Genomic DNA, 288,358 nt, shown 5'->3' with positions numbered 1-288,358 from the left:
TGAAAGGTTGGCCATACGACCGTGGTAGGGTGATGAAATCTAAAGTTCGTCGAAAACACGTCTGGTCGGGTAGAAGATTCATGAATTCAATGGAAGGAACGCCGACCAAAATGTTGTTGTTTAATTTGAAGACGAAGACGTTTCGGCTTCCATACGGAAGCCTTGATCACTGGGCGGAAAGCCCACAGCACATCGCTTAAGTACTCTGCAGTAATCGCCCCAAGCATCTTGCGTACGTAGGCGGGAGATTGCCTGCGTTTTGGTTAAGGGTTTTAAAATCCAGATCGGCTTTAAAAGCAGAGAGTCACATGGATAGCGAAACGTACTTGCGCACTTGAGTGATGAAAGGTTGGCCATACGACCGTGGTAGGGTGATGAAATCTAAAGTTCGTCGAAAACACGTCTGGTCGGGTAGAAGATTCATGAATTCAATGGAAGGAACGCCGACCAAAATGTTGTTGTTTAATTTGAAGACGAAGACGTTTCGGCTTCCATACGGAAGCCTTGATCACTGGGCGGAAAGCCCACAGCACATCGCTTAAGTACTCTGCAGTAATCGCCCCAAGCATCTTGCGTACGTAGGCGGGAGATTGCCTGCGTTTTGGTTAAGGGTTTTAAAATCCAGATCGGCTTTAAAAGCAGAGAGTCACATGGATAGCGAAACGTACTTGCGCACTTGAGTGATGAAAGGTTGGCCATACGACCGTGGTAGGGTGATGAAATCTAAAGTTCGTCGAAAACACGTCTGGTCGGGTAGAAGATTCATGAATTCAATGGAAGGAACGCCGACCAAAATGTTGTTGTTTAATTTGAAGACGAAGACGTTTCGGCTTCCATACGGAAGCCTTGATCACTGGGCGGAAAGCCCAAAGCACATCGCTTAAGTACTCTGCAGTAATCGCCCCAAGCATCTTGCGTACGTAGGCGGGAGATTGCCTGCGTTTTGGTTAAGGGTTTTAAAATCCAGATCGGCTTTAAAAGCAGAGAGTCACATGGATAGCGAAACGTACTTGCGCACTTGAGTGATGAAAGGTTGGCCATACGACCGTGGTAGGGTGATGAAATCTAAAGTTCGTCGAAAACACGTCTGGTCGGGTAGAAGATTCATGAATTCAATGGAAGGAACGCCGACCAAAATGTTGTTGTTTAATTTGAAGACGAAGACGTTTCGGCTTCCATACGGAAGCCTTGATCACTGGGCGGAAAGCCCACAGCACATCGCTTAAGTACTCTGCAGTAATCGCCCCAAGCATCTTGCGTACGTAGGCCGGAGATTGCCTGCGTTTTGGTTAAGGGTTTTAAAATCCAGATCGGCTTTAAAAGCAGAGAGTCACATGGATAGCGAAACGTACTTGCGCACTTGAGTGATGAAAGGTTGGCCATACGACCGTGGTAGGGTGATGAAATCTAAAGTTCGTCGAAAACACGTCTGGTCGGGTAGAAGATTCATGAATTCAATGGAAGGAACGCCGACCAAAATGTTGTTGTTTAATTTGAAGACGAAGACGTTTCGGCTTCCATACGGAAGCCTTGATCACTGGGCGGAAAGCCCAAAGCACATCGCTTAAGTACTCTGCAGTAATCGCCCCAAGCATCTTGCGTACGTAGGCGGGAGATTGCCTGCGTTTTGGTTAAGGGTTTTAAAATCCAGATCGGCTTTAAAAGCAGAGAGTCACATGGATAGCGAAACGTACTTGCGCACTTGAGTGATGAAAGGTTGGCCATACGACCGTGGTAGGGTGATGAAATCTAAAGTTCGTCGAAAACACGTCTGGTCGGGTAGAAGATTCATGAATTCAATGGAAGGAACGCCGACCAAAATGTTGTTGTTTAATTTGAAGACGAAGACGTTTCGGCTTCCATACGGAAGCCTTGATCACTGGGCGGAAAGCCCAAAGCACATCGCTTAAGTACTCTGCAGTAATCGCCCCAAGCATCTTGCGTACGTAGGCGGGAGATTGCCTGCGTTTTGGTTAAGGGTTTTAAAATCCAGATCGGCTTTAAAAGCAGAGAGTCACATGGATAGCGAAACGTACTTGCGCACTTGAGTGATGAAAGGTTGGCCATACGACCGTGGTAGGGTGATGAAATCTAAAGTTCGTCGAAAACACGTCTGGTCGGGTAGAAGATTCATGAATTCAATGGAAGGAACGCCGACCAAAATGTTGTTGTTTAATTTGAAGACGAAGACGTTTCGGCTTCCATACGGAAGCCTTGATCACTGGACGGAAAGCCCACAGCACATCGCTTAAGTTACTTAACTGGGAACTGCTTCAGTGGGAACTGTGTTGGTCAAATGTTTAGGGGAAACTCCCAAGGTGGAGTAGATTTGTAATAAGGGAATGATTACTCATTTACTTCCACCCGAGCGCAGCCATACGGCTATAGAGGAAAGCTATACAGCTTTCTCAGAAACTTCGTAGTTAAAGAAAAATTCGTCCTGGTCCGGGGTTCGAACCCGGGACCACCACTTCACCGGAGCAGTCGCTCTACCAAACATTTGACCAACACAGTTCCCACTTCGAGTTATTGATCAATTCGCTCTCGCCCTACCATAACCTTGCCGTTCCGGTTAGCTCGATTGGTAGAGCGACTGCTCCAGTGAATCGGTGGTCCCGGGTTCGAACCCCGGGCCAGAACGATTTTTTTTTAACTACGAAGTTTCTGAGAAAGCTGTATAGCTTTCCTCTATAGCCGTATGGCTGCGCTCGGGTGGAAGTCAATGAGTAATCACTCCCTTATTATAAATCTACTCCAGCTTGGGGGTTTCCCCTAAACATCTGACTACCACTTTTTTCGCGTTTGGATATTTTGGAAGCAGCCCTCCTTCGCAGTTCAAAAATTCGCCGGAATATTCGTTCACTACCTCTTTCAAGGGCCATTAGATCATGCGCGGTTTTATGCGAAGCATATTAACGTAGGTTTCGGGCCTTCGCGCGACGCCCGGCGGTGGCCACCATTGACCCTGAAGTGGGGTCACGTGATATGACGTCACGTGATGACGTCACACCGGCTGCAGATGGGGCCTCATATCGCGCCGTCGGTCGCCTCCCGGCGGGAGCGGTGGCCACCATTGACCTTGAAGTGAGATCACATGATATGACGTCACGTGATGACGTCGCACCGGCTGCAGATGGGGCCTCATATCGCGCCGTCGGTCGCCTCCCGGCGGTGGCCACCATTGACCTTGAAGTGAGATCACATGATATGACGTCACGTGATGACGTCACACCGGCTGCAGATGGGGCCTCATATCGCGCCGTCGGACGTCGCCCGGCGGTGGCCTCCACGCTTCGGTTCGCGCCGTCGCGCGCGACGCGGCGGCGGCGCCACCATCGGCAGCTGCTTAACATGCTTCGCATCCACTGGGCTTAACCTTGGTAAGCCTCCAATTTTTTTAATATGATGGCATTAAAAACCTAATCGAGGGGAAAAAAATTGACGTAGGTCATAAAATTCCCCATTGGCTGGAGAGAATTGATGTCACCAGACCACGTAATTCCCATTGGCCGGAGGAAAGTCACTTGCCCAGATTGAAAGTGGCATCACTTCCGGTAAAGGCATCAACAGCTTCTAACGCTATCGCATTGCCAAACATGATGTAATTAGGTGTCCCTCTGAATTTTTTCCTGTCTTTCATGCATGGGCGTCCGGAAGGGGGGGCAAGGGGGGGCGGTTGCCCCCCCTTGGAATTACGGATATTATTTATGCCCTAGTAGAAAACAACTACAAACCTACCGCTTCCCCCATCCCCAGACATCGGGTGCACCCCCCTGGAAAAAGTTCTGCGGACGCCCTTGCTTTCATGACTCACGAAAAAAAAACAAACAAGAAAATAAGTTTTTTTTTCGCCAAAAATGTTATCTTCGGAGCCGTCCAGTCTCTTGCTACAAGCAGGGGCTAAGGTCTAGGCTCACAGCAAAGCCTGCAGAGGGCTCTCTGTTGCTTCCCTCTCAAGTACACTAGGGGAATTGAGTATGAAAGGAGACCAGCGATCTGGGCGAACAAGGAAAGTGGCCAATATATAGTTTGGTGTCAGCTGGTTGCTGTGTTTCTGTGATAGGAAGAACACAAACAAAATCCGCAGGTTTCCTGGCCTGTCACTCAAGTCGCTGTGGTAAATGAAAAAAAAAACATTGCTGAAAATCGGTCGCGCGGTTTCCTCGTTGAAGCATAGGAAGAGAGAGAAATTTAACGACAGCATTTGGAGACTGACTTTACGTAACGTAAGCGGCAGTGCAAAGCCTAAATTATCCGGACTGTTCAAGCTCGGCAGCGTGGCCCGATGAAGGAAAAGAAGTGGTAAAAAACTAAAGTATAAAGACCCAGACGAGATACAGAACGGGTCAGGCGCAGGCTCGCAACTTATTTTATTCGGAAGCAAACGCATAATTATGCACTAAAAGCCGTGCCAACAGTCTCCTTGACCAACTCGCCCAACACCGTGTTGTCTTCATAACAAGTGTGTTTAAGAGTAGCACGGTAAAACACCCGCGGGCTCTGGAGCTCGAAATTACACAGCCCGTCTATCACTGTGAGAATTGTCGGTGCCACAGGATGCCACATTTTAAGCAAAATTTTTGCGCTCTTCGTTGTCTATATCATAAAACAATGTTCTCGAATTTTTCATCGAGCTTGAATGAAAAAAAAAAACAGTGCTACAAAACGACATAGAAGAAGACTTAACACCACCGCATTGCAAACGCTGTATGCAGCGCGGCAGTTTTAAGTCTTCTTCTATTGTTTTTAGTGCGAAAGCTCACCTACACGAGGGCAAACCATTTCACCGGTTTGAGTGAATCTTGACCTTGAGGGTGACTTTGGGCAAACCAGGAATGAATAAATAAATAAAATAGAAATTGCCGCGACTAGGATTCGAGCCCGGGCGGGACGAACAGATCAGCTTCGCTGTCCAATGCACGAGAGCACTAAGCTGTCTCCATGTATTTTTTTTTCTTTCATGGTATTTATTCTACATGGTTATGTACAGAAAGGATATATTTACATATATATGTGTGTGTGTATACACACAAAAAACTATTTACAGAGCACCTAGGTAGGCGCTACGTGACACAAACATGATAGAAAACATAACAGAACTAAAAAATTCAGGGGGCACTTTGACTGTCTAAAGTGCGTAGAGGCGAAAGCGTTTCCCGCACCACTTTCAGTGCTTCTGTGGCACTGGTGGCGTCACATGTAATTGAGTACTAATTACTAAGTGATGACAAATCACTAATTAATGGTTAATTACTGATTAATACCTGAATACTAATTAACTGCTAATTAAGCTTAAGCTTCGCCTTTTGGAGTGGAACGCGACAGCTGTTGTAGCGCTGCCAGGGAGTCCACGGAACGCCACCACCCGTTCGGCGCGATGCCGTTTCAACGCAACGGTTTTTGAGGAAAGGAAATGGCGCAGTAAATCTCTGTCATCTCGGTGGACACCTGAACCGCACCGTAGAGGAACGGAGGAAGTGGGAGTGAAAGAAGAAAGACGAAGATGGCCCGTAATGAAGAAAATGAAAATTGTATTTGAGGAAAGAAAATTACGCAGTAACTGTCTCACATATCTCGGTGGACACCCGTCAAAATTCAGGGGGGGGGGGGGGTGCACTTTTTTGACCTAAAGTGTGGTCCCTGATGTGTGGTTAAGATGTTAAGCTTCGCCTCTAAGCAAGGGCGTCCGCAGAATTTTTTGCAGGGGGGGCCCCGTTGGTGCCCCGGGGGGGGGGGGGGGGGGGGGGGGGTATGTTCGTAGCAGAAAGGCGCTATTTGCGGAGTAAATTTATTTATTTATATATAAATAAAAATTAAACAAAATGCACACATGAAAGAAAAATTACAAACAGCAAATTAAAGCGCGGCTAGGAGAGGTACATTGGAGTTTATCAACGAAGAAACAACTAAAATTAATAAAAATGCAAAAAGATGCTATATCACTTCGTGGAGAAGAGTGCTCAGTCTTGCGGCATACGGGTTCTCGACTCACCCGGATTGATGACCAGCACACAGCACAATATGTTCACAAACACGCAACTACAGTCACTCAGTCAGTCTTCCTTGAACAGCAACTGTAGGCGCCTCGGATTTTTCTGGGCGAATTGCGTAATTACACGTGTGATAAATTCACTTCTGTGCTTCATTACACGCTCTCGGTGCACACTCATCATACACATTGATTGGAAAAACTGTTGAACGCGTACGTTGAAAACAAAAGATGACTATATATACAACGAAAACTTATTTACAAGATAAATGCACGCTCGCAGCTTCATACACCTCGCTCCATCTTGCTTGCGCATCCGCACAGTCGAGCAACCGCACACACACCGCTCTCCGCTCGTCGTTTTCTCGTCCGCTGTCTTGGTTGTTCTCAGCTTCGCTGACAACCGGCCACTAAAAACACCCAAGCACAAACACAGAGGCGCGCACACGTGCAAGGGCTTACTTGCCGCAGTATCCCCGAATGCGCACTTTGGGGGTGAAAGGAACGCCGCGCAACTTCCGAGGGGAAGGGACACTCGCCACTCCAGTCGGAAAATTTGTTTTTGTGTTTTTATGGGGTTCAGAGCCCCAAAACGACTCAGGCTATGAGGGATGGAGTAGTACAGAGTTCCGGGTAATGTCGACCACCTGGGTCTCTTTACCATGCACTGACACGCACAGTACATGGGCGCTGTTGTGATTTGAGGCCCAGCCAGAGGTGACAGGTGAGCCAGGCAGGCGCCATCGGGCTGCGTTGACCAAAGGCGCTGGTTTTCGCAGAAGACGCAAAGAACGCTGGTGTGGGGGCGCCTCGGGAGGCTGCGTCGCCGTGAACAAAAGCAGCTAATCCCCTTTGCCGGAGATTCTGAAAGCGGCGCTTCTACCGAACTGCGCTACCCGTGGATCGGAGGAGACAGCGAGCGGCGGCGGCGCCAACTCATCGCCCGCTTGCCCCTGAGCAGCCCGACAAAGCGGGGGTGGACACGGCTGATTTTACCTTCCCTCCTTAAGAATTCATCGGTGACCGGCGTAACGATAGGCGAAAACAAGATGCCCCGTGCACTGTCTGCCTCCGTGTCGCTATCTCTCTAGAGATCAAAGAAACAGACACCCATCTCAAGGCGGCTCGAAACACATGCTCGCCGGTGCCGCTGTATGTCTGGAACAGGTCGCCCTTCAGTAGAGCTAACGATGGCGTGGTTTGAAAACGGCGGAACGACGCACGCCCGGACGCGGCATTTCGCAGATGTGACCATGCGGGGCTGCTTTTACCCTTTTGACTGAGCGCACCACCGCCCCTGGCGTGCGGCCATCACTCACGGTTCGAGTGAGTGATTTTCCAGGGGGGTGCAGCCGCCCCCCCTTGCCCCCCCCCCCTCCGGACGCCCATGCCTCTAAGAGTGGAACGCGAGAGCGTCTTGCAACGCTGCCAGGGAGTCCATAGAACGCCATCGCCCATTCGGTTCTACGCCTCGCTCGTCGGTAAATTGGTTTTTGAGGAAAGGAAATGTATCTGTCTCTCATATCTCGGTGGACACCTAAACCTCGCCGGAAGGGAAGGGAGGAGGATGGCAGTGAGCGAAGACACCGTATTCACTAGACGTGCCTTTGTTCATTCCAAACCATCGAGCTGGCATGGCGGAGTGGATAGCATGCTCGTCTCGCACTCCGAAGACCGGGGTTCGATTCCCGAGCTCGACCGATTTCTTACTAGGTTTTATTTATTTATATGGCCTGTCTAGAGAAGTTAATTTGGCTAATTGGGTAATTAAGCAATTAACTAAGCTCAGTCCCACTTACTTAGAGCGTCACTATATGGTCCCTTCAATTGGTTGCATGGTTACTAGCCAAAGTACAATTGGCCCCGTTTGAAATTGGCGCACTGTGACGTCACGACCGTTTCGACCAACTGAAAAGCGTGACATTCTCTGTCGACAACTGCTGCTTACAACGATGAGACATTAAAGGCTTTCGCCTTAAAAGGCCGGCAAGGGTATAGGGAAGCGCACCTGAAGTTTGCTCCCACTGCACCAGCGCCACTTCTCCCCTGCCGGTCATTTTGGCGTTCCTGTCCGGGCACGTCGCGGGCGGAGCGCATTGAGCCAGCAGCCTGTCGACTGGTACGCGCGTGCTGCTCGCGCAGCTGGCACTCTCTCTTTCATTGTGAGCATGTGCCGTCCTGCTCGCGGGCGCACAAAAGTGTTGTTGCCGCTCGCTGTGAATTCCGCGACGTTCTAAGAGTGGAAAGCTTGTTGTGTCTGGGGCTGTCACAATAGTTCTCTGAACATCGGCGGCCAAGGACTGCCCGTGGAATTCTACAGATTTCCTGGAGATGTCCTACATTCTTGGGGAAAAAAAATTTAATATTAGAAAATTGTAACGTACAGTAACGGAAATATTGAAGGTAATGGTCCACCCTTTCTATATGCAGCAAAATCTTAAATATTGTTCATCGCTCGTATCGAGTAGTTGACGATAGGAAAAACGTTAATACTGAAAAAAATGCAAGCCTATCGATGGGAGATTGCTATAGTGAAATCTTCCAGTATATGAAAAAAAATGCGCTCATACACTTTTTCCTATTAAAAAATGTTTTTGTCCGGAATTGTTGGGTATGAAATGGATGAGAACGAGAAACGGCAGGTCTCGATAACTGCTATGGGCAAGGTGAAGTAAGCTTTTTCCTGTTGCTAAACACGTTTGGCATGTTGCACGCGTAATATTATTTCTGAGCACTTTTTGCTGTAATTCACTAAGCATGCAGTGTTTAGTAAAGGTCGCGTTAACGAAACTCATTTCTTTTGCCATTTTTCTTTTGGAGACTGACAACAGCTAGCGGCGTTATGCAGACGCGTGTGAGGCAAGGTCAGTGATCGCCTCAATGTTCCGACTTGTGACGCCTGGCTCAATTTTCGAAGCTGCTTTAAATGTAAAAAATTTCTAAAGACAAAAATAATCAAAATGTTTGCTTGCACATGAATGAGCGTTTGCATATGAGCGATGGCTCTGCAAATAAATTGTTTGGGGATGCGCGTGCGCTGTAATCTGCATTAAAATAAATATACCAACCGCTTATCTCCGTTGTAGCGATTGACCAAACTAGAGCATTTTTTCTCTTTGCCGTACATAGCAAGAAGCTGGTAGGCGCATTTCGTGAGTGTTTTCGTTTTTCTCCTCAGCCTCGCGTGTCGCCTTGAGGCCACTTTATTTTAAGTTAAAATAAAAATTATTTCCATTATTATTCAGCGAAACACGTAACAAAATCCTTATTATTTGGCCAACAAACCTGCATGCACCTAACTGCTCAGCCACCCAACGAAATTAAGCATTTTGCGAAGATGCCCGCGCCAAAAAAAAAATGTATTTAATCGAATTCCACGTCTTAAATGACCTCGTCATTTGCTTGCGATACACATTTCGCCGTTACGGTACCGGCTTTTTCATCAACAATCTGCTTCACGTAGTGGGCGTGATCCACTAGCAGTTCATTTTTCAAGTTTGCGCAGCGAAAAAAAAAATTCACTGTCCACTATTTCTTTTCACCTACATCTCAGAGCGTACTGCCGCGACAGAAAGAAATGCGAACAGCGCAGTGCCTAGGCGCTCCGCTGTGGGAATTTATTTTCGCCACGCTTATACTTGGCTCGCAACACTAATACGCTAGAGATATCCGTGATACAATAATGTACCACTCTAGCGTCTTTTTGTTACTACCGAGATAAAAACGCGTTGAAGATAAATTCCGACTGCGCAGCGCGTGGGCGCCGTGCTGTCCGCATTTTTTCCTAGCGCCCCTGTACATTTTGCTAATCCTCTGAAGCTCGTCAGCGTTCAAGCAGGAGGGAAAAAGCTCGCGACTGCAAAAAGAGATTTGCAGGCTGGTCAACACGTGCTAGTACGTGCAGAACTGGCTTTTTTTTCAGGAGAAAGCGCGCTGCTCGCGTAGCTACTGAATGGGAGGGAGACCGGTTTGCCCGGACAGAAGTGCGGAGTCGGTCGGAGAGGGCGCTTTTCAGTGGCGTCCGCAGCGCCCCCCTGCGAAGCTGCGGTCCCCTATACAGCGCATCAAGCGAGGAAACCAATCCGGTAAAAAGTCCAATTCTTTGTAAACACGAGGCGTGTTCGGCCACGGAGATAGCTCAGTGTGAATATTGCTGCAGGTAACGGACATTTGCACTGAGCTATCCCCGGGGCCGGTCATGCCTCGTGTTAAACTGCAACACACTCTCACGCTGTGCTTTGCACATCGTCGTCTTCATCAACTAATGCTACTACCAAAGAAATATTCGCTCTTTTAGCTATGTGGCGGTATAGTGACAGAGATATGTGCGCTGCATGCGTTGGCGTGGACAACGTTGAGGCAGAAACGCGGTGGCACTGGAGCAACGCGCGTAAACCGTTGACAACATTCCTGCATAAAAGCGGCACTGAAGCATAGGCCGCTGCCATACAGGCGCGGACAAAAGTAAACGGAGCACGCAACTGCCTTCGAATATTTCTCACGCGTCACATAATTGAGATTTCCAGCAGTGGTACCAACTAGCCCGCTCTTCCACCCTTGCATGGTAGAGGAGGTTGGTGGGCTTTCCTGTAGACAAACAACGCTTCTTCATTACCAACGGAGAAAACATGATTGCACTTCGAATGCAATAGCGTGCTCCGTTTGCTTATGGCCACGCCTGTACGTTGGGTAAATTGGAAGTGAACACCACAATCGCGCTTTCAGGTACGTGGCTGTGGGGTCCACCTGCAGAAACTATGCCTCCGCACAATATTTCGCGCTGAGCAATGTTAAACCACCAGCCAATTTATTTTCGCTCTCATACTTGGCTGAATTATCAGTTAGCTCGGTCAGTCACTTTTCTATCGAGCGCCGTATGGTTTATGACATGCGTTTTGTCAACTGCTGTTTCATGGAACTACTTGCGTTCGTGTCGTCAAAATACTATTCTTTTCCGTCTCTCCTTCACATCGTGATTCTCGTTCGCTTGTTCATTTGGCAGCTTCATCTAAATCTTTGCACATAAACTGCTCCCTGGTCTAGCCCAAGCCAACTCAAGCTGTCTTGGGGGTTCTAGACATTCTAAAGTACGGTATCTTAGAAAGTGGTCCTCAGCCATAAAATATTATTTTAAACCGCTGTCCTGGCCTAGTGGTTTGAGCGTCCGCTTCGGCAGCGGTAGGTTCGAAAATATAACGCCGGACACCCACCGGTAAAAATGAGTACTAGCATCCCCCGGTCCGGCGCCCGGCTACCTCAACGTTGTGCGCTCGGAGGAGGCGCCGCAAACCCCGCTGCGTCCTTTCGGGGGAAACCTAGTTTCGAACACCGCCTCCTGCAAAGGCAGTTTATGTTACTGTGCTTACACGAGAGTTCTCACTCCTAGTTCAAGTTCGTACGCTTTAACCACCGCGTCTCAACAGACGTACACGTGCAACTGTCGCTACTGCAAGCGATCCTACGAAAGAAGAGAGAAAAAAAAGAAGAGAAAACAAGTGTCACTGCGGTCGTGGGCAAGTCCAGATTTCTCCAAACTATAAGATGTTTAATCCAACTGTGCGAGCGCAGTAGGAAGCAAGCAAGCTTTCCCATGTGAAGCTTTTTTACACAGCATACTTGAGGCCTGTGGACCGATCATTAAGAGAAAATAATGGTATGATACGGTATTTCGGTTTTAACCCCCTGAAGCTGCGCGTGACTGTGATCGACTACCAAGTTGAGGGCTACGGATCAAGTGGGGCCTCATGTTGTATTTTAACACGAAAATTTGCCCTACTAAAATAGTCGTCGGTCAAATAGTTTCGATGATAAGGCATTGGATGTGCGATGAGCTCCCTGGACCCACGGTGCACCAGCCGACAATTAGGAAGCCAGTGGCCTTGGTTGGTCCCGGTGATTTATTTTCCCCATTTGTAACACGAGCCGCCAGAGGCTCTTCCATCTTGGCAAATCAGAACGAGGAAATGGAATAGGGCGCGTCTGCTCTGCCTACGGTGCCCCTCCACGCGAAGATGCGGCGTTGTAGGCATCACCGTTTATTTAACTTTCGGTCCACATCGATTTTGGGAAAACGAGGGCAGGGGAGATGTAGCTTCACGGGCCTGGATGCATATTTTGCATTCTTCGGTGCCATTTTTGTTTATTTTGCGGCTTTCGCGCGCACAGACAAGCAACTTGGCGTTTCTTATTCCATATCCGTGTCTGACGCTGAAGCCGGCCAAGAAAGAAAACTTGATGCCTATTGTATAGCCTTATGGCATGAAGTGCATTTTACCCCGTCCGCCATTTTGTCACTCGTGCAATGTGTTGACAGTTTACTCAAAGATGTGCTTGCCACTGGCGCTGTTGGTGAGGCCGGGTCCGGGCCTGGGCCGGCATAGGGCCTCACGTCGAGATTGGCTGCGCCTCGGATCCAGCGCAAAGCCCTAGCCTTTGATGAACGCCCGTGCAATGCCCTACCATCGGGTATGAATGGTTAACTTGGGAGCTGAATCATTTATTTTCGCCTGATGTCGTTACCTGTGCATTAAAGAGAGAGAAAAACACTCTCCCTTAGACAGCGCATGGCTGTATGCCCGGACGCTGGGTCACCTCGGAGATGCTTGTGTCACCTGCGACACCGATAAGCGACGTCCTTCGCACCTGTCAGTGTAATCTCGGCGAAATCTGGCTTATTTTGGTAGAGCTCGGCGTTCACTTCTTCCCAGACTCCACGGGCATGTATCACCTCGTAGCATCTGGATCCAATCCGTGTACAGCCAGCTCACTAGTACAGCATGCTACTGGTTGTAGATTTGTCTTTCATTATCACCTAACTCGTGGTCTCATTGTTTTTAGCTCTAATTATCGCAAATTCTTTACCCACACTTTATGCAGGTTGTATATTTTTTTACTATTTGCAGACACGTGCACCATAAATGCAATACTTCTTTCTCTCTCTCAAGGCAGTGTCTGCTGAATAATTTTTTTTTACAAGGTTACCTTAGATGAGTAACGTTTCAAAAAAGATGGGTGTATGTGACATCATGAGGTTAAACCAAGAAAAGTAGAACAACTAGAACAAAAAGTAGAACAAAAGTAGAACAAAGTGATACGTTGGTGAGACGAGTAAACTAGCACAGATATAGCCTACCTACTGTGAGTATTGGTGCCTCTGAATTATAGCATCGTTTTGCTGTCCAAAATGACCAATATTTGCGCCGTGAGACGGCTTACTTACGTTTTCCTTGGCAGAACGCATGCTGAAAAAAAATTCAAATTAACCATTAAAGAAGGCGTTGGCAGGCGAAAGTGTGCGGTATGGGAAATTCTGTTACGCGCAGTATTATCTAACGAGCGATGCAGTAAAATGCAGTACGCGAGCGGTATATCGCTTGTCAGTTCAAAGAGTAACGCTGATACGAGCCTTTCTCTTTCTTCTAAAACTTAATAGTCGAACACGAAGCGTGGAGGAAAAGATGGCGTGATACACGCGTAAACCTGATATCGGTGCAAAATCATTACCTGCACAGCGCCGCTCATTCTCGCTTTTCACTGAGTTTTGGAAAAGGCGAGCGAGATACGAGTCCCAGAGGGTTCCGGGCAGAGCCCCTGAGCAGCACGAAATTGGAGCAAGTATATAGTATACATACAAAGTTGCACCGACAAGCAAAGGCCGTGCGATGAAAGACAGATTGGATGATCAAGCGGCGAATGAGAAAGAACAGAGAGAGGAAGAAAAAGAGAGAAAGAAAGAATAGCATGGAAGGGGCTCTCGAGTGGCTTACTTGGAGAAACTCGCCGATCGGAAACACGGCAGTCGTGACCGCTCCGCGGAGCACGCTGGACGAGATAGTGGACGAGGTAGCAGCGAGGCTGCGCCGAACGTGAGGCGCGCGTCGGAATCACAGGACAGCAGCGGGCCGACCGACCGACCAGTCCTGTTCAATTGTCAAGGATCGCTGGGTCACGCCTCGCGATCCAAGTGGCGCTCCCGCGGTTCCGAGAGCGGACGCTCGCCACGGGGTGCTTTAAGCCTTTCGAATCAGTTTGCTCTAAAGGGCCGATTGGAATCTACGATACTTAGGGCACATCTGTGAGAAAATAAGAGCGCGCGAGCACAGGAGGTGTTTGCTAAGCATACGAGGAACAATTTCGACTCGGTGAGCCGCAACGAATGATACTGCATATCGTGTAGAATTAGCAGCGGAGCGACCCCGTCGCTCAAAACATCGCGAAGGAACACATTGGACAGTCGCAGACTGGTCTCCCGCTATTTATTTCGTGCTTCCAGAACGAATCGCACGTACGCATAGACTATACGCGTGGGCAGCAGGGAATGCGACACGTTATAATGCCTTGTCATCCAGCGAGAGGCGAGATGTAGCGATGTTAGGCACAAGAATGTCTGGCCGTCGGACGAGGCCACTAGAATTGAAGCCCACGCTGCGGGAACCTTCTTCTTTTTGATTTGGGGCTCCTATATCTTCGATAGCTGCTTCGGGGTGATATTCTGCCATTCTACAAGTGGGGCTTTTATTGCCATCTCCTAAACAAATTTCAACGTGACAAATCCCATAAAACAGTCGTATTGCATGTGAAGAATTTCAGTCTGCGCTGGGTGAGAGTGATTTAGCGGCGTCCCTTTTGCTACGGAGTACAAGGGCATCTCTGTCAGTAGTGTGGCCACTTTCTTCTGAGTGATTAGGGGCCGCCCGATGAAACTCTTACAAAACAAGCGCGTACGCTCGGAGCTTTCGACAAACCTCAATGCAATTCATTCTTGTCACGCATGAAACTAGTCTATAATCAGTCTTGCTTCGCCAACAAAGGGACAAGAATATTTGCGCTTGATTTTACGACATTTCAACGGCTCTGCAATGACTGAATGCGTTATTAAGCCAGGAGTCTGAAAGCACGCAATGTGCCACACGCAATGTGCCGGATTGTTTCCAAGTAGGAGCGTGGAGAAGACGCTGCGGTTTTCTAAGAATACAGAGCAGCCTCATACCAATCCTCCTCAGAGGACGCCTTACTTTATATATGAGACATCAAGGCCCGACACAATATCTCAGACCAGTGGATCTTCGTTCCCTACCCTTTCCTCACCAGCAAACCACAAACACCCCAGCGACGTCCTGACTGTGTCTAAACGTCTACGTGCATAGGCACAATCTTTCAGATGCCCAGACGGTGGGATCCGCGTCGATCCGGGATTCACCCCTTACCTCACCCTTCCGTTGCGTCCGACCTTTTCTTCACGGCTGCTGCGGGGAAATCCGGTAGGTGGGCAAGCTTGACAAGCGAGGTGAGGAACCGCTTTAGTCTCTTTTGGCCTGACCATCGACCCCAACGGACGTCAGGTCACCCAGGCAGTGGGACGGATACCCAAAGATGTGAGACAATAAACCCCTCTGTATGAACGATTGCCCTGAGTCTGCGTCTGTGCGCCCTCGGGCAGAGGAATCGCCCACAAGCTTGCGAAGTTATTTGAGAAAAAGAAGAAAAACAAAACCATACTCGTGACGCTGTTTCTTCATCACAGATATTATTCAGCGACATCCAAGGAAACGGAGACCTCTCGCACCTACTGATTTTTTGTCCGCCATATTTTCAGGAAACATGCGATAATCTTGTGGAATGACTTTTTAAACTAAATCTGTTCGACCCTGCTGACCGATGCCTGAATTTTTTTTCATGTGATTGCTCAATGGTGCGGACAAAAACAGCTGTTGAATAGCAATTCAAACGAAATTTATTAATTCCAGTTGGCTGTTGGACAAAGATGAGATAGATATATGGAATGGAGGCAGATGCTTGAATGGTAGGGTTCTACAAATAAACATACAGTTGCTATGTGAGCTTATTTTAGTGTTTAGGCACTAACTGCAGTTTTCAAATAACGGAGCATTGTAGATGTAGTAACTACGCGACTGTATAATGCACAGAGTTAAAGAAAAGTCACAACATTTATTTTGATAACTCTGCTAAGCAACAGTGTACCACTAGCCATCATGACGACAGCCTTTCTAGGGGGTATAAAGCATTAGTAACGGTGGCACGCTGGAATGGGTAAGTGATGACATTTTTGAAGTGCTTTTGTTATAGTCAGGCATGAGCAATATCGACAATGCATGCATCAGCGATACTATCTTTCGTTATATTTTGTCTATCGATATTAGGTATGGCTTGCCACAAACAAAAGTATTAGAGCATCGGTACCGAAAATATATTTTTAGTGTGCGGGATATTTTAACGATACTCGGTACTAAAAAAAAAAACAACTATGTGCAGCAGGTTTTGAGGCTGCTGTGTGTTAGACTCAGGGCCGGCGGCGCTAGCTCGGGCGGTACAGCACTGAAGAACGGGATAGAAGAAAATTAGAAAGAGAAAATGCCAATGCCTTTGGCTCAGTCCGTCTTCATTCTTCCTACATTAATTATATGGCATATAGATACGCACATCTTCCGTTCCTACACAATCGCTGAGAGAAAGGACGAGATGGCAGGCTTACCGTTGTATTAGAACAGCACCCCTTCACACCTTCAGGTTGGGGTGGTTGTCAGCAGAAACGGATGCCTTCCTCCGTTCAGCTGTTCACAGCACATTCGTTGTTTACTTTGTCAGCACGATAATGGCCACGCACACTTCCCCACGCTGGTCAATTGAGTCAACAGCGCCGGTAGCGTCAAATGCACCAGCTCGCGCATTCCTTGAGTTTCTTAACTATACCTCGAGGATTCTCAAGCCGACGTGGCTATACGCTTTAGTCTTATCCGTTGATAAAAGGCAAAGTCTTCACGGCAACGTGCTCGTGTGCTCCCGTAGAGAGATTTTTTTTTCTTCGCTTATAACAATGTCGCATCGCGGGGTTCTTTTGGATCAGATCCTCGGTTTGAGGAAGTGTTGTTGCTTAATACCGCATAATCTAAACAAGCTGGATTAGCAAGGTATGTTCTGCCAAATGGAAACACTGAATTCTTTTATTTTTCGTTCTCTTCCTTCTATCTTTTAATGAGAATGTTCTACTTCAAATGCCTGTCCCACACAGTAGTGAGGAAATAAGTGTTAGGTTTTCCCAAGCAGATGGAGCTTGCACCTTTAGCACAGGGCAACAGCACAGGTGAATCGGTAAATAATGCAGAAACATCAGAAAAGTGCTTCAAGTTTATTTTTTTGTAAACAAGTGTTCACAGATCGGCATGCATGAAGAACGCTTAAAAAAAAGGATTTAGCTAGGCTGCTTATGGAATCGTTTCAACGTCGCCATGGCTTCAATCTAAAGTTGTAAAGAAATCAGCTGCGCCGATAGGGAAGCTTTAAGAAATCCGTGCGGCCGGATTCGTTTTTTTCCTTTCGTAAACAGTGCGCTAAATCTAATACCCCAAAGATTCCAGACTTCCCAGTGAAATTTCTTAACTTAGCTAATCATAATACCAGCTTTATTAATCCTGGCGATTTCAGTGATGCACCGATGTATCGAGTATCTGAATCGGAAATCAATTTAATTTCTGTACCTCGCATCGGTATCAGAAATATAATTATCGAGAGTATAACGGAATTATACCATGTATACCTGCATACTGGCCGCTTAATCGATCGCCAGAAACCGTGATTATAGTTACACTTTCTTCTGCAGATCAGATCGCCTCAATTAACAGCTATAAGGTTGATGATTGAAGCAGTCACCAGTATGGTAAAGCTGCTCCTGGCCTCATCGCACGGCTTCGATGTCTCATACGTATAGAATTCACCAATAGCTTCATTTGCAACAGCTAACCCACGCGAAATCATAGGCGCGGCCGCACCTGGAATGCTTCAAATGACGCAGGGAAGTCCGAAAGCAAGCATAGAAAGGCCAAACAACAACATCGACGTCGCGATAAACATAAAAATTAGTCGCATTTTTTGTCCGGCAGCTCATTACAGGCGTCTACGACCGCACATTCCAGCGCTGTTCTCCCCCGTTGAAGGTTCATATCTTGTTCCCATTTCCGGGATATTCTGAGGCGAATAGGCGGCGTGCATGCGCAGCATAGGGAATGGCGCATGCTATGGCTTCCACGAAGCGCTACAGCTAACTCTTCCACGCTCTCGCCGACTTTCCCAAAGCGTTCCGCTGCCTCGCCCACTTGCCCTTCCGATGGCTGCGCCGGCGTAGAAGATCCAGGACCAGGCCGCGCTCCAGATCAGGCAAGGCGCGCCTCCGCGAACAGCAGCGTCGGATACGCATCGGCTCGTGCCGAATTTCGAGCTATGGGCAGGGAGACGAGCGCGATGCTGGCCGGCGCGGATGCTGCTGCTGCTGCTGGCCACCGCGAGGCCTCGACGACCTCCTTGGCAGGAGATCGAAACGAGCTGTCTCGCCATCGGTTCCGGATCGGTTGCGCTGCCGTGCGCGCGGAAACACAAAAGCGGAAGAGCCGCGCCACAGCATCGTGATAGTCGTCAGCTTGTACTTTTTACTCTTCCTAATCAGCCGGTCGGATTTTTCCACAGCAGTTGTACAGCCGGCGCGGATTGCTGTCTGCGCGATTACTCTATACGCACTACCCAGATCCCCGAGCAACCCGCGCTGACGCTGCTGTTGCCACTGCTTTGATGTGTCCCCTGCGAATGCAGTGTCAGTCTCGCACTGGGTACACGTTTTACGAGCTGGGATAGCATGCATTCCTGAGATAACATGCATTCCGCAGATTTATTTTCTTTTGGCAGCGTGTCACGCACTCAGGATTTTCTTGTGTGCATTTAGGGTATCGCACTTGCTACGCTATGGTAATGAGAGAATGATGTACTTGGGAAACAATGTAGATCACGCCATGTATATCACAGGAGAAATCTGGTGGCACCGAAGTTAACATTCGGAAGAGGGAGGTGGAAAAGGCACCGGGCAAGCGTCGCTATGGCCCAATAAACAACCAACAAGATTGTCCTGACAGCTTTACAGATGTGATACGCTTTAACAGCTTGCATTGCAATTAGATGCGCGCACCTGATTTGTCGGTGCGTGTTTCCGGGAAATACACCGGACACTCGCCATGCAATACTTGCTGTTTGGCTGGTTTGGTTTTCTTACTTTGATGAGCCACCGTAAATGAACACAGCGGAAAAGACAAAGCAGGACAACATATGCGGTGGGGCTAAACTTGCAATTTCTTTTTTAATTTACCAAAAGCAGTTCGAAAGTGAAGGCTGGTGGTGCTTCCACACGGGGCGCCATCTATGATGAGTGGGCGTAAGCATCCTGATGCCATTAATCTGCACATAATGAACACCGCCATTTAGGCGAGCTTATGGTTTTAGGTCTAGATGAGAAATAATCTGCCGAGTCGGCCGCTGTTCGTCGGCTCATTGGTGCGGGATACGCGGGAGTGCAGCAAAAAACTCGCAACGTTTATTTTTCCTTGAATGGCGAGATGAAATTCAGATTTAAAATAATAGCAGATCAGAGCGGCGTTTGCTCCTTTTCTGCAGAAGCTATCTGGAAAAATGGCAGAACAGAATATTCTCATCGGAAACGGGCCCACACGCTTCCATGATTCTTTCCTTCCAGGGTTACACGAATGCGGTTTAGTGGAGCGTGGACGCAGCCGTTCCGTGCTAACAACCAGGCGCAGGTGATGTCGGATCGGGCTGGCAAGGACTTGTCGCAGAAAGGAATACCTGCACAGCGGCTTTGGAAATGCATTGCCATCTGCACTTATCAATATTAGGGATTTATAACTTGACAGCTGTTTAAGTGAGAATCATTGCCAGCTGTGATCTCTACAGAATTAATTGCGCGTAGCTTGTTTCATGCGCGCAGACAGCCAAATCAGGTTGTAACAGTAGTCGTGGTGTTGTGTTCAAGGTCGAATATTGGATCCTTTGATGATGTATACAGCATATGGCAGCTGATTAGTTTCTGATAGATGTGTTATAACCCTTCCTCGGTTCCGGACGGTTTCAACCACTAGATCTTTCATCCCATGCCCAGGAGGCTGATTAAATGAGTCACAACATTTGCGAGAACATTTCCCCAAGAACCAATAATAAAGCGTTGGATGATGATGTGTTTGCGCTGTATGGGTGTAGTCTGTGTCATTCTGTGTTTTAGTGGTTCGGATGTGCAGAGATCCTATATAATGCGTCCTCCATAGGTTTGTCGAATTGCTGCACTCGTTCCTCAAGAGATCGCACTCCTTCCTTGCAAACGTGTTGTTCGACAACTGGAGATGACACGTGGTGGTGGCCGCTCGGTCTTTTCAGTATGGTCGCACCTTGGCATTTTCGGCTCCACTCGGACGAACTTCTCTTTTGGGGGCCTTCGTGTTTTATTGTGCAGAGCTGCGTTGCTCTTCTTTCGCGTCGAACGCAAGAACTGGTACACTCGCAGGATGGGCAGTGCAGGCTGAGCACCAGGAAAGGTGTGCATACTTTGCATTGAAACTAGTGCAAACTCAACATATAAGGCTAGCACATCGGCTTATTGAAGATGTTTAATAGTTGCCGCGAAGGGCATTTGATTTGCGAGTGAAAGTGTGATTTTTATATCATGCTGGTAGCACTACCAGTCGTCAATGTGTTCAGGCCACTTTGAACGACTGGGAAAATGCTTTTCCAAAGACTTTTTATTGGCGTTAGGTGAACTTTGTCACGCGATATGATGCGGCACGTATATATTTAAAAAAATCATTTATTTATAATAATCGTTGGTATGGCTAGAAAAGAGTACAGCACAGATGATGATACATTGAAAAATACTTGCTCAGTTCTTGTTTTTAAATTGCGAGCGCGGTGTGTTATATGGTCTTCTCCTGTACGCCAGTTTTTTTCACATTATACAGACTTATAGGGGCAACTTTTCAAGCTACATGGTTTTGTTTTGAGCTGTAATGTGCAGCGTATATAGCATCGCTAACCACCAAAGGGAGTTGAAAAGTGAGGATGGAGGTGCCCCCTTACACCTGTTCCCTAGTCACCCTACCCTTCCGCCTCCTCACCCTGATGGAAATTAACGCTTGGTATCACAATGCGCATAAGAGGGATGAAAATGAGACCATGTGTCCTGAACGCTTTTGACCAAGGCTGCACGTACTCCTTTCAGTAGGCTATAGCCAGAATACTGTGTGCATGTACCGTATAACTTGCTTTCCACGCAACTCGGCAGACACAGGTGAAGGTGTCTGTGCTGTTATGCTATGTCGTACAATTGTTCTGCCAAGCCATCCGAAAAAGTAACAGGTCAAATGCATAACGCAGTGTTTGCTCGTGTCATGCTATAGAAATGTGCAAAGGACAGACTTTACGAGCGGTAAACTTTTCTACACTTTCTCTGTCACTTGTTGGAAAACTTCTGTCTCTCTCTTTTTACAATATCGCTGCAAGACACGCCGTAAACGCTGTCTTGCAGGACGGATGCAAAATCTTACAATCTTCTTTCTTCCTTACAGCAGCGCGATCTATTGTCCCTAGAGCTTCATATTATATAAGCATCATTTCAGAAATATAAGACGTTGGTTTGAAAATGTGTGGTACGCAGTATATCACGCATTCGAACCTTCTCGGTGGATATGGAACCACGCCACATGGCCACTTCAGCTCCTCTTTTCCCTTTTGCTACCCGCGGTAAGCCATGTAACGGCCTCAGGACCGTAATAAAATGTCTAGTTCTTTTATTAAAGTTGCTGCGCCATTTAGAAATTTCCGCGTTAAGCGCACTCGTTAGTTTTACGAGCAAAATAACGAAAAATAAACACTTTAGGAGTCTGCTATAAAGAAAGCTTTCGCTGCACATTTTGAAAAGAGCGTTTGCTCTTACTACTTCTGTTTGTCAATGACGCGTCTGTTTGCAATGGAGGTCAAATTCACCAAACAGTACCCAAGTGACCAGACTACATCACATACCGACAGTGGGCGCGTAGATTCTTTATATATGTGCCAGTATAGCGGCCATCGACATCCAAGTGGTACCCCCCCAAGGCACCACCGTTTGCATAAAATTTGGGGGCCACCCGTTTTATGCAGAATGTTCCAAGTGGTGTAAAATGACTTGGCATGTTACTGGGGATAAAATTACTCATTAAGATGAAGCCCAAAATATGTGTGGAATTCGCAATGACCACCTTTCCGCCCCAAACCGGGCATTCCTTCCGACGGCCATTACGGCTGGACCGTTTGTCGCAGGGGGTTCCGGATGGTGTCAGACGATTCGTCGTGTTGCGATTCACACGTTTATGAACTTTATTATCTCATATAATGAGGAATTATACCGGATATAGAGAAGGTGGCCGCAAATCGCAGTAGTGGTGCAAAATCCATGACGTAGATGGTGCTGCTTGTGTCTTAGAAGGGATGGTTGGATTTGATTTTCTCCACGTTTGCTGAGCACACCGATGTAAACTCTTGAAGCAGCCGTAGCTAACGCTCTGAAGTCGCACACTGAGGCAGTGTTGGTGGAGATTTTTTTTTCTTATTCAAGGCCGCATGAATTACTGGAGCAGATGTTGTTGCCTGGCACTGGCGCCGCTTCGCAAGACTGATAACCACTTCTTTTCACTGAGCGTCCACATGCAAGAAATGACATAGCTTGCCGGTCAAAATGATCTTCGGGCGTCCTTGAAAGCTTTCGCTTCGCAAGACAGTGGCTTGCGCGGGCTGAAGGCAATTGCGACGAAAGAAGAAGAAAAAAACAAATAAGCGGGGACCGTTGCAACCCACCTCAGCTGCCTGTTTCGATATGGTTCAGATAGATTTTAGGTGTGGTTCTGGGCAGCAACAACGCAAACACGCCGCTGATTAACGACCTCCGCGCGGAGATGTGGAGCACTCCCCTTTCGGTTTCAGGGAAAGGTTGCGCCTTGTACCCGCTGACTGATGCGTATTCGAGGCAATCGCGTAACGCCCTCGTTCGAACGTATGCGCAGTTGCGACATCGGATCAAAAAGGTTGAGGTATATACGGGAGAGGGCGAAAGCAGTGTAGACATTTCGCCCCGTCCGCGCCGATCGGTGCTGCCAGAGAAACCGCCAGTCTGGGCGCTCTTGTTTGAACAGCGTCGTGCTGTGTGGCTTTTCTTCTTCGAGGATATCTATACGCCCTCCGAGATGGAGCGGGGCGACTCGCGCGATAGCGCAGGCGCTCATATGTGTGTCTATGTCTCGAGAGAGAGAGAGCGTGTAAGTGTGTGCCTGCATGCACGAGTGCGCGTGCTGGCGATTGGGGCCAATTACTGCGTGGATTAAAGCTGCGCAGTTGGTTGCTAGCTGTACGGCTGGGGATTGAGTCGCGCGAACCGCATTTAAACTGATAAGCGAATTTTTCTCACGCTCGCGCGCAGTGCGCGTTAGCGGAGATAAAGGCTTCGCCGCATGAGCACGCGTACCGTAAGCGACAAATAGCAGAGGCCCCTAGAGCGAAAACAAAAAAAAAGACAAACATGAACCACGGACCACGTAGCCGTTCCTCTCGCCGATATTCCATTCGCTCCCTCCCTCGCGAGTGTATCAGCCGCTTCTTCGGCCATTAGTGATCTCAGGGTGCCCGCGCAGTCCCTCGGGCGCTGTCCGATATTTCTCAGCCAGTGCGCACGGCCTTCGCTGCTATCCGTCAGTGCGCGACACGGATGCGACCGAGGCACAGTGTTTATACTCCGCTAGCATCGCGCAGCGATACAAAGCTGCGCTGAGGGCGGCCGGAGACGAGTGACCCAGACTGCTGTATAGTTGGGCGGAGAAACGTGCTCCGAGCGAGAGCCGCCTCTCGCGCAGTGCACGCCGGCCGCATCCCAAGCGCTGCCGCGCAGGCCGGTGAGCAACGCAGCGCTCACAGCACGTGGCGATACGGGCCGGGCACGCGCGGGCAACGTTAGCGTCCGCTCGTGCCGAGCGCACTCGAGCAGCGTATGTGCGCAGAGTTTAGGGCAACGCGTACGCACCGCCATGCCGCATGCGCGTCCTGCTCCGGCTGTGTCGCTTGCTTCGCATCTTGAAGCCATCAGCTTTTCCTTCCCTCTCTGCATACTCTCTCTCGCTAGCGTTTCTGTCTTTCTAGGCCGGTGTAAAAGCATATCAGAATGCAGGAGTTATGGTGAAATGGGCATCAGAAGCTTTCATCTTTTACGGTGCACGTTAACCACTTTGGCCAAGAGCGCCCAGGTATCTTTTTTGTTCATTTTTCATTGTTGTTGTGAAGCTCAGGAAGATGCTGATCCTCACCCAGCCCGTTTAATAAAGCACTTCAGACTAACCTGCGTCTCACATAACGCTGCAGCATGATGCAAGAGGAGGTCTAGCCGAAATAGCTCTAGCTCGATTCACCTGCTTCGAATTCCGAGCTGAAAAGGCTGCGCGCACATAGTTGTGGACGCTAGTATCACTGGCACTAACGCGCGTCATTCCTTACTTTCGCTTCGCTTTGCCGGTTTACAATAAACGCGTTGTCATCAGCTTTCGGCCTGTTGATGACACGGGAAAGGAGAGGGGTGGGGGATTTTCTATATGTCTAATAGCCATGTGCTTAATGCGGCGATCTTGTCACGAAAGAGTATGCAGAATGGCGATGTTGTCTAGCTTTTGGTTTGCTGCGCACCTCGTGCACGTAGCAGTAAGCGACCTTACTTTGTCTCTTTGTATAAGCTCGTGTGTTTCACAATCTTCAATAAACACTAACAAGAATACGTTCATTGAGCGTCTTCTTGCTAGCTCGGTCGCTCCGTCGTCATCAGCCATTACAAGCAGCAAGGTATCTTGATGTTTGAAGCCAGTTTCTACGCGGGGTTTTAGAGACGGTCCCAAGTAATGTGCATGTGTGTAACTCTTAGAATTATTTTCAGCATAAAAGAGGCTACATTATGCAATAACAGTAACATTTTTATCTCAGAAGGAAATCGACCTGGCTTTGCTGTTTTCTGTGTTTAGCTTCTTAGCATTTGTGAGTTTATTGGACGCTCAAAATGCGCCACTTTCACCATTATCTCGGTTTTTCAAGAATCAGCTGATTTAATTTAATAAATAGCGCGCATCTCGTGCTTGCAAACCCCGGAGATGGTTTCAACGTCCATGAAAACATTCACACATTGTTCATGCGAAGCAAGACGCTCGTCATTCTTGACGGCCAGATACCGCGCTGCCTGACTTTTGCCTTCCACATTTCTTCTGCCCTGTGAAGAACTGGTCAAATGCCCTTTCAAATGGTTGGATACTTCAAAAGGAATATAATATACATGTATTTAGTTTTTTTCAGGTGAGTTCTTACGCACAGCTCCGTCCTGGCGCAACGTCCCCATGACGTCAGACCAGACGCTTTCTGTTTGGTAACTCTGTTAACGTCCGCATTAAACTGTGGCTGAAATTTCCTCGTATCTATACCCTTGCGGTGCTAGAAAGCTACCTTAACGCGGTACGGGTTAGCCTCCATAACTTTTCTTCCCACGCGAAGCGTAATTTATCAGCGGCCTTCATCGCCATTTTATTACCCCAAATGGTTAGCCAACTAAACGTTTTTTTTATTCGTCGATGCCAGGAATTCGAGCCCCTATTCTAGCGACGACGGCGTCACGAGTGGCGATCTTCCGCGGGCGGATCAGCGCCGATGCGAAGCTGGGGCGCCCTCCGATAGGGATCCGGCGACGTGTGCGGCATTCGGTGCGCTGCGGCGCCCATCTAAGGCGGAAGGGGAGCGATGGCGCGGGAGGCGCGGAAGTCAGCGACGTGCTCCGTACGCGCACCTGCTATCGTCCGTTGCTACCGTGACCCCGGCGGGAAAGAGGAACCGGCGGCCGCTTATGTAACCGGCGGCGTAAGGCCCCGCCGCTCCCAGCGAGCATGTGATATCTAGCCGGCCTAGACGATGCTCCTGAGCCGCAGGCCGCGCCATTCCTAGGCAGCGCGCGGGAAAGTGAATAACGGACGCTCCTTCCCGCCACGCGCGCGCTGCGGACGAGTGGTTTACGACAAGTCGGAGGGCAAGGGGACTTCAGCATTGCGGAGATAAACTGCTCACCACAGACACACTTCCGACGGCATTGCACGCGCACGCAATTGAGGACTTGCGAGAGCTGGCGTCGCCAGAGACGTCCACACAAAACTTATGCATAAATGCTTTCGCAGGCCTCGCATGGTCTTCAAGATAGGGTAGCCAGTAACAAGGACGCCAGCGTACATGCATAGTGGTCAGGGTGGGAAGTGGCCTGCCCTGCAGAAAAAAAAGGTGCGTAAAGAAAGAGAATTTTACAAACATTCTTCTTGTTGCCTTCTAAAAGAGACCAGTAAGAGTAAGAAACATATTTTCAACTCCCTCTTGCGTAGCGCCAGCCATGGGTGTGGAAAAGTTATAAACAAAAATCAATGAACACAATAATTCTGTAAATATTTAAAAGCGTTACAACTTTAAACTTCAGCTTTTCAATTCGAATAAATATCATGTGCTTTACGCGGGATTGACTGTGCTGCCTCTGAGTGATGTGACGAGCTGGCGTCGTGACGGGCTGACTCGAAATTTTTGTTCATTCTGCGTAGTGCGTGCGAAATGCTGAACGGGATCGCGACAACAGTTGCCGAAGGTTTACTGTGCGCCGCGCTGCCGCTTTGGCAGCAGGAGAAAGCACGAAAACGCCCTGGCGAAAAGTGGCTTCTTAACACCTGGCATTAAAAAAAATCATTAAAAAGAAAACAGCGGTTCACGATACGTAGCGAGGCGCTAGGAGGGTAAAGGAATACATCTATATAGGGCAGGTAGGGACCTCCAGAGAAAAGTACGTCAACAGCTGTACCTTACCGGTGCTCACCTATGGGGAAGAACGTGGAGGCTAAAGAAAAAGGTTCAACTTAAATTGAGGACTGCGCAGCGAGCTGTAGAAAGGAGAAAAGCTGTAGAAAGCTGTACAGCTGTAGAAAAGAGAAAGAGGGCAGAAAGAGCCTTGGAACAAGTGCGAGGTAATGACATCCTAGTCGAATTCAAGGAGAAATGAGCATGGGCAAGGCATGTAATGCGAATGCAAGAAACCGATCATCGTTAAGGATAACGGATTGGACACCAAGAGAAGGCGAGCGTAGCAGGGGGTGGCAGGAAGTTAGGTGGCCGCATGAAGTTAGTAAGTTTGCAGGGATAAGGTGGCCGCAGCAGGCCCAAGAGTGGGTTAACTGGAGAGTTATTGGAGAGACATTTGCCCTGCAGTGGGCGTAGTCAGGCTGATGACGATGGTGATGATTGGAATGCCCACCTTCTTTTCTTCGCTCATGCTGGGGTCTGAACGCCGAAAACGGCTTTTCATTTCTTTGACGGGAACACTCACCGTATCATTCGGATGTTGAATTCGCGACTGCAGCGGAACCTCCGTTCTTTCTTTCGGACGACGTTGCTAACGTCCCAAGCAGTTGTTTCTTGGTCTCCCAGGTCGTCAGGGATAGTTCGTTGTTTTCAAACCACATGCTGGCTTAACCATTCAGTGCAAAGCAAACTTTTCGGAGTTTTGCTTCACTGTCCCTGGTGTTCAGCGCACCCGCACGGTCGAACATGTCCATCCAGTTTTCGACATCTTCGTGTGGTTTTCCTTGAAAAGTCGCTGGCTCACGAGGCGTAGCCCGACGGATGTTGACTGCACAACAGGGTTCATCTTCAGGGGCATGAAGTGTCGACAGTCCATCATCTATGTATGTCTTACTTTAGTGTTTTGCGGTGAATTTTTGTACAAATTCTGTAACTCACCGTGATGCATACACAATCAACAAGCACCTTGCGCTTAGGTTGAACAGGAAACAAAAACTCATGTATAAAATGAAGATAAATAAACTTTGATTTGATTTTATACGCTGCGCACCAACCCCCGTCATTATGGGGAGGCCTAACGAATCCCAGCGCCAATTTCTGCTGAAGATGATCATTGAGGACTCAAAGTAACCCCATTGGGTAGGGTCCCCGAAGCGTTTCTTTCAACGCAAAACATGGTAAACGGTGAGCGCGTTTCCTGGTCTACGCCTGACAAGCGATAGGTTGGGGTTTACTAAAAATGATTGAAAAATAAAAAGTCCCCTCCTGACATACGTTAGGTGGACGACCTCCCCCCCCCCCCCCTAAAAAAAACTAGAAATAAAATTGCAGTCCGCCCTCGCTGTGTCAGCTTCCTTCGCTTTCGTCTCGTGTATCGCGCAGACCGCCGGGGTGTTCGAGCATATTTGCCCTCCGCCAAACGACACGGCAGTCATGACGACACGCTTATGAAATGCTTTTAGCTCTCATTTTCAGCAATAACATTAAGGCGACCAACGGCCGAAAACCGCAGTGAACCTGAAGTCGAGCATCAGGCCGAACTTTTCTGAAACATCGTGAAACTTTCCTTTCGCATGATGTCCAGCAGAACAAAATTTTACCACAGTACAACCCCGAGCGAAGATCGCGCCAGAAGCCGTGCGAGCAGACCAGCTTCTTTCCTCAGTGCTAGGATGTACTAGATGCTATACCGGTGCTTTGGATAGCACGGGTATCGCTGCTTTTTTTCCCCCCTTATTGCCATCAAATATCACCCTATATCGGCAATGAAACCGTCAGTGGCGCTGTGACTGAAGTAGAAAAGCAAATTTTTTAGTTGCCTCTGTGGATTGAATCCAAGGAAGCCATTCCGATGCCTGATTGCGCAGTTTGATTATTTCAGCATATTGTCGTGTGGTGGCGGCAGTCGGGAGGAAAGCGAAAGGTCTCCAAAAGAAGCACTTTATTGGGGCTGCCTTCCGGCTACAAAGAAATGAACTCGGTGGTGGCGATGTATCGACCAACATGCTCGACAGTCGTCAAAGAACAGCTCGTGCTCAATATAAAGCTGGAGAAGAACTTCCGAGCTAAGGCGCGGAAATCACCTAATACAATCTCGCATAACGCAGAAGCAGTTGCATGCGACTGCAATGATTCCAGATAAATCTGACTGCATTTCGCCTGACGAAGTGTGGAAGCCGCGTGCCAGCAGCTTTTGAGCATAAACGAGCAAACATTACAAAGCTTGTCGCTATTAGCCTCCTCTGACAGAATCATCAACCAGATACTTAAAAAGAATGCGAAAGATAGCCAGAGAAACAGCGAAAATGCAAACATTAGAGAACATCGGCGAGCGTAGTAAGGTAATCAAAATACACGTACACATTTCAATATTAAACAACGCGAAAACACCAGCTTGCTGAAACTGCACTCATCTGGGCACCAGGCCACGAGTCTCTAAACGGCAATGAGCGCGCACGTCGTAGTCCGGCATCTCACTAACCAGGCCCTGTAAGAAGACTCAACGGCCCTAGCTGGAACTATTTCCACAGCAGTACAGTGAAATACTTAACCACCACGCCCCAAATCGGCGAATCTGCCCACCACAGAAGCTCACGTTGGAAGGAGCCGTAGATTGGAGGTAGTTCCAGATGAACGCATACGCTTCAACCTCACACTATACACATCCCACATCATACCCAGACACATACCCGCTATTTGCGGCGGTCAGCTCACACTGTATCACACTACATCGGCTTGCAAAGCATGCAGGCAGCTCCGAAAATCCCAAATCCTGAGCAGTGGGAGGCAGCGCTGTCCAGCTGAAGCCTAGAAGACAAATACAGCTAGATAGCCAGGCGCAGAAAACAGCTAAGGCCGTAGGAGCACTGGTCTAAGGGCCCCTCCCAATTCGGGCGGCGAAAAGCTGTTTATGGAATGAAATGTGCATCATTATCATCGTCATAATTAAAACAAAGGAAACAGTATTGTCTACTACCACGCGTAATCGGGTTTCATGCGCACGACATGCACCACTCGTGGGCGTACGCGGCGCCGCTGTGATGCTGTTGCTCATAGGGAAATATTTCGCAGTCTAGTTCATAAGTTTGGCGAAAGATCTTGGAAGGTCCATAATAAGAAAATAAGAAAAACCTCTGTATTTCTCTTCTGGCAAACTTACAAGCTAAACTACCGTGACTGCTCTCCGCACCGCTAATGCATCCGTGACCGAGCCTTAATAGTGTAACAACGGCCGCGCCCGGAACAGCGGCTGACACGGCGCACCCATGATTAGACTAATAGTCGTACAACGTGATCACTTCCAGATGCGGCCAATTGGCAACTACAGTCTTATAGGCAATCAGGGGCATCGATACTGTGGGGAGGGGGGCCGTGATTGAGCTATTAGCCCCGAAGGATTGCAGTAACTGGCGGGTCGTTAAAATAACTGCATCAAAGAAAATGAAGACGTATAACGAAAGCAGTAAGGCTAACAAGGAATTATAAGTTTGATAGGCTCTAACAGCACACCAGTGCTGGTGGTTTAGTGCCCTACAGTGTCTGCTGTGTAGTGCCCTTCATCACGGCGCCCCTCATGAGCCAATTCCTTCGGCTCCTTCTGCTCAGAGGGTGAAGCAACTCACGAAGTGTGAGCGGCTTTGTGATGGGGGGCACTAGAGTAGAGACCGCATCAAATTGGTAATGTACGGCGTCGCGAGCAGCTCGCAGATTGCTCAAGCGGCAAGAAGGTCGCACACGCACGCACCGGAATTTCGGTGCAACGGCGTTTCCGCACTTTGTCCTCGAGGCCGCTATTTGAACCTGCGACCTCCGCGGTCAGTGGCAGAACTCTCCTCGCCGCGGTGTTTCTCGTGTTTGATGTCGGCATCAAATATTCTAGTAGCCAGACGGTTTTTGATAGGCAAAAAATAGCGCGAAGGAAACACGAAGGACGTACAGGACGACGCAGACAAGCACTAATTTCGGGAAGCCTACTATTAATTTTTAAATTTAATATAGTGTTTTCGAGGTAAAAAGAAGCTTATTGCGGCAAAGTAACACCAGTGTTGGCGGTCGTCAAAACACAGGCGAATCATGTTGACTAATATAGTGATTGACTAAACCCTAATAATTAACTTTTTAACTATTAAAGGTTGGCTCCTGATTGCAATTATATATTTGTAGCCGGCCCTTAGTAATAGGCGTATCAGTTTTTAGAATATCCAAACCACGAATACCCTCGCCGCTGTAGCTTAAAAAATTTGGGCCATTTTGTCGCGCCTTTCGAAAACCGTGCGTCCGCAGAGAGCGCAAAGCGACGTCCATCAAATCGCGACACACCATGGCGACGTACAACGTGACAAAAGCTGCCCTGCCCGCGTTGCGGTACTCCCCGCTCCTTGTCATTTCGCTATGCAGCGCGGGCAGGGCAGCTTTTGTCACGTGGTACGTCGCCATGGTGTGTCGCGATTTGATGGACGTCGCTTTGCGCTCTCTGCGGACGCACGGTTTTCGGAAGGCGCGACAAAATGGCCCAAATTTTTTGAGCCAGAGCGGCGAGGGTAGTCGCGTTTTGAATATTCTAAAAAGTGATGTGGCTATTACTAACGGCCGGCTAGAAATCTCTAATTGCAGTCAGGTGCCCATCGGTAATAGTTATAAAAACAATGCCTAACAAAAGGTAAAAACAGCGCTAGATTTAACACAAACCACACAGAAGCGCGCTGCTCCACTAACTAGCTTATGTTCAAAATTCAACTATCAAAATTTCGTCGCTCACTTAACTAGTTAATATGATTCACCTGCATTTTGACGTCCACCAACACTTATATTACTATGGCGCAAGATGTTTCCTTTTAGCCCAAAAACCCTACTTTTAAAAATTAGTGGCGAACTTCTTTGGAACGCTTCGTATATTACTTAAGCCAGGCGTGTAGCCACGCAGCCGGCTGCAATGGATTGCTTGGCAGAAGCCGCGAGCAACTTTAGTCGCACATTTAAGCTAACCATGCAATGTGAAAGCGATTGCAGGTCCTGATCCGGGATGAGCTGCTTTTGCAGCGTTCCCGGCTCAAGCTGCCAACATTAGGGTTGCGTTCATGCCGGCTGCCTAGGTGTGGGACGCAAGAAGCGCCTAGCTGTGGTAAAATTTCAATGAATAATAAGTTAGCGAAAAACTGATAATTTCACAATAATTTCACAATTGCTTTTGATTTTCGCCTGACTTATAATGCAATTGTGTAAAATGATCATGCCACGGTTCTTTCTTTCCTTCACAAGTTTTACTTAACCTGCTGCAATATATATAATAAGGGAGTAATTATTCATTGGCATCCACCCAAGCGCAGCCATACGGCTACAAAGGAAAGCTATACAGCTTTCTCAGAAACTTCGTAGTTAAAGAAAAATTTGTCCTGGTCAGGGGTTCGAACCCGGGACCACCGCTTCACCGGACCAGGACAAATTTTTCTTTAGCTATGAATTTTCTGAGAAAGCTGTATAGCTTTCCTTTGCAGCCGTATGGCTGCGCTTGGGTGGATGCCAATGAGTAATTACTCCATTATTACAAATCTACTCCACCTTGGGGGATTCCCCTAAACATTTGACCACACAGTTCCCACTTCGAGTTATTGATCCATTCGGTCTCGCCCTACCATAAGCTTGCCGTCCCGGTTAGCTCAGTTGGTAGAGCGACTGCTCCGGTGAAGCGCTGGTCCCGGGTTTGAACCCCGGACCAGGGCGAATTTTTCTTTAGCTATGAATTTTCTGAGAAAGCTGTATAGCTTTCCTTTGCAGCCGTATGGCTGCGCTTGGGTGGATGCCAATGAGTAATTACTCCATTATTACAAATCTACTCCACCTTGGGGGATTCCCCTAAATATTTGACAATATATATATATATATATATATATATATATATATATATATATATATATATATATATATATATATATATATATATATATGTGTGTGTGTGTGTGTTTTAAAAGCTTGGTTACATTCAGCTCGGTCACCTGGTATATATATATATATATATATATATATATATATATATATATATATATATATATATATATATATATATATATATATATATATATATATATACCAGGTGACCGAGCTGAATGTAACCAAGCTTTTAAAAAACACGGGGTGTCCGAGCCGTCTGAAACCAAATGAGGGTTGTTTAGAGTCGCGTGACCTAAACTCCAGTATTTTTTTCGTTCTTCAAGGTTGTCTAATTAGTTAAGCTTAATTAACTAACTTTTTATTTATTGCCTTGAGAAACAAAGTAGCAATGGAAAAGTTATAGATCGCTTGGAGAAACAGCTTACTGAGACATTTTAAGGAAAGTAATATTTACGTAAAGTAGTTTTTTACCGGCCTTTAACCATAACCCGCACAATGAGAAAAAGCTTCCACATGACAACTGTGCTACTTCAACGTCCCAAAATGCGCCTTAAAGAATAAAATCCGTTTTTTCTGAAGTCCTCTCCACGATGAAACTTTGGGTGCACATTGCGGCAGAGAAGTGAGCGAGCAGCTAGTCACGCGATAACTTTTTTTAAGGCCAATAAATGAAGCTACGTAAATTCTAACTTGATGGAAACAGCACAACTAGCGGTTTTTCGAGGTGATCTAAAACTTTTGCATTGACACTTTCTTCCTTATGTCAATAATTAAAAAGTTAGCTAATTAAACTTAACTAATTAATTAACTTTGAAGAGCGAAAAAAAATACTGAAGACTAGGCCACGCGACTATGAACAACCCTGAGTGTGTTTCACTGGACTAGGACACTTGGCCTTTTTTAAAAGCTTGGTTAGCCGCCGCGGTGGCTCAGTGGCTATGGTGCTCGGCTGCTGACCCAAAAGACGCGGGTTCGATCCCGGCCGCGGCGGCTAGAATTTCTTTGGAGGAGAAATTCTAGAGGCCCGTGTACTGTGCGATGTCAGTGCACGTTAAAGAACCCCAGGTGGTCGAAATTTCCGGAGCCCTTCACTACGGCGTCTCTCATAGCCTTAGTCGCTTTGGGACGTTAAACCCCACAAAACCAAACCAAAAGCTTGGTTACATTTCGCTGGGACACCCGGTATATATATAAGGTAAAGTCACCAGAAAAGTCACCAGTCTTTTAGAAAAAGGCTGGGCCTCCACCCGAAACGTCGTGCATTAAATCCTGTTATGTTTTTCAATTTCTGGTGACCTTATCTGATATTGATCAATAAGCTGCCAAGCTATCACTTTTGATGTGTGTCTATATATATATACAGGGTGTCCCAGCTAAAAGTAACCAAGCTTTAAAAAAAGTCGAAGTGTCCTAGCCCCGTGAGACCAACTGAGGGTTGTTACCAGTCGCGTGTCCTAGTCTGCGGTATTTTTCTATTGTGCAAACGTAATTAATTAGCAGAGACTGATTAGCTAACTTTTTAATTATTGCGTTTAGGAAGAAAGTGTGAATGCAGGAATCGTAGATCCCATAGAAAAATAACCGGTTGCGGTGTTTCCAACCAAGTACCACTGATACAGCTTCTTTTATTTGCCTTAAAAGAAAGCCCGCGAAATACAAAAAGAACCACGTGATAAGGAAGCAGTTTAAGCGCTCCCAAACGACCGGTCAAGCAACGACATCCGCTTATGTTTGTAACGCTGCCCCGAACAGGGTTCGGTGTTTTGAGGTGGTGGCGAGATATGCGTCATGAAAAGTAAGCGGGCGCTGCTTTTCAAGGAAGTGAAGCGCGGCTCACATGGAGCACTTTTTCACGCGAAACCTCGCCTCGGTGTGATAGGCATGTGGCCGTGCCGCCGAACTTGCACCGTCACGCGCTGAAGGAGCGGTCGCCCTAGCGCCCATGCGAGAGTTGCTGGCGTATATCTCGCAACCATCGCAAAACGCCGAGGGACAGCGTTGCAAAGATAAGCGAATGTCGTTGTTTGATCGGTCGTCTGGGAGCGCTGAAATTGCTTCGCTATCACGTGGTTCTTTTTGTATTTCGCGGGCTCTCTTTTAAGGCAAATAAAAGAAGCTGTATCAGTGGTACTGGGTTGGAAACACCAAAGTGACTAAGGCTATGAGAGACGCCGTAGTGGAGGGCTCAGGAAATTTCGACTACTAGGGGTTCTTTATTGTGCGGCGGTGATGGAGTAGTGCTGTAATTTACTGTAATTATTTATTTTTTTCACAATACTGCAGGCCTCAGTTTCGGGCCTAGAAGGAGTGGCATACATTGAAAATTACGGACAAGCAATAAAAGGAAGATAACACAAGTTACTCGCGAAACTAATGAACAGAGGCAAAGGCAATATAATGGCAAAAATTCATTAGAACAAGAGCCAGATAAAGAGAAAGAAAGAAAAGAAGTTATCAGTACATCAAAGTAACCAACGATAAAAAACAAAAAAGCACTGCGGTAACAAAAAAAGCAATGTATCTTGTCAGCAAAATGGAGACTTTTGCAGTGCCTGGTCAAAGTCTGCGCATTCAACTATTCATTCTGGAAGGGAATTCCAATTAGAAATTTTCTGCGGATAAAAACTGTACATAAAAGATTTCGTATGTGCGAAAATTGGTTGCAGCGAATGATTTTAGCGATGGCGTGGTCGTCTGGGGTTAAAAAATTTCAGATATGGTGGAGGGCTGGGGTTGAGCTGGTTTACAATTTTCTATATAAAGAGTAAACGTCTAATTTTCCTCCGGGTTTCTAAGGGCAGATCATTGTTGGCAATCATAAAGTTAGTGGGAGAGTACGTTCTTTTATATTTACCAAAGATGAACCTCATTGCTCTGTGTATCTGCTCAAGTCGATATGTATCTCTTTGTGTCAGGGTCCGAGATGATCGAAGCATACTCAAGTTTTTACCTGATATACGTGTTGTAAGTCAGAAGTTTGAGACTGGATGGAGCACTTTTCAGCTTACGTCGGGGTAAACAAAACTTTGCAAAAGCAGTTGAGCAAATATTTGAAATATATAGGTGCTCCATGACAGATTATTGATAACAGTGACACCAAGAAATTTGTATTTAAATACGTCGGGAATAAGACTGTCGTGAAAGTGGTACTGGAAAGATCTGACATGCTTTTTACGCGTTATTCATAGAAGCATTGTTTTCTGTGTGTTCAGTTCCATACACCAAACTTTGCACCAGTGTTCTATGAAAAAAAAATACTTCCTTTAAAAACTCATGGTCATTAACTGAAGCTATATTTTTATAATCAATACATTCATCTGCAAACAGTCTAACGGAAACAGAGTGAGGAATTGCTTGGGTTAAATCATTAATATATAATAAAAAGAGCAGATAGCCTAATACACTGCCCTGCGGCACCCCGGGGGTTGCTGCGAGGACATCAGAAAAATTGCCATAACTTTATACGCATTGGTCTCTGTTGTTGAGGTATGAACTTATCCACTTAATGATATAACTAGTAAGTCCAGGTCATCCTAACTTATACAGTAATTTGTCGTGCTCAACTTTATCGAATTCTTTGCAGAAGTCTAACAATAGCACGTCTACTTGACCAGAGTCGACAAGTGTCCTTGCTAATTGATGTACAGTTGTTACTAATTGCATAACAGTGGACATCCCTTTCATGAATCCGCGCTGGTGTGGTGATATAAATTTTTTTTCACTTGGATAAGACCAAATATAGCCTGCGAGTATATGCTCTAATAGCTTGCAGCATGTAATTGATACTGGTTTGCAATCGGACACTGTGAATTTATTTCCTTTTTTGTGTAATGGTATGACAGAAGCTCTGTTCCAATTACCTGGTACTCCACCGCTAAGGAAGTGGCCGGATAACCCGATGTGTTCGCGCTGGCCTGGGTTCGAAACATTCTTCGGAAGAAATTTCATTTCAGAAATCCTATTTTTCTCTCTTTCCAGATGATGTAGGCACTGCCGATGACGTTATGAGGTCACGTGGGTTTTCGGTCCATTTCTCTGGACGTAGCACCGGATTTTCTGACTGATGAGACATATGATGTTTTCGCATTAATAAATATTAGAGCTTTATTTTGCATACCTTCAATGTAATTTATGCCGGTTGTTTTGTGAGACATCGCACAGCATTAGCATGCTGGAGCAATGGCCTGACACGATAGAGTGTCGTGTAAGCTGGAGGTTTGGTCGTACTACCATTGTTTGAAGCGGTGTTTAAGCAACCATAGTTTTTGTAGTGGCACCGAAACGACGAATTCTACATGAGCACATGTGAGAAAATTTGCATGGTCAAATTTTCTACACCGCTTAATTTCTGCATTAATGCTTGCATATGTAGAAATTCACGTCTTTTACTTGTTATCGTCATTTGTGCGTATTTTTAGGCATTTAGGCTCAAATACAAGCTGGGATGACCCGAGTTATTGATTTCAGATAGATAATTATTTAGAGCAGTCTGATCTTGCAGTCACTAAATCATATAACACGCGGTACGACCTTCGGCGAAAAATTGGCTCCTTGCCGGTTAACTCAAGAGGGGCTCATTTTAGAGAAATCAAAGTAAGAAGGTTTTCGAGTGCAGATCTGTGCGGTGCTCCTGAAAAGAACAGCAGCCGGTGAAGAATTGAAATTGCCTTTAAGGACCGTTTACGGTCAGGCGAACAAGAATTGACCCAGCGGAGAATTTGTTTATTCTTTACCATACTCTTTAGAATCACATGTAACCCTTTCCGACAAACAAGATCAAACGTTTTCTCAAAATCGAGAAAAAGTTGGGCTGATCTGTCCGCCCCCTCTTCAGTGCTGCCCCGACCTCATTGGATCAGTGGCTCAATCTTGTGGTAAGCTGAAGCGATTGCATGGCCTGTCTCTTATCGTTTCTCGTTCTTCGGACTTATCGCTGTTTTCATTTCATTCACGGCTTTCCTTGAACCTACCTCACGCCTTGCTGCGCGCCTTGCCACAGAGACCGCAGCTCAGTTACGTTGGCGATGCGCGATGTTCTTCAGTGCGACCTGGGGCACATGAGGAAACGGTGCAATGTGGAATATTGCTCAAGTGCAAGGCGTTGTTGGCGCCGCGCACACTCGTGTCCCTTTAGATAATCTAAGGCCAATTCCACAACTACCGGTGTTTTGTCACTAAGCTTTTATGCAGGCGTTCAAGACGGTTGTGTTGTAAATTGTCTTGTACTCCGAGTTACTGCTGTGTTGATGAATGATAGCGGGGCTTTGGATGGGTTCGAGGCGGCGCGATGTCCAACAACGTGCTCTGCATTCAAGAAAAATAAGAGGATAACCGTTGATGGCTTAGACGCACGCTAGCTGAGCAGCAAAACAAAGCTGCATGTTGTTTCACGACCTTCTTCTCGCACCGCTTTTTGAAAAAAAAAAAGAACATTCAGGCCAACGCGCGAGTGGCCGGAATGGAGTCGAACGTGTAAGTTGGTAAGCCATAGCGGAATTTCTACTCGATATATTTAATCGAAAAAATAGCGCGTGACTAGGATCACTACGTCACCGTCCAGCCGCGTGCTCGATACAGTTACGAAAACCTTGGAATTACAACTATTGAACTCATGTTACGTGAACTGATGCCAGTCACCAGTTCGAGTTTTTAAAACATGTCCATCACACGTGCCGGTCGCATTTTGTGCATGTTTTTTTTTTCACTAACGAAATCTTGTTGCTTGGTACTACGTAACGTTTCTTTCTAGTGCTGAATTGAATCGGCTTTAGAGGGCTTCGGACAGTAGTAGTTTTTCTTCGTTTTGTTTCCGCCGCAGAAATTCTGAGGGAGAAGCGCTCCCCTTAACACTCAAGCTCTTGGTAGAGGTGTTTAGTGCTAATTGAGTGGGTGTTGTTTTTTGGTGGACGTTTTCATTTGCACTTGCATATGTACTTGAGCAACATGGTATAGACCGGGTATTTTTTCGTGTTTGTAATTGGTACAAATTTTTCGTTAAAAGCCGCGAAAGATACGACAATGCCATCCGTGCACGTATATTGTGCGGCATGACGGGCATTTTGTCTGCGGCGATAGTAAGTATTTAAAATATAAATAATCAACCATTATAATTGCATTAACTGCTTATTGCCTTATTTATTATTGAAATTACTTTCACGGCTTTTTGAAGAAAAATGCATACAGACTAAGAAAAAAAGCACATGTTATGTGGCCAAGAGATTTTCGTCGAATTTTGGTTTGTGCCATTCGGAATGCGTACTGAGCGAAGTGGGGTTTAACACATGCCTTCCATAAAAAGTGACCTCTCCTGTTTGTGTTGTGCCTCGTCTTTCGAGTGATTGGACACTCAAGCTCACCTGTTAGGGAGTCGCGGCTTGGTTGTCTAATAGTCTATGCGAACCACACTTAGGTCACGCTTGCTGTCCATATATGCTCTTTTTTATTAGGCGTTGTGATATTGTGTAAAAGCTGATACAATAGAGCACGAAAAAAAAAAGCAGTAACAGCGTAGAAAATGTAAGAACATGTGAAATTTTAATTTTTTTATTCAGTACTGTAAACTTTTATTCGATTAAAGACGCATTTTTGTCAGCACAGCAGAGTGCACTTTATTTCAATCGCTTGCAACCTTGACTCCCCACATATAAATTATGAATATTTCTTTCTTTGGGGTTAGCATCAAACGCCATAGAAAAGGGTCTCGGATGATTTCGAGCACATGGGGTTCTTAGCGTGCACCGACATCGCGCAGTACACTGCGCCTTCAGCATTTCGCCTTGATCGATATGCGACCGCCGCAGCAGGGATCGAACCCGCGCCTTTCGCGTCAGCAACTAAGCGTCATAACCACTGAGCCATTGCGTCGGCGTGGAATTATCAATATGTTTCAATAGCAGGCCAAAGCTGTCAATTTCAGAACGTGTAAATTCTATGCTTTTGATTTCGTGGATGCTTTGTCGTGACACAACAGCATGCTAACCTGTTGTTAATCAAGAGTTCCAAGCAATCACCATGCCCTTCTATGCTTGCAGCTAACCTATATTTGTGCATAGTTTATCACTACTGCGCTAGTGTCCGGTATAAATGGTATAAAATACACTAGGCACAATAAAGAAGGGTGAAAAAGCAGGGGGAGGGGGGGAGGGGGGGGAGTCCGCAAGCTAACATTTCGACGAGAAGGCTCGTCTTCGTCGCATCGATCAATAGAGAAGTACTTTTAATCATTTTTCGGTGGCGCAACGACCACTGAATAATAAAGGAATCGAGATCACTTGGAATTGCTTTTGTGCATCACTTATTCTTCAACACCGAAGTTTGCCCGGAAGCTTGGTTTATTCTGAGATAGTCTTTTCCGTTTCCCATATGCGCATACGCTCCACTGTCGCGTCTTATCTTTACTGCGTACGTCTTACGAAACGCTTAAGCCTGAATACGGTGCCGTACCGTTCGTCCGGTAGCATCGCGCGGTGAGCCCAATTTTTACCATCGTAAATCAATCCGCCTAAGCAGCGTGCTGCGATAGTCATGCTCTGAGAAGCAATTTCGCAACAAGCAGCGACCGATTAATGCAAAGAAAGGCCGTCGCTAAGCTCTTTCTACTCGCATCTCTGTGTATGCAGCGCCCTTGCTGCGGGCAAAGCGAAATGCAGACAATAGCCCTCGGCTATTATTGCGGTGCGCGGCCGTGGCGACGCCAAGCGCACGCTCCGACCCGCGGCGATTACACCGTGACGTAAGTGCTCCGGTGACCCGCCTCGCGCGCGGTATCCGCACTGATGCGCTGCTCCGAGTCGTGGCGCCGAAGGACGATGCCGTCTTTCAAGACTCGAGCACCGCGCGTCACCCGCTTGGATCCCTGATAAAGCGATTCGGCGAAAAGCGGATCAAACTTTTCACTGTATCAATTTGTTTCTCCTTTTCTTTTTTCTTCCTTCAACACTGCCGGCACGGGCGCGGCGCGGGCGCATTTTCGATAGAGAGAAAAAAACGGCGTTTTTCTTCACGTCTGAGATTCTTTGCAGATGGCTCCCGCGTGGCGTTTCTGTTGTAACTCTTCCCTCCCGTTACGCGAGATCCGCCGTTGCTTCCTGCCCCGCCAAACCGTCGAGACTGAGGCAAATACGCGATCGAAATCTGTGAGAACCGCGCCTCTCGCACTAAACGCGTAGCGCGGGGCCCTGCGCAGCGACAGCACTGCGTGCATAGCTGCCTACCGTCGCTGCCTGTGGGCCTTGCCGCAGCAGCAGCGGCAGTCGGCGCCATTCGCCGAGACAGCGGCCGATATCTCGGCTCAATATCTGCTCCACTTCAGCGCTGCTTCGCTCCGCGAGCCCCACCGTGTGACGCGAGCCGCACCGCGAAGGCGGTTAGCAGACAATCGACCGCGCGTGGGTCTGTGGGTCCGCGTGCGTCGTGAGAGGCCCCTGCGTCCACTCGCCCAGCTTTGCGTGTCAAGACCAACTGTTTAAGGACGCACGCACGGGGGGAAGAATTTCTTTAGCCCCGGCGAATTTCAGCGGCGAACGTACTTATGCCTGCACACGTCGTACGCGTTGGTCGTCCGGCCGACGTTTGCGTCAAACGTGAGCGACGATGAGGCCGACGAGTTTGCTTTCCTCGGACGAGGACGCAGGCACGAAATCGGCCCCCTTCCTGTGCCCCAGCCTGGGGCGCTTATCGGATGACAAACGACGCGGAGAAACGGCAAACACACCCAATAGCTCCGTAGAGAAATAAATGTCGTTCTTCGCTCGACGAAGCCAACCGGTTTATTTGCGGTTCGTCTCATACATAAGATCCGCTGCAGGCCTGTTCCCGGCCGCGCACGACGTATATTAGAGCGCAAGACAGAGCCCGACTCCACACCGGCCAATCGCGGAGGTCGCGCAACTCAAGCTCGGCCGCTCAGCGATGGTTGCAGAGAATAAGAGCAGCGAGTTCTTGAGCACCGTTTTTGGCCCCGTTTTCTTCTCTACGAATGCAGCCATTAGGAGCGAATACTTCTGATGATAAGCCCAAACCGGCATACCCCCTTGAGCTGGATAGTTAGCTCATGCTCGGCTGCTGCCGTCTTGTAGTACTCGAACCTCTTTTCGATGACGCTGAAGAGAAAAGAAAGGAAAGAAAAAACCGCCTTCTATCTTCTTAATCCCAGCTCGTGAGCTCTGAAATAAAATTCATGATTTCGAAGCGAATCTATGAGTGGGGTTGCCTGCCTTATGTGATACGTTGGTGTTTGTGGCAAATTCTGAGAGTGCTGATGTGGTTGTTAGCTTAGTTGCTTATTTTATTTTTACCTTCATCCGGAGCAGATCTTCATGTCCACAAAGTTCTAGATACGGAGACCAAATCGGCATAATGAACCATCGTCACTAGCATACAGACCTCCGTCCAGAATGAAGGCTCGTGCTCCGCAAGCGAAGCAAGCTAGAGATCAAACTTTCTCATTCTCGACCGCAAAAGGAATGTCTGTGAATGAACCTGAATGTCTGCGCTCCGTACCACTGCGTGAGACAGTTTCACTTCTGGCGTTTCAGGAGACATGAGGTTGAGCCGCGGCAGCGGCAGCACAGTGATTCAATTATGGATTAACTCCTCCTGGCGATGGCGCCTTAAATCAATGGCTAAGCGGAAAACACCATTTATTTATTTATACTGCAGCGCTAATATGCGTTGTGGCAGAAGCAGGTTAAAAAATTAGTCGGACTTTAACGTAGTTAAACCGAGTAGGACGTGCCAAAGCACTTCAGGAAACACTGCCTCAAAGGCAACCGCTTGCAAGATATCGTTAGCCCCGAGAATGCAAGAAGGTGGGGGGGGAGGTTGCCGGTTCGCCCCCTTACCGGCCGCCGCGGGCGTGGAGGCGAGGAGGGGAGGTGCCGGTTCCATGCGTTGAAGAAGCAGCTGCGCATGGTTTCCGCCGCTGGCGTTCTGTCAAAGGTCAGAGGTTGAGGCTTCACACATACCCCGGGTCATTCAGCTTTGCTCGTGAAGTAGCGCTTTCGCACCAGAAAAAGAGCACAACCGAAACATCGGGGTATAACAAACAGCGGTAAGCACGAATTCGCACTTTTGCAAGGAAAATGCAATGCGCGGATAAAAAGGAAAGCTACAGAAGAACAGATGCTCAGGATTATGCATCTTGGATGGCGGATGCGAAACTTCTGGATGAACATGAACGAATGTACCCGGGTAATGAATTACAGTCGTCAATCTAGCGAAAAAAAAAAAACTGAATTTGAGCATGTTAGTGCGTGCATAGTAGTGTATCAAGTTTAGGTTGTGATGTATTCTCGTTGATGTTGCAGGCCCGAAGATAATATATTTGCTGTTTTGAGAGCCTGACCGAAGAATTGACGATGGACTGCAAGAATTTTAATGATTCGACGCGGCGACGTGGCGAGAGCGGGGTAAGGTTCAAGGAAGAAAGTGTCGAAGACTGAGAAAAGTCGCGACAATAACGACGACATATGAATTGCACAGCTTTTTTTCTGGACTTTTTCTAATTTGTTAATATCAAGCTGTTTACACGGGTTCTAAACAACAGATGCACAATCAATAACAGGACGGATTAGAGATTTATGGATTATTAACTCGGTGTCCTTGGTACAATCGGCTAGCGTACATGGTAGGTAAACTAATTTATTCAGTGCTTTACTACATACGTAATGAATATGATTAGAGCATGACATGTTATGCGCGAAAATGACGCCAAGATACTAATACTCAGAGGCTTTATCAACGGCATGACCGTTGAAAGAGAAACTAAAACGGGAGGGGAAGGTTTCTTACAGAAAGACGGTACGACTGTTTTATCAAAATTAATTTTCGTTTGCCTGTTGTTGCAACAATTGCAGAAAACCCAACAATCGACCACAGGAGACGATAATGATCATTAGAACAGTTAATGGTCAAACGTTTTAGGGCAAGCCCCCAAGAGAGTAGATTTATAATAAGTGTGTAATTACTCATTGGCATCCACCCAAGCGCAGCCATACGGCTACAAAGGAAAGCTAGCTTTCTCAGAAACTTCGTAGTTGAAGAAAAATTCGTCCTGGTCAGCGTTTCGAATCCAGGACCACCGCTTCACTGGAGCAGCAGCTTTACCAACTGAGCCGACCGGGACGGCAAGCTTATGGTAGGGCGACAGCGAATTGATCGATAACTCGAAGTGGGTAATTACTCCCCTATTACAAATCAACTCCACCTTGGGCGCTTCCCCTAAAACATTTGACCAACACTGATCCCACTTCGAGTTATTGATCAATTCGCTCTCGCCCTACCATAAGCTTGCCGGCCCGGTTGGCTCAGTTGGTAGAGCGACTGCTCCGGTGAAGCGATGGTCCCGGGTTCGAGCCCCGCACCAGGACGAATTTTTCTTTAACTGCGAAGTTTTTAAGAAAACTGTATAGATTTCCTACGGCTGCGCTTGGGTGGATGCCAGTGAGTGCTTACTCCCTTATTAGAACAGTTAATAAATTTATATAAAACGCAGTCATAAGCATAGAGACGAATGTACGAAAAAATGTTAAGTGGCAAATCATTTATGCACATTAAAGTGAGTATCGGCCCAAGGAAGGAGCCGTGCGGCACTGCTGATGTGACATGTACAGCAGCAGAGTCCGCTGAACTGTAAGCGAGCAACTTGGAGCGAAATGAGAGAAAGGTTGAAACCCAGCGACTAAATGAGGATTATTTAGTACAGAACTAAATTTGGCAAGAAGTTTAGAATGTAATACTGTGCCAAATGCTTGCGATAAATCTATAAAAATGGCATCAACCTGTTTGCCAACATCAAGGTTAAGTGAAATGCTATGCTTGAACTCAGCTATAGTCCGATACAACTTAAGTCTGCAGTGAAGCTCCGCCCACATTCAGCCTCCGCGCACAGAATTCCTCCACGACAAAAAAAGTAGTCCGCTGCTTAAACGCTTCTTTTTAACTAAAAAAAAAGCTGATCACTACAAAAAATTATGAGGTCTAGAATTTTGATATGTTGTTTCTTTGATATAGTCGAAACAAAAAACCCCGCCGCGGTGGCTCAGTGGTTACGGCGCTCGGCTGCTGACCGGAAAGACGCGGGTTCAATCCCGGCCGCGGCGGCTGAATTTCGATGGAGGCGAAATTCTAGAGGCCCGTGTACTGGGCTCTATGCCAGTGCACGTTAAAGCACCCCTTGTGGTCTAAATTTCGAGAGCTCTTCACTACGACGTCCCTCATAGCCTGAGTCGCTATGGGACGTTAAACCCCAGTAAACCAAACTAAAAAGCTGATTTCGTTTACTTTACTGGTGCGATTGGCCAGCGGAGTAACACAAGACGCCACAGACCACGGCCCAGTTTTACAAACTGCTGTTTTTTGTTTTTGTTAAGTTGCATCCTACTATAATTGCGTTACCGTGCTAAGCTCGCCACGTCTCAAAATAACCTCGTTAATGATGCGCCAAAGTTACCGACAGGAAATTTCGGACCTAGATGCGACAGACAACATTTTTAAATTGTATGTTCACCAAAAACATGACTAACACTTTCAACAGCCCTTTTGGGCAACCAGAACTGACTGCGTCTTCAGGTAGCAGGCTCCATCATGAGGTAACACGAAAAAAAAAAAACGGGGACCTTGTGTTTGATAAAATAACTAACTGTTCATCGCGTCAGATCGCTGTTGTTTTCTTCTTGTGGAATGGTTTATGTTTTGTTCATGGGGCAAATGATCGTCCTTAATACCGAGACAAAGGCCATAAGAAAATTTGAAGCTAAAAGTTATTCTCCGCTCTTCGAATTTTCGCAAGTGTACCCCATGACGAATGTCGGATGCACTTAAGAAATGAGCATACAAAGAACAGTAATCTTTGCTCCCGTTCAGTTCTTCGAAATTTACCTCTCAAAATTTATCATTTCAATATTTAACCTCGTGAGTTCTTGTGGTAGATGTATTATTAATTGCACAGACAAAAACTCCATGGGGCTATCTTTTTTATTTCTACCCTTAATATAAAAAGTAAGCCCCTTAAATATCATGTTGACGGTGCTTGCGGTTTTTGAGTTGTTTAGTTCTGAGCGCTGTCGCCGATATGTACCCGATACCTGTTAAAGATTAGCACGGTAAGCCCTTGATCAGAGCGATTATGAACGCATTATTAGCTGCCAAACGTTTCATCACCGGTGAGCTCACATCAGTTGTTTCACGTTCACTAGCAGGCCACGCGACCTCGGCGACCCGCTTACAAGGTAGCTCGCCCGTTCTGGGCCAGGACGACAGGTGGGGGCTCGGAGTGCGGTGTAGACCATAGTGTTTGCCTTATCCGTATCGCACGACTGTCAGGCATTGCTACTGGTCGGCGATTAGCTCGACTAACTGTGGCCGTCACGCTCCGCCTGGCATGCGCCTCGCATGCTGGAGGTTCGGGGTTCGATTCCCAGTGTCAGCGGGCACCCACCTGTGATACAATGGGTACAGGCTTTTCTGTAGCGTGGTGCTCGGCTTCTCTAGGCTGAAGGACTTGGAAATGGGTCTTTGACCCCACCTTGTGCAACGAAAATACCTTGTGCCATGGCGCTCTTCGGCATTGCACGAACAAAATTAATTAATGTAATCATTGGCTTAACGCAGTCAGTACCTATCACAAGTGCGGGATGGTGGCTTCCACTCACTTACACTCCAGGAATAAGGGCAGAGGCCGCGAGCTCTCCAGCGACAGTACGAAATCACGCTGCAACAAACATATAACGAAGCCGCAGAAGTGATTATATTGCAAAGAGGTTTCCTGGGCAGAAATTGGAAGGAATGGCTATGGGGAAAGGGGGCGGGGTGGCGGGGGGGGGGGGGGGGGGGTTGTGCCCGTTGAAAAACCAACAGTCGTGAAGGGGAACAAAAGAACAGTGACGTCAGCACTCTGCAATGGAAATATAATTTTTGGGGTTGCGGCACGTAATTGAGGCAGCGCGTCGGAATCGATGTCTCCGTGGCGTTTCTTTCTTTAGCTTTTCTTCTTTTTTGTGAAGATGGAACAAGTACGTGCGCTCCAGATCTTGCAGAAAAATTTCATTTGAAAGTCAACGCTGATCCTGCATCCTCTCGTCTGCCGCCCTTTTTTCCCTGTCCCTGACGAAAATTTATTTACAAAGTCTATATAGACAAACCCTGCAGGCCTGTGTATGACGATACAAATCCTATAGACAATCTATAGATAGCCTATAGGTTTATGGACATACACCTTTAGTAGACTTTTGTCTGTAGACAGTCTAGAGACTGTTAATAGACAAAAAGAAATATCTATAGGAAAACTATAGTCCTTAAAAATTTAGAAAATGTATAGATCTTTCTTATCAGGTTTGCGTGATTGGATTTTCTTTCGTTAGTTCTAGAGGCCAGCACTATTGGCGTTTATTTTGCTTTAGGTTATATAATAATGTCTGACGTTCTAGTTCTAAAACGCGAAAATCAGGTCAGAACAAAGGTAGCTACACTTACGTGGACAATGCATGGTAGTTAGAGGCCTGTGCAAACGATGCTAAACTGCCAATGACCGGCGATATACCAAAACAAACACTGCGTCGGTGTTTCGTAACAATTGAACTAGCAAAAAGTTTAGAAACAATAGAACTTAGAAAGTGCTCTAAGTCAGATGACTGTGTCATAGCACAGGCACTATCACACAATATACTCAGCGAACCGGGCCGACCGAAAGCGATAAGAACGGTTACTGTCGGCCTAAATAGTCCATTTATCAAAAGTAGCAACGCTGCAGCCCGAATACCCGCGCTTAACGTCCCACTGTAATCTGGCCCAGTTGCGATACATTTACCAGTACAACACGCCATTATGTGGCCGTTTTTCCCTATTAAAATTCAGCCACTGAGTCAAGTCAGTGAGCCGAAGGTCTCGCGCGGCTGGCGCAGTACAGGCGCCGCTTTACTGCGGCAGGTCGGCGCTCATGCAGTGCGCGGCGTATTCAACGGGAGCTAATGGCCAAAACTATGTTCGTATATGAAAATGATGAAAGTATGAAATTAAAATGAGGTCACGCATTTTTACAACGATCGGCAGGCCCTGGAATCCTGAAGCCCCACGTACAGTGTCCAGTGTCCATGCCGGATGAAATGACAAAATATATAATTTTTCAAACCATTACAGGAAAGCTTGGCAGCTAGTAACGTAAAATATGGGTTGGTTTAGCTCTCCAATAGCTTTGCCTGGTCATGCTACGCCTGTCAAATGGGGTATCACGCTAGGAACAGAGTACTGTGCGTCGCTCAGACTTGGTCTGGCCAGTATATAGAATCGATTGGTTGTGCAGCTACACGCAAATTTCCTTTCAGGAAACCGTTCAAGTATTCATTAAGGAAACTCAAAACCCCCTGCATGATTTGTACACTGCAAAAATCGGATGGCTTTTATGCGGAGACATTTCCTGAAGCTTTTGCGCTTTTTCGCGACCTAAATGGAGCTCCCCAATTGACCCAATGTGGCGGCATTATAAAGGACTGATTCTGGGGTCAGCCTAGGTAGAATCGCGCTTGTTCTAAAATTTCACAACAAGCTCGCTTTTGCCTCTCGATGATGGCAACCTCGTGTGAGCGAAACGTTCTTTCGTTTCTCGGCAGTGGAACGGAGTAAACGAGGCACAAGGAAGACGCGTTGTCTGGCCCGGTTCGACCTTGTAAAGTCCGCTGTAAAACAGCGGCAGTCGGTCGACGTGCGCTTTGTAGATAGCTTGAAATCAATCACGTCAACGATGAATAATCTTAACAAAGGATGAATAAAAAAAAAGTAGACGCTCATTTTCTTTTTTTTTTTTGCATTTAGAACTACAGATAAACAATATCCAGTGACTTTCAGACCGCTGGAGCGGGAAACAAGCTAGAAAAGTTTGGCAGTTGCTAAGGCTTTAGTTGAGACTAATAAACTTGCGCTTCTTTGTGCTTTATCGGGCTCATCAATTTTATTCACCACGTGCTACTCTAAATATAATTATAGATGTCTAATCGTGCTTACAGGGTGCAAGCGAGAAGAATAGGTTGCCCGTTTCCGCGCGCTTTTTTCTCAGAGAAATTAACCACGCCTTGTGCTCTCGTTTGTTCGTAAGCAGTGGGTTGAAGGCGTGTAATGAATGGAAGACCGATATGATAAAATCTTTTCCGTGCCATTCTTTTCGAGCCTTACCATCCGCCAGTTGGACTGACTGGTTCCGGTCTCGGCGAGGGAGTGGACAATAACGAGGATCAAAAAGAATCACGACGAAATGCAATTCGAATTAAATAATTCTATGATCTCCCTCCCCGTGGGTAACAAATCACTATGTAGCGTAATATACGTATGCCGTAAACAGGCCTGCCGTTACAGAGACACTCATGCACACAGCTTTACGCACTTGAAATGCGCCCGTTATAGTCATGCGTGCTCAGGGATGTTTTTTTAACCAACAGCGCTTCGTATTTACTTACGGCCTTCGAGTTTAAGCAAACCATCTTCTTGTAATAATAGACTCGATACCTGATAAGAACGGCACTGATAGGTGAGTGCCAGCTAAGAAATTAACTTTTACTCGCTGGAAGCGTGATTAGGCTGTGGGGACGCCGTGGTGGAAAGATCCTTAGCCTCTGCTCCTATAGTATTTTTTAACGTCCAGCGAAATATCAGTACATGATAGTTTCTGTATTTAGCGCACAATGTGTTGCTGTTTCTGCCGAAATCAAACTCACGACCTCGAGTTCAGTATCAGCGTGTCTTAGCTATTGAGTTGCCGCGAGCGTATGTGGGCGGACAAAAGAAAATAAGTGTGTGCAAGAGTCTTTTCCCGTTGATAAGTTGACAGGAGATGTCCCACGTAAACTATGCTTCGACTGTACTCCGCATAACTGTACATGAACAAGCTGCTGGCGTCATTCGGTCGCCGGCAGCGCGCACTGCAGAAGCGAAGAGGCAGGTTCAGAATTATAAGCTTGAGTTTCTATGAAAAGAGGTATCATTTTTACACACACTCACCCATACCGCTCGTCGACGTTTGCCTGTCCACTGTGATGGCGCTGTGAAAAGCGAAGAAACCGTTATGTGTGGCGCTGCTAATGAAGCTCTTAACTAGACGAAAATTATTCTTCAGGCGATGCAGCCCATGTTCAGACTATTTGTGGCAGACAGTCTAGTCTCGATAGAACTCCTGCAAGCGTTCCAAAGAGTTCCCCTTCAGCCTGGCAGCTTCCTGTTCTCATAGGTCCCTCTGTATCGCTGGCACCCGAAACCCGCGCAATGGCATTTATCGGCCCTTCTTTTGAATTAGCGTGCGACCATCCATGCAACAGCACCGCTTAAATATAATTTTGCAGCTAAATTCGGCCAACAACGCTAGGAAGCAAATGACGTGGTTCCGCTTGCGCCGATCCTCCGTGGTCCATGGACGCGACGCACCGTAGACTAGATCACTGTGCTGCCGCAGCGTGACGTCGATGTCATGAAAATCGCCATCAGGCAACTTCTCAATATTCCCATCGCCATAGATGATTACACATTTATGTCTATACTCGTGTTATGGATGCTAATGCGCTACCGCGCTGTTTCACTTTTAAATGTTCACCATTCACAGTTCAGAAGTTTGAAGCTACAGTTAGTTAAATAAACTTAATTTTGCGTCAAGCTATGATCTCATTTCTATAATTGCTGAAGTTGTCTTATTTAATGGTCATTAATTATTTTTCATTCCTATCCTTAATTAAGCTCCGAGTTTGGTTTGCTTTTCTTGGACATGGAGAATTAGGCAAGATTTTTTTTATCCCTTTTCCAAATATACCAAGGTGCCTTCCGAACTCTAATAGGGCAACATACACTAATTCAGCCGGTAGGTAATGAGCTTGAACGTCTTTTGTACAATAATTAGCTTACTTTTTGGTGGAAAAATAGCTGGCTTCATAAAAATCAATACAGCTATACGCCGCTGAAGTTCAGTTCATGCCCTTTTATCATTTGTGTGGGTTTTTAGTTGGTTAGAAAGAATAAAGAAGCTGTGTAATTTTAATGTCTGTCGACTTCAAAGAAGCATTCGACAGTGTTTCTCATCCTTTGGTATCGAATTCTTCTAGGGGAATGCCGCTGTCGTAGCAATCTTCATTACCTCTATATAGCTCTTTTCTCCACAGAGCCAATGTCTAACTTACCAGTCCCATTCATGTGTTCCGCCTCTTCACTCAACAGTCCGCAAGGCTCGCCTGTTTTCCCATCCCTACAGAACAGTATCACGTATGAACTTTTCATTCTCCCAGTCCCTCACACATCCAGATTTAGGCGTAGAGAGGTAACACAACTAACTCATCCCTAGTAAAACGTCGAGAATTATCAACAGGACGATGAAACGTCTAAACTTTCATGAAAAATTTGCGCAACACCTTCCGTGTACAGTCCACACGACTTCTCTTATGTATAACTTTTCAAAAAGCCCCGGCGTTACGCGAGAAAAATCAAACAATACGACTAAGCGTATGTAGTCTTATGCGAAAAAAACGTATTAAAAATTAGCAATGTTTTCGCTCTTGTCTAACCTTCATCCATCAGTGAACTATAAACAAACTAAAGTTCTTTGATTCATTGCCAAATTGGTTGGCTGTTTTTTTTTTTGCATTTTCATCTTTCCCCTTTTCAATACCGTCAAATTCATCACAAGGTTATTCTTCCATGAATTACCTATGCTGCCCTAGCTTGGTTGCATTACCCCCCCCCCCCCCCCTTTTCTTTAACTAAAAGATTGAGTCGCATCACTTCAATCAATTTCTCTTCTTGCTTTTGCTGGAGCCGACACTAATACACGCGTCGCTCCTCTTCATGCTCTTGAACACGCTCAGCCACTGCATATTTATCTTGACTAATTATCCGCAGATGTCATGCTTTTCTCGGTACTACAACCTGGAACATACTCTAACACCTTACATAACCCACCCGAAATTGAACTTTCCTTTAATCTCTGTATCGATCACCCTTCATTAAAAGTTAAAATTTCGTCAGAATACGTATTTGGAAGAAACATAGTTATCTCCTCAATTTATATTTACACAGATGGATATTTTACGCATAATGGAGCTGGTGCTGCACTGCACTTGTCCCTCTAACCAATCAGAGAATATTTTGTTTTCTGCGGCTTTCTTTAAAACAGCCAAATAGTGCATACGCCTGTGATCTTGTTAACTTTCGTTCAGCTGTTACGTCATTAACAACAACCTCTCTACGACAATGCATTTTACACCAATTCCCTACCTCCACTTCATGTCTCATCTTGAATTATATCGATTAAGATATACATTTTTACCAATGAAAAGATCGCCGTCACTTGTAATTTTTAGTTCTGTTTCGTTGCTTTCATATCCAAGCCCACCTTGGGATTTATGGTAACGAGTGAGCAAATATAACAGTAAGTAGCGCTGGGCATTATGGACACCTTTCACACCTCTGCGCCTTTCACAACAGTGCATAAATTCCCGCTTATGTTGCAGTCTATTTATTTTACGGATTACTTTCTGGCTTGAGAGTAATCGTGGTCCTCTTTTCTGCCTTGTTTCCTGCACTAAATGCAGCTTGACGCTTCTAGCCTGGGGCATTGACCTCGTTGCGTTTTGGAAAAAAAAAGAAAAAGCATATTTTATTTAGGTTACTGTCAGAGCGCGCTGCTTTTATGTCTAATTTGCTGTACATACTCAGCAATTCTGGACAAAAGCATTTTCCAACGGGAAAGACTTTATGAACGCGATTTTTTCATGTAGTGTAAGATTTCGCTATAACAATCACTATATCAGCAGATCTCCCGATGGCAGGCTTGCATTTTGTTGCTATTGACATTGTTCTATGGCAGTCTTAACTGATCGATGTGGGCGATGCAAAAACTTTAAAAGAAAGGTTTTGGTAGGCATCGGAAGAATGAACCATTACCTTCAATATTTACATAACAATACCTTAATATATTCGAATATTTAAAATTTTTTGCTAGAATACTGGACATGAGCCTGGAAATGCCAGGGTGGTACATGCTCCTTCTCTCATTTATCCTTTATTTTTATTCTTTTCCTAGAGGTGATTCACAGTGTTACCTGGAATGCGACCTTGTACAGTTATCAATATCAATGTTATCCTTGTCAACCCGTGCAGTGCTGTGTTGCGAGGGGCGTTAACAGCGACGAGGGGACCAGAACAAAGCGAAGTTCCATTGCAATGTTTGACAACTTCCCGGCAAAGTGCTACTCTGTACTGCTTTAGGTTCCTATTTTAAGCTCTGAAGTTCTGGGATCCAAATGAAGTTTTTTCTCTTTCTCTGCTATTTGCAAGATAAAGTAAAATGAAACCGAGAAGAAAAATAAAATTAATTCTTTTTGATTGTTGACTAAGTATCCCAGGATCAAGGTGGGGAAAGAAAACGAAGACGACCAGGAGACACGAGGCTAGATAAAGAAGTGGGGAAAGACGGCGCTAGTGATGTGACGATAGATGACGTTCGTAGAGATATAGCTCCTTTAAGCTTCATGGCGCATTAGCAAAAGTACCAATGCGTCTTGTAGCACATCTTGGTGCGTTTTTGCAGCGAAAACAGTGCCCCTAGTTAGGGGGCTGCCTACCCAATCACTGGCACCCTAGATTCGCTTCCTCCGCCCACCTTCACCCTCTAAAGGCGCAATTCACCACCCACCCATTCGCCCAACGGAAGCTCCACCCAACACGAGCCCTGTACACCCTCCAAAAAGCCTGCAAGCGCTAGACGTTCACGCAGCAGGAAACAAAAAGTGACGGCGAAATCGAATTCAAAGACGCAGTGGGAGGGCCAGCTGCCTTCCAGAAGCACCCGCCACCTTCTCACCTCCCCCCCCCCCCCCCCCCCCTCCGTAGCTGAGGGACGGTCCACCCACCTACCGCTCCCTCCAAGAAAATTGTCCGTGCGTGAAACTCAGTTTAAAGCAAAAGCATCAAAGTAGTCATCGAGGGTAAATCCTGCTGCTTTCGTAGAATTGTCTCATCAAATGTGTGATTGTCCCGTAATATTTTCATTTTGCATTAGGACACGACGATTCCAACAGCTCCTACGTACCATTATTTATGCCGGAATGAAGAAGAACTGAAAAAAAGAAATGTTTGCTTGAAGGTTTCTGAGGGCATCATAGACATGTAACTAGTGTAATAAAAGGTTGTTGGCTGCCATCAGGATTTAATCAATTTAAAAATATCTGCCATCAGTGAGAAACTTCTAACAACAAACGAAAATTGTGAAGTGTGTCGAATACTCCAGCAAAGGAACGCCCGTGGACTACGATAGTGATTGGAAGTAACAATTCTTTTATTGTTGGCGCAGTACCTCCTATGTAATTACATTCTTCGTAGGAGCGTCAATTTGCGAACCGAGTCCAAAAGTATCAAACTCGCTTTCCTATATCGAGCTACATTTGCGCGCGAGATAATGAAGCGGTATATGTTTGCTAAATGTATCGAAAGCTTTACACAGTTCCACAAACTACGAACATTATTTGGAGTACTCTTATTTTCTGGCAAAATCTCTTCGAAGCGCACAAGAGGTCCCCTACTCTTGTACACTGCGATATGTTCATTGTTCATTCTAGGAGAAAAGTCACGCTTGGCAAAATAGCGTTAATTTTTAAATTCAGCGTGTTCTAAACGTATGTTGCAGTTTTCAACAGAGACACAGGAATGCCAATATCTAGATATATATTCATAGCATTGCATTGCCCCCTGAGTTGACCTCAGTTCTTGGCCTTGTCGGCATACTTAAATGGCGCAAGCGGAGAAGTGGTTGGAATTTCAGAAACTAAAAAGTGCGTCTTTTACAAAGCTTCCCAGGTTTGCCCGGCGGTTGCATTCCACTTCATGAACCTAATTGGAAACCTACACGTGAGTTTAAATGACAGAGCCCGGCTAATTCATCTCATTTCACAGAGGTCAGGCCTGCGCTAATGGTAGGAGCCCGAAGAGGTAAGTGCATACAGCGCCATCCCACGACTACTGCGAGAGGATCAGCCCACATTGGCGGAAGAATGAGACGACAAATTTACTACGGCGGCGTTTGAAAGAGAATCATAGAAAAGGTCGAAAGGCGAGACAGTGGTTGAGCGTGTTATGCAGGTCCATGTAAATCACAGATTTCAGAGAAGCGACCTCGTCGTTGCCGAAACAATTGCGGGTAGTCGGGTCTACTAACGAAAATGCGTAAAAAGACTGAGTTCCATACAGAGCTGTTTCGCTCGAGAACGAGTGCCGGGCAAACACGGCGTTCCAATGGGCGGGTCCTTTCCGTTGCTCTCGAGTGCGCTGCAGAGCATGGCGGGCAGAAGGTCATTCGCTCGCTTTCGCAAGTGAATAGCCGGAAACACGAAGTGCAAGCCATCACCGTAAAAGAACCACACGCTCAGCTTGATTCTTCAGACTTCGGAGAAAACTGACCTCAATGTACCGCTTCTTCGCATCTTCTCCCCTACTTGATTTCTCTACTTGCCTCTCTTGTCCTGTCGGCACGAGTGTCTCGTATTGTCCTACCCAGACATTAACAAGTACAGGGCCGCTTTAGTGGGAAAACGGCGAAATGAAATTCGCTCGCGTAGAGTAATTTGAAGCGTTTTTTAATCAGCTGGTATCATCACCTGCTCAAAATCTGTCCATCTGGCGTTGTGTGATGTCGCAACGCTCCAGAAGGCTTCCGCCCATTACCCACCCACTTTTGCAGTCCGCCCATCTCCTATCTCCAGAATCCTCCATCCACCTCTAAACAACCGACCTTCACCTGCCAGAACGTACGTTAACCTACCACCAAACACCCATCTTCACCCTACAGACACCTTCACCCGCATGAAGATCACGCCGCCTTGAAACGTTAAAACGACAGCGAGATACAACTCAAAGCTGCAACGGGAAGGCAATGATTGTAGCAGTGAAATGTAGTACAAGCAGTACTGTTAATGCAGATTTGTCACATCACCTCGTATGATCACCTGTGCATTTTTTTTCGGTATCCAACAACGACACACAGCGGTATGGCCCCGGTGCGGGAGGGGAAACGCAGCTCACACGCGCGTGCCTTCAACGTCGCGCCCGGCTCGCCTCACGAGGGAGAAGCCGGACGACGCGAGGAACGCGCCGCGCAGGACGCGACTCGCGCGCGTGCCTCCCTCGGCGAGCCCCGCTTCCTCGGGAACCGCACTGCGCACGCAGTCGCTAAGAAAGAGGGCGCACGCTTCACGCTGACAGGAAACGTTCAGGCGGCCTTGTTGGCTCATATTCACCCCTCTCCCCTTCGCTCTTCGACCGCACAGTGAAGGCAGAGCAGAGCGAAACGGAGAAATGAAGGCTACTTGGGCAAAGCGAACGCTCTGCTCGGCAGATGAGGGTCATTTCCTCGACTAGGAAGTGTGTTATTTCGACGCCTTTGTCCAAGTTTGTTGATCGAGAAGTTGGCTGCACAAGGTAGCGGCGCGTGGCGGCTCTTGCCTGCTTACGCCAAGCCGCCTGTGTCCAATGTGTCTGCGCGCGACGCCCACATCGGTTGTGTGAAAGAAAGAGGTGTCGGTGACGGTGTGTAGACAAGCTTGCCTTCGTAGGCTACAGACGCACGACATGTAATTTCTACCAATGAGCGCTGTTCGCATTCGGCATGGGGCGTTTTGTAGGGATAGGTTTAGCCTCTGCAGCTTAGAGAATTTCTCGGACGCGCTTCTTAGTGCGCTTGATAGTTGGCAACGAAGAAAGCTCTACTCGAGGTTAACAACTGTCGAAAAATATGGGCGGGTATTCGATGTACCACGCTGTTGTAAGTACAGGTGCTGAAGCAACACATCACCTTTGCCCATATCCTTTCAGTGGGCTTCTAATTCTTTTACTCGCGCAACAGAGACTGCACGTAGAGATTGACAGGCAGTAACCGCTGCAGTGCATTTAGTTTCAATATATCCTCCTGATACTGCTACTGTCGCGATACTGATATTGATACCGATACTGCGTGGCACGTTTTGTCTCCTACCTTTCACAGCCCAAAGTAGGCCTCGGTGCCAGTAAAGCTTTCCTCTAAGGCAACCGCTATCAATGTATGCTCACTGCTTATTTCTCGTAAGTTTCTCTTGGGTGATATGTTTGAATAGAATTCGAAATTTGTGCGAATGTACACTCAATAGAGATGTCACTCGACGAGCCCTGGAAATAGAGAAGCCGAAGGCCGGAGTAGACGTAGCAAGAAGCTTTCATTTCCAAAAAGATTACTTTTAGGTAGCCTCTAGGGCTCTTCAGTCCGACATCCCATAGGTGGCTGCCACAATGTCGGCGCGCCAGCATCCACTGCAGGCCGATCGATCAGACACTCTTCCTAGAGGACAGGGATTCACTCCCACTTATTAAGGCGAAATCCTTTAATGGCTCATTCTCCCGTCCGTTACATCCAGCGCATGGGGTGACTCATCGACGACCGCAGCTGACGTCATCAAACGGATGACGGGTGTCCACCGAGATATGTGAGACAGTTACTGCGTAATTTCCTTTCCTCAAATACAATTTTCATTTCCTTCATTACGGGCCCTCTTTGTCTTCTTTGACTCCCACTTCCTCCCTTCCTCTACGGTGCGGTTCAGGTGTCCAGAGAGATGACAGAGAATTACAGCGCCATTTCCTTTCCTCAAAAAGCGTTGCGTTCAAAGGGCATGGCATCGCGCCGAGCGGGTGGTGGCGTTCCGTGGACTCCTTGGCAGCGCTACAACACGCTGTCGCGCTCCACTCCTAAAGACGAAGCTTAGGCGTCATTCATTAGCAGTTAATTACTACTTAGTAATTAATGAGTAATTAGTCATTGATTAGTAATTTTGCATTACTTAGTAATTAGTAATTAATTATGCGTGACGTCACCAGTACCACAGAGGCAGCCAAAATGGTGCGGAAAGCGCTTTCGCCTCTACGCACTTTAGAGAGCGAAAGTGACCCCGGATTTTTTTTGTTGCACTGGCTAACGGCCCAACGAGTTTCACTTATCCTCTTCTGCCGACACTCATCCAGCACTCCCGCCTCGGTGGCTCAGTGGTTATGGCGCTCGGCTGCTAACCCGAAAGACGCGGGTTCGATCCCGGCCGCGGTAGCCGAATTTCGATGGAGGCGAAATTCTAGAGGCCCGTGTACTGTGCGATGTCGGTGCACGTTAAAGACCCCCAGGTGGTCGAAATTTCTGGAGCCCTTCACTACGGCGTCCCTCATAGCCCGAGTCGCTTTGGGACGTTAAACCCGAATAAACCAAACCAATCATCCAGCACTTAAAAAGTGCTAGCGAAGACTGCCAGAGTTTAACATTTCTGCATTACCACGTGCCATCAGCCTTTGGAGCAGCCTTCCTGACGAAGTTGCTAACACCAGAAATCCTGCCACGTTTCTAGATATGATAACCTCTATAATCACCTTATATAATGGTTTTATGTGCTTTTACCAGAAAACAATTTTACTGTTGTATAATATGAATGAATTTGTGCTTTTTTAACTTCAGTGAAAAATCTTGTTCCATTTCCACCTTGCCGTATTTTGAAACATGTATAACGCCTTTTAAAAATTTATTTGTATTCTACTGAATATCTCTTGCTAACTATTGCATAGCGTTTTTCTTCAATCGTTGTTTTGCTCTAATGCTTTCTGAATTTATGTGAACACTGCCCCACTTCATAATGCTCTTATGTAGAATGAGCCTGTGAGTAACTTGAATAAATAATTAAATAAACACCGAACTTGGCGTTAACTAAAATATCACTGTCTGATGGTTTCATGACCGTTAGATGTTGCGGTTTCTGTGTGATGATGCCTGTCATTTGTAGAATTCTTCGGATAGCTGGCTTTACTACCTCACCTCTCTGGCAATAAATTGTTTTGAGTTTGCCTTTCTCTTACTAGACCAGATGTAAAATGCAGTAACGGTGCCAAGGTCGACTGATGCGGTGAACTGGGCATGCTGGTACAAGCTTACGGAAACGACAGCAGGACAAAACGACAACAGGAGCGTAGAACTTCCAAAAATTTTACATATATATAGAAAAGTCTTGCTTGGGCTCGCTTAGCGATATACACAACAACAATGGCTCAACCGTGAGAAGAGGTCTTTGATATCACTGAGTAAGTGAGTGGCATCCTTTGCACACAAAGGTAATTTATCAGGAATATAATAATATTCTTCATTAATAAATGAGCGAGTCCACCTAACTTATTTCTGTAACTGTTATAACACCACAGACGATGGTTCCGCATGTATTGTTCTGTTTATGTATTTCGGAAAAAAAGTAAATTATACCGGCGACTGGACTGAGCGGGACTAGCAAGAGGCGCATTTTTCAGCAATTTGGCAGCTTTCATTAAGCCCTCCAGGGTCCTGCTTATTTCTGATTTGTATTCCAATGTCGCATAATAGTAGAGGCGTTTGCAGAAAGTTTTTTCCTCACTCTACTTCAGGGCCTCGCGTAAGCAATTAGATAGGTCTAAAATAACTATGGCAACCCCCTTTTTTTTTCTTATTGCGCAAGATACATAAACCGAACAACCCAGGACGAGCCATCATCTCTGGTATTGGAACAATTACGGAAATGCTGTCACTTTTTATCGACTGCAGTAGAACTTCGCCCTGGGATAGTTGGTCATTAATTATTTAATGCATTCTTCATTGCTGTGTCGTCCTCTTTCTGTGGTATTTCTAATAGCGCTACATCCAATGTTTAAATAATGTATTTCGACTCACTCATTAATAATATTCCTGCCAAGTATCCGTTTCAAAGGCTACCACTCACGTCCTCACTTCCCTAGTTTTCTTCTGTGTTTTTTCCCTGTGTTGCGCTGCACATCATCATTGGGAGGCAGAACTTGTTATATTCATTGCAGGTTTTAACCGTTTGCATCCATAAATCTCACTTTTGCACTCTTACTCATCTTCAACTATTCATTTTTTTATTGCGAAAGCGATATTGCTAGCACTTTTGTGCCGTCGGTGGAGGTCGTTCCTTCGCTCAGGCGCAGCTGTGGCGCACGACCACGTGACAGCGTGACGTCACGACCAGAGGAGAGCAGGGGCCCCTAACTCGTCTCTTCGGCCGTAGTCGTTCCTTCGCTCGGCGCGGCGGCTACCACGTGACGGCCTCCTCGGCCCACCGCGTGACGGCGCTCGCTAGGAGAGGATAAACGGGGCGCCGCAGGCGCGCTCCGCTTAGTCATCGCTGGAGCGACGTGCTGCGCGCAAACGCCGGCGCCGTGCCGAGGAGACAGATGAAGAAAGGCAAGAGCGGTTGGCTAAGCAACGCGCCTATGCCGCAGAATGGCGACCCCGGCGGCGTTCAATTCAAGCCACAGCAGTCTAGACTTGGTGATGTATAGACATTCGGACGACTATGTAATTACCATTGTTTAGACCAAGAGTCACTACTTTACGGACCACCAAAGCGTGTTCATTGGAATAAACAAACAGTAGAAACCATGTTGTGTCCAGAGTAAATCCTTTAGTTGCACAAAAGGCAAAGCCATACCAAACCACCAGCAGAGCCAAGCGCAGCCAGGGAGCTATTGCTTTCACGATCCCTCAGGCTTAACCAGAGCTAAGCCAAAGCTAATTTTTTATGTGACAGAGTCAGTTAGCAATTAAAAACAATTGCTGGCAGTTTAGCATTGCTAACCACGAAATATTGTGCGAAAGCATGTTTTTGCAGGTGGGCATCAACGCCATGTATACCTGAAAGCGCGATTGAAAGCGCGTTTCTTTTCCAATCGTGACTTGCGCACAGATGTAAGTAGACGAAGACGACGACGTGCAATGCACAGCGCGAGAATATGTTGCAGTTTAACACGAGGCGTGATAGGCTATGGCGATAGCCTAGTGCTCTCGTGCAGGGGCCAGCGAAGCTGATCTGCTGGCGCCGCCGCGGGTTCGAAACTGAGTCGCGGCAATATTTACTTTATTTCTGCTGGCTGGCGAAGGTCACCCTCATTCAAAGTCTCGTTTATTTGCCGCCATTTCCCCAATTATGGGACCGACTTCATAGGCTTCACTACATAGCGGCATATTCCAGGTTGAGACCAATAGTGCTTTCGAAATAAAACTAATTGCTAGCCTCTACAGAAAGCCTACTGACCACCATCAGTACCTCTATTTTAATAGTAGTCATATGAAACATTGCAAATAAGCCATACCTAACTGTCAAGCGGTCCGCTTTAAAAGAATATGCTCGACCATCAGATTTCGAATTTGGAAATGTGAAACTTCGGAAAGCTATTACTAAACAAAAATACCCGGCAAAGATTATTGATGACGCTGTAAAACACGAAAACAAATTTCACAGTAAGGCCGTTAACAACAAAACTAAAGAGCCTACGCTGCAGCAACCTACTAACCTCGCCCTAACTTATTCGGCATTGGTGCTCAGTGTAACAGGTATTCTGAAAAGTCATCACAATATCTTAATGAAAAGTAAGCGGCTGAAGGATATCTTCCGACAATAAACGGCAGCAGTATACGGACGTGCTGGGAATTTACGTGACTTTCGAACTTGTTCCAAATCACCACTCCCGTATCCAACGGCTGTTCACCTTGCAACAAAGCTCGGTGTGAAGTTGGTTCACAAATAACGGCATCACAACTAATGGTCAGCACCGCTTCTAATTACACCGTGAAGATAAAATGAAACTGCATCAGACCCCGATAATGTAGTCTATCTGCTTTAATGTTCCGTAACCAACCTTTGATAAGTATATTACCAAACTGCGGTACCTTTTTCATTGTGTTTTAATAACCACAGCACTCCTAGCACCAGCCCTCATAATTTGCCATTATCCAAGCACAAAGCCATTCCCGGTCACTCGCTCGATAATCTAAAAGCTGTAGTTTTGAAATCGGGATTTCGATCACACTCCGACCAAGAAGTCCGGGAATTGTTTCTAGTTAGTAAATTAAAAGCTGGCTCGTCAGTCGTGAACGAAATGGTTGGAAAGTTAATCTGCCTATCATAATACCGTCCATTTAGATGAGCTTGGAAATATCAATGGGGACGTCACTAGTGTCTTTTATTTAACCATGTAGAGAGGGTACCTTCCAACAAGTAGATGATCTGCTTCTTTAACACTAAATTTCATTTGTATTTGTTTATTTCCTTGTAATCTTAGTGCAATTCCCACCACAGTATGCCATTCTCTTCTTATATGCATTTTTCATTCTTTTATGTGACTAATGCGTGCTCCATATGTCAGTGTGCTACGTTTGTATTTCGCTGCGTGGTAATGCTTTGTTGCTGTTTTTAACACTCCGCATTCAAAGAAGGCAGAGCAAAAATTTCTGTCTGACATTCATTGCATGTAATCACTCCTCTTTTACATCATTGCAATCTATTTTGCCATTCATCACGTGTCTTCTAAAGGCTACATAGGTTTTTTGACTTTTTATGACGTACTGCACGTTTTATAATGCGTCACACAGTGATTACTTTGGAGGTTTGAGTTCGCGCTCTTCTAAGCTAGTACCCTCTTTGAACTTTGATACCTCTTTGGTGCAGATATCACCACCCATAATATGGCACTGCTAGCCCTTTCGCGCTTCTTTCTGAGGAAGGCCGGTTCCGCGGCCGAAACGTCCATCGAACTGTTTCTTCTGACATCTGAAACATTGTTGTGTTATATATATATATATATATATATATATATATATATATATATATATATATATATATATATATATATATATATATATATGATAACAATTTTTCGCACCTGAGAGGAGTCAGTTGAATGAACGTTTCGCCGCGGGGCCGGCCTTCGTCAGAAAGAAGCGCTAAAGGGCTAGCCGCCTCATATACCAGGTGTTTCAGGGAAGTTGGGTTCAGTTGAGTTTAATGGCGTATAAGCGACTAAGGCTATCATGCGCCAAGCTCATGTTGCAGGGAAGACTAAGTAACTGTCAAAATAGCCTTTTTGAGGTAAAAATATGGCTGTTTCAGCAAAATTTTATTAGCGTCGGCGGACGCCAGAAAATCAGGGACTTGTTTTAAGTACTAAGCTGGAAAAGTAATTTTTAATAATTAACTCTTTAACTATTGCAGTTAGGCGCCTATAAGGAAAATGATAGGTGTAACGTTAAGAGATCGGAAGAGGGCGGAGTGGGTGAGGGAACAAACGCGGGTTAATGACATCTTAGTTGAAATCAAGAGGACGAAATGGGCTTGGGCAGGGCATGTAATGCGAAGTCAGGGTAAGCGCTGGTCCTTAAGGGTAACGGAGTGGATGCCAAGAGAAAGCAAACGTAGCAAGGGACGGCAGAAAGTTAGGTGGGCGGATGAGATTAAGACGTTTGCGGGGATACAGTGGCGGAAACTGACAAAGGACAGGGTTAATTGGAGAGACATGGGAGAGTCCTTTGCCCTGCAGTGGGTGTAGCCAGGCTGATGATATATGTATATATATATATATATATATATATATATATATATATATATATATATATATATATATATATATATATATATATATATAAAGGTTGTTTCACCTAAGGCTTTCTGCAATTTTTAAAAATAAGGTATTTGAATTAGATGCGCGCTTTTTCCGGCATAGCATTGTCAGTGGTGTAGTACATCATAATACAGCCAAGACGTGCTAACTAGCAGGCTTGTTAACCAATATTTAATAGTTAACTTTTAAACTATTACCGTTGGGCTCCTTAATTATTGAGAGGCATGTAGCCCACCGTAAGTGATGTCCATATCCGTTTTTATAATTTCGAGAACGCGATTATCCTCGGCGCTGTGGCCCAACAAATTTCGCTTACATCGCGCCAAAATACATGCGGTTTGAGAAGCTTGCAGGCAAAGCAACCTCTCCAGTGCACGTAACTCGTCGAAATAGCCAAAATTTGTTGGGCCACAGCGCCGAGGATAATCGCGTTCTCGAAATTCTAAAAACGGAAATGGACATCACTTACGGTGGGCTACATGCCTCTCAATAATTAAGGAGCCCAACGGTAATAGTTTAAAAGTTAACTATTAAATATTGGTTAACAAGTCTGCTAGTTAGCACGTCTTGGCTGTATTATGATGTACTACACCACTGACAATGCTATGCCGGAAAAAGCGCGCATCTAATTCAAATAGCTTATTTTTAAAAATTGCAGAAAGTCTTAGGTGAAACACCCTGTATATATATAGCCTCGGTGGTGACCGCTTGGGGTTCTTTCACCTGCAGTGACATCGCACAGTACACGGGCCTCTAGAATTTCGCCTCCATCGAAATTTGACCGCCGCGGCCAGGATCGAATGTGACAGACCTTATGACATAGATGTAAAACCCTGCTTAAGCCAAGTCGTCCGAATGGGCAACAGGAGGATGCTGGCGTGACTGTGTACGACGGGTTGCGGGAAGCCTGTCAAGGTGGGTGCTTCCATGCAATAAAGAAAAAAAAAGGTCCTGCTTGGCACACGGTCAGCGTGTCTAACTCGCAATCCATGGGTCAGGGGCTCGATTCCCCAGTAATTGCCACAGTTTTCTTTTCAGCGCAGTTAATTTATTTATATACTCACAGGTTGTAATTACGTTTGAATTATGTTTTGACCTAAACACAATTCATGCAATGTTTTAATCATTTTTTAATTCCACCGCTTCACGGGTGACGTCAAACCTTTTAGACCAATCCGGAGTTTCGCGACACAACAATGCCGGACGCCGCATTATCCGCAGAAAGGGGTATTTAAAGCTATCACTTAAATAAAAAAAGGCATGACGTCTAGCCATAGGCACCGTCTTCAGACGTGACGAGACAGGGAATGCAAGTGGGGAATCAAGTGATTACTACCTTTAGACAGCTCTTCGAGGAGCGCTGATAACTAGTCCTTTCGTCGCAAAAAAAAAGCACAGAAATTAGAAAAGTTTGGTTAAAGCTGCCATTGATTATTATCGATTTTCGAAGTCTGCAGTTTCAAGCCGTTTTAAATCTGGTTGTCAAGCCTGCTAACCTGTTGATTCCTGCTAACCATGCTCCTCAAAACATCGGAAGTGCGCAAAAAGTGCTTGTGCTTACATGCCCAACAGTTCCGGACAAGAGCATTCTTGAACGGGAAAGAGTTCATGAACGCAGCTTTTTCATATATTGGAAGATTTAACTATAAAAATTAATATATCTGCAGATCTCCTATCAACAGGCTTGCATTTTTTAGCTATTAACGTTTTTGCGATCGTCAACAGCGTTCCCCATTGGTTATCTATGTAAGGCTTAACTGCTCCATCCGAGCGGTGGAAAAACTTTGAAAGGGAGATTTTCAGAAAAATGACCCAGTACCTTAAATACTTCCACAATGGTACCTTACACCTTTTTTAATTTCCAAAATTTTTGTCCAAGGATGTTGGACATGAACCACCATCATATTCTCGGCGAAGAGAGTCATAATTTATGATTATTTTTCGAGGTACGCTTGTTTCCTTTCTCATTCCACAATTTCGGTTTGCTAAATGATCTTAGACGCACCGCACCGCGGGCTGAGTCATGCTTGAACAAAGAGGAAAAAACTCCTCAAGCCTGTAAACCTGCACTTATAGTCGCTCATATTTAAAAAACTGTTTAGCAAGCAATTAGCGATTTTTCACAGCGTCATAATGTATACACGTACAGCTGCTCTAGCCTTCGAGCGAGGTTAAAGTTCAAACCAATGTCAGACATTGCGTTACTGTGCCTCCAAAATTAAAAAAAACTTGTAAGCAGTTTGGCTACATTGACACTTGGCGCCGTTTGTAATTATTCCTGTAAAGTACAGAATTATAATGCAATACTTAACTGGTTCACAGACCTGCCACCACGTATTGTCAGTATCATCTGCTAAAAATTCCTTGATAGGCTATTGGTATAGTCAATACTAGCAACGTCATCAGCTACACTATTCCTTAGCTAGAGCAGATGTGGATTATTTAGTGCGTAAGCACTAATCCGATGGGTATACAACAACGAACAAAATCGTTCGTTGTCTGCAGCTTGCCTAGCGCGAACGCTCCGTCCCGCGGCACTGCCTGCTCATCGTAATCTACGTAGCACAAATCCGCTCTTTCGCACAGATTCGAAAGTAGTAAACACTGTAGTTTTTTCTTATCGGTTATTTTATTCCATGAAAAAGAGAGTAATCTGTGGTCAGATATGGCAAGTTGAATAAGAACACATTCTTCTCTAAGCACTTCCCTAACAACGAGGTCTAGAATGGACGTTGCACGGCTATGTCCAAATATCCATTGAAGTTTCAGAATTAGCTGACAGTATCAAATATAGTATTAGTTCTAGCATTTAGGCCGCCGCGGTGAGTAGTGGTTACGGCGCTCGGCTGCTGACCCGAAAGACGCGGGTTCGATCCCGGCCGCGGCGGTCGAATTTGGATGGAAGTGAAATTCTAGAGGCCCGTGTACTGTCGGATGTCAGTGTACGTTAGAGAACCCCAGGTGGTAGAAATTTTCGGAGCCCTTCACTTCGGCGTCCCTCATAGCCTGAGTCGCTTCCGGAAGCTAAAATCCCCATAAACCAGTTCTAGCATTTACTATAATTTTAGCCCTGCTAATGGCAAAGTATAGACTGTCGGTCGTGAAGAGGGCTTAATCTGTCCAGTTGGTGCATGTTGACGGAAACCGATTGAAGGACGGAACCGAATGACGGAAGAGAAGAGCACAGGCACAAGCACTGAATAGCAACCAAATGATCGTTGCTAATTATGTGGCTGCTAGTAAACGCTCGAGTCTGTCTTCTTTTCTTCCGTCCTATCTCTTAGTGCTGTTCAGTCGGTTTCCATCAACTGTCGACCATGACGTGATTGTACACGATTGTGTTTTTTAGGGGTTTAATACAGTGGACAGATGAAGCATAGCGCTTGAATATCGAAAGTTCACTCCTGGTACAGCGTCAGTATTTGAGATTTGCGAAACATCGCCTTGATCTCAGCGCAGTATTCATTTTCGCAAAATTCGCGATAATAAGTCATTTTCATGGAAACCACGCGATTTTCGACTCTAGGGCAGGACAGAGGACCGTCTCTGGAGCATAACACATATCGGTGGTCCACTTTCCGCCGCGCCGGCGCTGCGTTCCTCCTCACCTATGATGAACACAGCATATGAGGGTCTGCGTATGAGAAAGTGCTGTCATCTGTCGGAGCGTCAGCGCAGCATAAGATCAGACTCCCTCCCGAGGGCGGCGCTCGTCGTGAACTACTTTACAGGTACAAAAACCTCACCGGATTCGTTTTCACGCAAATGAAATGATTACAGAGGTTTATGATGTATGGCGCGTGTCTCATTTTTTGTCTGTCTATGCCAAGTGGGGTATACGTATGTGGTTCGGAAAAGACGGGGGTCTCGCTGCCAGTTTTCGGTTAGGAATACTTAGGTGCGAAAATGGTTGTCCGAGAAATCTTGCCCAGGGCAGCGGAGTAGTTTTTGTTTTTTTCTGCATCATCAGTGATTGCCGGCAATGCAACAAATATCAGCTGCACAAGTAGAAGGTGCTCGCTTCGGACATTAATTGATGTCCAGAACAGCCATCTTCCAGTGCGCGGCGAGGGTGACATGTCAGTGTAATTAATTGGTTTAAAATGCGTGTTGATAAGAGGTCTTATGATTCGTACCAAAATTTATTGAGTGCGCATGGCACCTAAAATAAAGGTCGCCATGGCGAGTGGCAGCACACTTTAGTAGGCTCTGCTACCCGGCATGCTCGTCAGCAAGCTTAAGCGACGTGCCTGCCCATGCGTTATTTTTAGCATTGCCTTCCCCCTCCCCCTCCCCGCTGTCTATGGGAGAGGCCGCGCCTGTTTCCCGCCTTTGTCAGCGACAGTGCTCCTTACAGTACGGCGCATGATCCGCTTAGGTCGGGCGCTGCTCGCAAGAAGCTGCACGCCTTCATCTAACACCTCCGGGCGGCGGATCCCGCAAGCGCGGAAGTGCATCGCGCTGGTTCGGACGAACCTTCGTCGCTCATTGCACTTTCAGCTTTTTGAACGTGAGCATATTCCAGCAGAAACCAAGAGCTTTCTTTTCTTCCTCTTATTTATTATAGAAGGCTGTCATAGCCTTCAGTTTAGCCAAAAGGATTCTCACGCTACACCTAGTCACAAACTTAGCCAATGTACTCCCGTAGTTGCTGCCATGCTGTTGGCGCGCATAGGGAGGCATACTGATTACCACCTCAAGTTTTGTTGCAGTATTTAGGTCCACTTACTCACGGCAGAAATGATACTTCATTCTGCCCACTGCGCACATCCTGAATTCAAAGTGTGTTCAGGACACGTGTTGCTGTAGTGTTCTTGCAGTTATTAGGCAGTTTTTGAGAAGAGTCAGGCCGCATCTCAGTTGTGTCAGCCGCGTCTTTTTTCTCTCCATTCATCCCTCATCCCTTCCCTCTCGGCGCTGTTCAGGTATCCACTCAGACTTAGACAGTTCCGTGTGCTTCCTGGCTTCACAAAACCTCCCTCTTCTCGTCTGGAGTGATAAAACTAACATATTAAGCAATAAAAATAACAAGGAAGGTGCTGCCTAAATCTGGATTTTTTGTGGCCCGTCTAAGCTGGGAACATTGCTGTGACGACGAACAACTGTCGTTCCGGCGAGCGCGGCAACGTTCCGGCGTTCCCGTACCCTGACGTATTTGGGTATGCACGAAATTTTTCGAATTAAGAGCTTGGTCGAAGGCTGAACTAAACTCAAAGTGCTTTTTGGGTTTTGCGCATACGCGCTGATCACCCCGTATTTCGTTGATTCCCGTAAACTCTCGATATGGTTCTATAAAACTAGCTATTTAGTTTTAAGATTTTATGTGCATCGTTCCTCTGCGTTTCCTATCCGACAATTTGAACGACACGCATGAAAAAGCCATGACGTCCTTTTCGAAGCTGACGTCCCTTCTGAAGGTCACATCCCGGTGGACAGGTTGCCACTTGCCATGGTGCGTAGGTTGTGATGACGTCATAAGCTTCACACCGTGTCACGCCCAGCGGTGGTTGTCATTTCCACCTGCAGAGAGCCTTCTAATACTAATGCTTTGATATAGAGACTGGCAGTGCAAAGCAGACGCAAGGACATAGAGAAGATTTTGTGCATATTGGTCCACAGAAGCTTCCATTTCGCATCCTTCTTTGATTTTGGATATATACAGTTTTGGATAATTTGTCTTTAATAATTCTTTATGCCTGCTTTTTTATATTTGCAATGAAATTAATAGCATTTCCTCCAAGAAAAGCGAAGCAACTTAAAAAAAAGCTGCAATTTCATTTTCGGGCTGTCTTGCCATGTTGCGACTTCGTTTGATGAACGGACTTCATAGCATGCTAGTTCTCCTTTATATAGTATCATTGCTACTGCTTGTATGCACAACATTCAATACATTGTATATTTCAGCTCCTCATTTGCGTTCTCATTCATTTCGACCATTTAGCACTTTAACTGGCTGCACTACTTAAAGGTAAATCAAAAGAAAAGTGAGTCTACTTTCGTAGCGTTCACGCTTCCCATATTTTTATGCAGAGACCGAAGCTGCATCTCTTTCTTTTTTTTTTGGCTGTCACTACCAGTACTTTGGAAGCTACCAGTCGAGCTATCTCTGCGTCCGTGGCACCAAGTGGAAACTATTCATACCCACCTGCTTATTCATGGGTTTGTTATTTGGCAAAGTTTTGTGTCCCATCTTTTCTGCGCTTTCAACAAAGAAAAAGCAGAAAAAGGGGGGGGGGGGGGGGGGCGGTGAGGCGTTCAGAAAGCCATCTACCCGGCTCTTTATAAATTTCGCACGACGAGCGGCTGTCGGCACTCAAGTGCTCGTATAACCACTCAAGTGTTTCAGCACACTCTCACGGCCTCCAGGGGTGGCCATGTCTACCGTGCCGGACAGTGCCATTGGATGCGAAACGTATAAATTACCGCTGCACGACCAACTCTGTCCAGCTCTTGCCGTTTGCATGATAAATACACATGAACTCGCGCGCACTCCCCACTCTGGGCGCTCTAATGCCCCGCTAAAGCACGGATGGAACGGAAAGCCTTGTCGCAGGAAACCTCAACGGGACCTTGGTTGTTTAGTTTGACAGGCGGAAGATAGGTGCCGCTAGTGTTCCGCCACGCTGCCATGCTTGGGTCTGGGCTGTCGGCCAAAGGAAAACGTAGACGCGTGGGCGAAGAAAGGGAGAGGCAGAACTGCTTTAGATCTTGGAAGTGCCGCTCTTGTGGCATTTTCTGTACCCTTATGTGCTCTGGTTGGCTGGTATGCTCGTATGTGGCGCTAAACGTCCCAAGCGGTACATGTTAATGGAGGGCTCTGGATTAATTTCGACAGGCTGGGGATTTTTAACGTACCCTGTCATCGCACAGCACAGGGCCTTATGCATATCCCAACCATCGAAATGCGGCGGCCGCGGCCAGAATTCGATCCCGCGTTCTTGGGCTCAGGAGGCGAACACAATAGCCACTAAGCCACCTGTTATACTTGTAGATTGCTCTAGTAGCAAGATGCCTCATTAACGATAAATCAGTGCATGTCTACAGCGCTAGTAGGGAGCGCTTCGGAACAAGCCGATACGCAGGGCACCTTTGCATTACCCGGGAAAAAAATCGTCCAATTGGGCGTTCCAATTGGAACAACATAACTCAGCATGTCAGCGAATTAGGCTAATGAATCTAACTGGGCAGCTCAATTGGTGTTCTTACTTACAGTTGGTTTTACGGTTCCAACTGAATCAAGCAACTGGAACGTCCAATTGGACAGTCCAATTGGTTCCACTTGGCTGTGCGATTCCAAGCGGAAGCCAATGATTTCCTTGGTTTGCAAATTGCTCTCTGCAAACACAGATCACACAGAAACACACGTGGCTCTGGTAGAAAAGCTATTAGTGGCTTAATCTGCTGGTTTGTTTTCATCATTTCCACCATCACTGCAGTCCTGATGAAATAGATTAACTTTGCTCAATGGACAAGCGCCACTGGCTCCAAGAGGAGGGTCCAATGAATGGGGTATATGAGGCCAAAGAAAAAGCCTTTTCAATAGACATACGTTAAGCTGTTTGGTGTTGTGTCACCTCTTCATACTTTTGATGTTCCTATGGCTGAAGTGTCTTGCATATTTGCTTGTGGACCACTTGGAGCTGCCATTTGAGCTGGAAGCCAACAGTTAATCCCCTGATAAGGGGTTCCGATTGGAATTCCCCATCTATCCAGTTGGTTCCAAATACACAATCATAAAATTTCTAATTGGAAACCAATGTTTTTTCTTTGACTGGGCGGACATGTGAGTTTTGTTTCACTGCGCTGCCGCGGCCCTCGTGTCTTGCGTTTCAATCGCGAGAGGTGCGACTTTGTCATGCAAGAACAGGTCGTGCCACGGGACTTCGCGGCGCGTGTACCTGTTAGAAGACAACAATATGGAAAAGAACGACATGCACACTGCTGTTTTTCTGTTCTGTGCGCTTACCCGAAAGAAAAAAAAAACTGCAGACCTTGCAAGCCCAAATAGTCAATCGTGTTAAATGGCGCGTGCTTCAGGGAATGCTGTCTAGCGCTTTGTTTCTCCCTTCTTCGAGGTCGTTTATTCTTTATCCGAGCAGAGTTAAGCACGGATGATTACGCCGCCAAATGATGGCACAACCGTCACTGCCTAACTGAAATAACGCCACTAACAATGAACAACTCAGTCAACACGAGCGAAGAGCAGGAACAAGACACAGCACGGAGTGCCGGGAGTCGTCTGTTTATCGTGCTCTTCTGCCGTGCTACTGCTGTACTGTTGTACGCAGTTATATCTCGCCTACTCGCCCAGCAACAAGTTCTTGTTATTTTGTCGCTTAGCCGCTAACTTATCGCTGGTGCTTCGGTCATTTCCAGGTCGCTGTGAGCTGTTTCTTTAATATTTACTATTCTTATCGTTGTTATGCGATTGACGCGCGTTCATAAAACGTTTGGAAGGCACTTTCTTTTCGGTTCCTGCGGAACAACCTGTTCTACTTTCCCGACCTTCACCAACCTGTAATGGAAGAGGTTGAATTTTATGAATAGAATCATTAAGTGCCGGTTCAGACCCCCCTATACCTGCCTTTTTAATGGTATCAGCGCCAACACTGATCATAATACCCCATGTTTCTCCTAAGATGTTCTGCAATTTTAAAAATGAGCTTTTTGAGTTAGAAGAGCGCTTCTTTCGTTAAAGCATTGTCAGCGGTGTAATGCATCAGGATACAGCTGAGACGTTCGAACTATTAGGCTGGCCAAGTGATACTGAATAGCTTGCTTTCTAACTATTACTGCTAGTGTCCTTGTATACTGAGAGGCATGTAGCAACATGCCCTCCGTGTCAGGTGGTAGCTCCTTTAATCGTAAGAGGCTGGTTGAGAAGACCAACCTCGGTCGCACCCTAACCTAAGCAACCCAAGTCCCATCGATGACAGCACCTGCCATAGAAGAACAGCGGCGCATTTTAACTTGGCATGCACCACTGCTCCAAGAATGGTATGAAGACTCCCAGGAATCTATCAATGGAGAGAATGACCAATTTCGCATATATGGACACTAACTCATTATCGCTATCCGAACATCTGATATCCGTGAACACTCGATCTGAACACAATAACCGAAGGGAAAACGGAACTGCTAGCGCACCTAATACGCATTTGGCCTAACTACTCAAATCGACCATCATTTTTTTTCTTCGTTGTACACTTCACAGTATCTCTCAAATATTACAAGTGAATGTTGCAGTTTATTGTATTTTGAATAGATTATTTGGCTTGAATCTCACATGCACAATGAGATTTATAACTACTAAACCAAATATACTACAGCGACAGCGGCAGAGAAGCGGGTGAAGAAAAAGCGCGAGGAAACCGTAATTCCAACGGCTTTCGAATAAAGAGTCCGAAATGCTTGCCATTTCGCAAGAACATTCGCGGCAATTACTGGAGCTTTGACCCTTCTGAGAAGCTAAAACAGTCGTGATGAAAAGCTTGGTATTTCGAATTTACAAATTCTCCCAGGTGACAGGACCACATTCACTACGGGGTAGCCTAATGACAGGGATGACATTTCCCTGCTAGTCCAAGAATAAAGAAAGAAGGCAGAGTTTTCAGCCTCTGCATTTCTAGCAGTTTCCTGTAGCAGCGTGATTCCTCTTTCCCAAAGGCACAAAGACATAAAATTAAGCTGCATATTCGTCAAGTGCAGCCAATACAGCCAGCTTGGTTCAGCTTCTTGAGGATGATGCAGGGTCTCAGACATCTAATGTTGAGGACCAAAACGTAGAAGAAACCCAATACAGGGCGTGTATAAGTAGCAACCTAACAGTTTTGAGCTCAAAACTGCAAAATGTTAACGAATGTAATCCAGAATGCCCTCCCGAATATCCAAACCTCCACTGCGGCACGGCACCATTGGTGCTGCGAAAAACTTCCTTTCTGCCGCCGAATGTCCCTGCTTAGTCATGACCATCCTCACTACCATCATTGTAATCTGGTGCTCTCCCTTTGAGAGGACGGTATCATGTCCCTTATCGCTGTGAAGACGATTCTGTCTCGTAACTGAAAAATATGACAGGAGCTTGGCCTACTTCAACTCGCTCCTGAATGCAAAGCATTTTTACGCGTGCTGCTTTATTTCCTCGTTATATCCGGATATGATGATGAACAGGTCGTTGCTGTTCCGAGTAAGCGCGTTCTGGACTCCACGAAATGAGGTCAGCGCACCTAACGTTCGACACAGGAAACCAGAGAAGAAACTTCCATCAGGTGGGAAGCCACCGCAGTGAAAAACTTGGGCGATGCAATAAAGATGTCACACTTTACTGGTGACACGTTTCGTTTTTTTTTTTCTTTTTCATACGAGTTGATGCAGTACGTCGCAATGGGGGCTATGAAATTGATGTAGAGGACAGCGAATGAGAGGACAGTTCCCTTGTTGTATTGACATTTCTTTTGAAAAAATAAATGGGCGAAGAAGCGTGAAAAATACAGTGAGTGGCTTAAGTAATGTAACGGTTGGCTGAGTAAACTGACGGAATCTCTTACGGCAAGGAACCAAGCACTGCGGCTTATGTTTGGACGAAACGCGTTTCGTGCGCGGTTAATCCGGCACTTCCTTCCTCGAGTACGAGACCGTATACGTATTTGTAGAACGACGCGGAAATGCGGCGAACAGGCCGTAGGCTCTTATTGACTTTCAGAGTTTTTCCTGCTGTAGGAGCGAGAATTCATCACCGACCTTGGACGCAAGGGCCGGCTTCGATGTCTGAACGCACACGACGGCTGGCGGTTTCCTTGAACGCAACCCACGCTTTCCTTGTAGGAAGGTGGCTGATATTGGCGCTGCCGTGAAATGAGAAACAATAACCAGCTACTCACCCGGGTATTGTTCTGCTGTCCTACAGTGAGGTGGTTGCACAGCTATGACGCATTGAATCCTTACATCAGTTCCTTGTCGGTAGCCGGTTCATGGTGCGAAAAAGGAATATCTATGCTCGTGTATGTAAAATAGCAAAGTATTTCGACTAACTACCGCAGCGGTGGCCTTGTGGTAGAGCATCCGCCTCGCATGCGGGAGGTGCAGGGTTCGATCCCCAGTGCAGCAGGTTACCCACCGGTTACCCACCGGTGATACAATGGGTACAAGCTTTCCCCTGGCCTGGTGCTCGCGGCGTAATCAGGGTGAAATGCTCGGGAAAATGGGTTTTTCACACCACCTTCAGCATACGAAAATACCTTGTGCCATGGCTCTCCGACCACAGATGCCCTTGCGCCATAAAAACCCACTATCACTATCACTGTATTTCGGCTAACGCCCCTTCAGTAGTTAGCGTCTCGCACTTTGAGGAGGATAGCTCTGGGCCTAACAAATAGGCAGACTACACATGAGTGGATTTATGAATAATTCTTGGAGGGGGCGTTAGGTGATAGCGTGATCCAGCGGAAAAAATGCGTTTCTTCGTATAGATAGAATCGCTTCTGTAGTCTATCCATGTAAAAAACCTTGACCCCGAAGCGTGGGAGACGGTTAGGGGAACTGCAGTGGTTCCTTCTTTGCACCCTTCTGATAAAGGTTATGTCGCAATACGAAAGAAATAAGCGTTACCAGACTGCCCAAATATCCTTAGAGCGTTAGCAGTGGCGTAATGCAAAATAGCCCTATGGCACAGTGAATTTAATGTACTTACCTGAAAATGATACGCCAAACTTTATACCATTTTTTTTTCTGTGCACTGTCACATGGCAGAAAAAGTGTATTCGATTTAATTCTAGATTGTGGCAATGAAAACTGTTCAACCAAAGAAAAATGTGCGCGCGGTATTGAGTATAGAGTGCACTAGAAAGGGTATTTATTACGTTGCAAAGAAGTTTTAAAAGTCACTGAAATGGCTGCTATTGCGACAAAAAAAAAAAGGAAAAGGAAAACATTAAGGGCAGAAAAAAGCAGCTGCTGAAACTTTGTCGACACCGGAACGAACATAGCGACATGGTGGTTATCGAATATGAGGGAATCTTTTCCGGCGGCTTACGTAGAACACCGGAAGCGCGGGTAGTGTGCCATCGCAGTTTTTCTGCCCGAAAGAAACCGGCATTTGCTGCGCAGACAATCATGAATTCTGTGCTAAGGAAAAATACAAACACAAGAACTTGTTCTGAACAGCATAGGCAGGCCACGTCGCGAATGGAGGTCGCAGCAGTGTGATATCAAGGGCATACATCGGGTAAAAGTCCAGAATTTGCAATGTCGGAAAGTATTTATTTCTACTGAGCAGCTGAAGAACGCGAGAAACTCAGACAACATATGGTGAGAAGATAGCCACGGAGGAGCTCAACTCACAACCCCTTTATTTGAAGGTAAAGCGATCAGGGGTGCAGATACTCCACTCTGAGACAAGGTAAAAGGAAAGAACAGTAAATACAGCACCAAACTAGCAGTCAGGAACGGAATAGTAATAGCACTATGGCTGGGTCGTGTGCTCAATGTTATACGCATCTCTGGCGGCTATAAAAACGCATTCAGCCCCTTTTCCTCCTGATTTTAAAGCCTTCCAACTAAGAAAGTGCTATTCTAGCATTTTTCTACAATACCTGCTGTTTAAAACAAAAACACACAGCCGCAAGGGCTGACATGTGTGGCTGCGTGCCCGCGCTTGTGCTTTCGAATTTTCAAGCTGAGTTCCTCGAGACGGTAGTTGACTCACCGGCCAATCCGTCCGATGCAACTTTTCTCACATCATAACAGCGTTCATATGTCACCCCCATGGAAGAATGGTCTTTCTTGCGCTTTTCGTTTGCTGTCCCCCTTTACTGTTGATGCCACACAAAGAGGGGTAAACTTATTTTAGCCAGAACACTCAGTTGCACTTCACGCCCAATTGCGACATTGTTAATATTAGGCAATACTTTGTTCAATGAAGGCACCACTTACAGCATACTCTTGATTTGTGTGGCTTCCTCGGGTTCTCTGGTGTGGACATAACTTCACCAGCGAAAGAACGAGACACGAGGAGAAGAAAAACACAGTACAGCGCTGGACTAGAAACTCGGGGAGGTAAGCCAAATTTAGGGCCGTTCTGCAGAAACGCATCCACGTCCTGCGGAACTCTTACACCGTCCATGTACGTAACGGTGTCGTTCCGCGAGGAGGCTCTCATTGTTATCCTCTCCTTTCTTGGTAGCTGCCGTCTCAGAAAATTCCAGTACCACTCGGTGAGCTGACCCAGCAAACGACGGTGTTCCTGTAGACGTCGTGAATCCAACGAGCTCATCTGCTTATCAAGGCACAACACGCGTAGCCGGTCACCTAAAAAACGCACTTGCCTCCAGCACTCCGCCTTCAAGACTTTGCAAATCCGCTTCCAGTGGCCCGTGGAGGGGGCAAGAATCCCAACTGCTGCGGTGATGTCAGGCGGGCACAAGCCGTTCTTGATGCAGTAGGACAGGTAACGACCTCGGCACGTCGTGAGCGCGATGAGGCTGACACACATGGAAATTTGGTAACCGGAAGACTGGTTACGGAAATTTGACAACTAGCCCACATAGGTACCTTGTTACAGTTTATTTCTTCTTCTGTGGGCAACTTTCCATATGTTGGGTCTTCCGGTTACCAAATTTCCATGTGTGTCAGCCTCATCGCGCTCACGACGTGCCGAGGTCGTTACCTGTCCTACTGCATCAAGAACTGCTTGTGCCCGCCTGACATCACCGCAGCAGTTGGGATTCTTGCCCCCTCCACGGGCCACTGGAAGCGGATTTGCAAAGTCTTGAAGGCGGAGTGCTGGAGGCAAGTGCGTCTTTTAGGTGACCGGCTACGCGTGTTGTGCCTTGATAAGCAGATGAGCTCGTTGGATTCACGACGTCTACAGGAACACCGTCGTTTGGTGGGTCAGCTCACCGAGTGGTACTGGAATTTTCTGAGACGGCAGCTACCAAGAAAGGAGAGGATAACAACGAGAGCCTCCTCGCGGAACGACACCGTTACGTACATGGACGGTGTAAAAGTTCCGCAGGACGTGGATGCGTTTCTGCAGAACGGCCCTAAATTTGGCTTACCTCCCCGAGTTTCTAGTCCAGCGCTGTCCTGTGTTCTTCTTCTTCTCCTCGTGTCTCGTTCTTTCGCTGGTAAAGTTATGTCTGATGTACACTAACTAGCCCACATAGGTACTTTGTTACAGTTTAGTTCTCTGGTGTGCTTTTAATTTGTGCTCAGAAGCAGGGTATCGACAACTACTGTGATCACAGTTCGAAAATCAGGCAGCCAGCAGTGCCCACATATGATGGCCAGAGTTTATCTTAATTGCTACTCTTGGATGCTAGCATACCTCTTGATCGGAGAGCCGGACTTTTGGCAAAAAAATCGCGACGGTTTCATGAAATGTTTTGGTATGGGGCCAATACAACAGCAAAACGTCCTTTCCTGCCTTAGAGCTAATATAAGATCAGCACAGATGTTGCTCGTATACGGTGATATTTATACCCGAAGGAAGTAAAAATGGCTGAGGCTTAACTTGGTTAAGCCTGGAGAATGCGAAGCATCATCGTGTCGCGTAATTTGGAGGCGCACAACCACAGCGACGGCGCGAGGTGGGCCCCCGTTTCTCCACTGTCGTGACGTCATCAAGTCACGTGGTGTGACGTCATGTATCACGTGATTTGGAGGCGCACAACCATAGCGACGGCGCGAGGTGGGCCCCCGTTTCTCCACTGTCGTGACGTCATCGTGTCACGTGGTGTGACGTCATGTATCACGTGATTTGGAGGCGCATAACCACGGTGAAGGGCTGAAGTGGTAGCTAAAGTAGTATGCTTCACATAAAAAATAAACAGGTTCGCAGTTGCCAACTGGAAATAAATACCAATGGGCTCACTGGTACACTTACAAGACATTAAAATTTTACATTTCTGGCTGTAATGATGGATACGAGGGCTGCTACATCTCTTTTGTGAAGGAACGTTTTCTTTTAATGTATTTGCTGTTGTCTGTTTTATGGAATATTCGCGTTTGTCGTAACTGCTACAGCCTTCTGGCAAGCGCGAGTTAATTAATATGCGCCGCTCTCGTCAAAATTTTCCAGGTCAACGGGTTTGCTTATTGGGTGTACCGTGCGGACAGCTATTTCAAAGCTGCCGAACCACTGTTGGCGTATTCTGAGAGACAAACGTCATTATGGTGCACAAGTCACTGCCGGGGTAGGTCAGGAAAATGCCAAAGGCAAGTGAGGAAGCACGTCCTCTGCTCAGTCGCTCGAAGAATAAGGTACCAGAGATGGCGCTGCTATGGATGGATGAATGAAGGAGCGTCGCTTTTAAAACGGAGTGGTGGCAGGTGCCACCATGCTCTTATTTCTGTTTCTTTGCATACCGTCGAACCTGGTTATAACCACAGAGTTCCTTACTATTAGCTAGAGGGAAAGCTGGCGCCCCTTCTATGGGAGTTTGCGTAAAGCCCCCTCAAGACCACTTCAGCCACCATGGGCGCTGAAAGCATCATGGGCCGGTGAACTACCGACTGCCGAACTACAACTTTTGGCCGAAAAATAATGCAAAAATAAACGCTATTCGATAATAAAGAATGTCCTAACATTCAATATCCTGTCTAATGATTGGAAAAAATGAGCAGAAATGCATGTAGATGCAAAGTTTGCCCAAATTAAGAGATCACTCGTTCTCCTATTGGCCAAGTATTGAAAACTGCAAAAACTAATATTTCGCGATTAAAAGGCGCACTTTTAGAATGAAATATGTTTTCAGAAAAAATATTGTTGCTTAAACCCTTTCAAGATTTTTTAATGGCATTTCGGAAAAAAGAAACCTTTATTGGCGTCAGGTGTTGTTGCGGTTTCGCTACTATGGCTTCTGCACACTGCGTTCGCGCCAAAGTCGTCTGCGCACGCACGAACAGCGTTTTCCGAATTAAACATTTTAGTAATGACACTCCGTGTTCCCAAAAAATATGAATGTCCCGCACCAAGTAGCTCACCGGCCCATGATGCTTTGAGCGTCCATGGTGGCTGAAGTGCAGTGCCGCCATCTTTCCCTCTAGGTAATAGTAAGAAACTCTGTGGCTATAAAGAAACGCTTTACAACGAAATAATGGACATGAGGGTAACGGAGTGGATTCCAAGAGAAGGCAAACGCAGCAGGGGACGGCAGAAAGTTGGGTGGGCGGATGAGATTAAGAAGTTTGCGGGAATATAATGGCCGCAACTGGCAAAGGACAGGGTTATTTGGAGAGACATGGGAGAGGCCTTTGCCCTGAAGTGGGTGTAGTCAGGCTGATGATGATGATGAATGGACATGACAAGGGAATGACGATTCACCTTAGAAGCTCGGTTCGCTTAGAAGGACAAGGGCTATAACGAAGCTGCGGCTATAAAGAAGTAATCGCCGGGCCCCTTAAACTTCGTTATAACGACGTACATCATTTCTTTAACCAATCTGTCAAAATTAACGGTATTATCTACAAATTCGCCATTTTTCTTTACATATACATTCTATTGACTTTTATGCTTGAACAATTTTTAATCCTGACCTTGTACCTGTACGTCACCGCCCTGTCTTTGAGCGAGCCGCAATCTCCCAATCGCTTTTTGTGAACGTCTACCGACGGTACATTCACATTAACTTTATTTTCTCTGAACTCTTGGCTATCAGGGAGACTGACTGTGCCTGTATCGACATCTGGATGAATACTGGCACATTCTAGTAAAAATATGTCCCATCGTTTTTATAGTTTATCGGGATTTAGCATCCCGAAGCGACTAAGGCTATGAGGGACGCCGTAGTGGAGGGCTCCGGAAATTTCGACCACCTGGGGTTCTTTAACGTGCACTGACATCGCACAGTACACGGGCCTCTAGTATTTCGCCACCATCGAAATGCTACCGCCGCGGCCGCGATCGAACACGTGTCTTTCGGGTCAGCAGCCCAGCATCATAACCACTTAGCCACCGCGGCGGCTCGCGCCGTTTTTATGGATTTACCGTACACTGCACATGTGTCATCTTCTTGAGCTCCTTCTGCTGACTATTTTCTTATGGGCGCCGCCGTGCTGGAGAAGTAAAGCCATCTATAGTTACTGCTCCGGTCATGACAGCCGTGCTGGCTGGTTCGGCCGGCCGCAGCTGTGTTTCGCTGAGCAGAAGTCGCTAGCTTCGCTGGGTAATCGTGTTATTTTGATCGTTTCTTTCTTGTGCCGTGGCTTTTCAAAGGAGGCCATTGATTTCCCGTGGCTCTCGCATCTGCACCAAACCATATCTCTCACTGCTGTCTCTGGCACACAGCGTCCCTCTATGTGCGCATGTCTAATGCGCTTCATGCAAGTAACGCGTGCTGCGTGCGAACTACCTACGCGATTGGAAAATAATTTGTGGTTCTGAGTGTTGAAAAAGCGCGAATTGTCATGCTATTTCGAAATGGTCGTACTTTGAAAGCATTGACTCCAGTGCACCGGATACAAATCAATAGTACCGAATACGCGTGAAAAACGCTGTCTGCATACGCCAAAATACAGGCCCCTAATGTTTAAATTAAGCGATTCGGGACGGATTTTTAATCTTCAATTTTAAATTATTCGCTGCACCAAATGGGATTATATTTTGCCCAGTTGTTCCGAGATGCACAGCGAACAACATGCAAGCAAACGGCTCAGGTATGAAAAATGGTGTCTTGACAGTTTTACATGAGTCGTATTTCGCATAATGATGCTTCTTCTCCTGATACATGTCAGGAAGTGAGAAACAAATCACCTACTAGAAAATACTGCTTATAGTGAAGTTGCAAATTTGCATGTCGCTTTCATGTGCGCCCTCTCAGGTGACATGAGGAGCTCTAATTTTATCCACACGCAGAATCACTTACCTCGCTGACAAATGTTTGCCACCTACAGTTGAAGTCTCACTCTACGCAGATGACGTTTCTATGTAGTGCTCAGAACGCAACAGGTGTATTGTACATGCACGACTACACAGGGAAATAGGCTGTACTGAATTATGTTAAAGCAAGCGAGGTCTCGTCATGTAAGTGCGCAGATAAGTGCGCAGCAACTGCATTTTCAAGGCGCGATCTTTAACGTTACGTGCTGAAAGTTGCTAGCACCCTAGAGCCATATGTCACAAGACAAAAAATTCTAGGTGTGACCTTTGACGACTACCTTTCGTGCTCACCACATGACCAACAGCTAAATATCAAACTCTGCTCATACGCCTCTATCTTTCGTATGCTCTCCAATACCGGAAGAGGCTGCTGTACAGATACATCATTGCGGCTGCATAGAGCGCTTTTTGAAGGCCTTCTGTACTTTAGTCTTCGATCTCTTCAGGGTATCTCGCAAACACTAAACCCCTCGAAGATATGCAAGTTAAGGCCTTGAATGTCTGCCTCGGCCTTCCCAAGAACACCTCCACAGTGGGTGCTCTAGCAGACAGCAGATGTCTCTCTATCAGGGCTGCTAACCCAGGAGCTGCTTCGTGCACAGGTGCGGTTTCTGGCACGTGATCATAGCCATCCGCTTGCAGCGTACTACATAACCAAAGTCTGCGATCTTCTCCCGTCGCAGTACCAGCGCGCTGTCGCGTTTGCCTCATCACCCTTGAAGTTTCCTGCATGGCAAATCAAGATAACTATACCTGGCATTGAGAGCAAAACCAGCACTCCTGGACGAGTGGTTAAATACTCTTCCCTTGAGCGCATTTCTGTATGCTACAGTATGCACCGCCACATTTACAGTGATATCTCTTTCACGCCCGTGTCATCATCAGTTCGCGTCTGGATACCATCAACGCGCTCCAAAATGTCGGTGACACTCATCACCACACTTAAATTACTGCTACTGAGCTGGATGCTCTGCGAGCAGCTTTTGCTTATATTCTGCAACAACCCCCAACAATGTGGGTTATCTTCACTGACTATCGCGCTGCACTACAATCTTTACAGTCAATGCGCATTCAGGAGCAGCTCGTCGTCTACTTGAACAGGCTACACACCGAGGCTTGCGCGCGAGCTATACGCCATCGCGTTGTGCTGCAGTGGTTACTCGCTCACTGCAGCCTCGCGGGCAATGACCACGCTGGTGGCGCAACTAAACCGGCGCATGGCGATACACCCATGCTACTACCCTTTCCCTTTTCTCGAAGTGATGGCGCCAGACTTGTGGCTGCTGAATCTTGGCGGGTGCAGCTAGCGCTCTCTGTGGTATGATCCGGAGCATCAATAGAGACCCCTGCTTCACATTGAACCCACTTGTGACATAATGTAAGCATGCTAGGCAGTTTAGATACGCGTGAGCGTAATTGCCTGTACCGAATTTGCTTGGACGTTTCCTAGAAAAATACTTTTTCATAAAATTGGTGCATTCACTGCCAAGTACTTTAGGACTCAGCCAGGACGGCGCCCTGTGCCTGGAACAAGACCTTGGACCTTAGTGTAATACGGCTTCGGCTGCGCGTGGGACAAAAGCTCTACTAGCTTATCTTCACGACACGGGATTGATAGACATCCTTTGAAGGGCCTGTGCGTTTGTGAGTGCGCGAGCGTTGTGATGCTTGATTTCAACTTTCGCCTCTTATTTTTTTGCCTTTTTTCTCTTTATTCACCCTCTTCCTTCCTTGTCATCTGGAGTAGCATGCCAGGTTAACAAATAGGCACGCCTTTCCTCTAATCTTTAAAAATTAGGAGGAACTTTAGCGGCTAAAGTTGTGAAAGGCGAAAGCCTGAGTGCTGCATTCTGCTACGCGATTGTTCACCGCACATTTTGTTGCTGCATTAATTAACTGCCAATTAATGACGCTTAAGCTTCGCCTTTAGGAGTGGAACGCGACAGCGTGTTGTAGCGCTGCCACGAAGTCCAAGGAACGCCATCACCCGTTCGGTGCGATGCGTTGCCCTTTGAACGCAACGCTTTTTGAGGAAAGGAAATGGGGCTGTAATTCTCTGTCATCTCGGTGGACACCTGAACCGCACCGTACAGGAAGGGAGGAAGTGTGAGTGAAAGAAGAAAGATGGGCCGTAATGAAGAAAATGAAAATTGTATTTGAGGAAAGGAAATTACGCATTAACTGTCTCACATATCTCAGTAGACTCTAGTCGAAAATTGTATTTGAGGAAAGGAAGTTGCGCAGTAACTGTCTCACATATTTCGGTGGACACCCGTCAGAATTCGCACGCGGTGACGTCACGACAATTTGGACCAATCTTAAACGCGGACAAATACGCCTTGCTCGTCGGTAAATTGGTTTTTGAGGAAAGGAAATGTATCTGTCTCTCATATCTCGGTGGACACCTAAACCGCGCCGTAACGGGAAGGGAGGAAGATGGGAGTGAACGAAGACACCGTATTCACTAGACGCACCTTTGTTCATTCCAAACCATCGAGCGGAGCCTCCCGAGTGGCTCTCAAGACTAGAGCCGTTGTGTATGTTGCGGGAATTTTAAGCTGACGAAGCCAGTCTCGTGCTGGCTGACCACGACAGTGTCGTATGTATATAGCGTTATGTGTATTTTTGTTGTGCAATGTCATGAGCCAAAGACAGGCAATAAAGAAAAAAAAAAAGCTGGCATGGCGGAGTGGTAGCGTGCTCGACTCGCAATCCGGAGACCGGGGTTCGATTCCCAAGCTCGGCCAATTTCTTACTCGGTTTTATTTATTTATCTGGTCTGACTAGAAAGGTTAATTAGACTAATTGGTTAAGTAAGCAATTAACTAAACTCAGTCAAACTTACTTGGAGGATAACTATACGATCCCTTTAATTGGTTCCATGGTTATAGTAGCCAAAGTACAATTGGCCCCGTTTGAAATTCGCGCTCTGTGACGTCACGACCGTTTCTACCAATTGAAAAGCGTGACATTTCTGTCGACAGCTCCTGCTTACAACGATGAGGCATTAAAGGCTTCCGCCTTAAAATGTCTCTCTCCCTCTTATGAGAGAAGCCAACAGCCAGAGAAACCAAGGGACACGAAGGATTTATTTAAAAATTATTTTATTTATTTTGTGCTGTTTTTCGATTAAGAATATTACTGAATATGTTACCGCTTAAAGATAATTGATTAGAAAAGCATAAGAAAAACAACCACATGCCGCCGGTGGGATCCGAACCCACGACCTCCGAATTACGCGTCCGGTGCTCTACCGCTGAGCTACGGCGACGGCTGTCAGTTCTTCTGCTTTCGGGGGTATTTATGTTTACAAATAACCTAACCTTTAGAGTGTTCACCAGCGCCACCCACGCTCTTAAGCGGCGGACGTGGCACGTCCTGAGTTACCGCTGATGTGACGTAGAACGTCATCGAACGGCGAGAGTGGAAGCTGTGTGAGAACCCTCTTATGCTTCCTATGGCGTCAAGGCTGCCAGAACCGAGGCCCTCGCTAAGCAATTAAGCAAACAAAAGAGGGGGGGGGGGGATGAGGGGCTCGTTATAAATATGAGAGAAGCCAACAGCCACAGAAACCAAGGGACACGAGGGATTTTTTTAAAATTATTTTATTTATTTTGTGCTGTTTTTCGATTAAGAATATTGCTGAATATGCTACCGCTTAAAGATAATTGATTAGAAAAGCAGAAGAAAAAACAACCACATGCCGCCGGTTTGATCCGAACCCACGACCTCCGAATTACGCGTCCGGTGCTCTACCGCTGAGCTACGGCGACGGCTGTCAATTCTTCTGCTTTCGGGTGTATTTATGTTTACAAATAACCTAACCTTTAGAGTGTTCACCAGCGCCACCCACGCTCTTAAGCGGCGGACGTGGCACGTGCTGAGTTACTTAATGCTTCATGGAAAAGAATGTGTTCTACACAAAGGTAGCATGAAAATTTCCTGGCATATTTAGAATCGAAAAGAGTTGAGATGAAGATGAAATTATTATTTCATACATGACTATTCGGCACTACCTGAATGAAGAAAGCTACCAAACCGTTTCTGTGCGTGTCCTATATTGAAGTCCAAGGCACAACAATATTGCTGCGACAGATAACGAAGAGCACCTTTTTTTCGTTTTTATTTTCTCAAAATCTGAGTGGACAAATATAATCTAGAGAGGGCTCATGTGGGGCCTATGTATGCTGTAAAAACATACTAAAAACATAGTGTACGCTGAGCCCGAATTTCGACCGACGCAGAAGCCAAGCAAAGGAGGAAAGGTACCTTCCCCTGCGCCGCGGCTGCTCCATATTGAGATGGTAGCGCCATTCTTTCCCGCTCTTGCCATCCTTTTTTCACTCTTGCACTCAGTCTCCACTGTTTATTTTTCTTCAACATCTGTGATTAGCGCAGTGTGGTCATGTGATGCGTCGCACGGGTAGGGCTAATTTTTGTTTTGCTCCGGAAAGGAAAAGGTCACAACTCTGCCGCATTTCAAATAAACGGCCGAGTCATAGACGGTATCAGGAAAGATTACCGAGTGAGTAGAATAAAATATTGCACCAAGTGTGATTATAATCGCCGCGCACAACATTGGCAAAACGTCGAATTTTTGCATTCAGCGACAATATTAGATGCAAATTTTGGTGGCGGTCTCGTGCAGTGACGGCCAAAGAGGCTTCAGGAGGAAGGTGAAAAGAAGGAGGGAGTGCGGCTACCTGCTTAGCACAGAAGGGCCTTACCTCGGTGAGCTCCCGCACTTCGCGGATACGTTTGTGCAGACGGTATCCACGAATAACTGGAATGTCACGGGCGCACACCTTGCATATAATTTGCGTGAACACATCTCCTCTCCTCTCCTCTTCTCCTCCTCTTTTCTCTATCTTCTCTTGTTGTGCTTTTATTTTACCTTCTCCGCACCGCTCTTCCGTTTTCATCTCCCAAATTCGCTTCCCCACGCAGAGTAGCATGCCAGCGGTTTTTAAAGAATGGCTCAATTCTCTGCTTTTTCATTAAAGTGTTTCTCGCTCTCTCTTTGAACATCGCGCGGAAGACATCGCCTGACGCAAACTCCTGTAACCTTTTCACATCACAAAGGACTCAAGAAATAGTAAAAGCTTACTCTATAGCCAAACCAGATTACTGTGTCAACCACCGATCCATTCTATTTTCTGCAAAAGAAATTTCCTTCTAGAAATTAACACATATTCCTCGGTTTATTTGCCGTTTTCTTTTTCCTTTGTTTATCTCGAGAAGCATTTATTCAAAGCGTTGTAGCAAGCCACTTTGTTGCTATTTGCTGTTGTTGTTGCAAACCTTTTCTGATTTATTGAAGCATTCTCGACATCCATCACTGCATACCGTTTTATGCCCTGAGGCAATAACCATGGCTTTAAAAAAAATGGTAAGCGCATGGCATGTGGGCCTTTATTACCTGTCTCTTCATTTGCGCTACTGTACCAGCTATGAACCATTACCAGCATGCCCAGCTTTCGCCCGCTCTGGATCGCACAAAGTTCGGTAGATTGTTTTATTGTTCAAACAGAAAGGAAATTTGAGTTACCGAGTTTTTTTTATTTTATAGCTACTGACGAGCTTGAACGTCGCAGTGTTCCAAGTCTCTTGTCAATCGAGGAAGGAAACTTCGTCTTTGTTTTCCTCGCCCTTCATTCTGTGACCTTTGCAAGGAAGTGGGGCTAGAGCCGGGACTTCTCGTGATTGTTTTCGACGACCACCGGCAGTGGCTGTTTCTTGGCGCCTGTAGAGTTGAGGTCCTTCATGATGCGCTTATCGATGGAGCGGAAGACCAGCCTGTCCAGCTGGTCGATGGGCGACTCCCACGTAACGTTAAGCAACCACGCGAACGTCATGCTCAGCACAGAGATGCCAATGAAGTCCAGCGTCTGCGAAGAGGAAGATAAAAGAGCATTTAGATGCGCCCGTTTCATCCTACGCCCCTTATATGCACAATTGCTGTTCGCACAATTGCATTGGTGGCACAATGACAAGTTGTTCTATTGATAACAAGAGTGCATGGCTGCCAATTCTTAACAAAACCCGAAACTCACGGTCCACTCGCTCTATGTATTCGTGATATACTGTGCTTTGAGGGACAGAATTAGTGAGTAAGGGAATCAGTGAAGAAGTGAGTGAGGGGGCGGGTGATTGAGTGAGTTAGCGAGAGTGAATGAGTGAGTGGTTGGGCCAGTGAGAGAGTGAGTTGGCGGGTGATTTATAGTGAATGAGTGGGTGGATGAGAGATGGTGAGTGAGTAAGTGAGTGAGTGAGTGAGAAATTGAGTTGGTGGGTGACTTATATTGAATGAGTGGGTGGGTGAAAGTAGAGAGTGAGTGAGAGTGAATGAGTGGGTGAGAGAACTTCATTTGAAAGTCCTCCACTACGGCATTCCTTACAGCCTCAGTCGCTTTGGGAAGTTAAATCCCATCAAACCAATACCAAACAGTGTGATATGTACCAGAGCTGTTTATAGTAATAAAAACAGAAAAATAGAAAACTTTTGCAGCTTTGTATCCGAGTGCATCGCCAAGGGCTTCACTGTACTTGGTGCGCAGAACTGCTAAGTTCTATCGGATACCTCGAGCGCTCAAGAATAAACTGTCCGAATATATGATGTACGGATAAAATCCCTTGAGGCTATTTTGTGGGTCTGATCACCTGGTGAAACTATGACCGAAACTAACAATTATATTGTGCAAGAAAGAACTAAATTTTTAAATGCTGAAAATGAAAATAGAAACTACTTCCGCTGTTAAGTGGGTTTGTTCGACAACACTAGTTGTTTTGAGTTTATGTATAAAACCATATCATTGCACTTGCCTGATAGAATTCCTCAGCCTGAAGGGGCGTCTTGATGATTCCGATGCGGACCAGCAGCAAGGGAAAGTGAATTAAATACGTGCCGTAGACAAGCCGTCCCAGCACTTGGAATACTCTTGTGGACAGCAGTGTATTTAAAAACCCTTACAAAAGAAACCAAAGCAAAAATTCATACATAAAATTAGATTCACATCGCAATCAGCACATCCAGTCAGTGAAAATGAAGGATAAAAAAAAAGACGAAGGTACACACACCATACCTGAAGAAAAATGCTCTTTAGGAAGGGGGCACCGCGAAGAAAAATAGTTCCGATTGTCTTCATTACAGGCTAGATTACTGAAGTGAAATGCAGTTCAAGGCTCCGCACATGAGGTCCCTCTCGTTCGCCTTCTCTTGCGGTTAGCACAAAAGTGTGAAAATTTCATTAATCGACGAGAGATAATGCTTATTGCTGAACCACGAGAGGAACACGCAAAGTAAGTAACTGTCTTAAACGCTTTATTCTCGTATCTAGGAACCGGACTCTCTCTAATATCTAATATAAACATCCACGCTGGCGGCAGCGTCTGGAAGGATAATTAGTTTATGTGAACTAATCAGGAAGCTGACTGTGACAATTACCCTCTCACTTTGTGTCTGCTTGGTCGCATAGCCTACGTGCAAAAATAGGGATTCGTGTAGTGGTCATCATTTGTTTTTAAACCTTGAATACAAATCTTGAACGGAGGTCTCTCCGTTTTTAGGTTTTATTCTGTTCAGAATTAGGGGGTGTGTGCAAAGATCCGGTGCTATTCTTTTAGTTCAAATTAAAAAAGAAATCGGCCTGTTTGAAAAGTGTAAATATTTGGGCTCTTCCGTGGCATTTTCTACGAGCAATAATTTAAAATTAGTGCTCCTTTTTGCGCGGGACATAATTGCGTCAATTTTGCTTCTTAACATGAAAATAATAATCACTTGCGACTTGTACCAAGAAGGTGCTCACCAATTCATGTATTTATATTTCTTCTCATTTTCAGTTTCTTTCATCGCGTACACCACTGTCTCTGTGCGTAGCGCTTCTGCGAACGTGCTAGACTGTCAGCTTTTCTATAGTGCGAGAATATTCAAGATCACAGAGGCCATTAGAAACGTCCAACCACTCTGGAGCAGGACGTCGTTAACGTGGGCTAACGATTGATGCAAAAAGTTGCTAACAAGATGTCCTGATTCACTTGCGTTCTGGATTTTCGCTTCGAAAACGTACTTTTTGAATTGATCCACAAATTAAGCCAAGAGTTGACAAAATTTTAAAAATCATCAACACTTGAATGAAAACACCGCACTAGAATAAGTACAAGACATCCGCTAGTGCCTTTAGCTTTGTACGGTGGTCAAGTGCACTTTTTTGAAGGTTCATTTTCGGATGCAAGCAGGGCTTAACCCGAGTTTTAGTAAATCGGGTGAGGGTGCGAGAACCGGGGGAAACGCAGTTTTCCCCAAAATGAAAGGCCCTACTTATATTATGCCACGCAGCATATAATATCAAAAAGTTGAGAAGCGCTCCATATTGTATAATTTACGCCGCAAACTATGCATGCAACACCGCTTCATATTACACATCAGCTCTGCTTACTGCACCTAAGCGCTTAGCCTAACATCGTTCATCGCGCTAGCAAAAACTGCATACTGGCACTCTGGTGTGAAAGTGAAGAGGCTAGTAGAAGGTCGACAAAGCAGAGACAGAGTTTCTTCGCCGATGAAAACTTGCGGTGGAGCCTGGAAGCTGTTGAGCGAAAGGAGAGCCATTGCCTTCGCGGCTTTCGTACGCCAAGGAGTGATAATAGAGATGGTTTGGTTTATGGGTTTAACGTCCCAACGCGACTAAGGCTATGAGAGACGCCGTAGTGGAGGGCTCCGGAAATTTCGACCACCTGGGCTTCTTTAACGTGCACTGACATCGCACAGTACATGGGCCTCTAGAATTTCTCCTCCAAAGAAATTCAACCGCAGCGGCCGGGATCGAACCCGCGTCTTTCGGGTCAGCAGCCGGGTACCATAACCACTGGAGTGATAATAGTGAGTTTTAGCACAAGCGGGAAGTCGTACGGCAGATGCGATACCGCGTTGCCGTTGCTACCGTTGCTACCGTTTCCAGGCTTGCTTAACCACGTGGTCGCAGTTATCATAATTACCGTGTTTACCGTACGGCGGGGCTAAAACTGTTGATTACAGCTACTACCGTCGATGAATTACCGACACTTCCTTTTTCGCGTCATTACTATAACTGATTCTCAGAAGACAACTTCTACGTATACAGTACTGGCACATAAGTTAATTTTCGGTTGTACATACCCAACAATTCTGGACAAAAGCATTTTTGGGCGGGAAACCGTTTATGAGCGCAATTTTATCATACAATGTAAGATTACACGGTAACAATGAATATACCCGCAGGTCATCCGACTGCAATCTTGGATTTTTTTCCCTCTATTAACCTTTTTCTATCGCGAAACCGTTCTCTATTGGTTTTTTATGGCAGTCTTGACGGCTCGGTGCGATCGATGGAAACACCTTAAATGAAAGATTTGTTACATATCAGAAGAATAGACCATATCTTCAATATTTCCATAACAGTATCTTACAATTTTCTTATTTTCAAAATTTTTATCCGAGAATATTGGACATGTACGCAAGCGAGCGCGAGTAGAAAGAGGCAATGCGTTTGAGACAGCTGATGTCAGTGCTTTCTTTTCTTATTCCCGGGGCCTTATCTCCAGCACAAAAGAAGCCATTTTTCAGAGCCTGTCGCTAATAAAACCGTGCAGCGCTGTGAGAACTGAAGCTGGCGTCAGAGAATATGGGTCCTATTTCGCTAAGCTCTTCGCATAGTGACAGCGTTACGGATTGACCGGCGCTAGATTTTTGGCCGGAAAATCGCCAGAGCAACATTAGACAATAATTGTAAGCACCATAGCAGGCAACTTAAATTCTATCGCGTTTTCTTCTTTAAGAATGCGGCTAAAAGGCCCTCAATGTTTTAGAGAAATCGTTATTTTCATTTAACGACGTTGTTCAAGTGTATGCTACAATTTGTGGCTGCCAAAGCTGTTTCTGAAGTTCAGTGATTATGCAGTGTTAATCCATGGGGTGGATTAACCGAAAACCTCCAATGAGCACACGTGGCTGCTTTGAAATGAGCTGCATCTCGGCAACACCCTATGTCTCAGCGTCGGGGACTCGTAAAACACAACACAGACGCACATAACTGTAACTCGACTTCTCACTTCTCGAAAACAAACTGGCGCAGATTCTTGTTTTTTCCGAAAACAGTCTCGGAATAGAACTTATTGCCTGAAGAGATTTTCACGTGTGAAAACGTCAAAAAGGCCACTAGCAATAGTTTTTTACGACAGAGGAAGAGCTGTTGTCACCGCTGTTGTTAAAAAAAAAATCTTTTTTAGAGGCGTCAAGGATGGCCTCAAAATGTTTTTTTTATCTGCATGTGCTCTTGGATGAATTTGAAGAATATTTGCATGGAATGAAAACGTTGTGATTTGTATTTTTCTTTTGTACTTCCTGTTAAGACAAGAAACCTATGCGGCAATTTGTAAACAAATAAAATAAATAGAGACGCAGACTTTCGCATGTATAAACGAGAGGTGCTTTCAGGGGTGACGTGTAGACTGAAGCAGTTTTGATGTTCATTACCTGCCTACTTTATTTACCGGAAAACTTGTGCGTGCATCCATTTCGCCACAGCGACTATTCCGCAAAGGACGACTTTTTTTTTTTTCTTGAAACGCAATCTCCGCTTGGTCGAGTCAAACTCACCACCGCGTCCGGTGATGCAAGCGTAGAGTAGCCACCAGAAAGCCAAAGTCCAGATGACCCGGTGCACTCCGGCGTACACCGCTGCGATTATCTTCGTGGGCATGTGTCCACGATTCCACGGCGTGGGCACGTACATGACGAGGAGGCTGAGCGCCAGCGAAGCTACCCACGCTGAGCCCTGCAAGAACTGCGAGCCGAGCGGGACGGCGATGCTGCTGAGGATTTTGAATCACACCCTCGAAGAAAAAAATGTTTTAGGCACGAGGTGCTTAAAGGCGATGATTTCCAGAAATATTTGAGGCAACACAGAATTGATGTCCAGCTCAAATTGTTCCCCTGGTCTGTCACGCGGCATGAAGCCGAAGTTACTACAGAGATATTTCGATCAACAGGGGTTCCTACATGAACATCATAGCTCACACTCTTCTCTTCAATGGAGCATCATTGCGCAGGGTTTCCACGGCGGTTGCAGCGCATACAATCACCCTATTAAACCATCCAAACGTTTAAAAACAATGTCTGAATAAGACTTCGCTCCTAAATTAGCGTTCAAGGCTTCAGTGACCAGATATATCTTTGGCGGTATGAATAGGCAGGGAAATATTTTCAGAACTTCAGAAATCTGTGCACGTTGACGGCAAAAAGCAATTAAGAAAGGCGAGAAGTGCACGGTTAGATTACTTCTGTCGTTACTGAAGGAGGCTTGATAAAGAGACTCTTCTTTTTAAAGGAGCCAGTTACAATACGAACAAGACAGCTGCACTGATAGGGGTGTGCCCGTTGTGCACCGGAGCAACTGTATCAGTGTCGTTTATGTACCTGTTCCAGTATTCGTACTGTACCTGCCGCAGTATCCTCTGCGATGTACCACCTCGCTTATGAAAGTATGCTTCGCAAATAAATGTATTAGAGCTTTTTTTGCGCAGAGGATGTTCTGTTTCTTTTAAAGCGATGTTGATTGCCTCAGCGCATAAAACGGTATGTAATGATAGATGAGGATGCCTAAATAAATGAGTAAAGGTTCGCTGATCTGTTCTGTTAATTCCTGCCACGACGTCATCACCATGTTCAGCTTAGCTTCTCCTTCTCGTCCATCTATTACGGTGCTTGCAGAAGACACGCTTTTTTTCATTCCTGTAATAAAGAGACAGCAACCGGTAGACAGCCGCAGTGTTTCGGCACAGGCTCCCCGCATTCAAAGCAGCGCGGACAGGGCCGAGCAGGAGCGCTTTGACTGTGAAGCTTATCAGTTGCAAAAGCAGTAACGTATACAGGGGACAAAAATAGAGAGTAAGAACAGGCAAACAAGAGGGACAAATTTCTCCAGCAAATTCGATATAATAAATTTTCCCTCTGTTTTTGTGTGTCAAGGGCGTGGCTGCCCTTGACACACTTAAGTATACCTCTTTTTAGAGGGTCGTAAATGTCCAATAACAAAGTGCACCATCAGCGTCAAATGGAATGTGTACATCCGAACTGAAACGCGAACACAAGAAAACAGAAATGATAGCTGCTAGAGATAATATACCGGCAGGGTCGAATGGTATGCGGAATTTAAAGTCCCAAAGCTGCGGGGGGGGGGGGGGGGGGGCGACTTTTGAGAGAGAACGCAGTGGTGGCGTCGGGATTAATTTCAGCCATCTAGTGCTCTTTAACGTGCACTCACGTCACACAGACGCCGCCGCGGTGGCTCAGTGGCTATGGTGCTCGGCTGCTGGCCCGAAAAACGCAGGTTCGATCCCGGCCGCGGCGGCTGAATTTCTTTGGAGGAGAAATTCGAGGCCCGTGTACTGTGCGATGTCAGTGCACGTTAAAGAACCCCAGGTGGTCGAAATTTTCGGAGCCCTCCACTACGGCGTCTCTCATAGCCTTAGTCGCTTTGGGACGTTAAGCCCCATAAACCATAAACCAACCAACGTCACACAGCTCGCGGGCATATTTTTCCATTTCGGCTGCATAGAAACGCAGCCGCCGCGGCCGGAATTCGATTTCGCATTCTTAGATTCAGGAGTAGAACGCCATAACCACTGAGCCACCGCAGCAGATGGTGGGGTCCAATAACACTTCCACGTAGTGTTCTGCGCCCCATGGAAATGAAAACGAAGTGCGCTAGAATTTAGTATACCTCAACAAAAACTTGAACAAGGGAGGGGAAAACCTCAGGTTGCTAGAGCCAACGTTTCGACAAGGGGACTTGTCTTCGTCTTCGCCCAGACGAAGACAAGTCCCCTTGTCGAAACGTTGGCTCTAGCAACCTGAGGTTTTCCCCTCCCTTGTTCATTTTGTGATCTCCAAGGACCATCTACCGCACCCTCTCTCTACCATCAACAAAAACTTGTTTGGCTGTTCTCGTTTCAAATGATTTGTTCGCGTTTCGTTTGGCGCTGGGACTTCCGTCTTTGCCAAAAGCAATCAGGCAACAGGATTTGGTTCTCAGCCATGTAGTTGAGCCCTTACGGCAAATCTAAAGACGAAAGGGTGTCGAAAGGTGAGGACAACAGTCTTCCTTACCTTACACAGAAATAAAGCTTGAGGAAAACCGGAAGTGCTTCGCTACAAGGTTGAAAAACAAGCTTTGTTGCTTGATTACTTTTGGCATAGACGGTATACATTAAGATGTGTCAGTTATTTTGAACTAAACTATTCGCGGTGACAGAAAAGAAAATTCGTTGCAATCACAACCAACAATAAAGCAGAGATAATGATAATTCACCTACCTTCGATATATTTGCATCCCTGTAGCGAACGGTGAGGTAACCGCAAAGCATACCACTGATGTAACTGGGCACATGTGCGAAAGGCTTAAAATGGATGTATTCCACAGTATCAAGGACCTTGCTGGTGTAAAGAGGCAGAAAAAGAGTGAAAAGTACCTTTTTTTTCGCCAGAAATGCGAACACCGAAAAAACATCATGCGAGCGCTCAGTAAAATCAACTGTTTTGCATTAAAATGTCGAAGTTTTGGGAGGCCTGTGCGAGGGTGAGAAATTCAGTAGTCTTCAGAGACCAAGGACACCTGAACATCACGAAATACACAAACACTAGTCTACGGTGCGTGAGTCTATTAAGTAGAAGATAAATCAGAACTGAGACCTCTTTTCTTTAAGTATCATTGTTGTAATTAGCTTTGTTTTGCGGTAGTTGATAGTAAAGTTGCGTCCAGAGTGTTTGTGTGTTCCTGCCACCTAGTCCTTTCCCTGTTTTCAAGCTAGCGCTCTTCTAACATAATTTGCATTAACACCGCCTCGCGCTCGTAGCTTCCACTCCACTGCGAATGAGTTGTGAGATGTGAGTGTAGAGCGCAAACCGTCGCCGAAATCATTCGGTCGCCGAGAGAATATTAAAGAGTACATGAACTTTAAGATAAGTGGCTTTGAGCGCTTTTATGGCTACTCACTAGTTATCCACCCGTTTTATTGTTTTCGTGCCCCACGGCATTAGTGTGCGCCTATCAGACTGCCGACAGCGCAAGAAGCCAACGCTGTTTATTTTCCGCAGAAGTGCAGTTTTGCACCTCTGCCTAAGTAACCGTTTCCTGCCAATATACGTGCGTGGCTATGCTAACCAATACTTCAACACTGCCCGTAACAGTGAGTACTGTTTCTGCGTTATTTAAAAGCAATCCTTTCTTAACGTATTGCAGCTAAGAAAACAATATTGTGTATATGGAAGCCCTAATGAATTTGTTGTAAATGATAAATGCCAAATGACCGTGAAAAGCTGAGTATAAGAAGCTACTAGGGCTTTCTAAGCAACCACAAAGGTTAATTTACTTTCGATAAGCTTGGTTCCTGTGGACTGCAGCACTTGATTTTCGTCGACTATTCTTAGGGTGAGACTTCGCGGGTCCAAATACCATGCACCCGTGCGACAAAAAAAAAGAAGAAAGCTCTAGCATCAAATTTTCTGATGAGGTTGGCAAATATCCAACCGTTGCTTTCCCAGTCCAAGTTGTCCACTTGCTCGTCCCTTTTAGCTGCTCTGGTTTTAGTTCAAATTGGGAAAAATTACAGATAAATTAAAAAGTGGCTTTATTGCTTCCGTCACGGAAAGGTTGAGTAAGGAAAAATATACAAGTTCTATAAAGACGTTACGATGCTATCTCAAATGGGCGTTGCTCGACAGTCAAAAGTAAAAACAAAGTAAGGATTATAATGATGTCCCGATTATCCTGTAGAGTATTGTTATTTGCAAAACACTGTTGGTCACAATGTGGCCGAAGTAACGTTCACTTCTGTGCGGAGTGCATTTAAGAAACCATTCCGGAACGGAAAAAGTGAGAGAACATAATATTCTACCTGGAAGGGGACTAAGGTTACTAAGGAGGCAGGCCGTAAAAATGTCATATCTCTAGTAGAGAAATATGATTACCTCAGATGTCCAAAGGATATTCCTTTCACCTGAAAAGCCATTTCAGTGTCACTAACTTCCTTGAGATGTTATGGCTGAAAATTTTCTGAATGATCAGTACATTTATATGTATTATTAGGCTAGTTCGAGGTATCGGTTACTTGGGTTACTAAGGCCTGCGAAGTCACCTGCTAACAACTTAAGCTGCTAAGAAGTTAGCAGCATGCAACAATCTTTCACTAACATCTCTTAGCAAGTTCATGTTGAGAAACACCACGAAAGACGGGATAAGGAATAGGGACAAATCAAGACAAATCAATCTACGCTTCTGTCCTAGTAAATACAGTGAATTTTTTTATGGTAATCTCTTGAACTGTTTCCAGATTAGCTTGTGCTCTCCCCCACAGCATATCTTGGCTGCTTGGGAAGTACTACATCTACCTTTTTTGTGAAGAAGAGTTCTGAAAGGAAGATATATTGTTGAGGGCTTGAGGGCGGGAACTGATGTATTGCTCCTGTAAAGCCCAAGTTGCTTGCCTTGGTACTAGTGTCACCAAACGGTGTATTAGCGGGGGACCATAAACTTATCCGACCAGCGTATTTTTTTTATCAAGAAATCCATTTCATTCGCTCTCTCAACAGATTCCAACCAAAGTAGTGACCAAGTCAGACCGACACAGACGCAGGATCACTCACCCTACGTCCGACGTTCCAGGTGTGAGAGAATATAACAGATCCCATTTGAACGTAAAGTAGCCCGTCAAGATACAGCCTGCGATGGTAAGCAGCACTCCCAAAACGAACGTGATGCGTGGTCGGCTGTTTAAGAAAGAGCACGATAAGCGTATAGTTTTGGGTCAAGGATAGGATCCTGGCGCATAGGAGGTCCAACAAGCGATATAACAAGGTAGTGATGCGCTTCAATGCTAACTACGAGGACAGTGTTGTGAGCTGAGCTGTCTCTAGCTTTTCAGTGCCCTGTGCTTTCTATGAGCTGACCGTCCGAGGCAACAACGCTTAGGCTAAAAATGGCACGCACACAAAGCTTCCACCACATGCACCGAGAAACATTGGTTGTGGTGTAAACTCACTGCTAAAAAAATGTGACGAGCGCAATCTTTTACACTTGCCTCCGCAGTTGAGCATCGAAGAAGTGTTTAGAGCTGTGCAATGATTCTCATTCACGCCCGTTATCTCGCTACACAGAAAGCACTTCAGCGGCAAAATCATTTTCTGTAATAAAAGAAGAAAGGTTCTCCGGGGTTGAGAAACGTGCCCAAATGAAAGCGCTGTTGTGGTTGATTGTAAAAGCTAGCTTCTGCGACTGGACTCGTACTTTGTTCACGGAAACCTAGGGTAAGTATTCCATCTCTATATCATTGTTGTGTATAGTATATGCTTTTACTATTCCACGTGCCACTAAAATACCGCAACACAGCAAAACACGGATTGAAATCATAGGCTTGCGCAGGGTTTTCTATCAGGGGAAGCCAAATTTCACTGCAGCACCCCCCCCCCCCCCCCCCTCCACTCAAGAGGATTCTCCCATCTAAGCCCCTACGGTGAAAACGGAGCGCATTGATGAGGAATGGTTAAAGAGTATTTATTTCAATGTGACAGAATTGCAAAATATTCAAAATATTATTGCAGCAATAGTTTTTATTTTCATGTGCAACATCGGCACAGGAAGGCAGTCTCTGCGCCGCTGAGGCATCACTGTAACTGCACGAGTCCGAAGGAATTTCTATTCTCTCTAAACCACTGAAAATGTGACACATCTGTCTTTTGCCAACAGCAAAAAAGCTGAAACGATTGCCTCAAAGTGACCCGGCAAGTAAACAGTTCTTTGAACGCGACATAACGGCCGGGTCTTGGGCCGCCATGCAGTAACGCAGTATCGTCAAAAAAAAAAACTACGTGGCCATAACACTGCACTATAAACAATGACTGGACAGGTTTGACGGGCTAAATGTACCGGGCAGATTTGGCGCCCCCTTATATGAATGGGGGGGGGGGGGGGGGGGTTCGGCCGCACACGTTTCCCCTCCTGTGCGCACGCCTATTGAAATCACAATGTTCTTATCTGGTAAAAACTAATCGCTAGTGGCCACCGCGATCATCAGTTATTCATGAAGCGTTTTCTTTCTTTTTGGCAGTCAGGGGCCATATTTTGTATTGATTCGTTTCGTTTTCATTTCACTTGGCCGTGACGTAAGTAGTCGCGAAAGAAACAGGAAGCAGGGAAGCAAACAACCAAAGACACAGCCGGTCTGGTCCATTGTCGGGTCGCCGCTTCACCGTTAGCCGCCATACTGTCGCCAGACCAGTACAGTTGAGGTACAAGGGCTGCGCTGCGTCAATTCATCACACAGCCATCCCACAGTTTCTTTGTCAAGACTGGATTAACGCCGATAAAGCTCATCGGGCTTGTAAAACGCGTCGTCCTTCTTTGTGATTCGTCGACGTCAACGCCGGCGAGCCAGCGCGACACGCGCAGGACACGTTTATGTGAGTGGACGCGTGACGCTATTCCACACGGGCTTCGTCACCGGGAGCAGCGACCAATGGCACAGGGGCCAAATGGAATGAAAACGAAATTATTGATTGCATAATATTGTCACAGCTTTATTGTTTCCTACCACTGGTCATAGATGTAGAGTCCTGCGCACAACATGGCTTCAGTGAGGCGTAGCGTGATCTAATTTCGCGCCAATGATTTCGAATTTGATCTCTCCCATCATAGGATTTGAGGACCTTCATTTATTTCTCGGGAATAGTACGTTGTCAAGCATGTCCACGTACTAGAGTGCTTTCGCACTGTTGGTGCTTTGTTACGTGTCTGAAAGCGGCGCTCAGCTATTTCGCAGTTTACTTTTGTAAAAGAATGTCCAGCAGCAAATGCTTTCTGCATTCAGTTATAGCTCTAACTTGATTACGATGTACTGCCTCTTCATAGAACGTGCAGAAGAATGAGTGCATTGAAGAATACTATTGTAACCAACAAGTCGTAGTGAACACAATTTTGAGAACCAACAACTGCGTGAGATATTTTTTACATACTCTTAAATGCTTACGAGAAGCCTGAGCACCACACTAAAGGTATTTATTAGAGGGAGTTATTATTCGATAACACACACGTAAGCTCAGCCATACGGCGACCAAGAAAAGCTATACAGCTTGCTCAGAAACATCGTAGCTGAAGAGAAATTCACCCTGGTCCGGGAATAGAACTTCGCACCACTGCCTAACCGCGCAGCCCGCGATACATTAGTGATGCGGAAGAGTCCCAACCTATGGTCTCAATCTACTCTGTCCCTAACCGGGCAGTCACTTTACCAACTGAGCTAACCAAGAAGGCTAGCAGATGGCAGGATGAGGCTGAATTCATCAACAACTCGAAGTTAGCCTGATGTATTACTACCCTCAATGGAACGCGTCCTGTGTTGGGAGGCTCCCCTAAATACATTCTACACACTAATTACATTTCAGATTTGAGTTCCCAAGTCTATGGTTAAAATATTGTGCATTGTGAATTCTCAGAGCCCGTGCTTACATTAATACAAATTGCATATCGGCCGTTTTAAGCAGTGGGAGTGCTAAACCTAGTTGAAAAGCAACATGAACGACAGAACGGTATAGCTGTGGAGCCTTTCATAATTTAAAGAATAACTGTTTTTTTACTGACATATGGAAATAAATTGGTAACTTATTTTCACGTACGCAGAACGTTGGGAGGAAACCATATATGCTAGTGCGCTACGCAGCCACACCACTGGTTATGCAGAGATGCTCATCGTCAGGTAGCATGTCGTTGGATTTTATTTACGCGAGAAGTTGCCGCCGGAATAAATATTACTGCAGCACAGTGTGTTCGTGAGTCATTAGTCTTCATGCAACGCAGAGTGTCCCCTGCAGAACAGTGCGAACTTGTGGGAAGCCTTTGTGAGTGAAAAGAGGCGAGAAGCAAGCTCCACAAATAGCAGTTTTCTGATTACAAAATTCAAGTGTGCGACCTGGGGAGATGCGACAAGTTTTGGGAAAAAGGAAGAAGGAAAATAAAATGCCACATTAAAGCGACGCATCGTCGTACTTACTGAATCATGATTATGGCCATGGGTAAGGCGACAATTGTACTGACTTGCATGTCGACAGATATGTACCATAGATGAATCAGACACTGAAAATCAATAAAGGAGAGTCGTTTTTAGAACTGGTATAGCGTAAGCAGCCGAACAGTTTTGAATGTCACGGGAGGGAACATGGGAAAGAAGGTCATGAAGTCTATTGTAATTTATTTACTGACTATTGCACTGCAGCGTATAACTGAGGACTCAATTGGTGTGCTATTATTTAGCTTTTTTATCGCGTACTTTAAGACTACAGAAGCTCCGTAACTATAGTAAATGTAATACAAAATTCGCTTTATATGGTTTCGTTTTGTTTATGGGGTTTAACGTCCCAAAGCGACTCAGGCTATGAGAGACGCCGTAGTGGAGGGCTCCGGAAATTTCGACCGCCTGGGGTTCTTTAACGTCCACTGACATCGCACAGTACACGCGCCTCTAGAATTTCTCCTGCAAAGAAATTCAACCGCCGCGGCCGGGATCGAACCCGCGTCTTTCGGGTCAGCAGCCGAGCACCATAACCACTGAGCCACCGCGGCGGCAATTCGCCTTATATGTATCCGCACTCTTAGTGCTTGAGACAGTGCAAAATAAAGTCGGTTTTTGCGGGTAAGGCTCCAATAACCAGGAGCGCACCACGAACCCCAAAGAAGGGCTCAACGGGTGTTTTCATGGCTCGTGAAGTAGCCCAGAGAGCCCTTTCGATAATGCGTGCTATGACCGTAATCGAAAACTAAAATATCCTGTTTTACACAACCGTCACGTTCGATTCGTTTTGGTGTGAATAGAATTCGCAGGTCGAAAGACAGTCGGTTGTTCGCTGAACGTCGTACACCGGTTTTCTCATTGCTTTTTTTTCCCCTCATCGTCTGAATTCGTTGAATACAGTGCAATTGTGGCATCGATAGTTAAAATGTCACCACTACAAGTCGCGGGAATAAGTATGTGGCGTCTGAAGCATCGATTTTGGGGCTCCGAGGCAACGTGTTTATTGTCATTTTGATGTTTTAATGGCCCTTATCAGCCTTATGCACGGATACTGTGCTTTCAACTCTGAACCTTCTAGGTTTCTATTGCCGACTACCGATAACTACTTCTTCAATGAGTCCACACCCATCAGAAAAGCTTTTTGCTTTCATTTTCAAATGCGAAACTTCTTCACACAAAGGTTTTGTGTAAAGGCTAACAACAACAAGAACAAAATGAAGATGAAGAATAATTAACGATCTCAGTAGTAGACTGGACTACAGAGGACGACTGAGCAAGTCGATAATGATTTATTATTAACGAACAGCGCGAAACGACAGACATACAGGGTTGGAAGAGAGGACTAGCGCTGACGTTACAGCACCAGAAAGATCCCCCGGTGCAATACAAAGGCACTGAGCAGAGTGGACAGTTGGAAAGTGAGTAAAAACTCATTCCTGGAACTGAGGACCAACGCTGAACGTTAGCGGAGCAAAAAAACACCCGATGAATTATTCTAGTGTTGCTGGCTGTAACAGCAATGATGCTTCTGTATATTGATACTTCCAGAACTCTTCCCTTTGCCACCGGTGGGCTGTTGAGTTGCAGCTCATTATGGTTGGAGCTCTTGTTCAGTAGATGCATTACCACCATTTCCCGTGCTCTAGGTATGGGTGTCGTTCTTTTTTTCAAATATAGCATAAACTGGCATGCTGGACGGGCACATGTAGATTTTTTTTCCCCATATCGGACACGTGCAGTGTGTTTCGTTTAGATGCTGCGCTGTTAGGAGGCGAAAATAAGGGACAACCGCAGCAGTGACTTCCAGACACTGTGGAAAATCAACCTAGTAGACGTAAACACATCACCTTTGTGTTTGTTAGTTAAACAGACCGTTCTGGCTGCTCTTGTGTGCTTCGTTGGCAGATGTGGCCAGTAGTTAATGTCACTGCTGTAAGGGGCAACGTTTCTTTTAAGCATTATCATGAGCCCCATCCCTCGCTGATGTGTTTGTTTATTAAATTGTCAAAAGTGAAACAGAAAGCGCCCTGCATATTTTAGACCAGCAATGGCCGCCGGCTTCTACATTTAAAAAAAAATTGACAGCGACGATGGATCAAGTTTCACCTGAGACGCAAGAGCGTAACGATAACAAATATCGAATTACTTACGGTCTGTTCTATTCTCCTGAAGTTGTTTACAAGAAGCGGTAGTGCCCACCAGCTTTTACAGCAGCCACCGACTTGTTCCATCAACATGCTGCTGTCAGCAGGCCCTTCGAACATTAGAGGAAGTAGAGAGGACACTAGCACTATGGCCATGGCTGGAAAGATGAGCCTGCGAACAAATGCTTAGCTTGACGCACAAATACACACCAACTAGATTCAGCGTGTCCTGTTCACGTCTCACAACCAGGCCGTCTATGACGCAGTTTCCAAAACCTAGGTAGTATCAAAAGACACCAGGCAATTCTTGAAGACGATACAGTACAACGCGGTTGTGTGAACAAAATGTATGTCAAATAGAAAATCTAGCTGCACAGAAAGGTGAAGAATTTCACGACAAAAAATTATTGAGAACAGGGCTACTAAGGAACCAAAAAAAATTCAGGGGGACGCTTTGTTGACCTAAAGTGCGGTGAGGCGGAAGCCTTAAGCGCGGTGTTGCTGCTTGTGTCACTGATGCGTGGTTAAGATGTTAAGCTTGGCCTCTAAGAGTGGAACGAGACAGCGTCTTGCAACGCTGCCAGGGAGTCCACACAACGCCATCGCCCGTTCGGCTCTACGCCCTGCTCGTCGGTAATTTTTTTTTTTTTTTGAGGAAAGGAAATGTATCTATCTCGCATATCTCGGCGGATATATCTGAACCTCGCCGTAAGGGACGAGAGGAAGATGGGAGTGAACGAATACACCGTATTTACTAGACGCGCCTTTGTTCATCCCAAACCTTCGAGCTGGAATGGCGGACTGGTTAGCGTGCTCATCTCGCACTCCAGAGAGCCCGGTTCGATTCCCGAACTCGACCAATTTTCTACTCAGTTTTATTTATTTCTCTGGTCTGATTATAAAGGTTAATTAGGCTAATTAGTTAATTAACTAAACTCGGTCCCACTTACATGGAGCATCAATATACCATCCCTTTAATTGGTTACATGCTACTAGCCGAAGTACAATGGCCCCGTTGGAAATTCGCGCACTGTGACGTCACGACCATTTCGACCAATTCAAAAGTGTGACATTTCTGTCGACAACTGCTGCTTACAACGATGGGGCATTAAAGGCTTCCGTTTAAAACACAATACCACCTAGAAAAGCATGCGCGAGATGCATGGCATGAAAAATAATATTTTCATTAGGAACTGTGCTTCTCTGTGAGCCCATAAAACTAACCATGATCAGAGTGTAGATAAGGTGCCGAAATGCCTGAGCACCTTCATAAATATGTTTGTTAAGCGCTATTATAGCTTTCTCATTTCTTAATAAAGGTAAATATGTAAGCAAATCTTAGCAATGCAAGCGGCTCAGGAAGCCAGCAGGAACACCGAAGTTAATTATAATATATTGACGGCAATTTTAAATTACTTAGAAAGTAAAGTGCCATCATTGTTATAAATGCTAGGAGATGACTCAAATCACTCAATTGTAGCATCACTGGCTGTTATGGAAGTGTATGCGATTGATATGTGAGACACCATGAGTCAACAGATAAATTCGGCTGAGTATGAATGCATTGCCAAGCATTAATAACGCTTTCATTTTATAGCAATGTCGCCTTCAGAGAAATAAGTGCCGAGATCGGTTTCATGCTTTGAGGGATAAATTTGTCGTTACGGTGAAGTACAAAACAAAATTTTGAATAATCATCAACTAGACAATAAAATGCGAGTTTATGCATATCGGAGAAATAGAGTTTTAGTGCTGGAGCGGAAGATCATAGGCATTGTGAATTTTATATCCCATGCTACGGTTAAAAAAAAGAGTGCCCTTTAATTGACTAACAAGTGAATCAGGGTTATATATTCGATGGGAATTTTCTTTACCCAAAAATATTTACAGGCAACAGACAGCTTGAAATAGACAGTCGCGGTGCAGCTTTATTGGAGAGTGTCGGAAAAGACATTGCACAGCATTTATAATTTCCTGATTGTACAAGTAGACTTCAGGTGATCGAAAGGAAAGGAGAATAGGGGAGGGGCAACGTTATACGAAGTGATACGAATAAAACAAAGAAAACGTCGTAAAGAGAAATAAGCGGAAACAGGCCCGTCATACATTCCTTCATCAAGGCTCATTTACTGCTATCGACGAGGGCTATTAGTTACATATTGTTTGAATATCCCTCCATGCATAAAAATATTTTAAACAGATAATTTTTCATTTCGCCTTACGGCGTCGTCAGCATTACGACGATGTCGGAACGCCAGGACTCTCTTGGCTTCCAGTTGATGTTGCACGCGCATGATCTAATGACATACTTCCAACGTATTTCCACTTAAAGCTGGACAGCTTGAACTGCACCTCAGAATGTCCTATTGTTGGGTGGAGACTGCAACGGTGAGGTGAAAGAAGTGCTAACCAGGGGGCAACAAGAGATAACGTTACATATAGCGTGAGGTTGACAAGCACTTCCACAGATCACCTAAACAGGTACTACTCTGTGTGTTCCGTCAAGAAATGACTGTTTAGATTGCGAAAAATAGCTTATGTAGAGTGATTTTATAAAAAAAAAATGTTTTGATTGACAGTGATTTCATTGAACTCTTAGGCACCTTTCATGATATGTATTCTGCAGTATGATTAAGATGAATTTCCTGGTGTTAGCGAGCAAAAGCTTATTTGTAAAAGGTAGGAGCTAGTCTAGTCACTGACCTCACATATCTGCGGAAGGATCCCATGACATGGACGACGACCGGACTTTGCCGACGGACAGCTGTGCGCTTTTCTTGCATGACGTACGCCAGCAAAAAGCCACTGTCTCATACGGGAAGAAAAGGGAGGCGTTTGATAAATATCGCTTAGGCTACGAATAATGAACAAGGAGTATTAAGCTGCGGTTTACCTTGCTTACCTTATGAAGAAGAATGTGGATACGCTCAGCGTGGTGGCGATCACAATCTGAAAATGCAGTTGGTCCGTTATCTCTAGGAACCGTCGGAGAGAATCTGCAAAAGAGTATTGAGTTGTGTTGCTAGACATGAACCACTCGAAATAGAACTGGGAAGAAAAGCGGAAAAGGAAATGGCAGTGCTACATCAGTTGCTTATGCGTCACGATCGGTGGTTTTTTCTAATCTCGACCACACTTTTAAGCCACTATACTTAGCGGATATGTTTATATTGGCGTATACTGTCGTATTTCAAGCCCATTTCGTTTGGCAGAATTCTCGTAGTACCCCCGTTATACGATACATCTCCTTCCAAATTCCCAACTCAACCCTCGTAAACATGACTGCAAGAATGAGTACTAGCTCAGAGGCCCTGCCAGGTGTGACCCATTTATTCGTACGGCGTTGTTTCGTCACGCGGCGACGTAAAGCAACAGGAGAGGCTTATAATTTTTCTTCTTTTTGACTCACGGCCAGCAAAGCTGGACAAACACTGCCCGGAACAGCACTGTAACACGCGGAAGGAGTTTCACGCCAATCGCCCCGTATATCTTGCTTAAAAGAAGAATGTCTTCTCGGATATCTCGGAACACGGACATGCTTCAGAAACTTTACCACATGGAATAGTTTAGGCATGCGATCTCATCTAAGTGTATTGTCTCTTAGTGGTGACGGCAGTCAGGCGTACTGGAAGGCAGCGAAGAGGGCTTCCAAAGGAAACTCTGTATTAGGCTGACTTGCGCCCTCAAAGAACTGAATCACTCGGCGGCGGCGTCGCAACAAGCTTGCTCGGAGGTTGTCGAACAGAATGCCTGCCGCTCTCAACTGCACTCAATTTAAAGCTGATCGCGAACTTTCGAAACATGCGTGCGAAGTTACTACAACATTCTGGAACAACGTGGAATCGGCTCCGCCTGGATGCGATCAATCGAGATAAATCTGGTCGCGTCACAAACAAAGCGACAAAGTAACGTGCCGGCAGCTTTGAAGGATGAACTACAAAGATTCGCGGCAATATAAAAATGCGCGCTAACTGCAGTAGCTAAAAGGCTTATTCATTGAGTGTAGTTAATAATAAGTCTGACAGAGACAGCTTTTTATCACGTTCTGGCCGGTTTCCTGCCAAGGCGACATTTTTCGTTTGTTCCTAAAAAATCGCGAAAGACATACTTTGAACATATTGTATATGTGGTGATTTCCCTCGTCGCTAAATTTTCTTTTGCCTAAAATTTATCGACCCCTTGCTGTTCGTTCCTATAAATGAAACTACTTAATCATCAAAAACCTTAGCGGAGGTCTTGCTTGTTCGTGTGCTACCTCCGTAAATTTTTAACAGCAGCACTGTGACCACCAAGATTTACCGAAACGCCGTCAGGTAGGATTATCACAACGAGTGAACTGTGACTTATGGCTATAATTGAAGCGTCTTCGACGAGAGAAATCAAGCTAACTCACGCAATCATTTATGACTTACCTTTTATTAAATTAATAAAGATTTGAATTGAGTAATGTTTTGCCGTCACTGCATGCGATATTGCGAGGTATCCGACAGTTTACACTGCGGCCTAGAAAAAAGAAAGGAATTATTGGGCCAAGGCCGACTTACGATAATATTCAAACTGCATAATGATGTACGTGTGCCCTAGGATAACCCAAATGCACATCAAAGTCTTCAACCCGTTGAGAAACTGCAGCGGCTCGTTTCCTGCTCTGCAACTGCCGGACGTGAGGCGCTTGGTGTTCCTTCGTGCAGAAAAGCACAGCAGAATTTCCACAGGTATGCCTTCGTTGAAGGAAGAAAGAACAAGCACTATTTGAAGTCGTGGAAATAAACGACAACGATAAATCACTTTGTCATTTTTACACTCAGGGGCTATAGATATGACATACGCTGAGAACACATAGATGTTTTTAGGAGGGAAGCATTAAGTACTTCCTGCAAAGTGGCGAAGAAAGGAAAAGAGATCTATGCGGCGAAAAATAAGGCAAAAAAAAACAAGCAATGCGTTTTGCTGTTCTATATGGTTGGTTTCAACATGTCCGCTCCTACTTGAATGTGAGCGTGACTTGGATACTTACCGTATTGATGAGTATACACGTACACTTTGCGGAACTGTTTACGTAGAAAAGTAACATTAGTGTTCAGCGCAGAGACGAAAGAATGTGTTCTGCTTCATAGGAGGCGTACGCGCTGAATTACGCTGGGATAGCACACCCTGTAGCAAAAGCGCAGGCCCATGACTGCCTGCGTAGGATGCATGACTGTGTAGCGCCTCCGATGGAGATGGTTCTAAGCGCACGTATACATTTGTTCTGTTCACGCTATGTAAGTTTAACTTCGCATCCATCCGGAATGTACCTGATTACGCTTTCAATTAAACAAATGACTCTTGTTGCAAACTGTAGCGTTAATTTTCTTTTCTTCAAATTTAAGCAGCGCTAACTTTTAAGACGAATACACAGAGGACATGGCAGGACGGGCGCCCGTCCTGTAATGTCCTCTGTGTATTCGTCTTAAAAGTTAGCGCTGCTTAAATTTGAAGAAAAAAATGCATAACCAACTAGCCCGCAACGTGTTTTATTGTGGCGTTAATTCAGGACGGATATCTTCACAAGTACACTCAACGTCAGATAAACTTCATGACAATTAAGCAGGAGCAGCAAAAATAGCTCGCTAAGAAAGAAGACTGAAAATTAGCCGGCAGGGGCATAGCCGGGGGGGGGGGGGGGGGGGGGGGTGCATCGGTGTCAGAACACTCCCCTAAATTTTCTAAGCGCTGCATCCCCCCCCCCCCCCCCCCCCGTTCTCTCTATTATTTCGGTCTGTCTTTCACCCGTGCCATTTTCACACCGCATCGATATATTAAAATGTAAAAACGAAATTTAGAAGAGTGTAGGTTTGTTGACTGAAAAAGTGTCTATTCTAATATGAAGCGAAAGTTATTGCAGAAAATAATCACTCTTCTTCGCCATCGCACGACGTTTGGCACTCCTTTTAATTGTAGGCACAGTTCATCCAATTAAACGTACCTTTTCACGTCAGAATACTTTTCCATCCTTTGCATTTTCCTCAAATGATCATAAATTATCGCGAAAATAAAAAGCGCACTTTTTATAGTACCTCTGCGTCCGGGCGCAGGCTCACATTCATCTTTTGACAAATGCCATTCGTTCGCAGTAGAGCAGAAGATTTTGTGTTGCATATTGTTTAAAAATGTTGTACATAGCCGCAGTTTTTCATGCGAGCGTTTTTTGCGAAAAAACAAATGCTCTTTACAAATCAAGTCCACAGAGTCCAGTGTGCGCTCGTATTATGTAGTTATTACGGTGAACGAAACAGCAAACCCTTCGTCTTTATTGCAGCAGAAAAATGACTAAGATATTGTATGGACGCAGGCTCTCTTTATTTTATTTTTTTCCCCTGCGGTGTATAACACTCCCCAAAAATTATTTCTGATAACGCCACTGTTAACCGATTTGATTTTCACTTCGAAAGCATAAGCACGGATCTCTGAAAGTGCTTCGAGACGTCGCCTGTATTTTCTCTCCAGCAGTTAATGTTTTCGGGCTTTTATGTTTAAGTTTCCATTGTCCTATTCGCTGTTTAATTTGACGCTGATGGTGCATAAAACCCAAACCTTAATATCGATCATTAGATGCTTCGGTTATGACACGCACCCGTGGAAGTTGGCTTTTGCCAACTACATACGCTCCAGCCGCAGGCCGTATCAGCGTCTTGGATGATTATGATGATGACGAGGAAGAGGAGAATGCTGTTAGTGTTGACTGGTCTTAGCCTTGCGTAGCAATACCGGAATTCTTACCGTAAGTTAAATCATTAGCTTGGCAACCAAAGTTAAACCATTAGCTTGGCACCAATTTACCTTCTTTTGGCTCTCCTCACTGAACCTTGGCCAATCCCCCGTCACGGTGATGTGCCATGCCACCAAGGCAACAACAACAACAACAACCGGAATTAGCTCTACTTTACTGTATCCGGTTTCTAGAAATTGCGTTTACCGCGGGCGGGTAATAACTGTGCGCTGCCATAATACCAGGAAACGTGTACTGCGAAGCAAGAATTTTGCGGTGCTATCGAAAATGACACGCAGGAATGGTGAAATTATTGCTGACATACAGCCGCTGTCTTGGTAGGGGCTACACATCCCACCTACGAAGGTGAAATGTGCTAGCCATGTCCAACGTTCTCGGGCAAGAATTCAGAATATTGAAAATTTGTAAGGTACTATTGTGGAAATATTGATGTTAATGGTGTATTCTCATAATGAGTAACGAAATCTTTTTTTAACGTGTTTCCATAGATCGCATCGAAGACTTCCTTAGAAAACAAATGGGGAACGCTTACGACGATAGCAAAAACGTTAATAGCAGAAAAAAAAATTATGCAGGATATATTGATTGTCATAGTGAAATCTTACATTATATAAAAAAATTGCGTTCATGAACTGTTTCCCGCTCAAAAATGCGTTTGTCCAGAATTGTTGCGCATGCTACGGTCGCATGGCTTCAGGGAAAGTGCGTAACAGTCAGTTTCTACCCCATTGCCGCAGTAAGACAGGCTCAAGGAAGTCGCATTCCAGTCAATGCCCTTGATGGGCTATTGAGCGCTCACCGAAAGAGGAGGAGGAGGAAGAACTTTACTACAAAGAAGGGGAGTTCTGCGAGCTTATAGGTGGGGTCCTCATTCTGGGGCTCCACGTAGCATAAGGGAGGGGCGCCACCATCGTAAGTGATTTCATTCGCACCAATGAAAAGGGAAGCTCTTAGCAGTTTAGTCAATGCGACTGGTGGGTTCGAGGCGCTTGTTTCGTAGTTATGATAATTAGTATTGGTTCTATGTGCCAAATCTACACCTGAGCCATGAATAACGCATAGTGAAGGGCTGCTGAACGTCACCAACAATTCTGTACAAAAGCATTTTTGAACGGCAAACCGTTTATGAACGCATTTTTTTCAGATATAGAAAAATTTCACACTAACAATCAATATATCCGCAGATCACCCGAATGCAGTCTTGAGTTTTTTTTCTAAGAACGCTTTTGCTGTCGTGAAAAACGCTGCACACTTGTTTTCTATGGCAATATTATCTGTTCGATGCGATCAATAGAAACACTGTAAAAGAAAGATTTTGCTACATATCAGAAGAATGGACCATTAGGTTCAATATTTCTATACATTATCTTACAATTTTTCAATCTTCAAATTTTTTTTCCGAGAATGTTGGACATGTAATCATGGCCACCTAGGGTCCGCGCACTGAAACAGTAGGACACCAGCGTTTCCACCTTTCGCCTACGTCTAAATGTAGCCGCTGCGGCTGGGACCGAACCACTGAGCACGTGGATATCAGAACGCCGTCGGGATGCGGCCTTTCTAGCACAGGGCTCCACAATGAAATGTTTCTTTTCCTTTCTGTCCTCACTTCACCGACTCCGCCTAAAGTTTCCCATGCTTCAATCCAGATTTCAAGATAAGGTTTTTGTCCCATCACAAGAAATTAAAGACTACTATGAAATATGTTACAAGTAATGTAGAGAGAGCAACGACAATTGTTGCAGCTATATTTTTTTACTTATGGGCTTCAACGTCTCAAAGCGACTAACGCTCTGATGGGCACCGTAGTGAAGGGCTCTGGATAATTTCGCGCTCATTGGGATTCTTCAACCTGCACTGACATCGCAAAGTACACGGTGCTCTAGCATTTCGCCTCTATAGAAATGCGACCGCCCCAGCCGGCATCGAACCCGCGTCTTTCAGGTCAGCAGCCGAGCACCATAACCTCTGAGCAAACGCGGCGGCTCAATACTTGTTTGTATTTAAACAAGGTAACCTAAATGTATAAATCTAGCAAGGCAAGCCCGACTGTTAACCATATCCCCCTTCAATAGACACTGGTATCTGCGAAAACAAAATCTCGTTGAATCACTGACAGGTTAGTTGAACAAAGTCCTTTCTAAATTCCGCAAATTCGAGTCATGTATCGTTTCTGAAAGCAAGCAACATTTCTCACCATGTCTGGTAGTCTGGTCTGAGCCACACATCCTTCGAAGTAGGAAGTCTGCAGATGTTCCGGCTACGACCAGCACGGCAATTAAGCCTAGTACGAAGCTGAAAGTTCGACACAAAATTATTACATCCAGCGAGATATGTGCACGCGCTATTGCAGCACTTACATGGCAATGGCCTGAAACGTGCTGATTTTTGTTGGAGTTCGAGTGCGACAGCCTGTTACTGTGGTGTTCATTCCGTACGTCGAAGCCACTGAAATGAGGTCAGGCCGTAGGAAAATTTACGCGAATGATGTCGCGGAAGAGGGAGAATAATGCATTAAGGAAGATAAAGTAAACGCTGACAGGTAATTGGCGTACAAAAACTGCCACAGACTAAAAAGGCTAGTGAAATTGATATGCTGGTATGCGGTCAAACAGTTATTTCCCATTCTTTGTGCTATGGTGTTTCGGCATGCATTATTATGCAGAAATGTGCTGATGATTAGAGAATAGACGGTTGCAAAACAAACGCGTTCACGGCATAAAACGGACAGCAGAAGAAGGGTGAACTGGGAAAAGATAATAAATAGATTTTCTTGGAATGGCATGCACATTTATGAACGTCATAATTGGCTTGTTAACCTTTGTCTGTGTTTGGATTACACGCTATGCCCATAAAAAGAGAAGACGAAAACAAAATAAACCTCAGAAGAGCTGAAACACACTGTGCGGTCGGCTTTATTTTGTGCTCATCTCTTATGGGGCATAAAATAAGTGTTCAAACAACGTGGCTACGTCAGAACCACTTAGTAAAAGAAAGTAAAACTAGATACAATTGAGATATTTAAGAATACATTAAAGCAATTACGACAGCAAAGAAGCATTCTAGTTCTGAATGAAGACATTCTTTGTTGTTGTCAACGGCTGTAAGAGGGGAAAACTCTGTCTGTAAAAGGCGAAAATCCTGCTCCCACAACGCGCTTCTTATCCTAAAGCTTATAGCGATCGGCAAGACCATGGCCCAGTGCCCAGAACGTTTTCTAAATGCCCCCAGAATTCTTATTATTATTCGGACTTGCTTTCAATTTCTGACAACTTCTCAAGCGTTCTGCTTCTTTGGATGATTACTGCGACGACATCTGCTGAAAGGGCTGTTATTTGCCGGATCCTATGCAAGAGAGGACAGGAGAGTGCATTCTCGAGTGTATAATCGAGAAAGATGAAAATGCGACATGCCTTGTGCCTGTCTGGTTTTCAGGATTGTCGCAGACGCCTCCACCCCCCACACACACACACTTTACCTACCTTGCGTTCGAGAACGCTGGCGACATTGCCAACCAAATTCGGAAACTCTCGCGTAGGAATAAACGACACTTTAAACGCAATGTTTTTTTTCATGCCGTTCATGTAGATTTTACATCAGTAGGATACTGTCGATGACGATAGCAATAACAATAACAATGATGCCTTGTTGCCGGTTAACATCTAGGAACATTCACCATAGAGTTTCTAAAACCTAACTAGAGGGAAAGTTGGCCGCACTGCACTTCATCTACCGAGGACGCGCTTGTCATGCCGGGAAGACGTGGCTTCGAATTGACATCTCTTGGCTTGTTGACTGTAGTACGGCTAAATGTTTTTTTACGGTTCAGTTTCATTTTGATTGATGTTTTGTGCTCTTTGTGGTGGGGCAGTCATGCAGCTACAGCTACGCAGGCAGTTCATTTGAGATCTGAAGCATTCAAAGGCTGCACTAACTGCACTGCAACAAAATATGGTCACCGTAAGGAATGCGCATGTACAGTAACTGCGCTTCTGAGGAGTACATTTCACAGATGTAATCTGTGTTCACTACGAAGAGCGTCGATCAGTTCACTTGTAGCCGCACATGAGCTTACCCACCTGGGTTGTGTTTCTGGCTGTACGATTGAGAAACGGAAATAATCTTTTGTTCACCATTGCAGCGCACTTCCGTGAGATACTGGTGATGGTCACCAAACTTCACATTGTCTACGTCGTAAATAATGGTTCCCCCTCCTAGTTCATGTTTTTCTTCGCAAAATCCGTGAGCGCAGTGCCAGGACTTATGGAGAACCGGCACTTCCGAACCGCAAACAAGTTTCTCAAATAAACGTGAGGGTTCGGGCAAGTTTCCCATGACGCGAAACCGCAGAAGAATACGACACCAATGAAACGTTTCTATTTTTCACATACAAAAAGGGAAGCTCGTCCAATGAACTATTTCAAACATTCATTTTTTTTAAAGTAACATTTGCTGTGAAAAGCGTGTCTGTCAAACGCAAAATACTGGTTTCGACAGTTTGCTATATTTGGCGACCTGAAGAAAAGCCCGTTTCTCACCGTGGTACAGTGAACTATAAGAGGTCAGCGCAACGAGCGGAGGGGCAGTGCCTCGCAGTGCGTTCCGCTGGAAGTGTCGAACGAAGCGGTGGCTTTGTCGTCTACCGCACATGAGGTTGATCAGTCTGGGCATGCACAGCTAATGCATTTCAGCGGTGCATTTTGGTTCTGGCTTTTCGCTCTGTGCGGTTGTGTTTCGCGTACTGTTATCATGCTAATGCGCCCACACCTTGCACCAGTGAGTGAAAAGCCACGTCTCAAACATTGCTACGCCTAGCACAGGATACGCCCGAACGAAAAATGCGAAGAAGCTGTCGTTATTCAAGGCGCCTGCAGACCCTGAGAGGAGAGGCACATGGGAAAGAAGCCTACGCAGAGCTGACAAGCTACTAACCACAGACTGCGTGGTATGTGAACCGCATTTCGACCAGCACATCATTGTTAAGTACTATGAGCACCGAATAAATGGGGAGGAAGTGCGCATTCCACACAAGGCGCTTACGCTTACTTCCGACGTAGTCCCCACAGTTCTGTCAGTTTGCCTAAGCAAGCAGCCTACTCCCATGAGCAAGGAGAGAAAAAGGAAGAATAATGACGCAACCGCACCAGAAAAAAAAAAGACACAAAGGAAGATTGCAGAGGATACAAAGGTTGATGAACCTGCAGGTGACCGCGAAGTGTGTGCGGCCGCGACTGCCGCCGCGGTGATCGAGATCAAAGCGCATAGGAAGCGCTGGACGCTACATTAACTTCATGTTCCCTCGACTCGCTGTCAGGTGCTGGAAGTTTGACTCCTTGCATAGTCTGCTTTTATGCAACTACGCCGCTCCAAGTCGAATATGCTATCAAAGCGAAAGGCAGCAAAGCACCTCAAGCTCAGCAGACTAAGCAGACTTAATGAGCTGCATTTATACTTTGTTTCAAAACCATGCATTGCAAGCTCCTACGCTCCTTGTGCACATATGGAGAAGGTGTAAAGCATGTAAGGAAAGGAAAAAAACAAACATCTGCAATGAAATAGCTTCAAGCAGTGAACAGAGTTTCGTGCTCTTTTTTTTTATTGTCAGAGTCATGTTGTTTAGCTTGCTTACGGCATGCGATAAAAAAATGGCCTGCCTCTGTGTGTGAATATGAAGTCATATGCAAGTTTAAATCGGCCAATTCCTGCGCATTTGCGCTTTAGCAGATGCTGCAAAACATTTATTTTTCGCCAGTCGCGTACACCTCCCGAAAAATTCGTCCCGCGAATAATGTCTACTTCTCGAAATTTTGTGCGTGCAAAATATTCAGGTATTGCAACTTTGCCCGTATTCGCGAAATACTGAGCTGTTAAAAAATATGCCTTTCACATTACACTCACTGGCATTCGTCTGCTACTAGTTTTGCTTACTGTGGAAGGTCGAAATCGTGCTGTCAGTTCAACAAACGTCGACGCTACTAAGTCACCTGAAAAGGATTCAAACGAATGGCAAACCCACTACGAAATTACGTTGAAACAGCGTCAGTGTGTTACCAAACACGCCTTTCCATTCGCCTATGCCTCGTACGCTGCAGAGGGGAACTTTGAAGAGGGTCGATGGCAGCGCCGCCGCTGCAGTCGACACCGCTTGCGTCAGGCGGAGCGGCGCGGTCGTGCCACTGGAAACTATTTTAACGCACCGTACACCGGGCGAATTGGGGGCTCGTTTACACCTGTCTTCTTTTCTACTCATTTATTGCAATTCAGAGTAATGAGATTTATTATAACGCTTTGATTGTAAAACAACGTTTCCTGGCAATATATTTTTTGCGAAAATTTATATTTCTTCAATGGTAGTTACGTTTTAAGGCCAAGCCAAGCCAAGTAGCAAACCACGTATTCCCGGCATTCCCGTGGTGGACGAAGGGGACGAAGCTTATTTTGTAGGTAATATTTAGAAACTCTATGGTATTCACCGACGTCCAATCGGCTGCCTTTTTTGTTGTTTGTGGAGGAATGCGAAAGGCCGCCGATGTGTCTAAAAGGACTCTCGCCACCTGCTCCGGCCTGCACTGCTGAAGCTACGTGTTGGACAACAAAATGGCGCCCATGACGTCACGTGAATTCTCCCTTTTTGTACACGCAAGCATGTGATTCCTACTTGTGTATGGGCAGAAGAGGCGCATACCAGCCGACAAAAGAATCTTTTTATTGAACAAACACAACCGCGTCCAACAAAAGAGAAAATAAATGGAAACCGTGGTAGTGCACACTATGATGGCAGAGGCAAATTAAGTGCAATGTGTTGCTGAACATGACGCATAGCAAAAATATATACCCGAATAAAGAGGAGCGCCTACTCAGACAAAACAGGGCACTACCAGAGTTCCGAAGGACTCTCGTACTGCTACTGCTGCCGCAACAGCAGTTTCACGAGTTATAGTGAAGAGGGCGACACTGACAAAACGCAGGGCTGCAACCTCTAGGAAGCCTGCGAGCGTGCTACTGCTACAGGCGCTGGCGCATTGAATAGTAATCACGAACCTGAGCCAGTATAGGCAACCTGTGCTGAAAGTTACCTCGTCGATCGCAGCAACGTAATGCACAACTTAGCGAGAGGAGCAAATATTTTTTTTGAAGCGAAAAGCTTCACTAGGCTAGTCAACACCGAGGCTAGTGTGGGCCTCGTCGTCAGAAAAGGCCACAGGTGCGCATACGCGAACTGCGTGACGTCACGGTGGACACCCGAACCACGCCGTAAGGGAAGGAAAATGAAAAGAAAATTGGTTTTAAGGAACGGAAACGCTGCCTGTCTCTCTGATATCTCGGTGGATTCCTTGAACCACGCCGTAAGGCAGGAAAATGAGATGAAATGAAAATTGGTTTTAAGGAAAGGAAATGCCTGTCTCTCATATCTTGGTGTACACCCGAGAGGAATGCACGCCACAGTACATGTCTCTAAAGCAACCTTCTAAGACAGCACCGTATTCACTACACGCGCTGCTCTTCCTCCGCCTTGCCGCAGCTTTTCGCTTCGGGATATCCAGGCTTAACCTTAGCTAAGCCACAGCCAATATTTTTGTGCGCACATCATGCTTTTCTACGCCACCTTCCTGCGCTTGAAGTATAAGCTTCCGCTCCCTGTTGAAGCCACACGCGGCCTGCGTCAGCTAACAGGCCTACGTCGAGAGCACCTAGGCTGAAATTGTTGTCAGCCAAACGCGTGCCTCGAATTGTTCAGGATCTTGTCTCGCGTTCGTCGCTGCCCAAGAAGCTGGCAGTTAGACGCGCAGTGGAACAACTGCAGCGCCGCCTGGGCACTGCAGGTTGCCAATAAGATGACAGATGCTTGGAAGCAGCCGATGAAGAGAATGCACCAGCTTAAGTTCATAGTGGAAAGGAAAAACAATGAAGACTAAGAGCGCATGGCAGCGTACTGTGAATTGTTTGAGGGAGTTCCGCTTGGCTCGGATGCTAGTGGCAAAATCTGCTTAAAAATTGAGAGCGAACGAACGGACCATAACGAAGCATCTCGGCTTTGCCCAAGAGCGGTATCTCCAAATGCGTGAAATGAATAAAATTGCTCGAGCTGGAGCCACAGTAGAAGGATAGCTAATGAGAGTGCCCTTTGGGTTATCGGGCATGGATGGTACTAGTATTCAGCGCGTCTCGGTTGTTTCAACGTACGCTCGCATATGTTGTAAACAGCTGTTCTTGCACTCCGAATGCTATGCACTGCTCAGGTAGACTTGGTGCGGAAGCCTACCCCGCAGTAAGTCCGTTTCGGCACACCACGCCATCGTCGAATCCGAAACCGTAAGGTGTCTCCTTTGTTGGATTCGCTTATACCGCTCTTAATCTATACGCACGAGATGCAGCCGTAAACGCGATGTCGCTTCTCCAATGATTGGCACACATGGGGGTTGCCGAAATTTCGGGGCGCGCAGCCTCCGTTATACCCAGTTCCACCCACCCACATAGCCCACAAATACAAATGTGCTTCAGTTGAATAAACAGTAAAGCGCTGAATGGATAAAAGAATGCTCTTTAAAGACAACATCTGTGCCTGCGGAGGAAAGGACGAACAAATTGTAATGCAAGTTCTTGTTTCGTGTAGAATCAAGCAGCGATCGAACTTCGTGTACCCACTCGTCCGAGCGCCGGCGAACAACGTCCTCTGCGAAGACAACTGTTATTGGCCGTTTCATAGGTGCCCGAAAAATGGTTCCGAATGGGTATTTTTAAGCGGCGACCTCTTAATCGCTTTCTTCGGGTCACGAGCAATTGACTATGTGCCTGAGGCGCCGGAGCTCGAGCTGCCATTCCCGAGGCGCAACTTCCCTGGAGAGTGCAAATACGCAGCGTTCTTGGCATGCATGGTTGCCGGCATGAACTCGCGCAAGCGGACGGTACCGAAGTAAGCAGCCACAGGCGAGGGAGACGGCTATGTTTCGTCGTGCTTCGATTACACGATGGCTGTGGTGAAATTTGCCGGTTTTGGCGGAGCAAGTCCCTTTTTTCAACGGAGCAGTATGGGTCCTGGTAGCTATTTGCGGTTGCAATGCGCAGTCCACGCTCCCAACTGCCACTCAGTAAGGTTGCAACCCAAAAGGAGTAGAAAAGCTTCATCAGGATCTACCATTAGAATTCACCACGAAGAAGGCGAGCAAACGCGCTGGTGGGTGGCGGAGTGGGCGCTCGTGTCGATCTTATTTTGATAAGTACAAAACCGAAAATATGCACGGATGATTCGTACACTTCACTCGATGAGATGAAATGAAGTGATACGCCTTAACCGGAGCTGCTAAAAAGGCAAAAAATACTGGTAAGAATAAGTACGACGAAAATAACCCCATAGCAAAGGACTCAGTAATCCGAAAAATGTCCAATAGACGCACATCTCCGTTATCACACCGGTTGCTAGAATGGAAGCTGTTTGACGCTGCTTAATCTGGCACAACAGTGACCTCTACATGCTGTCAATAACGCAACAAATTGCGTGGCTGCAGCGGCTGCTTACCTGAGTCAATGAGCTCGCCAAGCTCGTATTGGCTGCAAGTGGAAGGGCCACAAATTCCCAATAGGAAAGCGTAATCTCTCCCCCTGATCTTGTCCGGCAATGCATATAAGTCGAAGCGGCCCTAGGAGGAAGAGAGAAGCGTTTTTACATCTTTCTTTCTTTCCTTTCACTACTGCATACTTGAACTTGCGCTGTATAGTGTGTAGTGTGATTTTCATTGGTGCAAACGTGGCAAACAAGCGACACTTTGTGGCGGGTCCCAGTGTGTCAGTTAAATAGTATCTTTATTGGCCCTTACAAATAATGCGCTGTAGCCAAAACCGATAGCAATATCAAAAACAGCACGCGCCATATTAATCTACATTTTGCTTTTGTAATTAAATAAATATATGCTGAGAACACTGGTCATGGTATGTCATGGTCATGGTATATATGCTGAGAACACTGGTCATGGTATGTAAATGGCAGAAGGAGGGTGAGAGAAGCAGTAACTAGAAAGGTCCTGCTGAGCATGTTTAGTTCGTGGGATTGCACTGCCTTCATGAAGTTGCGTTTTACGGCATGCGACGACACAATATAATTAATGAACCTAATCATCGCGCGTCAAAAAATTACACGAAAGTGCGCTGAACATTAAGTTCGTGTGTAGAGAGGCGGTTTGTGATAGCCCTGGAAAATTTCTGGCATTTCGCTAAGATTCATTATTCTGTTATCTGAAAGTAATGCAGAAAGCTGGCGTTACCTCCAAATCCCCGATGGCGTTAAATTTTTTCACCAGGTATTTCGCGAACGGCTTGGTAAGTCTTAGCGTCAGGGTGCAGTACTGTCCCTTCAATGTGGCCGAAGTGTCGGATGCTGGTGCAACAGTGCGCAGGCATTGCTCGAAGCCTCCTGGGTTGGTAACGCTGTACTCCAGTAGGTTGTTTGGGAGTAAGCCATTTGCAAGAAACACTGAAGAAAAAGGTAATGAGTAGAGTCAGTACAAGCCTGGCCAAGTTTTTATGCGAGGAGGTTGACAATCTTGCGCAATATACATGCGATGTAGAAAGGTTTCTCATGGATGGCTGAAGGGGACACTGAGGACAGATAAAAGCTGGCCTGCATCGATTAGGTACCCCGCTTTAATCGCAAAGAGACCACTCTTACCGATAACGGAGCTTTCATGAGCTAAGAAAGTCCGCCCTTCATCAAAAAAAAAAAACAAAACGAAATACATGTGCCGCCATCCCCGGGCGATTTTGCAAGTTAAACGCGTGCGTCAGCCCTGATTTTGGGCTCGGATCCCAGAGGCTGCGCTACACCACCCTTCACTTCAAAGCGGCGAAAGCCTGCCCCTTTTGCGCTAAGGATGTCACGAGTTGAACCCGCTGGTGGGAAGATTTTAAAACCCATTTTCTCGCCGATAAATGCGTTTTTTGCGGCCGAAAAACGTCAGCGTAGTCGTAAAGAGCCAGATAATGAATTTTTGCTGGAACAGTAATGGGATGGAGCTGTCCTCAGTATCCCTTTAACAAATTGCCAAAGTCTGTAGCTTACCTTTCATGTTGAGTGCTGAACAAAAAACACGCGTTTTGATGCACTTGACTGTATTCGAATCGCGGAGCCTCTGTTTATTCAACTTAACCTTATGTATGCGAATGTAAGCATGGAGCTTTTTATTTCTGCTTCATGTGGACTGAGCGGAGTACGCAGACCTAATACCAGCCAGCACATTAGGAACAGTTGAATAAATCGATGCCCTACCTATTTAAAAATTGTGGGCGTTTGACTCTAGCGATTCGGCTCGAAAATAAATATAACGAAGCAACCATTGTTTTGTCGGCAAAATAAAAACAACAGAGCAATATGGCTCTCCTCCCATCAAAACCAGGCATATAAGCATCACCTGGTTACTGCAGTTACTCTAACAGTTAAGAACACAGTGAAAGAACAACTCGGCAGCGGCGATAGCAAAGAATGCGCTCGGCACTCGTCGAAGAACAGAACCACCGCTGTTCTCGGTCGCGTTCAGTTTAATGCTGGCAAAGAACTTTCGAGATAATGCTCGAAAAGCAACCACAACAAGCTCGAACAATGCGGAAGCAGGTGAGCGTGGCTGCGATCATTTGAGATAAATCTGGTCGCACCTTGCATCACAAAAATGTCATAAAGCATCGTGTCGGCATCTTTAAACATGAACAAACATACATTACGAGCCTTCACGACAGCATCGGCAATCCTCTCAGATGGACCCGCTCAGTAGAAAGAGCATTTAAATGGGTACTTAGGCCTGACGTCTACTGGCGTCTGCAGGTAACGTAGACCGCTACTGCATCAAAGAAAGCCTGAGCTATTCATGAATGAAAAGAGGAAGAAAGGCTTCGGAGACGGTGGCAAGAGTCAAGGGGGGTGCGGCTGGTGCTGAATCATTCTTTTAGCATTGCAGTCTTCAATTTTTTGCTTTAGTTTGTTTCATATATCGAAAAAAGAGAAATTAGTTTTCTAGGCGCAACTCGAAGTGAAAGCGCAAAGAAAGAAGACAAAGTCACAAACACTGATCATCCCTCTCCTCTCGCATCTTATCCTATGATTGCTTTGAATCCTGTTATAAAACTTGTTCCCACTTATTCTATCAGGAAAGGATGTGAACAGGAGAAGCTGTCGTGTCCCCCGTTCTTAAAGAGGGTCGGCAAGCCTCTGCCATATAACCCGGGTCGTTTAGGTACGCGTTATGCCGGTAGCGTAGTGACAGTTGAGTCCATTTTGCCCTAAATAATGCAGCAACTGCTCCTACGTGACCTGTAGGCACTGCTTAAGTATCTTATTTAAGCACATTTCAGATAACATTTTCACTGTGCGTTGTGCTAATGGAAGCCAGCTTATGGTATAACGGGAAGGAAATGCACGAATGCAGCGACGTGTCATAATATGGTAATTTAGTCCGCTTAGGACGTGCTATCTAAGCGTAGTGGGTAGCTCATCCGGTTCTGAAACCAGCAGCCACGAGTCGGACCATCGCCTGGCGTTGTAATTGCATAGCCGAGCAAATTGTTTCAAGAAAAACGAAACGAAATACTGCGAGGAAAAGGTGAAATAGCACAGGCACTCTGTCGTCTGTTCATCTCCCATCTTCGACTCGTTTCTGTAATCCTGTTTGTCTGAAGACTTAGTGCAATTATGCAAGTAACCGTTACATAAAACCCAGCTAACATAAGAACCAGATAGCCCAGCTACAAATCCCGGCAGGGTTCTATTCTTTACTGAATGCAGTCCGATCTGTGATCTGTTCAACGCCAACGCACCGCGCTACGAATCCCGCAGCGTCCTTCATGAAACTATCGTTGCGAAACTAAAATCCGTAGTCTGGAGAGGCAGCCGATGACCCAGCCGCTTTCGACTGCGGCACGCCCAGAGACGACGATGGTTGGTCTTACTGCGTTGTCTAGCGACATCACATCGGTTACGGTGCGTTTGGTGCACTTGATACCAACTGATCGAAGCTTATGATCGTTACATTTTTACTAGACAGGTTACTCTCGCAATAACTGCCGCCATGCAGCTTTCCAGCAGCAATGCGTGTCTTGAAGTCAGTGACTGAGAAGGGCAATGCAGAATAGGTGCATAGTAATGATTGGAATCACCGGCTGAGTTAATGGCCGTCGGGTGAAATGACACAGCTTAAATCCAGCTCGGGAGGCATGGCTTTTTTTTTTCGAAGATCACGCCGTTTTTATAACGACCGGTATGTTTACCAGGACTAAGGCTCATCTTGTTTTATTTTACATACCGCATGTGGCAAGAAAATATGAAAAAAAAGGGAAAAGGGCACTTAAGACTGTACCTATTTTCACCGATTAGTCTTAACCACAATGCAACACCAGTCACGACCGTGGCGCAATCTAGCGTTCAGGTACTTACTTCTGACGCCCCAGGGTTCTAGCCTCTTGATCGCCATGAGCATCTTAAGAAGACCGTTGGAACACCCGGGGCTCAAGTCAACCTTGGACACGATTTCAGGCGCGTGTTTGAGCAGATATTTCACGATGTAGTCGTCAAGTGCTTGCAGATCCGTTTCAAGGTCCTTGGTCGTTACCTCGGGTGGCTGAGCGTGGGCTGGGCTGAAGAACAGTGCCATAAAAAGAAGGAGAGGCGAAAATTTTGCTGCCATGCTGAATGGGCGGGCGGGCGGGCACGTCTTCTCGTGCCAGGTGGGCCTGGCGAAAGGACGCGTACGAGGACGCGATGTCGACTCAGAGACGCAGGAAATCGTCGCTCCAGCGGCTGCATATGCATTGCTTCCTTCACGTGTATGTCTCGTCGTGCCATCCACAGTGACGGAAGGTTATGCAGTGAAATGCGACGTCCAGTATCCAGTCGAGTCTCTTGCCTCCTTGGCTTTGCCAGCACACGTGTCGTAAGCCGGGTTTTCATTTGTGCGTCCAAACTCCCGATAAGTGCTTACAGGCTGGGATTTTGATTTGTGTTCTTTCCTTGTTATAGTGATGCAAGGTGAGAGGCGTGTCTAATGCTTAGGAAACGGCCGCGGGTCTTCGAAACAGAAAATAAAGGCCAGAATTTTTATTTTCCTACTAGGAATGTAAATTGGAGTCCGCGGTTGCGGGTTTTGGTACGAGTTTTCGGTAGAGTATCGTGGTGGCTTTTACAGCTTCATGCGAAGTGCTCCTCTGGAGCACTACCAATTTAGATGACTAGATGTGGCAGCTACAGCAGTACGTGACAGGCTGTAATAGGTTTTAATAAGAACGAAAGACGAAATGGCAACTGCATAGGTTCTAGAAGTCCACAAGCATGATGGGGTCGAATGTGGGAAACTTCCAGGTAAAGCATGCGAAGTCTTTTTCGGCCAGCTTTTTAAATGGTGACGTAATCACCGATTAAAATCGCGACGGCCTTCAAGCTTCTCCACAGCGCACAGCGCGAAGTGGGGGCACATGATGACGTCATTGAAGGTGCCGGTACATTTCCAACGCATAAACGTTTGCTTTGAAGGAAAAAAAACAATGCCACCGAAGCCAAAGCTGTCGAACAGCCACATTATCGGACGCATGTATATATTTGTAGCAACGCTTCGTCGATGCGCAGTTTGACCGACATGATGTTGCCAGTGATGACGGAGAAATCAGAGAGCAATTCACTGACGGAACTATACTACGTTATAACTACGGAACTGTTCGATTGCCAGGAAAATGATGACGGCGATTACGAGAAGGCCTACCTAACACTAGCTGCCATGGAGGCCTCTGCTGCAATTAGCTATACCCGCCTCCCTAAATCAGCTTGTGGGTAGCACGCTATCGGCGAGGGCTATGCAACTACCGTGGAGAGCTTGGAAGGTGCCGCAATAAGGTCTAGTTTGAATAAAAAGACGCGCATAACGTACGTACACGGTCTGAATTTGTACTTTTGCCTATAACATGGGAAGTACACTTACTACGAACTTCGGATATAACGAACGCTATCCACGCTATCGTCTGGATCGTTATAAGTGGGCTCGACTGTATGCAAACTGCATCCTCACGTGTTTGTGATCACTGCGTTCTGCTTGATTGCAGCTGAGTCCGTTGTATTTTCGGCACCCAACAAGCTGAGAAAGTTATGCCCATGCATTTGCAGCTCCAAAAAAAGAGGATGCCAGACACGAATACGACATGACATTCCGTTTGTGTGTGTGAGAGAGAGAGAGAGAGAGACTCTTTAATGAAGAGCAGAGAATTTAGCCGGCGTTAAAAATCGCTGGCATGCTACTCTGCGTAGGGAGGGGAATTTGGGAGATAAAGACAGAAGGAGAGCAGAGTGGAAGAGGTAAAAAAAAAAACGAAGATAAAATGCGGCCATGAAATGGGTACTAAGGATGCAATGGCGAGTATTGATGTAACCTATGGAGTGATGGAGTGCATAGTCCGTCAAATGGGCTGACGAAGTTCACTGCATGAAGAATGCATGAAGGTGACGTGCAAGTGAATTTAAAGCTCAACAGGCGTGATTTATGCCATTACCATGACATGTGGAAACGTGTATGTAGTCGAAACTGGCCGCTGCATCAACGAACGACTGAGGGAACATGCCCGAAATTTAAGTCAATTAAAATATAAGTACGCACATTTGGTTGCGCACGTAAGTGCAGAGGATGCGTGGCTCGTTTGGGTGAGACTAAGATTCTTGGTAAGAGTGCCGACAAGACTGCTCGTGTTAGCCTGGAAGCATTCTATATTAAGAGATATGGCGACACTTCCATCAGCACTCCCTCATTATCAATATTTGCCGCAGAGGTCGACTTTTTAGAAGCAGCTAGCGTTTGACTTTTTATGTATTGTTGCTTGCTTGGGCTTGCTGTTATCTTTCAACATTGTTCGTTCTTCTCCTCTTCACCTCTGTTCCTCGACATATTTAAGGTGTGCCTTCCTTGAATAAAATTCAGTTGATAGTCAACTCATGTGGCTCCTAACCTTAACCACATCATGTGGGCCTGCAGTAAAAACCCTTTAAGCGGAATAACCACAGAGGAGCAGTCGGAGACCGCGCTGCGCAGCTCGGACCTGTGGCAGCTATAGTTGCTTATAGAGAGAGCTGACCAGGTCGCCGAGATCCAAGAGATCAAGGCCACCAAACTCACTAGCCCGCCTGCGCCAGAAGAGAGCCTTCCTCTTCAAAGACTCTATAAATAAAGTTTATTCTCTCTCTCTCTCCTCCTTTCTTCGTCTGTGGTTGCATGCTTTCGCGCTGCTCCTTTTCTTAGGTTAAAAAATTAACTATTCAGTATTTGTTGACCAGCTTGCTAGTTAGCACCTCTTAGCTGTACTCTGATGTACTACACCGCTGAGAATGCTATGCGAAATAAAAAGCGGTCTTGTAACTGAAAAAGCCTTTTGTTTTTAATTGTGTAAAATATTAGGTGGCACACCCTGTATATACCAGTTACAGCAGACAGCCCGTGAGGCTGTGGCGATGTCAAACAGGAAGACGGTGGCCTGCGCGGTTGTGTTTTTGATGCCCTCGCTGGAATGGATTAATCGGCTGTTAGCCGAGGCGCTGCTACGGCGTCGGCCAGCAGTAATTGTTAACGTACCATCCTTTCCTGTGTGTCGACTGATAAGCTGGCTTACAATTCCATGTTCTTGCATGCAGACCTCGATGACCGTCCCTATCACGCACAGGGCTTCCGGGATGTCTTACCTGGTGTCACTGACCTCATTGACATAAGTTCCACCGGACAGTTCCAATGTAACATGCATGGATGGTAAGACGCCAGTCATTGTTAGTCAAAGCCACGGAGCAAGACAATTTAGGAGGTGAAACTCCCGTCAGCGCGAGTGAGCGCGGGCGACCAGATAAGGTCACAATTGTATGCGCCGATGGGCCGTATGCAGTGGCGGCGCCATGCGGCGCGTCGTAGAAGCCGCAGCGAAAAAAAAAAAAATGCAGCGCTCGGGCAGGCGGCCCCGGCGGCGCGCGCTCAAAGCAGACGACAAGCAGACGACACGGGTGTTTGCTTCAGCGGGCACGCCGTAACGTTGTATCTGAGCGCCCTTAAGTCAAACTGCAACAGTTTTTGTTGGTGTCTGTGCGAGGGCCGTAATAATAACAGCGCTGCTACGCGCAGTACGGCCTCCTTGGGAATTTACTAGACTAAGATGGAACGCAGGTGTTGTGTTCAAAATTGCAAAAGAGTGTTGCAGGGAGAAGGTGAGCATCTTCTAGTTGTATATTATTACCTATGCGCCTTTTCTAACGGTAAAAGAGCACAATGCTTGTACAGTACGCTCAAAAGGCACAAGAAGTGGTGGGCGATATAAAGCGCTTTGCACCCTTACCGTTGCAATCTCTTATTCTACCGACCTAGTTGTAGCCGCTTGTCGCCTTCTCGGCTGCCTTGTATAAACGCTGCGCCGTACGACACCCGCGTCCTCCTCCAGCAGATGGAACCACGGTGTTAGAAAATACTTCTTACACCTTGGATGGAACTCAGCGTGGTCACATACTCGACCAATGTGCTTGCCTTCGACGAATGCCAGCAGCATACCCATCCACACAAAGTCATCGCGGGGGTGTCAAACAATAGCCTTGCGTACAACCAGAAGCTGCAGATCATCTCAAAACGGTTATGGAAAAGGACGCGTTTTATTGCTTACTGTGCTCAAATGGTTGAAGCGTAGCACCAGTTGCTCTACGGGTTACCAGCGGTAAAGAAGCGCGCGGAGAGACAGGCGCGCGCGGCCGAACGAGAGCAACACGCTCGACCGGTCGCCACCCTGCCGAAAAAAGTTGTATAATGCAATAGACTCATACAGTTTGTTATACAAATATCATAGACTTATCATACAGATCATAGAAAATTATCATACAAATGTCATAAATTTCTGTAAAATCATACAGTCGTCATCGAGATGTCCTAGAATATTGTTACGTGGCAGGAGGCGTTCACGCCACGCAGAACACTGGTGCACTCACGCTGAACAGAACACAAGCACAGGGCGCACCGGATGCCAAAACACAGGCCACTGCCCAGGATTCGGAGCCCGAGCACGCGCCAAGCGCCCTCTCACTTCGTCTGCCTCAGCTTCTCTGAGTCGACCCGTAGCATGACCCCCGGGCGCAAAAGCACCGTCGCGGTGCTGCTTAGCGAGTTTCAGAAGAAGGTAGGTGGTAGGGCTTAAGGCGCGACACGTGCACAATATCGGAGGATGGAGTACGGGAAGTGCACTCGGGGAAGGCAGGCTCAATCTCGTATGTGACGGCTGTGACTTGGCGCAGCACACGATACGGGCCCACATATCGAGAAAGAAGCTTTTCCGAGAGCCCTACACGGCGAGAAGGCACCCAGAGCAATACAAAGGACCCAGGCAAGAAGGCACTGTCCAGGTGGCGGCGGTTATAGTGCTGTTGCTGAAAAGCTTGGGAGGCTTGCAAGCGGGAACGGGCGACTTGGCGAGCATGGTCGGCATGGGCAATGGCTTCACGGGCGTATTCAGAATGTGGGGGAGGAGATGTTCGATACAATGTGTCAAGCGGCAGTTGAGGCTCGCGGCCGTACAGGAAGTAAAACGGAGAGTAGCCGGCAGTGTCGTGGCGGGATGAATTATATGCAAATGTAACGTATGGGAGTGCGACGTCCCAGTCTCGGTGATCAGAGGAGACGTACATGGCGAGCATGTCGGTAAGCGTGTGATTGAGTCGTTCAGTGAGGCCATTAGTTTGGGGGTGGTAAGCGGTCGTCAACTTGTGCTTAGTTGAGCACGCGCGAAGAATGTCATTTACCACTACTGAAAGGAAGGTGCGGCCTCGGTCAGTGAGCAGTTGGTGGGGTGCTCCATGATGAAGAATGACGTCCTGAAGAAGAAAGTCGGCGACATCAGCGGCAGTACTCGTGGAGAGCGCACGTGTTATCGCGTACCGGGTGGCATAGTCTGTGGCTACTGCAACCCATCTGTTTCCAGAAGTGGACTCAGGAACGGGGCCGAGAAGATCCAAGCCGACTCGGTAGAACGGCTCCGGAGGGATGTCAATGGGCTGAAGAAAGCCAGCGGGAGCAGATGCAGGGCGCTTGCGACGCTGACACTCATCGCAAGAACCAACGTAACGGCGCACTGAGCGGTAGAGGCCAGGCCAGAAGAACCGACGACGGATGCGGTCGTACGTGCGAGTAACGCCTAGATGGCCAGCAGGCGGGAGGTCATGGAGTTCGTGGAGAACGACTCTTTGTAAGTGCTTCGGGACGACGAGGAGAAGGTCAGGACCAGTTGGTTGAAGATTCCGGCGGTATAAAATACCATCAACGAGAGCAAAGCGGTTCAGTGAAGGGTCGGTGTGGGCGGACGTTAGGCGATCGATGATGGAGAGAAGCTCCGCATCCCGACGCTGTTCTTCGCCGATAGTTGTAAACGGCGATAGAGAGAACAGGTCAATAGCGCTTGCGCTCGTCGCAGTATTAGTGTGGGCAACAGGGTAACGAGAGAGGCAGTCGGCATCTTTGTGCAACCGTCCGGACTTGTAGATCACAACGTAGTCATATTCTTGGAGTCGTAGCGCCCAACGACCGAGGCGACCGATAGGATCCTTCAGAGAAGAGAGCCAGCACAGTGCGTGATGATCTGTAACAACTGTGAACGGCCTGCCATATAGGTAGGGTCGAAATTTGCCAACAGCCCAGACGAGGGCCAAGCACTCTCTTTCGGTAATGGAGTAGTTCTTCTCGGAAGGGGATAGGAGGCGGCTAGCATAGGCAATTACGCGATTGACGCTGGGAAAGGATTGCCCCGATTCCATGGCCACTAGCATCAGTACGGACTTCCGTAGGAGCTGACACATCAAAGTGTGCCAAGACCGGTGCAGTGGTAAGCTTCCTTATAAGGTGGGCAAAAACGTGGTCTTGAGAGGACCCCCAGGAAAAACTGACATCCTTTTTAAGAAGATCGGTGAGCGGCTGAGCAATGTCGGCAAAATCTTGAATAAATCTACGAAAGTAAGAACAAAGACCCAAAAAACTTCGAACGTCGTTGCTCGTACGGGGTACTGGGAAGTCCTTTACTGCTCAGATCTTGTCTGGATCGGGACGAACCCCTGTAGCATCGACGACATGGCCTAGTATAGTGAGCTGACGACGCGCGAAACGGCATTTTGAAGAGTTGAGCTGCGGCCCGGCATGACGGAAGAGGGAAAAAACTTGTGAGAGGTGGTCCATGTGGGACGAAAACGAGGGAGAAAACACAATTACATCGTCTAAATAGCAGAGGCAAGTGGACCACTTAAATCCTTGCAGCAAGGAGTCCATCATGCGCTCGAAAGTGGCTGGGGCGTTACATAAGCCGGAAGGCATAACCTTAAACTGATATAATCCATCAGGAGTAACAAAAGCAGTCTTCTCCCGATCCTGGTCATCCACAGCAATTTGCCAATAGCCAGAGCGTAGGTCTATGGAGGAGAAGAATTTGCTCCGTAGAGGCAGTCTAAGGCATCGTCGATTCGAGGAAGCGGATAGACATCTTTTTTAGTGATCTTATTCAGGTGACGGTAATCCACACAGAAGCGCCACGAGCCATCTTTCTTCTTGACCAAGACGACGGGCGAAGCCCAAGGACTGTGAGAGGGCTCAATGATGTTCTTCTCCAGCATTTTTGCCACTTCCGCCTGGATTACCTGTCGTTCTGCATGGGAGACCCGGTATGGTCGGCGGCGGATCGGAGGAGCGTCGCCGGTGTCGATGCGGTGCGTAACGGTAAGAGCTTCGCCGAGGGCGCTGTTATGGAGGTCGAAGATGTCGGAATAGGACTCGAGAAGCGCACGCAGCTGACAAGATTGAGCAGGGAGCAAATCGGAGGGCATCATTGCCGTGATCGCGTCAGTTGTAGTAGGAGCGTGAACAGGGTCTGCAGGAGCTGATGCATGGGCTGGGTCCAATGGGGCAACTGGGCAGGAGCCAATAGGGGAGAACGTTGCCACGCATATGCCAGGTGGAAGGACTTGGGCTGAATAGCTGAAATTAATTAACGGTAGTGACACGCTGTTCCCCCTGATTGTAGCGACAGTATGGGGCAGTGCAACGTTGCGGTACAGAAAGACATCTGAAATAGGGGCGACTAAGTAGTCAGCATCGGCCACTGATGAGGTAGGACGTAGGGTAACGAATAAGGCGGCTAGTGAGGGCAGAGAAACTTGGTCGGGCGAATACAGTCGGGGAGAATGCAAGGGTTCAGGATCGATGGTTGGAAGACCGAGGTGTAGGACGCCTTGCGAGCAGTCGATCAGGGCGGAGTGTTCTGACAGGAAATCGAGGCCGAGGATTAGGTCATGAGCACAAGGGTTCAAAACAGTGAACTGCACCGGAAGGTCATGGCCAGCAACACTAATGCGTGCAGTGCAGAGTCCGTCAACACTAACTGTTCCACCGTCCGCGACACGCACTCGAGACCGAGCCGGCGTGAGAACTTTACGTAAACGACGACGAAGTTGTGCACTCATGACAGAGATATGCGCACCAGTGTCGATAAGCGCACGCACGGGGACACCATCAACACAAACGTGTAGTTGGTTCAAGTGGGAGGTCTGTAGAGGATTTGCGGGCCTGGTCGTGGATGCAGCGTCACCTCCGGGAGCTGCATCAGGTAGTTTTCCAAGTCAGAGCGGTCGTATGAGGCTGCAGCCGAGGATCGAAGGGGCTGCGGGGATCGGAAACGACGGCCTCGGGGAGATGGAGAGCGGGAAGAACAACGTGGTCGGGAGCTGGCGAGATCATTGGCCGAATCTGATTGGTCATGAGGTGGTCGGGGCGGTAAACGGCGGGGCATATCTGAACGGTTGGCATAGGAAAGCTCGGTGCGAGGAGTCGGAAACCATCTATTGCGGCAGTGCCGGGAAATGTGACCGACACAGGAACAGTTGAAACATATTGGGCGATCATCAGGCGTCCGCCACTCTGCTGGATTACGGTAGCGACGAAAGTACGGAGCCCTTGGACGGAAAACATTCCTGGTTGGTGGTCGGACGCTAGAGTTCCCGATGGAACAGATAGCATGTGAGAGATCCAAATTTGCGAGTTCCTCTCGCACGACGGCTTGAATGAGGGAGACATCGGGCAAGGGGTGACTGGGGGTGGTAGGTTGAGGGGCCGCAGGTGCACAGGCCTCCATTTCGCGGCGAACGATCCGGGTGACTGCGTCGGTGATGTTGAGAGGCGAAGTGGGAGGTGGGCTAGGTGGTGGCTGCTGCAAAACACACGAAGATGTGGCGGCCGTATGGGGAAGTCGTTCAAACTGTGGAAATATGCGCCGGCTCTTGACTTGCTCGAAGAGACGGCACTCCTTAATAACGGCATCCACGGTATCACATCCTTTGCACAGAAGCAAATGGAAAGCGTCGTCCACGATCCCCTTGAGAATGTGGCCCACCTTTTTGTTTCCCGACATGGAGGTGTCAACCTGGTGGCATAAGGCAAGGACGTCTTGTATGTACGTGACGTAACCTTCACTGGAGGACTGAGCACGCGACTCAAGGTGTTTTTGGGTTGCGAGCTTCGAAGCATCTGGAGGGCCGAACAGAGCGCGAAGCTTTTCCTTGAAGATGTCCCAACTCGTTAGTTCGTCCTCGTTGGTGTCGTACCATTGCCTTGCTGTGCCAGATAAATAGAAAATTACGTTTGCCAGCATGACGGTGGGGTCCCACCTGTTATGGGTGCTGACACGTTCGTACATGGAGATCCATCTCTCGACGTTTTCAGTTGAGGCACCGGAAAAGATGTCGGGGTCACGGGGATGAGCCATGACCATGAATGTAGTGGCAGTGGCAGTGGCACTTGGCGAGTCGCCGGGCTTCGTCATTGTAGCGGTCCCGGTGTAGCGACCGCTGCGAAGCTCCGTGTTGGGATAGTCCAGAATGAGAGGAAGGGGAAAGTCCTCACCTGCACCAAGATGTTACGTGGCAGGAGGCGTTCACGCCACGCAGAACACTGGTGCACTCACGCTGAACATAACACAAGCACAGGGCGCACCGGATGCCAAAACACAGGCCACTGCCCAGGATTCGGAGCCCGAGCACGCGCCAAGCGCCCTCTCACTTCGTCATGCCTCATCTTCTCTGAGTCGACCCGTAGCAATATCATAAAATTGTATGATATATCATACAAATTGTATGATATTCTATGATGAAGCATCTATGAGGTTATTGCATCATAGAACTTTTTTTCAGTAGGGCAAGGCAACCGGTGATTTCTTTCCAGGCCGCCAGGCGCCGCCAGCATGATAGTGGCGCCGCGGGCTTGTGACCTTATCTGGTCGCCGCAAACAGCGGAGTCTCCACTCATAAAGGTTTCTTGCTCCGTGGTCAAGGCTAAGCTCGTGAGCTCCCGAGAGTGTCTGGTGAAACATTCCTCGCGTCGCCATTCACCCGAAACCGAACTGCGCCTAGCTTAAGCTCATCTGGCTCCCAAAACACCTAGAGGATTTCTATACATACGCGATGCCCTCCAAAGTTGCTACAAGAAAGAACGAAATAGCGCGTTTAAAATGAAGGACCCGATATATAAAAGACACGTACAAGTGCTGAACTAATAACGGAGTGTTTAATCGAAAAAAAAACGCAGATATTTAACTGTGTGTGTGTTTTTTATTAAACAGCCAGCTTTTCAGCGTTTGTACGTGTCTATCCTTTCCCTAGTCCTTCGTTTTAATTGCGCTGTTTCGTTCTTACTTGTTGCAATACCAACTCGCCCACTACGCTATGTTGCTACTTGCAACAAGGTGACCTCGATCCCAGCAGAGAACTGGAAAGTTTCAGAAATAGGGAAGGTGAGGACTTTGAATCGTGACTTTGCCTTGACACTTGCTGATGGTGTCACTGTTTGCGACATACCCCATATTTTAACCATGTGTGAGATTCAGTGTCTGGTTGTGGTTTTCGAAGGGCCACCCTTGTGGCTGCGTTGCCACAGGCTTGGGCGCATGCGCTCTCACTGCCGTACTCCTTGCTGTGATGACGGTCGGTGTTTAGGACACACTGCTGCAGAGTGCGTAGTTTCTTATGCTTACAAGCTCCGGATTGGCCCTCATGGTCAACGTAATGTAGCTGACCATCGCAACTTTGAATGTCTGTGGGCCCCGCTCTCGGCAGAGACAGGTAAAGGTGCACAGATTGTTTTCGGCAAATCGGTTAGCTTTTGTAGCTGTACAGGGACTTTGTTAGATACTGATGAGGATACAGAGATGACCCCGGGGCCTTTGTTAGAAGATTACAGCGTCTGCGTGTCTCTCGAGGTGCGCCTTTTAGCAGGTTGTTTTCTATTTCTGAATAAACGCCTTCCGGAATCTAACCTTAGGTACCAGTCATTGAAATAAATGCGCACTTAACAGACGAAGACAAAGGCATGAAAGGCACAGAGACGACGGGACAAGGACGCATCTGTTCTTTTATGCGTCGTCTCTGTAACTTTTATGCCTCTGTCTTCGTCTATTAAGCATGCCAATGAAGCTAATGTTTGGCAGTTCTCATTGTGTATTCTGATATTTGTGATCCGATCCTTGTTTATGGGGGCTAATCACTGAGGTGTATTTTGCTGTTCGTTTTTTGCTGGTTTGCTTTTGAGCTGAGTTCTTGTTTTCAATGCCGCGTGAACAATTGTAGAAATAATTTATTTCTATGCTCTGCCTTCCGCCCATGTACAGTCGTGGTCAAAAGTCTTAAGGCCAAAAGCTTTTCGCTTCAGCCGCGTAACAGAGCCATAACGGCACCATTAAAAACTGAATGACCTTGAGATTCTAGCAGAAGGTTTCTTTTGCAGCAGAGAAGCTTCCTGCTTGACATGTGTTTTGAATGATCCGCTACACGGAGCATTCTAGGAACATTCATTTCGCTGCAGCTGAGCGCTGTGGCCTTCAGACTTTTCACCAAGACTGTAGCTCTTTGTATATTTTGGTCTGCGTGGGCATGACGTAGTTTCAAGAGCAAGTAAACTGCCTCTCTCACCGTGTACAAAGACTTTCTTTTCTAACCTACAGATTGAACCATTTCCCGTTAAAGTTTCACTAGAAAAAAAGAACATTTTAATATATTCAGTAAATTGCCGCTACTGTGGCGCTCCTGAAAAGATTCAGCATTGCTTAATCGTTTGTAAAGACGCAGTACTGTTCTGGGATGTTCTAGAGCTGACATTGAAAAAGGAAATTGGACTGCTCATACCATACGATACTTTACTGCTCTGCAATATTTGGATGAATCCCTGCACGTATCTTTTCTTATTGGAGTGCACACCCTATGGAAAACTGGTGTGATGGACCGTCATTTTGAGTCTGTTCTATCAACAAAATCCCATTTCCACTGAATGATTGTTAATCTCACGGAAGCGAATGTTAAGACAGATTTCAAACCGGAGTGACACTCCCTCTCGCTGATGTAGATACTGATGATGGGAGCAGGGAAATTCACACGGATGCAAAAAACACTCCAGAATGGCTCACATGTCTCCTTTCCTTTTATTACTCCTTGGTGATTATAGCAAATGATGAATACGAAGGGCACAAGATGGATGACGTCCGTTTGTCTGGTCCTACATTGCAGCATGGCAGCAGGTGGGCAACACTCAAATCCAGCAAAAGCTTTGTAGACCTTCACGGAATCCGTTTGATTTGCTGGTTTGCAGACAACGTCGCCGAAGGTGCTGTGGCTGATTGCGATGTTTTTGTACCTTTATGATCCAAAACGTACTCGAAAATATTTGCAATGGGGCCTTCGCAGGCAAGGAAAAGGAGGTATGCAAAGTAATAGCTGAGGGTTATGATCCCTAGCGTGTTTGTCAGCTGAAAAAGGAATAGAAACGGATATAGTTACAAGTAGGTTCAATCACATACAAATGAAACTGCAACCTTGAAAGAGAGAAAACAATGCTCCTCGTGGTAGGCACGTTGACAGGGGCATACTCTGTTATACTGAAGTGATCGGCAGCGCTCATTTGGCGTACGCGCACATTTATGCAGTGTGCTGAGCAAAAATCAAACTAACTAAACAATGCCAAGGTAAGTCTTTATTTCGGAGTGAAGCAAACTCCAGAACTTCACAGCCTGCAGTTTGAGATCATAAGCGCAGTCCATAAGCTGCCGTTGGTTTTAAATTGAACGCCCTTCAATTTGGCCCCTGGTCACTACCGCACGAGGCCGAAACTATTATAGTAGAAAGCCTGTGATCAGACATGCGACCACTTACTACGCCACGAGCAGCATGTTATAACGATACCGACAGAAGGTACTTTGTTTTTATACGCGAAGGAGGGTGTAGTGCTAGCGTTGACGTGCGTAATCTACAATGCCGAGATGTAATTGCCATACGCCTTGATAACTAAAAGCCGCCTTCATTCGTCTCATCTCACCTTCATGTAGTCTGGATTTGACCTTAATGTAGTCTGGAGTTAACAAAACTGATATTACAGCAATAGCTGCCGAACAGTGTTGAAATCTTAATGTGCATGCGGCCGCCCTGTGCATTATTTTCATTATTTGAGATCCCATGCATGTGCTGCGGTTGCATAAGGTTAGAATTACCTCAGAAGAAAGGGAATGCAAGCTCTGAATTGGTGCTATTTACTTAACGTTGCAAAGACGGTAAAAAAAAAAGATAATTACAGCTACAAGGACGGTAAAAAAAGAGAACAAAAGCAAGCGCCGACTTTTAACTAACGTCGTTTTCTTTTTAGAGCTGGCAAATGTATCTTGCTCAAATACATACCAAAATGCAAAGCTCGGCGAGCCGTAGCAGGTGGGTAGTACTGACGTGTAGCCATGGACAGAAGTTAGTGGAATTCGGGTTCACGAAAAACAAATCACTCTTACATAGTCACAAGGACAACTTTACTTGAAAACATTAAACATGAAGGTATATGCATGCTCCACCCTTTATAGCAACAGCAAAAAAAACAAAAACAAAACAAGTGGCTAGGTAATACGGTAACGCAGGAATATTTTTTTTTTCATGTGACCGCATCCCTTAAGTTTTATTCATGGTTGAACATGACTGAAGAAGAAGCGGCCAAAAATTTTAGGCAGCAGAATGCTGCCTAGAGAAGACAATATTGCGATTAAGAAGCAAGGGGACGAACTTCAGTGAAAGTCAAGGGACTCATGAAGTGTGCTGTTAGAGAGGGGTTCCGTACGAGATCGGTATGAGAGGGTGCAGATATACTCAGTTTGCCCCGGAGTCCGCTGGCAAGGCAGTGAACTGCTATTCATTTACTACTAAAACTTACATGCGACGCACACCTGACCCAGCTCGGCCAATTCGTCAAAGAAGCTATACTTTGAGTCTTGTTCTTTTCACGCGGACGCATCGAAAACATAGTGGTTTGCTGGCTCCTCTGATTGACCTGATCTTACGCAGCGACCACTGGTCTCGGCAGTTTAGCAGAAAGGATGCATGAAGACAATGCGGTGGCAGCAGTGCTTAGAGCTTGGCTCAAAGCCATGAAGAGAAAAATGCGACAGATAATTAGGAACGCAATTAATTAATGTTAGTACATTGTTGAACAGGTTCCTTAAGCGTATTCACAAGCTACTGCTATCGGTGACACCGCATAGAGAGAGAGAGAAAGAGCTATTTAATGAAAAACAGATTTTAGCCGGTTTGAATATTCGCTGACATACTACTCTGCGTGGGGGAGGGTACAGGGGAGCAAAGATGGAAGAAGGGTGCTAGAAAAGAGTGTGGCCATTGAAAAGGATTGCAGTGCAATTCTTCACTGCATGATGACTTCTTTGGGTGACACCGAAGTCAAGTTCTGAGGCAGTACCGGCTGTCCGTTTCTTTTTTATTTTATATATATGGCAACATGTCTACTTGTGTAGGTTGGTGAAATGTTTAGGGCAATTTCCCAAGGTGGAGTACATTTGTAATAAGGGAGTAATTACTCATTGACGTCCACCCGAGCGCAGCCATACGGCTACAAAGGAAAACTATACAGCTTTCTCAGAAACTTCGTAGTTAAAGAAAAATTCGTCCTGGCCCGGGGTTTGAACCCGGGACCACCGCTTCACCGGAGCAGTCGCTGTACCGATTCAGTTAACCGGGACGGCAAGCTTGTGCAGGGCAGTGCAGCATTTCTGAAGCCACCGAGCGAATAAAACTCCGCTAGAGTGATTTTTTCTATTGTGTAACATAATGACCGCTCATATTGTTTGGCTAGTATTTATTTGGGCACAATTGGCAAGCGGTGCGAGGCACCCCTGTTAAGCCGAAACCGCGACAATTTAAAAGAGTTAACCTGCTGTTGTCGGCTTCTGTAAAAAGAGAGCATACAAATGACAGCCAGCCCTGAATGGCGTGAAAGTAAGCATTCTGTTATGCGACCGAATGGAGGCCGTAGAAGACCAGTTACCGCTGTTACACGGGCTGTATCATTGCGCATTGAGTCAATTGTCAGCAGACTCAATGAGGATAGTCCGGTAGCCGCATCGCAGTTTTCAGTGAACATTGAACTTGAATAACTCGAATGGCTATTGGAATCTCAAGCTCCCTTTAAAGCAAGTTGCGCTCACTACATGTAAAAAAAAAGGATATTAAACTAAAGTAAGCCCAGAAAATCATTTGGTTTTAGTTCTAAAGTTTACAACTACGTTAACTTTGTCAAGAACTAATTATTATTCAGTAGTCAAAATGTCAACTGCGCAGACGGTCAGATGCAAACAAGTAGATGCTGTTTTTGTTATGCGCCATTTCTCTGCCTATCGCCTGTTTTCGCCTCTTAGCGGGCTTAGCGGGATTAGACGCCAAAGGCGGCCTGGACAGTCACTGATCTGTGGCAGTTTAGCCAGCAAAAAATTAATGTTGTTTAAACCATGTTCACACCATCGCCCGTAGTCGCACTACTATCGCTGCGTAGATTGCTCCGAACTGTGAGATGTTTTAATAGGTTGTCCTGAGCCACTTTCAAATAAATAGCGATCGTAGTCCAATACGGGATTTTGAGGTTTACTGCTTGATTTTATGTTTTTACTATATGTTGTAGCGTGCCTCGATATTCGCGCCTCCGCTCGCTGGGTGCAGACAGCCTTTGACGCACTCTGCGCCGCTGCTTTCACCTCGTTGCGCCATGTTCGGCAGTCGCTGGTAGCTTACTACGCGCTATGCGTATTGTGCGGTCTCCGTGCTGGGGCATGGCTACTGAAACAATTTGATTGAACTGGAAAGAGGCAGTACATACTTGTTTTTCTCATGCCAGTAACCTTCTGGCTGACTGCGGTGTGTTCTACGCGTGATGCAGTCGCTACAACTGCACAGTGATCGACAAGTTACGGCGGGCTGTTGCGGTCCCCAGTGCGTCGGCATTGGAAAGGGACAGTGGCTATTTCGTTTTTCTTCCTATTCCTAAATTAGAGCACTCAGATGTCTTAATTGCGAAGGATTATGCTGGATTCATTCTCCTCAAGTAACGGCTCCTCACAAGGCCCCGAGTATCTCGGGACCGCACCGAGAATAAATTGTAACAAATACCCACTGTTTTCGAACAGTTAACATTCGCTTTTCCGACAATCTCTGGGACCCCTCTGTCTTTTTAAAGCGACAAATATGCAGAATTTCGCGCATTAAGAGGAAATTTTCCTGCCAAACGAAAATTCGCTATACTGAGCTGGGATGGACAGCTGAAGACGCGTCTGAAACCAAATGGCCATGTTGCCTTCATTCCTTCTCCTAATGGAATGTTCAACAACAAAATCATGTAGGCAATTGCGTTTCCGTCTGGGTGATGCTGACTTGACGCATTTGATGATAAGATGCTACGACGTCTTCCTGAGTTGTAGTTGCTAAGTCGCTAAAAACGATGAAGTACTTGACGAAATCAGGCAGAGGCTATCCAAAATTGAAAGCGAGTTTTCTTCAATACCAGCACTAAAATCTCAAGTCGAAAACATCCAGGCGCTCGTTGAGGAGAACGCGCATGAAATATCATCCATAACAAGCAGGCTTGACGATCAGGAGGACAGGGCACGTCGTTCTAACCTTTTGTTCTTTGGACTAACCGATGAAGAACAAGAAACGTGGTCGGAGTCTGAGGACTCAGTCGTAAATTTCTGTAGTACTAAACTGAACATTGAAATTACACCTACGGACATCGAACGGGCACACCGGCTGGGAAAATTTGATTCTAACAAAACGAGGCCTATTGTAGTAAAATTCGCACGTTTCAAGACTAAAGAACAGATACTTTCTAACGCTAACAAGCTGAAGAACACGGACTACCGCATAAGCCAGGACTACTCACTGAAAACTCGTACCACACGGAAACAACTCTTCGAATATGGAAAGGCACAACCGAAAACATTTAAGCTCCGTCATAACAAACTCATTATCAACAACAAAGCGTACATATTTAACCATAGTATGCAGAAAGTCGTCCCAATAACCCCGTAGCAAGACCGCAACACCAGCACGATTCATAATACGAAGGCCGTATCATTTCTGTACACTAACATAAGAAGTTTACTACCCAAGCTTGACACACTTCGTAGTCTAATCGGCACGACGGAAAACAAGCTTATCATATTAACTGAAACATGGTTAAACTCAACCATTCACGACACAGAAATTCTTTCATTTCTTCCTGAATTTAATATCTTCCGGCGTGATCGCGAAAATAGGCGCGGCGGTGGTGTACTCATAGCTACCCACCACTCCCTCCACTGCACTCTAATTAACATCACTTCTTCTTTAGAAGCCGTGTTTGTAATATGCAACATCTCATACCCACCCATTATTATCGGAACCTTCTATCGAGCCCCAGACGCAGATCCCTCGTTTTCTGAACACTTCTACAACGCCGTTCACTTTTTAACATCGTCATACCGCCAAGCCTCCATTTTCCTGTTTGGTGATTTTAACTTTCCTGCCATCACATGGTCTGACGTCACATTAACAACAGCTAAAAATAACGCCGAAAGCGATTTCGTCAATGCATGCCTTACATTCGGGTTATCCCAGCTTGTTTCCATCCCTACTAGAGAAGATAACCATTCCGCGAACATACTAGACTTAGTGCTCACTTCCCACCCCGACAACATATCTTCCCTTACGTATCTACGTGGCATTAGTGATCACAAAATAATACAAGCCTCGATCTACTGCCAGCTGCCTTATACCAAAAAAGCTAAGAAGAAACTAACACTTTATCATAAAGGGGATTACGCAAAATTAAATGATAAGTTATCTTAGTTTAGCACGTCGTATCTAGCAGATTTCACCACTCGTTCCATTGAAACCAACTGGTCGCTTTTCAAACACAAAATGCACGAACTCATCGATGCACATGTTCCTATAACCGTAACCGAAAGATCAATGTCCCCCTGGTTCAACACTACATTAAAGCGCCTAAGCAACAAAAAGAAAAGACAATATCGAACAGCTAAACGCTTAAACACCCCTTCCGCTTGGGAAAAATACTACACCACTGACAAAACACTTCAATCACTGATCACTAGAACTAAGCGCGCCTTATATTCAAATACATTGCCTAATATGCTACTCACAAATCCTAGACAATTCTGGAAAATTATTAACCCAACCCAATCCAATCCCTTATCTCTTCTCGACGAACACAACAATCCTATTCCTGATCCGGCAGTGCCTCAAGCTCTAAATTCCGTATTTTCATCCGTATTTACTAATGAGCCTGATGACAACCTCCCAGATTTCCCGCAATACAATCACCCAGTCATGCCTGCCGTTACCTTTGATGCTATTGGCATCGAGAATTTAATAGACAACCTTAAGGTCTCATCCTCAGCCGGTGTCGACGGGATCAACTCCAAACTACTCAAGAACACAAAAAATATCACAAGCCTAATACTCTCGTACATATTTCAGCAATCATTATCATCTGGAGTGGTGCCACAGGACTGGAAGGTAGGCAAGGTGATTCCAGTACCAAAAAAAGGTTTGACATCTTCATGCAAGAGCTATCGTCCCATATCCCTCACAAGCATTTGTTCGAAGTTAATGGAACATGCAATTTACTCTCACATCGTCAATCTCCTTATATCAGTAAATTTCTTTCATCCGTGTCAGCACGGTTTCCGAAAAGGTATGTCATGTGACACTCAACTAGCTCTCTTCATTAATGACGTTAGTACTAACCTAGACCTTAACATACCAGTGGATGCATTATTTTTGGATTTTGAGAAAGCTTTCGACAAAGTTCCCCATAGACAGCTTTTTCTTAAACTTTCACGACTGAACCTTAACCCCCTCATTCTTGATTGGATACGAAGCTTCCTTACTAACCGTCAACAGTTCGTACATGCTGATGGACACTCCTCCCCCTTGCACCCCGTTGTTTCTGGTGTGCCACAAGGCACAGTACTCGGCCCTTTGCTTTTCTTAATCTACATTAATGACTTGCCTACTGGTATCACTTCTAACATGCGATTGTTTGCCGATGACTGTGTAATCTACCGGCCTATCACTAACAGCAGCGATCCCGAAATATTGCAAGCAGACCTGGACTACATCGAGTCTTGGTGCAGCAAATGGCTCATGTCTTTAAACACTAATAAAACATCGTTAATTACATTTCATCGCAGGCAGTCCTTTGTTTCACCAAATTACTATATCTCTGGCTCCGTAATTTCCGCTGTTGAATCTTGTAAATACCTTCGTGTCACCATTTCTAATTCCCTGAACTGGGCGTCCCACATTTCTAACATTACTAAAGACGCCAACCGCGTGCTCGGTTTTTTACGCCGTAACCTGCGTCTAGCACCTCCTTCTATAAACAGCTTACCTACATAACACTCGTCCGTCCCAAATTGGAGTACGCATGTGCAGTTTGGGACCCTCATCAGTCAAATCTTTCTCTCGCCCTCGAATCCATTCAAAATCGTGCAGCAAGATTCATTCATTCGAACTACTCCTATCATTCAAGTGTCACTAATATGAAGTTGCAATCTAATCTTCCATCCCTCGATTCGCGACGTAAAATAGCCAGACTATGCCTTTTTCACAAGTTTTACCACTCATCACTTGGAAGCTGTGTCATCTTTCCTGCACATCGAGCCTGTCACCGCCTTAACCACGGAAAAGCAGTCTACCCGCCATCAGCATATACCACTGCGCATCTGAACGCTTTTTTCGTTCAGACAGCAAAGGACTGGAATCACCTTCCTGCCGAAGCAGTTCGCCACATTCATCCAGACCTCTTCAAGGCATTCATAGAAAGAATAACGTAACGCCTGTAATAAGCCCACCCCTCATGTAATACCCCAACTGGGGCATTTGATGTATAATAAATAAATAAATAAATAAATAAATAAATAAATAAATAAATAAATAAATAAATAAATAAATAAATAAATAAATAAATAAATAAATAAATAAATAAATAAATTTCACCAATAGGATAACTGTATCTTTATAACAGATACAGAAACAAACCAAGAGAAAAATATTAAAACTTGCTGACTTGCCAAGAAACCTGATTAAATGAGCCAACCATCGCTTACAACCCCAATGTTTCCGCTTTCGGAATTGACCAACAGACACATCGAACTCATGTGCATGTCGTGCAGCTCAGTCGATCAATGACTATGGAAGAGAAAACACTTCCTTCAAACCAGTAAGGTACTACTATTTCTTCAGTGGTTTTAGATTGAAAATAATCTATCTTCAATCAACTGCTTCAATCAACAATGTCCTGACTAGACAAGAAAAACTTGAAAAAAAATGTAGCTAGCTTACATGAACGAATAAGTGGCATAGAAACTCAAATGGCTTCTCTTGGTACATTGAAGGCAGAGGTAAATGGCCTGAAATCAACTATAGCTGAACTAGAACAAAATGTTTCCAGCCTCTTGAATAAGGTTGATGAGTTAGAAAACCGCAGTCGAAGGAATAATCTGATAATTTATGGCGTTAAAGAAGAGAGCACTGAAACATTTGATGATCTTAGCAAGAAGATAAAAGAGAGTGTGTTTCTTGAAAAGCTTGATTTAACCATTAGTGGAATTGAACGCTGTCATAGGCTGGGAAAGAAGAAAGATGGTGATCGTCCAGTAATTGTGAGATTTTTAGACTACCGTGAAAAAGTATCGATAATGAAAGCCTGTCCCAAACTCAAGGGCTCTGAAATATCGATTTCAGAGGATTTTTCTCTTGGCGTTCGTCAGTTAAGGCAAAAACTATGGGAAAGCTCTGCAGAGGAAAGGTCGAACGGTGTGAAGGTCAAGTTATTCTTCGATAAATTAAGTGTGAACGGGACTTTATTTGCCTGGGACAAAACTGAAAACAAGCGTTACAGGATTACCAAGCACACCTGGCAGAACAAAACTAAAAAAGGTTGTTTTCGGGTTTTAAATACTAACTGTCGCAGTGCTGTTAATAAAGTCGTTGAGTTGGAAGGTCTTTTACTTACGCATGACCCTGATGTAGTAGTGCTGACTGAGACGTGGTTAAGTGAAGATATATACGACAGTGAATTTGTTCCAAATAACTACCAGGTCTTTAGAAAAGATCGTGACAGAAGAGGTGGGGGAGTTGCGATACTATACAAAGCATCTCTACAACTTATAAGATTACCTGATGTCACCGGAGTCGAGGGCATATTCTGCAAAGTTTATGCTTATAACATCAAGTATTTACTAGGTGCCATTTACAGGCCCCCTAACTCTCCTGTCACTGTCTTGCACCATTTAAAAGACTATATCCAGTGTCATGTAAAACCGGGAGACAGAATAATTATGACCGGTGATTTCAATTTCCCGAATAATGATTGGTGCACTTTTTCTTCACAGTCCTGTAATTTGATGGAAAACGAAATGCTGGACCTTGCCTTAAACTTTGATCTGCTGCAAGTTGTAAATGAGCCTACAAGAATACAGCATGGTTCGATGTCCATCCTAGATCTTTTTTCTAAGTGGCACCATTGCGGAAAACATCTCTTGTGATGTTGCTACTGGTATATCAGATCATAAGGCAGTTTTATTGTCACTAAATGATGTTTCTTTAAAGCATGAAGATGCTCTTCATTCCTTTCCAAATTTTTCACGAGCAGATAATGAGTCCATCATTGACATTCTTGACCTTCGTTATGACGATTTCCAAACGAATCCTTGCAGTATTAATGACTTGTGGCTCATCTTCAAGAACATGGTTCATGAATGTATCCGGTGTTTTGTGCCGAAGATATCTAAGCAATCTTGTAGCCGCAACCCTTGGATCAGCAGAGAGACGCTGCACTTGCAGCGTCGACTAAAACGTCTTAAAAAGCGAGCGAGATCAGCCACCCCTTCCATAGCCCGTGTTATTGAGGAGGTGTCACAACAATTAAAAGATCAGACTTTACTTGACAAAGAAAGATATTTTGGTGTCCAACTCCCATCATTTATTAAAAAATCTCCTGAAAAATTCTGGAGGACGATTACCCCGAGTTCCCGCAGTGCCGACATGTTTGTAATAGATGGAAATTGTATTCGCGATGATAATGCAGCCTGTGTAGCCTTTAATAACCACTTTAAAACTGTTTTTACTGCAGAGAATGGTCATCTCCCATCTTTCAATCTGTCTTTACCCCCTATACCTGATGTTACCATATCTGAAAATGGAGTGTTCAATTTACTTCTAAATCTAGATGTTAAGAAATCGTTTGGCCCAGACGACATCCCAAATGCCTTTCTGAAGCAGTACGCGCAATGGTGCTCCAAGTATTTATGTGTCATATTTAGAAGGTCTATAGAGGAAGGCGCCCTACCCGATGACTGGCGAGTTGCCAGAGTTAAACCTTTACATAAAACTGGTGACAAAACACAGGTGCAAAACTATCGCCCTATTTCACTTACTTCCACAGCGTGTAATATACTTGAGCACATTATTCATAAACATTTATCTACCTTTCTTGAAGAACATAACGTAATATCGAAAGCTCAACATGGTTTCAGGAAAGGATATTCGACATGTACACAGCTAATACAAACAATTCATGATTTTGCAGAAGCCATAAACGAAGGAAAACAAACTGACGTAATATTTTTAGATTTCCGCAAGGCCTTTGATACGGTTTCTCATAACAAGCTAATATATAAATTGAGTTCTGTAATAAAAAAACGATAAACTAATAACCTGGATTAAGGCTTACCTGACAAACAGGCGCCAGTTTGTTACACTAAATGGTGCCCTCTCACATTGCATTCCAGTTGAATCGGGAGTTCCCCAAAGATCTGTGCTTGGACCGCTGTTGTTTATTATTTATATTTACGATATCGTCCAAGATCTCTCTGTTAATGTTAAGTTATATGCTGATGATTGTGTCCTCTATGAACGAATTAACTCAAGTGAAGATCAAATCAGGCTAAATAATGACTTTCGGAAAGTAATGCGCTGGTGTGATAGGTGGCAAATGGTGATAAATTTTGATAAAACAGTATATATGAGAATAACGCTTAAAAGGAATCCTCTTCTCTACCAGTATGGTACTTCCGATAGTGCACTCTCAGAGGTAACATGCTACAAATATCTCGGCCTATGGATTTTCAATAATCTTTCCTGGAACAAACATATTGATACCATCTCGGCAAATGCTCTGCGCAAAATATTCTTCTTGAGGCGTGCACTACGGTTCGCTACTCCTGAAACACGTTTCCTTGCGTATAACACTATTGTGCGGCCAATCTTAGAATATGCCGTAATGATCTGGGACCCATATACCAAGATTAACATTAACAAATTAGAAAGATTCAAAAGAAAGCAGTAAGATTTATTTATAATTCCTATGGACGCACCTCTATCACTAATCTTATTAAAAAGAGTGGCTTACCATCCGTTACTGATAGAAACCGTATCTGTCGTTTGAAATTCTTTTGCAGTTAATTCATGAGCAATACAACATTGACATCTCGAAAATTGTTAGTTACTCTAGTGGTTATGCAACACGCCTGAGACATTCTCTTTCCGTAAAACCTTTATCCACAAGAACGAACTGCTACAAATATTCCTATTTTCCGAGAACCATTACCGAATGGAACAACCTTGCTGGTCATATAGTCGAAGAGAATAATTTGTCCCATTTTGAGGAGCTGCTGCAACAAGTGAAGAAATTTTGAATGTTCGGTTGATGAGTAATTTGTTTAGATTTACTTAACTATATGCTTGGCTCTATGACTGCAGTATATATACCCTGAGGTTGTGAATTGATACAGTACAGTGTGATGTACTAATTTCGTTGCTGTGACGCCTTGTCTGCTGTATTTCCTTTTCTTTGTCCTTTGGTGTTACACAAATCATGTACCCACCTGCGATGGTCTTGTAGTTCAAGACCGCAGTATTTATAAATAAATAAAAAAAAATCTTGTCATGGAGGCACGCATTCGACGTCTTTAGAAGAGCGCTCAGATCCCACGCGTGCCAAAATATTTCCAGGCGCGGCATATGTCTATTTTGTTTACTGACTCATGACTCAAGGACAAGTCATTCCCGAGGAAAACTTATTATCGACACCCAACATACAGTCAGCCGCCATTCCAAGACCCTTCTATTCGTTCCTTTAATGCATCCGCAGCCGCACCCTTGGTCCAAGAACTGAGTGTGAACCGTAAAGATCCCTTAGTAGCATATGTAAATATCGATAAACAGCCACTCATTCCAGCAGCAAGTGCGGGAACGATCGAACGCAAATTGGGTACGGCCGGGCCATGAAGGACATGCGACAAGGAACCTCGTTGAACCTTGACCCCTCCTCGGACAGCTCAGCAGCGGAATTTGGTAACAAGGCCCGACAACCCCTTGTGGCTCATTACTGCTTGCGTGCGGGGTCATGCAAACACTCTGGGCTAAACTATCAAAGGGGAATCGGAGGCACAAATGTTGCGTTCCTCCCTTCTGCACATCCATCTCCTCAGATCGTCCAGAGACTCCGACTTGTCGCCTCAGCCTCGACAGCCCTCTGTCGCAGCAACAAAATCGCTCGTCTCTGCGGCTGTCAGCAGGAGGGGCAAAAAAGAAACACTATGGGGCATGCCACCACGAAAATGTGCGCGATGGATTTCACCGATGCCATGTTTGCGTTACATAAACGAAAGGAGCCCTTTTCTCTCACTTTACCCCTTTTCTTTCATATCGGAGAGGGACTTGCGGCTTTGTTGCAGCTCGAGATAAGTCCTCATGATTGTTGGAAACGTCTTCGTTATTTAGAGCATGCGGTTTAATGTATTGCGTGGAAGTATGCTATATTAGTTCCGCGAAGATAACTACTGGTGACAAGGCACCGAGTATCCTCGGAAGCTGATGCTGGAACTATTAAGTGTTATTGCGTAAGTGACTGAAATTTACAATTTGGTCATTCTTTCGTACGACCCTATCTTGTTAGAGTACGAAATGTACCGAATTTCAAAAATTAGCGGAAACTTTCTGTTCCAAACATTCCGCGGACGCGCTGCACTGAGTGCATACCGGAAAGTAGAACCGACAAGCCGCCGATGAGAGTGTTGTCTTCACCCCTGGAAAGAGGCACTGCTCCACTGAGGCGCCCAATGAGGCATCATAACATGCTACTGCACCTAGCGCCATCTTTCAGCCTGCATGCTCACTACTCAATCGTGGTTGAAATTTTTCGTGTGGCAGCGGCGCTTCTAGATCGCGTACGAAAATTCCGATGGCCTGTGACTCAATGGGAATTGAGGTTGTCCGTGTGACGGAGGTATTCCAGCTTTCTTAAATTCAGCAATGAATACTGTGAATGTCTACTTTAACTTTGGCTTGTGGGAATAATATCTCTAGAGAAAGCTGGCCTCGCAAGTAAAGTGATGATGTCGATCTGTCGGCGGCGCGTTCTTTTTTTGGCTGCTCTCATTTTTTTCTTTGGAGCAGCTTTATATTACTGTCATTGAAGCTATCGCGTGTTCGCTCCACGACTCGCGTGGCTCACCTGAAAAAAGTCGTCCAAATTGAAGCGAGTCTTGACCAAGCCCATTCGAAGAAGAAGGAACACTCCGTGAAGCAAGTACACGCCGTAGGTGAGCCTTGCGAGGGGCAGAAACCCTTTCCACGATGAAATCCGCCCTAAGATACCTGCGAGGTAGGAGTTTAACGGTGAAGTGGTCCATCAAAGCCAGATTTTACTTTGATGGTTTAACGCCTCCTCCAGCAGACAGCACTAGAAACCGAATTGCACTGCGGAATTCTATACAAACATGGCATCAGATTTGAAGCCACCGAAGCAAGATCAAAAATAGGGCTGAAAATAAGCGGCATACCCAGCTAAACGCTAGGTGAAATGGAACGGCAAAGGGGAAGTGCAATTTCGCATTGGCTACTCGGTTTCAGTACTTACTGCACTGTATTGACAGTTATTGACAGTTGTTTTATTTTATTTTCTCACTGTACAGTGAAAAAAAGGAACCATGGGAAAAGCCGTTCAGGCACGGCTTGAGTTGTCCTTGGCCCCACAACAAGCACTGGCAGCAGTGAGAACAGGGCAAAAACAAAGCAAAATACGCAACAATAAAAATGGAGCCATACCAAGTGTTACAAACATGCAACTTCTTAAAACAAACTACATAGACCAATTTAGCGCATATCACATGGCACACAAAATAGAGTAAGATTCAGTAGTTTCAACAGGAGAACATGGCAATGAAATCAGAAAGTGTCAGTTTAGTAATGTCGATACCCTGATTTATATAGTCATTTAGCATCCGTATGACTTTATCATGCCCAAACGACTAGCTTAAGAGCGCATTCTTAGCCAGGTAGGGCTTGTTCGTGCTTGTGTCCTTATCTGTCAGCGTATTTATCAAATCGCTGCTTAGCTCAATATTAATTTTTGTTTAATGCAAAATCTGTTCGTCAAGTGAGTGATGCCACTCAGTGGAATGGGGAGAGGGGACGCGGGGTATAGAGGAGAAAATGCCGCGACAAATCACAAAACTGGAGAGGAAAAGCGGAAAAGGGGAGGAAAGCGGCGTAGTCCACTGCTTTGACCACGAACGAACCCGGTGGGATGCTGTAACGGGTCCGTCGTCTGGGTTTCAGTGACTGCACTTTGTACGCTCCATCGACAACACGACTGGGTCTGTATCGCACAGCCGGTAGCGCATGCGTTTGCTAATGCGAACGCATACACCACCGCATGAATCGCATTGGCCGCCTGTGAATTTTTAGCATTGAAGCTTTGTCTTTCTTTTTGAGTTTGTCACAACCATCACATTGCCTCAGCGTGCGGTACGTTTCACGTACCTCCGTAGCCTGTAGCGCATGCATAGGCCGGCCAGCACAGGGATAACGCCCATAGAAGTCGGTGGTAGCCTCCATAGATAGCGTTGGTGATGGGGTCTGGAATATTTCCCCGATTCCACGGCAGCGTCACAAATAAAACAAACCACGCTGCCGCGGTTGACAGAGCCCACAGTATAAATTGCACCACCTTGAAGGAAAAAAAACATAAAAAACAAAACAAATATAACTAGTGCTTAAAATTATTAGTTACCAAATTTTCTTTTAAAAGCCGGGAAAGATAACTCGGCTCTCTCTGCACAGGCTGATGTACTGCAAGTAGAACATTATTTACTTGATAGAGCGCAGTTAAAGATGGTTAACTAAAATTAACTAGGCAGCTTTCTTCGTTACTGGTTTTATGACCCAATATTATACTGCTAAATTGAAGGCCATCAATATGGAAGGCGAACCATGATTTAAAAATTCGGAATTGGCGGTGTGGTTCAAGATATCGAGCGTGAAGAAATCGCTTTTAAAATCTTGTTAAGTTGGCTTTCACACACTACACTTTGATCAAATATCGCTCGAAGGCAGTGCTTATGCAGTTCATGTGTTTTATTACGTAGAATACGTTGACTTTGATTCCGTGGCAAAACCACGCGAAGCGACGTGATTTGATTAAAGTACAGCATGAAAAAGAATTTCAAAAATCTTCAAAAGCGTCTTTTTCACTTTCAGTATGTGGAAGCACGATGTCAATTCAGAAGTTTTAAAAAGGGGTCTCACTTGCTATATTGGCCTCCTTCAATTCCGCAACATAATCTTGCCCTTTAAAACAAAAAAAATGAAAAAAGGTGTTTAGCTATTTCATTAATCATATTTTAATAGCACTCTACCACATAAGCGACGTGCGCATTGCCGTACAATCCACCTGGGCAGACCACCCCGGTGTATCTTTCACGGCTTTTAAAAAAAATTTGCTGCTTATAATTTTAAACATGCGGTACACGAGTGTTTGCTTTGTCCACATGTACTAAAAAAATTATGCATGCAATTCCTCTGTGATTATGTCGTTCATCTGACAGCGACGCTCGTATTTTTGCGGAGGTTTCGAAGAACTACTGGTGGCCTTATAATAGCAGCTACGTTCTGTTCAACTGGGCTGACAAATCGTTAGGACGACGTACCTGGTGCTCACCGGTACTGATCGGTATTCTCGCGGTGACCGTACAGCTGCCGCAAGTTTCCAACCTCGCCTTTCCTTTGTAAAGCCGTCTTCAACTACTGCAGTCTTCAACGACAAGCTTTAGTGCAGTACACGGAAGATATCTGTGCGCTATAATGAAATCTTCTGAAACACATTATATTTTTGCAGATCAATAATGCGGCACGAAATATAAAAAACTTTGAAGTAAAATAGCTTGCAAGGTTTTAATTTGCAAGAAAATTAAAGGATCATCAACAGCCCAAAATACATATACGCAAGGCACATGCTTTGCTTTTTCCAAACAAACCGTGACAACCTGCGGAACAGTAGTTTTCATGTCTAGGAACTCTGAAACTGCATAGTTAATGGTTATCATTCTTAGACCACAAATTAGGGTATGAATGGAGGAGTTGAAGATAAGTGTGGCCGAGGCATACTTACGCGAGGTATTCTTGTTTTGCTGTATTTCACCGCTGCGTATCCTGCCAGGATTCCGCTTACGTATGTCGCCACATGTGTTATTGGTCTAAAATATATGAGCTCAAGGGTTTTGAAGACACGTCTGCAAAAGATAAAAATGACTTCGGACTCTTAAAGGCTATACCGACTATTGCATCGATCGGAGAAAACCGAAAAAATTCTCTATCCGCACGCTTCTACGGGCTAAAATTTCGCGCAGAGGTGGCATTCGGCGGTTAGTTTTGTTTTATATTACATTTGAGTGGAGTACTTGCCTGATTCGTTAAAAATTAATCGCAAATCTTCGTCGTCTGCGGCGACGGCGGACCAAAAGAGAAGGCTATCTTAGCAATGACGCCGGTAGCGCCGTCATGTACTATCCGGACGAATGGGGACTGTACGATTCTGCAGAGAAAAGCATGGAAGGAACGTAAGCTGCTGGGAGGACGGCAGTCGCGCGCTAACAATGTTTTCTGCTACCAATGTTGGTACAATATTCGAGAAAGGTCTTTCAAGCCAATCGCACAACCGTTTTCTCCTCCACTGCGTTTCGCCGCAGCATCAGCGGTAGCTAACGGCAGCTCACTCGTTCCTCCTGTGAGTTCAAATGGCGCTACCGGTACAACTGCTTTTAAAGCTTGCTCTTTTGCTCCGCCGTCACCGCAGACGATGTAGATTTTTTATTAGTTCTGACCGAATCCGGCAATTACCCCTCCCAAAGGTAAAATAAAACAGAACTGACCGCCAAATGCCACTTTTGTGCAAAATGTCAGCCCGAAGAAGCGGGAGGTTAGGCCGAGGGCTCCCTGGATTCGCCTTTTTTTTTTCTGATCGACCGAACAGTCGGTATTGCTTGCATGGCGCAAAAGAACAAAATCGAAAAATTATAACGTCAGCAAGACGAGTCTGGACTAAATGAGAAGATTATTATGCGTGAGTGCAACAGTACCTTCCGTCATTCGTGCCCGTTGTCATGCCAAAGAGCAGATTCGAAAAGTACGTTCGCAGAGCTGTGAAGGTGCTGCAGGCGAATGAGGCCAGCACAAGCACCGTGACAGTGGCTTTTGGAAATCTGCAAGCATGAATTCAGTGATGTACGGCTTCTGTCGAAGAGAAAACTGTATATGCGGAATGGATTCCGCATACCGATATAAGATTTCTTCACATGTTCGCTTCCAAGTCATACTAATCATCCAATAAGTAAGAACATAACACTGTCTTTTTAACGTTGTGGGAATTTGGTCGGCGCCTTTTGATATACTCCTTGTCATTGAGTAATGAAGTAGCAGTATTAATATAGTAATAATATTAAATGTAGTGGTAGTAGTAGCAGTAGTATTAATAGTAGTTGTAATGCGGTTTAACATCCCGAAGCAGCAACGTGAGCTATGAGGGACGCCGTACTAGAAGGCTCCGGAGTAATTGCCACCACCCTTTTTAACTTGAACAAACATTGCACAGCTCGCGGGCACTTTGAGCATTCCGCTTATCTCGAAGTGCGGCAGCTGCATCTGGGATTCGTTCACGCGAACTTGAAGCCGAGCGCCAAAGTCACTGAGGAACCACGGGAAGTCTCGAATGATAAAGTTGCCACTTATATCGAGCACGAAATTACTTGCAGGACATAAAACGCTAACAACTGTCACTAATCTAGACGAAGAACGCTGCTATAAACGCAACGCTGGCTGGCCGAGAATGTATCAAGCACACAGAAAAATTTCTCAGGAACCAGAAGAGTACAATGAGATTTTATCGAATTTTCATTATTTTCGCAGTTAGTAATTGGCTGAAGGATATCGAAATCCTCGGTATCGCCGGCATAGGCGAGGTGGCGCAGAGAGCGACCCGATTGGAATAAGGGAAAATAAACAGAGCCGGTTTGGTATGCCGCCCATGAAAACAGAAGTTTTTATTATAACGGCGGTTATGCCGAGAAGACGCCAGAGATTGTTGCACCTAAATCGGTACCATCCCCGGGTTCTTTATATTTTTGGGCTCAGTTATACAATTCAGCTTGGCATAAAGAAGTTTTCACAGCAAATTACAGGTACGTTGAGTTAATCACATGCAATATTATTGCTTGCCAAGTCAGATTAATCATTGGGCGCTAAACCATCGTGCAGAAAAAATAGAGCCCTCTTGACTTGAAACAAGTTATGTAAACTAGCGCTAATCCCGCAATATTTCTATGTAGCCGAGGCACAATACTATAAGCGTCAATAACCTCTTTTATATAGGTTTTATTAAGAGGGAACCAAAGAAAAGTAAAAAAAAATGTTTTACGTTCGTGCTGTGTAGACATAATCACTAACGGTCCTCGCATTGTACGCAGTTAAACTTTTTTTTAGGAGTGTGTATGAACAGGTTTTTGCATGGATGAATAGTCTAGAGAAAATATCCAAACCCTGGCAGGCTTACCTTGAAAGGAGCATGGCAAATGGAAATGTGACGGCGAAGACTTGCATCTCCGTACTGACGTACCAGAGGTGTACTAAGCACTGAAAACAGCGGAATGAGAATTTTAACACTGAACTGCGGCAGAACGACTGCAAGAAAAAAATATATTTTTCTCAGTAGATGAGGTCAGGCTATTTTGAGCATACCTGCAGGTAACCGAATTATGTTTAAAGAAATGAAATACCTTAGCATAACTCAATGCTTTCTTGAATCAACACTAAACGGAAAAAAAAAGTGTTAGGACGATAGATTATGTTCTGAGATCACAAATGCGTTCTGCCTGCCGAGATTAAAGCTTCGGTAAGCAAGAAAATTACGTAAAAGCTAAAGGAATAACTCTGCTTCTTTGGTAGAGTGCTTGCAATTGTTCAACCGAAAATAATGAACGGAAATCCCTCCTGTATATTGCTCAGAATTTCAGCAGTTTTTCAGTAACCACATCTCACTGTCCGCACGTATTTAAGCTATTTATACGGGCCAGAGGCACATAATCAGAGTCTATGCAGTGCAGTTTTTCTCTTTTGTATCAGAAATATCAGGAGAGATTTGAAGACCGTCTGGAGAACAAACATAATAAATTTAAATTTCCAAAGCGTTGGTGATGAAGTGTTATTTAATGAGCGTATAACCTTTGCATTCCAATCGTATACATACATTTAAATTTCTCTTAATAACATGTAAACTTCTTTAAATGGAGCACAAAATGCTAGAACAACACGTATTCCATAGAATGATACATTGCATTAATATTCAGTGTCGCATTCAAAGCGGCAAATAGGACAGCCTGAAGCACCACAAATTCGTAAGAGGTGTTATTTAAACTAGGAAGTGGAGCTATTAACCTAACACTACTACACGCTTATTTACCACGGAGATAACTTAGTGGTGTACTTTGCCGTTTTTTGCAGTATATGTCTGAATAAGTCTGCGACGCTTCGCTGGGGTAGTTGTGTAGGTTCGTGCATTATCTGAGTAAAATTTATCGGGATGTGCTGTATCGAAGAATTCCGCTTTCGGATCATCGACGTGAACTGCAGAAAGATAATTTTGAAACAGGCATAAAAAAAATACAATCGTATACGCTCTGAAGACCCGCACGTGTGGGATGCGCGCCATTCGTGATTCGTGAAAGTGATTGGGGCAAAAGTGTAAATGGGGATACTTGCTGTTTCGTTGAGCGCGTTGAAGTTGTTCATGTGCGTGACTACTGTCCACCAGTTTTTTGCACACCTGTCGATCTGTTTGCCAAAAAGTTCTTGGTCAGCAGGACCTTCAGCCATAGCTGGTAGCAGGAATGCAAAGAACACCACTAATAGAACGGGCACCGTAAGTCTGTAGCAAAGAAAAGTAGATACACAGTAAGCAACGTAGTTTACGTGTACTTAAGAGCCGCACCGAAGTTCTGTCGAATGACAGATCTTGAAGATGATATTGATATTATTGATATTGAATACTATGCTCACCTGACATATCGGTGGACTAAGATATGCAGGTAGGAACGCAAACACTTCTTCGGAGGAAGTTCTTGATCGACCACATTGATCAAGTACGAAAACGTAAATCCTCTGTAGAAAAAAACATTGCGTTACGGCGCTGTCGTTTTACGTGCAAAGACCTCAAGAAATCTCTAGCAACCTCTTCGTAATGAACAAAATGCTCTTATCTGTCTGAGGCCATATTCTATAGGTTGCCATTTTAAAATGGCAATTTCGTGTCCGTCTGGTCTTCTGTCATTGGTCACCCAGATGTACCCGCGACTTTCAAGCGTCTGTGGAAAGCGACCCGGCCATTGGGTAGAAGGCGACCGACCTCAGCGATGGTTGCATATCGCAGCCAACGGCAACCAGTGGGCCGGTCCGGTCGCCTGTTGTTGAGAGAGCCCTAAGATGCACTCACCAGTGGCTCTGCATATCTCAGTCAATGCCAGCCAATGTTGAGGTCCGGTCGCCAATCACCCAGTGGCCGGGTCGCTTTCTACAGACAGCTTGAAAACCGCGGGTACGTCTGAGTTACCAATGACAGAGGACCAGACGGACGCTAAATGACCATTTTAAAATGGACATCCTATAGATAACGCCCCCTGGCTTCCTTTTTCGAGATTCTGGTAAAACCTAAAATACACGGACTATTCTTATACTTTAAGCTAAACCACAGGGACGAATGAACCCGATATTTTCCAAGTTCCCTCGTAGCGCTGGTCAATAGTAAAGGCCGTGACATGGGTATGTGAAAACGGGGAGAACATGGGGATATATCACTCAATCAAAATGAATATCCAGCAAACGTTCTTGACAAGCGTATTTTATTTTGCAGTGCAAGTTACCACCGTATCGGGGAACGTGGACAGCTCATTTAGGCTCTTCACCGCTTTAGTGGGTAGAACTGCTCGGATCTTGGCTCAACGCAATTACAAGAAGGATTCTCCTGCCTGTTGTTCATCCATTTTTCCTCTGTGGCGGTAAGCGCGCAACTTGCCCTTCACACGCCTGAGAAGCTATTCAATGCCTGGTACTCTTACGGTGGCACGGCGACAACATCAACGTGTCGGATGTGCAAATGTTGGGAAAACGATGCACTGGTGGTGCAACAGCTAAGCGCTAGAAAGCAAATTGCGGTGTTGTAAACAGAGAATCCACTGCAAGTGTCAGCTTGCATCACTTACTGAATGAAGAAAAGGCTGGAAATCGATAGAAACGCGTTTGTTATAAGCTGGAAATATACTCTGTCTCCAAGGTCAAATATTTTGAAGCCGGAATCTGCAAAAGAGAAGTTATAGTGCGTACAAAGTCAGCAGCATTGTGATTAAAATACATATCAATTCACATGAGTAATCGATAGTGCCTCGTTGTCTCAGCATTACTGGGTGGCCATGACAGGCCGGAAAATATTCAGTTGTGTTTCTAGCGACTCCAACTAATTTGCTCCTGCTTGCCAACCTTTGGTAGCGTATCATATTAAGCGGCAGCATACAGAACAGCCTTAAGAAATGCTAAGGACTCACTTTTTAACCACGCTCTATCCTCGATGCTGATAAATAACGTGAAACAATTTTGGAATGTAGTCAACAGGAAAGATGCGTCTGCTCTCCTTCTTAGATCTCCAGATGTTGCAGCTCTTCCTGCTGATGGATGTGCCTCTGTATTAAATTACATATTTTCTTCGTCCTTTTCGGTCAATCCAATAGCTACCATGTTTCCTGATTATCTCCCCGTAGATATTCCCTTGATGGTCCCAATCGTTGACACAGCAGAGATTTTGCGCATAATTGACCAGCTTAAAGTGTTGGATTGACAACATAAATTAGAATTTTTTGCTAAATACAAAGATGTACTCTTTTTTAATTCAGCATGACTAAACTTTTTGAGCCGTCTCTTGTAGAGGCTGTGTACCCAATGACAGGAAGGTTGGCAAGGTAGTTTCTCTGCACAAGGCTGACGATAAACACTCTCCTAATAACTGTGCTCTAATATCGCTCAGCAGCATTCCATGTAAGATCATAGAAGACATTCTCTCACCTCGCAAATTTTTTAGAAGCTAATTCTTTCTTCAGTAATTTTCAGCAAGGATTCCGCAAAACTTTCTCCTGTGAGACTCAGCTCTTATGTTTCACTCATGACCTCCATTTTATTTTCATGAGCAGACTGCATATTCCTGGACGTTCGTAAGCTCTTGATCAAGTCTCACATGAAGTACTACTCATTAGATTGAGCAGAGTGAACCTAGACGCTAACGTGCTTTCGTTGCTGCACTCTTTTATAACTAACCAATCTCAGTTCATAACGGGAAGTAATATTGATTCTCAATCTTTCCCACTTGATTTAGGTGTGCATCAGGGCTTAGTTTTCGCACCCCTGCTTTTCTTGACATACGTAAACGACTTGGCGGCAAGCCTTAGTTCATCAGTTTGTCTCTTAGCGGAAGATTCTGTTATCTACCGTAAAATTAACAACGAATGCAACCTCTCTATCTTACAATCAGATATTCAGAGCATTTCCGAATGATGTCAGCATTGGAATATGACGCTCAACGCTAACAAGTATACGCATATGCCTGTTACACGCGTCAGCACAACAGCTCCTATGTACTACCTCAACAATACTTTTTCTGAACCCGTCTTTTCCTACAAATATTTAGGTGTTTACGTAATTATTAACTTGCCATGGAAACTGCATGTCTATCACGTAGTCAATAATGCGTGTCCAACATTTTTGGTTAAAATTTTGAATATTAGAAAATTGTAGGTACTGTTACAGAATTGTTGAAGGTAGTAATCTATTCATCCAATGTGTGGAAAAGTCTTTTATTTAATTCCATGGTTCGCATGGCGCAGTTAAGACTGGCATAGAAAACCAATGGGGAACGATTATGACGATAGAAAAAAACGTTAATAGCAAAAAAATGCAAGCCTCTTGAAGGGAGGTCTGCGAATATATTCATTTTTATAGTTAAATCTTTAGTTTCCCGTTCAAAAATACCTTTCTGTTCGAAATTGTCTTTTGTGCACAATTGCTGGGTACGAATGCTAACTGTACGCTTGAGTACCTTTCAAGAAACTTTTCACGTTGTCCCAGCGCATTGTAAGATACTGTTATAAAAATATTTAAGGCAATGGTTCATTCTTCTGGTATGTAGCAAAACCTTTCTTTGAAAGTGTTACCATCGAACGCATCGAACAGTTAAGACTGCCATAGAAAATCAGTTTGGGACGCTTTTGACGATAGCAGAAACGTTAATAGAAAAAATGTAGGACTGCCAATGGGTGTGATCTGCGGACATATTGAATGTTATATTGAAACCTTCCAAGATACAAAAAAAAATGCGTTCATAAACTGTTTCCCGCTGAAAAATGCTTTTGTCCAGAACTGTTGGGTATGTTCGCGCGAGGATTTGATTTTTTGTTTGCCAATTAGAGTGTTTATCACGAAGAGTTCTGTAACCCTGAATACTCTTCTTCGACGTAGGAGCGCATAGAATGCACATTCTAGATGTTTTATTTTACTTTCTGACTAAATATACTGAATGCTTTATTGAACTTTCCTGCGAATCTCGGAAATTTTGCCACTTATTTTTTTTTTGTTAGCAATACATCTGCGTTTTTTTATTTTTTTCATTACAAAGTGAACTATGTTACCTACACTATGATGTGCTCTAAAAAATAAAAAAAAATTAATATATGGGTGAATAAAGCTTTTGCGCACACCACCCTGAAATTGCATGTTTTTCCTAGGTAAGGAAAGAACTAAAAACGCCTGCCGCTCATTGTGGTTGCAGTAACATTTTACCACTCTGGAAGAGGCACAACAAGTGCTGTGATCACCAATGATGGTTGCGAAAATATGGCCTCCCGTGCGCCTCTTGAAAGAAGCTGTCAGTTTCTTTGTACTTAGTCTGGCCTTTGTGACAAAGTCCCAGGCCATCATGCGCAACAGTGCGCACCGCCTGATTTAAATATGACGCCCGAAGCCGGCCTTGACGCCACTGCATGAAGTGCGACACAACTGAGTGCCTACTTCCTCATGGGTATAGAAATGGCGCAAGCAACGAGAAGCATTGGACGGTCGATAAGGCTGCTGACAGAGCTTCTCTACGAAGCAACAAAGTTAAACTTCGGCAGAGAAGACGTAAAGCTGAGGCAAACACCTGTCAACCAACTTTTTAGTGAAAGTAACGCTGCCCATTCAGCGCGAAAAATGAAAAAATGCCGGCTTCACATTTCTGTTCGCCACACAAATGCGGCTTCGAGTAACTGTGACTCCGGTCCGCTTTCGTGTGCACCGAAAACACTGACAGTGCACACAGCTGGAGCTGACTTTAGCTGATAAAAAGAAAAACAAAAGATAGCGGTCGTCTCTTGCATCCATAATTTATCTCACCACTTTAAACGGATGCTGAAAACAACTGTATAAAATTTTGCTTTCAGTAAAAATATATTCTTTGAATCCTCCTGGCTATGTTGATGGTTGTTCGGCAGCAAAAGACTTACTCATCGTCGAGAAAATTAGATTCAAAAACTCCTGCCGCCAGTCGATCCAAACTCGTGACGTCCTTGCCGAAAAGAACAAGTTGCTGCCGTTTTGAACTAAATCGTCAGTGAGCGTAGCCACTGGGATCCGGGCCAGAAATTCTCCGATGACGGCGACGCCTTTGTTTAGTTTTTCGGTCTTCTCTGGCTAATAAAGGTTCCGCTTTCGGTGGCAGCGGCCTCTTTGTGATTAGGCCGTTTCGAAGGTTGGTCCCTTTAAAAACAGTGAGCAGTGTTCAAACCTCCGTCACGTTTTTAGCACACACCAAACTGGTCACATTGTACGAAAATAGTTTCACTGCCGAACACGACAAGGCAGGATGCATTGCTAACAAGAGAAGGAAATATGTTGCCTAGAAAGGTGTCCCTTACTGGCTGTCTTTGTCCTTTATACCTTCAAATAAGCTGCACTCTACCAGCTGTCTCTGTCTCGTGGCAGGATCCGGATCGGTAGAACCAGCCAATGTATATTCACTACTGATTGAGAGGGCAGGAAAGTAATGTGCGTCCAGCCAATGACATGCTCATCGTAATGCATTCAACTTATTGTGGGTGTCCGCCGCAGCTTTAACATTGTATTGTCGTATTTATCGCACGTACCTGCTGACGCGAGAGGCTGCCGAAGCAGCTGAGGTCGCCCGTTTTGGCACTGGCTGCATGAGCATTCCATCAGAAGCGTTGTCGGATGAGGAAAAAAATGCTCGAAGAAGGGGACGGAATGAATAGCATCGATTGAGTGAAATACGTCTTGTATTAAACGCTCTTTATGCATACTTTGCTTGGTGCAACAGTGCGGGCGTGCATCAGACATCAGACCTATAAGCACGTGCAGTTGGTAACTGGCACGTGTGCATTTTCCTTGTTCTTTCATACATTTAATTCTAATTGTACGCGTATATATGCTCATTGCAATCAGAATAAAGCTATGTCTGGTAGTTACGTCCTGTGCAGTGTCGACGCTACACAAGTTCTAGCATGAAGAGCCGATTTGCTAGAACAGTTGAGCACCTTCATAGTTCGCGCTACAGTGTATCTGGAGGAAACGGGATTGTATTAAGCCAGTGAGTGTATCGCACCGATAACCTGCTCAGACGTCCACGTGCGCTTCCAAAGCGCTTGATTAAAATAAGTCTAAATTGAGTCCAGTGTACATTATTTTTATTTTATATTATCATCCCTTAGTACGCTTTTCGAAACAAGGTGTCACACTGATGCACTCAAGCTTCAACGTTTGCTCAAGGCTCTGCAGTGAACAAAACCGGTCATTGTAGCTGTTCGCATTACAGCGAAGATGCGTCTGGGGGAGAATGGCTTGTGGCTAGTTTTCTGGCATCATGTGCGGAAATTCGGAGTAATGATGAGCTCCGGTACTGCTCACACAAACAGACGATAGAATTCATAGAGTTTCAGTTCTGCATGCTGCGCACGTTGAGACTTACGGTAGAACTCGGGCTGGATCAGCGTGTAAGAGTGAAAGAAGACCACCCAGAAACAAAGAATCAGCTTGGCTCCGCTGAAGAAGAGCAAATTTTGCCGCGGCGTTCCTTCGTAGTAGCTCACGTCAAACAGGCGTCGCGTGTTGGAGACAACCGAGAACCAGCACAGAACCATGGCAGGTGCAGCCGCTGCAGAGGTCGCGTTGACAAGGACGGGTGGTCAGGGCGTTAAATATTGCCGTTTTCGTCAAATGTGTCCGAAGTGGCATGCAATATACAACACTTTTATGGTGGAAATGCGACGTGACCATTTAAAGTCAAACCAAGGTGTGGATAAGAACATTCATATGATATGCAGAAAAGTAGGTTTTTCGATAAATCAAATTCTGTTGATGCTCTATGCAGATATCTGATTCGCAATCGAATTAGCAATGCCGAAGTAGAGTTAATATGCGGCTGAACATTAAGGTAACTCCAGGAGTGCTTGATGATTTTGTTTGGCGGGTGGTGCGCTGCGTGTGAACTCTCACAAGAATGTTAAGTGAATATTTATGCTGGTAAACCTCGCCACATGCTTTCAAATTCATCTGGGTTACTCTTGCAAGTCTTACTTGTTTGCTTTTTCAAGGTGGTTTTTTTCTTTCAAAAATTTGGAGGGCGTTTAAGCTTCGCCTTTAGAAGTGGAACGCGACAGCGTGTTGCAGCGCTGCCAAGGAGTTCACGGAACATCATCGCCCGTACAGCGCGACGCTTTGCCCGTTGGACAAATCGAAAATTGGTTTTTTGAGGAAATGAAATGACATATTAATAGCCTCACTTGTTTTGGTGGACACCCGAACCGCGCATGATACTCAGCCCCCGATTAGAGGTCGCCGGTTCTTTAAATTATAGGTCGCCGGTTCGAATCCCTGCCGTGAGCTAGGCTCTAACTTCACTAGCAGGTTTTTGACGCACAAAACACTGAATCATGTGACACTATTTAGAACATTCTGTGGCAAACAGTTGCCATGATACGATTTTTTCTGACGCGTGGTGCTCACAACTACTACGACGCCGACGGTTTTTCGACCGAACGAGCTGTATACGCTGTAGCGTTATATTTCTATTTTTGTTGTATGCCGACGCATTACGTGCAGTTAAAACCAGCTACAGTGCTTGCCGCGTTAGATCATTATGTTAGCACACACTGTTCTGCAATAGAAGTGTTAGGCGCTGCTTCACCCTTCTTCGTGCCAGAAAGGGGGGCTAAATATAGCGAAAGTTCTCATTTTATTTTGGCAAGTGTTGATTTCTTGATTTGTACCAACATCACACATGACGACCACTGTTGTTTTCTGTCATTTGTACTCACAAAATTCTGAGCAAAAATTTCAGCATCAAACACCAAATTATAAAAAAAAATAAATCTCGGACCTTTCTTTTCATTCTTAGATCGCGTACTCACCAGCTTTCTTAGTGGGCTTTGAGGGGTCGAGTCGTTCCAGGTACCATTCTGTGATTGTTCCGACGCATAAAAGTAGCGCTAGAGAACAAAACAGCGCACTGAAAGAAATTGCAACTTCTTGGAGTGGCATTCATCTGGCGCAGTAAGAATTATTTAACATTTAGAACAACTCGGGCACCGGCACTTACATTGAGCAGGCCTGCAGTAGCGTAAGCGGTTTCGGATCATCCGTTCTGCAACCTCTAACAGTGGCGTTCACTCCGTATTGTCTCATGACTAGATGGAAAAAAAAGTCGGCATGTTAAAATTACAATACCCCTGACCGATTACTACATTCATTCATTCAATTATTCATTCATTAAGTGAATAATGCAGAACTCTTGTCTTTTAGAGACGTGACTAAAGACAGGAAACTGCCTAACGTGGTCATGCCACCCTGGTGTAAACAGCTGTTTACAATAATCCACACGTCAAAACAGCATAAATATCGTTTTTCAAACAGAGCAAAAATGGGACTAAATATTTTTCTGCCTTTTTTTGTACAGGCCAAAAATCACTACACGCACAAAAAAAACAAACAAAATTGGCCGTGCAATTCTATTAGCAATGCATGGTTACGAAATCATATGTAAACATAAATACATATGCACGATTGAACTTGACATATGAAACGAAATCGATTGTCAATCCAAAGCGCTAATCTTTCTTTAAGTACAATTTCTTCACTATTTTAAGGTTATTTAGTGAATAAGCATTGCCTAATGGATCGTGAATGATTAGATAGCGCTTTATTAACTCCTGTACCTGACAACGTAATCTCTGATATCCGTAATTGGTTCAAGCTCGGGGCTTGGATATAATATGCTCTCTTGAAGCTTATGGATTTCTTTTTACCAGGTATTTTGTTTCAAAAGAATTTTTGTCGGACGACTCCAGGTTACCGTTAGCACGTATTGCTCTCTTTTATTCCCAGTAGGGAATTTAACTATGTATTTGTCGTGGTTAGCCACGCAAATGAGATAGCTAAAGCATAACTGTATAAGCGAGCGGTTGTGGTGAAAAACTTTATTATTGGCGGAGCCCTTATAGTTCAAATTACAGAGGTGGGCTGGCTCCTGGTCGTAGGTGGCGGCCGGCAGCCCGTGTCTCTGTAGTCTACCTGTCGTTTTAGAGTAGCTGTATGATAACACCTGAGCCTATTTAAGGCGTCTAAAGAGCGAGAGATATCAGTTCTAAAGCATCAATCTGCGCATTCCGCAATAGATTTTTATGGAATGTGACACGTAGGAATCCGGCGGCCGAAGACTGTTTTATGCCTGTACCTTGAAATTCTAAAAAAAAAAGAACTTAAGAAACTATGGCCGTGTTGGCAAGTGAGTATAATATTAGACTGGTGGGTTTATTCAGGGCAAAAAACTCTCACGGAATCAGTTTGCCTTAGTCGGCATTAAAGCCGATTTCTATTAATCGTGCAGTAATCCTTGGGTACTCTTCGCGAGCAATGGAATGTTTTTACTTACGAACAGAAATAAAGCGCACATTGCGTTTGTTCCGTTCTATTGGGACTAAATGCGCAGTCACTGGCAACCTTACAACAAACTCTTATAATCTGTGGCTAGGAAATATTAGAAGAGGGCTAACGTTTACACAAGCATGTTGTGCTCCAGGAAGGCGGCCAGATTTAGAAGCGTCGAGCGCATTCTAATCTTTTCATCTCTATAAACGTGCATGGATCGGATAAAGAGGAGTGACCGAAAAGGAGCTCGTACGCATTCAAGGCATTAGTGTCTGATCACGTTCTTGATACTATCTACTGCTCTTACTTGATCTGAATAGGAAATCTACTTCGGACTGTGAGCACTGTGACGGCAGACATATTCCCACTCTGATGTCGATGCTCTGAAATCCCGTGTCCGTCGTCACTGTCAGTGGATTTCGCCGCCCCTGCAGAAATTTCGTCGAGAATATCGTTACGCAAGAAGATAGCAGTTATCGACTGCACTACATTATGCTCTAATAATTAAGATTAGACAACAGAAATTGCTTGTGATGCATAGAAAACTGTCTACAAATATGGCTTTGAACCAGCATGGAAAAGTCATACTGTGCAACTTCGTGTAAGGATGCCCTCCAACTAATGTCGTCGACCTATTATCATGACGTCGCACTTACACCTGCCAGCATGCACCAGCTATCAGCCGTGGCAGGTGCAAGGCGGTGGACCGCTGTGGCATGAGAATAAGTCGACGCAATTGGAAGGAGGGCCTCATTTCAGGTGCATCAGCAGCTTCGTTCTTGGATTTTATTCTACTATAGTAAGCTCAAGAGCATCACCGAACGATTAGTTCAGCAAGTATGCAGCAGAATAAACTGTGCCCCAAAAGTGCATATAAAAGTCACCAGCGAAGTAGTAGAATGCTACAAATAAATTATGTTACTAACAATACTAGGTTGTAGTTTTTGTTTATTAGCAGTATGCACGAGGAGGTCTTATCTTTAAAAGATATTGTTCTGTGCTTGTTATAAATTTCATTCGTATCAAGTTACAGAGAAAGCAGGCAGATGGGATTCTTGACAACGCAAAGCAAAATGAACAAGGATCAGCCTCAGTCCGCTGTCCATCGTTTCGACAAGAGGGCTTGTCTTCATTACACATAGGATGAATAAAACAAAAAGACCAAAATGAAGGAGCCGTTTCGTCAGCGTGCCCGCAGTCAGTTTTTGTTCATTATTCCCATGTTTAAAAACGACATAAAGAGCAAATTCACATTTTAAGCGACGATATTTTAAAACAAGCAAGTGATAGACAACAAACAAGTGAAAAATATAACTCGCAGTCGCATTTACTGCGAGAAACAGGTTCATTATCTCTCCCAACAGTTTTTTTTCTTCATCTTGCTTTTCGCCCTTCATGTCCTTTCGCTAAATTGCTTTTATTCTTGCTCAGCACGTTGAAGATTACGCATTAGGGAGAATCAAAATGTTTGCAGACATTCTGCCTCGCATTCCATATATCCTCCTTCGTTTTTTCTTGCTGGTGTTTTCACAGCCACTTGAAGGGTCTCGCTCGCGCTATTTTGCCTCACATATAGAAAAACTGGAGTAGATGATGCAGCGGGCTGCGATGTGAATGTAAGGACCGTTATGGGTTGTTCTTTTGCTAATTCGATGTGATATGGGGCCGTAGCTAACTCTTCTTGCTGCTAAGGTGGTACAGAACAGCCGGTCTGCGAAAGCTATAAGGAGATGCTTGTCACGTGTCCGCACCTTTTAATATGAATACAGGATGTTTACCGCAGCAGCACCTCAATCTCAAAATTTTTTCTCCTTCAGAGATTCTATGCAAAATACGGTTAATGAAAGAGTTTTTGAATACTTCTTTCAATGTTCTTTACATTCGTTTTGTGCTTTTCTAATTCTTAATGCAAATTTCGCACATCATTAGAAGGACTAAAACTCATCACTAGAAATGTCGTAGTACCTTTAGTCGTCAACTATCACACCGACTCCAGCAAAAAAAAAAAACAACAACAAAAAAAAACAAGTAAAGTGCCTTGTTGCGATCCAGTAGCTAACTTGCTTGACTTGCTGTGGTCTCATTTTTGTTCCTGCTGTTTTTCCGATATATCTCTCTACCTTCAAAAACGTTCGAAGACGACCTCATAATGGTTCAGGGTCTGTTTTCCTCGGGAGGTGACTACGTCGAAGCTGATAACGGCACAGAACAGCCGGTCTGCGAAAGCTACAAGGAGATGCTTGTCACGTGTCCGGAGCTTTTAATATGAATACAGGATGTTTACCGCCGCAGCACCAGCAGCAGTGGTCCCCAACCGACGTGAGTCAAGCACAGCGCCATCGTCAAATACCTGCGTCCCAGTTCAGCGACCCAGCATGCGCTCCGAAAGATTGCCTAATCGGGAGGTGGCCTCGAATACATTTCACAGCAGCCAGTGCCGACGGACGTCGTGGCCATGCCACGTGCGGCTACAAGAATGTCACCCTTCGCTGATCACGCTGTTTCGCAACATATTTTAGCGCTTTTTCTTTGATCCTGCCAGATTTACGCGAGGCTTCAATCCTACCTGTAAACATAGCGACATCGTTGTACACGTGGAGACACTCGATGGAACGTTCGCCCTGTCCATAGCTGATATAAACTGACTGAGTCGGGGTAACTTCGTTTCTTAGCATGCCCAACCCAGGATTTTTGCTGAAGACTTTCCTCATCGTTACCTGCGGCGCTTATTTTTCCCTCGAAGATTAGTGAATTCTTTGGGTGTCATACACTATGGAGTATCGTATGCGTAAATATACGTTTATGTACCTCCACATAATATGCTTTCATAATTGATAAGTTCGTTTCTCCGCAGTGGATTTGGTCCATCTAATGGCGCCATTTGACACAACTCGGACAAAGTTGTAAAGCTGATTGCGTATTCTAGCTCCAGAGAAGTGCCCATGGTGCGCGTAATGAAACCTCGTCGACACTTCCCACGTCAGAAAGGGCGCCAAGTGTTCTTATATCTCCTGCTTGGAGAAGCTGCCTGTTCCGCGTTTAGTTGGGCGAAGTGCACTGCCAAGAAATGAACTTAAGAATTAGGAAATTCTCCTATTGTAAAAGCTGAAATCCTCGCATGTAATTACATATTCATCAATTCATCCATTCCACGATACATTTATCCTCTTATATATTTCTCTGCTGCACTAGATATGCTCTTGGCGCAGGTACTGCTTTGGGAAGCAGGTAGGCTTATCACAGCATGTCAAAGCCCCGCAGCTGGCAGTTCTTGTGCTACAGATCAACTCTACTGCTTGCTGCAGCGTATGCTGATTCATGGACAATGCAGGACTCACGAGCAACATGCCGGCGGCTTGGAAGCGCTCCACAAATCCGCGCATGGCGTCCTTGGGCAATTCGCTGAAGAGCGTGCAGTAGCGGCCCTTGAAGCGCACCTCGCCCTCGTAGTCGCGGAAGCGGGTCTTCAGGCATTGCTCGTAACCGCCCAGGCTTACGAGGCTCCCTTCTAGCAGGTTGGTCGGCACCAGGCCGTTGGCCGTCACCACTGAGAAGATGAGTGGAGGCGACATGTTTCTAGGCGTGGATGCTCCCGACCTCAGCAAATAAAAATGTGTTTTACGTCATGAATTGCAGCTAAACGCATTGCACGAAAGCATATACCAAGACATCAGGTTCGCAGAGGAGGCACGCACCGTTTTAATGCTTCAGAAACAAATGCCCATTGCGGCAACGAAAGAATGTCTCCGAGGTTTATCCGTCGACATGCTTTCCTTGCAAGTTAGCGCTTGTTGCTGAACTTCTGATGACGTGTTATGTCAGGAAATATTAATTCACACGCTACTGCTCTTGCACTGATGACACTGCATGTCGGGACACGTACTTAATTTGTGCTTTATCGCTGAGACTGCTTTTATATTCGATATTTGCCGCAACCGCAACGAGTTGCTGCGGTCTAGGCAGTTTCTCGAAGCTGATTTCTGGCCGCCAAGGCTACCTGGAAAGCTAGGCCCTCTGTAACAACCGCTATGTGCTAAAGAAATCATGACGTGGGTGCCTTCGTCATAACAAACGTGTATGGCGCGTCCCGCGTGACGAGCAGCCTAAAAACTGCATACAGAACCGCTACACAGACCTGCCTTGTCATTCTGCTAAGCTGTAGGGGTGGCTGCCACGTGACGAGATATGCTTTCTACTCTGCATCATCTCTGTGTGCAGCTTAGTCACTTCTGTGCGCTTCAAGTGGGAGGCTAGCGCCTGGAGAGGGCCAAAGAAATGTAATCCTAATAGGCGATTTCAGCTGGCCAGACACAAAGCTGCTTTCGGAAGCCAGGCCTAGAGGTCGGCAGACTGAAAGCCATCGCAAGTAGATCTCAGTCCTTCTTGTGGTTACACATTTATTCAGGCACCGATCTAGAGAGCTCAAGGGTGCACGCCATATTGCTTCTAATGTTGTTTTATGACGCACAGTCTATGGGTGGTTCTGCCACATACAGTTCGAGCGGTGCCAGTGTCCGATATTTTTATGAAGTTCACGACGTGGTATTATCACTCCAGGATCTTCAATATAAATATCCTCACTCTGCCGACTTACGTTTTTAATTCCACTCAACCTCGACTTAGCCTGGGTTTTTCGGCAAGGGTTCTGTGGCGAGGAAAGACGGTGATGCGGACTGTGGAATCAGTGAGCATGTAGGCATTTTACGTGGCTGAAACACTGAGTAACTGTTTTCTTACCGCATACCGTAATACACGACCACTGAGTAAGACGTAGTACGTGCTCTGACATGTGACCTCACGGGAACTGTATGTCGCTGAGGCGAAGCGTGTTCACGCTTGACCGTACAAATTTGCCTTTAGTTGCACTTGAACACACATTGTTTCTGTTGATGCCACCTGCAAGCTAGTATATTAGCAACTGCAGTTGCTTACGGAATCCGGCAGCACGTGTAAACACAGCGCATCAACGCACTTAGCGCATTTAATATGAAGCGTTAAAGGCTGATTTTGCTTCGTGACAACTGCATCCACTTTCAGTCTCTCAACCAGCTATGTGCTTATTGAGGAAGCTTAATGATTGTGCGGCTTTCATGTTTAACGTAGTCCTGCGCCTGGCGAATACAAAAGAGCAAATAAAACGACGCTTTCCGAACTGTACGTCCGTGGATGCTACACCCGACCTCATAGCGTCTGCCGCCTGTCCTCGAGACAAGGCCCTCGTGCGCGTGCGTGGACGAGCACGTGCGCCTTATGCGGAGTATAGACCGCGCACAATGCAACATCGAGAACTTACTAGAGTAGTTCGCGTTAGCTTTGCTTCCATTCTTCAGGTTCACTTAGACATGATCACTCCTTACTTGTGACATCTAGAAATGGCACATGGTTCGACCAGAGATGTCGCGAAAATTAAAGCAGCCTTGATTAGCTTCTTCCGCGAAACAGGGAGTGTAATTCACGTCCCTAGTATAGAGGCTTGGCCTGGCAACTTGTAGAGAAGTCGTTACACCGAAGACGAAAATTTGTACACAGATTTCGTTTCCGCATCAAAAACACCGCAATCAAAGTGATTTCACTTCAGGTTTGCGTAACCTTTAGCGGAGTGGCTTGGACCAAAATGAATGTCATACTACAACTTCCATCTCCGAAAGTGTGCCACCTATGTGGCCACGACCACCTTTGTCCTCCCGGTGCTCTCGTATACTTACTGCGCACCGCCCAGGGCTCCTTCAGTCTGAGGTGCAGAAAGAACTTGATCAGGCTTGAGGTGCAGGCGCCGCTGAGCTCGGGGCTTCCCACTAGCTCCGACACAAGAGGCAGCACTTTCTTAGAGAGCAGGCTGAGGACCTCGTCCATGTCGGCCTCGAAGCTTCGCGGGGGCACCTGGCTGACAGCTGCGCCCGCTGCGGAAGTTGTGGTTTCGTACACGCCTTCCGCTGCCGCCATCAGGTGGGCCACCACGTAGCCTAGAAGCGGAAGCTTGCTCCTCCTTGTCTTGCTCATCGCGTCTACCGCTTGTCCCCGGACGCCCCGCTTCCCGCCTGCTCGCTACGCGACTGGCTTCTGATGATTGCGTGCAGAGCGTCAGCCGGGCGGGCAAGGCAGCGTGCTGCCTCTTTCTCTGACGTTGTCTCAACAGCACGCAGTCGAGCAAGACAGAGTCGCACAGAGTTGCGCGGGCGCTGTGGCCTTTGACTGGAGGAGAATGGCCAGTGGAAAGGGAGGGCAACAACTTAACGACTGGCCAAAAGGACGCAGCAGGCAGCTCCGGCGGGCCTCCAGTGTCGAGTTGTCCGCATCATCGGGTCTCCGACTCGGAACACTGCTCCCAGCACGCTCCGCTAAGCACTAGGCACGAATGCGCTCAGATTGATGAGAGCGAAGCGCAGGCGAGTACCTATGAGGATGACGAGAAGGAGGGAAGGAGAGAGATCCGAAGCGAAAACACGGACTCGTCTTCGGGTAGTGCGCGCGCGCGAGAGGCAAGGAGGGGAGGAGACTGAACATGCCAGTGAGAGGCGCCCGAAGGGGCAGCATGCGGAGCAAAGAAAACGTAGCAACGTCGCGCGGGCTACAGCGGCACGCTTGGTCGCTGCACGCCGATCGGCCAGGTTCTTGCGTGAGTCTTTTGCATTCGGCAGCGTCACGGCCACTGCGAAGGACAAGGGCGGTGCTACATAACCGTTAAGACGACACAGGCTAATGAGGAAGACAACGACGCGAGCAATTCATGCGGGGCGGTGGTACATCCTAACACAAACAGCGCAAGTAACCAAAGCCAAGGTGGAAAAGAAGGGAAGCCATATGCGGAAGAGGGGAACCTTAATGGCTCTTGAGGTCGAGAAAAAGGCTGCGGTACCAGAGGCGTTCGTGAACATGAATTAAGTGTGTGAGCAGCTGACCGCATGCCGGAATGTGTGCTTAGCATTGCATTCTTTGTGTTTACCATTGCGTGCAATACTTTGCAGCCTGTGCTCCGTGCACTTGTGCACGGTTGGTTGGGCATCACTCATTTAGAATCTCACATGAACGTTCTGGCAGCCTAATTCAACGAACAGAAGCGCGCTGTTGTTTGCTGTTCTGGCGCAAAAGCACTACTTGACACGGCTCCAAACAAAAATCTTATGTGAAGCCTCGGAGTAACTCCGGTAGCTCGGGCTGGTTCGGAGGAGCCTCGCGCAAGCTGCAGCCAATGGGAGGAAGCTCGGTTAAGTTCGGAGGAGTCGTGTCAGTTGTAGCCAATTGAAAGATGACCTTGAGGATGACCTTGGCACCCTCAAGGTTCCTTGCTTTCGCACCTTTCAAGCAAAGGGTGCTTTCGCACGTCATCTCGCTTGTACTACGTTAAAACTCCACCACGTTTTGCGTATATGTAGTTAACAGCTGGATTTTATCCTCCCCTCTTCTCCTATCACTTATCTTAAGAGAAATATCAAGCCGCAACAGCTAATGTTACTCATAAATTGTCACAGAAGCTCGTCAAGCGAAACCTGCGGTCCACTCACAGCTATACAGCATGGATCCAGCATCTATACTACTTCGTGTTCAAATCGCGCGCTTTACTGAGCCCATCTCTTGTAGCCAACAGGACAAGGCATTACGAAGGAACAAGCAGGCGAGGCAGCTGCGCCATCTCTTGCACTTCGTCCCACCGTTCGCACTCTTGGCTCGACATCATTGAGCTATGTCTCAGTATCTTCACAATAAACTGAGGGTAGTGAACGCATTCTTGGAGGTAGCTTTTCAAGGTTGCACATTTTCGAACGTAGGAGTAAAAATGCAACGCTCTTGGGGATGCTGCTTGAAAAAACCTAAGCGTGATATTTTAATTCTAAGACAAAGGCATCCGTCGCAATTACCGTCCATAATTATCGCACTATTACTGAAGACAAGGTTCCTAAATTCAGAGAGCATTACAAACGAAAACGTTCTTATCCGCGTTCTACTGCGCCTCACCACAGATCTGCACCTACAGGCTATTCGCTGCTTGAAGGACACCAATTCACACTGGTGAACGCGTTTGACACCTGTCATTTTTATTTATCCTTGAGTGTACTCTTTAACATGTCGAAAATGTCACCTAGCCCCGCGTAATCGACGTATAGATCGCATTCAATGTGCACATCGTTATGGACGCAGCGGCAGGCGTCATAAGTGCGCACCAGCATGAGGCGCGTGTGCACGATAGCGCCATTCTGACAGGCTTTTACGAATGAGTAAAATCAATTAAGATCACAGACTCCGCCTTCTCCCCAACCCAAGCGTACTGTGAAGGAGGGACATGCAAAATCTTCTTGTCGGTTTGTGTACCGGAAAGTTGACTGCGGATGTTATACTTCAAATATATACCAGGTGTCCCAGCTAAGTGTAACCAAGCTTTTAAAAAACACGGGGTGTCCTAGCCGTCTGAAACCAAATGAGGGTTGTTTAGAGTCGCGTGACCTAGTCTGCAGTATTTTTTTCGTTCCTCAAGGTTGCCTACTTAGTTAAGCTTAATTAACTAACTTGTTAATTATTGACATGAGGAACAAAGTGTCAATAGAAAAGTTGTAGATCGCTTTGAGAAACAGCTCACTGGGACATTTGCAGCAAAGTAATATTTGCGTAAAGTAGTTTTTTTACCGGCCTTTAACCACAACTCGCACAATAAGAAAAAGCTTCCACATGGCAGCTGTGCCACTTCAACGTCCCAAGATGCGCCTTAAAGAATAAAATCTGTTTTTTTCTGAAGTCCTTTCTTAGATGAGACTTTGGGTGCACATTGGGGCAGAGAAGTGAGCGAGCAGCTGGTCACGTGACAACTTTCTTTTAAGGCCAATAAATGAAGCTACGTAAATCGTAACTTGACGGAAACAGCACTACTCGCGGTTTTTCGAGGCGATCTAGAACTTTTTCATTGGCACTTTCTTCCTGAAGTCAATAATTAAAAAGTTAGCTAATTAAACTTAACTAATTAATTTACGTTGAAGAGCGAAAAAAATACTCAAGACTAGGCCATGCGACTATGAACAAGCCTCAGTTGGTTTCACTGGACTAGGACACTTCGCCTTTTTTAAAAGTTTAGTTACATTTAGCTGGGACACCCGGTGTGTGTGTGTGTGTGTGTGTGTATATATATATATATATATATATAGCACAAAAAGGTAAACATACTTGGTTGCTAGAGGTAATTAAAATGCGAAATTGAGAAACGCTTCATTTCGGTAAACATTTACTGCGAGTCGACATTTCGGACAGAGCCTCTGTCCGTAACGTCGACTCCAATAAATGTTTACCGAAGTGAAGCTTTTCTCAATTTCGCATATATATATATATATATATATATATATATATATATATATATATATATATATATATATTCTGCAACTTAAAGCCGCTAATCATTTTAAAGGCGGTAATGCAGATTTACGCAGCAGAGCGTTAACTGAAAGGAAGTTACACCACTGTGGTAGGCTGCGAAATTTTTTCGGTCCACTGCGGGTAAGATACATTGATATCTCCGTACTTTGGTGCTCAGCAGCCGGGCACCATATCCGCAATGACTGTGAGATGAGTGACCCGATATCTTGCTGCCATGTATTCAAATGTTAATATTGCCAGCGTTCCCTTTTCTGTCATTCCTTTTTTGATAACGGTTAATGTTATACTGGAAAGGCTGAACTCACATTTTGGCTGATGCATACGAGGCATCCTTATTTTTTAATGAATAAAATTTTAAGTGCAATATAATGTTCTTTTTAATTAAATGTCTGATTGGAGACGCTGGAACCCCTTGTCACTTTGCGAGATAGAAACTTCCATGCCTAATAAAAAGATATCTTTGATATTAAAGTGGTGGGTTAGATGACACATTGTATTCGAGAATTTGTAGTGTCTGGGTTATCTTCGGGGGGGGGGGGGGGGAAGAAAAGAGAAAATTTGAAATGAATATGGGCTGCGACTCTCCATATTTTCCTCTTTCTCTTTTCCCTTGCCACCCAAGCAGGGCTTATTGTAATGCGAAATCACTAATTACGAGTCTATTGTGATTTGTTCGCTGCAGCAGTTGATCAGGGTTTACTTGAGCGAATACGAAAACCGAAAACCACAGAACTCTGAACACGAATACGCATATATGGGAGCAAAAACGAACTAAGCTGTCCTCTAGTGCACTCTCTTTTGTAGGAGGGAGTTAGAAGAGAGTTTACTCCCTTTTTTACTCCTTTCTATTTATAGTGTGTGAGCTAGCACCAGTGACGAAAGAACTGCTGCGGGAGCAGTCGCATCGGCTCTGAGTAAAACTCATAAATTGTTTCACAAAAGGCGAAGGCAACCACAAGAGAAATGAAAAAAACCTGAAATGTTTCAATAATGGTTTGTTTATTACTCAACTTCTACATCTGCGCTATTTTTTTTTCGCTGATGTGCCGCAGACCGAATATTCTATTTCGGGGCCCCAGCGCTGGCTTCAACTTCGCAAGGTGGTTTTGCCGCGGCTTCACTTTCGACGGCAGCGTTTGACACCTTGGATGGCGTTCGCTTTCTGAAAAGAATCCTCTCCACCTGCTGAGTGGGGCCCTCGCAGATGATGTACAGGGCATACGACGCAGCAACGCTGAGGCCGAAAGTACCGATGGAATTTCTCAGCTGGAAGAGAATTGTCAAAGGCAGGCAATGTTGTGTATCTAGTGGCAGTGCTTGCGGCTTTCACAGGGCAATGCCCCATTTGATTTACTGCCACATTCTCTGTTTCGCGTTTGACGCAGACGTAGATTGCTCTTTGTCTTGCCTACCGCGCAGAAACGTGATTAACAGGAAAAAAAAAAGCGCATCCCGTACTTCTCGCACCCGTATCCATGACTTGTTAATCAAAGTCTTGCGCATAATTCAAAACGTGAATAGCAGCAGGGATGCAAGAATTTAACCTAATAGCAGGCAGTGTGGCTCCGTGCTTCCGTTGGTCAAATGTTTAGGGGAATCCCCCAAGGTGGAGTAGATTTGTAATAAGGGAGTAATTGCTTCCGTGCTTCCGTACGAGTACGAAGGAGTAACAATTACGCAGGTGGAAGCAGCGCGTTTTCTCTGGTATTAAGGCGAATATTTTGTCTCTATTTCTTCCATTCGCCGGACTGGGGCAAAGTCGGCACTCCAGCGTGCATGTGACCGTGAATTGATGGGCGGGTGACCGCAGCGCTGCAAGGGGCGCTTAACAAAGTATATTTTCTTACCCAGTTTCTGCCGCAGATTATGCAATAACTGAGCGTGCGTGAGCTCATGGCATAGCAAAAGTTATTTATTTATTCAATAATTAATTAATTTATTTATTTCAAATACTTTCCAGGCCCGAAGGCATTACAGAAAGGAATAGTACAAAAAAATACAGTGCATAGTTGTACAAAACTGAAGTTATATGATGGCAGAAAACACAATTTTCTTGAAGTTCTCAACATCAGAAATGGCAGCGATGGAGTGAGGAAGGTTGTTCCAGTCAACGCTCGTTTCAGAAATAAAAGAATCATGACACATTTTTGTTCTCGAAAATGGCACAAACAAAAGAAGACATTGCTTCACCAGACGCAAAGGATTTTCTAGGCTCGCTATGTCTCTCAATTGCGCTGTGTCTCCTTCCTCCGATCATTACTTCGCACGCAGGTTAAAGGCTGTGGGTTCTTATCCGCTTTGTCCTCACACTTATTTCGTTGGGAACAAAGGGTACTAGATTATAGTCGCGAGAATAAAATTGCGCTATTTGTACATTTCGTGTACTTTGGCCCTTTATTACAAAACGTTGCCACGCCCCCCATTACCACTGGGACGGGCTATACAGCGCAGCGGATGATAAGAACGGTATGCAAAGAAAGAAAAAAATCGCATTGCACCGACCCTTGCTTATGCAAGATAAGATAAGCAGGGGTTCGTTCACGGAGGTGTCTGTTGCGTTCCGCAATATGTAGGAGAGAAAGTGTGCGAACTATAGAGCTTGAAAGGGTTTATTCGAAGTGTGTCGGCTGCTTTCTTTGCTGGTAGCGTTAAGAGGAAAATACGTAACTTCCGGTTGAAAGGGAGTGTATTAATAATATTAACTTGATGGCGGCATTATCTATTTTTCGCCTCCCTCTCATCGATATAATAACATTTGTTGTCGAATACTCAGTAAAAAAATCTCTGCCTCTCCCGTAAACGAGAGTAGAGTAAGCATGAAATGTTTACGGGCCTAATGTCATCTCGGTGGACACCCGAACTGCACCGTACAGGAAGGGAGGAACGCCACCACCCGTTCAGCGCGATGCCTTGCCATTTGACCGCAAGGTTTTTTGAGGAAAGGAAATGGCGCAGTAATTCTCTGCCATCTCGGTGGACACCCGAACCGCACCGTAAAGGAAGGGAGGAACGCCACCACCCGTTCGGCGCGATGCCTTGCCCTTTGAACGCAGCGCTTCTCCCCCGGGCCCCTGTGCGCCTGCGCGGCTTTGCTTCGATGCGCGAAGCCCCTAAGAGATCACGTATGACAACGAAGTGTAACGTGGCATTTATGTGCTTTTTGCACGCGTTATTAGAAATCGGAAATTATAATTCCGTGCATTATCAAACCCACAGCTCCACTGATATCTTGATAAACATTGAGAAGGCACTGGCAGCAGTTATTTTTTGTCTCGTTTGGAGACCAACCGGCGCTTGCATGCCGGTCGCTTAGGAGGGCTTAGAGAGTCTCGTTAAATCTCGTTAAGTCTCGTACGGTGCCCGGATGTTCTCGTTTCAGAGCCCGGATGACTGGATTTCAGTGCCCGGATGAGTGGATTTCAGTGCCCGGATGACTGGAATTCAGTGCCCGGATGACTGGATTTCAGTGCCCGGATAACTGGATTTCAGTACCCGGATGACTGGATTTCAGTGCCCGGATGACTGGATTTCAGTGCCCGGATGAGTGGATTTCAGTGCCCGGATGATGGCTCTCGGTCTCGGCGTGACGACACCACACTGCCGACAACGGGGGCTAAAAGCATTTCATGCTTAAAAACTTATAAACGTAACATGCAGCAAGATGGAGCAACATGGAGCAAAAACAAAATTAGCTGCAAATCCGCTTTCTGCTTTCCCTGCCTTAGCAATTACATCACAAATATGATGATTAAAACACTTGCGCGCACATTGAATGGCTAAACTAGCGACAGAAAGTGACGGCTCTGTCGATGGAATTTCTGTAATCGCTAAAAAAAATGAACGACTGCAGCCTGAATCCGGATGAGTAGTGGAGATCTCCGGAATAATTTCGACCGCCTAGGTATCTTCAACGTGCACTGAGATCGCACAGCACAAAGGCGCCCGTGTGTTGTGCAATGTCAGTGCACGTTAAAGAACCCCAGGTAGTCGAAATTATTCCGGAGACCTCCACAGCGGTACCTCTTTGTTGTTTTCTTCTTTCGCTCCCTCCTTTATCCCTTCCTTTACGGCGCGGTTCAGGTGCTTACCGAGATGCGAGACAGTTACTGCGCTATTTCCTTTCCTCAAAAACCAAAAAAGTACGACAGGGAAGCGAATCAGGTTTAACAAATTGTACTATTCTTGTACTAAAACAAACTTTTTCTGTTGTCATTACGCTGTGATTATTTTCCTATACTAAGCGAGCTAATCCCCATCTGCGCCGACGTAAGTATCCTTTCTTATGGGATAAGCACCATAATTCACTGCGTTCCGCTATTACAATTTTAGGCCTTAGTACTTTTCCCTTTGTTTTTTTTTTCTAACATTTCAGATAAGGGACGCAGGTTATCTTGCTTTTGTGTAACTTGATGCGATCGTCAGGCGCTATTAATAATTATATAGCCCCATCGTATTATGTGGTGTCTTCGTTTGGTGCGTTCATGTAAGGTCGTAAAAGTGAGAGAAGGCTCCTGCCAATTCAGGCTTACAATACGAGGCATACCTGCAAGAACTCGTCCACGTTGATTGTCGTCTTTGTATTCGCCATGCGTAGTAGCTGAAGGAGCATGTGGGTCAGATAAATGCCGTACGTCAGCCTGGACAGCGGTAGGAATGCCTTCCACGTCAGGAACCGATAAAGGAAGCCTATAGGAGCAGATGTAAAGTTTAGCAATAGAATACAATAATCAGGAGGTGAAAAAAAAAGCTTTACACCTTGCGAATATTGAACAGCTGAAGAAGGTCTAAATACTACGTGTAACACGCAGCTATGTAGCAATTTTTGTTCCCATTAAAAATTTGTCCTTTGGCTCTTTCTCACTATGTTGATGTTTGTCTGGCAACAAAATATGCATTTTTTGCTGATAAAATCGCACTACAAATTTTTCCCTCCACTGGATTCAAACTCGCATCGTCTACACTGTAAAAGACTCCGTGAACGCCGTTTCGAGGTGAATGGCGTCGTTGCCAAGCCTCTGGGATGCATGCCCGAAAGCCGTGTCGACGCACCGCACTTTACTTGCGAAAACGGCCGGCTGTGGCAACAGTTGTATTTCATTTTGTGCCCTTATTTTGCTTATAATAGCTCCGTTCTCACAAAGTAGCCTCTTTGTCCATAGGAGGCGGCAGTTTGTCGACACAGGCGAGTTAAATTTGCCCTCGGTGTCCCTCTAAGCACCAATACCGAGCTGTACTCGTTACGGCAGATTGTACGAATATCGCCAATGACGAGTCACGCTCGTCCGGCCCGATATTAAGCTGCTCCCACCGCCAAAGATGGTTTACGGGTTGGCGATTGAGTTGGCTGAAGTTTTCAACGCTAGAAGGCGGTAGCTGTCCATGAAAAGCACTTCGGGCCTTGAGGGCGTATTTTAAACCTGACAGCAGTAATCTTCGGCAACAATAGCCAAAAAAATTTAGCGATTTTTGGTATGATTCTTGGAAATTATTTCGGCGTTTAAAGGGTTCAGCTAACTTCGAAGATAGTATGTGCACCGTGCATTACGCCCGGTGGGAGCTCAGCAAACCAACGTTAGTTGACACTAGCGGACTCTATAAGCATAAAAGTGACCAGCTCTAGTCGAACTCATCAATTGCTTTGCCTGGAGTTGTTACTTTTTTTGTTTTGGTGATTTCTTTACAGTGACCAAAGGGGAGAGGTAAAAGCAGGCCTCGTAATTTCTGCGTCACTTTTGAAGCACGAAGTTCAGTGTGAGCACGCCCTTTACTTTTGTTGTTTTCCAATAAAAGCAATCGAGGTGCGGTAGTGTGTTTAATTATGAATAGAGCCACCTTATCGCCAGCCGTGAAAGATCATAATATATGTTACACTCTAAAAACCAAAAGAAGAAGGAAAGTTTAACCCTTGAGCACAAATACGTTAAACCCCAATAAGCCAAAAACCTTATATGTGCTCTCTTGGAAGTAACTGCACATTTCGCCCGAGGACCACTATAACGTAACAACAGCAAAAAAAAAGTAATAAGAAGGAAGTGTCCTTTGTTTCAATGTGGACTGGAAGATTGCCATTTTTTTGCGCGCGTTAGATGCTACCATATAAAAAGGAAGGAAATATACGAGCCAAAACAAGACCTTTGGCCCGCTGACATTAAAACAACCTCTTGTAACATCGTCAAAACTAAAGAACTGCTAAATTTTAGCTGCTTTTTTCCGTGAGCGCTCCCCACGCTGTCGTTTTTTTTTTCTACACCACCACAAAATCATCCAATCGTTTCTCGAAAAAAAAAAACGATGCTCGTATGGACGTGAAAAGTACACGTACCACCTTCTCCAGTCGCACAGGCAAAAAACGGCCACCAAAGACTTAAAGCCCAGACCAGTCTGTGGAATCCTCCGTACAGGGCGCTGACAGAGTCCGCGGGGAAACGGCCGTCGTTCCATGGAATAGTAACGAACATCACTAAGCAGGCCAAACCAGCGGAGAGAATCCAGAGGAAAGCTTTCGTTCCCTGAAATCAGAACATGCTTGGAGTAAGCATTTTTCAGCTCCGCATATCACGAGGCGTTGAAGCCACTCAGGGTACGAGTGCTTTTGTCACGGCCAAATGCTTCGCATATTTAAACCGCAGAAAAAGAAAAAAATTCTGAGAGGTGGAAGCAGATACATTGCTACTATTGATTTCGAAAGAAGCACAACGTGAGGCCGACCGTTCGCTGTTTGCGGAGGATGAACGCTATGACTAATGGCTGCTACTTCACGTGGTCACACGTCACCATTCGCTGGAAGGGGTACGAGGCTTTGTTTGATCTCTACATATATATAGGCTGTCTGCGCGCTTTAATTCTGGCTCAAAACAGCCCTTTTGGCGGCATCCAGTAGATTAAATGTTGAATAGAAAGTGGATCATAACACCATTCAGGCGTCCTTTCTCATTTAGACTAAAAACAAATATTTTGCGGCCTGAATAGTGTATGCAAGCATTCAGAAAGATAATTCATTGCATTTACAGCCGAAAATGCAAATAATTGCTTTTTTGCGCGCTCGTACAAAATTTGTTACAAAATGTCAGCATTGTTGCCAGCTGTAAGTTATGAAATGTACATTCCAGGGATCGGGGATTGATTTGGTGTCTCGAAGATGCACATGATGCAAGAAATCAAGGAAAAAAATTTGGCAAAGGCACTTAAGACGGCTTACGTGTAGGAATGGGCAAACATTACTGTACCTAGGTGCAATGTGTACTCGTAACATTTGCACATGCATTAAAGTTCTTTTCTACGTGTTTGTGTGTTTACGTATTGGGTGCGCACCAGACCGCACATGCTCGGTCCCTCTCGCTGCACGGCGATGAAGTTGGCCGAGTTCGCATGTCGTGGACGCAAGACGTAGACGTTTGTTTGCCGCCCTACACAAGCGCGTATGGCACTACCCGGCACGCTATACGACGAACGACTGCATCGCAGTTTTGATACGACAGTCTAGGGAAGGCATACAGTTGAAGGAGCTTTAACTGATGTAACATTGCACTGCTATTTGAATACCTTTGATATGAATCATGTAAAGAAATCTGCGCTCGCGGCTTCACTGAGCTACTCAACCGCAGCATAGAGTACAAAGTTTCACGGGCTGATCAGTTTGGTATTTGATGCGGCAGACACATAAAAATATGAAGCTGACATCCCTGCGCATATAGTGTGAAACAGCCTGCGATTATAACTACTTGGTGCTGTGGAAGTTTTCTGTGCTGTGGGTGGTGTAGTGCTTTCATTTAATGCTGTAGAATTTATTTTCTGGTAATTGCGTCATTTCGTAAGACATCCACATTTCTTCACTTGTATTGGTAAGCCACAAGGTTCTCATCCCCTAACGGCATGCACTCTCCGCAGAATAGGCGTTGTCCTTACCCTAGTGGCCAATGACATATTTATAGCACTATTACGGCGTAAGTATGTATTACCTGGCTAAGTCGCTTTTCCTTCACGTTGGAGGCGATAAATCCACACACGGTCCCGCATGCATACGTTGGTATGTGGACGAAGGGCTTGAAGTGAATGTATTCCAGTGTGCTTGAAAATCGCCTGAGTGCATGAAAAAAAAGTATAAGCTTGGAAATGCTCTGTACGTTGTGCCTTAGGCAGGATATTCTATGAACGGTGCATTTCGGGGTTTTTTTTTTGTGCTTCTGAAAGTTTTTTCTTCTGAAATAAATTCTTGATCAGTACCTTACATCGTTGTTTCCGAAGGTGATGCCATGAAACAGGTGCCAAACATAAGTTTGTGCCGCAGCTAAGCTTGCGAAGGAAGTTGCTACCAGAAAAGCCACGACAAATCCTGCTTTTTTGTGCCTGAAAAAAGTTGTCAAATGGGGGAGGGAGTTGCCAATAAATCCATTTCTTTATGCTCCTTACTTATAGGTCTCATTACGCATTCTTACTGACAATATTTCAACAGTCATGCATACGTATCTTAGTTGCTCACCGCTTTAAAAGCATCGCCAATGGGAGGGCTACAGCAACAAATATCTGCATGTCAGCAGCGACATACCACAGGTGATTTAAGCACTGCAATGAATAATACACGTTTATTAGCATAGCAACAAGAGTTAATGACGTAAACGCAACACTCTTCTACCTTTTACATGCAAAGAACACTTGGCGCAGCTTGTTATCTGTTTTTCATGCTCGTATTCCAGCGCGCGCGCGCAATGTTTAAAAGGGTCGAGAAACAAAGTTTTTGGTTGTCTTTCTTTTTTGCCTTAATAAACGAGCTCATAACACCAGTGCGCAGCGTTACTAATTAATTTCAAGCAATTTCGTCCTTGCAGACAGTTACGGTCTTGGTAGGCGCCAGCGCTGAAGTGCAAATTGTCGTCACGGTCGGCAAGCCAACCTCGACGACCGCATTTCTGATGACGTCGACATTGCCAGCGAGCACTGGTTCTTTCTTTGAAGAACCACTCGTTTCAGTGGCGCCATATTAATGGGGGCAAGTGCACCTCGGCGTCACACGATGCGGGGGGAAAGGCTGTGCAACTCCTCGGACAACATTCAAAATCATATTAAATTATTTTCCACTGAACGCCTACGAATGAAACTTCCTGGCATCTTCTTGCGCCAGTGAAACAAATGAAATCGTTTGTTTGTGTTCTGAATTTTGCGTCTGTACCCCTAAAGCCGCGTTAGATATGCATGCCTTCTTGCTTGTTCATGTTTCAGGGCAAAGGAAATAAAAACGAAAAGAAAAAGAAAGAGCTTTACGAAAGCGCCCTCTTTGCTAACTAGCGTCGCTTTAACAATGGCTTTGAAGGAGCTTTGTTTTCAAAGGGAAAAGGCTGGAATAAGAAAGTACTTCCCGAAACGAAATGCGCTGTTCGAATATTAACTCTAGTGCTTCGTCCTAGAATTTTTTGGTTCTGCATGAGCGCATAAACCACTGAGATGTCTCCTGTTGGCCGGATCTCCTGTCGGCATATTTTCTATCGCTTACCATTTGGCGCAGAGGCATGAAGTCGTTTACATGTGCTAACAGCGCCCACCAGCTGGTGTAGCAGCCGCTCAACTGTTCCGCCAGCAGCTCCGTGTCCGCCGGGCCGTCGGCGAGTCGAGGCAGAAGAAACGCCGCCAGAACAACCACCATCACTGGACATGTCAGTCTGCACAGGAACGCGTTACAAGCTTGGGTATTACCTCCGGCTAATACTCGAGGCTGCTCCGTTCCCTCTCGTCAGCTGTGATGGTGTGCGCGAGCTCTCTAATCTGCAGCTGAAGGTGCAAGTTTCAGCACGATATTTTGATCCCTGTGACCTTAAAATAGAAGTACAGTCTGCGTCAATTTTGTGTAGAGCGCTCAAGCGACGCACTCCCCTTCAAAAATTGCGAGGACACTTTGGCAACTAAAGTGTTGAGAGGCGAAAGCCGAGGACACAATGCCGTGACGACTTCCGGTCGATGTGACGTCACACCGTTCCCGTGGCTATATCGATACCCAAATTACACAGCCTTCGGGGATGTTAAGTGTTATTTACGCTTAATTACACATTTTTCCATGTAATTTGACACAAATCCGACGCTTTTTGGACCAATCTGTGACAATTTTCACTATACCGTGACGGCTTCAGGTGGATGTGACGTCACACCGTTCCCGGGGCTATATCAACATCCGCGCTATTCCGACGCAATTTCAACATTTTTGTCTATACCTAATTAACTAATTAATTTACAGCCTTCAAACGTCGCTTCTAGGTTAACTTTTTCCTCTTCTATCTGAAGCAACCATTCGTTGTCTATCTTTTTTGGTTCCCGAGTTCAACGCGTGTGATACTCTTTGTTAACGGATAACAGTATGAGCCATTAAAGGCTTTTGCCTTAAAAACTGTGACACCTGGTCGCATCTGGTAGGTACAGGAGGCAATCCTTGCTCAAAAGAGGAGGCACACAGACCTGCAACCAAGGTGGGCACGAGCTCTTTGTCCGGAAATCATCGGCTGCTCTCTAATTTTAGATTGCCTGGTGTGCACCGCTGAAGCGCTCGACACAAGGGTGACGCAGACTGTATACGACGTGTATTAAGCGTATAATCGTTTAACGACCAGTGTCACGAATTCTCCACACACCGAACGCGCACCACGTACTCGATCATATATATAGTCCTGGGAAAAGTCTCGATGCTGACAGTGTCCCATAGAGCTTCACTTTCATATACAAATGCTTGAAAAGTTTCAGGGGCAGCTGTGCGATTAAGAGGATGCGCACGTGCGGCTCCTAGCTGCTGTTCGACGACTCGTCATTTCTCGTTGTGGGAAATTGTTCACAGACGAAGGAAGCAGCAAATGGGAGATACCGAAATTGCTTTCCGTCGCAGCGCTAGAACCTGCAAGTATCAGGGCACTAGCTTGCATACCGCAAAGGAACCGTAAACTTTTGCTACTGCCTGTACAAAAAGAAAAGTGACTTGAACGGCAAATACGAATTACCACGTGTTTTTTCGGTTACTGGAAGCAGTACTTGAAAATCGGGTTTTGGTGAGCAATATGTTTCACTGAAATCTAATGGTTAACGTTTCGCATTTACTAACGCTGATTAGCCGCCGCGGTGGCTCAGTAAATATGGCACTTGGCTGCTGACCCGAAAGACGCGGGTTCGATCCCGGCCGTGACGATTGAACTTGATTGAGGCGAAATTCTAGAGGCCCGTGCACTGAACGATGTCAGTGCACGTTAAAGAACCCCAGGTAGTCGAAATTTCTGGAGTCCTTCACTACGGCGTTCCTCATAGCCTGAGTCACTTTGGGACGTGAAAACCCCATAAACCAAGCCAACTAACGCTGATTGGATATTTGCAGCTAGTCGTTTATAATGGCCGTAGCAGTTTTTAAATTTTCAGTAGTGGGATCCGGGTACTTCAGCACGAATAATTCTGGCTAATCGAGCCCATGGATTTGAAACCGGCGGCCAAAGACCGCATGCAGCCACACTGACGAGATCATGTGGCTCATCTCACTCGCGGACGTCGCGCCCGATCAAGTGTCTTTTTTGCAGCAATCAGGCCTGGGCGGCAATAGGGGGCCAGTACAGCTTCTGTTCCCGCCCCGCCACGCAAACAGGATCACAGTAAACATGGCACATAATGCCAGCTCATGAAGTCCCTTTCGCCCTCCTTGTTGGGTAGCATTCAGTGCTGCGACATACACCGCGTCTCTTTTCGCCGGTACGGTCCGTGTCCATAGTGAAAAAAAGCACATGTAAAGCACGTCCCTGAGTGAGGGGGGTTGAGTCATAAGAGTGATATGGGTATCTATAAAGGTGATCGGTAAATTGGTTGTTATAGGTATCTGCAACGTAAAGTTAGCTATCAGTCTTTTGTTAACACATTAGACTTCTAATGTATGTGATACAGTGTTTTTAGTGCATCAGCATGTTTAGATTGTTCATGAAGAGAAGGCCATAGTCAGGTGGGAAACCAGCTGTTGCTTGCTTTTCCTTGGTTTACGCGATGTAAGTCGGAACAAACCCGAATTAAAATAGCAAATCCCGCCTGGTTGCTCACAGCCACCTGCAGTGACAAAACATTTCCGAATAAACCATAATTTTACCACCGAAAGCCTATCTTGAAATATTTCTTGATATGTAATAAGGGATTAATTACTTACTGACGTCCACCCAAGCACAGCCATATATTTGCAGCCAAGATATTTCTTGATATGTTGTCTGGTGTGCATGTTGCGTTTACGAGTCGGGGGAGGAGGAGGAGGAAAACTTTTATTTCTATTTACAGTGAGAGGTCGAGTCGGGGCGCGTGTTTGCGACTGAACGACCAAGTAACTTGTGCAAAAGAAAACTTACAAGTATAGATGAAATATTTAATATTAGACTAAAGGAAAACCTATAAAAAAGATATATTTTTCGCTTAAGTGCTTCCTTTCGTGCGCTCGGCCCTACAAATTCATAGCAAAAGAACAGAGAAAGGCAAAAGCGGAAACCTTGAACAACAAGCCGAAAGCATTTGAAAGCCACGACAAATACTCACCTGATGTATCTTCGCGCTGCCGCCTCCACAAAAGTGCGTAGTGTTGGTCGTGAAATAGCCGTGGAGAAGGAAAGGGCGAAACCACTGAAAAAAAGAATGCTTTCAGAGAATGACTTTCTTTCAGAGGATATGGTATTAGGAGAAAATTTATTTCCCCGCGAATCAATACGTGTTTTTGAATTGAGTCGGCGCACACTCGCCTCAGGCACAAAGCACGAGTACAAGAATGTCAAGAGAATTTAATCAGTTGTGTAAATCTGTTTTCTCGTATTTACGTGCCGTCCAAGCAAGCAAGCTTTCGTCTGAAAACGAACCCCTTGCTTTAAATGTGTGGTGATATGGATAGCATTTTGTCAGGGCGGCCAGTTATTCAATGCCTAGTTTTTAAAATTCAGATAACGTTTACAGGGTGCTTAATTGCTACACTCTAAACACAGGTGCGCCTATATTGGAGGAAAAAGCGAGTAAAATGTCCTCTAACGCACTCTCTCTTATAGAAGAAAGTGTGCTAGAGGAAATCTTACTTCTTTATTTAATACTTTGTGTGTAGAGTGTATGAAGCCCGTGGTGGATCCTTAGGAAAAACTTGTCCAGAAAGCGTCATTGCGCAGCTCGATGCAGTTGCATATAACCAGGTGTTTCAGCGAGTATTTCCAGAAACTCCTATAAAAAGGGTAATCGGAAAAGAACGAAAATCTTTTCAGTAAAAAAGTGTCAGCCGCGGCGGAAGTCAGATATTACAAAAAAAAATGCTAACCCTCTGCGCTATTGTTCCGCAGCATGCTTTTTCTTTTGCTTTGTCGCTCGGCGCGCCGCAAAGGAAGGTGATCGAGAAGTACGGTGCCGTCGTTTTTGAAAGCGACATAGAAAAATAAATGGCATGCGGCGGTATGCAATAGCGCAGATGGTTCGAAATGGGAGCCGCAGGGATTGCAACACGTCACTAGCGGATATTACGTTTGCACTAAAATTTCTGCTCACCTCGTGTGCTGTGTTTCGGCTTTCTGAGGAAAAAGAACACCAGATTTCCTCGCGCTGGAGTGTTTTGGAAAACGACTCTTTCTTCGTTTTAAAAAAATATTACGTCGTCGTCTTTATCGAGGCCATGAATTAGCCACTAGTCCTAACAACAAATCTGTGCTTGCTAAATGGTTGATTGTAACTTTTAATTAATTCACGAGTTGATGAGCGTAGTTCTCAATATAACTGACACCCGCCTTGGATCACAGTTTGTTCCTGAAAATGTCTTCTTTTCTTTTTCGACCAAGTTATATTTATAAATTTTTGAAGGTATTCTCTGTGACACCCAGTTTTCTCAATGAATAGCTCGTGTTGGAAGTGTTATGTATCCGCGGTGGCGACATCTTCATAGTTTCAGGATTGTAACTCTATTATCAGAGAGAATGTCCCAATGCCACAGAGTTATAACGTTCGCGAGAACACCATCATCGACCAGACAGGAAGGCTGTTATGTCACTTTCGGTTACAATTTTACCTCATGAAGAAAAACGTTGCCACGCTCAAGACGCCGTTCATGATAAACTGGAACCAGGGCTTCGATGACAGGCGCATCAATTCAAATGGGCTGTCTGCAGGGAAAAGAAAAAAAAATGATTTTAATATTGTCCTCACTGCGATATAATAACGACTTTAGGAACACATTATGTAATGATTCGTTTCCCGATCCATTCTTCTCTCACTTTTCTCTCGATCAACCAAACATTCCATATGCCGAAGCCTGGGAGTAACAGTGCTTGCTAGCCCTGACATCACTGGCCTTATATATAGAGACAGCAGGGGAGTGAAGGAAGAAACCGAGAAAAAAATACTTACTAAGAGAGGCCCTTAATAAAGTTCTGCTTCAATGCGATGTTCTTCCCCCATAGCCAACGTCTTGCATGCAGATGCAAGACCCTTGCCGCCGTTATCGGCTGATTAAGATGGTACGAAACGGAATTGACAATAACAGTTTTATTTGTAGCACGCTGTCGCCCATTTCACAGCTATCATCTGGATAAGTGAACGTATGATATTTCCTTCCAGTCTACCTGTTATGCATGAACTAAACTATACGGCAATTTTAATTTTTGTTTTTGCAAAAGACGGTAGCTATGGCCCATGTCTGTGCCTCCGACAGCACACTTAACACGAACGCTCGAGCGCGTGCCTTCCATTGGCGTTAGCGCTGCTGGGCGTCGGACGCAGGGTCTAAGGCAATGTTACGGCTGGAAGCAGCGCACCAGCTGCCTCCAACCGACACAAACACGCCGTGCAGCATGGCCTCGGACCCAGCGCCCAGCGCTCAGCAGCTCTAATGACAGTGCAGGACCAGCACTCGACCGTTCGTGTTAAGCATGCTGTCGGTAGTACCCAAATTTACCATGCGGCACTGGGAAAATGGATTTCGCTGCATTTTACATTGCATTGCATCGGGAGAGGGGCGCTATTATTTCTCCCTCCTGCTGCTCTTCCTCCATTAAGGTTTGAGTACATATATATATCTTTTTATGCCTTCACATACCCAGCGTGCAGGAAAAAAAAAAGATTGTGAAAATGCGACCCCTCAAGGCCTCGTCATTGCTCACTAGTGATGGCGTCCTGGGAACATACGAGCAGTCTCTGCTCAGTACAATCGGTGCGTATAGCCTGTGTTAAATGCCATTCGTTTTTACTGTTTGAAGACGTGTGCATCGTTTGACAATATTAATGCAAAGAAAGGGGAAGAGTGGCGCGGATACTGTAATATTTGAAAGAAATTAATATTTCTAGAAGCCCATGGCAGAACTTTGAAACAGCTAGAAAAACGAAAAGATTGGTATGAGGAGAGGGGGACTCTGAATTATTTAGGCTGAATTGTAGTTTCGTATTCAGGTAGCAAACTTGCAGCGAATGGCATTGTTTTTCGCAGTCAGATAAATCAAGCTTAACAGGGTAACTCCGAAGCGTGCAGGTTGACCTGGTTCCGTAGTGTAGTGGTTATCACGTTCGCTTTACACGCGAAAGGTCCCCGGTTCGATCCCGGGCGGAGCCATGTATGGTTAATTTTTGTTTTTTATTCTTTTGTATGTTTACTGAACACATATATGCTTCAGCTAAACGAAATTGTGAGATTTAAGGTAGTTTTTCATACCAGGTGTTTATTACAGTTTACATCTCGGAACCATCTGGCTATTGATGAAAATATCTTTTTGTTTTTGAAAATATGTCTTACAATGTGGGACACTAGGTGAATGCCCTACCTGTTGTGTGTGGCAAAGCTTGAAATCTTTGACATCGACATCAATCACATTTCACATCACACCTGGTGGTTTTCTCTAGACAATGAACAAACCTTGTTCGTTTTTCTTCCGTAATCAAAACGTAGACGATGAGGCCGAATCTGCTCACAGCTTCCAGATAAGCCTGAAGGCTCTTTTTGTGCGAAACAAACGCACAAAACTGAAAGCACACAACGCAACGCTTCCACAAGAAGAGCTCAGAGCATCTTGAAACTATGCAAGCGGGCGCAAGCTTTCTTGGAGTAAACTTTTAGAGTTAATGCGCAAGAAGCGATGTCCTACATTTATGACACTAGGCATATATAATAAAATATCAGTAAAAATAATTAAGCACTTTTTCACTTCACGTCTCATTAATGTATGTTTAATCCTCAATATATGCTCTGTGCTATAATACCCTAGTTCTTTCTTCGCGCAGTCCGGTAAATGTGAGCGCTATATCAGAATTTCGGCCGAGTAATCATTAATAAATAAATAAAAAGTGAACCCATTCAGCTTATTAGAATTTTTGAAGATTTGTTTTGAAGATTTTTGAAGCCTTTAGCCTTACGCCACCCGCAGGGATTCATCTGTATTGTTTCCTGCAAATAAAAAGCCAGTTCAATTCAATGCAATTATCATTAGGGAAATGCGAAACTGCCAGAAGGTTGGCTTCGTTCATCGTCCTATTAAAGCAATACATTCTACACATGTCAGTACGTTCTAAACCCAACATGGTTGCGCGCACTTTTATCATTGTTCATGGAGTGATGCATGCAATTCATCACTGTTTATAATCAGTTCATATGTGCCACTATACGGCACTTTCAAGGTTTTCTACATAGCTTATTTTGGCGTACGTTGCGGCAGCGGTAGCTGACGTCGAATAAACCAATTGCTCGCAATCTGTAAACTAGCTGGCGTACACTGTAATGGACTTTAACTTTAGCGCTGCTGGGGTCGGCCTCAGGGTATGAGGCAATGTTACAGTGGAAGCAGAGCACTAGCTGTCTCCAACCGACACAAAAACACACCGTGCCGCAATGTCTCGGACCCAGCCCCCCGCTCTCAGTAGCTCTAAAATCAGTGCAGGACGCGCACTCGAGCGTTCGTGTCAAGCCTGCTGTCGCTGGTACTCAAATTTACCATGCCGCACTGGGAAAACGGACTTCGCTAAATTTTAGATTCCATTCCATGAGGAGAGGGGCGCTATAATTTCTCCCTGCTGCACTTCGTCCATTAAGGTTTCCGTACATTTATATCTATTTATATGCCTCGACATAATACCCAACGTGCTGAAAAAAAAAGATTATGAAAACGCGACCACTCGTGGTCTCATTATTGGTCACTAGGCACGGCATCCTGGGAACACACCAGCAGCTTCTACTCCGTACAATCGCTACGTCTTGCCTGTGTTAAACGCCATTTTTGTTTACTCTTTGAACACGTGAGCATCGTTTAAAAATATTAATGCATAGAAAGGGGTAGAGTGGCGCTGGTAATGTAATATTTGAAACAAATCGATGCATAGAGGCCAATGGCAGAACAATGAAACAGCGAGAAAAACGAATAGATTGATATGGGAAGAGGAGAACTCTGAATGATTTCAGCTGAATTCTAGTTTCGTAGTCAGGTAGAAAACTTGTGGCGAATGGCATTGTTTTTAGCAAACAGATAAATCCAACTTAACAGGCTAACTCCTCCTTCTTTCTGGTCGTGCTGAGATATCGATGACACCTCACCGGGAAAAAACGAGAAGGAATATAATGCACACGTATTAGAGCACCAGTGTGCGAGCGAAGAGACCTACCTCAAACTTCGTTCGCGTGCTGCGAAACAAGGCCAAGCTACTCTCTGTAGGTGGCTACTTTAGTCTTCTTGCTTACTTTGGTATGATTTCGTTGCAGCCGCAAGCCTTGCACGCCCTGCTAAGAGGCCGCTAGCTTATTCGGATCACATATGGTCTCGGGTGAACCAGGGATGAACAGCTATTATCCAAAATATCTGAGATAATATTTCGATTACTCGCCAAAAGCTGTTGTTAACTTGCTCATTTTTTTGGTGTTTTCAGTGTACGTGAGAGCAGTTTTGAGCGTTGGGTATCACAACCTCCCCACGCCGCTCCGAGACGCGACCGATCCCATCCTGCCGCTGTGCGTACTACGTCACATCAGACATCCTGGTGTACAGAACAGATATCGTAAAATGGTATGCTATTTCTAATAAACTTTGGAGGAATAAAGTTTCCCGAAAACAAATGAAAAAAGAAGCGGCCGCAATGCTGATTGATGTTCCCTGTCACTGCATCGAATGAATACCAGTTGGGACAGTTTGTTGTTTCCTGAGCGTTAAACGTTTTCGGATCTATTCTCTCACAAGCTGAACTAACATGCAACAAGACGCAGCAAAGAGCGCTGTTGTAAGTGAAGAAATCAACAAAGTATCACCTTTCATATATATTGGGGACTGCCTTCAAGAAACCTCCATTCTGAAACCATGCTGTAGATTTACCGAAAATTTTGATCGAATCCAGGCAGATTCATTTGCGGCTGAATACAAGATGCGCTCTTCTAAGCTGTAAAAGCACGTGAAAACATGTAATAATTCCGAACTACTGCATGGCTCCATCCTTCAAGCGTTGTGCCATGTTCGCAACTTTCCAATCATGAAATTTGGAAAGACGGGAAAGTTTAACAGTCTAAACTATCAGTGAAATGCCGTTAGCACCTATGCCTTTCGCAAGACCAGTACGGCTAAGTAGCATGGCTACGACAAATAAAAGTACAAGAACTGGTCCTGATTGGTAGTAAATCATGCATGCAACGCGCTATTACACTTTATGACAAACACGAAACATATACGGGGTGTGTCACCTGAGATTATAAGCAATTGTTTAAAAATAGGGGTTCTTAAGTTAGAAGAGCGCTTTTTCAAGCATAACATTCTAAGCGTTGCATTACGTCAGAATACACCTAACATGTGCTTACTAACAGGCTGGTTAACTAATAGTGAATAGTTAACATTTTAACTACTCCTGTTAGGCTCCTTACGTATTGAGAGGCTTGTAGCCCACCTTAAGTTATATCCATATTAATTTTGATACCAATATCCATATAATTTTGAAAACGAAGTTACCCTCGGAATGCGGCCAACTAATTTTGGCTATTTCGACGAGTTAGGTGCACTGGATTGGTTGCTTTGACTGCTAGCCTTTCGAAAGCACAGTAGTTTGGCGCGATGTACCCAAAATTTGTTGGGCTACAGCGCCGAGGGTAACCGTGTTTCAGAAATTCTATAAACTGATATGGATATTGCTTACGGTGGGCTACTTGCATCTCAATAATTAAGTAGCTTGGCAGTAGTAGTTAAAAAGTCAACTATTTCAAATTAGCTAAGAAGCCTGCTAGTTAGCATGGCTTTGTTTTATTCTGATGTACTACCGCTGACAATGCTATGCCGCAAAAAGCGCTCTTCTAACACAAAAAGCCTATTCATAAAAATTGTGTAAAGCCTCAGAGGAACACCCTGCATGTCTGCCGTGTCATTTGTTTCGCATTCGTCAGTAAAGTGTATAGCGCGTGGCACTTATCTCTGGCTATGTTGCGCAGCTCAAGAACCCCAAACCAGCACTAAACTAAAATACCGCGGGCTAATTGCCTGCATAGTCTTCTCTGCGGAATATAAAGCTGAGAATTATGCATACCTGCATGCTTACCTCTGGACTGTAGCAGGTGAAAGAAGAATTATCGGTTGGAAGTTGTCACCGATTTTTGTAGCTTTCACAAAGTCACCAAGTATTAGCAATCCTTCACGTCCTGATTCCGGACACTGAAGCTTTTCTTTCCCCCACTTTTTCGGTTGGCTTCAATAATTTTCATTCTTTGACAAAAAAATAGATTGCCCTTGAAAGATGCTTCTCTAGATTTGTTTGATTTGAACCTATGTATTGACATGTGAGATGGTGTATTTGCCAGAATAGGTCACTGACCTGGTTAGACAGAATAACAGACAACACGAAATGCATGCAGGCTTATTCACAGAGTAATGCAGAGTTAATGCAACACTACAGTTTTTTTTTTAAATATGCCTCGTGCATGATGCTCTGGAAGGTTGATAAATTGATCTATGAACATCGAACGTAATATAAGAGAAAAGTTGCTTTGGAGAAATGCGGTGTAGCTCCATTTATATAAAAAAAAGAAAAAGAAAACCCTACTACGTTCTTTCACTTGAGTCCGGCGAGAAATTTTGTTTGAAGTCGCGACTACATTCAGCTCGATGTCCACCAATAGCAAATATTACGCATGCATTGGAAACCGTATCCATTGCAGAACTTCTTTTTTTCTTTCATGATGGCTGAATTTCTTAACGATGCTTCTCTTTATTCATAGTTTGCATCTTCATTACAGGTCGTTCTTGCTATTTTTTTTCTTTATTGTAGGCCGTTGTGGTGGTTATGGTGCCGCAGTAAGCAGCCAACATTGCTTGCAAACTATCAGCCATCAAAAATAAAACATAACATCGCGTGGTTCCGCCCGGGATCGAACCGGGGACCTTTCGCGTGTAAAGCGAACGGGATAACCACTACACTACGGAACCAGCTGACAATGGCGTTCTCGGGCTTTGTTTTCTGACAAATATATTGCTGTCACCAGTCATGTTAAGCAAACTTGTGGCAATACGACTGTACAGGAATGTGTTTTGCAACAGTTATTTATATGCCGGATCTGACATATTTGCGGCATTAGCGGCAGCAAGAGCAATGAACATCACAAGCGGCAACAAAATAATTGTTTCAAAACACAGTCCCGAGACCAGCAATGTCAGCTGGTTCCGTAGTGTAGTGGTTATCACGTTCGCCTTACACGCGAAAGGTCCCCGGTTCGATCCCGGGCGGAGCCACATGTGTTTTATTTGTTTTTTTTTTCATCATCATTATCATCATCAGCCTTACTACACCCACTGCAGGGCAAAGGCCTCTCCCATGTCTCTCCAATTAACCCTGTCCTTTCCAGTTGCGGCCACTGTATCCCCGCAAACTTGTTAATCTCATCCGCCCACCTAACTTTCTGACATCCCCTGCAACGTTTGCCTTCTCTTGGAATCCACTCCGTTACTCTTAAGGACCAGCGGTTATCTTGCCTTCGCATTACATGCGCTGCCCAAGCCCATTTCTTTCGCTTGATTACAACTAGGACATCATTAACCCGCGTTTGTTCCCTCACCCACTCCACCCTCTTCCGATCTCTTAACGTTACGCCTATCATTTTTCTTTCCATAGCTCTTCGCGTTGTCCTTAACTTAAGCCGAACCCTCTTTGTTAGCCTCCACGTTTCTGCCCCATAGGTGAGTACCGGTAAGATACAGCTGTTGTATACTTTTCTCTCGAGAGATATTGGTAAACTGCCATTCATGATCTGAGAGAACCTGCCATATGCGCTGCACCCCATTCTTACTCTTCTAGTTATTTCCCTCTCATGATCCGGATCGGCGGTGACTACCTTCCCTAAGTAGACATATTGTCTTACTATTTCCAGCACCTCGCTACGAATTGCGAACTACTGTTCTCTTGCTAGGCTGTTGAACATTACTTTGGTTTTCTGCATTTTGTTTTTTAGCCCCACTGTTCAGCTCTGCCTGTCTGACTCATTGATCATGCTTTGCAATTCATGTCCTGAGTGGCTTAGTGAGGCGATGTCATCAGCTAATCGTAAATTACTCAGGTATTTTACTTTAACTCTTATCCCCAACTCTTCCCATTTTAGGCCCCGGAATACGTCCTTTAAGCAGGCGTTGAACAGCATTGGCAAGAACGTGTCTCCCTGCCTGACACCTTTCCGCATTGGAATTTTATCCCTGACTTTATGGAGAACTATAGTAGCTGTGCAATCGTTATAGATATCTTCCAATATTTTCACATGACACTCTTCCACACCCTGATTCCGCAATGCCTGCATGACAGCTGAGGTTTCCACTGAGTCCAATGCTTTCTCGTAATCAATGAAGGCTATATATAGGGGTTGGTTATATTCTGCACATTTCTCTATCACCGGATTGATAGTGTGAATGTGGTCTATTGTCGAGTATCCTTTACAAAAGCCTGCCTGACATTTGGTTGACTGAAGTCTAAGCTTGTCCTGACTCTATTAGCGATTACCTTAGTAAATGCCTTGTAGGCAACGGACAGTAAGCTTAGTGGTCTGTAATTCTTCAAGTCCTTGTCGTCTGCTTTCTTATGAATTAAGATAATGTTAGCGGGCTTCCAAGCTCTCGGTACGCTCGAGGACGCAAGGCATTGCGTATACAGGGTTGCTAGTTTTTCGAGCACAATCTCTCCTGCATCTTTCAACAAATCTGCTGTTATCTGATCCTCACCAGCTGCTTTCCCTCCCTGCATTGCTCCCAAGGCTTTCTTTACTTCCTCTTTCGTTACTGGCGGGATGTCCCATTGCTGTGCTCGACTGCCTCTCTCAGTAACTTGATGATTATATTCGCTACTGTATAGATTTGTGTAGAACTCTTCGGCTACTTTAACCATCTTATCCGTTTTGCTAATGACATTTCTCTCTTTGTCTTTTCGCGCATATATCTGGTTTTTACTTATGCCCAGTTTTCTCTTTACTGACTTTAGGCTACCTCCGTTCCTTAGAGCATGCTCGATTTTCTCCACGTTAAACCTTCTTATGTCACGCTACTTTGCGCTTATTTATTAACTTCGATAGCTCAGCTAGTTCTATCCTATCTGTGGAGTTAGACGTCCTCATGCTTTGGCGTTTCTTAATGAGATCTTTAGTCTCATGAGATAGGTTGCTGGTATCCTGTCGAACCATCCTACCACCTATCTTCTGCGGCGCACTCTCTAACGATATTTGCGAGATTATCATTCATTGTTTCAACACTACGGTCGTCTTCTTCAGTTAAAGTGGATAATCTGTTCTGCAGCGACATTCTGAATTCCTCTACCTTCCCTCTTAATGCAAACACGTTAATAGCCTTCCGCTTCACTAATTTCCTCCGTTCCCTCTTAAAATCTGAGCAAATACGAGACCTTACCATTCTGTGGTCGCTACAACGGACCTTACTGAGGACCTCCACATCCTCTACAATTTTTTTTAAAGTTTACTTAACAAATATATGCTTCACCTTCACGAAATTGTAAAATTTAAAGTAGTCTTTCATATCAGGGGTTTATTACAACTCAGAACTCAGAATCATCTTTTTATTGCCGACAATATGTCTTTGTTTCTGAAAATATGTCTTACAATGAGGGACACTAAAGCAGGATACAACTTAAAAAAAACAGCAGTTGCTAACACGGGGTCACGGTCCACGGCGTCCTGTGTTACTCCGCTGGCCGATCGCAACTGTAAGCAAAACCAGCTTTTTAATGTTTGACTATATCAAACAATCGATGTATTAAAATTCTAGAGCTCATAATTCTTTTTACTGTGATAAGCTTCTTGCTTACGCAACAAGAAACGTTAAACCAGTGGACTACTTTTTTTTTCGTTGAGGAATTCTGTGCGCGGAGGCTGAGTGTGGGCGGAGATTTCCTGCAGACTGAAGTTATATACGACTATAGGCGAATGAACTACCTGTTGTGTGTGGTAAAACTTGAAAACTTTGACATCGACATCAATCACATTTCTCATCACGCCTGGTGGTTTTCTCCAGACAATACACGAACCACGTTCGCTTTTCTAGCGGAATCAAAATGTAGACGATGAGGCCGAATCTGCTCACTGCTTCCAGATAAGCCTGAAGGCTTTTTTGTGCGAAACAAACGCACGAAACTGAAAGCACACAACGCAACGCTTCCACAGGAAGAGCTCAGAGCATCTTGAAGCTACGCAAGCGGGTGCAAGGGTTCTTGGAATAAACTTTTAGAGTTAATGCGCAAAAATCGATGTCCTACATTTATGACACTAGGCATATATGGAATAAAATATCAGTAAAAATAAATAAGCACTTTTTTCACTTCACATTTCATTCTTTTTTTGTTTAGTCCACAATATATGCTCTGTGCTACAGCCGTGTTCCTTCTTCGAGCAGGCCAGTAACTGTCAGCGCTGGGTCAGAATTTTGGCCGAGTAATCATTAATAAATAAATAAAAAATGAAGCCATTTAGCTTATTAGCATTTTTGAGGATTTGTTTTCTTTACTATAATTAGGGAAATGCGAAACTGCCATCAAGTTGGCTTCGTTCATCGTCCTATTAAAGCAGGACATTCTACACATGTCAGAATGTTCTAAACACAATCAGCTTGCGCGCACTTTTATCATTGTTCCTGCAGTGATGCATGCAATTCGTCACTGTTTATGCACAGTTCATATATGCCACGTTACTGCACCTTCCACGTTTTCTACATAGCTTAATGTTGCGGCAATGTTACCTGATGTCGAATCAACCATTTCCTCGCAATTTGTGTGGGGTGTGCACTGTAATGGACTTTAACTTTAGCGCCGCTGGCAGTCGGCCGCAGGGTCTGAGGCAATGTTACGGCTGGAAGCAGAGCACTAGCTGTCTCCAACCGACACAAAAACACACCGTGCCGCAATGTCTCGGACCCAGCCCCCCGCTCTCAGTAGCTCTAAAATCAGTGCAGGACGCGCAATCGAGCGTTCGTGTCAAGCCTGCTGTCGCTGGTACTCAAATTTACCATGCCGCACTGGGAAAACGGACTTCGCTAAATTTTAGATTCCATTCCATGAGGAGAGGGGCGCTATAATTTCTCCCTGCTGCACTTCGTCCATTAAGGTTTCCGTACATTTATATCTCTTTATATGCCTCCACATAATACCCAACGTGCTGAAAAAAAAAGATTATGAAAATGCGACCACTCGTGGTCTCATTATTGGTCACTAGGCATGGCATCCTGGGAATATACGAGCAGTTTCTACTCTTTACAATCGGTACGTCTAGCCTGTGTTAAATGCCATTCTTTCTTTACTATTTGAACACGTGAGCATCGTTTAAGAACATTAATGCAAAGAAAGGGGAAGAGTGGCGCGGATAATGTAATATTTGAAACAAATCGACACATAGAGGCCGATGGCAGAACTTTGAAACAGCGAGAAAAACGAGAAGATCTATATCGGGAGAGGGGGCACTGAATGATTTCATCTAAATTCTAGTTTCGTAGTCAGGTAGAAAACTTGTGGCGAATGGCATTGTTTTTAGCAAACAGATAAATCCAGTCTAACAGGTTAACTCTTTTTTTTTTGTGGTCGTGCTGAGCAATCGACGGCGCCTCGCCAGGAGGAACCGAGAAGCAATAGAATGAACATGTATTAGAGCACCAATGTGCGAGCGAAAAGACCTATAGAATAGAGCAGAAAACAAAAAAAAAATCAGCAATTTAACAGAAGCTGTTCGCTAGTAATCAAAATATTAGTACCGATATTCTGAATAAGAGCTGTTTGCCTCAAGTTCACCCCAGACCATATGTGATCAGAATAAGCTAGCAGCCTCGTCAGCATGGCGTGCAAGGCTTTCGGCTGCCACGAAATCTGACCAACGTAAGCAAGGAGGCTAAGGTAGCCACCTACAGAGAGTAGCTTGGCCTTATTTTACAGTACTCCAACGAAGTTTGAGATTGAGCGAAGAGACCTATCTCAAACATCTTTGGCGTGCTGCGAAATAAGGACTAGCTACTCTCTGTAGGCGGCTACTTTAGCCCCCTTGCTTACTTTGGTAAGATTTCGTTGCAGCGGCAAGCCTTGCACGCCCTGCTACGCGGCTACTATCTCATTTGGATCACATATGGTCTTGGGTGAACCAGTGGTGAAAAGCTATTGTTCAAAATATCTGAGTTAATATTTTGATTACTAGCCAACAGCTTCTGTTAGCTTGCTCATTATTTTTGCTTTCAGCGCACGTGAACGCACTTTTGAGCGTTGGGTATCGCGATCTCCCAACACCACTCTCGCGATGCGACCGAGCCTATCCTGCAGCTGTGCGTAGTCCGTCACATCAGACATCCTGATGTACAAAACAGATATCGGAAAATGGCATGCTTTTTCTGTTAAACATTGGAGAAATTGCTTCACAAAAACAAAAGAAAAAAAAAGCGGCCGCTGTGCTCATTGATGAAACCTATGTCACATTCCTTGTCACTGCACCGATTGAGTACCATTTGGGACAGCTTGTTGTTTCCTCAGCGTTAAACGTTTTCGGATATATTGTCTGACAAGCTGAATTAATATGCAACAAGAAGCGGCAATGAGTGCCGTTGGAAGAAAAGAAATCAACAAAGTATCACTTCTGATATATAGAGTGAACTGCTTTCAACAAAACTCCATTCCGAAATCATACTGTATTTTAGCAAAATTTCAATCGAATCCGAGCGGATTCACTGTGGCTGATTGCAAAGATGCGCTCTTCTATGCAGTAATGGCTAGTGAAAACAGGTAATAATTCCGAACTACTGCATGGATCCATACTTCAAGCGTGGTACCATGTTCGCAACTTTTCAATAATTATGAAATTTGGAAAGGCGGGGAAGTTTAACATTCGAAGCTATCAGTGAAATGCCGTTAGTACCTCCGCCTTTCGCCAGACCAGTACGGCTAAGTAACATGGCTACGACAAATAAAAGTACGGGAACTAGACCTGATTATTTCTACACCATGCATACAGCGCGCTATTACGCTTTACTGTCGAACACGATTCACATACAAGGTGTGTCACCTAAGATTTTACTAAATTTTTAAAAATAGGTTTTTAAGTTAGAAGGGCGCTTTTTTACGCATGGCATTCTCAGCGTTGCATTGCATCAGAATACGCCTATCATGAGCTTACTAACAAGCTGGTTAACTAGTACTGAATAGTTAACTTTCTTACTATTCCTGTTAGGTTCCTTAAGTATTGAAAGGCTTCTAGACCACCTTAAGTTATATTTATATGAATTTAGATATCAATATTCATAGTGTTTCGGAAACGCGTCCCTCGCCGTTGTTAGTTAGGTGCACTGGAGAGGCTGCTTTTACTGCTAGCTTCTCGAAAGTGCATGTAGTTTGTTGGGCCACAGCGCCGAGGGTAAACCTGTTTTCGACATTCTAAAAACTGGTATAGGTATTACTTTCCGTGGCCGAGACGCCTCTCAATAAGTAAGTAGCCTAACAGTAATACCTAAAAAGATAACTATTCAATATTAGTTAACCAGCCTGCTAGTTAGCACGTCTTGGTTGTATTCCGATGTTCTACCGCAGACAATGCTATGCCGAAAAATAGCGCTTTTCTAAAACAAAAAGCCTATTCTTACAAATCCTGTAAAGTCTTAGGTGAAACACCCTGTATGTCTGCCGTGTCATTTGTTTCGCATTCGTCAGTAAAGTGTATAGAGCGTCGCATGTATGATGGCTATGGTGACGTTCAGAAACCCCAAACCAGCACTAAACTAAAATACCGCGGGTAAATTGCTTGCTTAGCCTTCTCTGCGCAATTGAAAGCTGATAATTCTGCATACCTGCATGCTTACTTCTAGTCTCTAGCAGGTGAAAGAAGAATTATTGGTTGGAAGTTGTCACCGATGCTTCTAGCTTTTTCAAAGTCACCAAGTATTAGCACTCCTTCATATCCTAAGTTGAATGAATGAATGAATGAATGAATGAATGAATGAATGAATGAATGAATGAATGAATGAATGAATGAATGAATGAATGAATGAATGAATGTTTATTTTCGACAGAAATACAAAAAAAGTCTGTCGAGGAGGCTGAAAAAAAGGCAACGAATGCCTGACTAAGTGTCAGCCCCCTTTCTGAAAACACAAAACACTCGAGCAACAGGGGGTAAGAAAAATTACATAAAGTATATACATACACTTAAAATGGAAGGTAAGTAACATGCAATCAATAATAAAAACAGCGAACGCAAGTTACACTTTCAAGGAAAACAATCACAGCTGAATAGATAACAGGTACAAGTTCACTTTTTTTTTGAAGTTTCTTAGAGATGGCGATTCTTTTACAATACTGAGGATGGTAGGATGATGATTTAGGAAATCTGGAATTATAAAAGATAGCTTTTGCATACCATAGTTTGTCCTTATCTTGCCTGTGTTGTACGTAGTGTGTCTTGTATTATATGTGTGCTCTTTTGGAAGGTATGTTTTGAAAAAGGCGCTTTCATTATGGCTGATCTCTCGAAATATTACAATAGCTGTTTTTTTGTTAATAAGATTTTGTATTGTTAATGTACTATTCTTCTTGAAAAGGGGCGCAGAATGACTTCTATAGGGCGCATTTTCAACGACACGTATCATACGTTTCTGCAAGGTTAGCAAGCTGTCGATGTTAGTTTTCGTCGTGGTACCCCAGACAGATAAACAGTATTGGAGGCGCGAATGTACTAGGCTATAGTACAACTGTTTTTTTAATCGAGAAGGAAAGAGATGCTTTAGTTTATTAATAATACCGATGGATCGTGCAATGTTGGTTTTCACGCTGTCGACGTGGGCGGTCCAGTTTAAGTTTTCTTCAAACGTAACACCAAGGAACTTATGGCAAGTGGAGCGCTGGACGACTTCATCACGGAATTTTATTACTATGCTGTCATCAATGCACTTGTTACGAGGGCGAAAGGCAACGTATTTTGTCTTTTTAATGTTTAGTTCTAACTTATTTACTCGAAGCCATTCTGAAAGATTACCGAGCCAGATATTTGTTTCTTGTTGGAGAGCATACAAGTTTTCGCCAGAAAAAAAAACATTAGTGTCATCAGCGTATATAATTATGTCAGGTGTTAGGGGCACGTTTGTAATGTCATTAATGTATAAGAGAAAAAGAAGCGGCCCCAGAATGGACCCCTGCGGAACACCGAATTTAATTTCACCAAGTGATGATTTGTGGTTTTGAATGTCGGTATACTGCAGTCGGTTCGTTAAGTAGTTTTTAACTAAGTTAAGAGCGGTACCTCTGATCCCATACTCATTTAACTTTTGAAACAAGATATCATGCTTAATAGAATCAAACGCTTTTTTAAAGTCTAGAAATATTCCTATTGTATACAACTTGTCTTCAAAATTACTTATTATTTTTTCTTTAATGTTTAGCAGCGCCGTTTCGGTACATTGGTGTTTCCGGAAACCGTACTGGTGGTCTGTTAAAATGCTGTTTCGGGTGCAGAAATTTAAAATCCTGTCATTAATAGCTTTCTCTACGACTTTTGAAAAAACTGGTAGAACTGAAATCGGCCTGTAGTTGTTCATGTCGTTTCTGTCTCCCCCTTTAAAAATTACCGTTACTCGTGCAACTTTTAACTCATCGGGAAATGAACCAGTACACATTATTAAATTACATATATGTGCCATAGGCTTACGAATAAGCGCCACCACAGCTTTTATTGGTTCTGCCTTTATGCAATCCACACCACATGATGTGGAATTTTTTAACTTGGAGAATAAGCTACTTATTTCAGCTTCAACTGTTGGTGCAAGAAACAGGGATTTTCTCATACTGCATGGAATATATGACTGATAATTCGGGCTGTCAGAAACGAAAGCATTTGACGCACCACAATTTAAGAAGTGCTGATTAAACTTATCTGCCAGCGCAGTCCCTGTGAATACGACACCGTTGTCAGTGAGCTCAGAAATTGAGCTGTGTTCACTGTGCGGTAGCAGATTATTCAATGATTTCCAGACTTTTTTTGGATCATTAAGAATATGAGTAAACTTATTCTCATAATAGCTCTCACGCGCCAGCTTGATGTCGCGGCTTAGCTTATTCCTTACCTTTTTGAATTCCGATAGGTATTCTGGTTGCCTTGTCTTTATGAAAGTGGTAAAAAGCCTATCTCGTTCTTTAATCCGTTTTAAAAGCGCGGTATCAACCCAAGGTTTTCTACATTTCTTGTTTCTTCTTGCTTGTCTAAGAGGGAATGCTTTGCAATAAAGTTCCTTGATTTTAGTTACAAAAAGGCTGTACGCCTTAAGAGGATCCGTCAACGTGTATATCTCGGACCATTCGATTTTGCTCACTAATGCATGAAAATCAGCAATCGTGTTCTTGTTTATCAGTCTGTATTTTGAGTTGCTGTCCTTCTTGAGCTGCGGTCTTATTTTAGTCTCACGTGTGAAAAATAAGAATATCGGCATGTGATCGCTTACGTCAGTTGTGAGGACACCCGATTCTAATTCAGTTGTTCGCGTCGTGAAACATAAGTCAAGTAGGCTCTCAGAACCATTCGCCACTCTGGTTGGAACATTGATCACATTTTCATAGCCAAAGGAAATGAATACATCCAAAAACATCTGTTTGGCACGTTCTAGAGAAAGCAGATTAATGTTGAAATCACCTGTGACAATGAGGGGATAACCCAGTTGTGTACAAAATTCCAACATGCATTCGAGAAAATCTAGTAAGATGGATACAGCACCGGAAGGAGGCCTGTAAATAACCACAAATATTGTGTTCGCACACTTGATCATGAGAGATTCGAAGTGCTCTTGTATGACAGAAAACTCAGAAATTACATCAAAACAGAGATCGTGTTTTACATAGAAAGCTACACCACCCCCTTTCCTACTTTTCCTGGAAACTGAGCAACACTTGTACCCTGAAAAGTGAACTGCATCGTAATCATCGCGAAACCTTGTCTCAGAGAAAGCCAAGACATCAAATTCGTGCTCTAGGTCATCTAGGAGCATACAAACAGATTCGTGCTTGCTTTTTAAACTTTGGGCGTTCAAATGGAATAAGGACATCTGATTGTTGTTAGTTAACGCTCTACTCTGCTTGAAAGAAAGCTTATCGTAGTACCTGCATCCTTGAAAAGGGATTGCCATTTTTGAAAATTAGCATAAAAATATATGCTGACGGGCTCTACCGTATCCTATCCAGATCTTCCATTGTGATGACTCTGATGACTCGGGAACGAGGACCACGACGCACAAAAAATTTCCCATTCTTGTGCCAAGCAAATTTGTACTCTTTTTCAGCCGCTCGCGTCTTCATATGCCAGAAAAGTTTTTCGTTCTGCGCTGTGAGATTTTCATTCAGGAAAATTTTTGAGTCTAATTCTTTCAGTTGAGCCTTTTTTCCAAGCCAAGCATCTCTCGTAGCGCGAGATGTAAAGCGAACCAGAACAGGCGGAACCTTCTCCGGTTTTTCAGTGCTGGGTTTCTCGTTTTCATCGTCTCCTGCACCAGTCCTGGACTTCAACGGAATTCGGTGAGCGGCTTCAATGTCATGTCCCGAAAGGTGGGGAAGCTCGAGATCGTCCGCCAGACAGTTTAGCTTTTCTAGCAGGTTTTCATTGATATGGTGGGGCAGACCATGCACTTCTAGATTGAGCCGCCTGCCATACTGGTCGAGGTCGTTTAATTCCTGCCTAAGTTTGTCAATTTCTTGGTCCTTTACGTCGACCTCAAGTTTTTCCACACGCTTTCGAAGGCTTGCAATATCTTCATTTTGCTGCTTCATCTCAATAATGACCTCATCATATTTTGTAGCCATTTCCTGCATTGCCTGCTCAACGCTAGTCACAGTTTCCTTTATTTCTTCTAGAGCGTCTAGCTTAACTTTCATTTCAAGTAGCACTGCAAGTTTGCGGTGTATTTCTGAAATTTCACTTGAAAGGTTCAGTTCCGTTACTTCATCGTAGTTTGTTGTGTTCTGACCGCTTCGGGTCTTGCCTGCTTTGCAAGTGGCGCATTTCCAGGATTTCAAGGCGGTTTCCGATTTTTTGCGGTAGGCGCTTAACGTCACCCCCGAGCAAGGGCCCAGATGATAACTATAATCGCATTCAGAGCACGATAGGTGTAATTCATCGTCCTGAAGCGCTTTGTTGCAAACGAGACAGTCCGACATGATAACAATTACTCGTCACGCCAAAAAACAGGTTCACTCAGCAGCAGTGGCAGCAATAGACGGAAAAGTACAAGGTGAAAAACAACCAACCTGCAACATGAGAAGTGCCGTCTTTGAAACAGGCCTGAACCACTCGGTACTGCCGCTGCCGACCACTGCTGCTGAGTGTGTGACTGCCTCCAGCGATGTCAGGTTTCTTTTGTAGCTCTCTTCTGGTGACGTCAGTGACGTCAGGGGTGCTGACGTCAGGGCGAAGTAATTTGCTGGCAGCCGGTAGATAAGATCCACGCCGCCAGAAATGACAAAGGTGCGTCTAGCGATGGCGGAAGGAATCCTGCAACATGAGAAGTGCCGTCTTTGAAACAGGCCTGAACCACTCGGTACTGCCGCTGCCGACCACTGCTGCTGAGTGTGTGACTGCCTCCAGCGATGTCAGGTTTCTTTTGTAGCTCTCTTCTGGTGACGTCAGTGACGTCAGGGGTGCTGACGTCAGGGCGAAGTAATTTGCTGGCAGCCGGTAGATAAGATCCACGCCGCCAGAAATGACAAAGGTGCGTCTAGCGATGGCAGAAGGAATCCTGCAACATGAGAAGTGCCGTCTTTGAAACAGGCCTGAACCACTCGGTACTGCCGCTGCCGACCACTGCTGCTGAGTGTGTCTGCTGAGTGTTCGGACGCTGAAGCTTTCCTTTCCTCCACATTTTCCGTTAGCTTCAAGAATTTTCATTCCTTTACAAAAGTTAGATTGCCCTTGAAAGATGCTTCTCTAAGATTTGTTTAATTTGAACCTATGTATTGATATATAAGATGCTGTAATTTTCGAGAATGGGTCACTGACCTTAGACAGAATTAAACGCAACCCGAAATGCATAGAGTTATGCAGGGTTAATGCCGCACTTCAGTTTGTTGAAAAAAATGGCACGGGGATGATGCTCTGGAAGGTTGATCAATAGATAAATGAACATCTAACGTAAAATACTACTACTACTTGTGGTTACGTGGGGGGATGATGAGCTCGGCTTCTGCCACCCTCATCGTGGGGGCACAAAACGTAAAATAAGAAAAGTTGCTTTGGAGAAATGCGGTGTAGCTCGGTGTATATATAAAAAAAAAGAAAACCCCACTACGCTCTTTTTTGTATGAAGTCGCGACTACATGCAGCTGGATGACCACCAATAGCACGTATTACGCATGCACTGGAAAGGGCCGAATTTCTTAATGATGCTGCTCGCAATTGATTGTTTACATCTTCATTACAGGTAGTTCTTGCTATTTGTTTCCCTATTGTAGGTCGTTGTTGCTATGATACCGTATTAAGCAACCGTCATTGCTTGTAAACTATTCGCCACAGAAAAAAAATTCATATGGCTCCGCCCGGGATCGAACCGGGGACCTTTCGCGTGTAAAGCGAACGTGATAACCACTACACTACGGAACCAGTTGACATTGGCGTTCTCGGGCTTTGTTTTCGGACAATTACTTTGCTGCCACCAGTCATATTAAGCTACCAGGTGGCAATACAACTCTACGGGAATGTGTTTTGTAACAGTTCTTTAGCTGCCGGCTTTGACATATTAGCGGCATTAGCGGCAGCAAGAGCAATGAACGTCACTAGCGGCAACAAAAGAATTTTTTAGAAAATACAGTCCCCAGACATGCAATGCAAGCTGGTTCCGTGGAGAAAGAAGAAGACGTTGTTCGAAGCGGACGCGTTCTTCGATTTTCTCCGCACAAAAGGTTCAAACGGCCTCTGGCCGAAGCACTGCTCAGGCTTTTGCCGGCAGTAATGACTACCGTATCGTTCTGCCCCGACTCCCAACCTGTGAGCTGGTGACGACTCCGTTTTCCTGCATGCAGACCTTGCCAGGCGTCCGTACAGGGCACAGGATTTAAGAGACTCGCTGCGAAACGTCGTGGACCTCAAATAAATTAGCCCTATCGGACAATTCCAGATGTCTCACGTCTGGATGGTTGCTTGCAAATCGGCGCAATCAAAAGAAAAGCTCGTGTCGTGCGGCGACCTCTTGGAGAAGAGCCGCCGCTGTGTTTTTGTTTACCCGGAGCCGAAGGAGGGGAAGCTGAAGCTTTTGCGGCTTCTCGAGCGTTTGGAAGATTGCTTCATCCGTGAGGCAGTCCAGGCGTACGGGAAGGTGACATCTATCTTGGCGTAAAATTGTAAAGTTTCAGACATGGAGCAGATGAAAACTCTAAGCCGTGATGTCGCCTTGTCTCTTGCTGAAGGAGTCGGGGTTAGTGACGTTCCACTTCAGCTGACTGTGTGCGGCATTCAGAGCCTTGTTCTGATTCCGGGCAGACCACCTCTGTGTCTGCGTTGCAACCGCGTTGGACACATTCGTCGGCACTGTCGGACGCCGCGGCGTGACGAGTGCCGGCGTTTCGGCCACACTACGGAGGAGTGCGTCGTGACGTATGCCGACAAGCCGCGGCATCGCGTGCGGCCTCCTGACGACGCTCTACAGGAGCACATCATGGATGCTGCAGAAGTACTTGACGTGACTGGGGACTTGCCAGTAGCCACTGCAGCTGAGCCTTCGAGTGTCAGTGTGCCGGTTGTTCCACAAAGTGCTGCCGCGGAGTGTAAAGAACCAGCGGATGACCATGCGGCGCCGCCTCGGTGTGAGGCGCCGAGTTCTACTGCTGGTGGAGAACCTGTCGCCGTCCTTGAAGTCCCTACGGATACCACGGCAGAAACTTCGCCTCCTCCTGTCATTGCTGGCCAGCACCTTCCGGATCAGGGCCTTCTTCCAGTGGATGATGAACGTAGTTCCGCAGACGAGCCGCTTCAGAAGCGCCGTGCGTCCTGCGCTTCTTGAAATGAGTGACGAGGAGGACCCGGTGCGCAGCACGCACCGCCGCCGGCGTAAAGCGTCGAGACACAAGGGGAAGTGCCGACATTCGCGGTCCAGGAGGCCTGGCGGTGGTTCTAAGGCGGCTTCGCCGTCTACCGACAGGCACATGGAACTGTAGGCATAAATTGTTGCAGTCATCATGGCTGCTTCCTCAGAGTTAGTATTCGCAACACTTAATGTACGTGGCCTTAGGTCTTTCCAGAGGCAGGTGCAACTCCGCCGACTCTTCTGCAGCAGGCACCTTGATGTTATCGGCATCCAGGAGACGAAAATTGAAAGTGAGGAGGATACCGAGGTGGCCCTGCAATCCTTTTTATCAGAATATAATGTCCTTGTGACGCATAGTGTCGGCTTGTCGGCGGGTTGCTGTTTGTTTCTGCGCAAGACACTTCCCTGTTCGGGCTTGACCTACAATGTTGATAACGAGGGCTGGTTGATATGCTGCGATTTTCTGCTCTATGGAATGCCATGGCGACTAATTAATGTATATGCATTCAATACTGGACCAACGCGCATTAGTGTTTTTCAAGGCATAGCCAACTTACTGGACTGTGACCGGCACGTTGTACTATTGGATGACTTTAAATGTGTGTGCGACCCGGTTTATCGTGCCGATCCTGATATACCCAGGGATAGGAGCGGTGAATTTTTGTCACTTGTTACGGAACATGCCGGGCTCATTGATACCGGAAGTTCATGTCCTGGTTCCCGCTTATTCACACTCATTCAGGGCCATTCTCACGCTCGCCTAGATCGAATTTATGCATCTTTCGCACTTGTCTACCGAGGATTGGTCTGTAATACTGTACCAGTTTCATTATCTGATCACTGTATGGTGGTTGCTCTAGTCGGTGGCATTGATTGTTCAAAATTTAGGCCGAAATGGGCGCTCTGGAAGCTGAACTCCTCAGTAATTAATGATGAAGACTTTCTCATTCGTGTCAGCTCGCAAATGGAATCCTGTTTCTCGAGCAAGATGCCGTTGTTCGCCGCATGGGAAATGTTTACGCAGGACGTGCGTGCGACAGCTATATAAATTGATTCCGTGAGGTCTTTTTACAGGAAACATCAGGAGCAGACACTCAGGAAAAATTTGTACAACCTCTATGAAATAGAGTGCGAAGCACCTGGCTTATATACGGGTGAATTTGCTAGTATCAAAAGTGAGTTACAAAGGTTTGATGCAGAACGCTACAGGGGTGCCCATGTTCGGTCTCGTACCAAGCGTCTTCTGCAATGTGAGCACTCGACACGACAGGCTTTGCTTGATGAGCGCCGTCATGCGACTGCAAAGTTTATTTCGGGGACGATGTCCAATGGCAAACTAGTGTACAGTACAAATGAGGTGTTGACCGTATTTGTGGATTATTACACAGACTTGTTTAGTGCTTCACCTGATGCACATAATTGGGAAATTTTGGCGCATTTCAGACTCTTAGTGAGCCCTTTATCAGAAGAAGATTGTTCTGTTATTAGCGGCTCTTTCACACAGGAAGAGGTGGAACATGCAATTGATCAGTCACCTGTCTCAAAAACGCCCCGACCTTACGGAATTTGAGGTGAATTTCAAAAGGCTTTTAAATCTACTCGCACTCCTGTCCTGCTGCGGGTCTTCACGGTGGGGCTCAATATAGCAGCCCTTCTCAGTCTTTACAAAAAGTCACACAGTGCTAATTCCGAAAACTACTGATGAAGGAAAACTGCGCTCCGTAGAAGGTTATAGGTCCATTACATTGGAAAATGTGGATTACAAAATTGGTGCTGAAGTCTTGTCAAATCGCCTGCAATTCGAAATGTCAGTACTCATTGGATCTCACCAGACGTATGGTTTGAGAGGCCGCTCCATTCAAAGTAATGTTCACACTGCGCGTACAATTCTTGAATATTCCTCCACCTGTCATGAACAGCTTGCTCTGCTTCAGATCGACCTTGCGAAAGCATTTGACCGCGTTCGCCATCAATTTTTGTTTTCATTTCTAGAGCGAGCAAACGTGGGTTCTAGTGTACTTAAGGGGGTGAAACTTTGCTACAGCAACTATTCAACACGATTAATCATTAATGGCCAGCTCTCGAACCCTGTGCCAATCCGCTCTTCCGTGAACCAAGGCTGTCTGATGTCTCCTCTGCTTTTTGCTCTTTACCTGCAACCGCTTTGTTTGAGTGCTTTGCGTGACAGTAACATTCATGGGTTCCCTGTTTTGGGTAATGAAGTCAAATTGCTAGCATATGCTGACGAACTTCCATAGAATATCCATAGAATTTCGAAAACTAAGTTACCCTCGGCAATGTGGCCCAAGTAATTTTGGCTATTTCGACGAGGTAGGTGCACTGGAGAGGTTGCTTTGACTGCTAGCTTCTCGAAAGCGCAGGTAGTTTGTTGGGCCACAGCTCCGAGGGTAACCGTGCTTTCGAAATTCTAAAAACTGATACAGATATTACTTTCGGTGGGCTACACGCCTCACAATAAGTAAGGAGCCTAACAGCTATACTTAAGAAGTGTTGTGTCCCCTTATTGCTTTTGTGTGTGTGCGCCCCCTCCTAACGACCACTCGCATTCCCCTCCTAACGACCGCTTGCCCTTCGTCGCACGCTGTCGCCAGAGGCCCCCCCCACGGTGCGCCCCCGCACCCTCCTCCTGTTCTGGGAAGCCACTCCCTCCCGTGGACGCTTCTCCCCTCCCTCCTTTCTTCGGGCGGCCAGTTCGGCTGCTGCCTCGGTCGACGCTGGTCGCACCCTCTTCAGCTTTAAATAAACGAAGTCTAAAAGTACCGTGTGCGTCTTTCGCTGCATTCAACACAGCGACCGGACACGACAGTGGCGACGAGAAAGTGGATTCGACCCGCGCTACGCAACGCTATTGACAAGCCATGGCTACGCGAGGGTTTCCCAATCAGATACCAGAATTCAACGGCTCATCGTGGTCATCGTGGGTTGGACGCCTTCAGTTCTACTTTGAAGCTAACAACATCACAGACCCAGCCTTGAAGAGGGCCAACCTGCTGACGCTGTGCGGGGAGCAGACCTACGATACTGTCTGCGCCCTTATTCAGCCAAGCACACCAGCGGCAGTGTCTTACGACGACATCGTAAAAGCGCTGCAAAAGCACTACGACCCAAGGCCATCCGAGGTCTACAGCCGGGCTCGCTTCCAACGACGAGATCAACTGGGAGGAGAAACTGTGAGCGCCTACGTAGCCGCGCTCAAGAAGCTCGCTGCCGACTGCAATTTTGGAACGCTGTCGACAACAGCTACCGGGCAGGAGGGAGACGCAGCTTCTTCTGCTAACACCACCATGCTTCCCTTGGACGTGATGTTACGCGACAGATTTGTGTGCGGACTGAGTGACGAGTCACTGCAGCAGCGCCTGTTCGCTGAGAAGGACCTCACATTCAGCAAAGCTTACGACATCGCCGTTCGAGCGGAGAGCGCCGGTCACCAGCAGAGAGGGATTCGCCGGAACACCGAGCCGGTACACCAGACAAGCAACCAGGTGCGCAAGCCTTCTGTTGTTGTAAAATCGGTCAAAAAGGCACAACGCTGCTGGCGGTGTGACGACCAACACAACCCCCAGGGATGTCGATTCCAGTCAGCCACGTGTAATTTTTGCCACAAGCGAGGGCATATCGAAAGAGCATGCATTACGAAACGGAGACTTGCCAAGATAAAGTCACCTTCCCAGCCTAATCACAGCGTCAACGCCTCAGAGAATACGCCGCTATCTGATCTCCATGGAACAACATCAGCAACACCATCTGTGTTGTACGACCTGAACACCATGAATCTCGGCACGCGACCGAAGATTTTTACAGAAGTAAGCGTACATCACCAGCTGATTAAGTTCGAGGTGGACTCCGGCGCAGCCTGTACTCTTATCAGTGAGGACACGTTCCGAACTTCATGGCCATCTGACGCACCCGCCCTGCAACAAGACGACACGCACCTGCGAACGTGGTCAGGACAGAATCTGCCACTATTGGGCTCTGCCAACGTGCAGGTTAACTACAACGGCCAGACCCATACGCTACCTCTGCTTGTTGTGAAGGGCACAGGATCAAGCCTTCTAGGGAGAAACTGGTTTTCTCCACTAGGCGTGATGATATGCGGCAAACACCAAAACGCCGATGCGCTAAGCCGTCTGCCACTAGACGCAACTGTTGACGAACCATTTCCACCAGGAGACGTTCTGATGTTCGAAGCACTGCCAGAACCTCCGCTTACAGCAGGCACAGTTGCAGCATCTACGCAGAAGTGCGCAGCTCTCCGGCTGGTTTACACAGCTGTTCAACAAGGCAACGTGCATAAACTCAAAGGGGACAACTTCGACGCTTACCGCAGGCGAGCTACAGAGTTGAGCACCCATCGCGGCTGCATCATATTTGGGTCCCGAGTTGTGATGCCGAGAGAACTACGCGCACAAGCTATGTCTCTCATCCACGCCGGACATCGGGGCATCGTTGCAATGAAAAAGTGTGCCAGAAGCTACATGTGGTGGCCTGGCATTGACAACGACATCGAAACAGTGGTGCGAGAATGCAAGCCTTGCCAGAGCAGCCGGAGCGCCCCGCCGAAAGCTCCTGTCCCAGAATGGGAAAAGCCAGACACACCATGGCACACACTGCACATTGATTTTGCAGGACCAATTGAGGGCTGCACTTTCCTTGTGGTCGTAGATGCCTACACAAAGTGGCTTGAGATAAGGCAAATGGGACAGACGACTTCGGCAGCAGTCATTGACAACCTCCGATCACTATTTGCAACGTTCGGCCTGCCGCGCAAGGTAGTGTCGGACAACGGAACACCGTTTGTGTCTGCGGAGATCCTCAAGTTTTATCGCGACAACGGGATCTCATCAGTTACATCGGCCCCCTACCACCCAGCGACAAACGGACAAGCCGAGCGCTACGTAGCCGAGCTAAAACGCGCCCTTGAAAGAGATCAGACAGGCTCGCTGCAGCGCCGCCTTGCGCGCTTTCTCTTCAAGCAGCACACGACGGTTCAGAGCACAACAGGCGAGACCCCCTCGAAAATGATGTTCGAGCGTGAAATGCGAACCCAGCTCACAGCCATCCTCCCCGAGCCAAAGGCAGAGACGTTCCGGGAAGAAAAAGCAATTCCGCGCTGCGGCACGCTTAATGAGGGGCAGCGCGTCCTCGCCCGACAGTTTCTGAAAAAGCCACGCTGGGAGGAAGCTACAATAGACGATATGCGAAATTGCCTGGCGGTCTGGCAACACCGCGCCCACAACTTCCGGTTTCCATCTTGGCGCGGTCGAGCTCGTCGAGTTGGTGCATCGTTTGCTATGCGTACTTTCTTCTTGCGAGTGGAATTTCAACAGGCAAGCTTCAGCTGCTGCGTTGTTTTCACAGCTGATCTTTGACTAAATGTAGGTGCTTTCAATAAGCGCCAGCTTACTCCTACCGCGTCCTCAGCTTCGCTTGAAGTCTGGCGCTGATGATCGCAATAATCCGCACTCGAAAGTGGGTTGGAAAGTCGAACCGTGACCGTGTGCTGTTGTCGTTTTAATGCTCGCATTAAAGCACCAGTTCAAGCATCACGCATTATCATGGCTATTTTATTCCCAGGTGGACGTGAATTCATCTGGTAGGGTAGCGATCGGTTATTTTGCGGTGAGTGCGCACGTGTATTGACAAACTTCTGTGATAGTGCGAACTTTCGTTCGCGCCGACGCCAGGAGCTTCGTGCATTGCAGTATAATCACACAAGACCCTCGACCAGCTGCGTAATTCGATTCCTTTACTGTAATGTGCAATGCGCATCTGCGGTTTTCAACGTCACCGTTTCAGAGCCCGGCGTCGGTTGATTTTCGCCGCAATTCGTTGAAAAGACGCAGTTGAAGCGAGTATTGCGATGTTGTCAATCGATATTACCAAGAGGAAAGTGGGCATATATAATTCAAAATGTAAGCAAAGACGCAGTTTTTTTTTTTAGATAAGCACTGAGCTACCGCGGCGGCTTGATTAGAGAAAGAGCGTACAGCTGTAGGTGCCTGCACGGACTCGATACGCTGGTCAAGTTGTGTGTGCAGAGGCGAAATTAGCATGTTCGGTTGCTTCCGAAACTTAATTAGCTTACTCCCAAACTTGGACAAATGGCTTTGTTGCGAAGCAAGCTGTTGAAGCTTGCCACAACGATAATAAAATCTGATGGCCTGAAGCGTTTTCAGAACACTGTTGCACGAACTTTCTAGCTTAGAAATGCGTCCCTCCTTCATAATAAAGTAGCTACATTATTTGCTTCTTTTTTTTTTAGATTTTCGTCGCCGCAGATATGGAAGGTATAGGAATCCTCAAGAAATAAAGCATTCGCACCTCAGTTTTTATACGTAGTGTGTATTGCTTCATATACGTAATGTCCAGAGAGTTTGCTCGCCCTTCTAAAACTAATTGAACGCGGGAAAAACTTAACTGAACACGTAGCAAACTAAGCAGTAATCGGCATATGGTTCTTCAAGTGAACTTATTTCGCCACGGCACGAGCGATTGGCCCGCTCAAAAAAAATTACCTTCTCTATTACGTTGTTCAAGTATGCGTCTATATATATTCACGCCCGACCGGGGAGTTGATAAATGCACGAAATCGGCTTCTAATTTTGATCAGAGACAACAAAGGCTGTGGTCCTTATCTTAATTTAAACGCAAATCACCTCGAGAGATTTGTCAAAAATCAGCGCAGAAAGCGAAAGCTGCGCACTGATCCGCGTGCTGACACATGATACCTCGCATGGCGTTTTGTGTTACTAAAACGTTGGGACGGAGTAAAAAAATAGAAAAGCGAAAAGCTGGAACGCACCTAGTTCTGGCACGCATCGTAGTGTCTTTTCACAGTGGAGAGGGTAGCGCAACACTGCATCGGCATTTTACTTTTCAAACGAAGCGCAGCCGTTTTAACCCAACGCTGGGCAGCGGTTTCGTTTCTGTACCGTGCCAACATGGAGGACTTAGTTCTCGGAGCGTCGAGAGATGGCGCTGCGCATTTCGCATATCGTCTATTGTCAGACGCATAGGCCTGCGCTCTTGGCTCGTCAACATACATGGCACAGTAGCACGCCGACATCTCAACCAGCTGCGTAGATTTACGACGCCGTCTGAGAGCTGTCCGCCAGCGGAGAGAACACGTGCACCATTTTCCCACATAGCCTGGCACCTTTTCCCGGAAGAGAGACTTCGCCCAGGACAGACCTAGGAGACACAGCGAACAACAGCCAGCCTACAAGTGTTTCTCCCCCGAGCGCACAAAGCCAGCGCGCCTCCACGCGTGAGCGCCGACCCCCTGCACGATACCAGGCAACTTTCTAAGGGGTAAGGAAGTTTTGTGTCCCCTTATTGCTTTTGTGTGTGTGCGCCCCCTCCTAACGACCACTCGCATTCCCCTCCTAACGACCGCTTGCCCTTCGTCGCACGCTGTCGCCAGAGGCCCCCCCACGGTGCGCCCCCGCACCCTCCTCCTGTTCTGGGAAGCCACTCCCTCCCGTGGACGCTTCTCCCCTCCCTCCTTTCTTCGGGCGGCCAGTTCGGCTGCTGCCTCGGTCGACGCTGGTCGCACCCTCTTCAGCTTTAAATAAACGAAGTCTAAAAGTACCGTGTGCGTCTTTCGCTGCATTCAACACAGCGACCGGACACGACAAGAAGTTAACTATTCAATATCAGTTAACCATCCTGCTAGTTAGCACATCTTAATTGTATTCCGATGTTCTACCGCTGACAATTCTATGCCGATAAAAAGCGCTCTTCTAACCCAAAAAGCCCATTCTTAAAAAGTGTGTTAAGCCTTAGGTGATACACCCCGTATGTCTGCCGTGTTATTTGTTTCGTATTCGCCAGTAAAGTGTATAGCGCGTTGTATGTATGATAGCCATGATGCAGCATAGAAACCCCAAACCACCACTAAACTAAAATACCGCGGGCAAATTGCCTGCTTAGTCATCTCTACGGAATCGAAAGCTGAGAATTCTGTATACCTGCATGCTTACCTCTAGTCTGTAGCAGATGACAGAAGAATTATTCGTAGGTAGTTTTCACCGATTGTTGTAGATTTTTCAAAGTCACCAAGTATCAGCAATCCTTCATGTCCTAAGTCCGGACACTGAAGCTTTTCTTTCCCCCACGTTTTCCGTTAGCTTCAAGAATTCTCATTCCTTTACAAAAACTTAGATTGCCCTTGAAATATGCTTCTCTAGATTTGTTTTATTTGAACATATGTCTTGATATGTGAGTTGCTGTAATTTGCCAGAATGGGTCACTGACCTGGTTCGACAGAATTACTCGCAACACAAAATGCATAGAATAATGCAGGGTTAATGCGGCACTTCAGTTTGTTGAAAAAAATGGCACGGGGATGATGCTCTGGAAGGTTGATTAATTGATCAATGAACATCGTGCGTGAAATAAGAGAAAAGTAGCTTTGGAGAAATGCGGTGTAGGTCCATTTATATAAAAAAAGAAGAAAACCCTACTACGTTCTTTCACTTGAGTCCAGCGAGGAATTTTGTTTGACGTCGCGACTACATGCAGCTGGATGTCCACCAATAGCAAGTATTGCGCATGCACTGGAAAACGTATCCATAGTCGAATTTTTTTTTTCATGATGGCCAAATTTCTTAACGATGCTTCTCTTAATTTATAGTTTGCATCTTCATTACAGGTCGTTCTTGCTATTTCTTGTTCTTCGTAAGTGGTTCTGGCTATGGTACGTAGTAAGCAACCGACATTGCTTGTAAACTATCAGCCATAGAAAATAAAAGAAACATCGCGTGGCTCCGCCTGGGATCCAACCGGGGACCTTTCGCGTGTAAAACGAACATGATAACCACTATAATACGGAACAAGCTGGTAATGGCGTTCTCGGGCTTTGTGTTCCGACAATTATTTTGCCGCCCCCACTAATATTAAGCAACCAGATGGCAATACAACTCTACGGGAATGTGTTTTGCAACAGTTCGTTAAGTGCCAGCTTTGACATATTAGCGACATTAGCGACAGCAAGAGGAATGAACATCGTGAGCAGCAACAAAAGAATTTTTTCAACATACAGTCCCGAGACCCCCTTCCGCATCTGGTTCCGTAGTGTAGTGGTTATCACGTTCGCTTTACACGCGAAAGGTCCCCGGTTCGATCCCGGGCGGAGCCATGTGAGGTTTACTTTTGTGGTTTTTTTTATTTTTTTGTTTATTTTACCCATATATGTTTCAGTTCACGAAATTGTAGCATTTAAAGTAGTTTTGCATATGAGGTGTTCATAACATTTCAGAATATATATCTTAGAATGTGACACACTTGGCGAATGCACGACCTGTTGTGTGTAGTAAAGCTTGAAACGTTTGACATCGACATCAATCACATTTCTCGTGACGCCTGGTGGTTTTCTCTAGGCAACGCACAAATCTTGTTCGTTTTTCTTGCGGAATCAAAGTGTAGACGATGAGGATGAATCTCTCACAGCTTCCAGATAAGCCTGACGGCTCTTTATGTGCAACACAAAGGCACAAAACTGAACGCACAAAACGCAACGCTCCAAAGGAAGAGCTTAGTGCATCTTGAAGCTACGCAAGTGGGCGCAAGCTTTCTTGCAATAAGCTTTTACAGTTAATGCGCAAAAATGAATGTCGTACATTTATCACACTTGGCATATATGGAATAAAATATCAAAGGAAATTAGCACTTTTTTCACTTCACGTTTCAGTTTTTTACTCCTCAATATATGCTCTGTGCTATAGCCTTGTTCCTTCTTCGTGCACTCCGGTAAATGTCAACGCTTGATCAGAATTTCGATCGAGCAATCATTGATAAATGAAAAAAAATTTTGAAGCCACGTAGCTTATTAGCATTTCTGAAGATTTGTTTTTTTGTTACAATTAGGGAAATGCGAAACTGCCAGCAAGTTGGCTTCGTTCATCGTCCGATTAAAGCAGTACATTCTACACGTTATAATATTCTAAACCCAACCTAGATGCGCGAACTTTTATCATTGTTCATGCAGTGATATTTGCAAGTCATAACTGTTTATACTCAGTTCATATGTGCCTCGTAACTGCACTTGCAAGGTTTTCTACCAAGCTTATTTTGGCATGCGTTACGGCAAAGGTAGCTGACGTCGAATCAACCATTTTCTCGCAATTTGTGAACTGGGCGGCGTACACTATATGTATCAGCAGCGCGAACACAACACAGGAAGAAGGAGAAGAAGGTAAAGAGCTCTTTACCTTCACGTTCTTTACCTTCTTCTCCTTCTTCCTGTGTTGTGTTCGCGCTGTTGATACATATGGATCGCAACCTACTAGCCCGACGGATGGTGTTATGGCGTACACTGTAATGAACTGTAACTTTAGCGCCGCTGGGCGTCGGCCGCAGGATCTGAGGCAATGTTACGGTAGAAGCAGAGCACCGGCTGTCTCCAGCCGACACAAAAACACACCGCGCAGCACGGTCTCGGACCCGGCGCCCAGCGTTCAGTGGCTCTAAAGTCAGTGCAGGACGCGTACTCGAGCGTTCGTGTTAAGCATGCTGTCGGTAGTACCCAAATTTACCACGCGGCACTGGGAAAACGGATTTCGCTGCATTTTAGATTACATTGCATGGGGAGAGGGGTGCTATCATATCTGCCTGCTGCACTTTTTCCATTAAGGTTTCCGGACATATATATCCCTGTTTATGCTTTGACATAATGCCCAGCCTGCTGGGAAAAAATTATGAAAATGCGACCACTCGTGGTCTGATTATTGGTCACTAGGCATGGCATCCTGGGAACATACGAGCAGTTTCTACTCTATACAATCGGTGCGTCTAGCCTGTGTTAAATAGCATTCTTTCTTTACTCTTTCAACACGTGAGCATCGTTTAAAAATATTAATGCAAAAAAAAGGGGGAAGAGTGGCGCGGATAATGTAATATCTGAATCAAATTGATACATAGCGGCCCATGGCAGAACTTTGAAACAGCGAGAAAAACGAAAAGATTGATACGGTGAGAGGGGGACTCTGAGTTATTTCAGCGAAATTCTAGTTTCGTAGTGAGGTAAAAAACTTGGGGTGAATGGCATTGTTTTTCGCAGTCAGATAAATCTAGCTTAACAGGTTAAATTCTTTTTTTTTTGTGGTCATGCTGAGCAATCGATGGCGCCTCGCCGGGAGAAACCGAGAAATAATAGAACGCACTCGTGTTAGATCACCAGTGTGCGAGCGAAGAGATCTACCTCAAACTTCGTTCGCGTGCTGCGAAATAAGGCCAAGCTACTCTTTGTGGGTGGCTTCTATAGCCCCCTTGCTTACGTTGGAAAGATTTTGATGCATCCGCAAGCCTTGCGCGCCCTGCTACGAGGCTGCTATCTTATTTGGATCACATATGGTCCTGGGTGGACCAGGTGTGAATTGCTATTATTCTCAATATCTGAGCTAATATTTTGATCACTAGCCAACACCTTCTGTTAACTTGCTCATTTTTTTTTTGCTTTAAGCGCTCATGAGCGCAGTTTTGAGCGTTGGGTATCGCAATCTCCCCACACCACTCCGCGATGCGACCGAGCCTATCCTGCAGCTGTGCGTAGTCCGTCACATCAGACATCCTGATGTACAAAACAGATATCGGAAAATGGCATGCTTTTTCTGTTAAACATTGGAGAAATTGCTTCACAAAAACAAAAGAAAAAAAAAAAGCGGCCGCAGTGCTCATTGATGAAACCTATGTCACATTCCTTGTCACTGCACCGATTGAGTACCATTTGGGACAGCTTGTTGTTTCCTCTGCGTTAAACGTTTTCGGATATATTGTCTCACAAGCTGAATTAATATAGAACAAGACGCAGCAATGAGTGCCGTTGGAAGAAAAGAAAAGAAGGTATCACTTCTGATATGTAGAGGAAACTTCTTTCAACAAACTTCCATTCAAAAATCATACTGTATTTTAGCCAAAATTTTGATCGAATCCGAGCGGATTCATTGAGGCTGATTGCAAGATGCGCTCTTCTAAGCAGGCAAGTGAAAACAGGTAATAATTCCGAACTACTGCATGGGTCCATTCTTCAGGCGTGGTGCCATGTTCGCAACTTTCCAATCATGGAATTTGGAAAGACGGGCAAGTTTAACATCCAAAACTATCAGCGAAATGCCGTTAGCACCACTGCCTTTCGCCAGAGCAGTACGGCTAAGTAACATGGCTACGACAAATAGTACAAGTACAAGTACAAGAACTGGTCCTGATTGATTGTACATCATGCATGAAACGCGCTATTACACCTTACTAACGAACAAGACACATATACAAGGTGTGTCACCTAAGATTTTACACAATTTTTGAATATCGTTTTTTTTTTTTAATTTGGAAGAGCGCTTTTTCACGCATAGCATTCTCAGCGTTGAATTACGTCAGAATACACCTAAGATGTGCTTACTAACAGGCTGGTTAACTAATATTCAATAGTAAACTTTTTAACATTCCTGTTAGGGTCCTTAAGTATTGAGAGGGTTGTAGCCCACCTTATGTTATATCCATATTAATTTAGATATCAATTATCATAGAATTTCGAAAACGGAGTTCCCTCGGCAATGTGGCCCAGCTAATTTTGGCTATGACGACGAGTTAAATGCAGTGAAGAGGTCGCTTTGACTGCTAGCTTTTCGAAAGCACATGTAGTTTGGCGCGATGTAGCCAAAATTTGTTGGGCCACATCGCCGAGGGTAACCATGTTTTCTAAATTCTAAAAACCGATATGGATATTGCTTACGGTGAACTACTCGCCTCTTAATAATTAAGTAGGCTAAAAGTAATAGTTAAAAAGTTGACTATTTAATATTAGCTAAGCACCCTGCTAGTTACCACGTCTTTGTTGTATTCCGATGTTCTACCGCTTACAATGCTATGCCGAAAAAAAGCGCTCTTCTAACACAAAAAGCCTATTCCTAAAAATTGTGCAAAGCCTTAGGTGAAACACCCTGTATGTCTGCCGTGTTATTTGTTTCGTATTCGTCAGTAAAGTGTATAGCCCGTTGCATGTATGATGGCTATGGTGCAGCTCAAAATCCCCAAACCAGCACTAAACTAAAATACCGCGGGCAAATTGCTTGCTTAGTCTTCTCTGCGGAATCGAAAGCTGAGAATTCTGCATACCTGCATGCTTACCTCTGGTCTGTAGCAGGTGAAAGAAGAATTATTGGTTTGAAGTTGTCACCGATTGTTATAGCTTTTTCAAAGTCACCAAGTATTAGCAATCGTTCATGTCCTAAGTCCGGACACTGAAGGTTTTCTTTCCCCCACGTTTTCGGTTAGCTTCAAGAATTTTCATTCCTTAACAAAAACACAGATTGCCCTTGAAGGATTCTTCTCTAGATTTGATTAATTTGGACCTATGTATTGATGTGTGGGATGCTGTAATTTGCCAGAACGGGGCCTTTACCTGGTTAGAAAGAATTACGCACAACACGAAATGCATGCAGGCTTATGCATAGAGTAATGCAGGGTTAATGCCGCAAAAAGTTGCCATGGTCATGATGCTCTCGAAGGTTGATGAATTGATCAGTGAACATCGAACGTAAAATAAGAAGAGAAAAGTCGCTTTGGAGAAAGGCGGTGTAGCTCAATTTGTATTAAAAAAAAGTAAAAGAAAGCCCTAATACACTCTTTCACTTGAGTATGGGGAAGCATTTTGTTTGAAGCCGCGACTACATGCAGCTGGATGACCACCAATAGCACTTATTATGCATGGACTGGGAACCGTATCCATGGCCGAATTTCTTAACGATACTTCTCGTAATGCATTGCTGATATCTTCACTACAAGTCAGTTTTGCTATTTTTTTTCTTAATTGTAGGTCGTTCTTCCTATGTATACCGCTGTAAGCAACCGAGAGCGCTTGTAAACTATCAGTCGTAGAAAATAAAAAAAGAAATTCTCGTGGCTCCGCCCGGGATCGAACCGGGGACCTTTCGCGTATAAAGCGAACGTGATAATCGCCGGAAGAACAGCGTTCACGGACTTTGTTTTAATGTGAAAGCCTTTAATGCCTCATCGTTGTCGACAGTAGGCTGTCAGCAGAAGCTTGTAAGCAGAGTGTCACCCTTTTGACGGGCGTCCACCAAGATATGTGAGACAGTTACTGCGTAATTTCCTTTCCTCAAATACAACTTTTATTTTCTTCATTACGGCCCCTCTTTCTCTTTCTTCTTTCACTCCCACTTCCTTCCTTCCTCTGAAGACGGATGACGGGTATCCACCGAGATATATGAGACAGTTACTGTGTAATTTCATTTCCTCAAATACAATTTTCACTTTTTTTTCATTACGGCCCCTCTTTCTCTTTCTTATTTCACTCTCACTTCCTCCCTTCCTGTACGGTGCGGTTCAGGTGTCCACCGAGATGACAGAGAATTATTGCGCCATTTCCTTTCCTCAAAAAGCATTGAGTTCAAAGGGTAAGGCGTCGCGCCGAACGGGTGGTGGCGTTCTGTGAACTCCCTGCAAGCGCTACAACACGCTGTCGCGTTCCACTCCTAAAGTCGAAGCATAAGCGTCATTGATTAGCAGTTAATTAGCATTTAGTCATTAATCAGTAATTCGTCATTGAAAATAAATTATCAGTACTTAGTAATTAGTCATTAATTATGTATGACGTCATCCAGTGGTGACCTCACCAGTGCCACAGAGGCAGTCGAAGAGGTGCGCAAAAAGCTTTCACCTCTACGCACTTTAGACAGTCAAAGCGCCCCATGCTTTTTTGCTGACAATTATTTTGCTGCCAGAAGTCATGTTAAGCAACCAGGTGGCAATACAACTCAACGGGAATGTGTTTTCCAACAGTTCTTCAGGTGCCGGCTTCGACACATTAGAGGCATTTGCGGTAGCAAGAGCAATAAACGTCAGTAGCACCAACAAAAGAATTGTTCAAAAACACTTACCCGAGGCTCGCATAGCAACCTGGTTCCGTAGTGTAGTTTTTTTTTTTTTTTTTATTTATTGCCTGACTTCGGCAAGAACCACAGTACACAAATACACTTACAGAGCGCAATGAGCAATAATTAACAACACTTTCCGCCCGGGGGTGCGTGGCTTCATCATATTAAAACTCCTTAAGCGTCACCAACGGCTCGACTCTTTCGAGCCACTCGGGAGCTTCAGGAGCAAGTTTCTGAACTTCAATATACTTATGCATGCACTCCCGAAAATAGATCCGTGCTGGCCGTGCATCAGGATCGCAATGATATCCTGCCATTCTCGAGCGCCAAATACAATGGAGGCCCATTAGCATAATGAGGTCGAATGGTGTCCCATCCTCACTCTCTACAGGCAAGTACAGTGGTTATCACGTTCGCTTTACACGCGAAAGGTCCCCGGTTCGATCCCGGGCGGAGCCATGGCTGCTTTATTTTTGTTTTTCTTTATTTCTTATGTTTACTTAACCCATATATGTTTCAGCTTCACGAAATTTTACAATTTCAGGTAGTTTTTCATATCAGGTGTTTATTACACTTCTGCGTTCAGAACCATCCGTTTATTAACGAAAATATGCTTTTGTTTTTGAAAATATGTTTTACAATGTGGGACGCTAGGGCAATGCACTCCCCGTTGTGTGTGGCAAAGCTTGAAACCTTTAGCATCGAGATGAATCACATTTCTCATCACGTCTGGTGGTTTTCCCTAGACAACGCACAACACTTGTTCGTTTTTCTTGTCCGTGCAGAGCGAATGAACAATTTCCTCGCAATTTGCGAACTGGGTGGCATACACTGTAATGGACTTTAGCGCCGCTAGGTGTCGGCCGCAGGGTCTGAGGCAATGTCACGGTGGAAGCAGAGCTCCGGCTGTCGCCAACCGGAACAAAAACACCGCGCAGCATTGTGTCGGACCCAGCGCCGAGCGTTCAGTAGCTCTAAAGTCAGTGCAGGACGCGAACTCGAGCGTTCGAGTTAACCCTGCTGACGGTGGTACCCAAATTTACCAAGCAGCACTGGGAAAACGGATTCGCTGCATTTTACCTTGCATTACATGGACAGAGGGAGCCTATCGTTACTCCCCGCTGCACTTCCTCCATTAAGGTTTTCGGACATATATATCTCTTTTTATGCCTTGACATAATACCTAACCTGCTGCAAAAAAAAAAGATTTTGAAAATGCGACCACTCGTGGTCTCATTATTAGTCACTAGGCACGGCATCCTGGGAACACACCAGCAGTTTCTACTCCGTACAATCGCTACGGCTTGCCTGTGTTAAACGCCATTTTTTGTTTACTCTTTGAACACGTGAGCATCGTTTAAAAATATTAATGCATAGAAAGGGGAAGAGTGGCGCGGGTAATGTAATATTTGAAACAAATCGATGCATAGAGGCCAATGGCAGAACCATGAAACAGCGAGAAAAACGAATAGATTGATATGGGAAGAGGTGAACTCTGAATTATTTCAGCTGAATTCTAGTTTCGTAGTCAGGTAGAAAACTTTTGGCGAATGGCATTGGTTTTAGCAAACAGATAAATCCAGATTAACAGGTTAACTCCTTTTTCTTTGTGGTCGTGCTGACCAATCGATGCCGCCTCACCGGGAGAAACCAAGAAAGAATAGAACGTACACGTGTTAGAGCACCAGTGTGCGAGCGAAGAGATCTACCTCAAACTTCGTTGGCGTGCTGCGAAATAAGGCCAAGCTACTCTTTGTGGCTGGCTTCTTTAGCCCCCTTGCTTACGTTGGTAAGATTTCGATGCAGCCGCAAGCCTTGCGCGCCCTGCTACGAGGCTGCTAGCTTATTCGGATCACATATGGTCTTGTGTGAACTTGGGGCGAACAGATCTTATTCAGAATATCTTTGCTAATATTTCGATTACTAGCGAACAGCTTCTGTTAAATTGCTCATTTCTTTTTTGTTTTCAGCGCACGTGAGCGCAGTTTTGAGCGTTGGGTATTGCAATCTCCCCACATCACTCCGCGACGCGACCGAGCCCATCCTGCAGCTGTGCGTATTCCGTCACATCAGACATCCTGGTGTACAAAACAGACATCAGAAAATCGCATGCTATTTCTAACAAAAGTTAGAGAAATTATGTTCGAGGAAAACGAATGAAAACAGAAGCGGCCGCCGTGCTGACTGATGAAACAGATGTCGCGTTCTCTGTGGCACCGAATGAGTATCATTTCGGACAATTTGTTGTGTCCTCAGCGTTAAACGTTTTCGGATCTGTTATCTCACAGGCTGAATTAATATCCCACAAGACGCAGCAGTGAGTGCTGTTGGAATAAAAGAAATCAACAAAGTATCACTTCTGATATATAGAGGGTCTTCTTTCAGAAAACATCCATTCCGGAACCATCCTGTATTTTAGAGAAAGTTTACATCGAATCCTGGCGGATTCCTTGCGGTTGGATACAAGATGCGCTCTTCTAAGCAGTAAAGGCTAGTTAAAACAGGTAATAATTCCGAACTACTTCATAGATCCATTCTTCAAGCGTGGTACCATGTTCGCAACTTTCCCATCATTAATTAAGAAATTTGGATAGACGGGAAAGTTTAACATTCGAAACTATCAGTGAAATGCCATTGGCACATCTTCGTTTCGCCAGACCAGTACGGCTAAGTAACATGGCTACGACAAATAAATGTTCGAGAACTAGGCCTGATTGGTTGTACATCATGCATGCAACGCGCTATTACACTTTTGTGACGAACACGAAACATATACAAGGTGTGTCACCTAAGATTTTACGCAATATTTATAAGTAGTTTTTTTTTTATTTTGTAGAGCGCGTTTTCACGCATAGCATTCTCAGCCTTGCTTTACATCAGAATACACCTGACATGTGCTTACTAACAGGCTGGTTAACTAATATTGAACAGTAAACTTTTTAACTATTCCTGTTAGGCTGCTTAAGTTTTGAACCTTAAGTTATATCTTTATGAATTTAGATATCAATATCCATAGAATTTCGAAAACGATGTTAACCTCGGCAATGTGGCCGAACTAATTTTGGCTATTTCGACGAGTTAGGAGCACTGGAGAGGTTGGTTTGACTGCTAGCTTTTCGAAAGCGCATGTATTTTGACGCGATGTAGGCAAAATTTGTTGGGCCACGGCGCCGAGGGTAACCGTGTTTTGGAAATTCTAAAAACTGATGCAGATATTACTTTCGGTGGGCTACACGCCTCTCAGTAGTTAGGCAACCTAACAGTAATAGGTAAAAAGTTAACTATTCATTGTTAGTTAAGCAGCCTGCTAGTTATCACGACTTAGTTGTATTCTGATGTACTACCACTGACAATGCTATGTCGAAAAAAAGCGCTCTACTAACACAAAAAGCTAGTCTTAAAAATTGTGTAAAGCCTTAGGTGAGACACCCTGCATGTCGGCAGTGTCATTTGTTTCGTATTCGTCAGTAAAGTGTATAGCGCGTTGCATGTATTATGGCTATGATGCAGCTCAAAAACCCCAAACCACCACTAAACTAAGATACCGCGGGCAAATTGCCTACTTAGTCATCTCTGCGGAATCGAAAGCTGAGAATTCTGTATACCTGCATGCTTACCTCTAGTCTGTAGCAGATGACAGAAGATTAATTGCTAGGAAGTTTTCACCGATTGTTGTAGATTTTTCAAAATCTCCAAGTATTAGCAATTCTTCGATCATGTCCTAACCCGGACATTGAAGCTTTTCTTTCCCCACGTTTTCAGTTAGCTTCAAGAATTTTAATTCCTTTACAAAAACTTACATTGCCCTTCAAAGATGCTTCACTAAGATTTGTTTAATTTGAACCTATGTATTCATATGTGAGCCGCTATAATTTGCCAGAATGGGTCACTGACCTGGTAAGACAGAATTACGCATAACACGAAATGCATGCAGTCTTATTCAGAGAGTAATGCAGGGTTAATGCCGCAAAAAACTGCCATCGCCATGACACTCTAGAAGGTTGATCGATTGATCAGTGAACACCGAACGCAAAATAAGAAGAGAAAAGTCGCTTTGGAGAAATGAGGTGTAGCTCAATTTATATGAAAAAAAAAGAAAAAGAAAGCCCTACTGCGTTCTTTCACTTGAGTCCAGAGAGCAATTTTGTTTGAAGACGCGACTACATGCAGCTGGATGACCACCAATAGCACGTATTAAGCAACCTCTGGGAACCGGTATCCATGGCCGAATTTCGTGACGATGCTTCTCGTAATGCATTGTTCCCATATTTATTACAAGTCACTCTTGCGATTTTTTTTCTTCGTTGTAGGTCGTTTTTGCTATGGCACCGTAGCAAGCGACCGACATTGCTTGTAAACTATCAGTCATAGAAAAAAAAAAAATCCCGCGTTGCTCCGCCCGGTATCGAACAAAGGACCTTTCGCGCGTAAAGCAAACGTGATAACCGGGTCATGATGTGTTAAAGCGACTGCGTAAAATGCCATTTTTTCCTTGAACCAAAACATTTTTTTTATAAATTACACATCGAAACTCTACCTGTCAATACGTGGCTCGACAGGAAAAACATTTTTGGGTCTTCTGTAAACTGTGACTTGTGCAATGTGCCTGAAACAATTGAACATTGTTTCATAGACTGCAAAGACGCGATTTTATTTTGGGATGTGTTGCAGAGGACGCTTCAGAAAGGTTTTCTCCTAAATTCCTACAGTGTGCGCTACCTTGTTGTTTCCCAACCTGACTCGAAACCCTATGATATGATTCTTCTGATTGGACTTCATAGCCTTTCGAAAACACGCATGCAAGACCGCAACGTTGAACCAGTCGCTTCACCGAGAATTCATTTTAGCCAAATGTTGCTGCAGGTAACGGACATTTACAAAGAATTGGACTTTTTACCGGATTGGTTTCCTCTCCTGATGCGCTGTATATCCTTGCCGGCCTTTTAGTTATAATATGTTTAATATCATGTTTGTGCCATGTAGCGCTCAGCTAGGTTCTATGTAAATAGTTTTTCTACTGTGTGTGTATATATCCTTTCTGTGCACTACACTATGGAACCAGCTGACACTTGTGTTCTCGGGCTTTTTTTAAAGCGAAAAACTTCATTAAGCGGGTCAGAGCCTGAGCTTCGCGTGAGCCGAACTGGTGAGTTATGCGCATGCGTGAAACCGAGTGACGTCACACGCTGCGCAGGTGGTCGCTCCTCGCCGCTGCCGCAGCCGTCGCCGTCGCCGACTCCATCGCCTGTCCTTTCGGCGCAACCGCGCGCTACTGCGCATGTGCGTCGCCTCCTCGCTGTCGCTACATGCTTCGTCTCCTCGCCCACCGTTTGACCTTTCGTTACAACCGCGTGTTGCTTCTCTAGAGGGTGTTGGTGTTTCCCGCGTCGCAGCCAGCAACCCTCTCCGCATTCCTGCGGGCAGTTTTAACCGCGCCGATTTCCATTTCCTCCTCCGCGTCTGTACAGGAAGTGCATGGACGGCCGTCAAACCAAGCATAACTGAAGCTTCTCGCTTGTATAGGGAACCCAAGCTCAAGTTTGGGAGCGCGACGCCAGCGCCGCAGCGGCGAGCAGCGGAAACTCGGGGCGGCGCCGTAGCAGACGCCCTGCTAGCTTTGTGTGCACGTGCGACGGGAGAGTCGCGCGAGGCGCAATCTTCGCGCTGACAGACGCGGTCTCGGCGAAGCAAAAAGGAGGTAGTACGAAGGCCGTAATGTAAAAACCAAAGCGTATGTACACGGTGATACACTCTTACCGCGAACACGCGAGTATGCGGCCGCGCTCTTCGGAGAGCCAGTGAGTCTGTCCCTACCATGCACGAAAAAAGTGGCAGACGACGCGCAGGCAAGTCGCTCGCTGCTCGATTTTCCAGCCTTGCGACTGCGAGTCGCAAGCCGCTGAACTAATCGGCGAGACAGTGGAGCTTTTGGCAATGACGCCGTCCGCGGACAGTAGAGCTTTCGGCAACGACGTCGCCCGCGGCCACGCCGGGCGACGAGCTGCGCTGCTCCCTCGCTGCCGTAGTCGTCGCTAAGCCTAATCATTTCGCATCGATGCTGCAGCTGAGGGCACTTCGGAACTGGCCAGCGCTGTAATAAAGGTGCTACTCGCGTCACCGTTTTACTATGCTCAAGAAGTACTTACTATGTTCACCGTCACATAATAAAACAAAGACGTGATCGATTTCCGTGATGCCTTTAACTGCGGAGCCAGGTGACAACAGGCGAGCAGCACAGGGCATCAGCAAAGCGGCTTTGGAAAAGAAATATGCTTGTATCGCAGTTATCGCTTCTACCAGCAGCTCGGTATTGGCCAACGATCCTCAAAAATGATTCATTTTTGACGTTGCTCTACTCCAGGGTTTGGTATGAACGCGAACAAACAATATTAGCGTATTTTTCTGACGGCGGCGGCAGGCAAACAGGTCGGCAGGCCGGCCCTGAGAAGCGCGCCGCTGTCGCTGTCATCATGACGCTTATACGACTGCGGTGCACATCAATACCGTCACGACATCCTCCTGGTCACCGTAGTGCATTGAGAATCGCACCGAGCGCGAGTGCAGGAGACGCGGTCAAAGAAGACGAAATTCTCGAAAGCGCGCAAGCAATGTTTTCGTTTCAAGCAAGAAGGCGACCCGCAGGTCGCACTTGCAAGTGTGAACAATGGTGGTCAAATGTTTAGGGGGTTCCCCCAAGGTGGAGTAGAATGTTGACGAACTGTTGCCTGGTCGCATGTCCTTTCGACTCGCACGTAAGGGATCGCCCTGCGCATCGCATGCAACAACTGACAACTACGATCAACAAGTGTCTCGCTTTATTTCTCAGAGCTGATAGTACTTCGCATATTTCGAGCATATAATTATACCGTGGACTTACCTCTAGTTACATGTCATACAGTACGACGTTAATACTCACTCGAGAAACGCATTTTACAGTCAAATGGGCCTCCTCATCGTCGACCGTCTGCTCCACACAGTAGACGCGACTAATCAGTTTCCCCCCTTTAATTAAGTTTGCATTGCAGTACTGCGCGTCAGCCTGAACGATCTTATTGTGGCTCATGCAGGCGACACACCGCGACAGCGCGGGCGCGCGCACGTGCAAGAGAGCGCGCGTGCAAAGAAGCGTGGTGAAAGCAGCGCGAGCAGCGAGCAGCGCCCCAGTTTTTACTTTTCTCCCATAGATGGCGCTGCACATCAGGCGCAGCAGCGCCACCCGGCGATGCTTTGGGAGCCTATATCTAAGCTTAACCAAAGCTAAGCCACTGCCTAATTTTTTCTGACAATTAGTTTGCTGCGACCAGTCATGTTAAACAGCCAGGTGGCAATACAACTCGACGGGAATGCGTTTTGCTACAGTTATTTAGGTGCAATCTTCGACATATTAGCGGCACTAGCGGCAGAAAGGCCAATGAACGTCACAAGAGGCAACAACAGAATTGTTGCAAAATACAAATCCGAGGCCTGCAATGCCGGCTGGTTCCGTAGTGTAGTGGTTATCACGTTCGCTTTACACGCGAAAGGTCCCCGGTTCGAACCCGGGCGGAGCCACATGTCCTTTATTTTTGTGTTTTTTTATTTTTTCTTTACTTAACCAATATATGCTTCGGTATCACGAAACTAAAAATTAAGGTAGCTTTTCTGATGAGGTGTTTATTAGACTTCAGAACTCACAGCCATTGGTTTATTGATGAAAATATGTTTTTTTTTTTTAAATATGTCTTACAACGTGGGACACTAGGGGCATCCACTACCTGTTGTGTGTGGTAAAGCTTGAAATGTTTGACTTCGAAATCAATCACATTTCGCATTACGCCTGGTGGTTCACATTTCTCATCACGCTTCTTGGTTTTCTCTAGACAATGCACAAATCTTGTTCGCTTTTCTTGTGGAATCAAAATGTAGACAAGGAGGCCGAATCTGCTCACAGCTTCCGGATAAGCCTGACGGCTCTTTATGTGCAAAACAAAAGCACTAAACTGAACGCACACAACGCAGCGCTTCCACAGGAGGAGCTTAGAATCTTGAAGCTATGCCAGCAGGCGCAAGCTTTTTTGCAACAAACTTTTAGAGTTAATGCGCAAAGAGCGATGTCCTACACTAGGCATATATGGAGGAAAATACCATTAAAAATAATTAAGCATTTTTTCCACTTCACATTTCATTCTTTTTTTGTTTAGTCCTCAATATATATGCTCTGTGCTATAGCATTGTTCCTTCTTAGCGCAGTCCGGTAAATGTCAGCGCTGGATCAGAATTTCGGCCGAGTAATCATTAATAAATAAATAAAAAGTGAAGCCTTTAGCTTATTAGTATTTTTGGAGATTTCTTTTTTTTACTATAATTAGGGAAATGCGAAACTGCCAGCAAGTTGGCTTCGTTAATCGTCCTTTAAAGCAGCACATTCTACACATGTTAGAATGTTCTAAACCCAATCTGGTTGCGCGCACTTTTATCACTGTTCATGCAGTGATGCATGTAATTCACCACTGTTTATACTCAGTTCATATATGACACGTTACTGCACATTCAAGGTTTTCTACGTAGCTTATTTTGGCATGCGTTGCGGCAATGGTAGCTGACGTCGAATAAACCAATTCCTCGCAATTTGTGTACTGGGTGTCGAGCACTGTATTGGACTTAAACTTTAGCGCCGCTGTGCGTCGGCCACAGGGTCTGAGGCAATGTTACGGTGGAAGCAGTGCACCAGCTCTCTCCAACTGACACAAATACGCTGTGCTGAATAACGCATAAAACGAAACGCATGCCGGCTTATGCATAGAGTAATGCAGTGTTAATGCCGCACTTCAGTTTGTTGAAAAAAATTGCCATGGTCATGATGCTCTGGAAGGTTGATCAATTGATCAGTGAACATTGAGCGTAAAATAAGAACAGAAAATTCGCTTTGGAGATATGCGGCGTAGCTCCATTTATATAAAAAAGAAAACCCTACTACACTCTTTCACTTCAGTCCGGCGAGGAATTTGTTTGCTGTCGCGACTACATTCAGCTGGATGACCACCAACAGCACGTATTACGCATGCACTGGAAACCGCATACGTGGCCGAATTTCTTAACGATGCTTGTCGTAATTCATTGTTTACATCTTCATTACAGGTCGTCCTTGCTATTTTTTTTCTTTATTGTAAAGCATTCTTGCTACGGTACTGTAGTAAGCACCTGACATTGCTTGTAAACCATCAGCCAAAGGAAATAAAAGAAATTTTGCACGCCTACGCCCGGGATCGAACCGGGGACTTTCCGCGTGTAAAGCGCACGTGATAACCGCTACACTACGGAACCAACTGACAGGAGCATTCTCGGAACTTGTTTTCTGACAATTATTTTGCCTCCACTGGCCTCCATGCCTGCGACGTAGATAAAGCATGAGGTCTTTATTCTTTGTATGCAGAGTAAGGGGCATTGTTTTTCCTGAACGCCCAAAGAGATCGCCGAAATCGAAATGTTTATTATTTTAAAATTCTCTAGAAATACTCGTTTAAAGCCGATGATGTCGCAACGTAGCGGCCACTTTCGGCAGCTGAATGACATCAAGTTTGGGCGCTGCCTCTCTGATTGGTTGTGCGTCTAGTTTGCATATTGTTCCTTTATACTGACGATATGGATTCAAAATATTATGTCTCTGATGACTCAAAGCTTCCTGCATGCCACAAAAACTACAAAGAAGCAGTGACAGCGAACGAAAACTGAATAACGCTAGGGGCGACACTTTCCTTTCCGCTTCAGACCTTCGTGGCGGCAAGCGCGGTTCAAACCACACCAAGGAGGCAGCGAAAAAAAAAAGCCAGTCGACACACATTGCCCAAAAATGGGAAGACAAAGGCCAGAAAGGAGACGGGAGGCGAGTTTGGAGGGGAGGGGAGGGGGGGACAGACGACAACCTTGAAATCCTACCATCAAAGAAACATCGGGGCAGCTTCCCTTGCCCTTACCCTGTGTCTACGGCGCCGCGTACGCGGAGGGGGGGACGCCGTCAAAATGCGCGGCCATGGGCTGCCCCGAAAAAGCAGCAACTGCATGGAAGCTTCCCCTGCGTGTGCACTATAGGTGCGGTTCTGATTGGTGGCGCCCAGTCTAAGTACCGGGTGAGTGTAATGGGTGAGTGAAACGCGTTTTCGTCTGATTTCGAACTTTCAAGGAGCATGCAAACTTTCGTTTGCATGCTCCTATTTCAATAATTCTCTTTGCACTGACTTCCGGAACGCATGATGAATCGATTTAATGCTGTCAATCGGTACCGAGGAAAACATCGCAGTGCCCCTTTCAGCAACCAGATGGCAATACAACTCTACGGCAATATGTTATGCAACAGTTCTTTAGATGCCGGATCTGACATATTAGCGGCATTAGCGACAGCAAGAGCAATGAAAGTCACTAGCTGCAACAAAAGAATTGTTTTAAAACACATTCCCCAGACGCGCAATGACAGCTGGTTCCGTAGTGTAGTGGTTATCACGTTCGCTTTACACGCGAAAGGTCCCCGGTTCGATCCCGGGCGGAGCCATGTTCCTTTTGTTGTTTTTTTTGTTTGTTTTTGTTTTTTTGTTGTTGGGTGTACTTAACCCATATATGCTTCACCTTCACGAAACTAAAATTTAAAGTAGTTTTTCATATTAGGTGCTCAGTATATTTCAGAAGTCAAAATCATCCGTTTATTGATGAAAATAGGTTTTTGTTTTTGAAAATATGTCTTAAAACGTGGGACACTAGGCGAATGCACCACCTGTTGTGTGTGGTAAAGCTTGAAAAGTTTGGCATCAACATCAATCACATTTCTCATCTCGCCTGGTGGTTTTCTCTAGGCAATGCAATAATCTTGTTCGCTTTTCTTGCGGGATCAAAATGTAGACGATGAGACCGAATCTTAAAATCGCAAAAAGCGATGTCCTACATTTACGACACTAGGCATATATGGGATAAAATATCAATGAAAGTAATTAATTAAGCACTTTTTTCCTTCACATTTCATTCTTTTTTTGTTCAGTCCCCAATATAGGCTCTGTGCCATAGCCTTGTTCCTTCTTCGCGCACTCCGGTAAATGCCAACGCTTGATCAGAATTTCGAACGAGCAATCTCTGATAAATAAAAAGCGGAGCCATTTAGCTTATTAGTTTTTGTGAAGATTAGTTTTTTTATTATAATTAGGGAAATACAAAACTGCCAGAAAGTTGGCTTCATTCATCTTCCTATTAAAGCAGTACATTCTACACATGTTAGAATGTAAACCCAACCCGGTTGGCACTTCTATCAGATTTTATGCAGTGACGGATGCAATTCCTTACCGTTATACTCAGTTCATATGTGCCACGTTACTGCACTTCCAATTTTTTCTACCTGGCTTATTTTGGCATGCGTTGAGGCAATGGTAGCTGACGTCGAATAAAACATTTTTTCGCAATTTGTGAACTGGGTTGCGTACTCGGTAATGCACTTTAACTATGCTTCGACGAGGCTCATGTGTGTGTCTGTCGTATTAATACAACCATAAAGCTTCTTAGTGACTACGAAACAGCACGGGCTTGCAATGGCTATGAAATCCCCCATTAGGGGCGGCCTACTCTGTGTGCAAGCTATACATCAGCAAAAGCAGTTAATCTAAAATGGCTCGCTGGTGCTTTTGGGCGTTTGGTAACCCGGTGATCCGGCCGCAGGTGGATAAATGGCAGCGAAATAAGCCCACCCCTGCGAACATCGAACACGTTCCCCGTAGATTACTGACACGTCGCGCTGATAGCACTTTGCAACAAGAACCGTGGTCTTTCGCGTTTTATAAACATTTTGAATACATGAACAATAGAATAATACAAGTATACTTAAATACTCACGCAAAAACTCTGGCTGCAAGGCGATGTACTCGTGATCGAGGAGAACCCAGTAAGCGCAAAACACCTTGAGGCCACTCAAGAACAGCAGAGATTCGTTCAGCCCGGTGTTCTTCGTCTTCAGCAGTGTTCTTGTGTTCGATATGGCCGAAAACGTCAATAAAACCTTGAGCATTGTCCCTGCCAGAAGACAAGACAGAATGTTCGCTGAGCTGCGGACATTGTGGCGAGAGGCTTAACTTACACAGAAAGGACACGAATCGGTCAGAAACTGCCGACATAGCTATAAAAGGCATGTGGAAGTGAGGACCTTGTGCGGTCAGGAAACAGTCGCGGATTGAGCACGAGATAGAAGTAGCATAGCAAATGATCCAAGGATTTAGAAACCGTGCTTTCAGTTGGTTATTTCAGGTTAAAGTAGAATACAGAGGAGCTGAACAGGATCCATGAAATTATGGAGCCATATTATAAAATAAAAATTGCCGCAATTAGACAGCTTTTTCTCGCGAAAAATGCCTTAGGAAAACTTAGCCTCATAGCTATCGAAGGGCAATGTGGTATAATTCTAACAGGCAAAGGGCCAAATAGAATATCCTTGTTATTGCAGAACCAACACACTGACAGACTTCACCACGTGGGCTGTGCATACAGGGGTGTCGTAATAACATAGCATGATTACCGTGGCAAGCAGAGCATACCAGCTACTAAGCTCAACGTATTCAAACAGCTTTCACTGTTGCTTATAGATCACTTATTATAATAGTTTACCTATATGTGCTGCTTGAGAGTTATGAATCAGTGCAGCTACCTGAGTAAATTTTGCGACAATGTATCCGTTATGCGATCTGTACAAATGAACAGATTGAACTGTGACATTGTGTCGAGAGAGAAACAACTTTATTTTTACAGAACAAATGATACCTCTCCTGCTAATTGAAGACCGGAATAACTGCCAGTGGACCGTAAAAGGTCAATTTATGGGCACGCATCATTTACTCTTCAGAGAAAAACTGTGGCATGTGATAAGACTGCAGCTGCAGCTTATAATTCTGTGTTTGGTCATGTTTGAGAGGCGTCAACTAAAGCAAAGATTCTGGCATCGGTTAGGAAACAATGCGCAGCACGCATTACCTGATGATCGCTTGCATCCCGCTTGCCACCTTTCAACTGCTGTGGCAACCACCACAAGGAAGATCAGTGTTGAAAGGAGAACTCTGCGGAAATGGCAACAAGAAATATCACTCTCTCTTTTGGGCAGTTCTCCCTGGGCTGCCAAATCACTGTCTTACACGGATAGCAGTTGAGCCCTAGACCACGCCTTCGCTTCCCCGGACCGGCATGCTTTAACTTTGGCTTGGATTCCATACTGCTGCAAAACTAACAAGAAAGAAAAACTTAAAAGTCGGCATATCATGGTAGCGCCATGATTTATATTTATTTATTTGTTTGTCACTTTAATCACACCGCTTTGCCTAGTATTGAAGGGGCTCTGAAAGGCGCTCTTATATAAAGGAGCTCTGTGACACTAAAGGACACCGCTTCGCAAATATCCTCCAGCAAGAATTTGAATTTCAGCGCCTACGCACCCTTCCCTCTCCTCTCGTCACTTCTTACGCTCTGGCCTCTGGAAAGTCAGCGCTCCTCCTCCGGCTCCACCGCCGGAGGCGGAGCTTCCTGACTTGCCAGAGCTGCGCCGTTTACTCGCCGGGGGCAAACGTTGCTGCCAGATGTCTGAAAGAATCTAACCAATAGTCCTCTCTGAACTTGCATGCGCAGCAGCATGCGACGGAGGAGAGTGCGAGCATGAAAAACTCGCCGGAAAGGGCTCGCCTAATTTAGCGCGTGATTGTGAGTTCTCTACTGCATGTAGAAGTGTATTATTTTGCTCAGGTGTTCATGACAACACAGTGCAGTGACTGAACGAATTGATGTGCTCTCCTCGGAAGCTGTTTCAGAGCCCTTCTAATGCGAGGAGGAGGGAGAAATGCCAACATAAAAAATGGAGCGCAATCTCAGGCAGCAAATGATAAACAACGTAGCACAATCTTGAGGCCGACATTCACCACCTGCTGGGGGTTTGCCCGGCGTTGAAGCCGACAAGAATTCGGCATCTGGCGGCAGCAGGTCTTTGGCCGAACAATAGTGCTTCATACACCGCTTGAACACAGGGACACCACCATCGTTGACTTCTCGGTTTCGTTTTTCGTTAGATCACCGAACCTTTTGTTATTTATTTAAGCATCCTCTTCATCCATCATTACATGCCGTTTGATGCCCTGAGGCAATAAACTTCGCTTTAAAAAATTCGAGGTACCAAATAATATAATTATCAAACCAGATGAATGTTTAAAATAAACCATCCATACGGTTACGTGGCGGCCAGCTGAAGAATGAGGTGCGATGAACGATGGACAACAGTTTATTTAATGGCCGCTGTTGTTGTTGGCATAGCGCGAGCGCTCTGTCCCGTGCCACTGCCAGCTTCGTCTTCTTCACAATATTACAAAAAAGAAGCAAAAGTTTTGCTACACATTATCGGTACAACCTCTCAGTGAAACGCATTTCAGCTGTTTATGGTTTTTAGAAAGAGTGATATTTTAAGTACATACGCGGTGTTTTTTAACTATTTACAAATCGTTATTTTGAAACCCCGCGAGCGATACGTCGGTGTGGTCTGTGCAGGTAAATTGTACAGCAAGGCAAAATTATGTACGTGATAGAGCTCAATGATTAAACAATTAAGTAAAATTAAGTAATCAACAGTAATCAACTTTTCTGCTTTTCATTTTAGGGCCAACATTATAATAAGAAATTGAAGGCTGTCAACATAAAAACAAAAAAATGCGTATTTTTGACGTTAATTAGTTCGAAATGCATTGCCGATAAAGAAAATTTAAAAACTGAACACAGCTTGTATGTTAAAAGCCAATTTATTAATATAATGTTGACCATTGAAATAAAGGTAAGAAGTTGATTAGTAAATTTTAGTTTTAATTGTTTAGTCACTGAGCTGGATCCCGTACATAATGTCCGCCTTGCTGTACAATCCACCTGCACAGAGCGCAGGGTTTTAAGAATTACTTGTAAACAGAAAAAAAAAGCACACGGTAGATTCTGCATTTTAATAATTTTACTTTCAATATGTGACTCCTCGTCGACATGCTGTCATGCGGAAAAAATTACTAGTTACGACTGATACCGGATTTGCAATCAAGTATATCGTGGAAAATCTTCAACTTAACGACGTGTGTCTCTGGAGCGAGTCCCACCCTAAAGAACTCTTTGCTGATACATTTACTATGAAAGTTGTTCAAAACGAACTGAACAGTTCAATTTTGGACCTTTTCTAATTTACCAATATTGGTTTTAGATTTAGACTCCCGTACAATACATGCCTACTCTTGCATGCACCTTAAATTACAAAAAATAACAGTTCTTTACAAGTTGTAAAGTAATGTACTTGCGTTCCTGCGTACGAAGCCTAAAACATGGCCTGCCTTCACAGTTATTTAATTTACGTGCCAGTGCTAAGGCAGTTCATTAATTCAGTAAACACCTAGATAATTGCATTCGCTAACGGAGAATAAATTCAGTGTATTAATTCTGTAAGCAAGATAATGAGGTGTCTCTTTTGCGTAGTGAAGCACGTACGAACACTTTTCTGGGGATCAATGCCCCATTTCCTACACCAGTCCGCTACCTTGTTAAGCTCACACTTTAAATATAATAACAGTCAGCAAGATTACTAAAGTTAGGCATGAAACGCCGTCATCGATGAATAGCGTCATAGCAGAAGACGTACCAGAAAACCTATGATATATAGCTTTACTGTTTAAGTTTTAGCAAGATAACTTTTCCGGTAATTAAGTATTAGGGACAATGTCGAAAGTTTTCTGAAATCAGGGAACACCCAATACAGAGGAAATCCTTTGATCAACAGGCTATATCATGAACTGGTTAACTGGGCGACACAAAAAAAAAACTACGAAATTTGTGCTGTTTGTTATTGATTAATGGATATTTGTTAAGATAATGCATAATGTTTGCAAAAAATATCTGGTCCAGGACCTTGCCAACTGTTCTGAGGTGAAGCAAAGGGCTGTAATTTGAGAGTAAATTTTGATGCCCTGATTTATGCGCTAGTTTCCATTCATCAGGCAAATCACTGCCCTCGAGCAATTTTTTTAAGAACAAATATTATACCAAAGAACGCGCACAAGACGAAAGTGAATGATTCGACAGCCCGTCGGGTCCAAGGGCTTTCGAGCCCCTGGAACCAATGGGCCATTTTATTTGCACATTGATCAAAAACAATATCATCCGTTGGATTAGCACAGAGAAAACCAAGCCACATGATTTCGGTACAACCAACACGGGAATAAAACACAGAACTAAAGAATAGAATGGAATAGTTTGTTTTCTCAAGGTTATCACAAACTTAATAGCCAGAGGTGGTTGTCGGGCGAGTGCATGCTCGAAAGAATGTACTGAAGAATTGCGCCAATAAAAAAAAAGGAGATAAAAGGCGAGATAACAAAAGGAAAAGGTGTTTTTCCCTTCACAGCACAATATATACTAAATCTTTTCACATGCTTCACTTTGTTTTTGGCTTTTTCTTCTTTTTTGTCGAGCCTTCGAACTGAAAAGTTTGTGACAACATAACGTTGTACAGTGCACTGCTTGTGAAACATACCCCTGTTAAAAAAAAAAAAAAAAACATGTCGCAACCCTTCACCGCATTCCGTGATAAACGGAGGTTTGAACAGTTTGTCGGTTACTTAAAAACTTGACAAAATAACCATACCGGTTGATGCGAACAGGCTCAGGTCGGCTTCAGTGCAGGCAGAGGGGGTACAAATCCCAATGCGGACACTTTGTCTTCCATTTACAGCACCAGCAGTAGGGAGCAACGGGTTGAAACGGCCCTGAAACAATTTTTATTCCGATCTCCAAGGCTTTTTTGGCTGTTCTTGGTAACGAACGTTAGCCCCCCCCCCCCCTCCAAAAAAAAAAAACTCACCACAGCGAAGGCACTAACAAATGGCATACACACTTACAACAGCTTGTATTACGTTGTACCTCAATAAATATTTCAAACAAATTTCATTCTGCCCAGAACCTGCGGCTACCACTCATTTTTCCTCTGTGGTCAAAACACAGTTTGCTTGCGCTTATGAGTATTCTTTTTGCCTTTATTTTTGAAAATCAGCCGCTATGTATACCATAATGACATGCATACTATACCCCCCTATTCTATTCCCTTCTCTGCTCAATAGCTAACGAAGGCCCCTGTTCTGGCACTCTTGATGCCATGGGTAGCATAAGAGGGTTTTCGCACAGCTTCCGCCCTCAGTGTTCGATCCTGTTTTACTTGAAACTCGGGGTAATACAGAACATACTACGCCCGCCTCTATAGACGAGGGTAGCGCTAGTACTTGAGCGCTCTCACGGTTCGGACACACTGCACATAATTACCTCCAAAAGCAGAAGATTGGAAAGTCGTCACCGTAACTCAGTCGGTAGAGCACCGGACGCTGAATTCGGAGGTCGTGGGTTCGAATCCTACCGTCGGCATGTGATTGTTTTTTCTTCTGCTTTCTAATCAATTATATTTAAATAATTCCGGTATTAATCACCAATAGGTGAACACCACAAATTAGAAAAAAATCCCCTATGCACATTGGTTTCGGTGACTTTTAGCTTCCGTCATGTATGTCATAACGAGCCCCTCTTTCCCCTTGTCTGTTCAGCAAGAAGTGGCAGTAGCAGCAAGAAGCGGCAAGAAGCGGTACAAAAGGAGAATGCTTGTAAGTTCTTGCCTGTAGATCTCCTGCTTGCTGGAAACGGTGCACGAGGTCTTCTATCAAATGGCGTGGTGGGTGCAGGAAAAGCGAGCAATACTGGCCTCTAATCTGAGTGCCACCATTGAAGCCGCTGGCTCTGGTGTGGAGGCACTGCTCGTAGCCTCCGAGGCTGACTACGCCGCCTTCGAATGCGTTGCTAGGTACGAAGCCATTGGCAAGGAGCACTGCGTGAAATGCAGAAAAACGAGGTGAATGGAAGGGAAGGGAAAGAGAGAAAGGAAATCATTTAATGGCAGTCCTCATGGCAAGGTGGCAACGTGATGGACCTAAAGAGTTCAGGGTACCACTTCTCTTCAAAACAGCTCCATTTCCCTAAATTAAAAGTGGTAAATAAATAAAATAATTAGGGCACACATAAAGATATGCCTCTCGAATCTTTATAGTATTTGTCTTTCATACATTTAAGTTCCTCAGTGACCGCCAACTCTGCACTTTTGCTTTTATTGTCAGGAAAAGAGACTACTCTATTTGAAGGATTCGCGCGCATAGCATGCTACATATTGGGTGATGTTGACATGAAACATTAATCCGTTAACTGTACAGTCGTGAGCTGGCTTTTTCAGATAGTGTAAACAGCTACAATAATGTGTAAAAAAACATTCATTAAGCTTCATTCTGTTACAGAAAAACCGCAGACGTGCACGCCAAACGTCCTCATGTGACTGAAGCCTTCTTTTGAAAAACAGCGCTGGCGCACAACAGCCGAGAATAGAATGACGACACCACAGAAGACACACAGTGCGCTGACTATCAACTTTTATTGCCAGAAGGCCGATCCACGCCTTATATAGGGAAGAGGAAGGCGGGAGTGGTGCGTATGCTCACGAAGAACCCGTGGCACTCGACCGAAGATGGCAGGCGTTTTTCTAATCATCACCCACAGGGGTGGACAAACCAGAAGACTGAAGAATTGGAGCAGGTGCATAAACACACACACAAAACAGAAATTAACGTCGTGACGCGTATCTAAAACACGTCTAAAAAGATGCCGATGAATGCCAACTAACAACACGGCTAAAAAGATGAAAGTGAAAGAGGAAAATCATAAAAACATTAAAACCAACAAAGCTTCGAAAGCCGTGCACTATAAACATACCACCGAAAACCGTTGTATGGGGAAAGGCTATAAAGTTTAAAAGTATAAAAAACCTGATGTGCCAAGGACGCACCTTTACACGACAAAGAGCTAAAAAGCTTAAAAACTATAAAAAACAGGAAAAGCCTGTGGGAGCAAAACACAGTAAAAACAGAGGAAAATGAACAAAAATACGAAGATGCTTAGGTGCTTAGAAGCACGGTTATAGGAAAAAATAATGAGCCAATGGAGTATGAGAAACACAAGACTAAAGGCATAAATGGGTTAAGAAATGTGTCGACAAAGAATATGAGCGCGAGAACTTGAAAGACGAGCATAAAAGTGCCTAAGAAGTCACAGGTAAGAACGAAACGAAGCGCGGAATCGATTCAGGCAGATAGGAAGCAAAGCTCTTTTTCTGAGATGGCAACTGACGGTGTGCTCATACGCACGTCTTTTGCCTGTTAATAGCAGTGGCTTTAATGATCTCTCGGGTCAGTTGGTTTTTGTGCTTTGCTAGAAATTCTGTTTCGCCCAAGGTCGCAGAGCAGCGGCGGCAAGGACTGCATTCCCGACAATGAATAGCCATATTGCCCGATTTTTTGGTCATTAGCATTGGTTTTGTGCTATAGCAGTCTTTTGCTTAAGCATCGGCCTGTCTCTCCTACCTTTTAAGTCCGCTCATTCAAAACTAGTCAAAAGAAATATTGTTCAGGCCACCTTCAAGAAAGCGCTGATCTAGTCTTGCAAGCACAGCCTAGACAAGAGCTTTTTCAACCAAGCAAGAAGATTACTTAATTCGGGGTATCCCGCCTTAATCCTGTCTTCGTAGCGGAAAAAATGCTAAGAAGCGGGCAAAGAGATAGCCAATCCGCAAGAGATGTGAAGGTTCGCAGCAACAAGTTGGCTGTGATTCCCTACATCCACCAGGTTTCCCCCAATCTTAAAAAAAAAATGGAAAAAAGGCCGGTGTTGAAGTTATTACCGCCGCCACTATCCGACCTTTGGCGAAACAAAAGTTCTAGCAAAGCACAAAAACCGACTGACCCGAGGGATCAATGAAGCCGCTGCTATTATAACAGGCAAAAAGACGTGTTTGTTAGCACACCGTCAGTTGCCCTCTCAGAAGAAGAGCTTTGCTTCTTATCAGCCTGAATCGATTCCGCGCTTCGTTTGGTTCTTGCCTGCGACTTTAGAGCACTTTTATGCTCGCCTTTTAAGTTCTCGCGCTCATATCGTTTGTCCATACATTTCTTATCCCATTTATGCCTTTAGCCTTCTGGTTCTCAGACTCCATTGCCTCATTATTTTTTCCCATAACCGTGTTTCTTCTAGTGACCACGCACCTAAGCATCTTCGTGTTTTTATTGTTTTTCCTGTCTTTTTATTGTGTTCTTCTCCCACAGGCTTTTCCTGTTTTTATACTTTTTAACCTTTTTAGCTCTTTGTCGTGTAAAGGTGCGTCCTTGGTACTTCAGGTTTTTTTAGTTTTAAACTTTTTAGCCTTTCCCCATGTCACGGTTTTCGGTCGTATGTTGATTGTGCACGGCTTTCGCAGCGTTGTTGGTTTTAATGTTTTTAAGATTTTCCTTTTTCATTATCATCTTTTTAGCAGTGTTGTTCGTTGGCATTCACCGGCATCTTTTTAGACGTGTTTTAGATACGCGTCATGTTGTTAATTTGTGTTTTTTGTGTGTGTTTATGCACCTGCTCCAATTCTTCAGTCTTCCGGTTTTTCCACCCCTGTGGGTGATGTCCTATTTCTGTGTTCTACTACCTCTTTCATTAACGATCTGATTACATTGGCTACTATGCAGAGTTGTGTAGAACTCTTCGGCTACTTTAGCTATCTGATCCATATTGCTAATGACATTGCCCTCTTTGTCTCTTAGCGCATATATCTGGTTTTTACCTATGCCTAGTTTTCTCTTCACTGGTTTTTTAGACTATCTCCATTCTTTAGAACATGCTCGATTTTCGCCCTGTTAAACTTCCTTATTTCGGCTATCTTGCGCTTATTTATTAACTTATTTATTTATTGTCGATATATTTCAGAGTTTAACACTCAGTTTTTGCCCTCCAAAGGCATTGCTTTACTGTGGTCATAATTTTCAGAGTCGTGAACAGAGCTTCTTTTCAACGATTTGCTTGCAAATACGGTTGATACCCCTGTGGTGAGCTTAGGAACACATGCTGCTAGTTTCGCCGTCGTGACCCCAATGCCAGGAGGAATTGGGGTCACGACGATCGACTAGTACTTCAATCGAACTAATATTCGTGCTTTGAGCTAGGTGACAGTAGTGACAGAACGATGTGCGCCGCATGCGTTGGCGTGGACAGCGTTGTGGCAGAAACACGGCACTAGAGCAATACGATTTGGCGTTGGCAACTTTGCTGCAGAAAGGCAGCAGTGGGTGACAGGCCGGCGGCGAACACTGGGTAAATTGGCATTGCCAATGAAAAAGTTGAAGACGCGCATAACTGGCTCCCTGGGTGAGTGGACACCTAAGTCGCACTTTCAGGTACGTGGCGGTGGTGTCAGACTGTAAAAAACTGCTTTCGAGCAATATTTCGTGCTCAGCAATGCTAAACAGAGAGCCAATTATTTTTTTTAAGGCACGCTCGGGAAAGTACTTCGTTCGCCTTGAGTGCTTACAAACGGGCCAAAGACATCATTTATATTTTTTAACGCAGCAGCGCGACTCAGAGGCAACGGAAACCGCGAAGGATGGCAAGCGATGTGAACACATGCTAGAATGGGCCAAGGAGTGTTTCGCAGATATTTTAGTTAATACTAACTGCATGATGCTTCAGTGCTTGGAGGATCCGGGAAAAAAAAGTATTTTTTTGTCTACATAGTACATTCTCGAACAGTGTGTGCCTGCGCACTCTCTACGTCATCACATTGCGAAATGCTTCCGAGGATAGTGAACCTTCTGTTTAATTATAGCGAACGTGGTCGTGCAGTTAATTTTAAAAATAAAGTGTGTTAAGCTGCGTGACTTGATTAAAAAAAAAGGCAGGGGGACGCACAATAAAGTTAGAAGCAGAGTCATTTCAACTCGTAGCTCCAGAAACTGTAATAAAAAAAGAACAAAATTCACAATTTCTGGGGCTTCAGCCCTTTGTGAGTTCAGCGAACGAATCCAGCAAGAGACACTTCATACTCTGATCGAAAAACTTTTCGTGTCATTTCAGTACCCTGTGTATAGAATTTGAATTTTTAGGCCAGTTAATGTGAATTGTAGGCCATATGTTGCATACATGCGCCCACATTTTCATATTCACTAGCGACACTTTCATGCTACAAAAAACAAAGAAATGCAGTCAGCATTACGTCACTGCCTACTTACTTTTCATCACCCAAGGCTCTTGCTGTTTGAATGCCGAGAACATCCTGAACAACGCCGACGTGCATGGTACGCTGATGTTGCTGGCGGCTGTCACTTCGGACGCAATGGGCAGTACTTTCTTCAGCAGTAAATCGAATACGTCGTTTAGATCCCTCTCAATGTTGGACCGTGCCTGTTCAGGTAATACAGCAGAGTAGCCTAGAAGGGGCGCGATCGCAGTGAAAATCAGCAAGTGAGCCGCTGTCGCCATCCCTCCAAAGTCTCGCGCAGCTGACTGAAATCTGTGAATTCAGAGGCGGAAGCCTCTTGCGCCTTACCCGGAAGAACCGCTCGTGCTCAGGTTGGCAAATACACATAGATTGCTTGCTTCTCCTTGACCAAACATGATCTTCAAACACAAGTACATTATAGTTTGTGAGTTTTCCTAGTCGATTTATCCTGGTGGTGCTAATATACGTCATTCTTTTCTCTACGTGCAGGTACATTGGCTGGTACCGGCGTTCAGGCCTTCGAGACACCGCATTCATCTGCCTGCTTTTTTCAGGGAAGTGATGGGCCTGCTCCAAGAGGGAATTTCGCAACGCAGTTTTGTGGTTTGGTCCACCAACGTCTTTAGCGCCACAGTGCCGCGGTAAACCCGCTACATGCCCCCAAAAGTACTATTTAAATGAAACGAAATGAACAGTCGAATCAGGTTTCGTGCTCTAATAAAAGGACGTCTGTAGCCGAGTTGCGGCACTGGAAGAATTGTTATTACCATTACACCCTAGTCATATTAACGCAAACGTGAGACATTTGGATCAATCGGTAGGACTAAGATACTTAACGGCTAACATTATCTTTTTTAATTATTTATACCGGGACAGCTTTGAATGAGGATATCTCGAAGGGAGGAAGAAATACATTGCGCTAAGCAGCGCTTTAACTTAACCGAAGTACTCGACACGGTTGAGATGCGTATATGTTATTAACACAGCCAGCTCTTATCAATAACGCAGTGAAGAGAAGGGAACTAATCCACTTATTTGTCTTCTCATCTTGGATGCTCCGGTATGGAGAACTCTATAGTTGAAAAAAAATTCGAGGAAAAAAGAAACAGCACGATGCGTTGTTGGGTAAGTTGATTTATGGCAGTAGAAAGAAAGGTTTCGCGCACGGGACATTCACAAGCAAGAAGACGAGACAGGCCCAAACTAACAACTGGCGTTTATTCGAAAAAACAGACATCTATACGGATGCTTGCCAGAAAAGACACAAAAGGTATCAGAAGCAGATACGTGTAGTAAAAAAAAAATACCAGGTTTACATCATAATGCTTTCAAGGAAACGTGCCTTCCTATTATATCTGATTAACGCGTCATAGATGAATTATTTTCCTTTCTTTTTGATAATGAACGCTTCTAGAAGTTCCCGTGCTTTTTTCATTATTGCACTTGAGGAGAATCTTGGCATGTTTGAGCGCAGGCATACACCTGTGTGCCAGGCAATGCATGCGCAAGTGACGCTGCTCCTGGTTTTCAACGTACCTTTCATGCTCAAGAGTGTGTAGATTGATGTAGTGGCCTGTCTGCCCTATGTAGACTTTGCTACACCTATGGAGGATCGACACACTACCCCAACTTAGCAGTCCTCATTGGGTTCTTGTGCTTCATGCCGCAGCCATGTTGCTTCCTTTTGAAAGTGCGTCTTTCCACGCGGGCACATAGATTACTCAGCTTGCAGGGCCCCAAGAAAACCAGTCGGACGCTGTGCTTGTTTCCTACTTTTTTTTAGATTACGTGCAGTCCTGTGTACATAAGGAATTACTACGGGCCTGTTAGTTTTGTTAGATATATCAGTGTTTCAGTAACACGGCGAGTCGAGCTAGTTGGTACATATTGACTGTGAACAACAGTAAAAAAACAAGGGATAGAGGAAGCAGAAAGGACAGCGCCGGTCCTGTCTGCTTCATCTGTCGTTTGCCTCTGCGCTGTTATTCACAGTCAATATCACTGTTTACTTTCAGGAGCTATTAAAGGGCCTTTGAAAGGGGATCTAATAAAGTTGCGACATGCCTGGGATGTTAAACCACAGAGCTTCATTGAAATTGTCCAGTAATAATTTTTTTAATGCGCTTTATAGAAGCTGACTTATCTGTAGTCAAAGTTTGAATTTCATCGTCTTCGCGCCTTTCCCTCTTCACTCGTCACTCTTCGCACGCTGGAATGTCGGCGCTTCTCCACAGGCCCCTTCTCCGGGGGCGAAGCTACCTGACCCGCCGGAGCTACGGCGCTTATTGGCGGCGGCCATGGTAGCTGCCTGATGTCTGGAAGAACCTAACCAATAGCTATCTCTTAACTTACGTACGCAGGTGCGAGCGATGAAGGTGGGACCGAGCATGAAAAAGTCGCCGGGAAGGACTCGCCACTTCGCGCATGGTTGTGGGTCCTCTGCTGTGTGTAGAAGGGCGTCATTTGTCTCAGGTGTTCATGAGTGGATGTGCTCTCCTCGGAAGGTGATTCAGAGCCCTTTTAACTTCTTTGCCAGCGTTTCAACAACTCCCTACAAAACAGCATCATTAAAACTAGCCTATTTCAACGTTGAATCCTGCATATTGAAGCCGGTTTGCATGCCACGCACAAGTCTTTTTATAGCGTTTTCGAAAATCTATTTAGCGATGTCCCTTTTAGAGTTTTTAGAGTGAGTGGTATCATAAGGAAACAGTTCTTTTCACGTGCGAGGCAGGAACACCAACACACATGTCCATGCGAGAAGCAAGCTTAAGGTACAGCGACTGCCGAATGTTATTGACAGGGCGCTAATGGGTGAAGGTTAAACATAAGGTGTTACATTTAATGAGGGGTGTCGTCATACATGGAATTGCTCCGTTTCTTCAAGAGGACAAAAAAATCGTCAACGAATCTAAAAATATGGACAACAACGTCGCTGTATAGCACACCAATCAATGTGCGGTCCATGCTGGATAGATAGTTAGCGCCTGTCCTGTCTTCTTTCTTGTGAACGTCCCATTTGCGCAACCCTTCTTGCTACACTGCCGAAAAAGACACAGTTCTAAGCCAGTCTAAAACGCAACGTAGCGCTGAACACTTCATTAACAGAACCCTCAAAACTGGACTCACTTTCACAGGCCAAAAAGATTTCTTAGCTTCCTATTAAAATGGCGAGTTCTAAAAGGCACATACACGCGGAACCATCCGGCTGTGCATGTCCAGGATTCCGGGGCGTCGTCCGGTTATGCCACCTGGTGTCGGTTGGGAGCGCTGCCGTTAGGTAGGCTACCGCTGCCAGCATTTATGTAGTGCGGCGAAACTAGCTTTGAAAATGTTTTGGCTGATTGTCTGGCGAAACCAACCTCATCATTAAAAAGTCTTAAATTCGTTGTTTTGTGCACTGTGACGAAGCTCCTCCCCTGTCAGGAAAGGCAAAACGCCGACTCGTACAAGCTGCTTTTTATTTTTCAAATTTTTATCCGCCCTTCTTGTTTTCCTTACGACCCTGTAATCCTCTACTTCTTTCTTCTGGGTAGACGGGGCTCGCTTCAAACCAAGGCAAACTAAACCTATTTTCAATAACCTTTCTTTTCCCCTTGGCACGTGTTCAGGCAAGTAATGGTTTTAGTTCTATTCTAGGCAAATTCATAAAAACATCAGCTCAACTTCGTCTTTGCATCAGCTAGGATAGCGACACCACCAACCTAGCTGTTGCAAAGCCGAAAATTTAAAGTAAGTTATCGAAGCTTACGATATTAGGACAGCCGGGAAAGAATATTGTGTGAGCTCTGAAGCTCTTGATTTTCTGTATAGGGAATTTGAATGGCTGCGGAAGAAGGGTGTAACTTTCGTTCTTTGCTTGTGGCGTTTTTGGCTCGCACTGTAACCTTATATCTCGTTGTCAGATCTATGTGTCTGTATTAAGTCGAGCTCTTTACCGAGCAATAAAATCAGTTGCGAGTGCGTGCTTAGCCTGCCTAATCGTTCCTTTGTGTGCTTTCATTCCATGGTTTTGGTTTGGTTTATGTGCTTTAACGTCCCAAAGCGACTAAGGCTACGAGAGACGCCGTAGTGGAGGGCTCCGGAAATTTCGACCACCTGGGGTTCTTTAACGTGCACTGACATCGCACAGTACACGGGCCTCTAGAATTTCTCCCCCAAAGAAATTCTAGCCGCCGCGGCCGGGATCGAACCCGCGTCTTTCGGGTCAGCAGCCGAGCACCATAGCCACTGAGCCACCGCGGCGGCGGTTTTTATTCCATGCTAACCAGTCCAGCGCTGTTCTCTACACACCAACTAGTTGCTGTTTTTTGCTGCTTTACCTGGGTCAGCTAGGTTGAGTAGATATCAGATCTCCAAGTTGTGTTATAGGCTCTTTTTAGGTGAATGATGACCGTAGAACGTTTTTATTATGTATAAATGCCTCCCGTAGTGCTTTCAAGGTGCAAAAAGTTGTTACCGAGCGCCTTCTCTTAAACCCACAGTGGTTTATGTCAGCATAAAAGTATTTTCCGGTGATTTTGCGTATGGATTTATGCGGATGGAAATTGCGAAATACCTTCGGCATCCCCTCAGTATGCGGCGTCCACTGTGTAAGAGAGCTTTTGAGAGAAGTAGGGTCATAATTACTGGTAGATGTTGCCTGTTCTTCTGGTTTCAAAAAGAGACAAAAATCACCCATATCCATGCCCGAGTCATCTTAGTCTCCCATATCTTACTGAAAAACTTTGAAACCGATACACAGCCTTTCAAGATGCTTGCATTGTATTATAAATTTATCTGGATAAAGTGGTGTCAGTTTACGTAGAGAAATTACAGTAATATTTCTGGTGGGTGACGGGTCATATAATGCTTCGCAACTGGACAGGCATTTGCCCAGCAGTGGACGTAGTTAGGCTGGTGAAGATGATGCACTGCTTGCCCCTAAAGCCGGTTTATGCTTTCCGGGAGTATTTTATATGTATTTTAGATATATTGTTTGCAGAGACCGCAACTGCTGACGGCATAAATTGTTCAGGCAATGTGTTTGCATGCTGTTCCAGTATTGTCTGACTACAAGATGTTGATAGCAGAGAAATTATGCAATGTGTATTTTGGGCGCCATATAACTTTTGAACCTCATGACACGTTTGCTTACATGTTTTGACCTATTTATCGATGACACAATAGTTAGGACGTTCGGCTACTGAGCCGAAATACCCGGGTTCAATCCAGCACGAGGCGGCCGCGTTTCGATGGAGGCGAAATGCGCATGGCGTCCTTGTTTCGGACGCGATAGTAGCTTTCATTCGCTGTTGCCACGTGGTAGTTTTGTTATAGTCTTGCCAGAGGAAATGCCCAAGTATTCTGTGCAGAATACAGAACAAAGGAAAGTATGAAGAAGTGTGAGTGTGAGAGCACCGGAGTAGGAGAGGCATGCACCGCTGGATCGCGCTTGGATCGCATTGCCCATTAAGCGCTGGGCACGGGATTGCCCCGGGATTCACTTGGGACAACGCTAGCCTGAAAACGTGGTCCTTGTTTAAGCTTCCTATTTTTTTGTGTAATTTCTGTATGTTTTTGTGTATGTTTTGCTGCATTTCTCAACCTGATTGAATGCCTCACGTCCCATACGAGTGCGGCTCTTACCTTGAACACAACCACCACGTGTGAACGTGGCGCAGTAAGCATGAAACTTTATTAATGGTGTGGAGACAGAAGGCAAACACGTTATGAAGTGAGACGGGCTATTTGCGCAAGCTAAAATTTGTTCTTAAGAGGGATGCTTGGAAAAAAAAGAGAGGCACAGGGAACTCTCTTGAGTCCCTCTCAGGTGAGCAAAGTGCAAGTTTTGGCAACATTTCTGTCAGCGAACGTGCACATAATTAAACATTCCCGAGGATGAGTGAATTTTCATGGACCCTGTGGAGGTTAGATCTAGTACGTGGTGACTATAGCGCATGGGAACGCGAATAACGAGATTGGAGGAGAACATTTGTGTATATTCCCATTATTTCGCGAGTAAATTCTGGTTTTCTTTAAAAAAATTAGACAAGGTGATCACAACGGACATAACTCGGCAGCCGGACCACTGCACAGCGGGCCAAATCTTTAGCTGGCGTGCGTGACGGCCGCGTTTTCTGTGCTCCTGTAGCTTATGACGAAGAAAACTTGCGAAAATATCAAATTAAAGCACAGACTCACTTAGCCCGTGCTTAATATTGAGCTTTCCGCAAGTTTGCTTCGTCCCAAAGCGCAGGAGCACAGAAAAAGCGGCCGTCACGCAGGCCAGCTAAACATTTGGCCGGCTGTACATGGCATAGGAAACGTGTGCACTTCTTTTCGCAAATCTCTCCGTGTTTCTTGGTGCGCACTCCAGTTTGCATGAAAAGCTGACAGCGTTCCGGCACGCGCACACGCACGGGACACGCACACGCAGACTCATGCGCACACGCATACTCACACGCACCCTCACGCGCACACTCAGACAAAATAAACAGCAAAATGCTAGTCGCGCTCACAACCTTTTATTTCTCCTTCAGCAAAACAATGCCTGTTCTAAGTCTGGGCTTGAAACAAAAATATTTCTCCTTCGAAGATCACTGCGACTAGCGGGGTAATTGTCAAGCTACGGTTACAGATGCACCAATTGTATGGTGCAAGACAAAGCACTCAAGGTCACTTAAAAGAGAAGTACACAGAGAGCGAGAACCTGCTAACAAGTCCAGCAGTTTTGTCGTCACCGCATGTACTCACAGCTTCAGCAGTGCCTGCTTTTACCACTTCATTCACTGCGACATTTTCTACGACTCCATGGGGGAAGCAGTATCGCTGCGACTATTCGACCCACCGTGAGTCCAAAGAGGTAGAGACGTTGGACTTCTTATAGTCACTTCGCCGATGACAGCCTCTTGTTGCGACTTTTCACTCTTTAGTTTTGTCAGTCAGCGTCTGCTCAGCAGCGATCAAAGCTTTGACTTCTCGGAGTCTTCTTGAAATGCGTGGTTGTCAATACCAGCTTGCTTCAACACCGTCTTCGTGGCATCGTTTTCTATCGTCAACTTGACCTCTGGTTGACCATCAAACACTGGTTTCTTGTCCACGTCGTCGCTGGGTGGCACCTTCTTGGTCTCAACTTCGACAATCGCCATTTTAGCGTGCGGAGGAGCGGGTGGCTTCTTCGCTGCGTTCATGATGGCGTCTTTCCGTTTTCCCTCAAAAACCAGCCGCTCGAAGCGCTGCACGGGCGCTTCTGTTGACAGGTACAGCAGGTACGCCAGAAAGAGGCTCATCCCGAACAGGCCGATGGCAGTGTTGAGCTGAAACGATGAAATATCGGTTTATTGGCGGGTGGTTGTGACAGTAGCCGGAAGGTCTTTACAATTTTGCGCAAAGCAGACAACAGTGGATTATTGGAAAAATGTTAATTGAGTCGAAGGCAAGTGACGACGCTTTCTATAGTCACCATATAAATCCATATCGATAGAGCCGCTGCATTCTTTCGCCAAAGTAACGCGTTAAATCTACGAAACCTACCCAATTCTGAGTGCGCACTCAAGCATCAACATAAATAAACTCAAGACAGTTTCATTCTGAGCAACATACAAACACTCAAATGTGAACCTAAGACGCAGACACTTAGCGCATCAGATCTTCCTGTCAATAGCCAACTTCCATGCCCGAAAGAAAATTGTCATATTTCAGTTTTATCGCACTATGGTCAAGCATGCATCTTCAGTAAAGCATATGACTTCTTCATATGAAAGCATATGAAAGTCTTCTGTCAAACGTTTAAATTTTACATCACCTAGCTGCTAGAGATAGCAGTCGCAAACATATGATAGCGTTTTATAAGCTTCCTTTCTCGGCGATGGTTCTGATCACTTCCAATCAGTCAACGCCTTACCTGCGTTCACTGAAGTATTCTATGATGTGGAAAAAAAGGAAAGCACTTGTGGCACGTTTTTAAATTGTGGTCATCTGGTCCACGATGTTCTTTCAAGGAACGACAAGGCTCAAGTTGCGCTTTGTGAAATGCCAAGACTCGACGCTCACCTGAAAGAATTCGCTAAGGTTAATGTGCGTCTTGATTATGCCCATGCGGAGGTACAGAAGAGGCACGTGCACGAGGTAGACGCCGTAGACGAGCCTAGACAGCGGGATGAATGGCTTCCACGAAAAGAAAGCGTTCAGCAGACCTGCACAAGAAAGTAACAGTCGTACGTTGAAGGTGAGAAGGAACGTTGTTATCGCTCAGTGTCAATAATAATGTTCGAGCAGTGCGTCGCGCGACGCCCCACCGAAAATAGCCGCGAAGTTACTGCGGATCTGGTTGTCATGTCGTTTCCGTTCCTGGTACTCGATGGTCAGTGTCGAAATTATCCGCATATGTCGAAATTATCCGGAGCCCTCCACTGCGGCCTTCCCCCATAGCCTGATCGCTTTGGGACGATAAACCCCAGAAACCAGATATTTTATTAAGCTTGCGGCCATGGACTTACTCCCTTCAGGCAACCGGGTTTCTTAACGGCGACTTCTATCCACCCAAAGAGAGCAAACTACTTCTCGTCACTAGTGATTAGCAGGTTGCTTGCAAAAAACTAAGGTGAGTATCCATTACTACGCCATTGTGCGCGGACATGTGATTCTCTTCGCAAATGAATACTTTTCGGGTCGCTCGGGTCGTTTCGTTTTTTGTGCATCTTTTCTCACCCCCACGGCCTGTGGCGCAGGCGTACGTGGGCCAGGCAAGGCCAAGGGCCCAGACCAGGCGATGGAAGCCAGCGTAGACGGCTGTGGTAACGTCATCCGGTGGATTTCCTCGATTCCAAGGGAGGGTAATGAACAGCATGCAGCCACAAAGTGCTAGTGATATGATCCATTGGGCAAGCTGCATAACCTGCGCAAGAAAAGAAGGAAAGAAAATACACCGCTGCAGAGTAATGGCGTGCAGCTCTGAAATTTTTTGCCTTCCGTAAATTTCGGTTGTCGTTATGAACTTTGGGCTTATTACCCAGACGTCGTCATGCATGTGCTAAACGTTGCGTTGGCTGTAACCATGCTCCCTTTATTCAGGCTTTCAGAACGAATACGTCGTAGAACCTTCTGTTGTGCTTATGTTATAATGAATGAATCAGCATGGAGGTACGACCTCAAGAGTTTGAACTTGATGATAAACTATATTAGAGGTTGCGATAGGCATAAGTAACAATACTAAAAAACAACTTGTGAGCATCACGTATGTTCACAGTTCTGTCGCAAGATGCCGCGGTGGCTAAGTGATTATGGCGCTCGGCTGCTGACCCGTAAGACGTGGATTCGATCCCGGCCTCGACGGTCGCTTTTCGATGGAGGCCAAATGCTAGAGGCCCGTGTGCTGTGCGATGTCAGTGCACGTTAAATAACCCCTGGTGGTCGAAATTTCCGGAGCCCTTCACTACGGCGTGCCCCATAGGCTGAGTCGCTTCGGGACGTTAAACACCCATAAACCGAACACAACCATAATTCTGCCGCAGTAAATGTGTTTAGCAGCAGGAATCTTTGGTAATTGACCATGACAAAACGTTAGTTTATGTTTCGGAACCGCCCCTGGTTCCCTGTTCACAATGAAGAACCACCCTCAAAGATGCCGTTCATGTCGCTGCAAGTAGTCGGCGTAATGATTTTTACGCTCGAGCCCAATGTTAACTATAGCAACTTAGCCGTTCACGTTCGTGACTGTAGTACTTGTCGCCGGCGCCCTCCGATGTATAAAGAAACAAAAATTCTCGCAAAGAGCAGCCATAAACTCACTCGGGAGATAATTGAGGCAGGTTTCATCAACAAGCAACAAGACGGGTGGTCAGTACGCCTTCAGTAGCCCTGTTGGAAAAGGAGTTTGCGTTTCTTTCCCAGTCACTGTAATTTTGGCGCCTTGGTCCCTTACGCGGCTCTTTTTCACACCTCAGCCCTTTCGCCACTTGTCTTTAAATATTCTGGGGACACTACTTCTATTCTTTTATTCTAGTTTTCATCCCTCTCTTCGCTTTAGCCATCTTTGCTCTTTTAGGTCGATTTTATGGTTTACGCTCATCCCAACCTTTTAGCCGTGTTCATTGTTCGCTTGCAACGCATATTTTTGGACCGTGTTTTTTCACTTGGCTTTCTTCGCTTACTTTTAAGCTATCAATTCATCCCTCATTACAACCCCCCTTCCACTTCATTCTCTTTATGTACGTCTTCACACCGTCTTGTGCGATTTTAATATCTTTCGCGTCGTTGCCTTTTGCATTTTATCGTTTTTATCTGTCATCACCAAGCTGCACAGGACAGCCGGCGCGTGTAGATTTATTTTTTACGAAATGCTGTTACTTTGTTTTTCCCCCTGCCCCCTTCATTGCCGCTCTTTGTTGTTTGTGTCACCAGGGGCGTACCTGCCACATGGCCGACCAGAATGACTGAATCCTTCTTGAATGTTTGCTCTGTATTGTATGGGTCAATGTGCGCCTGCGCGTTTACCCTGTTTCCTTCGTCTTATTGTTTTTTGCCTTGATTTCCGCATGTGCCCTATAATCACGGGTTTTGGTTGTTGTAAAAAACGTGCGGGTCGCCCTCCTTCGAAATTAAAGTTGTTAGTTCAGCGCCCTGTGTGTCTCGTCTCCCCTTCGTTCCTCGTCTGTCAGCGCTGTATGTTCAAGATTTTGCATAAGCCGGGCGAAGATGTCCCTTTGTTCTGTTGAGTGAATCCGTCTTCGTTTGTAATATCAAGGATTCTGGATGTAGCCGGATATCCGTTACTTTCTAAGTCTCTTCTTATCGTATCAAGTTACTGCTTAAGTCTGTGCTCATCGGAACACGTGCGGACTGCCCGGTTGCCAGGTTACACCACGATTGAGCGCTTATGGCTAATTAATGCAACGACTTGAAATCGAGCGCGCCCTTTCTGGAAGGGGCGAGCTTCCTGTAGACGATAAGCATGAGGCCGGAGGGAGAGCACGTTGGGATGGCGTCCCAAAATGGGGTACTTCTCTTGTCTTCTCTCTCAATCCAGATAGCGTTGAATTTCTCTTGTCGTGAATGCAGAAGCATTCGTCGAAGTACCTCACGAACACTTTCGGTCGTGCTTCGAAATACTGCAGTGCTTTCTCCTGAGTTCCTTCGATTACTATCTGTTGCTTTAACGGAGAGTGGAGTCGGATAAATCTACCAAGTCGGCTAAAAGAGCACCGTAGTCATGTCGGCAATAGTCGGACGGCCTCAAGTGCTGTGGCAGAACACCCGCGAAAACTGGAGCACGAAATAGCCTGGGTTGACACTGAAATAGTTGGTAACCAAGAAAATTTGTCAGCGCCGCTGCACCTGGAATCTGAATACACTCAGAAGTAAAAAGAGAAATCTTCACCCGGCATGTGCACAGTAAATAGGCCGACTAGTTAAAAGCTACATAAGCGGCGTGTTCACGGCCGGTTCTTCATTGTGAACAAGGAGCCCCTGCAGGTTCCAAAGCCTCAGCTGACATTTTTTTTTATATTATCAATGACCGAAGAATCATTATACTATGCTGCTGCTTGTCCAGATGGCGTTCTGTCAAACTCTGGACCACAATAACTGTGCTCAAAGCACAATCAGTCGGCGCGTCTGAAAATAGCATCTCAGACCAGAGAGGAATTAAGAAAATTTTGGCGATTTGTCATGCCCACTATCACGTCCACCTGACGAGGAACGCGTGGTTTTTGGTAGAAGCCCATACGTTCATTTTTTCCGAACGACATGAAAGATAGATGAAGAGACAACAAAATATTAGATCTAAGCTTACTGGCTCAGTGCATTAATCAGCGAAAGCTGATTGGCATTAGCGGCCGCGAGGTCTGGAGTGGCAGCCCATTTTGTGGTTTCACAGGCGATTGCCCGATTGGGTGCCTCACAGGCCCGTTCTGGCACCTATGCTCTCACGTGCATACTCGGCCTTCTTCCGCTTGCGATCTTTGGTTCAGTCGTGTCCCTGGCACACTTCACGGACTCCAGGCCCGCTTGCACGGAGCAAACAGTCTAGTTCCCTAGTTTTGTCTTAATTGCAGTCTAAACCCTCCCTTGGTTTTGAGGAAAGGAAAAGCGCATACTTGGCTCACTGGGTCAATGGACACCTCAATCGCGCTTTGAGGTGGCGGTAGTGCCAACCTACAAATTGAGGTAGTTATATGCCTTTCTTTTTCTTAAAACAAACAGCCTGTTCATATTCCATTGGTTTTGAGGAAATGAAGGGAGCATAACTAGCTCCCTGTGTCACTGGACACCTCAATCGCGTTTTGAGGTACGTGGTTGTGGCGTCCACCTACAAATGCGCGTTATGCGTAACGCATTACATGGCTTTTACTGTACCCCCCAAATTGCCTCTACTAAATGCCTTGTACAAGGCGATTACAGATTTCGTTGTAAATAAACATCACTTGTGCTTGTCGTTATTTCTGTGCTGTTCTTTGTCTTACGCGTCGCTAATGAAGATCGCCATTCTTCTCGGAAGCACGTGAAGAAAAGCTCGCAACATCAAAGGAAAATACCGCGCTCAACTCATGCTTTTATACTTCGAGGCGAAGATATGCGCTGCCACAGATAAGTACGATCAGAAAGGCTGTTGTTGCGGACCCAAGTGCTAATCATACACGTGACGTATTCGCTACTTCCGAGCAAGCGGTCGAATTAAAATGTCTCAAGAATGCTTTTTTTCTCCTTGTGCTTTTAGGTACAACACAGCACAGAGTTCGACATTCGAGCTTACTATGTTTCCAGAAGTAATTATAGTTAGCTAAGGTTAAAATAAAGGCTTGGAAATCATAGAGGTGGAGACAAATAGGAGCACGAGAAAATTGCCTGCCTACAAATTTTTTTTATCGAGGCTTCAGATCGAAGCGAGCATGCTCTCTTTTTATTTATGTTATAAATCACCGGACAGAAGTCTTAAGAGTTACTTACAATGCCGATCTTTGCCTTGCCGTATTCAACGGTAATGTAGCCCATGACGACACCAAGAACGTAGGTTGCAACGTGTGTAAATGGTCGGAAGTAGATCAATTCGATGGTGTCTACTAGCCGCCTAGAGGACGAGAAGAAAGAATGGAAATTTTGCATCACTACGTCTAATACACTGTTTGGCAAAAATAGTATTGGAGTCTCGCAGTATGTCCGTGTGGTCCTACGTGTAATCTCTGGCGGCTTTATAGCAACCACAGAGCTGTATCGGCGGAAAAACGGCCCTATTTAGGGAAGCATGTGCTCAGGTCTCAATATCAGAAGTGGCGGAAGAGCCGATGGCTGTGTCAACTTGTTACGGTGCGTTTCATCTGGAAAAGCAGAGGTTGAAGATTTTGCGCCTCGAAATGAGTTCTGTATTTAAAAGCTCCTCTAGTTGGAAGCTTCCACACCAGTAGTCGGTCTTTCTCATGCTGCTGGTAAAGAGCAGGGCCTTCAGTGCGGTCAATGATGTCCTCTGAGGAACGTGTCTTTCCCCTTTTTCTTTCAAAAGTAAGCCAAAAAGGCGTAATGAAGCCGCCTAAAATCGTTAGAAAAAAAAGGACTAACCGTGCAAGTGTACTTACACGACATCATTGGAGGCTGTCGTTCCTGAGTAAAGCAAGTGCCAGAAATGAGTTTGCAGCGAGACCAATATGCAGAACGCAAGAGAAATGACACCTGACATCAGCAATGCCAGGGTTCGGTGCCTGCATAAAAAAAAAGGCAGCTTGTTTGAAGTTTAGATGAGGCATCAAACCGGTCAAAATGTCACATACCCGACTCAGTATCCATAAAAGTTCTCTATTAAGCGGCCTTGAACAGTCGGGGACAAAAGTGTCTGAATCGTGTGCTCCGTAAACGAAGCCCACGGCTCTATTTCTAGCAGCCGACCGAAGACCACAATTGTGGAGGGGAAAATATGAATTTGACTTTCAGCTTCGCAAGTAGCCGGCCGCTAATAATAGAGCTATCGGCTTCGATTACGGAGCACGCCGCCCATACACTTTTATCCCCGATTGGGCAAATGGTTAGAGCATAGAGCCAGAATCAGTCACAGAATACCTATTTTCCACAGGATTTCGATGCATATAGTTCTGTAAAGCTGAATAAAGCAAAACCTGGTGATTCTAGCATGGGGCAAGAGGCAGAACGGGGCTCTATTTGCGCAAATTCGCAATGAGATGTCCGCGTATAAACCACTAATTCGCAGGCCATGTGCGCAATACTGGAAACTGTTATAGTACCTGCGAAGATACCATTAATGCTGAGTCTCCTCCTATTTGGGTTTCATTTCAGACAGAGTGAGCAAGAGAGTATGACGCCTCGCTATGACGCGTGTAGTACATAGTTGCTTCACTGTTTTCAGATACTGACAATCACTCTCAAGGCATCTGCAAGCAGAAATATTCTCTGTGTTCTGCAGTAATAAAATTGAGCTTTGATGTTGTTGCGGGGCGCGTATTTGTTATTCACGTATTTTCTCATCAATAATTTTGCTTTCAGATGTTTTTTGCAAAAAAAAACACCTTTGCACAAATTCTGAGTGCCACTAGCTCTAATTGCGAGGCTGGATATATAGTCGTCATATGCTAGGCGAATGTGCAAGCATAAAGATCAAGGAGCGTCTGGTGCATTACAGCCATGTTTGCACAAAGTGCGGTCTTCATATTCTTCATACGTCGAGACAAGTGGTTCCCGCCGCTCCCAATGTCCTTGGAACATTTCTGTGCTGAAATTACGTAACATCACATTTTTTGTGGGTTCGTGTGTCATCTTCTGCTAAGTATTGCGAGGTGGGGCGCGTTTCGTGAAAGGTGCAGGAAGAGTTGATCTGGGTATATGTAATGACGCATCAGAATGCACACATCCAAGCAAAGTCGTGAAATGATTATTGCTGCACTCTTTCATAAGGGTGCTCATTCATTTGAACACCATTTTCTGAATGGACGTTATTTTTTTAAACCGCTTATTGAGCAGGTGTTTACATGTCGATAATTCCCCTGCAAGGCGGGTGTACGGATATGAGTCCTCGACACTACAATCTCCCCTTAAAGGTGTAAAGTGGTTGACAGTCTAGAATATCGTAGCATCAAACCCTAAGAAATACAGTCTGGTGCGATGAGTACACAGCGTTGAAAACATATAAGGTTCTGCTAGTTTCAGTGCTGGGAATCTGCTTTGAGAAATTAAGAAACACATGCATGTGGAAGCGGTCGAATCACCGGCGCTGGCTTGTCGTCGTTGCCACAAGTCGTTATACCTCACTTAGTTCCAAATATAGTGAAATAAATCGAATATACGGGATTGCGTCAGGATTATTGGCCTAAAATTTCATATTTAAGGCAAGTGCGTGAGTACATGTCCGGAGCACTACTCCTCAGATAAAAGGGAATCAAAATTTTGAAACCTATGCCACGAAAGTGGAACATGAAGCACACCAAAATCAGTGGCCAGGGGCTCGATAGAAATATATTTTGCAATTTGAGGTCTTAGTGCAAAATTCATTTAAGATGTAATTAACGAGCTGGACGAAAATAAGCACTGCATCGCTAAACATCACACTTACGTTATAACCAGGCAACCGTGTCACCTAGAGCTGCTCCTTTAATTTTAAAATCTTACCTTAAAATTGATCAACAAAAGAACGTGCCAAGCGCTTGTGTAAGTAGCATTAGTTCTTACCTCACAAAAAGGATGGTGAGCGGGAACGCTATGATAAGAAATATCTGAACATCCGTGCTCACGTACCACAAGTGGATCATGCACTGTAAAATGAGGAGAAAACAACATGTGAAAGAAACCCTACAATAAAATAAGATACATACCGACAGGACAGAATTGCACTATAATAGAGTGAAAGGAAACAATTAATCGTTTTCTGTATGCATTCGAATGATGCACGACTTTTGCTCTCGGCATTGTTTTCATTCTCCCCGGTCACTACGAAATAACAGCTAGGAAAGCATATTACTAGCGTCATTACGGCCACAAAGTTTAAATATTACCACCATCCTACTGACAATGTAGACATAGGAAGAGCAACTGTAGAGAGCTAGCTACAGAATATACTAGAACGCCAAATTTCTTGATAAAACAATGTGTTGACTGCCCAGCAATCATAAAAGTTATATCCTGGTGTAAACTTCCCACACTAGAGATGCCTGGATAAAAACTGGGCTAACTGTACGATCTGCGTCAAAGGAAACTCAAAAAGAACAACTGAAATGCGAGATAAAAGCGGATAAGTATTAACTGCTGGGTTAAATGATGCATGGAGAGTTCAACACTTCTGAAGATTGGTCATCGCGCCTTCACATACCCAACTGTTCTGGACAAATGCCTTTTTTAGCAGGAAAGAGTTTATGAGCGCATTTTTTATATGTATTGTAAGATTTCACTAAAACACGAAATATACCCGCAGATCTCCCGTCGCCGGGCTTGCATTTTTATGCTATTAATGTTTTTTCTGTCGTTGAAAGCGCTCCCTCTTGATTTTCTAGGAAAGACTGAACTGCTTGATGCGAGCGATGGAAAAAGATTAAAAGAAAGGTTGTGCTACACATCGGAAGACTGGACCACTAGCTTCAATATTTCTGTACCATACTCTGTTCCAATACTCAAACTTTTTGTCGAAGAATGTTGGAGATGAACTGAAAAATCAGTTGTGAAATAGTGTTCAGTGTCTATCAACAAAGAACTTTTCTTAACGTTTTTCGCGTTTCAAATGTCTTATTTGCCTTTCAATTGAAGGCGGAAGTTGATATCGTGCCGACATTATAAGCCAACTGTTTTTTTTATTATTTTACAGTGAGTACACATTCGGTACTTCCTGGCTAACTTTTTTTGAGGGGAGTGGTCGCTGCTGTGTTTTGGAGAAGGAAGGAGAAAATACTTTATTTTCAGAGCGCACCATTATTGCAGTACGAAACATTGGCACAGTACCATGTTTTTGCAAGTGTTTATATTTTTTTACGCGACAAATCAAAAGACACTAGTTATCCACAGAAGACGACTTCGCACCATTAAACACAGGGGCTGGAAGGAGCTCGAAGTGGTACGCGCCCCGAGAAGCTATTTATTCTAGCTTGTGTATGCCGCCAGAAGGCTTCAGCTTTGACTCCGAATGGAATGAAATCTCCCAAGGATGGCGTCATTGTCAAAAATGCTAAATATTGTGCCTTAAAAAATTTTGTCACAAGAAACGTATGCAGAAATTTGGAAGTTGCGTTTAACTATTAAGCTAGAAATCGACTCATAAACTTCTGGGAACGAGCTGCAAAGCTAAATGTAGCGATGGAAAAGATGTGGTAGAGCGCAGCCTAAAGTAACTTACCTTTTTAATAAAAAGGCCTCAGGATATATGATAATATTGTGAATGGCCTCTCCCTCACATGTCTCAAAGTTACAGCGAACGGGTCAAAGTGTGATTAGTATGTCAAGTCGAAACCGTAAGTCGCAGGCTTTATTGGCTCGTACTTTTTCTGTCATCTTATTTGTCCTGGGGCAAATCAGTACGTTAGCCTTTCCGGGACCATTCCTGTGCGTAAACAGCATAGTGAATTCTGCCCGGCCCACCCTAAGTGCCTGAAATCGATCACATATCATTGTACGCACAGTAACGCTGAACAGGGTAGGGTCCTCACCATCTTGTCGAGGGGGTAGAAGTTATTGAAGCTAAACAGCACAGCCCACCATCGTTCGATGCAGCCGTTCACTTGTTGCTGCAAGAGTTCGTGGTTAGCGGGTCCGTCAGCGAAGTACGGCAGCAGGAAGCACGCCATCACCACCGATACGATGGGCAGTATCAACCTGCATGGAGAAATGCGGTATGAGCGGCGAAACAATGGTTAAAACAATCGCAAGAAGTTGGGAGAAATAGACAAAAGTTTCGTGTGTTTTGTCTTTGCAGCATGCACACTTGCCCTCCATCTTGCGCAAATAATTTTGAGCCTTTAGCGTGAGGGAACTAACCGTTCACCTGCCAGCAAACAAAACCCTGGACCCTTCAGCGGTTAATAATCTGTTAATTTGTGTTGATCTACCTGTGCTCTAGTGTACAAACATTTTCATTCTTCGCGTGATGATATGCGGCAGATATCAATTATTCCCGCGGCAATGGACGGCTTGTGCTACTTACAACCATGTCATTGTTCTTGCAGCAAACGCCGTGAGATATATTTCAAGGAATTCCAGTTACCCGAGGCTTTTTCTTTCTGAAGGTGAGAGTGAACACAATAAAATTGGATGACACACTTAAGCTCTGCCTAAGGGTATGACGCGATAGCTTTAATGGGTTATTGCCCATACATGCGGAATTGGTCATTCTGTACTTAACCATCATCAATACCTGGGAATCCTCACACCACTCCTGGTGCTGTGGTGCAGCGATTAAGCGATGCGCAACTGTCCTGCGATGGCCAGTGTTGCCACCGGTGGGGCTTGTGCGATTCAGGTTGTTCTTCCGGAGCAACCTTTCGCGACCCCTCACTAATTTAACTGCCACCTGCCACGGTGCGCATTTTCCGCACAATCCCATGTTCAGGTTGTGATGACGCCACAATACGTGACCTAGATGTCCCACCTTCCTCCTAGGTTGCTGCTCTGGGGATTTTTTTCATAGAATTTTTGCTCACGGTCAACGACGCAGGTGCCGACGGCGCCAACGACGACGCCAAATTTTTTGCGACACGAGCTCCGTAACACTATCGCGTTAAAACAGAAGTTTTACACAGGAAGATACAATGCACTTCGAAGTGCTGAAGAAGGGCTGTTCTCAAAAGTTTGAGCCCGCGCAGTAATTGAGATTATGTCCTGAGCCTTCTACGTGGTACAACCCCAGTACTGGTGATTGGACACCTGGCCTGGTATTCAGCGCGCATTCTTTTCTGATTCATTCTCTGCCTTCTTTCCACCTGTATAAAAAAAAAGAAGTGTCTTACAGTATATTGCAACGTTATTCCAGTGTGTTTAGATTTCTGAGTTTACTCAGCGTACTAGAGCTGGTTGGTTTTCGCTGGTATGTGCTTAAACGGCCGCTGTTGCTATGAGAGCTCACTGGGTCACGTTGGAAGTTCCTCGGTCGCACCAATCGTGACGCGATTTCACTGCCACGTGGGTGGTTGGCACTGGGCAGCGTTTAAATCGCACTTAATGGTCCTAAAGTTACACTGGGTCGCGCTGTGAGCGCACTGGGGTGCATTGGGACCCCAGTGGTCTCAGCCGAATTTGCCGATAAGGCTCACCTCCAAGGCCAGGAAACTTTGGTTTCTATTGTCGAAAATTGCTCATTTAGCCATACTTTACGATGAGCAGGCTAAGCAAATCATGCATGGTTTGTTTTGTTTTTTTCCACTTTGCAAGTGAATGTCGTGGAGAGCTCTGAGGTGCTTTTCAAGATACTATTAGTCAGATATTACTGCTGATATCTACCGCAGGTACCAGCAACTACTGGTATGCAGTGGTGCTGCCCAGACAGCACTGCATCCACGAGGTTTCAGTGTGCCATTTATCTGCACTGTTAAGGTCCGTTTGTAGTGCAGGAGCATTGGTAGGATTAGCTATCATGCGATTAAAGACACAGTGGTCCGCAAATAAGTGAATAGAGGAATTAACACGGTTAGAGATGTCTTTGATATTGTAACATGGTGCAAAGCCCATCTTACAGAGCGACGTGATGCGGTGACAAATAATTTAATGACATTAAGGTGCATCACGAACGCTTCGTACCACGCCACTGCCCGCTTCGTCATATTCTTGTCCATAAAAATATAAACTGGGAAAAGAAGGGGAATCAAACCGGAGCCTTATGGTAAGCTCGATGCGAAAGTTGCCAGTTAATAATTATTTTCGTTAACGAGCGCAAACTTTAACCGTCTGCTAAGAAAAAAAATGCTATCCAGATGGAGATTTACGTCAAAATGGGGGCACTTAGTTTTGAGTTGTAGAAGGTGATTGATTCTGTCCAAAGCTTTGTCCTGTACGCTCTCGTAGTTGCTGCTCGTGATTTACATGGTAAATACGGAAAGAAGGCCACAAGAAAGTAACAGGATATTTTGTGCATAAACTAGGTAGAACTGTTCCCAGGACGAAGTATATACAGATGATATTCTGAAGCTGTGAAGGTATACAAGCAATATTTGTGAAGACGAAGGGAGAGCTCCGGGCTTCACGTTTAGCCGAAATCATTCAGGCCTGATAAAAGTCAACAATGCTCCTAATAAAGGGCTCACAGTACAAGGCGGTCAAGTACCGAGAGTCCAAGAATACGAATATCTCTGTGTATGGGTAAACGGAGTCAAGTCAAGGTATACACGAAAAATCACGAATAGACTGCAATGGCGAAAGGGCAGAGACCGCGGAGATAATGAAGCATATATAACATTTTCGGGGTACTACAAATGTGGTGCACTGAGAGGTATTTGGAAATGAATAATGGTGCAGGCTAGGAATTGCTTTTGTAAATGCGGTAGTCTGCCTATGGTCAGAAAGTTTAACTAGGGCTAGAAATAAACTAGAGAGCTGTTGGAGATTAACATTAGGCGCTCACGGCAGACCCACGAATAAGGCAGGATAAGAGGTACATATGATTAATATTTTGTGAAGCGCGGGAAGCAGAGAGTAAAATATTGTGCGAAGAACGACTGTAAAAAAAAGAATAGACACCGATGGGCATCTAAGGCATTTAAGCACTTGTACAGAATGGGCGTTGACTGAGAGTGGAAGAAATGGACTCCAAATCTAATTGGTAACAATGCAGAAAACAAGAACGGAGAAATGAAGAGCTCTAAACGCAGGGTCAAAAAAAGGGAGAGGTAGTGAAATTGATCACTTCGATGAAGAAGAAGTGGACTCTAGACTTGTTTAGAAGGAGGAAAAGGGAAGTCAGCAAAGAATCACGCTATGATAAATCAAGAGGCAACGCTCTACTGTTTGAAGAGAGATCAGGATGTCTTAGAACACGCAGCTACAAAAAGAAATATACCTGAGATGATCATCATCTTCAATGTGTGATAAATCTGAAGAACTAATTGAGAATATTTAGCTTGATTGCGACAGCCTCTTAGAGATGTCGATGCACTCACAATAAGTAACCTCGGTGCCCTAGAATTAAGGGATAATGGAAACAATGTTAATGCATCGGCGGTGGACGTCTAGAAAATCAGGTTCAAGGATTTGTGGCTTAGAAGGAGAGCAAAGCCTTAAGGATAGATGTTTAGTGTTCGAAATGTTCAGTAAGTGGAAACAGGTTAAAGGTTATTAGATTAGGTTACGCCTTAAGAAGGCTAAGTTTGGGCCAGTTATATTAAATAAATGGCAAAAAAATGCAGCAAATAATATGGAGTCTGGTGGCACACGTCACTACCCCGTTTGAGAGGGACGCTTGCGAACAACGATCGACTCATCGTAGTGGGAAAAGTGGTACTTGTCATAATAATCGTTATAAAATATGGCCGCCTATTCAGTTCCTACGCAGCAAATGCATGCATAAGAGCAAGCGGGCTCAGAACATCCCAAGGAGATATTTCTCGCCGTTGTGGCGCTGTTTATAAAAACGAACGTGGTCTTCCCAACAAAGCTATTTAGTTGCAGCCTCACAATTAAGTTATGCGTTTTGCTACCACAAGCTCGAAATCTGCCTCCTTACAGCTTATCTAGAGCAGAGGCAAGCCCTTCACTCTTATTGCCATGAAATTATAGAGCAATCTGTATTCGTTTCAGACGTATCTTCACTGCGTTATAAGAACAAAGGAATACTAATCTGATTATAAAACTTTCCTCATCCGTGACGCCTACTACCGAAAAGAAATGATGGCAGAGACATGTCTGAGGGTGTTATTTCGTGTTACTTTGAAGCAAGCCAAGCCGCGCGCAATCCGATTAACAAACTATATTTACTACAGAAATATTGTTACTGTAATATGTTTGTTCTCTCCCTATCCCGTTGTTTATTGAAGCAAATTTCACAGTACAAAAAAATGTTCAAATAAGTATTGTTCTGCACAGGCAAATTTATTTGCTCATACATCTGCGGAGTCCCTGGACGCAACAGTAAGAAGATTTGGTCAGTAACGTCCTCTACGGGGCTATGAAACCTAATTTTAAAATGACGCAATGGAAACATCGCTCTATTCTGATTGCATTTTCTTGGTACCTGTATTAACGCAGCCATTACTTCGGTGTCATAATAAGAGGTAAGAGGTGTGAGCCTTCGCGTCTGTACGGGAGCTAAGTGGTTGCGCCTTCACTCCAAAAACAAGAAGAGTTCTGAGCCCTCGAAAGCTGCATTTTTTTTTGTGTGACAAGCAGTCTTTAGAAATTCTTGAGTGGCACCTGATAATGTTCCTGTCAAGAAAGAATAGGAATCTGTTAACTCCTTTCAATGGCATTAAAACAGCACGGCCAATTGAACAGCGATTTGTGAAAGACCTCCACGTGGCGTTCTTTGCAATAATTGGCGCCAAAGGAAAATGTTTATCTAATGACCACTACAATTCAAATGGCAAAAACGAAACCGGGAAGCGCCCTTCCGCACTACGGCTGATGAATTTGCCACCGAAATTAGTGTTAGTGGAAGAGGCAGCGATTAGCTCATTCTTGAACGAGTCTACAGTCAGCTGAAGGAGTGTACGATGGGGGGCTAGTTGGTAATCCATGAACTAAGAACGAAAACCACGCAAAGGACGATACACAGGGAAGAAGTAGACAGGACCGCGCTCGTCCTGTCTACTTCTTCCCTGTGTATCGTCCTTTGCGTGGTTTTCGTTCTTAGTTCATGTCTACAGTCAGCTATTGGAAAACTTTTGAACGTTTGGAAATGCTTTCCTCTTCAGCTGCCATAGGATGACAAGACATTGGGCTTGGCGTCTCCATTGTTTGTAGTTAAAGACAGTGCGCCCACTGCCGCTAGGGGCCAGCAGTCTATAACCCGACACTGCCCTTCTGGGCAGTTTTTCTTTTTTCACCTTTCACGTCCTTTGACCAGCGTCTCAACCAATTACCTTTTCAATCAAAAGCAAAAAATGTATTTTTCTGTTCTAATTCAAGTGTCGAGTTCGGCCTTACCGGAAGTATCGCCGTATAGCAGCAATGAGGTAAACGGCAATTGGGTTTTGCTTGCGAAGTATGGCGCGTGACTGCATCAAGAGGTATGACATAACAAACCCGCTGGAACAGAAGAAGCAAAAAAAAAAAAGTGGTCAGAGCTCAGTATTGATCAATAAAACAAATCTGGCGATGCAACTGTGTTCTTATTCCACGCCTACCTTAAATATAGGAATGTTGATACGCTGAGAAGGCCATTGAGCATAAGCTGAAAGAGGACCTTCCCTGAAAGGTCGACGAACACAAACGGGCTTCCTGCAAATAGAATTGACGTACATTAGAAGCGTTTACAGAGTGTGCACACGCGGGATGGTGCAAATGGAAAATTAACTTTGACATTGATGTCTATTCTCAATTATAGAGAAGTTGCAAAGGGGCATCCTCCCTTGCAATACGAATTTTTGCATATGTTGCGCTATCAGCTGAAACAGGTTGTTACCAGGCACGATTTGCGGTCAGCGCACATAGAGAATCCTTTCTGATGTAGCGCTCGCTGAAAATGCCGAAAATGCTCACTGAAATAGGCCGAAGCGTTTTCTTTTCATTAAATAGACTAGTCAAGCTCTTCAGACTCGTGCTAATGCAAGCGATGTGTGCCTCATCCACTGTATAACTTCAGTTTTTGTTCTCCGAGGAAAGGTACCTTTTTGGGTGCGGAACCTTTTTAGCGCTATGTATGCCACAGAGGGAAACAGTACTACGGAAGTCAGCACAGTGGCTTATGCAGCTTATGACGATATTCTTGGTAACTTTGAGCGGAACGTCTAGTCCTCTCTTGGGTGTTTTTCTCCAAGCCGCTTTTGTTTTCTTTCCTATTGGTTAAATTATGGCCCTAAAAAAGCATTTTTTTTTCTTATCATACCTGGTATTTACAATAAGACAAAGGAATACACCAACTCAAGTCATGGATAAAAAGCGTTCTCAAGGTGTCACCCAAGATTTGAATCAGCTAAATAAATTTCTGCGAGGATCAGCCACTTTCCAGAGTTTATAGGAAGTCATGAATGTACTGCCTCGACGTGAGCTCCACTGCTATCACGTCATACACGGCATCTCCAAAAAGTAAGGACAAGGCTATTTCCGGCTGCTGGCTAGGTTACATAAAAAACTGCACATTATCAGTCAGTGATATTTATCAAAAAATATCAGTAGTAGCATATTATTTCCTGTTCAGTTAGTTTTATTCACTCTAAGTCATTCATTTCCTCTCCACTAAAACCGTCGACCGGAATGGTTATTGCTTACGCTTAAAAACTTTCCATGGCGCTACGTTTAATAACCAGGGGAGAAGATTGATCAGGACAGCGCCTCCTTTACTTACAGTGCGAAAGCACAACTTTTGAAGTCTAACCGGCTCACCGGGTTTGTGTAAAGCTTGACCTTGAGGGTGACCTTGGCCAAACCATAAACAAACACTGCCGCGACAGGGATTCAAACCCGCGACAGCACGAACAGATCAGCTTCACTGGCCACTGCACAAGAGCATTATGCTGTCGCCACAGCCAGTCACGCCTCGTCTTAAACTGCAACACACACTCTAGCTGTGCATTGCACATCATCGTCTTCTTCAACTAATACTACTATCGAACTAATACCAGGAATCTCGCGATGTGCATTGCACATTGCGGTCATTTTGAACTAATGCTACTATCCAATTAATATCGTCGCCAGACGTGCCGGCGACACAGCAAAGCAAAACCATGATCCGACGAGGCTAAACACAGGCTTTCGCACATCTACTCTGTTTAGCTACGTTAAAACCCTGCCACTTTTTTTTTTCAATTCCAGCAGCATCGCTCACTTCGCGCGAAATGTTCACCTTTCAAACGGCTGAATTCAGTTAGCTACCGCGACGAGGCGCCAGCCAGATGTAGTGACTCTAAAATCGGCTGGTGGTACCGATCTCTGAAGCTGCATGTGGCACATGATGCGGCCGCTTGCGGCTGCTTCAGTTCATCCGCGTTCCGTCGTAGGGCGCCACCAAGACAGTGCTCTCTCCCACAGCCGTGAAGCGGATCTAGGGCGCCGACGCAGAATAATAACGAAGGATAGGAGAGGGCCTTGATCGGGTCGGGTCAGCCTTATGTGGCTGGTGTGGAAAAAAATCTCTGCCTCTCCCGTAACCGAAAGTAGAGGAAGCATGAAATGTTTACGGGCATAACACATTGGTTGTAGATGGTACTAGTCAAAATCTTGAAATGGGTCGAGTGTGCAACCCACCACACCACACCACACTCTTCTTGTTGCGTCGAAGCGATCGCCTGCAATAGTGTGGTTAGGTAGGCAGCCGCGAACCGTGGCGGCCTTGTAGCTTTCGGGAGAGGACGCATAATCATGGCGTTGTCGGCAGGGGCGAGCAGTCTTCTGCGGTGGCGTATCACTCGCAAAGCGATCGCTTTCCGCAAGACGCTTCCTATCTCTCCTTTCATCAGGCTCCATTGCTCGGCTTAAGCAGCTGTGACGGTGGCGGCAATGAAATGCAGGACGATGCAGAAGCGTACCCGGGCACGACGAGACGCAGGCTTGACAAGAATGTATCGGCACTGCGTTCGAACACTCCGCGAGCGTGTATACATCTGCCTGCCAAAGGGGGAACCTTCATGAGCTGAAGGCCCAGCGGCCGGTCTTTTACATGCGTGAGAGTGGGACCGCAGCGCCATCCTTGGGGACGGCGCGGAAGCCGGCCCTCTGAGAGAGTCTCGTTAAATCTCGTACGGTGCCCGGATGCTCTCGTTTCAGTGCCCGGATGAGTGGAATTCAGTGCCCGGATGTTGGCTCTCGGTCTCGGCGTGACGTCACCACACTGCCGACAACGGGAGCTAAAAGCACGTCATGCTTAAAACAGAGTAGGAGCTGATCAGGGCCTGCTTAGACTACTGGCGTGGCAGAGAAGTACAGCTGTGCTTACGCGCAAACTCTGGTTGTATCAAGACGTAGCAGTGCGCGTAGATGACCCACATGATGAGGAAAATCTTGAACCCGCTCAGGAAAACCAGGTTCTGGTTCTCTGCTCGGGCCGTGGTCTTGAGCAGCCGCTGCGTATTGCTGATCGCCGAGAAGAACATGAACAGCTTCAGCGGCGCCCAAACGCGTACTGCTGGCAGGCAGGACAAAGGGGTAGGGCGTGGAAAGAGACGGTGAAGCATGTTAAGGCAACGAAATGGCCAGACAGCTGCTTATGCGCCGCGACTTTTAACTGCGTTTACATCCGCCAAGCAACAGCGGACAAACGGGGGTGGATAGCAGGCAGATATGAACGTTTCATCCTTGACGAAAGTTCGAAAATACAGGCTGAGGCGTCCTGCTTCTTGAAAGCAAAATAGAAAAGTCTCGTTGCTTTATGTTACACTAGTTAGCGGCATGCTGATAGCAATTGCGGAAATAAGCGGCTGGTTTGGTGAATGTACAAAAGAATCGCGAACATCGTTAGCCTTTTAATTTAGACAGATCAAGGTACATAGCTCTTGATTTTGCATCATGCCGTCACTACCATGCTAGGACGTACTAAACGACCAATCATTTTATTAGAAAGGACATATTGTTAGATAACTGCGTGCTTGGAGTGACCTCTAAGAATCACGAAGCCGTCAGGTAAACTAATCGGATCACAGCGATTTCCTCATAATGTTCAATTCTTTCGTGAGCCCCATGTTTCTCGCAACGCACTACGGATGATGAAAAATTCTTCAAATTGTCGGTGCACGCTAAAAATATTACCTAAAAGCATATTTCTAAGACCGCTTCGGCCTTCGATCGGCTGGGAAATAACCAATGTTGCAGTAGAACAGCTTTTGCATACGCTATAAAGATAAGGGTTGGACATTTGGGCCTTTATTTTTCGAAAATTCGGCGCAATTTTTTCGATGTTTATTTCAGAATGCAAGTTTTTTTTTCGGCGAAAATTATTTTCAACGAATGAATCACTGACTTTTTTCAATGATTCAATGTGGCAATTCTGTGTGGTCAGAAGTCAGTTGGGGTCTATCTGGGCATTTTTTCAGAATGAACGGTTCGTTTGGCAGTATTTAATTTAACTGACCAGTAATTTTGCACTTGCAGGTGTGCTTTTAGAAGAAATTTCTTTCCTAATTAAAAAACAAACGCAAATTTAATGACACAGCTGGAAGTCTGAAACGCAAGTGGAATTTGCTTCTAAGAACTAGGTTGACAAGTTTTCTTTGCGTTATCGCACTTCGTTGAGCGAGACGGCGGGGCATCACGCGGTCTGCGTGTTGATGGCAGCGATGGAACTCCAGCTCAATCGTCGGCGTAGCCTGAACATTAAACTTTTCATGAAGACCATGCACGGTTTCATGTCAGTGCAGTTGGTAAACCTACTTAATTGACTAATTGCTCAGAGCGGGAGGTGATAGTGAACAAACAGTGCTTAGCTAGCAGGCGGTGAGGAGGTGGTGCTTCCCGGTCTGCAGAAGAATGTAAACAACAGGAAAAATGTCTGAAATAGCAAAACTTCTCGGAATATCCAACAGTAAAACATCTCATCACGCCCTTGGCTTTCCTACTCACTTAATTTTCAACTTTGACCGAGTGTAACTAGACCTCAGTAGTCAGCTCGCTTATACCTTAGATGCCAGGAATACCGACCGTTTTCGGTTAAAACAGAATTTCAAAAACCAAATTCGGCGTACTTTTATCGGCCTTTTCTGGTTGAGACCGAAAAGTCCAACTCTTATTTTTAACAATGCTGAGTACGCGTAATTAGAGTACGAACACAAACTGGCTTCTTTGTCAGGCGCCGGAAGCTTCATCAAGATCCATTCAATAAGTGTGCCGATGACAACGAGCAGACCAAGGACGCTCAAATAAATTCTGAAAGAAGAAAAGATGAGGTGAAGATTAGGAACAAAAAGATATACCGGAAACGGAATTAAAAATGGCGAATAATATTGCACTCTTAACATTCTACAATAAACAGAACAGCTAGCTATAAAGTGTTTGAATATGAATTAGAAATGTCGTTACCCACAGAGGCTATGTTATACATACATGGTTCAAGACCCGCCAGCCCACGGTGAAGCTGAGTAGTTTATTCTGAGTGAACACGCCGCAAGTGGTCTGCTGGCCTTCGCGCGTATTGTGACCACGCGAGAAGGCCTGCAAAGGCCATTGATCCCCTCAGTTAATTTGTCGAGTATGAGCAAAAGAGGTGACGACACAGGGCACTCAGTACGCCTGACCTGTTCTATTTCGACTCTTTGTCTGCGCTGTTTCAAGACCTGCCTTGTTCAGTACTCACATCGAAGCTTTTTGAAGTTTCGTAATTTCCTTTGGATCATCATTTCGGCAGCCTGTAACCGTTGTGTTGGCACCATATTGATTGAAAACTGCAAGGAGCAGGAAAGAACGAAATTAACGTGAGCATTACTTCGCAGTACGTGCCCCACAGTGCCCACAGCGGCTTTTAGGGAGTAAGAGAGGTCGCTATAAAAGAACGCAAAGGCCAGTGCTATGCAGCCAGGGAAATTGATGCGTAATGTTTAATCCGGCGCGCTCTTCTTTCACGAATATATGGTTCATGCAACATCTTGCAAATGTCCTGCAACAAGAAATTTTCTGCATCCCTGCTTCACGTGACTAGCACAGCCGCATTTCAGTGCGCAGCTGAAACTTTGTTCCTACCGGAGGCAAAACTTTAAAAGAGGAGGCCTATATAGTATAAGGCATCAATATCATGCTCCGTTTTTCAGGGCATAAACGTACGAAGTGAGAAAGCTAGCCAAGGAGTGCATACGTTCAGAGAGCTAGAGCTAAAAAATCTGGAACTTTGGCGCTCGATTGTAAAAGTACCAAAAATTCGCGCGACAAGAAAACACCTCGCTAAATCGCGTTTTTTGACGCCCACTAACGGGTGTGGACGTACCTTAGCAAACTGATGAGTTCTGTCAAGAACCCACTGCGATGCATGTCTGGGGAAATAGAAAAGAAGCAAGCCTTTACTCACTGGCGGAAGCACTCCTTCCGTCAGGTTACTACGTTTAAAAGGACGTCGGCGATTAGAGGAGGCCGTGCTTTTTAGTTGTTTCTTTTCTTGTATTTTTTTCTACGAGCAGCTCCCTTTACGGAAAGCGCGGGACTTCTAGCCAGGGCCTCTAAAGAAATGCATTCAACATATCCCAGAAAGCTGAAGATGAGCCTTTTCAGTGAAAGGAAGGAAAGAGCTATATATAGATATCAGATTACTAATGTTTAAAAAGATATAGTACCCTGCTTTCAAATATTCATATCAGTCTCACCTCCAGCAGCGAGGAAGTTGACTTCATCCTCGGAGCAGGCGTCTAGCGTGCACAATCCAATTCTCAACGCTTTTTTTCCTATCTTTGAATTTGTGGTGACCTCGAGAGGATTCAGTCTGCCCTATAAAGAGGAGTGAACAAAAAAAAAATAAAAAAGGGGGAGGGGGGGCATGTTTTTCTACGCAGACGAGGAGAAGGTAGTGTCTAGTGGTTCAGTCTGATAACTATCACTTGGAGCATAGGATACCTGCTATATAACCGCTTCTTCATCATTTTAATTCGCCTAGAGACGGCATTACAATGGAGCAAGAACTGCAGCGAATTAAACCGACGGAGTAGCGATTGTATCGTAGGTTTTGCATGGGTGCAGTAATGTTCCATGCCGTAATCAAGCATTCCCTCAATTAGGCACAAAAAATTCTCTATTTCTGGTACTTTCCTGCAGCGTTTTGAAAGATCCAGCAATATGGGAAAGTTTAAGAAATTTCGGTTCTTAAAAGTTCGTAAATATTCCTTTTTCGAAAAATTTATTACTCCTCAAATTCCTTGAAAATAGGAAAATTCCTCCCAATCGAGCATCACTGCATGGGTCACGCATTTCAAACCTACTCGTGGCATTACTACCAACGATCGGTTGCTCAAACTGCAACTGAATGTGCATTGCAGAAAAAAATCAGTTATCAATTATTTACCCGGCATAGGCGAATTCTATGTAGGTGTTCATGCTAATATTTTGCGCATCGCTCAAAACAAAACACACGCAACGAAATATTTGGTGTATCCACCTCATTAACAATAGTGTGCCAACGAGGCAATCTGTGTACCAAAAACGTAAACAGTTGTGGAGGGATTTGGCGCCACCCACTCAGGTGCGCAGTACACAAATTTGATTGCACACAAGAAAAGTTTGTTATCTACTGGCGCCAGCTAGCTGTTCACACGCTACAGTATATGACACAGCAAACAGGGCGCTTTCGAGTCGCAAGCCGTGGTCACTTGCTAGCAGCCGGTAGACTGGGCCCCATGGTTGCTAATGCTTCATCCATGCAAACATTTAACCAGCGGCGACGAAAGCAATACAAGCGGATCTAGCTGCACGTAGTACGAGATAACATTTTGAAAAGGCACACAGTGCGCCCCGCCGCGGTGGCTCAGTGGTTACGGCGCTCGGCTGCTGGCCCGAAGGACGCGGGTTCGATCCCGGCCGCGGCTGCTGAATTTTGATGGAGGCGAAATTCTAGAGGCCCGTGTACTGTGCGATGTCAGTGCACGTTTAAGAGTCCCTGGTGGTCGAAATTTCCGGAGCCCTTCACTACGGCGTCCCTCATAGCCTGAGTCGTTTTTGGACGTTAAACCCCAATAAACCAAGCCAAAGCAAATTATATAGTGCTTCATGATGACCTGTGTCTAAAAAAAGTACCGCCTGAACTGACAGAAAGTCGCAGCTTTCAGCGAGCTACATATAATACGACGAGAGCGCGTGGGGGATTTTGAAATTGGTAAGAGGTATTTTTTCTTGCTGTCGCAGCTCTGCTGAAACAATTCAGAAAATTTTCGACAAAGGGCGTTCGGGGGAAGCTGGTCTTTGGTGTTCAAAACGATTCGTGATTTTTTAAATCAAATATTGCTACCGGAGCCCGCATAGGGCTTCCTGCATTTATTTATTGTCTGGACACATTTTTTTTTCCTCGCCTCTCTACTTCGCCGTTTTTCCATTCCGGTTCTCTCGAAAATTTTTCAACTTGCATAACGAGGATGTGGCCTTCGCAATACGCACTTTTATTCACGTGCTGAGGTTGCATAGCTGTCGTAGCACTGTGGTCCGGCAAATGCACTTCGTTCCTTACTACTGGCTCATTGAAGTTTAAGTGCCCAGCAATTCCGGACAAAAGCATTCTTGAGCGGCAAACAAATTATGAACGCAGTTTTTTTTCGGGCAATCTAAGATTTCAGTATAGTATTGAATATAACCGCAGATTGCCCGACGGCAGTCTTCAATTTTTTTTTGCTATTACTGTTTTTGCTATCGTCAAAAGCTTTCCCCATTGGTTTTTTATGGCAGTCTTAACTGCTTCATGCGAGCGATGGAAACATTCTAAAAGAAAGATTTTATTACACGTCAGAAAAGTGGACCATTGTCTTCAATATTTCCATAGCAGTATCTTACAATTTTTCGATATTAAAAATTTTTGGCCCAGAATGTTGGACACAGAAAGACTCAAGGCCAATAAAAGAACAGCTGTGAGTCTAGATCTTCATCCACGACAGGCACAAGTCTCCCGAAACCCGCAATTGTACTCCATAGAAATCTTGGCAGTTGCAACATATCTCTTACAGCGCTGGCCTTGCACAGTCACATCAATTATGATGCCCCGACAAGCCTTTTGACATACCTAAGAAAGCAAATGTGACCTCGCCCCTGCTTTGTAAACGATAATGCCAGCCTTGCGCTGTGAAAACTCTATCGCTGAGGTCATCCGTGCGACTACACTGTTGTCGCTACAACCTTCCCTGAAAGGCGATCAATCAGCGCAACGTTTAACATCAGCAAATGTCACGAGAAGTTGGCAAGAATACTCTGTTCTGTGGCAGAATCAAAAAGAAGACCCTTCTGTCGCAGAGTCAAAACAGCTCTTAATCTGCCGCGGAAAAACGCCCTTAAGTCTATGTTTCATTGCGAAGTGTACGAAGCTTGAAAATTTCTTGAACCTCCCTATGAGTCCTCATAATTTGGGGGATGGGAGTCGAAGAGATTTTTCTGGTGGCTTTCAGCATAGTTTTCCTTGTTAGCTAAGCCGGGGCTTACCCCATCGAGGCAACTGAAGCACTACCTACATCGTGCGGGCTCTGTGGCTTCGTGCTTGACGACTCGTCTATGCAATGCACTAGTTAGTGACCACCTGCATCCCACCAACTAGGGATGGGCAGCTCCAGTCGCAGTACACACCTTCTGTGGCCGCAATGCGTTGGTGGAGTCCAAATACAGCTTCCGACTATGGGTTCTCCTCCGTTTTGTAATTTTACGGCTTGAGCCGCTATTGGGAGGCAACCCTGAGTCTCGTGTAACTCAAGCCCGTTGTAGTTGTTCATCCTTGGCCTGGCGCTCAAGCGGACCGGCGCCAAAAGAGAGACACGAAAAAAGAAGAAGAGAAAGAAGAAGGCGAAAGAGAGGACAGAATGATGGGCGGAAAAAAGCGGGATGCCGTCGTCAAGCGAGAAATGGATTCGAAGGCTCTCACTGAGTGTTTTAACTTAGCCGAAGCCTGGTTTAGCCAATAATTTTCTTGTGGCGACTTTGGTTTGGTTTCTGGGGTTTTAAGTTCCCAAAGTGGCTCAGGCTATGAGGGACGCTGCAGTGGAGTGCTCGGGATAATTTGGACCACCTGAGGTTTTTGTGCACTGACATCGCCAGTACACGGGACTCTACCATTTCGCCTCGATCGAAATTCAACCGCCGCGGCCGGGATCGAACCCGTGTCTTTCGGGTCAGTAGCCGAGTACCATTGCCACTGCGCCACTGTGGCAGCTTGTAGTGACCTTCAATATAATGAAAATAAACTTGTACTTAAAACGATTTGGCTTAAAACGATTTCTCTGGCGTCCTTTTCTTTATGCTTACTAAGAAAAGGACACCAGAGAAATCGTTGAGGCTTTTCTAATCAGAAAAGCAGGTTAGGTATGTGTCAGTACCCCCTGTGTTCATTTGAGAGAAAATGAACTTGTATATTTGGCCGAGCGGGTGAATTGATAGCAACACAGCTATCCTCACAGAGTCATGCGTGTGTTTGTGTGCCTAACGCTTTTTCCTTGCACTTTGCTATAAAAGGCGAACTCGTGCAATAAACTGCAGTAAGCGACTTCTCCGTGTTCATTCGTCGTTCGTCCTGTCCACTTTTGCGCCTTGTATCATCTAGTCATGCACCAACTGGCCCAACGGTCGGTTGTTCTGAACTTCTCACTAGTGCCAAAATTATTGCTCGCACGATAAGCGCGCGAGGATTTGCACTGAAGCAAATCCTCACAGGATTTGCACTCAAGCCGTGCCACTCGCGACAACTTTCACAACTCGCATGGCTGACGCAGCGGCAGGCAAAACTGTCCCAGAAATGCCGCTGTGGGGGCGTATATGTAGGGAAACAACGTGCTGTGGAAAAATTTCTGTTACAGTGCATGCTCTAGCTGAAAAGGAACGTTTCTCGAAAAGCTATGCCTTTCTTAGAGCCAGTTTCTTGAGTTGTTTGTTGAACGGTCCTCCTGTGCTGCTGCTTCAACAGCGAAAACGAATTTGCGCTTTGCAGCGCGGAAAATAACAAAAGAAAATACCATGGCGGCAAAATAACTAGTTATGAAAGGTTGCCGTCGGAAACGCTCTCGATGCGTTTGCATTCAGCGCACATGTTCACGCATGCCCTTCATGTAACCTCCGTGGTGTGAGAAGGCATCGTCGCATAAATTATTCCCCAACTCCTCCAAACTATGTGCATACAAGCGCGCATTCAGTATTCAGTGCCTGAGTGCCTAACATCTAAGTAACCGCAAAAGGAAGGTACCCAGCAGTTGTGATGCTTGGTTGGGGCTGAAGTCTAAAAAGGGACGCGGTATAGCCTCAAAACTTACACCCATTTTCGTTCAGTGTGTCTAGAAACATGAAGCACCGAAGGAATCCTTCCATTTTGTCGCGAACTGATCAGACCGTTCAGAGTTTCAACGGTATACTTGTTGAAGATTTGCGGGGTCGCAGCGGAGCGCGCGCTGGTACCGCTGATCTCAGCGCCTGCACTTTATAGCGTCGCCGGGCGCTATATACTCATGTGACTGGGAACGCTGAGAGCGTTTAACAAACTTTACCTCGAGTTTATACCCTCAGGTGAGCTCAGCTGCTTACCGTAAATTCTCCGACAGCCTGGAACTTCTTAATGAAAGTGTCGAGGAGGGACCAGGGTGGATAAACGAAGAGGCTGCAATACTGGCCCTTGTGCACCAACTCTCCCTCGGAGTTGTACACCCTGGTCTTGAGACACTGTTCGTAACCACCCAGGCTGATGAGACTGCCCTCGAGGAGGTTGTTTGGGATCAATCCGTTCGCAAGAATCACTGCAACGAGGGACATATATAGCGCTGCGTGTAGACAAGAAAGGCAGTTCATTGGGCTTAGTCTGTATGCGTGTGCTGAGCGTGAAAGAGCGGTTTGCGTTCGTCTTTACGACATGGCTCTTCAAAAAAAAAGCATCGAGTCGAGAGAAAAAGACATGCATTTAAACCTGGAGGTGATGAGTAGCAAAGCATACGACACAGAGTAGAGTGCATTTCGCGTAGCTTCCACGCTGCGCTTTACAGCCACTTTATTTTTTTTTCGTACTATATGCCTTCACTCTGCATTTCTAGATGTGTATTAAAATAGAGGAAAGGCTGCCATTCAGTGAAATTCTCAACATGTGCTTGCAATCTCCTGGCTTGACCTTCCCCACTGTTCTTTTTTTTTATTTCGACCGCAAGAATCATCACGTTGTTGATTTAATAAGCCTTTATCGCCGCTTCTGTCGAGAAGAGGATTTGTTTAGTTGGCTAGGTATGTATTGCCTCCGTTTTTCTGGTCTTTCACTTCAAAATGATTTTCAGGACTTTCTTATTTTCAGTTAAGAGCGTTGTACGCAGTATGCTTTCACTTGCGAAAGTACTTCAGCGAAAGGACATACTTCCATAAATTGCTTCGGTTTGCTGCTTATCTGCAATATATGCATAAAAGAACTATGTTCTTTCTGTATTGTACGGGGCCAAGGAAAGAAAATGTACTACTGAGTGCTTTAGCAGTGTAGGGAGGAAAAACGTAGTGAAACCGAAAATATTTTGCTAAACTATGACAAAATATCGAAGAATACAGTAAATATAACTGTGAATCATCCCGGCCAACTAATAAAGTGTCATACATTTAATTCCATCATGTTTTTTAAACTCGTGGGGCTGAAGGTCCCTCCATGTACATGGAACACGCCTGCGTTGATCAGAGTGGTACTTGGACCACGAAGAGAGGTTGCAGTTTTCTTACTGGCGGCTTAGTGGCGAAACAGGATGTAAACGGCTGGGCGGAAGGGGGCATTCAGGGCTGCCCTTGTAAAGCACGTTAATAAAAAAGCAATGGGCGCGGGGTGCACGGTCAAAATGAACTCAACGACATTTTAGAACAAAAAAAAAAGTCGAAGCCACGAAGCGTATTAGTTGAACGCGCGTAACGTTTTACGAATACGCTTCGTCTTCGTGAAACACACAAAAAGCAAAGCTGAAAAGCTGCGAAGCAACACACACAGCGCAAGCGTACGCATCCAAAGGAAGGCCATGTCACCAGGCCCTACACCGTTACGAAATTCATAAGGGTGAGAAAGCAGATCTATGGCGCGACAGTACTATACGGGCAGAAAACTGGCGTTCCAAACAATTAACACTTCTGATTTTTTTCCCGCAGACTCTGAGCGACAGTACTTTCGTCTTAGGCTCTTCCACGACGGACATCACGCCACAAAAGAGCAAGGAATGGCAGATACACAGAGTAGAGTGAAGTGCACTCACTTCTCATCACCCACGGCTCTCTCGTTCTTGTAGCCTTTAGCACCTTGAACAGGCTTCCAGCGCATTCGGGGCTCAGCTCGGGGCTCGTGGCCAGCTCCGACGCGACGGGCATCAGTTTTTTCATAAGCATGCCGCTGATATCCGTCAACTCCGATTCGAGGCTCTTCGTTGCCGTCTCTTCCCCGCAGACAAACGGAGCATTGTTCCAAGTGCGGTCCAGAAGGAACACGGCGGCGACTAGTAACACTGTCGGATCCATTATTTTAGCGCTGTTCGCCGCTGCTTACGGCAGAGCGCTGGAAAAAAAATCCTCTAGAGAGTCCAAGTTATTCTCCGGTGCCCCTCAGAAGAGCCAGAAGCTCTCAGTCATGATAACCTCAGTAAAAGTTGATGCCTGAAAAAAGCAAGAAATCTAAGTGCGCAGTTCCGGGTCTTAGAGTTAATACACGTGCCGCTAATCCTGACTAAAGCTGACGGCGTGACCCGATGAAAGAGATAGTCGGACGCGGGCTCACTCTGGAGACCTTTGAGAGCTGTGCTGGTGGCTCGGATAAGTTCCGACGTCGCCACCATAGGGCTAATGCGTTTAGATGCTCTCCACGTTCGCCTCTGGACGTGCACAGGAGAACTTCGTCCTTAGCGCACTTAGATTGCGAAAATGCTTAGCGGATGTCTTCCCAACACGCGCAAGCAACATCGCAAGGGTGCCTCGAAGTACACTCTTCTCTTCGACGAAGGATCTTATGGATCCTATAATGATGGAAAACATTGGTCGTCTATTGGACAGACGCGCTTTCCTCAATCTATAATACTGGACGTCGAGACGGCTCGTTAACGTCCACGATGGAGAGAGAGAAACAAAAGTATTGAGCAAAAGTGTATCGGCAGCTTCACGCCAATAGACGTGGCCCTTGTACCAGCGCAAAGGCGCCCTTGAATGGCAAGATTATGACCGGTTTGGCACACCGCCTAAATGACCGCGGGGGGTGGGGAGGAGGGGAGAGTTGACGCAGCGTCCGCCGTCGCGTTGTGGCGTGTGGCGGCACGCGTCGTCAGCTGACTGCCGCGATCCGTAATGCGTTTCCGCAACTGATGGTGTGTCGCGTGGTTTACCTTGTGCGGCCTCAAGCAGAATTTTGATTTTGTGTTTGTCGTTCAGTGGGCAATCCGATTTATCCGAAAGAAAAATGAGACTTTTCCTGTAAGGATGCTCACGTTCACAGTTAGTCTTATGTGGCCATTAAGGACATTTTCTACAAAAGAGAGAGAGAGGAAACAGTGCATGGGTATTAACTGTGATTGCGATGATGCTTGGGTGTGCGAGTTGACCTTTTGAAATCAGGCTATCTGCTTGTTTTGTTTTACGCCGGCCACATTGGAGGGTGTCACTTCTTGGGTCAGTATTAAGTACTAAAACTGGCAACTAAAGCGAAAAGGGCTTCACTCGGTGACACACCATGCAGGCGCAAACATAAGATGAAAAGTAAGGATTTATCGAAGCGAGTATACAGGCTATTCGTTCACGCGCTTGAAGAATTCGTTCCCAAATAAAGCCTTGCATTTTTCCACACAACAGGCAGGATGCAACGACGGGAAACAACGTTCTTCCATCCGTTATACCATGCTCCACCATACACCCTACCGGCGAAAGTAAACGTTACGAGACCAATAAAAAGATGTTTTCATATTATGTGGAGAGATTAATATATGAACGGGTGTCCCAAAAGTAGTGCCGGCTTGCCCAGGACATTATGGACATTTCCACGAAATTTATTTAAATAGCTAAGTTTGTGAATAAAGCTTTAACTAATAAACAGTCGTTTCTATTTAAGAAATTCCACGTGAAAGCATGGAATCAGGACAGAACCAGAGAACTGTAATGGAATTTATGGCAGTGAATGGTTGTTCATCATCAGACGTTCACCAAAGACAGAATGCCTACAAAGAGTCGCCAGTTGGTGCAAGCATTGTAACAAGATGGACGAAAAAATTTCAACATGAGGAAACATCTTTTGCTGAAAAACGCCGCAGTGGGAGACCATCTTACAGCAACCAACCAGAGAATTATCTGTCAGGGAACTGCGTACTTTATTTATTTATTTATTTACTTATTTATTTATTTATTTGTCATGATATCAATAATGGTGGTTTTGTTGGTTCTATGTTCTTTCAATTCACTAAAGCTTCGACGGTATTAATCATTGTATTTTGCTTAAAAGAAATTCAGAAAGAACTTAAGACTGCCCGCGTGCTGTGAAGGCGAAAACATTAGTGTGTAACTGTGTGCGTTCGACCTCGACGCTGGTCACGCACTGAGAAATTAAGAGAAGGCGCGCCTTCGAGCGCTGATTCCCCGAACGCTGAATCCACAAAGGTCCCATGGAAACACTCGCACATTCGGTTCGAGTACCTTTTGGGAGCTAGTCCCCAACGTGACTGCTATATGCAAGGATAAATTGTATGCGGCAACCCACAACTCTGTACGACGAACATTTGCATAACAATTTTTAAATGAAAATTTTTTAGGAAAGGAAATGCCGCCGTAACTGTCTCAGATCTCAGTGCACACCTCAACCGTGCCTTAAGGGAAGACGTAAAGAGTCTGGGAAGGTATACACTTGAAGGCGCATATGTTGTCAGTTCGAAACCGTGTCGCAAGCTAGCCTTCAACTTGACTAGCACATGTAAGCCATATGCAACGAGAAGTCGTATACCACACCCCCCGGAACGCTGTACGACAAACGGTTGCTCACAATTTTGGTGCATATGTCGTCAGTTCGAAACCGTGTCGCAAGCTAGCCTTCAACTTGACTAGCACATGTAAGCCATATGCAACGAGAAGTCGTATACCACACCCCCCGGAACGCTGTACGACAAACGGTTGCTCACAATTTTGGTGCATATGTCGTCAGTTCGAAACCGTGTCGCAAGCTAGCCTTCAACTTGACTAGCACATGTAAGCCATATGCAATGAGAAGTCGTATACCACACCCCCCGGAACGCTGTACGACAAACGGTTGCTCACAAATTCAGTGCATATGTCGTCAGTTCGAAACCGTGTCGCAAGCTAGCCTTCAACTTGACTAGCACATGTAAGCCATATGCAACGAGAAGTCGTATACCACAACCCCCGGAACGCTGTACGACAAACGGTTGCTCACAATTTTGGTGCATATGTCGTCAGTTCGAAACCGTGTCGCAAGCTAGCCTTCAACTTGACTAGCACATTTAAGCTATACGCAACGAGAAGTCGTATACCACACCCCCCGGCGGAACGCTGTACGACAAACGGTTGCTCACAATTTTGGTGCATATGTCGTCAGTTCGAAACCGTGTCGCAAGCTAGCCTTCAACTTGACTAGCACATGTAAGCTATATGCAACGAGAAGTCGTATACCACACCCCCCGGAACGCTGCACGACAAACGGTTGCTCACAATTTTGGGGCATATGTCGTCAGTTCGAAACCGTGTCGCAAGCTAGCCTTCAACTTGACTAGCACATGTAAGTCATATGCAACAAGAAGTCGTATACCCCACCCCCCGGAACGCTGTACGACAAACGGTTGCTCACAATTTTGGGGCATATGTCGTCAGTTCGAAACCGTGTCGCAAGCTAGCCTTCAACTTGACTAGCACATGTAAGCTATATGCAATGAGAAGTCGTATACGACACCCCTCGGAACGCTGTACGACAAACGGTTGCTCACAATTTTGGTGCATATGTCGTCAGTTCGAAACCGTGTCGCAAGCTAGCCTTCAACTTGACTAGCACATGTAAGTCATATGCAACGAGAAGTCGTATACCACACCCCCCGGAACGCTGTGCGACAAAGGGTTGCTCACAATTTTGGTGCATATGTCGTCAGTTCGAAACCGTGTCGCAAGCTAGACTTCAACTTGACTAGCACATTTAAGCTATATTCAACGAGAAGTCGTATACCACACCCCCCCCCGGAACGCTGTACGACAAACGGTTGCTCACAATTTTGGTGCATATGTCGTCAGTTCGAAACCGTGTCGCAAGCTAGCCTTCAACTTAACTAGCACATGTAAGTCGTATGCAACGAGAAGTCGTATCACCTTTTCAGTATCACCTTGGCATTACGTTCTTTAAGCTGTTAAGTCACACGCTGCATTTCCAGCTTAACATTCCCGTCTTGTTTACTGAGTGCAACTCTGCGACATTTGTAACTAGAAAGAATTTTCGGCTTCCAAAAGTTGACAGTAATCATGGAAAAATGACGCCATCTTTTCCAGCCATTTTATTCTGGAACACAATGCAATTTCATTGAAAACCTCATTCTCTTTACACATTCTCAAGAGTAAGCTGAAGGACTTAGTTTTACAAAGCTGGCTTTTTGTTCTTTTGTGTCTGCATAATTTAAGTGCTCGGGACATAATGAAATGGCGTTTCTGCCTGTTATACCTCGTGTCTTGCTTCTTGTGTGTTATAACCATTCTGCTGTTTTTGCTGTAAATGTTTCTTTATTTTATAATGATCAATCCAGAGTCCCGGCACAGTCGTTTGACATGGGGACCCTGGTCTGAGTAGTTTGCACGTTGTGCCAATTGTGGACTCAATAAACCTTAATTTGATTCGGAAAAAAATCCTTAAATGACAGATCGGGAATTCGGGCAAAGGGGGAATACAGCGTGAAAATAAAGCAACAAAAAATGGAATAACCACAAAGATAATAGTAGTGGACACCATATTTCAATGCAAACGAAACAATGCTTGAACGTCTAGGTTATAAAAATATCTATTTAAAATGGTTCCAAGGGAACTAACACCTGATCGAAGTGAACAAAGAGTTAAGGTCTGTAAAGAACTTCTGGATATATATGAGGCCAGAAGAACACCTTTCTTTCAAATATAACGACTGTAGATGAAACCTAGGCATACCTTTATTAAACACAGACTAAGACACAGTCATTAGAATGGCATCGTATTGGCACAGTTTAATATACCCGTAAAAATTTGAAATGTGTAGGTCAGCCAAAAACGTGTGATAGCAACACTCTTCTGCGACATACGAGGCGTAATCCTGATTTTCTTGAGGACGGTAGAACTGCGAACAGTGCTTGCTGTATTGAAACTTTCAGAAGTTATTCGAAAAAAAAAAGACTGAATATTCTTCTAAACCTTTCAATTTACAGCATGACAATGCGCGCCCTCACACCACACTTCAGACTTTAGGCGCGATTGGTCAAATGTGCTGGTCTTTTGTACCGCACCCCAGTAGAGCCCGGATCTGGCTCCGTATGACTTCTGTTTATTCGCCTCTATGAAAAAAAAAAATCAGTGAGGCGAGAGATTTGACGTCCCTCAGGAAGATGACAGGCCCCACAAACATGGTTGAGAAAACAACCTGGAGCATATTTCCGAAATGGTTTCACAGCGTGGGTTGAACGTTGGAGGAAATGTACGCACTCCGCTGGAAAGTATTTTTGAATAATACCATGCCGTTCCTAAACGTTTCATCCATATGTGTACAAAATTTGAATAAAAACCTCTTGTTTCCTAAGTCAGTCAGTCAGTCAGTCAGTCAGTCAGTCAGTCAGTCAGTCAGTCAGTCAGTCAGTCAGTCAGTCAGTCAGTCAGTCAGGGAAGTGTCTCCTGCGACCCGGTCGCAATAACGCAAGCGTTATTTTCACCCGTGACGTCGCATCCGGTTTGAAAAATGACGCCACGTCCGGCCATTTTTTTGTTGTTTTTGTCATGTTTGAGCCGAGCTACAGCCGAGCCGAGCATTGCTTGCAGTAGGAGAATGGACGGACGGTGGGAGCTACGCGCGCTCGTGTTGCCCGTGAGCAATTTCTCTGTTCTTCCTGTCTTTTGGTATGTATGTACTGTATGTATTGAGTGATTGCCCGTTATATGGCATTCGGCATTTCATTTTGAACTTCCTTGCGCCCGAATATTTTGTGTTTGCAGATCACCCAGGACTAGCACTGAGCCCGCTTGCCCGGCAGTGGACACAAAGGCCCTAAAGGTGAGACTCGTCTGTTTTATCCTGAGTTCTGCTCAAAAGCTCAGTGCAGTTCGACAGAAGAGAATATGCGCTGAGTATGTTTTTGTACCTTTTGTCAGCCCGGCCAAACGTAACTTTTGGTCATGTAAAACAGGCATGGTTAGCCTGCGCCCGAAAAAAAAGGCGGGAAACCTTTGACAACAGTCCGTTTATGCGGTGAGTTTTGTGCGCGGTCCGATTTTTTGTGCCCCCGCTAATAGGAAAGTGTATAGATTACTGATTTAATGGTTCATTTTACAGTTGTGTTGCTGTTTATCCATACGAGCCGCTTTCCGAAACAAGGGCACTAATTGCGGCGAGATAAGCGATTACGCTTTGGTGTCTGCAGCGCGTAAACATGTTCTTTTAAATTTATTTCCATTTCAGAAAACGGCACTTGAAAAACCGAAATGCAGTTTACTTGTATGCACGGACCTTTCCGATTCCTGCATCGAGTCCGGCGTTCTCTTGCTGGCGCAGAGGCTGAACAAAATGGGACGATAGAATGCGGAAGCAGCAAAGGCTTTAAGGCGCCACTAGGTGAGCTCTCCACCTCCTGTGAATTTTAAAACTAGTGCTGTGCCACCTGCACTGAGCTTCAGTATTACACGGGGAAGGTGATTGGACCCACGTAGCTAACTAGCATGGAGCGTATGAGGCTACTGGAAAAGCAAGCTTTCTTTTATTAAGAGCTTATTACAGGTGATACTGCAAAGAGTCCTTAAGAAGGGGAACATTGTGGACAAAGTGCTTGATGTCCTTTGATATTTTGGAAGCTTGTGAGTTGCATAAAGCTCACAAGGCACTGTTGCAGTGTGTGACAGGTCATTGTGGTAATGATGATTATGTGGCCATTTGCTTTGCACGGGTGAGTGGCAGTTTTTCGCCCTGGCTGTCAAGTAGAAAGAAAAAACAAAAAGAAAATGTGGGAACATTAACTCTTAATGTGGCTTTCACCTGCAGACACCAGGTTAACAAAGCCTGCCCGTATAGTGAACAAAGCAACTCTGCTGTTACGGATCTAGCAAATTATAATTTTGAAAGTGGGCCTCCTGCTGTGAAACCGGGAACGTTTGTGCCCCTAGAGACAAGCAGAGGCGAGAAGCCATAGGTGAATGTAGGTAGGACAGGTAGCTGAACGAGGGAGTAGTTCCCATATTTGAAGAACACATGGAAAGACAAGGACGAGGCGTTGTTTGTGTTGTTCCTTCTATGTTTGTCTCTTTTTTTTCCCCCACAAGTTAAAAGTCGATATTTGTTGTAGTTTCACTTTTTGAGACAGCCAAAAGATAGAGCACAGGGATGACTCACACAGCATTAGTGTTTTCGTTTCGTTCCTACTGTTTTGTGTACTTGCACCTCTTGACCTCAAATGCGGCATTGTCATGATCTTACGTGGCGCTATGCTGATAAAGGATTTGTGCGGCACACCTATGGGTGCGTGGCGTTCAGGTTCAAGCACCAACATAGGGCTTCCAGTGCAGCAGGAATTATGAGAGGAAAAAAAGCCTCAAAGATGGGGATGGGCAGTTTAGCTCTTCGGTTTGCTTTTTGTGAAAAATTCTGTGGCAGGAGGTTACATGTCAGCCCACCCCTTATGTAATGCTGCCTTTGGGCCGTTGAGGTACAGATAAACTGATAAATAAACAACAAAAAGTAGTTTCTGTTCAAACAGTATAATTTGCAGCTTTGGTGGAGGATTTTCTGTGGCCCCTTCAGGGAGTGTTTACCCAGAAATTGTAGTTATTCCTTAATGCCTCTTGGTCCGAAGAACCAAACAGTAATCAATTGCCCTCATGCCTCTTGATGAGGGAATCTGAGTGGTTGAAATGATAATTTACCATAGCTGTAAACAGTAATGGCTGGGTGTATCGCCGGAGAGAACTGAAGTCATCTACTGGACTGAGTGGTAAGAATTTCGGGTTGGTTAAAGCACAGATGGCT

The 288,358-nt window shown here is 45.3% G+C and overlaps 5 protein-coding genes and 7 non-coding genes across 18 annotated transcripts; 5 read left to right on the top strand and 7 right to left on the bottom strand.

The window, feature by feature from the left end:
- Positions 1-86,553: 86,553 nt before the first annotated feature.
- LOC149353360 (nose resistant to fluoxetine protein 6-like) lies at positions 86,554-125,720 on the bottom strand. Its single transcript, XM_089575808.1, has 16 exons — positions 125,641-125,720; positions 122,365-122,564; positions 119,210-119,418; positions 118,468-118,588; positions 111,311-111,398; positions 111,148-111,245; positions 106,723-106,899; positions 105,081-105,174; positions 104,882-104,983; positions 102,185-102,350; positions 100,017-100,099; positions 96,619-96,741; positions 94,290-94,410; positions 91,573-91,759; positions 87,762-87,904; positions 86,554-86,827 (listed from the first exon to the last, which is right to left on the bottom strand). The coding sequence occupies exons 1-16, from the start codon at positions 125,718-125,720 to the stop codon at positions 86,621-86,623; spliced, it is 2,199 nt and encodes a 732-aa protein (XP_089431934.1). The 3' UTR covers positions 86,554-86,620.
- An 8,684-nt stretch (positions 125,721-134,404) lies between these two features.
- Positions 134,405-170,013, bottom strand: LOC149353359 (nose resistant to fluoxetine protein 6-like). Of its 4 annotated transcripts, none has more exons than XM_089582498.1 (15): positions 169,374-170,013; positions 167,007-167,215; positions 163,976-164,096; positions 162,341-162,428; positions 162,153-162,250; positions 160,712-160,897; positions 155,913-156,006; positions 154,714-154,815; positions 154,417-154,582; positions 153,212-153,291; positions 151,743-151,865; positions 150,776-150,896; positions 149,149-149,335; positions 147,839-147,981; positions 134,405-134,747 (listed from the first exon to the last, which is right to left on the bottom strand). In XM_089582498.1, the coding sequence occupies exons 1-15, from the start codon at positions 169,666-169,668 to the stop codon at positions 134,559-134,561; spliced, it is 2,202 nt and encodes a 733-aa protein (XP_089438624.1). In that variant the 5' UTR covers positions 169,669-170,013; the 3' UTR covers positions 134,405-134,558. The 4 variants fall into 4 exon arrangements, with proteins under 4 accessions (XP_089438624.1, XP_089438626.1, XP_089438625.1 ...); XM_089582500.1 differs by having other exon boundaries at positions 167,007-167,265; positions 169,374-169,409; XM_089582499.1 differs by lacking the exon at positions 160,712-160,897.
- Positions 170,014-174,038: 4,025 nt separating this feature from the next.
- LOC149353351 (nose resistant to fluoxetine protein 6-like) lies at positions 174,039-239,155 on the bottom strand. Of its 2 annotated transcripts, XM_089582503.1 has the most exons (13): positions 239,040-239,155; positions 235,525-235,612; positions 235,367-235,449; positions 234,239-234,415; positions 187,046-187,139; positions 185,551-185,634; positions 182,513-182,678; positions 181,505-181,587; positions 181,249-181,371; positions 180,984-181,104; positions 179,348-179,534; positions 177,569-177,711; positions 174,039-174,291 (listed from the first exon to the last, which is right to left on the bottom strand). In XM_089582503.1, exons 4-13 carry the CDS (start codon positions 234,408-234,410, stop codon positions 174,088-174,090), a joined length of 1,377 nt encoding a protein of 458 aa, XP_089438629.1. In that variant the 5' UTR covers positions 234,411-234,415; positions 235,367-235,449; positions 235,525-235,612; positions 239,040-239,155; the 3' UTR covers positions 174,039-174,087. The 2 variants fall into 2 exon arrangements, with proteins under 2 accessions (XP_089438629.1, XP_089438628.1); XM_089582502.1 differs by lacking the exons at positions 234,239-234,415; positions 235,367-235,449; positions 235,525-235,612; positions 239,040-239,155 and adding an exon at positions 204,712-205,147.
- TRNAV-UAC (transfer RNA valine (anticodon UAC)) lies at positions 188,509-188,581 on the top strand. Its single transcript has one exon. It is a non-coding gene; the product is annotated as a tRNA-Val (tRNA).
- On the bottom strand, positions 193,334-193,406 carry TRNAV-UAC (transfer RNA valine (anticodon UAC)). Its single transcript has one exon. It is a non-coding gene; the product is annotated as a tRNA-Val (tRNA).
- On the top strand, positions 193,637-193,709 carry TRNAV-UAC (transfer RNA valine (anticodon UAC)). Its single transcript has one exon. It is a non-coding gene; the product is annotated as a tRNA-Val (tRNA).
- TRNAV-UAC (transfer RNA valine (anticodon UAC)) lies at positions 205,987-206,059 on the bottom strand. Its single transcript has one exon. It is a non-coding gene; the product is annotated as a tRNA-Val (tRNA).
- On the top strand, positions 216,567-216,639 carry TRNAV-UAC (transfer RNA valine (anticodon UAC)). Its single transcript has one exon. It is a non-coding gene; the product is annotated as a tRNA-Val (tRNA).
- TRNAV-UAC (transfer RNA valine (anticodon UAC)) lies at positions 229,870-229,942 on the top strand. The gene has a single exon. It is a non-coding gene; the product is annotated as a tRNA-Val (tRNA).
- Positions 232,844-232,916, top strand: TRNAV-UAC (transfer RNA valine (anticodon UAC)). The gene has a single exon. It is a non-coding gene; the product is annotated as a tRNA-Val (tRNA).
- Positions 237,234-244,777, bottom strand: LOC149353350 (uncharacterized). Its single transcript, XM_089575807.1, has 3 exons — positions 244,528-244,777; positions 240,081-240,263; positions 237,234-237,286 (listed from the first exon to the last, which is right to left on the bottom strand). The coding sequence occupies exons 1-3, from the start codon at positions 244,775-244,777 to the stop codon at positions 237,234-237,236; spliced, it is 486 nt and encodes a 161-aa protein (XP_089431933.1).
- Positions 244,778-251,007: 6,230 nt separating this feature from the next.
- Positions 251,008-281,196, bottom strand: LOC149353349 (nose resistant to fluoxetine protein 6-like). 3 transcript variants are annotated; one of them, XM_089582495.1, is made up of 15 exons: positions 280,403-281,196; positions 278,724-278,932; positions 273,839-273,959; positions 272,842-272,929; positions 272,317-272,414; positions 270,493-270,681; positions 267,746-267,839; positions 267,546-267,647; positions 262,127-262,292; positions 260,166-260,248; positions 258,068-258,190; positions 257,445-257,565; positions 253,209-253,395; positions 252,552-252,694; positions 251,008-251,815 (listed from the first exon to the last, which is right to left on the bottom strand). In XM_089582495.1, the coding sequence occupies exons 1-15, from the start codon at positions 280,659-280,661 to the stop codon at positions 251,462-251,464; spliced, it is 2,337 nt and encodes a 778-aa protein (XP_089438621.1). In that variant the 5' UTR covers positions 280,662-281,196; the 3' UTR covers positions 251,008-251,461. The 3 variants fall into 3 exon arrangements, with proteins under 3 accessions (XP_089438621.1, XP_089438622.1, XP_089438623.1); XM_089582496.1 differs by having other exon boundaries at positions 270,493-270,678; XM_089582497.1 differs by lacking the exons at positions 273,839-273,959; positions 278,724-278,932.
- Between the last annotated feature and the right edge of the window lie 7,162 nt (positions 281,197-288,358).

Source organism: Amblyomma mixtum, chromosome 3 (assembly GCF_055824585.1).
Source record: "Amblyomma mixtum isolate Tamu chromosome 3, ASM5582458v1, whole genome shotgun sequence".
Lineage (NCBI taxonomy): Eukaryota > Metazoa > Arthropoda > Arachnida > Ixodida > Ixodidae > Amblyomma > Amblyomma mixtum.
Note: the sequence above shows the minus strand (reverse complement) of the source record. Positions and strands in the feature narration are given on the sequence as shown.

Bases quoted from the DNA above. Each gene is read 5' to 3' on its own strand.
- LOC149353360 (XM_089575808.1), bottom strand. From the start codon at position 125,720: ATGACTGGCGTCTTACCATCCATGCATGTTACATTGGAACTGTCCGGT. The intron at 111,246-111,310 runs GTAAGTGCTGCA...TCGAACTTTCAG, and splicing joins ACGTTTCAGGCCATTGCCAT to CTTCGTACTAGGCTTAATTG. The intron at 87,905-91,572 runs GTGAGTTTGACT...TTCTTTTGTAAG, and splicing joins TTGCATCACCGGACGCGGTG to GGTTTTTAAATACACTGCTG.
- LOC149353359 (XM_089582498.1), bottom strand. From the start codon at position 169,668: ATGAGCAAGACAAGGAGGAGCAAGCTTCCGCTTCTAGGCTACGTGGTG. The intron at 167,216-169,373 runs GTAAGTATACGA...TCATCTTCTCAG, and splicing joins GGAGCCCTGGGCGGTGCGCA to TGGTGACGGCCAACGGCCTG. The intron at 156,007-160,711 runs GTAAGTCTCAAC...TCTCTTTTGCAG, and splicing joins GATCCAGCCCGAGTTCTACC to ATTCCGGCTTCAAAATATTT.
- LOC149353351 (XM_089582503.1), bottom strand. From the start codon at position 234,410: ATGCTCAAGGTTTTATTGACGTTTTCGGCCATATCGAACACAAGAACA. The intron at 185,635-187,045 runs GTAAAATTGTAA...TCTTTTTTTCAG, and splicing joins GCAACGTTTTTCTTCATGAG to TGGTTTCGCCCTTTCCTTCT. The intron at 182,679-185,550 runs GTGAGTATTTGT...GTTCCTGTGCAG, and splicing joins GCAGCGCGAAGATACATCAG to ACTGACATGTCCAGTGATGG.
- LOC149353350 (XM_089575807.1), bottom strand. From the start codon at position 244,777: ATGGCGACAGCGGCTCACTTGCTGATTTTCACTGCGATCGCGCCCCTT. The intron at 240,264-244,527 runs GTAAGTAGGCAG...CATTTCACGCAG, and splicing joins AGAGCCTTGGGTGATGAAAA to TGCTCCTTGCCAATGGCTTC. The intron at 237,287-240,080 runs GTTTCCAGCAAG...CGCTCTGTGCAG, and splicing joins GATAGAAGACCTCGTGCACC to GTGGATTGTACAGCAAGGCG.
- LOC149353349 (XM_089582495.1), bottom strand. From the start codon at position 280,661: ATGGATCCGACAGTGTTACTAGTCGCCGCCGTGTTCCTTCTGGACCGC. The intron at 273,960-278,723 runs GTAAGCAGCTGA...TCCTCTTTATAG, and splicing joins AGGCTGTCGGAGAATTTACG to GGCAGACTGAATCCTCTCGA. The intron at 267,840-270,492 runs GTAAGCACAGCT...TTCTATTTGCAG, and splicing joins GATACAACCAGAGTTTGCGC to GAAGCCCGTTTGTGTTCGTC.